Source organism: Falco biarmicus, chromosome 4 (assembly GCF_023638135.1).
Source record: "Falco biarmicus isolate bFalBia1 chromosome 4, bFalBia1.pri, whole genome shotgun sequence".
Lineage (NCBI taxonomy): Eukaryota > Metazoa > Chordata > Aves > Falconiformes > Falconidae > Falco > Falco biarmicus.
The window spans coordinates 30,437,555-30,725,912 of NC_079291.1; the positions used below are offsets into that span (position 1 = coordinate 30,437,555).

General features: G+C 38.5%; 3 protein-coding genes and 1 long non-coding RNA gene across 5 annotated transcripts; 2 read left to right on the forward strand and 2 right to left on the reverse strand.

Annotated features, from left to right (window-relative positions):
- Window positions 1-2,269: 2,269 nt before the first annotated feature.
- Window positions 2,270-22,881, reverse strand: LRRC72 (leucine rich repeat containing 72). The gene is given in 12 exon segments (XM_056334917.1): window positions 2,270-3,367; window positions 5,125-5,152; window positions 6,406-6,478; window positions 6,480-6,568; window positions 6,862-6,864; window positions 8,657-8,700; window positions 8,702-8,744; window positions 13,127-13,240; window positions 14,718-14,799; window positions 17,674-17,735; window positions 21,177-21,233; window positions 22,830-22,881. Coding segments are annotated over 12 exon segments (813 nt in total). The 3' UTR covers window positions 2,270-3,201.
- Window positions 22,882-28,492: 5,611 nt separating this feature from the next.
- On the reverse strand, window positions 28,493-74,670 carry LOC130147564 (uncharacterized). Its single transcript, XR_008821279.1, has 3 exons — window positions 74,368-74,670; window positions 72,523-72,624; window positions 28,493-29,015 (listed from the first exon to the last, which is right to left on the reverse strand). It is a non-coding gene; the product is annotated as an uncharacterized LOC130147564 (long non-coding RNA).
- SOSTDC1 (sclerostin domain containing 1) lies at window positions 57,372-61,310 on the forward strand. Its single transcript, XM_056334916.1, has 2 exons — window positions 57,372-57,761; window positions 60,020-61,310. Exons 1-2 carry the CDS (start codon window positions 57,437-57,439, stop codon window positions 60,433-60,435), a joined length of 741 nt encoding a protein of 246 aa, XP_056190891.1. The 5' UTR covers window positions 57,372-57,436; the 3' UTR covers window positions 60,436-61,310.
- A 149-nt stretch (window positions 74,671-74,819) lies between the features above and the next one.
- Window positions 74,820-200,543, forward strand: CRPPA (CDP-L-ribitol pyrophosphorylase A). 2 transcript variants are annotated; one of them, XM_056334914.1, is made up of 10 exons: window positions 74,820-75,342; window positions 82,709-82,988; window positions 100,234-100,383; window positions 118,701-118,805; window positions 127,737-127,782; window positions 140,270-140,367; window positions 144,912-145,001; window positions 145,702-145,794; window positions 150,227-150,355; window positions 197,929-200,543. In XM_056334914.1, the coding sequence occupies exons 1-10, from the start codon at window positions 75,176-75,178 to the stop codon at window positions 198,031-198,033; spliced, it is 1,263 nt and encodes a 420-aa protein (XP_056190889.1). In that variant the 5' UTR covers window positions 74,820-75,175; the 3' UTR covers window positions 198,034-200,543. The 2 variants fall into 2 exon arrangements, with proteins under 2 accessions (XP_056190889.1, XP_056190890.1); XM_056334915.1 differs by lacking the exon at window positions 144,912-145,001.
- The last annotated feature ends 87,815 nt before the right edge of the window (window positions 200,544-288,358 follow it).

Consider the following 288,358-nt stretch of genomic DNA (forward strand, 5'->3'; position numbering starts at 1 on the left):
ATCTGTCTAGCCTGCTTCATCACAATTCTTGCTCCCTGGTTTACTTTTAGGCTAAGTGTCTTTTACTATCAACTATCTCTTCATCTTGGGAAATCTGATTGAATTAAGAATATATAAAAGCTTCTGAAACTGAGCACATCTTTTAGTGAACTAAACGTTGCATGTTCAAATCACTTTAGATTTTTGATGCAAGTAGGTTTTCAACGTTTTTCTTCATCTAACTAAAAGGGAGTTTTCAGCAAGATTTGCAATTACCTTTGAGTATTTCTTCATATATAATAATCAACGTTATCTTTTTTCAATAATGGCTCTAAAACAGACTCAAACCTTTTGACAAAGTTCAAACGGATGAGTATGTGGAAAGCGTTGCGTTTTAAGAAAGGTGGACACGGCAGTCAGTGATTCTACTGATTGTGGCTTATTGGGCAGCATCCAACGTTTACAAACTACAAATGTGAACAGGTAGCAAACATAATGAAGAGCTTCTGAATGCCATGGTAGGTTTTTTCGTTGTTGTTTAATATATGTATTCCTGGGACACCTGTATGCAACAGTGGGAGGGCCAAAAAATCTAAGAGGTTTTGATGACTTTTCACCATCAAAGATTATATATACATATATATAAAAATCACCTCATTGCCTTCTCTGAGCCCATTTATACCCTCAAAAAGATTATAAGAAGTCATGTTAAAATTCTTCAACAGTTACTCCTGTAAAATACGTATTTTCTTTTCAAAATCTATATTCTTTGGGGAAAATGTTAAATTAGTTGTTAAAAAAGAACCTGTAATAATTTTTTTGAAGTTGAAACATTGCATTGCAGCATTCTCTGTGCAGAAAACTGAAACAATCCTTCACTTTCATTTTTCTTTAATCTAAAGAAGACAGGGCAGGAGTATATCCAGGCCAGAAATACTGGGCCTCTGATTTGATACAAAAATTTCAAATCAATGAAATTTACTCTGAAATGACATTTCTTACTACGTTTGTCTAGTTCCAAGTGGGATACAGTCTACTTTCAGAGAGAATCTCTTAAATTCAGCCTTTTCTATGTCTATTATGACATGTAAAATCTACAGGTTCTGGGATTGTGAAATTGCTGCATAATGATTACATCATCGACTATGTCCATGAGCACAGTCAGCTGTCGGAGTTCAAAAGATTCAAGACAAACTATGGATTACACTCAGTAAATCCTAATGGACAGTTACTTAAAGAGGATCTCTTTAAGGAAACATGCTAGCTGAAGCTTAGTTTGGCCTAGCTTCTCTGTAGACTGATTCAATTTGAGAAATTAAACATTCTCGAAACCTGATCGAAGCCAAGATGTTGATCTACCTTTTAAATCACAAAATTGAGGCTAATTTAAGGGCATTTACAATATGTGTGGAACTTTAAGCAAGAAAAATAAGGAAGGTGAAATCAAAAAGTCAGGAATCTAACATCAAAATATCAAAAAAGTGAAAGGAATTATGAGATGTAACAGAGATGAAGTCCTGTATCTGGGATGGAGTAATCCGAAGCATCTGTCTGGGACTGCTGAAAACGTGGTCTAGTGGAGGGTGTCCCTGTCTGTCTCAGGGAGTTGGAACTAGATGATCTTAAGCTCCCTTCCAACCCAAACCATTCTATAATTCTATCAAAAAGACCTGGAGGTCTGGAGTGCAGGCAGCAAGCTCACCTGCAGCCAGCAGTGAAGATAAATAGTGACAACAAAAGTCTAATATATCCAGCAGATCAAAGGTGTAACTATGGCACTTGGCTTGGCAGTTGCTAGGCCACATCCGGAATACTTTGTCCTGTTTTGATCAACTCAATTCAAGAGAGACTTAAAAAACAGGAGAGGTCCAGTGAGGGTGCCACCATGATGATCACAAGGTTGGAGGAATTTAGTTTGTTAGAGAAAAGATGACTTTGGGAGATCTAATCACAGTCTTACAATACCTAGAAGTAGTTATAGAGAAGATGGGGGATGCACAGGGGCAGCACAACAGCCAACAGGCCCAGGCTGTTGCAGCTGAAATTCCATCTGAATACAAGAAAATGCTCTAGAGTGCAATTAAACACTGAAAGAGATTGCCAGGAAGTGGGGGTATGTCCCTCATCGGAAATAGTTGACTCACCTTGACAGGGCACTGGATAACCTAATCTCAGACCTGCTTTCAGCAGGAAGGTTGGACTAAACAAGCTCCAGAGATCCCTGCCAGCCTAGAGTGTCCTGTGGTTCTGTGCTAACTTAGCAAAGAAGGAACTCGGAAGACAAGCCACAGACTGAAGAAGGGCTTTAATACATCAGAGAGCACTGACTTAGCTTTTGGCAGAATGGAGGGGAAAAGATGTGAGGAAATGTATCATTTTCCCTCTGTGTGCACATTTCCCACTAGTTTCCTTAATGGTAACAGGCTGTAGAAGCCGGATGTGTCAGGTGTGGTGGTACAGTGCTGCATGACCCACTTGGCTATAAAAGAGCATGTTAAAACCAGCCAGCAGTCTCGGGGCAGCGCGTTGTGCGCAGCAAATCCTGCCTCTGCGGAAGGACTGGTAAGCAGAGGCCTGCATCCCCGGAAAATATTAGCAGCCACAGCCAAGAGGGAGATATCGGCATGCTTAAGAACTCATGGTTCCACCGCACTGAGACTAAATGAGCATCCTCACAAAACTTAAAAGAGTTTTCAGTGCATTTGCGGAGCACACTAATTAGCAAATTGAAACTTTGATCTGTCTCAGAGATGAGAAAAGCTTACTGGTTGCTTTCTCATATCTTTATTTTGATGAAGACAAATTACTGCCAGTGAATGCAGTAAGTCTAATTCTTCAGTAGAAATGATAATGAATGAAATTATTTATCCTTAGTTTCTTAAAAATTAACTTGCAGTTTAGCTTTAATAATTTCTGATAACGAAAGTATGGCAAGAGCATTTAGCTTTAATAATTTCTGATAACGAAAGTATGGCAAGGATTACGCTCCAAGCAACTTTTATTCTAACATTGCCACTATTTAGAATTTGTTTTCTTATTTTCTTCACTCTCCATATTACATATCTAATGATAAAAGGAATGTTACACTAACACTTTTTTGGCTGGAAGTTCATTTAATTAGATGCATGGTTTACTGTACTTGTTTTATAGAGAGATTAACTAACTTAAGGGGCTTATCTCCACGCTAGAGAGGAATAATTTTTTTCTTAAGGAAGAAAGCATTCATCTAAATAGGACTGTCAGCTTCTCATGGGGTTCTTCTGCTTTGTTTTCAATCCATCTTTCTTGACAGGTGGCTACTTTGTTGCAGTCAATAGAGGAAAATTCCATTAACGATCTTGTGATTGCCTGTAGTAAAATGGCATCTTCAGGGTTCTCAAATGGTACTCTGCAAAAAGAACAAAGCAAATGAGCATTACCTGAAACTTTCCAAACTACTTTGGAGATAATTTACTACACACACTCTGTGTAGAAAGTGAAGTTAAAAGTCATGAAGACACTGAGAATTTGAAAATTTTCGATTTTTGGAAGGTTTCCTTCCTTTAACAAATTCAAGGTGGCAAAACAAAATAAGAAAAGGTCAAAATCACAGGATTCTAAGGAAAAAAAAGACCATGCTAGAAATTATTTAAAATACATTTATAGTAGACTTAAAAATATTTTGTTATTTTCAACTGCTTTTTTCCCCCCCAGAAATTATAATTGTTGTATACTTTTAATGCTCTTATTAAAGTCATAAAACTAATTTTATGATTTCATAGTGATATGATGCCCATTAAAGCAGGGGCCCTCAAACTTTTTAACCAGGGGGCCGGCGCGCGGATGCAGTGGCAGGCAGTCATCTGCGGCCCCTTGGTTTCCCCCCACCCCCCGGCGGGGGGGTCTGTAAATACCAGGGGCCGGATTGAGGACCCTGGGGGGCCGTATCCAGCCCGCGGGCCGTAGTTTGAGGACCCCTGCATTAAAGCAAATACACATTTATTTCACTGTGATTCTTTTCACCAGCCACCATGCTGATATCCCTAGTCCAACCTCCGAATCCAGAACACTGCAGGCTTATGTTCATGCATCCTGCCACAGCTGCAGGCTGGGAGAGAGAAGTGGCAGACACACATCATCAATGCAGAATTGACAAGGACTTCATGTTAGATCAAATCCTTTTAACTCAGATAAAATATTAAAACCTGATCTTCTAAGAACTTATTTCCTGAAGAGGTACCTTTAGTGACACACACCTAATATAAACCATGGGACTGTGTCCACCCAGTATGACACACTTTGTCATGAAAAGGTACCTTGCAAAGTGTAAGCGTCTACATAAATACGATGGAGGGGAAGCTGTACATCAATTCTATCAATAAGGACAATTAACTCCACTGAAGGTGGGCAAGAATTTTTAAATGTAAATTAGCTTCATTGTAAAGAGCTGTATTCAAGTGAGCAGCGATATAAAATCAAATTGTTAAGAATATCATCACGTGTAGGTTTTTATCATTTCCCTTAATAATTTTTTCAAATATTTCCACAAGTAAAGCTAGACAATAAAAACAAGCCTGATATTTGAAGTTTGTAAATTTGCTGTTATAAAGATGGCATCTAAAATGTATCACCTCAAAATGCAACACTCAGACTGCCTCAATCCAGACACAAAGATAACAGAGATAAGTTTTACATTCATTTCTATGATTTTGAAATTTAAAAGAATAAAAGTAACATCAAGTGCAGGCCAAAAAAGTTGAATTCTACAAGTCATGATATTTTCCAGAGAGTATGTACTTTTGAACAGCCAGTCAGGAGACAGTTTTCTGGGCCATAATATAGAACAGCTCTTCTGATGCTTTAATACTTAAAGCCTGTTTTTTCTAGTGATCAGTATTTGATCTTATAAATAAACAACATTTTTATATACCCATTTCCAAATGTGGAATACCTTTCAATATTACATTTCAGACAGCAGCAAGTAGGTTGTCTCATCAGAATAGTATAGAGTTGCAAGTATGTTAAATACAAAGACCAGAATTTTTTCTGAAAAGCTCATTTTTACTGGATATTTTCTCTGGTTAGGGTATTTTTTTAGGCAAGAGAAGAGGAAATTGAGTAAATGCTTCAGAGATGGAAAAGAAAAAAATCCCCCAAATTAATTACTTATTTGTGGGATTTCCAAATTCAAAACCTTTAACAAAAAGTTCAAATTAAAACATTAATGCTGTACAGCATTTTGATTAGCTGTCCTAACTGATCCTAAATTCCTTGTTCAAATGAACTGAAAACTAGCAGATGATTTGAAATGTTCAAGTTAATCTTTTATTAAATTACTGTGGAAACAAGTATCTGTTGGGTTGGTTGTTTAAAAAATTTATGTAGTTCTTGTATTTTATTTCCTGTAGACATACATTTCCATGCACTTTTTTTTCTTTCACAGAAAAATGATGTCACTGTCTATATATGTGAATGATTGCATGGTAGAGATAAAGACAATTATAATTATCAGAAAAAAAAAAAAAGAAAAAAAAAAAGATTAAACTACCCTTTTTTTCCCAGCCTTTTCAAAATTCCTGTTAAATACACTACTTTCAGGTTTACTTTTTTGATATACACATTAAAGAAATATATATAAATTGCAGGTATGTAATTACTGTTCTAAACATTATCTACATTACTGTTTAAAATGATACCATTTCAGTCATCTATGCACAACATTGTTTGGTTTGAAAGCATCAAAACAGCAGATGAGACTGTGTGGGATTTCAAGGTTTGTTCTGGATGGTCATATGGTACAAGTCAGAGGTGCCAGGTGATAGTCACCTGCTTGCTTGTGCCAGGATCATGCTGTTTTCCACATCTGAATGTTTTAAGAAGTCTAAAAATTACGTGATATGCTATTATAAGACATCATTAAAATATTCTCAGCTTGGGAAGCATAAAAAGGAAACTGCTTACCAAACTAGGCAAGGTACGTAAAATTTTAAACACTATTTAGAAGAAAATACTTTCTTCAAGAGATTATTTTATAAAAGCACTAGAGGGCATCAAAACTCTACGATGCTGATCACTGTCTTGAGACTCAGCCTAGAACTGTATTGAGATGTTTTTAATTAAATAAAAGTAAAACTAAACACTGACAAGACATATTGGAAAAATGATATTTTGTTTGTTCAGCTATCTTTAAAGAAAATTCTGGAACTACAGGGAGAGCCTAGAACTCGCCACAATACTCTCGGTAGAAGGATTCATTTGCTGCCTCTTGCTGCTACTACTACTTTATGAAGCAATTTCGTTGACTTCCTGATGCATTTATACTTCATTACTAAAATATTTTTATTATTATTATTATTACTAAAACCCTTTTATCAGATCAATAAAAATAACTTTATCTAATTCAAATTGCCTAAAAATGTATGCCTTTCCTTAAATTTTTATAAATACCTGAGGGCATCATCAGTCTTCTGGCTGGTTGCGTGCATCTGCTAGATCCCACTGTAGTCCCTAGGGGCGTATTTTATTCTCTTTCCAAAAGCCATTGACTACATAACACAGGACCTTTCGCGGTTACAAAGATGAAGTGCTGACTCCCTTTCTCTTTGTGTAACTGTTGTTAAAAGGGATATAAAAAGTTTATTTGTTATATCGACTGAAAAGGCTGGTATTATCTATCTGATTGCACAAGGTGATTCACTTTTTTTGTGCAGAGCTTTGTAACAATAGCAGTGTAAATCTTCAGAATTTCACAATTCAAAATGGGAACATGGAGTGATACTTCCTAAGGCTTTAGGGTAAAGCTCTGTCCAATAAATTAAAGTCTTTTCTTCTGAGTGCAGTAGGATCAGAAGTTTTAAACCAAGAAACCAGAAAGCAAGACTTTTCATGCTGCTTAAGTGAGACCTACTGCAGAAGTCCATAAAGATTTGGAAGTTTCTGTATGAACAGCAAAACCAAGTCCTGGTTCAAGGCCAGTTCAATTCCCATTGCTTAATTACAGAGAAAACTGTAGGACTGCAATGAAAACAAAAGCTCAAATTTTCCTGGTTTGCACTTTAATTAAAAAATAAGTTTAAATATTAAACAACAAGTTGGAGACCGTTAAGTCAAATAGGGGATAACTTCAATGATCTGAACTGCATATTAATCTAAGTACTTCAGCTATGGAACAGAAGTGAGCTAAAAGGTTTAGAACAAGTAACTCTGGCAGAAGCATTTTGAATTCACGTATGTTTATAAGTCGTGGTGTCTAGGGGACCAATTAGGAAGGAACTGCAGGAGTCATGCCTGGAGGTAACAGAAGTGTGAGCACATGTCTGGTGTAAAGGAGACAGCCAGGACTACGCTGTGGTAATGTTCCACAGATGGTGAAGAAGCTTTGTAGTGTTAGAGAAATAGTTCACTAAATAGAAAGTCCAGGGTACAGCCTGATACAAATTAATGCCTCCAGTCTTAATCCAGGACTGATTACAGCATAACTGTACTTAGGAGATTAAGTCCAGGAAAATTTACAGAAGTGTTTCTAGAGCTGTAAATGCAACACGTATTTTCCAGCACATTAAGCCTCAGTCATCACTCCCTAGTCAAAAATGATCATTAATAAAACAGTCTGACAGACGTGCTGAGCACGGGTGTAACACAAGACCAAAGATTCGAGAGACTGGAGGTACTAGTGCAAAGTGAATGTGTCAGCAAATAGCCATGTGGTCAGATCCAGCAGCTCCTCATCAACCCCTGGCACTCGCTGCAGCCCACCTAACAGCTCCCCTTCCTGACAGAGCGACGCAGTCTTCCAGCACCTGCAAATCCTGTGGCTGCATGGCTCAAGTCCTGCACCCTGATTCTCCTAAAGACTGGGAGCAGATTTTCTAGATTACTTAGTTTTTCCTTGCTTCTTTTCTTATAAGGTAGAGCTGGGGTAGGAATCAACACCTTTCTCTGTGCTCTCCAGTAATTGTCAGTCTTCCTGCCAATCGCACAGCTCTCTGAACACCAGAAACAAAGATCGCCAAAGATCACCAAAGTTGATATTCTGGGTCCACTGTGGCATGTTTATGGATTGATTTATCACCTGGCTATTCTTAAGACAACAAGGTTTTTTTCTGTAGAATTTACAGTAGACAAGCTGTGAAAGACCTCTTGATGATTTGGCAGTCCTGGGTTAACAGTTGGACCTGAGGATCTTAAAGGTCTTTTCCAACCTAAATGATTCTATGATTCATGAAGATTTATATTTGAAAGCTTGGTCAGCGTGTACCTCATCAAGAAATGTGCATATACATATTTGAACTGTACAGAAACACGTAGATAGCTGAGGATATTACCCGTATCTAAGTAAGCATGCTCACCGTTGTGAACATACTAGTTTGAATGCACAACTGTAGGTACACGTTTCTAAGCACAGGCTTTTATCTGTCTTACCCCCCAAAAATACAGACCAAGATACGAGATAAACATACACAGTTTCAAATGAAAAAGACACAAATCAAAAGTATTTGGCAAAGTAAACTATTTGTGCCATACAGCCTCTATTTTCTTGACAAATCTTGCAAATAACATGGGCAGCTGTTTGTTAGATCTTTTGCTATACCAACAAATGCATGTAAAAGAACAGGCAAGATTAATTTACCTGTTTTCTCAAACCGATTAAAATCAAAAGCAACTATCAATGCTTTGAGAAGAGGAAAGCAATTCTTACACTTCCTGTCAAGGAACTGTACTGAAGGAAGCAAGTATATCACAAAGCCAATAGCCTGGGCCTTGTGCCAGAGGGTTATGGAATAGGTCTATAAAATGTATACATAAACCCCAAACAACATCACAAAAAACCCAAACCCAGCAAAAGAAAAACAACTAGCTTTGCAAGGCAGAAAAAGATAACCAGTAGCTGAAGATTATGTACAAAATATTACAAAATTCAAATTGATCTTATGCTAAGTAAACAAAACACAGTCTCTTTACACATGCAAAATTATTCAACTACACTCAGACTGCAAGAATTGGCTTATTGCAGAATATGCAAAATACCACAGGCAAGAACTGAGTAAAAGGTGCCATCACGCACTCCAAACCTTTGAAGTTTTTTTTCTATTTTTTATGACATACAGACAAAACCACTAAGTGTTTGCCTTTGATTTTCTTATGTATTGTTAGGTGATGCTTATTTTAAATAATAGTAGTCTTTTAGGTGTGACAGCTTAAGGGTAAGACACAAAATTTGTAGAGGGAGAGAGTTATTATAACCAGATAAGCTTTAGGATACCTAAGGCTTTATCGTAGCTGATATATAGTTTTTTATCCCATAGACACAATATAAAATGTAAACACCCAGTCCTCTAATGTTTTGGCAGACGATGAGTTTGAAAACTCAAGAGACTTAAAGAGGAAAATGTTTAAAAGGGCCTGAATTTGTGAGAACCTGGGTCCCGCTAACTTTCATTGAGACTTGAGGTACTAAGCTCTATAAGCCCATTAAGAACTTGACTAAAATACTCAGGTTCAGGTTCCTATCACCTGAATAACCGAACCTTTGCAACCCAGAGACAGGTGTCATCCCTGTGCTGCTGCTCTGCCAGATGTGGAACATTTGCCTAGCTGGCGTGTCAGATCAGTATGTTTCATGAGAGTGATATCTGAGGTTGATTAAAATAGAAACTGGCTCATTCCTAACTAGCTACCTAGCTAACAAGTAAACAAATAAAAAAGTGTTTCTGGGTGGAGTTTTTTCCTAAATGAAAAACATAATAGTGCTATTTTTCTCATTTCTATACTAATTTTAATTTAATAGAAATTTTCTCATTTCTATACTAATGCTGTTCTTCTGAGACAGTAAAAATAATCAGGAGGCTGCCACCCTGATATTGGAGCAAAGAAAAAAAAATACCTTAAATTAACAATTTTGATACCTTCTACCAAGGTTTACACTGGTCTGTTTTTCTTTTTCTGAGGACAGGCTATGGCTAATAATCACTCTAGGGTAAAAGAACCTGTTACATGTAATTTTAGCAGTTAGGGAAGAAAAGATGGTATTACAGAAGCAAATAAGAGATACTAGAAGAAGAAAAAAGTCTGGAAATCTTTCACACAGATTTGTAAACTACAAGACACCATTTTATGTTCTTCAGGATAAGTATGACTGCCAAAGACGGCCCACTGCCTGATGTGATTTAGCGGTTATTTTCAGGGCGCGGTAAGGTTGGAATGGGTATTTGGTATCTCCTACACAGGAAACACCTGTTCATGTATTCAGAGAACTAAAATATTAAAATATTTTAGTTCTTCAACAGCTTTTAAAAAGTTACTGTACTTAAAAGTACTACAAGACCCACAAGGTGGCAGCTAAAAAAAAAAAAAAAAAGTTCCATTTTTACCAAAGTAGCATATATCTAGTTTTTCTACAAAGTGTTAATCAGAAAGAAGATTAGGTATACATTTGATAAGTCTGTTCTCGAGTCAAGAAAGTATGTGATAGCATTCCAGAGACAAAAATGTTTCAGAAAGATCTTTAAAAGCAGGTATGTTTGGTAGTGGGATGTGGGTAGTGGGATTTATTCAAAGATTCAAGAGAGATTTTTCTAAGGCACAAACCAGGGCTGATACTAAGTACTTCTGAATCTGGATGATAATCGGAGCATGTCCCTCCTCAACACTTACTTGTAGGTTTATTTTAGAGTATATGAATTTTTCTACTGCTCATTCTTACAATAAATCCATCCATTGTATGGATCAAGATGGTCTTATTTTACAAAACATCTGGGATCCATTCTTGGCTCTGCTATCTACTTTCCTGTCAAGGTCATGCAATTTTACTTTTACAAATTAGGGATAATGCTTTCTTCTGCCACAGTTTTGTCTGTTTTCTCTATTTGGAATGTAGGAAAACAGTGTGCCTATCCCACATGGGGCAGAAAAGAACTACTGTGGTAGAAACATAGTGAAGAACAAAAAGAGTTTTCTGAGGTCTAGCAGCAAGATGTTATCAGCTGTGGATAATAAATCAGTTCAGGCAACTTACAGAGTACATAACAAAAATCTTGGATTCCAACAGGGAGATGTGAACACAAGGTGAGCCCATAAAGAAACCTTCTGTATCTCCCAGAAGGCTGCAGTTGTGAGCAACCCATCCAGTAAATCTTTAGAAGCTGAGTGTCTTCCCTGAATGCCTGAAGAAGAATAGTAGTATGCTATAAATCCAGTGCAGGGCAGTGGCTAAAAATCACAAGACGGCCTTAAGGAAGAGAAACACAACATTTTGGCAGCTGAATACTAATTCTAAAGTGAACAATAGTAGTGTATTAGACTGCCCCATTTTAATAGTTCTAATGTCCCCAAAAGCTACAAAATAATAAATTATTATGCATCCAGAAGCTCTGTTGAAGGCTAGCAAGTGGGGTTTTTAATCAGATTGTCTGGCAATAAAAAAATCAACCTCACAACAGTGAGAACTCTCCCATTCCCAAAACAGTTTTTATTTTATAAAGGTGAGTTATGGGCACAGCCCTCTCCAAAGCTACACAGTGCAAATTCTGCACCCGTTACACATTTCTTAATATTGCAAGAAGGCATACAAATTATATAGTAATATGATCTGATATATAGGATATGACTTTTAAATTTTATTTTGTTCATTTATTATTGTAATTTACTTCAAATATGACAGTGTGTTTTATTAAACCAATAGAGTCCTGTTAATTTGAGAACTCATTATGAAATCTCTTTGAAACAAATACAACGACAGTTTTTTCATGACTACAAAGATCAAAACAAAGTGAACGTAAAGTTAAAATTATTTTCTTCCACTGATCAGTGTTTACTCTCATGTCTTTGAAATAAAGAACAATTGTCTTTTATCAGGGTAGTTTGGTATATTCTATATATTGCTTGATAGTTCTCTTAAACACTTGCTTTTCTGTGGTCCCAGCCACTTCAATACGCACCCAGTTTTCGCTATGCCATTGTGACTGCCATTTGTAATGTCTCGGCAGCACTTTAACTATCTGCTATTTGTCTTTATTTCCCACAGACTGTTGCAACAAGTACAACAAACCCCCTGTGCTTGTTGAAGCTCCTTATTAATTTGTAGGCTATAACATTAAATTCAAGTGACTGCACCATTCATACATAGGATGTCTGTCCAGACTTTGCGTAACCACTTCAAACAACTGCATTCTTAAATCGACTATTTTTTCAATCTTGCATATAATGAAAAAAATTACAGTAATTTGGGTGGCATGTTGTCTTCCTAAACACTTGATTGTTTTTTTAATTTTGGCCCAGTATCAAGTTCAATTAAAAGTGTACTTTCCGAGTCATATTTTCCCTTCCTGCAATCAGACATCCAGTTTTCTAAATGCATAAGGGGGTATGGCTTGATGACATTCACCTCCATTAACTGGGTCACTAAGATGTGAAACTTGTTTCCTGTTTTCTCAAAGTACTGAGCGTTTGGCATGACCTATGATGACATTCTTTTAGGAACCATGGAAAAAGACTGCTTACAATTTCACTTTCAATAGGTTTATAGCATATAATCCTGCTTTCCCTGGAGGCTACTTCTTATATTTAACTTCGTGGCGCCAATGCTGTCATGTATAACTTGAAATTTCAGAGCCTATACTACTTTCATTTCCAGCCAGTATATCAAAAAGTATGCTACTTAACAGGTATTATTATACTTAATATCTAAAGTATATTTATAAATACAGAAATCCACAGCCTGCCAAAAGATGCAGAAAGTAAGTTCTATGAGCAACAGAACTAATGAAGCAGGAGTTTGGGTTCTATAACCTATGACTCACACTCTCAACAGCAACAACACACGTTTCTCAGCTCCCTTCACCTCTATGATAATCCCTCTGTACTCTCATGTTCCCTTACAAAAAAGCAGCAGTAAACTGCTTTGCCTCCAAGCTACTCATCCAGAAGACTGGCTAGCCAGCAGCCAAAACCAGTTAACTTCTGAACTCATTTGGCAGGTTTTTCTTACTTGAGGTACTCTCTGTGGAGTTTTCATGTTTTGGATATCTCTTTCTTCTGTCAAATTTGGTTGAAATTATTAATTAGCTTCAAAAGCTATTGAGAAGTGATGTGGAAACAGACAAGTAACATCCTGATAGGAAACATTAAAAACTACTGCTCACTGTTCTGCAAAATAAAAACAAGGTATTACTTAGGGTCTGCAAGCTTATCATTCCTTTCAGTTCCTTCACTTATTTGCCAAGTTTTTTTAACTGGTTGTTGCGAAGCAACTGAATCGGTAATGCACATAAGTGCTTCAGAGCACCTGAAATAAAATTAAAAATAATTATTATCACTATACCTACCTGCCTTTATTAGATAATGATTTCATTCTGCTGCACACTGAATTTGATATTCTAGTTATCCATCTCTGCCTGCCTTTTGATAACATTTCGCATGAGATTAATAATAAAAAAACCCCAGAGATTTCAGTATCGCTTTTATCTTTCCAGTCACATACTCACATACTTTGACTATACGTCTAACTTTTTTCACTCCAGTTCCTTCCATTTGTCCCCATCACCCTTGTCTCAACAAATCAACATCAGCATCCTCTCTTCTTCCTCCCTTCCCCCTATTATCCCAGTAATCTTTGATACATCTTTACTTCCTTTTACCCTGACCTAGTGTTACCTTTGCCTCACACGTAGCACTATATCCATCCCTAATACTACATTTACCTCACAAGCAATAGTGAATTCCTTAGAAAATAGTTCAGTTTCAAATAAGTATTAATGTGTTAAAATGTTATTACAAAATGTTGTTGTGGCTGACCCAGACTATGTGTTCACATCCTCACATCACATCAGTCTTAGACAACTCATTTTCTAAATTCTATACAGCATTTCTCATCCACGTTTCTCTACCAATGATACTTGCCCTTCTGGTTACCCATATTTTGTTGTCTTTTGTATTGTCTCTTGTGCTCATATTTTTTCTTTCAAACTTTCATTTTTCTCAAAATCTCACAGAAACTAATCAACACCATTTCTCATCCCAACATTCTATAGGGACAGAGAAAAGTAAAATATTAACATTTAAAATGTCTAAAATATACACAAATCTATTATGCTTTGGCCTCTTCATTCACAAATTCACCAGTCTGGTACAGCCACTTAACCTACAAGAGCAAGCAAAACTGAAATCGAACTGTAAGACATGTAATTTTACAATTAAACGGTTTTGCAGCAGCTTTGCAGAATACCTCTGACTATAAATGTAACTGTATCAAGAAGAAACTGCAGAACTTTAGTGGCTACATTAAAATGGGACAACTTACTAATTTATTACCCTTTTATTTATTTTATTTATTTATGTTAATGTCAGCACTGCTATTAGTTTTTCATCATTTAAACACAAATGGCTCTCAAAAGGTACTTCTATCAGCTCACAGAGTACCTGGTCAGCAAGAAGACTAAAAATCATCATGTAAAAAGAGCTCTGCATGTTTATTTTCAATATGAAATAGGGTCACGTGAGATCAAAAACATTTCACAATTGCCTGAATTAAAGTGAATGACATTTCATCCCTTAGACCAGGATAAACATATCACCTTACTGCCACTCAGGTATGCTGGAACAATTAGATTTCTAATAATTAACACGTAATGTTATGCATACATAGGAGCTTTCAACCATTAAGTTACTTGCTGTTGTCAACTTTCACAAATTTGAATGCCAATACACAGAAAATGAAGTACAGGCCCCTGCTTGACAACCTGAAAACGGAAGAGCGGTGGTACCTGATATATCTGCCAGTTCATTATTGTTGAGATAGAGCTTTGTCAAGCCATAGTTTTTGATCAAGAAAGTTAAATCTTATATCTGATATTAGAGTTAGGAAAACTGTTACGTGTCAGTCTAAACTGAACTTTGGAGAAGTATAAACTCAGCATGTTGAAAACGATTTAACTGTAGGTAGTTTCTTGCATTTCTGTTCAGAACTCGTGGTTTAAGTATTCTCTTGACAGCTGAATCTTCATTAAAAGTACTGATTACACATCAAATACACATAGCACAGCCCTACCCAATTTTTTTAACTACAAATTTAGTACTTGTATTTGGAAACAGATTTCATTGAATTACTGGTCTTCATATTTTCTTTTACTTCTATTCACATTTGAAATATTTTTTACTGTAAGAACACCCTTATAGAATGTAATAATTCCATGTTGATTTAAAAATACTCCTGAAATAAACCCTTGCATAAGCCCAGCATCTAATTTTAAAATTACTTCTTCATTAGCAGGTCCAAAGAGCTTATATATGTTCTAGACTTCCAAAAATGACATTTAATGAGAGTTACAGAATCAATTACAATTACAGAACAAAAAATGTATGTATGGGTATATTCCCAATAAAGAGTTATCTTCCGTCCCTATGAAAACTCATCCCCTTGCTTGGAGAAGCTGATTTCTAATTATTGTCTTGACTTGAATGCAAGGTAAAGTATATGCAATGGGATACCAAACTGACCATTATAATAGCTGAGAACTGGGAGTAATAATGGTGCCTAAGTATTTCTCCTACAGTTTAAATGCAAGAACAACAATTTTATTCCTGACATTACTTTGTTTTCTGTGATGCAAAGTGGAGGAATGATTTCCGTCCTTGAATTGTGCCACTGATTTTAAAACAAACATGCTTTGCTCTGTGCATTAACAGTATTTGAAAGTTGGAAGGCGGAGATTAAGACAGAGATTTTTCCATTCCTATGTTCTCTGAAATCCTCTGCGAAAAGATACTTCACAGTTCAAAATAATACCATTCTCTGAGTCTTGCTTCACCTCAGAAAAAGCTGGTTCAGTGAAAACAGCAATATTGTACAAATGAAAAGATCTTACTCTTCACAACGATTCTTGTATGGTGTGAAGCCCACACACCCCTACTGTATATAGCGGTGTTTCCCTATCTTTGACAAGTTTGGGGGGTTTTAGGATCATCTGAAAGTTGCTTTTTTGTGACAAAATTATTGTGATGAATTTTTAAGGAACAAAAAAAGATGTCATCTTCTGAGTTCAGAAAAATATGCTTCCCCTATTAGAGCATTTTTCTCCTAAGAAAAGCCACTGAGTGGCTTCTCCACATATGTTATATAGAAAATGACATTTCCACACAAGTTGTATAGAACAAAAGAAGAATGCTCTTTGTTACTGCCTAGGTAGGAAAGTGAGATTGGTGCAAAAATCAGATTTATTTATCTTTTAGGGTCAGCAAGATCAGTTCTGCTTATTCATCTGGCCGTTTCTTGTTCTTTAGTGTCCTTTAGGAATACAAGGGAAGGCCTTATTATACCTGTGGTTTTAGTTCAACCTTTTAATGTATCCATATTTTTGCTTTTTTTGAAAATAGTTGGATAACCACAGGTCTTTCAATGAAGGTGACAGGCTATATAATTGATGTTAGCCTGGGGCAGCAGATACACATACACTCCTAAGTGACATGGAATGTAAATTTATTTTTCTGCTGCTCACAGAGCTACTTATTTAGCTGAGCAAGCAATTCTGGTGTTTTAGAACTTTGGCCCACTGTGGAAGTCATGTAAACTACTGTACAGTAAGATATTTAAACGCAGTTTAGAAATCTGTGGGGTTTATCACTTTTCTTGCTTTTTAACTACCGGTGGCTGACGGTGAAGGTTTGGATTCAATTCAACTATTTAATAATGGTTGGCTACGTGTTTGGAGATTTCTAAATCAGATAATTCTACTGTCAAGTAGTTGATTTTGTGTAACATACAATGTGCTTAGACTTGGCTGGAAACTGTAGTGTCCAGAAACTTTGACAGAGCATTGTCTTAAACCCCCTATAAGGATATAATAAACACCATAATCTAGATTTGCACAGATGGAAAAAGTAAGGCATGTCATTTGCGTAACTGATTTAGGACCCTGCAGTGCCGCATTGGAAACAAGAGAAATTAATGTGGCCCAATGTCATACTCCAATTATTTGCCTGGAAATCTGGAAACTGAACATGTTTAGGTGACATAACAGCCTGCATAATGGTTGAAGATACCCCACCAACCCCAGCCTTGCAGAGCTACTTACTGTGCACAGGGAGAAGCACATTTTAAAGAGTTTTATGTCACTCTTGTGGGCATCTGGGCAGAATGTAGTCTCACTTCAGCCACCAGCCTGCCAGGAAATAAATGATGCGTGTCTGCAAAAGCATAAAAAAACCCAGCTACACATTTCCTGCAGTCCATTCCTTTCCTGAAAAACTAGGAAGACCAGAAGTTGTCACAAGAACACTTTACAGCCATAGCACCCCTCCACCGGCTCCAAGAGCTGCCCACTCTGGTGGGTAGAGTATACTTGCTATGAGTTACACTGAAACTGCTACCCCAGACCTCAGGTATCGGTATGCTACCAGGCAATTTTGCCAATAGTTTAGCTCAAAATACACTCGATGTTTCTTTTTATTGCTAAGGTATTAGCACAAAACCTCAGTTTCTTAAATACACAAAATTTATAAATGTGATGCAAATCTAAAAGAAAATATATCAGCTTACACTCTCTAATGCAAAAGAATACTGTTTGTTCAAATCTGTCATGTTTAAATCAGTTAAATTTGCCGGGAAATTAAAAATAATTTAGTAGCTTGACAATTACATAACACTTCATGTTAAAAAAATAAGAAATAATAATCAGGGAGTGTAGATGTATAATTCTGCTCTTTAAAGGAATACATTCTTACCTTGTTGCTGTTAATCCACAAATGCCTTAACCTATGAAACCGTGATAAGACTTGGAATACTTCTTAGTCCTATGGTAGAAGGAAAGAAAAACCAAAACAAGAAAAAAGAGTAACAAAGTTTTTAACATTAATGGTGCTTAATCACTTTATAAATGGTTTATTTTTTTATAAATAATATTATACAAGCACTAAAAAGCCATACTTCTGTAGAAATCATAGCAGAGAAAGATGCAAAGAACAAGATGGCAGAGACAGTGTGAGCATTCTACACACCTGAAAGTACAAAGCAGCAGATGGTAAAGAAATGGAAACAAACTAAGTGATATATTCTTTTTTTTTCCATAACAGCATTTATTTTTCCAGGGAGTATGAGCCCCATGTACTTTGCAGTTTGTAGAAATCCTGCTTAGAACACAGGAGAAGTTTGGCATCCTGGCATCACAAACCTAAAGGGAAAGTTGCATTGAAGATGCAGTGTGGATTGTCCAGCCCCAGCGCCAGACAGGCAACAGAAGACAGACACCAAGCACATCAATGTACATGTTTCTTATTATTTTTCATATTACTGCATATTGTGAAACCTCTTGCCCTTTTTTCACCCCTCTTCTCTCCTGTCATATAAACTTACTATTTACACACATTCATTAACCATCTTGTTTTAAATCAAACAGCACATCCACTGAGGCTGGAACTATCTCCTATGTGCTCGTAGGGTTTTTTTGTTTAATTGTGTATCTACCACTTTGAGCTTGCTAGTGTACTATAAATAACAAATTACCTACTAACCAGAGAATATTAGTGAGCTGCCAAGTAATTTTCACTAATTGCTCCTCTTTATTTTTCATTGCTTTAAATAAATATTCTTGATTTCCACTAGAATAATTATAGATGACCTTTACATGACAAATTTTAATTGACACACTAAAACTTTCCTTGTGGATTTTAACATGTTGCAAGACTAGCACCAGTGTTTTAGAAAAAAAATAACAGGACTGATGATAAAAATTAACCTCCCACCATCAGCCTAAAATGATCTACTCGTTTTCCAACTGCAAAGCCTACTTACTCTCTAGCTTCCCAAGATGCTGGTGTTTGGGTTTTATTTTAATAATCCCTCCAGATACAAAGGGGAAGCAGATACCTTTTCTGATCTTGCATTTGGAAAAAAAAACATGTCAAGAGCAAACCCTACAAAGTTGAGGTGCTTTAGTTTTAATCTCCTGTATGTCTGAAAATGAGATGATCCCATATTGCTACTTTCTTAAACTGTTTATTTGGCTTCCTCAAATAATCCATAAAAACAAATACATATTTCTGTGTCTATTGTCACAAGTAACCAGAAAAAAACATTACTGCGAGTTGTAAAGACAAGCAGGTGAGTCTTGACAGGACATACAGAGCTCTTACAAAGCTACTATCTAATTCTCCTGTACATCCCTGAACTACTTTTCAGGTGGAAAAGCCAAAATTTCCTCATATTCTTTGTCACTGTGGTTCTATACCTAGTTTACAGGTTTATATTTTAACTAGCTTTACTCCTTCTTTAGTAACAGCCTCATCTTGACTATCTCCAAGCCTTGATCTGTCTGGGTTTTTTTCTGGTATTAAGGTATCTAATTTGCCCCAGGTAGAGCTTAATTCCTCTAACATTTTAAAAGAACTTGTCCCTTTCTGTATGCCTTCCAGACTTTGCATGTCTCTTACAAACTGATCCTTTTTGGCCTGCAGCACTCTTCTCCTACCTACTGCTAAGTTAATCAGTTTTCCTAGGATCACAGGTTTCTGTGTCCAAAAGTACATCTTTTCATGTCCTTTTAACAGCAGTGGTTTAAAAATATAAACTCATTCCCTCTTATATGATTGACTTTAATTATTATTTTTTCATTTTCTTATTTCAGCCAGCAGAACATTATGCCAAACCAACAGGTAAGGAGGCATTATCTGATACTGAGATTGGCTGAGGTTCAAGGTTTATATAAATTGGTATAGAATAAAAGGAATTAACTTCTCTCCAATCATCAAAGGAGCCACCTTGCATCATCTTTCTCAAAAAGGTTTCATGGGAAGACAGATCACTTATGTGTCTGTGTCTGCCATCTGAACATTTCTTTTTATTCCATACCAAAAAAACATTTCAAAGCCAGTAAGGGCACACACATTTAGGTATTTAAACTCAGAAAATGTGCCTATCAAGACTGTTTACACAGTCTTAATTTGTTTACACATAGGCATTATAATAATTCCTTGTATGACTTAGAAAAAAAAAATATATATATAGTAATTTACTCATTATTTAAACTTCTTCCTTAGATTTTATGGGTTTGCTTCTTTCTAAAATACGTATTTTAATAATTTTGACAGTAGTATATGTTTTACATTTTCTTTTCACAAAGAATCAAATACCCTTGGTGTAAATCAGAAGTTGTACTAGGAATTTAAAGATACTAGTGGGCAGACGTAGATTTTCAAGACCATCTGATTTCCACTAAAAAAAGGCTAGACAACACTGAAACCCCTTAACACGCTTTTTTTTTTTTTTCATTCATAGGACCTAGAGACCTTGAAAACCTTGTCCCTGAATTATTAAATTACATTAGTTCTTTATCTATGATATTAACCATACAAACAGTAGATGCAGTTGTGAGGCTGCAGACAGGTATGCAACACTTGGAATGATGCCCTGGCCAGAAATTCAAAGTACGCTTTCCAAAAACTTTGAAGTATGCCCTGTCATGTATCCATCTTTCTATGGTAGCCTCTCAGCATGTTCATCTGACAACATACACTTCTATCAACCTAGAACACCCACAGGTTCATGAAAGCTTTGCCTTCCTTCACTTCGCATGGTTTCTTCTCCTCATCTGCCCTACATCTTAAGCTGTTTCACAAAGCTCTCGGAGATCAGTTCTCTGATCAGTACTGCCAGCCCCAAACAAGTGCTCCTGTACTCACTTCATGTTGCCCTGCCCTCCATTCTTAGTAGTAGAGATGCAGGTAATTTCAAAGGTGCTACCACTGAGTTTTACTGTTGCAATAACAGATTTCTTCAGGGAGGTCAGAAATTTGGCAGTTCTTAGACTGGGCAGGTCCTGTGTTTTTTCGTTTGCCTTCTTGATACTCTTTCCACCCAGCCGTACGAGCCAGTTAGAACAGGCAGAGATCAGCCCATTAAGCCTCACTCCTCTGCTCCCTGTGGTAGAAGTTCACGCACAACTCTGTGAACTTAAAGACCCTCAAGCAATTCTGGGTTGCCGGAGAAGGATTGTGTATCTAGGGCTGAGGCAGTTAACTGCTTACTGCGAGTACAGCTCTGCTGCGTATGTCAGTAGATCTTCACCATTTCTTCCTTCACAACATGTATGGACTAGGTATAAATATGATTTACTGACATTTCACATACAAACGATGTTCAGGGAACATCTGATACAGAAAGTACTATGAAAGGTTACCATTTACTGTGTGCTCTACTTTTAGTAAAAGCCAAACCGAGAAACATACTTTACTTAACTGTCCAGCTGGATACAATGCTAAGACATCCACATTCCTCTTAAAGCACACATCTTCAGCCATTTTTTTATGGCCTGACAGTCAGCAGAATATACTGCATAATTTTAGGTTACATTATAAAATATGCATATTCAGTGTCTAAATTAATATGCACACCAGAATTAATATATCACAGCACCTGGCAAGCTATAACATAAGTCTAAAAGAGTTAAAGAGATACTGAATTAAAAGACTCTATTTGTAATTGATAAAAATCCTCCAACGATTATGTTACACTTACACTAATCATCTTTTCTGTGGATAATCACAGTTCATAGACACAAAGTGAAAAAGTAATGTTACGTTGACTGGAGGGTGGGCTTCTCACTCAGGTCAGCCAACCCAGCACAGGGGATCAAGAAAACTGCTTACCTTGCAATGCAGTCGCAACTTTATTTTATGCAACTTTATGCACATGATGTTTTAAATCATGCATCCAGAAAACTCTGCTTGTTCATTTCATGTTGAAAAATACAGACACAATTTTGCTTTTTCAGAGGATATTACTGATGTGCTATGATTTGCTAGAGCAATGAATCCTAGTAACGTAAGGATTATGGACCTGGGTTTTCTAGCAGCTGATAAAATTATCGATCAGAAAAAAAAAGTTTTTACTGCATGTGTTGTTATGCCCTACATCATTAAGATCACTATTGCTGAAAACACAAAACCGGGACTTGGATGGGCATATCTGGAGCGGCCTGTATTGGCTGCACGACCACTCCAGCGCATCCTGGGCGCATTGCACATACACGCAGTGACTGCGGCGGGTGTGCCGGGCCTGCGGCACCTCCTGAACAGCAGGAGCAAAGGCGCTCGCAGCCGCTTGTTCCGCAGAGCTGGTGTTGGGCCAGTGGCCATTTGCCGAGGAACTCGCTGGCCCACAGCCTGACCGCAGCTGTCAGGCAGGGGCGGGGGGGAGCTGGGACAAATGGCCGTGTCTTTCTTTCTACACAGATAAAATCTGCAGGTGGAACAAGTGCTATCTAGAGAAGAGCAGCTGTCCGCCAACTCCAAGCGTGTCAACATCTGTCCCAGGGAGTGCCGAAGGCCGGCAGGCGTACGGATGGGGATCGGACAGCTGCTTCAGAGGGCCGGCATCTCGGATACCGCCTTCGCCAGCCGCCAAGGCCGTGCCCCACGGCTTGTAGCCCCCCCCTCCGCTGCCCCAGCCCTCGCCCTCTCCACACGCTGGGGCCGCCCCTCCCAGCCAGCCCCCCCGCCACAGCGGCCGCTCCCGCAGCGCTCAGGCGTGCGGCTGCTCCCGGCCGGGCGCTCCCCGGGGGCAGGCTGTGGCGCAGGTGCCGGGGCCGGCTCTCCCGGAGGAGCCGAGCCGCCCGCTGCCGCCCTGGGGCGAACAGAGGGTGGCGGGACCGCGCCGGGCTGCCCGGCCGAGCGGGGGAGGGCAGCCCCGCCGCCAGGCACGCCTTCGCTCGGTGAGCGCCAGCCAGCCCTCGCCTCGCCTCCGCGCCCCCGGCCCCGCACTGCGAGGGGGCGAGCCCGGCGCCGCCCGCCTGTGGGGCCGGGCCGGGGGCGCTGCGGGGGCGAGCGGGCTGCGAGGGGCCGCGCAGGGGCGGCCGCCGTTCCGGGCGGGGCGCGGCGGGGCGAGCGGAGAGGCCGCCGCTGCGCTCACCGGCCACCGGCGCGGGCGGCCGCCGCCATTTTAGCGCCTCGCGGGGGTGACGGGGAGCGGCCCGGCCCGGCCCGGCCTAGCGGGGAGGGGGCGGCACCGTCCCAGCGCCCCGTTAGAAACGGTGCCGCCGCTTCGACCCCAGATGGGAGCCTGAGCCTCTGCCGGGCAGCCCGGGCCTGGACGTTCATCGAGACGGGGCTCCGTGCGGGCGGAAGGAGGCCGGTGGCGGGCTGCGGGGGTGGGAGGGGGCCGCGGTGTCCCTGCGGCAGGCCCCGGGACAGCGGCGGCCCGGGGAAACGGGGAGAGACCTGCTTTCCCTCTGGGAAGCCACGTGGCTCCTATCGTGCACAGTCCTGGAGAAGTGTGCTGCTGCCTTTTTTGTTTTAAACGACATTCCTGTGTATGTCTGGGGGTCTGGGGTGTTTGGGTTTGATTTTTTGGGGTTATTTTTTTTTTAAAGCACAAATCCTATGTGCATGTATGTCTATATGACACAAAGAAAACACTTGTTTTACAACCAATCTACACCATATACTTACATATCTGCAACTTAGGAATCACCTTGGTGCCTGAGAGTGTGTCTCCCGTGCTGGCTCCTGGGACGGGCCTGCAGCTGTGACAGTGCGTTTAATGGAGTTTGGTTGTAAAGTAACACAAAATGTTTATGACATCCACATGTGCAAGCAACTGTTGCCATGTTGTTATTTTTATAAAAATTTTACTGCGTGGCACAAGCTGAAAAACAGAAAAAGCAATTTTGTGTGCATGCGTGTGTGCACACTTATATGCATGTAGGACAATAGAAAATGTTTGATCAAGCTACAGCAAAAATATGTCTGAAAACTTGGAGCTTTATTTAGAATTTAATTTACACAGAGTACGCAAGTTGGCAGAAATAGTCATTGTAAATTATGTGTAACTGATATACAAAGAACAAGAGTTGTGTGTGCAAATATATGAATAAGCTGTCCCTCATGGAATTAATTATGTGCATGCCTTTGCTTGTTCAGACCACTGAAACTAGATGTAGTGTGTATGATGGAGGAATAGAACTACAGTACAAGTATTATATTGCAAATACCTAATTTTCATGGAAAAATTGTGTGGGTGGCTTCCATTTCAGCTAGTTAGCTTTAAACAAATAGAAACCTGAAATGAGACAGGCTAGACATCTTAAAAGTATAAAACTGACAGTAGAAATGTCTTTAATCACTTATTTTAGCTTCTAAAAATATCTGTAGGGTATTAAAAAACATAAAAAGAGGAAATGTACTGGAGAAGAAGAAACTGGTACACAGATCTGTATTTTTTTATTTTACATTAGGGCACTCTGTTTTCAGTCAACGAGATAAAGCTACCATTTTGGAATCGTGAAAGGAGAGGTGTTTGTTAAAGAAAAAGTCAACTTTAATAATAAAATTGTCTTCTCAACTAGTCCCATTAACATGATATGACAAGCAAATTCAGTAATCTCAAGCTGGGGAGAGAGAACCTCCAGAAGATAATTGGTTGCATTGCAGTGCAGAGGTGTGACGTACGTGGGTTGATGTTTGGTTTGATATGTTTTGGTTTTTTGAGGTACTTGTTTCTGTTAATAACTGGTAGCTACAGACTTAGTCTGGATGCCTCAGTAGAAACTGTGTAAAATTCAGTGACATTCATCTCTTTTTCTTTCTGCATCTGCACATAGACACTTAAATGCCCACTCAGTTTAAAGGAACTTTGGCAGAAAATGAGCATTTTTGTACTCAGACTGAACTATCACCGTGTTTTACACTGACTAGGTATTGTCCTTTTCCAAAATACATAGCCTATCACCTATTTAATCCTCTTCCTGGATTGCTGTGCATAAATGAATAAGTGCTCACCTGTCCTTTGGGATATTCAGAATAATTACTTACTTTCTATATATGTTTTCCAAAAAGTCCTCATTATACTTCTGTGCTAAAAATACCTAATTTGCTTATTATACATGGATACACAGTTGCAACAAGACATGATCTTACAGTATGTGATAACAACATAAAAACAGGGGAAAGCACAGATGTTCTGTTTTTACTGACAAAGGTGGTAGGACAGAACAGGAGATTATTCATTTTGTAAACCCCCAGGACTGAAATGCCTAAGGAGTTCATCTGACCCACAGAGGAACACCTATTCCCTAAGGTACCTCAGAAGCCTCATAGTGCATTTGAGTATTTCCATGCTCCTACTGCACGCCATGGGTAGAGGAGGTCATCACTGTATCACTTTAGAGACCACGTTATAGAAGCATGAGTTTTCTTTGGATGGTAAAGTTCAGATTAAACCTGGTTTAAAATGTAACCTGTCTCTGTCCCCATCCCTGAGTCCCTGTATAATGGCTTGGGTGCTTTCTAGTCCAGTGGCCCACATTCTCCATCCTCTCTTGGGAAAATATGGTGGGAAGACTTTTATCACAGTCTAGCAAGTGACACTTTGGCAGCAATTAGGTGATGGACTGAATAATTTTGCCATTTTGTTTTGGGTTTTTTTGACTTCCCAATGATTTCAGTAGGGCTTCACTGAAAAATTGATAACACAATGGCTTTTTGTTGTTCAATAGCTGTGAAAGATGCAACATGCTAAAAGTAATGTCTAATACGTGGTATTTTTAGTCATCAAAGTTTATAATCTTCAAAATTCAGTTGTTCTTTGCCTACAATATTAGAACTCTGTTCTTTATATTTCAGGGTTTATATTCGATTTCTGCTTTTCGAGTCCTGTATAATTTCTACAAATTGCAGTTTTGAAGGTCTCAATTTCTACATATATTATACTAGTAAGATTTTTGTTTCATGCAATGTCCCAAATATTTTAATTAAAATTATTTTCTTTTTCATACAAATAATTTAAACTACTTCCATATTAGTCTCACCTTTGTAGTCTTATTGACCCCTGATTTAATGTTGAGTGTGTTTCAGTGTATCTACCTGACTGGGCCTGCATTTTTACAGCATATTTATTTAGTGTAAAAAGAAAAAATATTTAACAATGAAAAATAAAATAGTAAGATTGTACTTATCACTTTTTTTAAGAAATGGGTACCGTAACAGAATGGTGCTTGCACAATTCTTTACTATCTTTTATAATTAAATTCTTATCATCAAAGGTACTATGCTGTACGGCTTTTTCACAAAAGGTATTTTTAAAAACTCATCTTCATTTTATAGAATCAACTAATTTGTGTTGGAAGTGATCTCTGGAGGTCATCTAGTCTAACCCCCCAAAGAACGCAGATCCTACTATGGAACTATTTTTCCATCTCGCATGTTTGTACAGTTCTGCATACTTGCAGAACATCCATCAAAAAAATGAGAGAATTATCTGGGACAGTTTTAAAATTGCCTGTGTTTTGCTAATGCTACATAGAAATGAGCACAATTAACTTGCTTTTCAGGTTGTAAATAAATTTCGCTTGGAAAGAAGTGAACTAAATGCAAAATATTGTAGATAAATGCATATTTCCTTTTTTCTTCTTGTTACCGGAAATATTTTATCAGTGTTTATCAGGTGAAACCCAGAAGCCTGGGGAAAGATCAGCAGGATATCCCACCTGCATTCCAGCTATTGCTCCACAAGAGTGCAGGTCTCCCGTAGGTCCAGTAGCTGCAAGCCCTGTGCAGATGTTTCCAATACTCCACGCTGTCTAAAGCATTCAGGCATTTGAATCACTGCTCTCGCTCAGACTATTAATCTTGCTGATGGCACTGACAACGTCCTAGTGACCTTAACAAGTTCAGGAGCAGAATTTTGGGAGATATTTTTCCCCCAGTAACTAATATAAGCTTGATCCTATATTTAAACAGTTCAGACTATTTTCAGGCTGAAGCTAGTGATTTACTCGAATGGTTAGACTACTGCCTAGGAAACAAAATATTTGAATTATTTAGTTTTTCTAGTATTATGTGTAATATAAATTAATATATTTTACACAATGGTAAGTGTAAGGAAAGAAGGCAAAACAGTCCCAGCAGACTGCATCATATGGATGAACTAGCTCCCTTGAATCCAGCTTCAGTCTGACTTGATATCTGAATACTACCCTGGAGAATAAAGACCACCATCACCACAAATGTGACAGGCCTGATGGAGAAAAGTTCCAACAAATATATAAATGCTCAATATTATGTTTCTGTCAGCACAATTTGGATGTATCATGCATTTCAACATAATCAGCTTGTAACTGTTCACTGGCCGTCTGCGTGCTGGAGTGTTCCTGCACTTCAGCTTCCAAGTTTGATCAACAGTCAGAAAAGAAATTCTTGTCTGCTGTAGCTCTTTTATGGGTGTGTAAACAACATTACGTCAAACGATCCTGTTACTCTAGTCTCAGAAAATTTACATCCTAGTATTTCAAGATGATGTATGTGCACTTCCACAATGGTTTGGGTTTGTATCTATCTATCTATCTATCTATCTATCTATCTATCTATATCTGTCTAAAATTTCCATTGCTATGATCACACATACTTTCCAGAACATGATAATTGGAGTTTTTGGTTGTCTATAATGTGCAAGCTTGGAATGCCTGAGGCTTCATGGGAAGATATTTTAGTAGAGAAATTATTATAAAAGTGTTGCTGTTAATCACATAAATAAAACTGCTGTACTCAGTCCCTGAAATCAAGTTACTAGCAATGTTGGTATTTTTATAGAAGTATATTGTGCATGTTTAGAACTTTAAATACTGTTTCCTTACAAAATCAACAGCCTTAGCCTTTAACTAGTAACTGTTTCTAAAAGGACAATGTCTGCAGAGCTCCCCACTTGTAGAAGTCAATACTGTTCTTACTTATGTCTGATGGCAGTGTGCCTGTTAATTCAGAGGATGCTTTGTCACTGGTCTGGTTTCATAACCTGCGGATGTTGAAAAAAATCCTTAATTTTTCATTTTCAAATAATTTCTTCATTGTGATGGCTGCCAAAGTAATTTTCAGATATAAAATTCTAGTATTCTGTCTTCTTAATATGTTGGCAATGAGGCTGTGTTTACATGGTGCAAGACTGTGCCATGCAGAGGTGCACAAAAGCAGCTTTAAATGAATTACTTTGGGTATTGGAATGTCTGTAGCCATTGCTGGCCCCTAAACACTCTGTGGAACTGTGAGGGTTTAGAGACCTTGTTCAGAGTGCATAGGCACTCCAACAACAACAAAAAGTGCAATAACTTAATTGTTCAGTTAATGCCATGAAGATAAAACATGGCAAATACATATCCTGTGGTGAATTCACACCGTAATATGAAATGCATGCAAATGATTATATGCAAATACAAAACTACAGTCTGAAAAAGAGTTTGAGTTTATACATGTAAGAACTTGCATGTACATTGATTCAAGGGAAAAGGAGTGCAATCACAATACCAGAGCTCTTAAAATCTTAATCACACAAAAAGTCTTAATTTAGATAATACCGATCATGCATTTTAATCTAAATATGGGATAAATTACCTGGCACTGAAATTGTTTCTTCATGCCTTCTGTCTTGGGAAAAATCCTGACTCACCTGTCTCACTGATTCAGTATTTTGGCATCCTGTAAGTTCTGTTCAGTCTGTCAAAGCTCTACTGACCTAAGCTGTGTGAATGAATTAATTCTACACTATGTTACTACTACTATTCTTACTCTCTATTTACTACCATGTACTCAGTACCGTACCTAAGCTAAAGGTACTAAAAAGGAGCTGAAGTTAGTAAGAGTTAGGATCAAATGACATCTGGGCACTGCAGCAGTGTATCAAAGGTGATGAAGTGATTAATTCTCAGTTGTCTCTTGAATCTGCGTACGTGGCAAAAGCCACCATTACAGTACTGTCCTGCACAGAAAATAGGATCTAGGCCTGGAATGGACCTAGATCAAGTCCACTATTCTCCTCCTCTTATGTTTCTATAATCACATTCCCAAATTTGTTATATTACCAATTAGCAGCAGAATGAAAATAGCACAATTGTGTTTCACCACTGTTTCTGATTCTGTTCCTTCTTTCTTACCTTCATGTTTGAGAAAAAGGGAGCAGGTAACATTGATGAAGGGCTGGAGAAGGTACTTGAAGAACAGCTTCAAGAACTGCAGGATTCTCACAAACTACGTTGTTGTGATTGACTTTAGAGGTTTCTCTACAGCTGGTAGGCATGATGATTTCACTGTCAGGTAGAAAGAGTTCAATAAATTTAGATTAAAGTTTTCTTATACCCATATTCTCCTTTTTCATAGTATTTTCCCGCAGTGCTATGCAGAAGAATGCTATGTGTACCAATATATATTGGCATTATTTAGGCACATGACTAACAAAGATACGACTTCAAGTTCACAAAACTGTATGAGGGAGAAAAATACTTGAGAATATGTTTGTAAAAGAGGTAGGGAATTCAAACCAAGTAATAGTCATTGTAGCAGAGCACAATGTGAATCCAATACAGACTTTCTGGAACTGTCAAATGCAGAGGAATTACTCAAACTACATGAATTATAAAAAGCTTTTAGACAACTACTTGGACTTCTAGGTACAATAGTACCTTTGAGAATTTGGCTTTTATCCCTGTCAGGCATAGTTTGTGATTTCTTTTTAAAAAGACATGTACAGTTATAAAATCACATATGCGTAAAGCCCACTTCCACTTCTAAAGGAATATCTGTTTTTAAAAAACTAATAGATGTGTTTTTTAAAGTGTACCAGCAGACCTTAAAAGGAATTGTCATCTTAGAGATCTGTCTACCTTCATATAGTTGGGTGTATAAAGACTGCTTCAATCCACAGTACAGTTTTCTTCTCTTCTAAACATTTGATAATTGCTCCAGTACCACAGTGAGCTAACATTTGGTGAGTTCTAGGTGGGTTTTATTAGCAAAGAGTAGTACTTCATGACTGTACAATCTCTCAGTACCAGCTGACGTATTTTCAATCCATTTACTGTATTTCTATTTCCCCAGGTTCCCACTAGTTTGATTACTTCTTAGACAAATGTTTCCAGTAGCTGCAGGTGTCAGAGCTACACCTGATTGTTTGCCTTGAGGGAACAGAAGATTTGCTGTTAGTTAACAGTTATTGATACAAGGAAGCTCTCCGTTTTGCATGCCCGCTTATTGATAAGTAGGAATAACTTTCCATTAAAAGGTGTATGTCCAATGTGATAAAAACCCCCTCTAATCTCACACACACATACATACATAGCATTGACTTTTGTTATTTTAACTCATTCAAGGTGATAAGATTTTCACCTAAGAAATATTATTCAAATACACTGTTTTGCTAAAGCCCAAAATATTTAGGAAGTTTTAGTGATCCAGGAAACTTACGTGACATCAGAATGGAAAGGAGAATTGTAAAAGCAGAATGTAGGGATTTAAAAAATACTACTTTGAAACAAAGCATTTCACATAAATGTTTAAAATATTCTGTTCAACAAGGACATAGTTCAGAATTTTGAAATACTTTTGCAAAATGGAGTGGATGCCTTCTAGTTATTTCTTAGTTTCCTTACTGTCTTTTAGTAGTAATTGTCTTGCTTATTGTAATCCTATTTTCCAGGACCGTTACCATTTTGTCAGACAGTTCATAATACAGCTGGGGTTTATTTGCCTTCAAATTATTCTGTCTCAAAATTCTTTTCCCTGGTTAAAACAAAAAATCATAGATTAAATTTAAGGTGGGATGCTGTAATATTAGTGTTGATTCAGTTTATCTATGTGTGATACATTAAAACCACCCTGGTTAAACTAGTCCACATAGTCAAGAAGAAATTAGTTTATCTAGAAGATTAACTTCAGTCTTTGGTTTCCCCAACTTTTTAAATTTAAACAAAGAACATATATTCCATGAAATGAATGCAAAACTATCCATCACTATTTCCACAGTTTTGCTTCCCAATGTGATGCACTTTAATTTTTTAGATTTTCAGAAAGTAACAAACATCCATCCTCTGAAAATCCTCTAGTTTTTGTTATTTTCTAATTCATTCTTTATGTCCAGGAATATAGTTTTTACACCCTGTTTCAGAACTGTATCTGAACTGTGAATATGCCAAAGTGGGAAAAAGAAGGTGAAACTGTGAACCCGGCTTCAACAGATTGTATTCATTCTTCAGCCTTAGTAACCAATATCCCCAAAGCAAAAAATACAGTAGCTTGGGATAAAATTAGGGTTCTCTAGAAAAAAAATCCAGTACTGCAGTCTCTCATGCTCTAGGACAAAGTGCAGTTCTAGTGAGTTTTTAAAAAAATCCTAAAAATTGATGTTTAGCAATCTGATTGACTAAGAAAACTGATTTATGAATGCTAAGCATTTTGGAAGGCAATATTAGACACTTGCTTGTAACTCTAGAAGTCCAAATAGCTTCTAAATCTATTCCTTGGTTTCAGTTTGAAAGAGAACAAAAAAATTTACACCTTTTCTGAAACTACACTTTATATATGTAATTGCCTTGATTAAAATATTATCATAGAATCATTTAGGTTGGAAAAAGACCTTTAAGATGATCAATTCCAACCATTAAGCTAACACTGCCAAGTCCACTGCTAAGCCATGTCCCTAAGCATCAAATCTACAAGGCTTTTAAATACCTTCAGCGATGGTGACTTCACTGCTTCCCTGGGTAGCCTGTTTCAAGGCTTGACCACCCTTTCAGTGAAGAAATTTTGCGTCATACACAATGTAAACCCTCACTGGTGCAACTTGAGGCTGCTTCCTCTTGTCCTATGTCTTGTTACCAGGGAGAGGAGACTGACCCCCGCCTCACTACAGCCTCCTTTCAAGTAGTTGTAGAGAGTGTTAAGGTCTCTCCTGAGTCTCCTTTTCTCCAGACTAAACACCGCCAGTTCCCTCAGCTGCTCTTCGTAAGACTTGTGCTCCAGACCCTTCACCAGCTTCATTGCCCTTCTCTGGATACGCTCCAGCACCGTAATTCTTCCTTGAAGTGAGGGGCCCAAAACTAAGCACAGTATTTGAGGTGGAACACAGTATTCAAGGTGCATTCTGTAGGGCCAGGAATAAAATACTGCCTAGTGTGCACGGGGATAGTTTTCTACAGGATTTCCTGTGTCTGCCAGTGCATTGTTGGGAATTTGCTGGAGTGGGGTATGTATCTGCAATCTTTTTACACAGTAACTCCTAGAACGGTCTGAAACATGTAGTATTAGAACATTAATAACTGCCAGTAAATCTTATTTGGTTTAATGCTAATGCTAGATTACTAGTAAGCAGTGCTGAATATTTAACTCTGGAGTAGATGGGATTGTAGTTAAATACTGTTTTTTCCCAAATAATCGCTAGAAAAAAAAGCCCCACCACAAATAAGAACAAGCTAAACTACCATTCCGTGCAACTGGCTTTCTGGGTTGTTCCCCACACACCCCGAACACCCCTCCCCACAAACACACACATTTACTGTGCTAACCACATACATAAACAGCTTTGGCATACAATTTGTTTGCTAAAATTAAACAGCACATCCTGAAAGTTTTCTCTGATCTTCTCCCAAACTGCCTTAAAGAACCAAAGATGTCCCAATTAATGTTTCAGAAATAGCTTCAACAAAGGTAGAAAGCAGTTCTGCAGAATTCTCACAGAACTTCAAAAATTATACAAATGATTATTTGGAACCGGTACATGAGACATCCCACAGTAAAATTCCAAAATAGTGTTCTGTAACCACAAAGCATCCTCAGTCACATCAGCAAGTCAGTCAGACCTCATGGTCCTCACAGAGCAGCCAGTGTGGACAAGTGCTTTTGCAGCCCTCCTAACAACACAGCGCAACACCTCTACCCTCAGTGCTCTGAGTGCCTTCAGGGCTTCACTGTTGGTCTTTAAAGTTCTTAAGTGTGCGGCTTCTCATTATACTTTGACTCTCAGTAGATGCATTTACATCAGCAATCCAGTATCACTTATGTTGTATAGCCCGTGCCATTTCGTGCCACAAGGATAGTGGAGGAACAGCGGACAAGAAGAAAGAATAAAATTAAGTTGTGGAATCGTAGACACGTAAAGGCAAGGTCAGAAATAAAGAAGTAAGTGCCTCATCTTAACAGTCCCATTATGAAATGTAACTGTGTGAAAATAGGAGAAAGCAATGCCTCGCTTCAGTGGCATTCTTCACGGAGGAAAGATTATTTCCTTTTTATCTAACACTCACAAGCAGACCTTTATCTAGATTTAAAAGGGAGACATGAATTATAAAAGTTACTATTGGTGACTCCTGGAAACCCTCTCACAGAAATTCAGAATTTTCAGTGAACCTGACATGCTCAATGCCCTAGAAAAATTAGGTGTCTAGGAGAGGATTAATTGAAATCAATTTGCAGGGCAGGCTGTAAACTAAGCTAGGTAACAGAAAATGGGAGTTAGGTGCCCAAAGCAGCCCAGTGCCCCTTTCTTCTGCCAGTAAAGAATGAAGGAAACATTCACAGGTAAATTTTGGGCAGGGGCACTGTACTCAAATGGACTCCTCTTGTCCCACAGACTGTCCAGTATCAGCAGAACATGCCAGTTGCATCTATCTTTCTGTGTGCACTTTCTTCTGAGATTTTCTATGCCCCAAATCCAAAGAGTACAAAAGGCCCCAAATCACTCCTCTGCAAAATTTGCAGCAAGAATTTCAGTCTAAGCCTTCCATGAGTAAAATGTAACTGCTGGTCCACTGGATATACTGCAATGGTGAGGCTATTCCACTTAGCTTTTTTTATATTTTTTTTTCCCCTTAAGTTTTGTTGACAACAAAAACTTCCCTTAAAAAAAGATGAGTGTGGCAGGTGCTGTCTTCACCTGGGACTGGGACTGCCTGTTTGCCTTCCATGCAGGTGAAAGGTTGTTAAACTGTTCCCTTAAAGAAAGATCAATCACTTTAGGTCTCAGAATTGTTCTAGGATATCTAGATACCTTACAGCTTTTTTTGTAAGCCCAGCAACCAAAATTAATCTCATTAGTTTGTGTGAAGAGATGCTTTTATCAATACATCCTGAAGCTTTATACCAAGGAAATTATTTTTATCCATGTTATACTCATGGAGAATTCAAAGCACAGAATTCTAAAAGCCCAGAGTGGCAGTGATGGAAATAAAATCAAGATCTACTGGCACGCACTCAAATCTATGCCCAAATAGTAGGGCTCCCTGTAATTAAAAGGGGGGGGGGGGGGGGGCGGGGGAAGAAAGTGGATTTAAAGACATCTTAATAAACAGTTTTAAAAACTTTTAAAATACTCAAATGCATGCAGTGAAGTTCGAGTCTGAGAAGAATTTTATGAAGTGCCTGAAAATGGGTATGTTAAAAGTGATCCTACATTCTTGCTTGACTGGGACACCCACAGAATATAGTGACTGTTTCATGTTCCATGAGAAATTCTGAAATAACTTTTCATTCCAAATTTTGGCTGAAAAGTGGGATGTTTCCCAGAGAGAGAACATATTCTCCTTCAGCCTGTGCTTTGTCAAAGTGAATTTGGTCACTTGAAAGACATCTCCGTATTTAATACTAACTTTTGAGACAAACAATATTTAAATGGGAATGCAGTTTTATTCTCTCAGCCTCACAAACCAAGAACTTCCTTTCTATCTCATTTTGAGAGCGCAGATAGCTTACTATAAGAACAAGAAAAACTGGAAGTTGAATTGAATCCAAGTCCGTACTGTGAGAATGTATTCTCATATTCATATGACAAAGACACAACTTGCACAAATAAGCAATTTTAATTGAAGAACGCTGACAAAATCCTAACTATTTGAACTGTGCAATCTGTTTTTAATTTCAGACTTAAAAGAGTCTTAATTTTATAGAAAAGACGTGATGGGGCTATGTATTATTCAAAGTTCTAATTGTCAATATAAATATTATGATCTTGTTCAACAGAGAGGAGATTGTATTCATTTTGGCAGTATTAAAAATGCAATCAACCATAGATTATGAATGCCTTTAGACACTGTGCAATGGTGCATAAAACCAATGAATTATCCTTTTTGGCTAGGCTTATCTGGCACGGACTGGAAACCTGTTCTATTGTGAATTGTATGCACCTCAAAAATATACACAAACTATTTTCTTGTTTCTGTTTGCTTAATTAGTATACATGACATTCCTAGTTGTGCTGGGCATGGGAATCCTTACCATCCAATTTTCACACATGCATCCTACTTCTATGAAGTTCATCTAGGCAGTGAATAAACCCAGTTTATCACTTTTTAGGACCTTGTTGTACATATCTTCTTTTCTCCGTCTCATGTGGTACCTCAACATGTTATTAACCAATGTGTCCAGCAGGGAACTCACAATTGTGCTGCATACCATGAGATTTTTGCAGCATTTTGAACTCCACGTGAATGTAAAGCACTAAATGTGTTTGCAGGACGGTTGCCTGAATACTTACTTGAATTATTCCACCAGTATAGGTCAGTTTGGATCTTTGCCACCCCTGCTATTTGTAATCCTGATCAGGAATAGACAATGAGGCTTTGGAACCTGAGGGCCAGGAAAATGATGATCTGGATGAATGGCTGTCCAGGCTGGAGGATTTGCCTAGGCTAAGTCAGTCAACCCCATGCATCGTGACTGCCTCTGCTAAAAAAATGAAGGGTGGTCATCACTGGCAACTCCACACTGAGAGGAACAGAGGGCCTCATACACTGACTGGGCCCAACCCAAAGGGAAGTCTGCTGCCTCCGTGGGGCACGTTACTAAAAAACTCTTGCCTGGTATGGCCCTCTATTGTCCATTACTGGTTTTTCAGTGGTCAGTGATGAAGTCAAAACAAGAAGCAATTAAGAGTGACCTCAAAGACTTGGGGCAACTGGTTGAGGGATCAGGAGCTCAAGTAGTGTTTTCTTCTATCCTGCCAGTTGCAGGGAACAGTGGTGCATGAAACTGAGCATGGGTCAGTTTACACAGCAGCAGGTCTGCTGGCAGCAGATGGGGTTCACCTGTCTCAAAGCAGGAAAAGTGTTCTAGGTCAGGAGTTAGCAGGGCTTCCTGAGAGAGCTTTAAACTAGATTCCAAGGGGGAAGGGGATAAAACCAGGCTTGCTAGAGATGAGCCTGGGGGTGGCATGCCAGTGTTGGAGGTGAGATCAACAGCACAACTGAAGTGCATCCATGCCAAGGCCTGAAGCACAGGCAACAAACAGGAGGATCTGGAAGCCGTCATGCAGTAGGAAGACTGACATAGTCCCAGTCACAGAAACATGATGCCATTACTCATATGACTGGAGTGCTGCAATGGATGGCTATCAACTCTTCCGAAGGGACAGGCAAGGAAGAAGAGGCGGTGGGATAGCCCTGTATGTTAGGGAGTGTTTTGATGGTCTAGAGCTTAATGAGGGTAACAACAAGGTCGAATGTTTATGAGTAAGGATTGGGGGGGTGGGGGGGTGGGGTGCAACAAGGTCGATATCCTGGTGGGAATCTATTACAGACCACCCAACCAGGATGAAGAGGCAGACAAAACGTTCCACTCTACTATAAGGATGTCGTTAGCTTATGCAGGGAGAAAATTAGAAAGGTGAAAGCCCAGCTAGAACTCAAGCAGGCCACTGCCATAAAAGATAACAAAAAATGTTTTACAAATAGATTAGAAATAAAAGGAGGACCAAAGATAATCCCCATCCTTTATTGGATGCAGAGGAGAACATTGCCACAAAGGATGAGGAAAAGGCTGAGGTACTTAATGCCTTCTTTGCCTCAGTCTTTAATAGTCAGAGCAGTTACCTCCAGGATACTCAGCATCCTGAGCTGGAGGTCTGGCAAGAGGAGCAGAATGAAGCCTCCATAGTCCAGGAGGAAATGGTTAGTGACCTGCTGCTCCACTGAGATATGCACAAGTCTATGGGGCCAGATGGGACCCACCCGAAGAAGCAGAAGAGCTCGCCAAGACACTCTCCAACATTTGTCAGAAGCCCTGGCTAAGGGGGGACGTCCCAGAAGACTGGAGGTTAGCCAATGGGATGCCCATCTACAGGAAGGGCAGAAAGGAGGATCCAGAAACTACAGGCCTGTCAGCCTGACCTCGGTGACGAGGAAGGTTATGGAGCAGATCATCCTGAGTGTGATCACATAGCTTGTGCAGGACAGCTGGGGGATCAGGCCCAGTCAGCAGGGGTTTATGAAAGGCAGGTCCTGTTTGATGAACCTGATCTCCTTCTGTCACAGGATGACATGCTTAGTGGATGGAGAAAGGCTGTGGATGTTGTCTGGTAGTAAAGATTTTTACACCGTTTCCCACAGCATTCTCCTGGAGAAACGGGCTGCTCAGGGCTTGGACAGGTGTACTCTTTGCTGGATAAAACACTGTCTGGATGGCTGAGCCCAGAGAGCGGTGGTGAATGGAGCACAACCCAGCTGGCGGCCGGTCACAAGCGGTGTTCCCCAGGGCTCAGCACTGGGGCCAGTCCTGTTTAATGTCTTTGTCAATGATCTGGACAAGGGGATCGAGCGCACCCTCAGTCAGTTTGCAGGTGACACCAAGTTGCAGGGGCACACTGATCTGCTTGAGGGCAAGAAGGATCTACAGAGGGATCTGGACAGGATGGATAAATGGGCCAAGGCGAATGGTATGAGTTTCAACAAGGAGAAGTCCTGGGTCCAGTACTTTAGTCACAACACCACCACGCAGTGCTACAGGCTTGGGCAAGGGTGGCTGGAAAGCTGCCTGGCAGAAAAGGAGCTGGGCATGCCCAGGTGGCCAAGGCGGCCAACAGCACCCTGGCTTGTATCAGAAATGGCCAGCAGGACTAGGGAAGTGATCATCCCCCTGTACTCGGCACTGGTGAGGCTGTACCTCAAATACTGGGTTCAGTGTTGGGCCCCTCACTACAAGAAAGACACTGAGGTGCTGGAGCGTGTCCAGAGAAGGGCAATGAGGCTGGTGAAGGGTCTGGAGAACAAGTCTTATGAGGGGCAGCTGAGGGAACTGGGAATGTTTAGCTTGGAGAAAAGGAGGGTCAAGGGAGACCCTATCGCTCTCTACAGCTGCCTGAAGGGAGGTTGTAGCGAGGTGGGTGTTGGTCTCCTCTCCAGATAACTAGTGACAGGACAAGAGGAAACAGTCTCAAGTTACACCAGGGGAGGTTTAGATTGCGTATTAGGAAAAATTCCTTCTCTGAAAGGGTTGTCAAGCACTGGAACAGGCTGTCCATGGAAGCGGTGGAATCACCATCTCTGGAGGTGTTCAAAAACCGTGTAGATGTGGTGCTTAGAGTCATGGTTTAGTGGTGGACTCGGCAGTCCTGGGTTAATGGTTGGACTTGATGACCTTAAAAGTCTTTTCCAACCTAAATGATTCTATGATTCTATGGTTCTAATTATGCCAAACTGTGTATCCTGTCAATCAGTTCATATGAAACTCCACAGCATCAAGGAATTTCCTTGAATGCTATACAGTGGCCTCCCACAGAGGAACAAAGGAGCCAGAGAAAGATATATTCTCTGAGCTTCCTGCACATCACTCTGCTTTATTCAAAATGTCAAAACTCCTCTCTGCTTGGCTAAGTAAGCCATTTGTTTAAGACTTGATTCCAGTCAGTAATCCATTACATTAAAAATGGCACATCCCATTTTATCACAACTGTGAGGCATAGAAGTTTTCTCCACGTTCCTTAGAATAGGTTGCATTTAGAGGATGCTCTCTTCAATCATACTATTACTGTCTTGACAGCTTAGTCATTGTTATTCATGAGGACTTCTTGATGCTTATCTGCAAGTTGTTCAAAGAAGATCACATAGTGATGACCTTGAAATGAGAATGAATGAGGCCTTTGTGTTCTATCAATCAGTAACAGTCAGCACAATGCTTGTATTTTTCTCCTGGAAGAAAAGAAGATAGCTACCTGTGGCCATAAGCTTCTATACTTGTACATAATACTTGTTACTAATGCAAAATTAAACCTCTGACCTATGAGGTGGAATAAAACACCCCTCAAATGAAAGTGAAAAGGAAAGTTTTCAAAACCACTGTTGAGCCTAAGTTGCTAGAGCAGGAAAAATACTGACTGCCAGAGAAGGCAATGAACATATATGATTCAGAGTCTTTGAGGAAAACTTAAAAGACATTCCAGAAGAGCCTAACGTAATTAAAAGAGCTGTAGATAGATAAATGCATTAAAAGAATAACCAAATAACACATTAGAGGGAAGCGTAAGTATTACTGAAGCACAGCTAAACATGTTGGCCTGCTTTCGCAAAAATAAGGTACTCCTCAAAATTTTGAATTTGAAGTTAACTAACATATATATGTATATAAAAAATAGTAAGTTGGAATTAGTAAGGAGGAAAATCAAACTATATTCTCCAGAATTAATTTTTTGAACCATTAGAAATAAGCAGTAAGGAAAAGTAACCTTCCTACTAGAAAAGCAGCTGTCAGATGGGTAATATGGAAACCTTCAGTTTGCTTTTCATCAGTGTAGCAGTTGGATCCCAGAATTTGCTGAGAAAATCTCAAACATTTTAAAAAATATTTTGGCATTCTGTGTAGCAACATGTAGCTCTAAGGGCAGCTTAAATTAATAAGGGATTGAGCAGCTATCTTATGAGACGAATGGACTAAAAAGGTTCAGCATTTTCAGCAGTGAAAGGAGAAGGCTGGAAGAAAAGCAGTGAAGGGCTGTGAAGTCATGAAAGTAGTGGATAAGGTGAAGGCAGAACTTATAGTTCTGTAATAAGGTGTAATAAGAGAACTTAATAAAAATAACAGAACATCAGCTTAAAACAGGTAAACCAAAGAATTTCTTTAAAGACAAAGTAGTGGACTTCTGGCACTCACTATCACATGAGATTGTAGAGGCAAACTATGTCAACAGGTTCAAAAAGGGATTATACAAAGAGATGGACAACATTGCCATAGGGTAGGGATGTACCTCTGACATCCCTAACACAACAATGGTGTGTCATAGGAAGTGAAAAAGGAATGGACCTCTGAAAAGAGCTGGGCTTGTTATTCTCTGTGAACAGCCTCTCATATTGCTACTACTGGAGACAGAAAACGAGGCTGAATAGACCATTGGTCTGACCCAGTAAAGCCTTTCTTACATTCTTAAAATAAAAGGAAGAGCTCTATTTAAATGCAAACATCAATCTGATAGGCATTACTACTAATCCTAAAAGTGAATGTAAAGCTTGAATAGTTGTTTGTTGCTAAAATAACTTAAGAAATCAGTGTTACTTGTCTTGGCCTCATAAAACTCAAAACTGGGCGTGCCTTGTAAAAACAATTTCAGTAAATTATGTCCTCTCTTTACAGGAATACTGCTGCTTTCTGAATTGCAAGACTTTGTGGTTACTTCGTTTTAAATATACAGCTTGTACATTTTAAGATTCTATATTGTACCATAGAAGGTGAAAGTACTACATGGTTGCTTGTGCTTACAAACTTACAGCCAGACTTAACCTAGAAGCCAGCATGCAACAAGGTATTACAGTTTGTTAGAAATATAGTGGTGCCCATAACATTTCCCAACACACTCCTTTATTTTTACACTTACGATGTAGAAAAGTCCAGGCTATAAAACTCATTTTGTTGGCATAAAAAGAGGATGATTGCGTGAGGTTTTGTTGAGGATGTCAAAAGATCAGAAAAGATCTACAAATTTTCAGCACATCAGCTATAATTATCCACAGATGTGATTGTCTGTCTCCATTTTGTTTTAATTTTTAAAAAGACACCCTGTCTATCTTCATGCTTCATGAGAAATACAAAAGTAGCAGACAATGCATTTTTCAAGCAAATATATAACACACACCAGAAATGCTGTATTCAAAATGCTAAGAAATTCAGTAGAATAGCCTGCTTCTAAGGAAATCTCTCAAAACATTCATCCTATCACACCAAGAAAAAAAATTGTTCTGAAAATTAATTGATCTGGACTCTTTGACTCAGGCAAAAAGTTTTGATGCAGAGCTTTTTACTTAGCTACTACGTTACATACCTTAGATGCATGTAACAAATTTTCCAGCATACAGGAGCCTGCCCCATCTGTGTTTCCATTTTGAAGTTCACTTTGCTGGATGGACTGACCTTTCCAGTCAGATTCACAAAGCCCATCTAAGTAGTCTCTGCTCTGCAGGTAGGTTCAGGTAAGCCACAAGAATAATGTCTACATTAATAAGAAGCACAGGCTAATGGGAAAGGATTTGTGGCATGAAAGAGTGCCGAGAACTTAACAACCACACCACACATCTCAGCAAGTTTTATTTAGGGGTATTTCTAGCCTGGTCCTGTGGCTGGAGAGCATTAGGTCTGCTTTTGGAGCATATCTTCTAGTTTGATCTCATCCAAAAGCAACCTAATTTCTATGCTTTCAGATTGCTTTGTGATGTGAATAAAAGCACGATAAATACTTCAGAAGCACATGCAAAAATGATAATAGCGAAATGCAGCCATAGGTGTCATCAACATTCAAGTAGAACTTTAAGCACAAAGGTCTTTCACAGTCTGGGTTACTTAAAGGCCACACTTGTGAAGGATCTTCATCAGAATAGTATTTCTAAACTTCCTTTAGTATGAGACTAGATAAGGCTAGGGAAACTGTAAGGTATCCTAGCAAATATGAACTTAATAGGACAAAAAAAAACTTGTTTGCAAAATATAAATATTTGCTTTAACTACGTTTATCCACCAGATGGTGTCCCACAACATATCCCTTAGGAACTGCCTGAAAGAATGAGGAATGGTGCTATATCTATTTCGCAGATACTGACTGGATTTTTGAAACTCACAAATATTTTGCAGTACTTGAACGATCAAGGAAAAAAAAAAATCTTATCAAAATACCGTATCTGGAAGAAATCATGGTGCATGGGACTCTTTATTGCTGCATTACATTTTGCCCATTTTCATCTTCCAATGACCCATGGAGGCAGGAAGTGTCCGTATTTTATTAACAGTGTAGAAAAACAGCATGATTTAGAGAATATTGACACTAAACTAATCAATTCAAGCTGGTTTAGGAAAAGGTTGGGCTTATATAAATAGAAAGTATTCAACAGTCTACTCAATGACAAAATTTTGAAAAAGGGAGGCCACTAAAAAGTGGAAAAATAGATTCTTTTGATTAATGACTCGGTAGTGGAAGAATGTTGCCCATACCCATCTGTGTTCCAGAAAATGTGAAGGAGATGGTTTATCTCCCACCAGGACAAAAGCCAGCAGAAAAGGAAAATCTTACAATGGAGAATTCTGGTGAATCTTCACTTATAGTACCCCATGAAGTCTGTAGTAACAATAGGGAAAGGAAACATGACAGACTAAAAAAAAATCTCACAGAAAGCCAGAAGGTAAGAATTAAAGTTTTTTTGCTGAATAGGGGTACAGGTGTGTATTTGAGTGGAATCTGGTTCTGTGTTTACAAAAGTATATAATATCACTAAATTACTAAACAGAATAGTAAGACAGGAAAACCAAAACAGAAAATAAAAATAGAATCTATGTTTCCTGTAGTGTGTTGTTCATTATGTATCTGTTGACTAAACTGAAAGAGCTCAGTGGCAATAGGCTATATTACTATCTGTACAAAATGCTTCATAAATTCTTGATATTTAAGCCAACATTTCCAATATTTTTTCAAAGTCAATCTAAAGCTGGTTCTTAAATTAATGGTCTCAGTTGTACCAAGTGCCCAACCATATCTGCTGAGTCAGTAAAAACTACAGTGCTCAACATTTTAATAAAACTTACATAGGTTTGCAAACTTTTCCCCTTACCTTTGTCACTGCTCTCACCAAGGTGTTGTCTCCTGCTATTTCCTCTTTCCTCTGCAGTATGAGAACTGTTGCCAACAGGCCGTTTCTTTGTTGGACAAGTAGATACATAATAATGGGTAAATGACCCCATACAATGTAGATCCCACACTCACAGTTGTGACTGAGTTAACTTTGAAGAGTGTCAGTGTTTCTTTCCTAGTGTCCTTTCCAGCATCTGCTTTGGATGAAGAGGAAGGTTCTGGAGCTACCATAGCTCAGGAGGTGGCTTCACGGCTCCATGGCCTCCCTCTGCTCCTGCCCTGTGCATATCAGTCCTTCTCTCAGCAGACTTCCCTCAGCACAGTGCTGTGACTTGGCCTCATCCATCTTTCAGCCGCTTTTCAAGCAGCATGATTCATGGCGAGTGACCTCCTATGTGGAGAATTGGCCCTGAATGACAAATAAGTAACAGTTACACAAACAGCGAAAAGCCCAAGAACTCAGGCCTTTTTTGGCTTTGATTCATAGATTTCTATGAAATGGTTGAAGTAGAGCTCATAATTTGATGTAAAACTGATTAGTAATGATGTACAGCTATTTGGCATCCTATTTAATACTGTGCTCCATCTTTTTATTAACAGTATTGTCTCTAATTTTCTAATTAGTTTCCAATCTTTGTATTTAATATTTGTTTATTCGTAAAAGTGGTTTTACTTCTCAGTAAATTCTACAGCACTTATGAAACATGAGGAGCAACTATATGTACCCTTAAGTGGTTTAAAGTGTCAGCATTCACTGCCTTTATTTGTTGGTATGCACCTGGACTGTAGCACTCTGATGGTATGTGGGGTATCAGTATAATTGCTAAGGCCTTCTGCAGATGCAAGAGTTTGCCCTGATGAAATGCAGACAAAATATACCTCTAGGGAATGGAAATTTTGGTCTGAAACCACATTACTTGCCTCAACACGTAACCTTGCCCCCAGTTCACATCAAATGACACCAACTGTCATCCCACAAGTTCTAGGAACACATTAGTTTCATGTCCGTGAAAGCACTAACCTCCTGATTTGTGTCTAGCTTTAGAATCAAAGACAATGTCTGTATTACTTATTCATAAACCAGTACATTTCAATGAAATCAGTCTAATGATTCTGGACTTTCTACTGTAAGATGTTTCTAGAGAGAGTGTCTAATTGGACTGTGCAGAGGTACAAATAGCCATCATCCAATGAAAAATCATCAACCAGCCTGAAACAGGCACACTTCTTGTTACATGATCTTTATACGTCAAAAAAACAAGGGCAAGGGGGGTCCACCTCAATTAATTAATTTTCCAAGAGTATTTATTTGCATGATGAAGCAAAGCTTGTAAAAGGTGGGGACACATATAACTGTTTTTATCAAGGTATTCTTCACTTTGATACTGCTGAGAATTTGACAGCACTGTTCTTAAATTAGATTTTTGTCATGAATGCCTTGATGTTTTGTACTCTGTATGTAGTAGGCCTCACGCTGTATTCTTAGAGACAAAAATAACTCCTTTGTGTTCAGCTGAGTAGCTTGTTAGCTGTCTGAGAGACTGAACAGTGATAAATAAGAGAGAAATAAAAGAAGACCGAGAGATTACTGAAACCTAGTGTGCCTGTACCTTTACAAGAGATAGTACTGGGTAGTATTATAGATGGGAAATCTTTTTGTGGCCAAAAAATGAAAGCCCAGACCTTCAGGCTACAGATAAGACATACATTCTTCATAGCAAGAGTGAATGTCCAAATCAGCAGAAGAGATGGACTCTGCATCGGCTGAAATCTTCCTTCACATTTCACTGGCTTTCTGAAATACATTCTTTAGTCAAATACAGGTTATGAAGTTCAGTAGAAAAAAAAAATAATATTGGATGTATTGTGTATAATCATTTAGCAACCTCCCCTGGCCTTCCAATATTAAAAAAGCTGTGGGAAATGCAGTGAAATTGGATCCATGCTCTATTTACTCTTCCATTTAAAAAAAGAGTAACAAGTAACATTTAAATACTTTTAATGTATATGTCAAATGTTTTGCCATATCTGTAGCCTTTAGAATGAATAATCTGCATATTTTTTTGTGACTTCCATGGTCTCAGATCCTTGGGCTGTGATGAAAAATAGTGCCTTGCTTTAGTGGCTATCTTTTTCAGACAAATGTAAAGCTTATGGAAACTAAACCATTCTCATGAACCAACTGAAGTGGACAGCTGATTTTCTTTGGCTCTTAAAGACTTCAGCCAAAATCATTTTTCCTTTTTTTCATGTTTCTCCTGCAAATTCAGTCTCAGAAACAAGAAGCATTTGCTTTGCGTTCCATACACTTAAAAAGAAATAGAGTATTTTTTTTTTGTTTTTCTAAAGTTATCCTTGAAACAAAGAAATACTGTATAAAAGACTTCACAGCCTGTGGCACAGAACAACACACAACTTGGCCAGTAGACCATGTGTGGAAAAGAAAAAAAGCAATTTTAATGAATAGGTCCCGGGAAACTACATCAATTGCTATCATTACTTTCTTTCAAAATTAAAATGGTCCAATTTTAAGATCATTCTTCCAAAAACTTACACCCAAAAAAGGAAAGTATGTAGATTATAGTTTACAATTAGAAAGGGAAAAAGAAAATTTATGTTTAAAAATGTTTTATATACATGTCTATTATCTGTACCATATGAGTTGTGCTTTGTCCATAACTGTTCTATTGATAATTTACTTAAAATTCTTGGATAAGGACTGGACTTTTGGCAGGAGTGGGGTAGCATGGAGTATGTAAAACAAGAATCAGTGTAATCTGTTTCTTCTGGTGAAATACATTTTTATTTTGTTGAGAATTTTGTCTCAATGTACAAAAATGAAGTTCCAACATGATTTAATATTTCTGATGCCACATACTAAATCCATTACTTTTCCAACCTCAACTAACAGCATATCAGCGAATGGTGCAGCTACCCTTCAGCAAGCTAGATCTTGCCTCACCTACACACAATTTCAGTTGAACTCCATGACACTTCTTTCTTTTAAAAAGTAGACATTTGAGTTCCAACTTGAATTGAGCATTTTTAATCTTTCAACATGCTTGATGCCAAAATATAATGCTATATGACAGTTTCGTAAGCTAACAAAATGAGCACTCACTATATCCTCCATTTTATTTCCACTGTAATGAAAAAGCTCATGATCTTAGCATATACATTTGCTCCATAGTATTACGTGCACTAGTTGCTTGCATGCAGTACTTCTTTCCTTTCTAAATTACTGCTCTGTTTAGTATTTTTTATTTTTAACAGACCATACTAGTCAGGAAAACGATCGCTAGTAACGTTCAGTTCATCACCCTCTTGCAGGGAAGTGCTTTTGCTTGTCTGCAGCCTTGTTAGGGCTTTGCACCCAACAACTGTCCCATCTGCATGCAAAACATAGGGAGCTGAAGCTAATATCCAGATACATCTGGCAAGGAAAGCCTAACACTCTAAGCATTAGTTTTAAGACACTCTGGCTATTACTGTTCCAGTCCCAACCAAATCATTTCACTGTTTCTACCTTCCCAGGTACTTGGTGGGCTGGTAAATTTTACAATCAACTGAGTGTTCTGAAAAATCCAGGGTCCTGGACATTTCATGTAGATAAAAAAAAGGGATTATTCTTTCAATAGTGGTAGAGTTTTACTCTAGTGTTCTTGGCCAAAACTTCCATGGTCCAAGGTATGTGTTTTGCCTTCATGTTTGGTTGTTGGTCCCCATGCAGTTTAGTCACATTTAGGTGATTTTGAATGAATGTAGTTTGCAAGGTCTGTTGGGAATTTTCAGCACTTTATAAATGTAAAATACTGTATTATTACAGCTGCCTCCAAGAGAGAAGTTGCATTTAGCAGAACATTCGGAAAGAAAATTTACAGAAATCTATTAGAAGCTTAATTTTGTTCCCAAACCACAGTCACTAGAGATTCAAACTATTTATCTTGAATTGTACCTGCCAAATTTTGATGAGATGAAATTCCCCCCTCCCCATGTAAAAGTGCGGGACTGACCACAGTCATACTGCAGACTTTAAAGTAACCTGCATTATTAGGTTTTCTCCACATTCTAACCCATCTGCCTTAGGGTATTAAACCCTACTTTCATCTGTGTGAGGTTCAGTATTTCCAAATCCAAGCCATAAGGCCATGTCTAGACTACAAACTGAAAAGTAAGTTTGACTGCACACATGCGCACACTAAGCCACATGTCCCACAAATTTTCCATCTATGATTCTGTACGTAGCCCACTCACAGCTTGGATTTAAATAATCTACACTGCTATAAAGAAAAACAACCTCGCAGTACTAGCTGATGAACCATTACTATGATTGATTTTGCCTGGGTGCAGGCCAGGCAGACTGCCTGAACAAAAGCTTGGCCCACACAAAGCCACTGAGTATAATCAGTGTTTCTGAGTATAGCAAGAGTTTTTCCACCTCCTGGCACTCATGCTAAAGTAACGCCTTGGTATTAGTTTAAGGGTTTGTGGTGTGAATTATGAGAGAGTTAGGTCTTGAGAGTATTCTGAGATCCACACATGCTTGACAGTATAGATGCAAATCCTAGACATAAAAAACATTGTAATGGCCCCAAAATCACGAGATTAGATTAATGAGATATTTTCAAGTACACCGCCAACTTTTGATGCTGGAGCCCAAACCAATTAGGGTTCAGGATACAGCCTGAACTTTTACCATGCAAAGATTATGTGCGCCACAAAGCTGAAGGCTAGATTTGGAGAGCAAACTTAGTGTTCCTGCTCCTCAGGTGTTTTGCTGAAGGTAATAAGGCAAACAATGAGCGACTTCAATCCTCTGCAACATCCCTAGCCAAAAAGGACCTTAATAAACAAGAGTAATCCTGAAATATGATTACATTAAGCAGCCTCTGTATTCTTGGGACTGTCTTCCTTCCTTTAATCTTTGTGTGTGGGATAATTAAAATATTTTCAAGTTCTTTCAGGTATTGTAGTTTCACAAAGTGGTGCTTAGTCTTATGTGGTGATGTGGTATTAAGTCACTGATACATTACCTACTGTATGAAAATAAAGAGCAGTTAGTGATACAAAGAGGACTTGAATGGAAATGGAGGATTCCCAAGCCTCCCTTTCAAGGACAATCCCAGATTTCTTACAGTGGCATTGCTGCATGTGGCATGAGGTTGAAACTGGAGTCTCTGTGCTGAATGTCCATAGGAAGTAATGTGTATAGGAGGGGAAGGGGGCTTCTAGCGAATGATTCATTCGCTAATAAACTCTAAGCAGACTAAATTTATGTCAGGAAGAATGAGAAAAAGTCCTCCCTTGGATGTTTAGAACAAGGACTTGGGAAGAACTGACACCACATAATAAGCTCAAGTGTGCCAACATTAGTAATAAACATTAAGTAATGGAAAAACTGAAAAATGTAAACTATTTTTAACAACCTGGATAAAACAAGTATTTTTATAACCATGCTATTCATAAATATGATGAATTCTTTTTAATATGTAAATGTGAATTTAATAATGCTAATTAAATAAAAGCTAATAAAAAGGCCACTTCGGTTGCCACATATAGACAGTTATAGTTCTTCTTGCCCTTTTAGACCTAACCGGTGAAATACAATTTTCCTGTGTTGGTGGTGAAATGCCATTGCTTTATTTACATTTTGGACTATGAGATCTCATATGCCACCTACTGGACAGATGTTTTAAGTTATTTTGATGTGCACGCCATGAGCACAGATTATCGGAACACTGCCAGCTAGTCTCTTGCTGATTTACTGCACCCAGGCTCTAAACCCAACTCCCTTTAAGACAATTGAAGGGTTTCTATTGACTTCAATAAGGTTGGACTTGGACCCTTAAAGAAAGTTAATGCCGCAGCAAAAAGCATGCATGGCTCTTCCTTCTGACAATTTATAAACCAGTTGATCTATCTCTAAGCAGTTTATTCTTGACAGTAAGTGTTTTCTAGAATGTAAAATAAAATGAAGTATTTTGCGGCCATATATACCTCTGTCCTTAGTAACCATCAATTCCATTCATTTTTTGTTTATACTTGTTGTCTAAATGAATAGTAATAAAATAACCACTTTCCTCACTTCACTTAAGAATAGAGAAAGCCATTAAACTCTTATTGAGTAAATTAGTTCCAGTAGTTCAGTTTTAGTGCTTTTTTAACAGACCTTACAATGATACTGGGTGTTGACAAGAATTATGTATTGGGTTGCCCAGAACAAAATATTTTATTTTGAGTAAGATATCCCTCTTTGATGTTCTCCATACTATTTATTAGAAGGAGCACAATATATCTATTCTATGCACAATTTCGAACATGCTACATATGTAAATGGAGTACAGTTCAAGTAAGAAGCAAATGTAAAACTGGATATAGTCTAGAGTGGGCACAACCAACAAGTTCATGTAGACATTTGGGATATAATAGCATTTACTGACGTTCCCTACAACTATAAAACATAATTTATGTTATAATTTCTTGTGCATATATAAGAAGTTTTAAAGTAATTTTCCTTTAAGTTATTTAAAAAACCCCAACCCCCTCACAGATATGGTTCTTTACTGTTGTAAGGAGCTCTACAGCAACAGGTACTTTCATCTGTTATAGACACAACTAAAATTATTTTCTGCTATTTTTTTACATAAGTGGGTGTGAAATGCATTGCTAATTACTAGTTAACAGAATCTCTTCAGAATACCTGTTTTACAGAATTTGTCCCCAGATTGCCTCCTGGACCTGCCTGATCTACTGGCTTTTTCTGACATTGTGGAAGTATGCAGCCTTAATAAGTACCTCAAATGCTTTTTCTCTCTTGAAGCTTCAACTCTGCAAAAATACCTGGAGAGATACCCTCCCAATCCTCTGTCTCCTTTGTTGGTTGCTAAAGGTGCTTCCTGCACAGAGGAACCAGGTGGACAGACATGGAAATGCCAGGCAGTCATTATCATAGGTATCTCTTAATGCTCCAACAGCTTGCCAGAGTTTGCAATGGAAAAAATAAAGGAGGGAGTCGATGTGGGACATTAGTCCTGTTCGGCTACACAATAGGTGGATGGAAATGAGCATCTGTGATGCAAGACTCTGAAGGGAAGCTGGAAGGTAAGATTTTCATGATGTTACCCTCTCAACAAGTAACAAAGGTAGCAAGTCAAGAGAAAACCAAAAATTATGCAAAACATCATCTCTTACTGGCTATTCATACAAAGGTGGCTTGGTAATCCAACCTTAAAAAGAAATCATGTATCTCCTGGATTTACAGGAGGCCAATCTGTTTATCATGATGGAATAATCATGCCAGGGATTTTCACCTGCAGGATTTTCCATTTACAGTAATAATTGTTATGTTGTTCTAATAAGGCAGGCGCAAATGTGTGAGATGAGAGCTGTATTTTAGATGGAAACTACCAGAAGGAAGGCCAGTATTCTGTTTTTCCTCAGAGTGAAAATTTATTGGAAATACTCACCCTGAAAAACAAATTCAGATGTTGACAGTTATGAAAGCTTTATTTGTATAGTGTTTCCATGTTAGGATACATTTTAGAAAAGCAACCCTGCAAAAAGCTTTGAAGAATTGCAGAAAGGCCAAGTGAACAAACAGAATGTTCTGACATTTCTTTTCTTGAGTACTGTTTATATGTCAACTAAACCAGTTTGTAATTCCAAATAGACTTAGGACTGAAATCCCCAAACAAACGTCTCTCACAACAACTATGTTTTACATTGGAAAAGAATGCCTTTATTGCCTGATGATTACAGACATAAATAGTGACAAGGTTTTGAAAATGGTGTAACACATGTTCATTATGGAGCTTATTCAGTATCTGGACACTGATGTCAGGTGCAATAGTGACCAGAACTACTGTTACAGCCAGTTATGAACAGTATGGACAAAGTTTAATCTTTGGAGAAACAGTAGTTTAAATTTCATCATTGCTGATTATCTCTGCTGACAGTGGCCTCATTAAGTTGTTTTGTAACCATATTACTTTAACTACATTTTAATTCTAAATGCTAATCTGTTGTGATCATATAGATACATAGAGCAGTAGCTGAAGACTGAAATCCCACTGCACTTCAGGCTAGAGGATGGTTTTGCTTAAAACTCTGTGGTTAAGCAAGTACAGCTAATATTTGTTTATTACCATAAAGGTATACTGCAAGACTTCTAAGCTCAGATAAGACAAATAATCCTTTAAAACCTAATGTCATGCTTAAGGCAGGGATTATCCTGATGTTGTTGAACCACCATTATTAAAAGTCAAGATTACTCAAAGAAAAATCAAAATAGTAATATCTGGTTAGAATTTCTTTTTTCTCTGAAATTGTTTCTCAGGCATCTCAGAATGTGAGGATTTTTTCTTACTTGGACTAAAGAAAATATTTCAAAATCTTGACACCTACTACTGCAAAGAATTTCCATTCTTTGTCCTTTCCTGAAATGTTTTAATATTAAATTTTACATACAACCTGGGGAATGGGTGGAATGTACTGAAAATTCATTCCCACCTCTCAACTTCATGGCAATAGCATTTTTCATGCTCTTAGCCAAACTGAGTGTGCATGTGTTCTAATTAATATATTTGTATACATAAGTCAACAGCAACAACATAATGTTCTCACTGTAACAATGCCTAAAAAACTGTTAAGCACTTAGCCCTAAGATTTTAGGAACTTGACTCTTGGTGTGCATTATGCCATTTTATTAGTTAAGGCTGTACTGTAGTCATAGTAAATTTACTAAGCCTTAGTTTAGTAAAAATGTAATTTTATTGTTTTAAAAGAGATCCTAGAGCATTCCAGTGAGGAGATCTATCAGCTCTTCCTGTTACATTTTCTTTTACATGTGAATTCAAGGTAATTAAAATTGCTGGAAAGGAAGTCTGGAATGGGCTGTAGTGCCTGCGTAGGCAGGTGATACTTGGTTCTGTGTCTTAATTTCATTCAGCCTGACTCATTCATTGATTGCATGAAACAGTTTGGGACTTAAAGAGAACCAGGCAACTGAAACTAACTTCCGATAGGAAGGAATATCAGTAGCTGACAGTAAAAACCAATGCATGAAGATATGCATATAAGTTCTTTGAGAGACAGATCTCCATTTTAATTAATGTTCCAAGTGTTTAAAACTGTGTTTGGGGTGATAATGTGGAAACATCTGCTGGATTACAGCAGATCCTACATGTGCAAATAGTAGATTTTCAGTACTGTACAAATGAAGTATAATATTGGATGGATTAATTTTAATAAACTAAGATGTACACATTTTGTTCAATTATATTCTGGTTCATGAGTTCTAAGTGAAACCCTGCTACTGAGTACATGGTAAAGTCTGTGAATTTGTTGTGCAGGATGGGCCATTTCTGTCTCTTGGCAGGGAAAGGATTACGAAGTATTACACTTATTAAAATTCTAATTTGGGGCCAGGTTTTGCCCTCAGGTACTTCCTTAATTTCAGTAGGGAGTTGTGCGTGTTTATCTGATTGAAGAATTTGGACACTAACATTCTTGGTGAAGGAAACTTTTTTCTTTAACAAGAATATGCATTAGCCAAATGTAAAATCCGAGTGTAGCAGGGATAGGTTTCTTACCAGGAGACAAATTTCAGTAACTGTCCTGTTTTGATAAGGTAAAGTGATTTCCTTGTCAGGGAGTGGGAGATAGAGCAGAAGGAAGGAAAGAGGGATCTTCTTCCAGATACCTTCTAGGCTTGTTTTTAAATTATGACTTTGGATCTAACAACAGGTTTGGCAAGTGTTTGCCTAGGAAATCCTGACACTATGCCAGATTTTCTTAGCTGATTTGTTGTAGAGTGTGCATTTTTTAAATACACTGTAATCATTTCAGACCACGTAATTAGAAACACAAAGCAGTTTACTGAAACATAGTGATATATTAAAAGTTCAGTTAATTACATGTAAAGAAACAAGTCAGACTTCAAAACCTTTACTCAGTTTCTATTTTATTTGCAACTGGGGCATGTTGATGGGACTTTGCCTGCTTAACATTGAGTAGGAGTTTCAGAATTTTAACCTGAGGGTAAAATTTTCAAAAGCATTTAAGTGACTGGCTCACTGAAAATCAATAGGACTTTCACTCCTTAGGGCAACATTTTAGAAAGTATGTAGATACTGAAGTCCAGTTGATTTCAGCGTCTGTGTATGTACTGCTCTATTGCCCTAAATCTCTTTAAAATAGAAGTGTTACATTTCAGTGTCACCTAAGAGTTTCCAAAAATGTTACCCCAAATAAACAAGCTCATATTTTTTCATTAGTAAAACCCTATTTTGATCTTCTTTCTTCTTCCACATACACAGAAATCACAAAACATGTTATGGATGATAATAAGCCACATCATCTTCAAACTGGTCTTAAAATCTTACTGCAAACACTTGAGAAGAGGTGGCACTTATAATTAGTATGGATAGTTCTTCACTCTAATGTAAATTTTCCTAGAATTTTAAAATAAACATATATTTCCCCCTTTTCAGTCTATTTAATGTCTTTTTCCATAAAAGTGATAAATTGCCTCCTTTGAAGCCACAGCCTGACCTAAATTATTCTGTCTACATTATGTATAAGAGCAAGTAGAAAAAAGTAAAATTGTAATATGAAGTCTTAGGGAGATTAAGACATAAATCAGAACTAATTAGTCATTCTCATTAATGAGAATATATGTTATGTTTTTCATTTAATCTCTCAATTGTAATTTCCTGAGAAAATTAAAAAGTACCGTTTAGTATAGAAAAACCTCAGTATTCAAAAAAATCTTTGGTTTGAGAATTTGGGAGCGGGGGGTGTATCTCGGTTCTCTAACATGTTTTCTGTATGAGCTTTAAAACTATGCTAGCTTGTTGCACAACAGCTTACAAGTTCTCAACAGTTGCATTTATTACAATTCCACCTCACTTTCAGACAAGTTCTCTTATCACGCTCCAAATCACATTTTATGCTGCTTTGAAGTACATTACTAATATGCTTATTGCTTAACAGAAAATAGCCTGACAGTCATTTATGTTTTAAGGTGCAAAGCAATAAATGTCAGTTTCTTTTTTGCAGTCATTTATCTGACTTATTCTCAAAGTATCTGCCTCTGGAAACAAGTCAGAATTGCAATGCCCTAATGGTCTTCTCTTTGGGACTAACAAAAAAATTTATGAACAAATTTTGAACCTTTCTTTCCATGCAGCCTTCATTCTAATTCTGGCCTTTTCATATCATTATTAAAACTGTGCAGGCCCAAGTTTTATGAAAAATTTGGAATTCCTTCTTTTTTTGTGCATGTTTGGTGATCATGTGGTTTGCAAAGACAAGGCGCTCTGGCAGTCATTTGTACTTGTCAGTGCATACCCTTCTATTCCCTGTGGCTGTTTTGTGCTGCTAGACAGGTGTGTGCACTCGGCACAAAACTTTGCCCTTTGGACATCATTATAGTGTCTAAGAAACATGGAGGATGGGATCCTGACAGACTTATAAATGACCATGAAGAAGGGAATTCTCTTTCGGTATCTTTACAGAACACATGCCTTGTATTAGTCTTCATCCATTGAGAGAAGTGTGGGTTTTTTTCTGTCACAGAAAATGGAGAAAGCAAGATTTAAGGTGTGGATAACTCTGGATACCATTCTCTCTGAAGAGTGATGGATGGCTTTACCACTGTGTTTAGGTTCATTCAGAAGCAAGGCTGTTAAGATACAAGAAGCAGTTAAGTTGAAAAAATTGTGTAGTTCAATGTAGCACTTTATCCCAGGGTACACGTACAAGCATTTAAATTAATCTGGTTAATGGGTTTCTCCTTGTGCCTTCCCCACAGCCACCTTTCAAGGATCTGACTAAACGATGGCCTTTACATCATGCCAGGCAGCAGAACAGGACTCTCGTGGAACCTTAGGAGCAGTGAAATCTAGTCTCCTGGATCCTTCACACTGAGCATTCACCCCCTCCAGACACCCAGGTATAGTCGGTATGCCCTGGCTCATCTTAAGCGTCATAACGGAAGATAAAGGAGAGAGAATTTATTGCCTAGGACTGAAACCATATAGGGTTTTATAGATCAATAAGAACATCCTGAGTTATGCCCAGAGGCAAAAAGGAAGCCAGTACAGACTTCAAAGACCTGTGTAATATATTCCTTATGGCCAATATTACAGATTAAGCACAGAGCAATGTTCTACTCAAGCCATTGAATCTGACTAGAATAAGGACAGACTGTACGTTGTTTCAGTCTATTTTGGAGGGTACAAAGGTAACTTAAAGTCTTCACCTTTGAGAACTTATCATGATCACCTAACTAATGTTTTATGTCTAGGAACCTATTCTGAGCTAAGCGTCAAGAAACACCTTTTGACTGTGAAGTTCGCTCAGGAAGAATAACCAAATTTGACTGACCAGCATCCCTTCCCCTCATGTGACTTCTAATTTCTCTCAGGAAGACTCAGAAAAAGTGAAACACTGCAAGCTCTAGGTTTGACAAAAGAAAGTATAAATCAAATTAACCGACAAACTCCTCAGAAACCTGCTTACCTTTCAAAGTAGGGAGGCTGACAGTACTGACCAAGGAACTGAAATAATGAAATTTTCATACAATATTTGTAAAAAATGGAAAATACAAATTAAATTACAATGAAGTCTACTTTGTGTCCAGTGCACAGAAAAATGAGGTAATCTATATTATCTCTCCTGTGGCAAATTCAAGGCCAAACTTGTCCTTTGTCTTGAAGTTTGTCTTGAGGTCTCCCTTCTCTAAGTGACAAGACCAAGAGAAGTATGTGACAAACTTAATGGTTTCATATAGCCCAGATTTGAAGGGGTGATTTTTAGCTTTCATTGAAAGCTGAAAAAGTTGAGGCTTAGCAAGCTCCTTGCAGCCCCAGTCCTAGACCCCCAAGGTCCCATTCATTTTTCCTGTGAGAAGATTATATGCATTATTTCAAAGAAAGCAGCTCTCAAGGAAGCTTCTGACTTTGCCAAGTCTCATCTAATGTGGGAAAATCTTTCTACTAGGAAAAGGTCCTCTGACTGATATCCACAGGAATTGTGGCTAACCGGAAAATGGGTCCTGTGTTTTTAATTATATTGGCTCCGTTCAGCACAGAGACTATCCTGCAGGGAAGGTGAGATGTGTGAAGGTCTGTATGATCTGTGAATGTGAGAAAAAATGAAGTAGGACTTGAACATCAACAAAACAGACCTTTGGTTAGCTGCTGTTGAAGAAAAATAATGCTCAAATATTAATGGTCTGTAATGTACATGTCTTCTTAAGGAAATTTTTGCTTTCTACTTTTTTTTTGAAAGGGAAGGTAAAATGCACATCTTCGCTTTTGTGGTTAAATAAGATGTTCCATGAGAGTGGAACTTGGAGCTTTGTCAGGGGTTAGTAGTGATCCCACTCCTCCATACATTACTCTGCTGAAAGATCTCACTCTGCCTTGCAACATTCTTGTTATTCCAGAACTGGGTTGGGCTAGTCATAATAGATGCAGGCAATCAACTCAACTTCCCCACACACAGCTCTGCCAGTAAAACTCACTTCACCTTACAACACTCCTGTTTTTCCTGTGTCTTTTAAGCAAAGGCTATCAATTTGGCACCTACTGTGGATCTGTCCTTACTCCTGCTGAAATCCAGGACAACCTTCTAAGTGATGCGAGAGGAAAGTGCTGCTGATACAAATGTCTGCTTGTTTCCAAAATGAAACACAGTTGTCTTCTCTGAATGACTGAGTTTTTGACCCTGACAGTAAAGGTAACTGACCTGTGTTCCACTTCAGCTTCCATTACAGCAAATAAAATCCAGGATGACTATACTTATCAACTCGGTTACAAATAATGTAAGTGCGATTAACCTTTACATAATGTGGCCTCCTGCATGGTTGTGCTTTTTCCCCAAGAAAAGAGTTTCCCTTGAATTAGAACACTATAGCTTTCAACGTTGATCACTGTTGTTTTCTTTATAATGAAAATCTAGACAGCATTTACTATGATGCAGACAAGCATTGCCCTACTGACAACATCACAATTTACACTAGCGCTTGGATTTGGGCCATGCAATTTTAAGTAAAATCAAGTAAGTGTGTGACAGTAAAATAGTATGCCAAAATAAGGATTATTCTTTCCTCTTTGTTTTCTTTATCACATGAAATAATACATTAAAAATACACAAATGCTCTAGGCAATGTACAAAACTAAAAAAGACTAGTTTGGTGAATGAGCATAGTGAGAGGCTATGAATATGGATATGTTTGTACAAAGGAGCCTAGAGGAGATACATTTTATGCGCGGTGATACAGAAACACATACTTGTAACTCTGCACACCAGGGAGAGACTATTCCCCTTAAACAAGTAGTTTCTCTAGCAGCGCTCCTTGTTGATCAAAGCTGCATAATTTAAAGCATCTAGAGGCAGCTTTAAATTATTAACAATTTTTTTTTTTAAAGTGATCTTGGTATATTGCAGACAGTATTTGTGTAACTAGCGGTCTTCTGTAAGTTCTATAAACTTTTGCATCCTTACAGAGCTGGCAAGTTTGCTGAAAGTCACATTCAGAACTTTGCATAACAGGAGCAAGAGAGACTCTTTCTTACACTGTGTTAGACACACCACACCAAAATGCCAGGCAAGCAAGGCCATGCAGAATGGAAAGGCAAAGCTGCCAGCCTCTAGATCTCAGCCCGGATGCTGCTGTGCGGTGTCTTAAGAGTTTTCCGATACCCTCAAAAGCCCCAAATAGGAATCCTGCAATTAGTGCATCTAACTCCTCCTTTACTGCAGTCTTCTCTCCTATTGGTAAAAGGTCTTCGCAGGCTCATGTAGGGATCCCACCCCTTTTGTGGGTTTTCATTCTGAAGCTATCCACAACTTTACACCTGAATGAATGCCAAGCCTCTCCGAATATATAAAGGAAACCTTCAGGAGCAATTTCAGAGTTACTCAGAAGAAGCAGAAGAAAAAGATTTCACCCAGCTCTGTCAGACAGAGCCTGAACCAACCATGCTTCTCCCTGCCATTCACTTCTACGGCTTTCTTCTAGCTTGCATCTTTACGAAAAGCTACTTGGCTTTCAAGAACGATGCCACAGAGATACTTTATTCGCACGTTGTTAAACCTGCTGCAGCGAGCCCAAGCAGCAACAGCACGTTGAACCAAGCCAGGAACGGAGGCAGGCACTACACCAGCGCTGGATCCGACCGTAACAGTGAGTATCCTACCGGCAGCACCTCCCCCGCGTCCCGCAGCCCTCAGCCCTCCGGCGGCGGCCGCCCCTCCCGGGCGCCGGGAGCGAAGTCCCGCGGGGAGCCGAGCCCCCGGCCGCGGCCGCGGCGCCCCGCTGCAGCGCGCTCTGCCCCCCGCCCCCGCGCATCGGGAACCAGCGCCCCGGGGGAGCCGGGGCGAAGGAAGATGCTGCTGGTTCCTGGCTGGATCTGCCTCGCCGGGCGGCCTCCGAGCGAGCGAGCGAGCCTGCCTGCCGGCCAGCCAGCCTGCCTGCCTCCCCCGTGCGAGTCCTGTAGGACCGGCTGTCTGGGGCAGGTTACTTCCTGAGGGAGGTTCATCCAGGAACACCGGGTTTCATGGGTTATCCGGTAGAGAAGCAAGATAAAGGAGTGAGAGGCATTTCCCAAGCCCTCGCTTTCTTAACTCACCCTCCCACTGCGGGCAGGGGAGGTGTCTGGGCTACTTTTCAAATGCAATAAAATACTCTGAATTTTGTGCCCGCTGTTTAGTTTTACTTCCTGCTGTAGCACTTACCTGCTTAACACCTCCAGCAAAAGTAAACAAATCAGCTCATAATTTACCTATGATCTCTGCTCTAACTTGCCTCTTTATATCTAGTCTTTTCCTGCTGAGTTTTATGTATGTATGTCAGATACATAGCGATCTGGAAACCTTCTGCTGACTTTGTCTGTTACCTCCCCTTCCCGCCTCCTTAAAATTAAAGAAATCCAAATAGAGAAACACACACCCACCCACCCACAACAATTTGATAAAAATAGTATCATCCCTGGAAAGTGAAGGCAAAAAGTGACACAGATACCTTTCAGCTAAGCCAGGTGTGTCAGCTTCTATGAATGCTAAGGGTTTAAGTGCACAGGAAACAACTCGTCATTATGAGATGGCTGGAGCAGCCCAGTAGGTATTCATTGTCAGTGAGCTGTCACTGAAGGAAAGCTGAGCCGGGAAAGACATAAAAAGAGACAGAGAGACAAACTCAAATCAGTGACCAGCTTCTTCCAGGTACATTCCTGAGTGCAGCTGCAGGAAGGCAAGCCTGAATCTTTTCTGCACGGCAGGCAGGAGAACAGCCCTGTAAGCAGTCCCTCAGATCAGCCTGCAGATTCACAGTCCCTCTGACTGCCCATCCTGAGACAGAGGGGACAGGGTGAAGTAATCGTAACTCAGTGTCTCTGTTCAGAACTTGCTTCCAAAAATCCAAGTAGAAACAGAAGCAGCCTGTAGCTGTGATATGTAGATGTACCTTCAAAGTCTTTTATGATTCACTCTAAAATGTTTCTAGTAATTACTCCTATTTTAAAGGCGTTAGTTAATTGCATTGTGTGTAGAATCTGCGCTGTAATTGTCCTTCAGAAAGAGGGAGAGCACAGCCAGTAAAGATTGCTTATTAAAATTAAGCGCACTGTGGGCGTTTATTTCAAAGTGTAATTACTGAAATAAACAGTTGTGTTTATTGCAGGGTGCAGAGCTGCACATACAGACGGGTACAAACATGCCTGTATGAGAAGCTCTGCATGTTGATTCTATGTCAGTTGCCTGAGAGAATCTGCAAGATCCTCTATGTTACATATAACATAGAGACTACTACAGATACAATAGACGGTGTTACCCTGAGGGCAAAATGACCACTCTGAAATCGTTATGCTAATCATTCAAACTTTATATGCAGAGCACCATTCCCTGGTAACTTCAGCTCTTACCACTTCTGCAGTATATGTGTTCAGAGCAGCAGTGCTCATGAGAGACTCAGTCTACTATAACTGGAATGAGAAGAAACACAGTATTTGAAATTAATTTAAAAGCATATAAACGGTTTCCAAGGCAGTATTTTCCCCCTTGCTAATGATCCAGCATAATTGTTGTAAACATCACAGAGCAAATTCCCTAGGCTGAGAACAAGCAGGAAACATTTCTTCCCTTGGGGCATTTTTTTCTCCTCTAAAAGGTATGTCCCTGAGAAGAAGGCTAGAGAATAAAATTGTCTCTTCTACCACAGCTACTGAAGTGCATATCATTATGATTTCTTTATGCTGTGGTAATACCCAGAGATACCATCAGCACTTCAGGCCCTTGGGTTGGGGGACACAACAGTAAAGAGATGTCCTGTAAAGATTACAGCCTACTTTAACTTCTGCAAAACATAGCTTGTTAATGGGAAGATGACTGGTTAAGGAAATCTCTCCATTCTGAATCTCAGTGTTTATTATTCTGTGCATTCTGCAGATCGTGTACAAGTTGGCTGTCGGGAACTGAGATCTACCAAGTACATTTCAGATGGCCAGTGCACCAGCATCAACCCACTGAAGGAGCTGGTGTGTGCTGGTGAATGCCTCCCTTTGCCACTGCTCCCCAACTGGATTGGAGGAGGTTACGGAACCAAGTACTGGAGCAGGCGGAGCTCGCAAGAGTGGAGATGTGTCAATGACAAAACTCGCACTCAGAGGATCCAGCTTCAGTGCCAGGATGGAAGTATAAGAACCTACAAAATAACTGTGGTCACAGCCTGCAAGTGCAAGCGATACACCAGGCAGCACAACGAGTCCAGCCACAACTTTGAGGGAACCTCTCAAGCGAAGCCTATCCAGCACCACAAAGAGAGGAAAAGAGCCAGTAAATCAAGCAAACATAGTACAAGTTAGAAGTCAGACATTCTCTCCTCTCTCATCTTCCACTCCTCGTGCCAAAATTGACTCACCTGTAACCATTTGCTTTACCGTTCTGACTGCTTAAAGACAAGTCTGCCATTGCTGTGTTCTCAGTTGACACTACATGCTTATTGCTTTGACCAAAATCAAAAGGGGCATTCTCAGCATATGGACTTTTTGGGTGATTTTCCAAATGCTCAACATGGGGAATAACACAAGCCTTCCAAACCCACACTATAAACTTTTACATTTTCTCCAGCCAAGGAGGCAAAGAAAATTTGCCATGAATATTCACTGACGTCTATTTTGTAAAAAGATGCTTTGTTGTGTGTTTTCATGAGAACAGTTATCACATCTATTGCCTTCTATATCATGTTTTATGAACTTGTGACAACAGCTTAAAAATACAAGACCTAGTATCTGCTTTCAGATTAATTCTAAAAAAAAAATTGCCTTGCATGCTGACCTTTCTCTTATCTCAGTATACCAAAAATTAAAATATGCATGGCAGCAATCAAAAAGTAAAGCTGAAAAAACTATTTATTTGTTGTTGTAATTATTTAATGAGCTATTATGTGTGTTATTTCCCTCCAAAATGTTCTTATGTTTATAGCTTTTCTCATGTATCAAAGTATTTTCCTATGATTTGTGGCTGGATTAGAACATACATTTTGTAGATAATGTAAAATAGACATTTTAGCATTCATGGTATATATATTTTCATTTTGAACATTCATAGACTTAGGTGTTACTTTGAAGTAGCAACATAAAAATTGTTTTTTTCATTCTCCATTCTGTATTATTTTTGTTTAAAAATGTGCAATCAAAAGACAGATATGATGACTTCCTTTCAAATTCATTGGTTTCTTCCCCCCCCAAAAAATAAACAGTGCTAAAAAACTGTATCGTCTGGCTCTATGTACAAAAATGCACACATTATAATCAGTCACATTTACTCTTAAAAAGCAGGAGAAAATTATTTGGTTTTAAAAAAAACAACTATCCATGATATTTAACATTAAAACAACCTTTCTGTGGAGTCTTTTTGGATGTAAAAATCTTATATGGCCATTTAACAGATGGTGCTTATTAGTGGCCCAAGCCAGGTTCCTATTTAACAATTTGCAAGTTGGGCACTGCAGAAAAAGTGTGTATTTGGGGAAGTTTTACAAGGTAGTAAGACATCACCATTTTTCTTCTTTTCATTAGTGATGAAGTCAAATACTAACCGTGAAAATAACATTTAGTTTAATCTTTCCCATAGAGCCAATAGACTCCTGCACATTATTCTTATGGAATGTATCAGGAAATACATATTAAGCAATCTACCCTTCAATACATAGTCCATGAATCACCTGTTCTTAATCTTTCAAACTATATTGAAATACTATGGGCAATATTTCATCATAGGATTCTGCTGTTCTTAAGTTATTAACTTTTACACCCATTTGCACCAAAGAAATGATTACACAAGAAGAGAGAAGTCTTGCCTGATCAGGTCTCACACAAGCTCTCTTTGACCTCCTCTTTATCTCATTCCATTTTGCATTTTAATTTCAAAAGATTCACCGTGAAGTTCTTTGCAATGATCTTCCTTGGTCATTAATGTAGAACTGTTTGAAAATCACTGCTACTGCTTGACTTATCAAATCCTAAATGTTATCGATAAAATGAATTTATTTTCCCTCAAATCTACCTTCAAGAATTCTCTTTAAAATCTGCTATATGTAAGAAAGAGCTACACACACACACACACACACACACACACACAATTTTAAGTAATCTACATGGTGGTAAAGTTAAAATAAACCACATTAATGACAGAGTAGGTTCAAGTTTAATTCTGTGATTGTGGAAATATCAGAATGATAAGATCAGAGACCATTTATACTCAAATTCTCTGATCTTAAAGGTGCTTCTTTTAAGCCTAAGAGGACAGATGATGAATAAAGGAGTTAGCAGGGAGAGAGGTGACATGACGTTGCTCCTAGGCATATCACTTCAGTGGACCTACAGATACCTTAGTCTATTTTAACAGACATTATAGTCTCATTCAAGCCTTTTTATATGGAAAGATTATTCCCAAATGCCAAACATGTATCCATTTTTACATTGTTCTCCAACTACTTCTTCAAGATGATAAAGCACAAAAGATTGAAATAATGGACCAAAATTTAACCAAATTATTTTCAAAGCCAATAGCTCACATCAGTAAAGTCGTCCTGCCTGTTCTGTTTGACTCCCAGAAATAAGAACGGTGAACCCCCCCCCACATCCTGCTCATGACTCTTCTACAGTCAGTAAAGTTTGACTGCAGAAACAATATGCACATTTAATAAGGGTTTGCATTTCGCAATAGCGATTTTTACTCCTAGTTGGTCTTTCCATGCAAAACTACCTGAAGAGGATAATTTGACATACTTCCATTAAGATGACTTCATGAAATTTTGCTGGACATGCTATAGAAAGACCATGGGGCCCATCTCTAAGTCTGGCATATTTGAGGAAACATGAGAGAAGCCAGTAGGAACTTTGTCCATCAGCAGCAACTTAACTTTGGCGTGCCACCTAAGTTAGCTATGGTCTCTTCTTTGGCCATGACTTTGGCCTTTTGTGGAGATCTACAGGAAAGTAGTGTTAGAAATATGTTAATCCTGATTTTTCTGAAGGAATAATATTACTGACTCATCTCCCAGCTCTGAATACTTCAATCTGGACTACACAATCTCCATTCTGTTTTATCCTGTTACATGTGAACTCACAGGGGTCTATCCAAAGATCTAGACAAAAGGCGTTATACGAGTACATCCAACTATGCTTCTTATATGAAAAAGTGTAAAGTTCAGTGGGTAGGATATATTCAGATATTATAAATGTATATGTATAATATAGGATATTCAAAGTGTAAAGTTGCAGTGAGTAGGATATAGGCCTAATAGATACAAAAGCATGTAAATACTTTGAAAAAGTACAATATAGAGTCAGACCAGGTAAGTTTTTACACAAATTAGACCACTAAATAGTCTAGATTTATTACACTAAGAATACATATAAGTTACTTTCTCAATAATATCATGCCATATGGGCAGATCACTAAGTCCAGGGGCTTCTTGAAAATAGTTTCAAATGCCTTTAAAAGAACCTAATAATTTTCTAAGTTCTCATACTTGCCTGTTTAGAAAACTAAAAGTGAATAAATCAGAATCTGTTAATGTGTCATCATTATTTCATTACTTTCAAGTTGATGAAAACTGTCCCCAACTAAGGGGTAAATTGTTTTATAATGAATGGAAATCAATTTTCATTAGATACCACTAGAAACAAATGTAGCCAGATGCTGATTGTTTTGATAGCATGGTAGCACTCAGAGGCACACTTCATAGAGGCAGTGGTAGATAGTGTCTTTAAGACATTTCCAAGTGCGGAAGTCAGAAGGGCCTGACACTTGCAGTCTAGACTAGAAAAGCCCTTGAGAAGTTTATTTATTAGTTTTTTAGTAACAAATCTGTTGCTCTCTCCTTTCCAGCAGCCTTGGAATCAAAACCACCCAATCCCAGTTCAGTCATTTGTTTGGAAATAAAGCAGACATTTGAATAACACCCTTGAAAATACCTAACAGATTTCTGCTAGTAAATCACTGTAGTTCTCCTAACCTTGACCTTTATATCCTTCCTGAAGAAGTACAGCATTAATCAAGAAAGGATTGTTCAATACATTCCACTGTGAGAGTCTTGTTGCTACAGTATTAACCTGGAGGTGTTCAGTGGAAAATTATAAGGAATCCTTAGTGTTGGAAGGTATCCTGTTCTCATGATGCATTTCCTTTCCCGTAGGCCAGGCAAGGGGCTTTGATTTTAATTTAATTGACATACATATAAACATCACTCCAGGCTAAAACTGAAAATTCTCTAGAGATTTATGAGTTAAGCAGACATTCTGTCACTGGATTTGTTAATTTTGCCTGAACGTCACCCCCACAACAGAAAGCCTGCCCATGCATCTTTCTGAAAGACATCCAGCCTTTAACCTCACTCATCATATGAGTTATGTGGACTGACACACTAGAAAACTGTGATTTACAAGTGATGTTGCCTGCCACCGAGTTAATATTCAAACACTGACCTGCCTCAGTTCTTCCATGACAAGAAAATACTCTCAATTCTTAGCTAATGCTCATCAAAGTACATAGCATGAAAATAACTAGTCTCTACTAATTGCTGAGAAAAATCTTTACAAACACTGGACTGTAACTCCATTTTGGGAGTTTGTTTTTTCTTAACTCACTTTGGTTTGACAACATATAGTAGTGAATGAGGTAGTGTTATATTGCCTAGCTGGAGTTCAGGCCTTCTTAATACCTCTATACAACCACAAAGAAATACAGAGGACATCTTAATGACAATCAGGACTCCTGACTTTAATATAGCTGTTTGTAGAATATGGTACTTCATGAATGTAAAGGAAAATAAAGATTCAGGTCCCTGGAAATAAGGCCTAAATCAGAACACACTGGAACAATAATAAAGTTCTGTTTACTAAACCTCAAAGACAACTCCTGTCAAAAAGTGACACTTGTTACCATCTACTTAAACAAAAAGGTATTAAATCACCTAAAAATGTTTTGTTGAACACTTTGTCTATTCTTGTCCCCTGCCCTATTTTAGTAGTTGTACAATAGGGTATTATTGTTTAAACCCTTACCTGTTGTGAACTATACTTCCTCCAGCACACTTGCTTTTTGATACAGAAATATTTTAAATCTTATTTTTAGAATGAATGGATGCATTATTTTTTAGTTTTGACTACTAAGAGAAAAAGTCATGCTCTGACTTGACCTAGGAGTTCCACATTTTATTTGTTTTGTTAGCCCCAGTGAGAAGTGACTTAGTGAGGAAATTGCAAAGAAACTTAGTAAAAGCATAAACCAGTCTGTGAAGTTCGATGCTTTGGTGGGCTAAATAAAAGCTAACCAGGCACATTCATTAAAGTTCTTTTATATGAAACAGTGGAGAGTTGAGGGAGAGGGCCTAAGGAGAAAAGTATTCATCTAGCTCTACCACAAGAACAGCCACTGTGAAATGGAGGGACTATGCAGAGCTTTAAAACAGACTCTGTAGCACAAAGACTTTGTTTTAATTGCAGCTGAAGCAAGTTTAAACATCTGTTGCTTGTTACATTATTGTTTTATTTATTTACTTATTTATTTATTCATTTATTTTTTGCATGGGCTGAAGAAAGTTCTTTTAGATTCCCTATGGCCATTAAGGTGGGATGGAGAACAGAGGTCTGAGTATTTCTAAAATGTAAAGCTGCACAAATTTTGGTTTTAGCAAGGATCATTTACCTTTTTTTTCTACTGAAAAAGCCTGCTGAAACTTTTGCTTTTGTACATTTTTATTGCAATTTTTAGCATGGTAGCCAGAACAGGCAACAGGTTGTATTGCTGCATTGCATCTTTCAGGTTTAGATACTGAAATGTCTGAATCTGGGTGTGTCTAGAAGAGGAGAAAACAGAAAAAATGGATCAAAAAAATGAAACAAGATGACACGTGGAGGACAGCATATGCTGCAAGTCCTTCATTTTCAACTTCCTGAAGAATCATCACAACTTCTCATGAGACTTCAAAAGGTTTGTTGTGTCTGCAGATTGCCAAGCCAAACATCAGCCAATGCACATGCTATCTTTGGGATTTAACAGATTGCCAAGTCTACATTCTCATGGTAGATAACCATTTCTGACTGTCTTTTCCCTTCTTTTCCCATGCAAAGCGAAGAATGTACAGCACAGCGTGTCTGTACCATCCACACATTCCATAATGAACAAGGGCAAGTCAGGGAGACCAGAATCTGACTTCTTCACAGCAACTCATGTGTCACCACATTGGTTGTATCTTCTGGTGAGTGAAACAGCCTCCTCTTTCTGAGGAAAAAGAATACTGCCTAAGCTGAAAAGGTTTGCATACAGGCTTCTTAGAAAGCGATAGGTCTACCACACATCTGGACATCCTTGTTGAAGAATTTTGCTCAAAATCCTGCTTACAATCTACATAAAATCTATCAGTAGATTCCCTCTCAGTGCTACCCCTATAAAATTACAGTAATCTGATTTTGTGAGCAAGACCACTAAGAAAACAGGTGGTGAGTTATCCATAAAATTTCTTTTAGGTGCTCTGCAACTATTGTCCTGGTATTTTCTTTTGAACTTCTTGTAATCAGTTATGAATCTTGACAATTCTGCCAGAAAAAAATGTTTGCAAGATCCTTTGCCAAGAATAAAGTAAATATTAAGATAATTTCCATTTTTATTTGCTTAATTAAATACTTTTTTTGCATACTTCTTCAATAAAAGCCCTCATTAGACAGACCATTCAAGCCACGGTCTGAATCTTAATTTAAGAATACAGTACTTTCTACTCAAATACTGCAGCCCCTTGCAAATCTGCCTGCTTCTGCCCTTCACTTTCAAACTTCTGGCTCTGACAGAATCTAAATCCTTTTTCACATGGTGTCTCAATGACCAAACTTTTCTTTCCAGTAGTTAGGTTACTTGTCCCACAATTCTCTTACCAACACACACACACAAAAGAAAAGGATGCATTACTTAATCCATTTTCTGAAGTGCTCATACCAAAGAAAACAATGTATGTGGAAACACAAGTGTACGGGCACAGGTGCGTGTCAGGAAGAATTTTTAAAGTAAGATGAGTTGGACTGCATTACTCAGAAAAACAGTAACAGGATACAGAGAATTTTTCCTTAGGTAGTTGGTTTACATCCAGCTAGATTAGTATGTTGGAAAATGGTTAACCTTTGATGGTTGCTCAGTGGTATATGTTAAACAGGCTGTCTCTATATAATTGCTGGATGACAGGTAGCCACAATGTTGCAGTTGGAAAAAATCTGTAACCTTGATTTTTCTAAAAACTAAACCGGATCAAAGGACTGATCCTTTCCAATCTAACATTTTCATGCTAGAACCAGACAAGCCAGCAAAGAATGAGGCAAAAGGTTAGCACAGGACTACTATTTTTAGGGAGTAGCATCCTGCAGGTTTTATTCACTATAAAGCAACTGTTTAGAAAAACAAAATATTCACAAACCTTTCCACAAGGTAGGCTGCGTTTTAAGGTACTTCCCTTACAAACCACCAAAAAGGTTAGAATGTAACATTAAAAATTCAAAAGAAGAGGAGAAAAATGAACTAGCTCCACATGATTGTTTAGTTTACCATGCGTGTACCATATACATCCACAATGAAAATGTCCAATTTTTGTGTTGGATAATATCTTTTCTTACCTGCTGCAATTTCAGCCCCTGATGGTATAGCTAGGACGAGTCTTCACTTCAGTAAAAACTTATATGGATGGAATCCCTCCTATATGAACTCTGGCAAACTGAGTTCATCTATGTTCTTCAGACACGGGACTAATGACTAACATTCCTAGACTTCTAAGAGTAAGGACTATTATTAGCATGACAAGAGATGCAGAAGCAATACTTTCAGTGTAGTAATAACAAGTAGAGCTTATACTCCTATTCATACCAAATCTAAAAATATTCATTGGTGTTATTTGATTCTCTCCATCACTTTAAGTTTAGTGAATTGTTTCAAATTCCATCACAAACATTTCATGGAGGTAACACATAACACATTAAAGCAATAAAACATGGCATGGTAATACGCACACACCAAAATTAAAACAAAAATTTAGGGGAGTGAAAATCCCAACTCTATTCCAAACCCAAATTAATCTCTTAAGTATTCTCTAATGTTTCACTGCATCATTCTGTATCACTGGCATCCGTGGCTTAATACCACATATTTAACAAGTTCATAGACTATCTCGTCTTTGAGTCATTTTGGGAAAAGGGAACCACCATTAGTCTTTCCTCAGAGGTAGGTGTTTCTCCAGTCACAATTGGATGCCTGTCAAAAAAGAATAAACTAACATTTCTTGCTTTTACTGAGATGATAGGGCTCTAGCGTAATGGCTGGTGCCTGCTGTTAAGTCACAGTGATAGTGGAAAACAGCCTCAGGGATTTCTGTCCTCAACTTCGATGAATTAATCTTTGTTAGGGTCACCTACAATAAACTCTGACACTCAAACACCCTGAACCACAACTCCTATAAACCAGCACAATAAATGGTGATGTTAAAGCTGAGCAGACAGGCCTACCCAACCTGAGCATTACTTAATGTCTGACCAATGTACCTAGAACCTAAGAAGACCATCCTGGAGCAAAGTGTTTAAGACTAGTCAACCATTTTAATGAAAAATTACATGAGGACTCCACCTCATCACCTACTTGCCAAAGCACTCCCCAAAGCAGTAGCAGACTTCCTTAAAGTCTTTAATCTTTCTGAATTTCACAAAAACTTTTGCATTCAGGGACTGTCATGAATTATTGGATTAGATACTAAGGGGTAATTCTCTTATCTTTAAATTCTTTTACTTTGTGTACACAAAATACTCATTAGCTCTTGAACTAACCTTTCATACCCCAGAGAAATAGCCTACAGGATTATTGAGTAGAGAATGTGTAAACACTCCAGGGTGAATATAACATTTTAGGGTGAAGCTCTAAAATGTGTGTCAAACATCAAATGAAATCTTTGTCATTTTTTTTCTCTAGCACATGCACAGGACATAAGCAAGATGCTTCTTCTGTGTGTCAAGTCTTAATAGACTCTGGAAGAAATTTATCTACCAGAACCATGTAAAACAATGCCAAAGGTATGACATAAAACACACATGATAAAACAGGTGAAACTCAACATACGTTTTTCAACACTTACCTACAATGACATGCAAGTATGAAAACACTCCATTGTGTTCAGATACCACACTTACTTTACATTTGTAGCATTCATGTTCTCTATTTACACTTCAACTATTAAGAAACTGAAAATCATGGAACACTTCTGTCTCATTAACTAAAATTTACAACTCATTACATCATTTTGTCAAAAATCAAGAACATACATCAGAAATATCTTGCAGAACTGTGTATGAAGGCAATAGCACTTAGAATTCCCCTTAGGGATCTGATCTATAGGTGACTCTATGCACACTGAATATGAGGCATGTAAGCAATCTTTGATATTTGATAGTCAACTATTTACATCATTTAAGTTATGCATGTGCATAACTCCCTTGCTGAATACATGCAGTTTTGATCTGAGTTCCACACAGCAATAGAAGTAAATGAATAGCACAACCCTTTATGTAAGTATTCCACACATCTATAGCATCTTTCATCAAAGAATCTCAGAGCAAGAAATAACCCTTTGCAATCATATTTGTAAAAATAAATATAAACATAAAAATATGCCAATATGAAATAAGATAAGATTTCCCCTGAAGGTGCTAATTATGATTTGGAGGGAAAACAGTTTTGCCTTTTTCAGCATTCCACTATCTGTTATACTGCCTCAAGATATACATTCCCTATGGCATGATACTGACTTTGGAACCACTGTCACCACAGAGCAGATACTCTGAGGCAGCTGCTATGCAACTAAGACTGAAAAAGCAAAGACCTTGGTCAGTCCAAAATGCCTGTGTAGAGGGCTGATAAGGTCTCAGTTGCAGGCAACAAGAAAAAGATTGTGAAAAGCATAAAAGAGAACTGTCACATGTTTATTTTTTCTAGTGATCAATCAGAACTGAAAAAAATCTGGAAATAAAATGCCTACCCACACTATGCTTTCCCAGTTTTTTTTTTTTTCCCATATACATGTAGAAATTATGAGGAAGCCTAAGGCTTTGAGATCTTGTGTAAATTTCTACAAATAGCAACAGACATGCAAGAGAAAACCTGAAATACTGTCTTTTTAGGGACTTTCTAATCTCTTTAGATATGCAAAGAACCTGTGTCTGTCTCTGTAAACGGTGACTTCAACAGTTAGAGAAACATTTATTGGTGACTTAACGAACAGCAAGACTGCTATCTTACTTGAACAGAAAAACTCTGTAAAGAGAACTGACATTCCACTTCCTTACTTACAGTTCTGGATGTTCATTTTATGGCTTGCCACCACTGAAGTAATAAATTATGTATCTGGATAAAATGAGTGAAATACAATCCTGCAAACACAAGGTTCTGGCTAAAAGCATGCAATCACAGCTCAGAGTGCTGCAGATACCATGTTAGCTGCAAGAATGGCTCTAAGATTTTAAGTATTTTTAGCTTTATGTTGTCTTTTACAGATCTTGCACTTCCATAGTAGGAAGTTCTGTATTTTTTTGTAATTTTGCTTTCACAATTCACTTCAATTTGCAAAATGTTCCCTGATTGCATGTATTTTGCTTTAAAACACACAATAGTGAACCTGCTGCTGGTCAAGAAAAGATATATTAAACCTCTTTTGCCTGCATTAAAAACAAAATGCTTCAGAAACTTAGAAATTACTTCAAAAAAAGGGACAATTTCTCAGTTAATTTATATTACATCTATAGAAGACTCAATTGCAATTTTAAATTAAGAAATTTTACTTATTTACTCATTTATCACAAAAATCTTTCAGTATGATTTCTACCACTCCAATAACTTAATGTTCTCTGGAAACTCTATTACGAATTTCAGTCATAGAAACAGATGATTTTTTTTCCCCAGCAGTTAAATTTTCAGGTGAATTGCACTTCTGTAATTTGATTCCAATTTGTACGTATCTTCTTTCTTCAATAAAAAAGATGAAACCCCCACTTTTCTTTTCAAACATATGATTGGCATATTTACTGCATAATTGCAAACTACTGCTGTGGTTTCAGATGTTATACCCCTGCACAGAAATGATGGATTAGCCTACTCTTTACTTGCTTTGAGGCAAAAATGTTGCCTCTGTTCCTCTTTATCCAGTTAAAAACTGTGTAAAATTCTTCTCCTAATATGTGTGAATTTAGTTTTTGCCCCACATGAAATGTTTATATATGAACATACACACATATGCACAGTAACCAAATTATGAGATTGATTCAATAAAAAATGTAAAAGGCAATGGAACTGAAGCAAATTATGTATTCACAGAATGCCACTGTGATTCATGTTACTATGAAATGAATATGAAAAAGATGTAAAACCAAAAATCCCGATGTTCTTAACTCATGCTAAGACACAACATAAATTGACAATGATGTTAAATATGCTCTTCTTTCTGTGTCACTGACTAAGAAAACAGAAAATAAAAGGAGAATAGCAGTAACAAGGTCAGTCTAAACAAGAACCCAAGAATCTATATTGAAAGGCTTCCTGAAGAATCAACAGGTGCTATCAACACAAAACAAGAATCTTTTGACTCCATAGGGACTGTGGAAAAGCATGAAAACCTCTGAAGCACCTGACATTCAAGTGCAGCCAAAAGCAGCTTCAAAGTGCCATTTGGCTGGATCAACAAATCTCACCGCAAATATACATCATTTTGGATGACACTGAAGTCTGCAATCATCAAAGTTATTATATTTGATAATTTCTTCTGGACAGATCAAGCTTTATCCATCTAGCATAATAAGGAAAATGGGCTTCAGAACATGAACAGAACCAATTTTGGCATGTGATCCTCTTTCCTCGATCTCTCTTGCCTTTTAATCCTTCACAGAAGAAATTAATATGCATGAAAAAAATGCAGCGAGGAAACACTGGCTGGGCAAGAGAGGAGGTACTAAATGCAACAGACTGTTGGAGCAGGGGAAGAAGTGCACAACGATAATGTCAAGAAGAAAGGGGAAAAGAATTCTAAAGGTTGTGTTTGTTTTTCGAAATGTCCTACTTACCTACCCCTCAGAACCAATGTACAATAGGAAGAGCCATGGGAACCCAAGAGGCCTTATTTTGCTCCTTATAATAATGCAAACAAGAAAAAAGTCCAGAAAATCAGCTACAGTTGACTAGATTAATGCCTGTGCTCTTTATGAATGGAAGTATGAAGACCAGAATATCTGTCACACTGAAAAAAATGAAAAAAGTGGGAATGTCGCAGAACAACCTCCCATGACCATGCTTGTATATAACTGCTGCAAGAAAAAGTCAGAATTATGTAACCTATGTGATGCAAGATGATTGTGGATGCTTGAGGTGCCTACCTCAAGAAGAAAAATTCATTTTGGGCATCTGATAACAAAGAAGCAATGCTGAGTGTATGGCAATCTGCACAGAGCGGAAGAGTCAGGGCAAACTTGGAAGTCCTGAAAAGACACAACAGACAAATGCATGCTGTCAGGAATTAGGTGTAGAGAAATATTTTCCAAGAAATGTAAGACCCACTGAAAGGAAAAGAAACAGGTAAACACACTTTCTGAGCCAACGGATTTTCTAAAAAAAATCCCACATCATAAATGGTCCTGAAGACAATGAGACCAATACTTGTCAGGAGGAAGGCAGTTAAACTTCTAGCTAATGCTTTCACTGATGGCAAAGGCCTCCATTCCAGAAGTTTTTCAGCAATGTGTATAACTCTTCATTCTTTCCTTTTTTTACATGACCAATTCCTTCATTCCTGTGATAATACATTTTTTCCTTACAGAAGCTTTTTGAGACATTGTTATTTAGAAGGCACATCTGTATGTTTTCATTTAAAATGTTTTCCTTTGTTTACCATCACTCTCTCCCATGTTTCTCTGCATGGCAGCAGCTGATGTGATTTCTGTTAATTGCCGTAACTGACAAGACACCTCTGCATGTAAAGTGCCTATTCTCTATTGTACCGTCCAATTTTCCGGGACTTTCCTGCTATTGCATTTATCAAGGATACCTGTGAACTTTGCCTTTGCTAGCAGGGATCACTTCACTCCTATTGTATGACTCCTACTTATGATGTCTTTGCAATCCCATATGATCATTTTACCCTAGTCCACAGCTGGCACTACCTAAACAGCCCAGCTGAGACATAACAAACTTCCTTCCATGCTGCTGCTTCTATCAGATCTACTCCTCAGAAAAGTCTCCATATGTGCTTTACTTAGGTTCCTCTTAACATAACTAAGAGAAACCTAAAAAGCTGTAAGTTAGATTCTCAAAGATATAAAGGACAGCTGAAAAAAAATCTGCAGACTCTAAAGCCTCTGGTCATTTTAGGATAGCCTGCATATAAATCACACATTTTTTTCCTAAAAATACTGTCAGAGGACAGTGTTAGGGCCCTTGGTGCACCCACCCTCCTTAAGTTTAATTGGCTAAGTTAAGAAGTTTAGCCTGCTAAGTCCAAAGTCAGCTCTTTCACTAATACTACCAATTACAAAGAAAGCTAAAAACAAGGGCCTGACCCTCCTTTCCTCCTTTTCCCTTGGGAGCTACTTTTAAGCAAGGTCTTTATTGTTGACCCCCTATGTCTACACTTGGTTGGGTGCCTCCCTGACCTTCACCCACACCCATTGCTCAGCTTCCTGGCTTGCCCTGGGACCTGCTGCCTCTCTGAGACCTTGCTAGGTGATCACTGGATTATGCCTGACCCCAAGGGCCCGTTCCTGACCCCGACTCATGTTTAACATCCTGTCTTCTTGCCGGTGGGGCTACTGCTCTTGCCTGCCTTGATAGTGTGCTCTGCTCCAGCCTCCCTTCCCTTTTGGAGTCGCTGGCCCTCACTGCTTCCCAATAAGCACCAATAAGCTCACAAGAGGTTTTTTTCAGACTTGTAAGGCTATCTTTACAGTGAAATATCCAAAACTTTCAGATGAGGACAGGGTGTAGCAATAGTATTTAACTACAAGGGTGTAGCAATAGTATTTAACTACACTCAAGTTACAGCCTAGAGATGTACAGTGAAGCCAGCCATGGCAACCTGAGACATACTTCTTGGATGACAAATGTGTGACCTGCTGCGCAGCAAACCCCCTCCTCCTGGGAATTTTCTGATCAACCTGTCTCAGCTCCTGCCTACAGTAACACCGTAAGATGAACTGGAACATGCCGGCTTCTCCCAGTGAACTCACCGCTGCTATTTCAATCTCTCCCTCCTAGGATTAAGGGCAACATACACCATAACTTGGCAGGCGTCCCGGCCAGCCTGTGGAGAAGCAGCCGTCTCCCGGCCGGGGCTCGTACGAAGGCGGCGGGCCGCGGTCCGGCCCGCCTTCCCCTCGCCTCCAGACACTTCACTTCCTCACTGGGACAGGGCACCCCGCCCCGGCCAGCGGCGGCCGACACGGCCCGCACAGAGGCGGCGGCCCCGCGCAGCGCGGGGTGACCGGGGACCGGGGTGGGCGGCGGCGCCACAGCCGCGGGCTCCCCACAGCTCCCACCGCCCCCTCACAGCGCCCCGCCCCGCCCCGCGAGCCCCCGAGCCGCGCGCTCCCCGCCGCCGGCACCGCCCACCCCGGCTCGCCGCAGGCTGGCGCAGCCCGGCCCGGCCGCGCATGCGCTGTGCGGTTCACCGGCGCGGCGGGCATTAAAGAGCTGGTGGTTGTGGTGCCTTGTTTGTGCGCTGCTGTGTGCCCGCTGGCTCCCTACGGCCTGCCCCGAGCGGCCGGGCGGGCACCCGACCCCACCGGGGTCCGGGTGCACGCGGCGGGGCTGGCCGGCCGCGCCTGGGCCCGCACGGCTCCGCAGAGCCTCGCGCAGCGCGGGGTGGGTGAGGAGTTAGGGCCCGGTCCCCGCTGGGGGCAGGCGAGCGGGCGGGCGCTGGATTCTTTGGATTGCGGACGTTGCGGGCAAATAAAACACGCGGGCGGGCGGTTGCGCGATCCGGGCCGCGTTCCTGCTGCCGGGGGGGCGGGGAGGGCGAGGAGCGGCCCCGCGCAGATGGAGCCCAGCAGCGGGAGCCGCGGCGCCGGGCCCGCCGTCATGCCGGTGGCGGCTGTGCTACCGGCGGGCGGGAGCGGGGAGCGCCTGGGTGGCGCCACCCCCAAGCAGTTCTGCGCCGTGCAAGGGAGGCCGCTCGTCAGCTACACGGTGCGGGCGATGGAGAGGTAACGAGGCAGGCGCCGCTCGGCTCCGGGTCCGCGCCCTGCGGCCGTTCCCGCCGGTCCCCCGCCGTGCCCCCAGTCCCCAGAGAGCCGCTGGCAGCCGCCCTCGCTCAGGCCCTGGGCAGCCCGGCGCGGCCGCGCTTCCGAGGCCTTGGTTTTGCGTTTCGGTGGGATCTCTTTCCCCCCCCCGGTCAAAACGTGTAGTGAGTGACGGAGTGGCCGGGGGGGACGGCCTGGTGCGGGCCGGGGGCGCTGGGAGCTGTGGCCGGGCAGGCTCCGTCGTCCCGGGTGGCTCTCCTCTCGCCTCAGCCCTGCCAGCGCCCTGAAGCTGTGTCACTTGCCATTTTTGCTGGGTGACTGTTGGGAGGCCCTCACCCTCAAAGCTCCGGGGTTTCTGCAACTGCAGTGGCTGGTTTGGTGAGCTACGGGCCTACCACAGCCATTTGAGATAGTCATAAAACTATCCAGAGGCCTTGAAAAAAAGGTCTCTTCAGCCATAGCCACTGGAGATGGTTTTACTAGCGTCCAGTACTAGCATTGAAAATAGATCTGCTCCTCATAGTGGGATGAACTCAGTGGCCTACAGCTTTGCGTTATGCTTCGCCATTATAGTTCATGGTGGAGCGCCCTGCTTCAGGAGGAAGCTGAACCGCGCCCTTGACTGTGTTTAAGGTACAGTCACAGGGCTGGATGTCGACAGCTCACATAGCGTGAGATCGCATGTGTAACTTTTCTTTGTTTGTGTTGGAGCAAAGCATTAGAGTAATGGGATATCTCAGCAGTCAGGTTTTCCCTTTTCGTAAGACTGTTGAATTCTAGGCATGTGACTGACAGTTAATATATTATTGTCAAATGTTAACATAATGTAAGTCTTGTATCTAGTGTCACTTGAAACACTGCAGGTAAGGAGTGGAGTGTCAGATGTATTCTGGATGTTTTGCAGTAACTTGCAGAAAAAGACCTTTAGATTTTAGAGAGAATGAATGGGAAGGAGTGGAAGGTGGTGAAAAGAAATGGAATTGCCAACATCTCCCAAAGTTCTTAACTCATGGAAACTTGTACAACATCAGAATTGGGACTCTTTTTCCATTCCCACCCAGAGAGGCTTCCCTCAGGTCACTTGTTACTTTATGAAAGAAATATTGCTTGTTTTCTTTATTTAACTTTCAACAGCAGCCAGTCACAAAGCTAAACACATCAGTGAGCAAAACCTCCAATCCAAAGCTTGTCACAGCTGTAATATCTGCCAAAATGTCATGGGAATCTACAGAGAAGAATAATGTCTTCACTTAGTGTATTGGAGACCTGAAAAGAGAACAGAGTGAGGTTTGGGAAGGAAATGATATTCATAGGAAAATAAAACATTATTCATTAAAAAAAAAAAATATCTTTCATATTTGCTGCCAGTGAGCTCTGGGAAAATAACAGTTCTTTGAGCAACAGTATTATATTTATGTCCTAAGGCTGCAAAAAATTAAAGGTTGAATTCTAGTTGTACAGTCCAGCTGGGCGCTTGATGCCAAGCTGATTGTTGAGAACAACAACCTAGTGCTTTTGCTTAACTTCAGTAGTGCAATAACTAGTGCCAGTGCTCTCACAGGCAGAGCTTTCTGCCATCTCTGTACTGAGTTGGATTGTTAGCTGGTATGTGTGTGTATGGGAGTTGGGAACAGATGTACTCTAAAGCTCAGAATGGCTTTCATTTTAATCTCAATACTTCCGACTCTGAAATTGCAGAGGAGGTACCTTGTTCTTTGTGTGAACGCGTGTGCAAAAATGTAATATTGAGGAACTGCAGTTTATCACATAATCTGTCACCCCGAAGTGGCATGTTTTCTGTTTAGCTTGATACTGTCTTCTGATGTCTGTTGTTTACCTGCTGTAATTGAATGAGTCATTGACTCACTAGCCTGTAATAACTTTCACTGAACCGGTTATCTCAGCTACTGAAGCTATTTTTGAGGGTTTTTTAATCTGTAAAAAAATGTAGCAACATATAGACAGAAATACAGGAGCAAATCAAGATTTCGCAGCAGCTTTGCATGTGGTTATTAAAAATCAGGAGAAAAAGATTTTTACACTGTTCAGCTGAAAGTAGTGAGAATCTTAGTGGTGTGGAAAAGCTGGCAGACAAGACAAGAGCAGACATGAACGAATAAGCAGTGCATCCTGTTGGATAGGATGACAGCATGTAGAATGTTGGCCTGCCAATAATAACCAAAGATGATGCCCTTAGGAAGAGGAGGTGAGAAAAAATACGGTGAGGAGAAATGGTTGGTTTTTATTGCCAGTACAGTGACGCTGATAGGAAGGTCAGGTCCTACCTTGCAGGTAAAATTGAAGTGTGTTAGAGAACTTAAATGGCTTTTTTTCCCCTTGGAGTTGTTTCTGCTTTTGTTGAACGACGCAAGGCTTTTGCATCAAGTTCAACAGAACTAGAATGACATTCCTCCATTTTGCTTCTGTACACACTAGTAGGGTTCTTCCTTAATTTTAGTTTGTGTGTGTGTTTGTTTAGAGTAGAACCTTTCCAATTCATTTTCTGAGATGGGGGGAGTCTCAGCTCTGTGGGCATATGCACACACATTTTACTAAAGCTATAGAGAGGAAAACAGACCAAGGTAAAAGTTGATTTAAAAACAATTGTGGGACAAATAAACTGCTGCTATTTTTGCTATGCTCAACTTTCATCAGTTGTTGAAAGTGCAGTGAGAAGTTACTAAGGAGGAAAGCGGAGTTAATACCTGGCAGAGTAAACTTTTTTTATAAAGGTTTCAGGCAGTTTTGTTTACTTTGTTTACTGTAATGCAGCCTTTTAAAACAAGCATCACCTGGGGGAAGCTTCCAAAGAACTGCCTCTTCAAAAGTGTCTTCTGTATTCATTTGCCAAATATTTTTCCCTGTTGGCTGATTCATGCTCAGTGGCTCTACAGGTCACACAGTTGCGGTTTTGTTAAAAATATCTATTGTGATGGTTCTTTTTGTGTAGTTATCATTAGCTTATTATTTAAATTGTTTATGAACTAAAAATAATCAAATTGTTTTAACTTTATGAAGGTATCTTTGTTATCTTGTCTGATTAGTAAGGAACATTTTCTTTTAGGAAAAAAATGAATGGCTTCTGTACGTGAGATGTTCAAAACTTCCTTACAGTGTTCACAGTGTACCTGTGAAACTTTTCAGACTTAAAAGCTGTCTGCTTTTATTTTTGTACTGTAAAAGATACATATGTATTTATATATTTTTTCATATATTAATGAAATATGTCATCAAGCTGTTACAAAGCAAAAGGAAGTTATGCTTGTTTTCTACAAATGCATTTTGTGCTTGACAGTTCTTTTTCTCATTTGATGCTTGAATAATAAGATCAGCGAAAGTAATGCAATGATTTATCTTGTACCTCTGAAGAGTTTCTGTGGCAGTGAAAGATCACATCCTGTGCTACTAAAGCTGTCTCAGCACTGACTGCCTGGTTCTGGCCTTGCTTTGCTGGTACCACTGATGATTTCAGTAGGTTATATGTTAAACAGGCTGTTACTGGTCTAAGTAGGAGTTGCAGACACACAGATTTCGGGCTCTGCGCTGGTTTGTATGTGAATCAACAGCTAGAGGGTTAAACCTCAGTCCCGTTTGTACCTGAGCGTGCCGTTTGGGTGATACAGTCTCAGAGCATAACTCATTGGTTATTTCACTTCCTCTGCAGTCTATTTTGTGAAGTAATAGCTTAATCTGTTGTTCAGTTAGTGAGCTCCTTTTCTTTGAGTTCTAGCTCAGCTAATATAAATGTATGTACTTTTGTTTGAAATTTAATGAAACGACACTATTTTCTACTAGGCAGTTGGTCTATCTGTAGGTGATAAGGACAGTTACAGGAAACAAACATATGGTCCTTTTCTGCCTCATTGTTTTCCATGTACTAATATTGATGTCCTCCCAAGGCAGTTGTAAAGTGATTATAACTGGGTTGTTAATTTTGTTTCGTTTGATCAGACCTGACTTTCCGTTTCAGAACTACGGCCTATGTTGTATGGAAGCCCTAGAGGTCTGTATGAAGTGCTTGTTAAAGCACATTAGGGTAGTCTCATCTTTTTCAGGCCTTGTGCTAATTCCTTCTGAAGCGTGCGTTATCTTGCTCTAATATTACAGTTATAAAATGGAAAGAGTGTTTACTATTTTTGAATTGATTTTGAGCTGGTCCTGAGCTGCTTGTTACTTTAGTATGAAATCTTTCTGAAGAGTGTGACAAATTGAGGGAGGGGAAAAAAAAATCCATTTACTGCCAGATTGAGTGTATACTGATATCCTTCTACTTCATTGAAACAGTTTGAAACATTTCCATAAGCAGATCTTTAAAAGAGTAACCACCTGTGTGGTGCACAGTTCTCACTTGTGAGAATTTTTAGTATACTTAACTGGGTTAGTACTTTTCATGACTTTTGGCGGGACACGTTAGGCTTCAAAACCTGAGCTGTTCTTGTACCTAATCAGTCTAGAGGATACCTTTATACTCCTATATGAATAGGTTGCATCTCTAAATCCCAGCTCTAATTATTTGCACATTAGTCCAGAATGAGTTTAAGGATGACATCCTCCAGTTTATAAATGTGTTTATCCAGACACAGGGTGGAGCTGTGACCGCATCCTGTCACTTTTCGGTGTATTGTATCACTGGAGGCCTTGAGCCATCCCACCCACCCTGTGCGGAGATTTATCTTAGGCTGGCCAGTACTTCTGTTCTGTTCCCTTCTCAGAAGATGCTGTGTACTTACTACCCAATTGCTTCATAATCTGTTTCATTTGACTCCAGAATGGGAGATGTCAGTGCTTTTCTTACACAGTCACTAGTGAATGTGCAGACTGTCTACTGTTTCTGGGAGCCCTGTAAGGCTATAGCCTTTCTGCAAATAGAAGTGCAAAGCCCTTATTTTCATTTAGTCTGAAATAACTCTTCTTGAATTTTCCTTTATTTAAACAAGTGATTCTCAATATTCAAAGGAGGAACTGAGATTAATTTAATTAGTTTGCTCTAGTTCTTAGTTGAAGTAATGCAGAGGTGTTAAGTTTTGTGGCTAAATATAAGACTATGCCAGGACTCATTTGAAAGATTTGAAAACCTTTTGATAAACCTGTGGTGAGTGATGAGTTGAAATGAAACTGGAGACCATATGACTTCAGATTTTACATTTGAACAACTTCAGTTCTTAAATGCTGAGGATATGTTGGTTTGCCTGTATTTTCTGCTTTTGTTAATAATGAAATGAACATAAGGACAATTATTTTTCTTTTCAAGAATGCTAATAGCACTTACATTATCTTATTTTTAATGGTTATGTTTAAATTAATTGAAATAACTTTCCATAGATTTTTATTAATTACAAAAATGCCATACATAAGGTGGAATATGCTCTGTTGTTTCACATAATTCTAGGGGAGTGGTTTTGTATCACAGATAACTTTGCTTTTGGAGTAAGGATAGTTCCTAGGCAATGCCTTCTCATGTGGTGTTGCAGAAACAAATACCTTGAGCCTGTATGTTTCTGTACTGTAAACTTCTTACTCTTGTTTTTCCAACTGGAAGTATTTACTACCTTAGTCTGTCTTGTGTCTGCAAAATTAGTTTCGATGCCTTTACAAGTTTTAGTTGAGAGCGTATACCATACTTGTCTCCCTTTCTAGTTGGATGTGTAGGCTATGCATAAGTAATTTTATTATAATAAATAGTAAATTGTTTTTGTAATTGTTGCTCATCTGATGAGTTTCTTGTCTGTCATGCCAGAAAACCCTCCTGTCATCTGTGTAGACACAGAAAGGAAATGCAATCTGAAATCCTTTTTTATGCTTTCTACATAGATTTGGGAAATAAGGCACTCCAAATAGCTGGATTTGAATTATGGTATTTCTGTTGTTTTGAAGTATGGTATACCATGTGTGACTATAATTTGTATTTCTGAGTCCTTTAATACAAGTATGACTTCAGCCTAACTTCAGTTATGACTGATTTTAACCTTGTGGGTTTTAGGTCATTCTCCCCCTGCACCAGCCTTCAGCTGTAGAGCGATGCTGATACCAACAGTAAAAGCTTGAACTTCTCTGAAAAAATAGGCTTTTCATATTTTCATATTATGGCAATTTTACCTAGCATAGCTATGTTTTTACACTTTGCTAGCTTCCTAGAGCAGAAACCTTCGTGTGCGTATATATATATTTTTTCCCCCAAACTACCAGTATGTTTCCTGTTACTATTCAGGTGTCACAGTTTTGATTCGTTAGCAATCTGTCATTCACTGCTTATACCTATCTTGGCAGTGAACTTTGTTTCAGAGTTTTTCTTGATTCTCTTATTCACTTGTACACAGTTGTGCTGGTTTTGGCTGGGGTAGAGTTAATTTTCTTCATAATAGCTAGTATGGGGCTATGTTTTGGATTTGTGCTGGAAACTGTTGATAATTCAGGGGTGACTGTAGTTATTGCTGAGCAGTGCTTGGACAGAGCCAAGGACTTTTCTGCCCTTAATACCACCCCAGCAGGAAGTAGCTAGGAGTGCACAAGAAGTTGAAAGGGGACACATCTGGGACAGCTGACCCCAACTGACTAAAGGGATATCCCATACCATATGATGTCATGCTTAGCATATAAAGGTGGGAAAAGGAGGAGGAAAAAGGGGACATTTGAAGTTTATGGCGTTTGTCTTCCCAAGTAACCGTTACACGTGATGGAACCCGGCTTTCCTGGAGATGGCTGAGCACCTGCCTGCCCATGGCAAGCAGTGAAAGAACTTGGTTTGCTTTGCTTGTACACATGGCTTTTGCTTGCTTTACCTATTAAACAATCTTTATCTCAACTGACATGTTTTTTCACTTTTCTGATTCTTTCCTCCATCCCACTGGGGATGAAGTGAACAAGCGCTTGGTGCTTAGTTGCCAGCTGGGGCTAAACCACAAGAACAGTGTACCAAACAGTAGAACATGGAGTATTCCAGGTCCCAGGATTTACCAGTTTATTGGAGACTTGAATTTAGAGAAAGCTAGAACAACAGATTGTAGCTGATCGATTTAGAAGTTACTGAAGATTTATCCAACTTTTTTTGCCTCTTCTCTGCAAATTGGTTGTTGGAAGCAAGTTGCTTCCCAGAATTCCAGTTAACTTTGGTTGACATCCATTATTAGTATAGATCCTCTCATGTAGCTCTTCCTTTGGGGGTGGAGTGCTAATACATGCACAAAAACATGGACTTGATTATATTGAGAGATTGATTATTTAGCCATCTTGGGTTCCTTTTGATGTGAATTTCTCTGTTTCATGGAGATAGCTGTGCTTTTATTTAGTCCTTCATGTCTGCTTTCTCTGTTTTCTGTACTGTTTCTTCTAGGATAAGTTGGATATCCAACATTATTGTGGTGGTCTCTCCTGAAAATATTGAAACAATGAAGTCTATCGTTGAAAAATATGGCCACAAAAGAGTTATGATAGTAAAAGGTGGAATAACTCGTCACCGGTCAATTTTCAATGGCCTGAAAGTATTTTCAGAGAATGAATTTTCCAACCAACTGCTCCAGAAACCAGAAGTAGTGATTATCCATGATGCTGTGAGACCGTTTGTTGAAGAAGATATTCTTTCAAAAGTGGTTATAGCTGCTAAAGAACATGGGGTAGGTACTACACAGCAATGTGACTCTGCAATGTCATTTATACTGTAGAGTGTAAAATCATGATTGGTAAATAAGGATTTTTTTCCCCAGCAATTGTATTAATACATTGATTTTAAAGTAGAACAGATTCAGAATCCCTGTTACACAGAGAGGTCAGATGGGGGAGGGAAACATTTTTTAAATGCCACAGTTGTTATTTGCTACAGGGAATAATTATTGCCATAGAAACTATCAGTAATATTGAATTAATCAGCAATTTGTTAGTTAAAAGGTAGATTGCATGAATATAGTTCACCTTTTTTTCCATGCAGAATTCTCACCTAATGCTAGAGTAGTTCAGTTAGTGATTACTAATAATAATCAAAGGGAGTACTGCATTGATTGACTCACAAACTTTGTGTTTTCCTCTCAAACTTGCATGCGAATCCTGAGTAAGTGGCAAGAGACCTATCTGTATTAACGCTAAATTCTTCTAGAATCTGTAAGCATTGCAAACTACTGGGAAAAAGGGGAAGCAGAAAGCTTCCGACTGTAGGTTTGAGATCCTCCTGGCCATTGCTGCATCTGAGGACTGGGAATATGCACAGGAACCAGAAAGATTTCTGAGAAAGTAAGTGATATGTGAAAGGGAAGAGTTGGTAGAAGTTGTTATGCAAGTAGAATAGTAGGGTTATTAAAGGCATGCACTAGCAACAAGAGGAATTGGTTGATAAACTGGCTGACAAGACAGGGAGGTAAGAAATTATGACTTAGCCACAGGCTTGTTTGTTACCTTTACCTTGCACTTCAGTTCTCCATTAATAAGGTAATAGAATGCTTTCCTACTTCAAGGGGTTGATTTGAGGTAGAAGTCATTAGTGACTGCAGATTGTTGAGGTATTAGAAAGCTAGGAAAATCTGCCACTGCTTGTCTTCTTTCAGGAAATGAGGTAAAAGATAAGCTAATCATCAGATGACTTGTGACTTTGACAGTGGAATAGAGTCCAAAGAATTAACTGTGATATTTCCTTAGCACTCCTCCACCTTTTTTTGAAAGCTTGTAGTGTAAAATGGGAATGTACAACTTGTTAAAATATTGATTATGAACGTTAAATCATGTAAGGTCTTTCAGAACACTTAGAAATGTAAATATATTGAGCTTCTTACTAGTAGGCCTGTACTTGGCCTTAATGAGATTAATAATTAAGATTGGCTTAACTAGAAATGGCAATAAAGTAGAAACTCTGCTCTATAGTTCTCAGTGATACAGAACATAAGTTTCCAGTCATTAAAACTTAAGTTCCATTAGAATTTTAACAAGTTTTTTGACCTTTCTCATATAGCACAAAATAGCATTCCAGAATTGATTCTCTGCCAAAGATTTTAAAATGGATCCCCTTTGTAAATCTGTTTTGAATGTGATTCTTTGAGAGTAGTAGGAGAATGGGGTTAATTGTAATCATGAAAAGAGTAACTGTTTTCTGAATGTGTTTGTGTGTAGATGTCTTTGCCCATTATAGTATATCATATCTCATTTGTTCTTCTGTTTTCAGTTTTTTAACTTGTTCACTTTTTCTTGAAACTTGTGTGATTTTAATGTAATATTTTTTCCTGGTTTTCTTTTTAATTGAGTGTAAGACATCTTCAGTAAAATAGTCTCCACTGACTACCTCAAGGCGGTGTTGTCTAGTTAATCTGAACTTCTGGCTGGCAAATATATCCTTACCTAGATCACTGAAATATCGTTTGATCTCAAAAAGGTGATCTTACACATTTGTCATAGGTTTTTTTTTCATTGTAGAATATGTCTGAAATGTGCATGTTATTTATTGGTTCTCTGGTGGTTTCCCGTGTTGGCTTAGATCCACTGAGTTCAGTGAGGCAAGGCCGTCAGAGAACTGGACTCCAGAAGATGTTAGCTATTCATGTTACCTGACAAAGTAATTGAATTAAGGAACATGAGAAGGACTTCATTTTATGTAACAAATTGGAAAAACTTCCTGCCAGAGAGAGGTGGCTGTCTTCAGTTGACAACTATAGAATTCTGAAGGACTAATGACTGGAAAGCTAAGACACTCTCTCAAAACTAACATGGATGGTTTTGAATATCAGAAAAAAATTGATCAAGAGAGGCTATCATCTTTAGTTCTTCCTATAGTCACATTCTTTGCATATCTATAAGGGAGTAAATTCTTCAATCTTTCAGTACAAAAAGTAATTACTTCCTTTTGCATTATGTAGAAAGGCACAAAACCTGGCAGAAACATCATATTAAATCACTAGTGTAACAGGGGTAATGCTGTATTGTTGTTCATCTGCATACCATATAGATAGCATAATTATGAGAAGCTTTAATGTTCTTTAAAATGGCAATTGATCAAGTAAGTTACTGCACATCTAGCTGCCAATTGTCAGACAAATAAACTGCTTTATTACACTTACTAATCATTTTGTTATTTGCCTGTAGGAATCAAAAGGTGCACCTTATCCAGAACTAGTAAATTATGCCTTAAATCCCCCAAACAATCCCTTGATTATGTGAAAATATTACTTTGTAACCAATTAAATTCCATTTATGTTTTTTGGGTAATTTTTTAATTAAAATTACATGTTTCTAGAAACAAATTCTTTATTGCTTGTAAAAGTTGGGAAAAGTGGAAGCTTTGGAAGGCATCAGTCCAAAGCCTCTAGCAACATCTCATTGCCAACATTGCATTTTAAACAACATAACTAAAAAGAAAAATGCTTACAAGGGAAAAAATCAGGAAGGTGGGGGGAGAATTTGTCAGTTCTACTACTGAAAATTGGAAAAAAAAAGGCACATATAGTCAAAGACTTTGTAGTTAAACTAGATTTGTAAGTATAGTTTATTTCTTTGAAAGGACTGAATCAAACAGCATTTTTAAAAGCTGGTTTCTGGAAGCTGTCTAACATAATTACTTTATTCTCAGCTTTAGCAAAGATCTGAATGAAGCATATAGGCCAATACAGATGTGCAGGGCTACTCAATCTCATGGACTCTTATTCATATACACAATCAGTGAAAATAATACCCCTGGACAGAAAACAATACATACTATACTCAGTTTGTTCCTGTCTCTGAGTTTACTCAGACTCAATGCTACCATTATCAGTCTTTCTCTATTGGAAGCTTGGAGCAGAAAACATACACGCTGTTCTTTCACCCAGTTACATGAAGCATTTTATTTTGCTATCTATGATTGAGTTGCATTAGCAAAGTATGGTGGGTGACAAACCAAAAACCTTTTTTTTTTCCTGGTGGAGGAGGACTTCAGTGAATAAATAGGCTGATCTGGTGTGGTATACTTGAATGGGGACAGCAATGCTACAGCAGTTCTGCTCATTCTGTCCTTCCTTTGTTCTTTTTCTCTTAGAAGCAATTATCTTTTTGTGTTTTCTTATCTCCTCTGTTCGTACCATATATGGAATATTTTACATGTGAACTTTTTCCTCTTTGTTATGCTCAACCTGATTTTAGCCAGCTGTAAAGGCTGCATCAGTAACAGACCATCTTTGATTCATATTTATACAGTGAGTCATCTGAAGTCATCCTGTGCCTGTGTTCTCAGAGGTTCTGCTTTCATTCTGTGCTTGATACTTTGGGGGTCTCCTGCTGTCATGTCAGGCACTTGTGCAAAAGCAGAATCAAGAACTGAGGACATGCTACTGTCCTGACATGAACGTTATTCCGCTGATGGAATGAGTTCTGTAATTTAGGAGACTGACTTACGTCAGTGTAAAAATACATATTGATGAATTATAGGGGTGTAATACAGCAAATTTAGAAGAAAACAATTGAAGAGCTACATACTCTTAACCATGCTGAGGCACATGAAGGAGAGAGAGGTAATTTGAGACAACCAGCATGGCTTCACCTGAGGGCAAGTCCTGCCTGACCAACCTAGTGGCCTTCTGTTACGGAGTGACTACATCAGTGGGCAAGGGAAGAACTATGGATGTCATCTGTCTGTGTGTCTGTAAGGCCTTTGACATCCCCCACAACATCCTTCTCTCTCAGTTGGAGAGATGTGGATTTGATGGGGTGGACTGTTCAGTGGGTGAGGAATTGGTTGGATGGTTGCATCCAGAGGGTAGTGGTCAGTGGATCAATGTCCAAAATGGAGATGGGTGCCAAGTGGTGTCCCTCAGGGGTCTGTATTGGGACCAGTGCTGTTTATCGTCTTTATCAATGGCATAGGCAGTGTGGGGTTGAATGTACCCTCAGCAAATTTGCAGATGACACACCTGAGGGATGGGATGCCATCCAGAGGGACCTGGACAAGCTCAAAAAGTGGGTCTGTGTGAACTTAATGAGGATCAGCAAGGCCAAGTGCAGGGTCCTGCACTTGGGTTGGGGCAACCCCTAGTATCAATACAGGCTGGGGGATGAAGGGATTGAGAGCAGCCCTCAGAGGACTTGAGTGTACTGGTGGAAGAAAAGCTGGACACGAGCTAACACTGTGTGCTGTCAGCTCAGAATGCCAACAGTTTCCTGGGCTGCATCAAAAGAAGCGTGGCCAGCGGGTCAAGGGAGGTGAATCAGCCCCTCTGTTCTGCTCTGGTGAGACCCCACCTGGAGTGCTGCGTTCAGCTCTGGGGCCTTCAGCACAGGAAACACATGGACCTGTTGGAGAGGGTCCAGAGGAGGGTCAAAAAATCGATCAGAGGGATGAAACATCTCTCCTGTGAAGAAAGGCTGAGAGAGTTGGGGTTGTTCAGCCTGGAGAAGTGAAGGCTTTGGAAAGACCTTAATTGCAGCCTTGCAGTACTTAACAGGGGCTTATAAGAAAGATGGGGACAAACTTTTATCAGGGCTTGTTGTGATAGGACAAGGGGTAATGGTTTAAAATTAAAGGAGGGTAGATTTAGACTAGATGAAAGGAAGAAACTTTTTGCAGTGAGGGTGGTGAAACACTGGAACAGGTTGCACAGGTGACAGATGTCCCATCCCTGGAAATAGTCAAGGTCAGGTAGGACAGAGCTGTGAGCAACCTCATCTAGTTGAAGATGTGCCTGGTCATTGCAGGGAGATTGGACTAGATGACCTTTAAAGGTCCCTTTCAACCCAAGCTGTTCTATGATTCTACATTGTTGTGAAGATCAGAAATTATTCAGTAGGAAACTTTTCTGAATGTGTGAAGAAATCAAGTGTGGTTTTGCTGCTGTACAGAAAATAGGTACAGAGTGTATTATTCCTTTTTCAACTCTGTGGTAACGGATAACTATCAGAAACATAGTAATGTTTCCATAGTTTATGGGATTATTGGTCCCATAGAAAGTTATAACCTTCTCGGCCAAGTTGTTAATTGTTTTCTGTGTTGAATAGAGAACCAATATATTGTTAGCAAATACTTGAAGTCTTTGTCCTAACAAGTTATAGTGTTTGGTGGTAGGAAAGCACTGGTAAGGGGAGAAACAACTCTGCCATTTCCCAGTTTCAGATTAAGTGATTTAGGTGATTTATTGCATTCATTAGGAGGGATGCAACTCAACCAACTGAAATACATAAATCATCGACAGAAATCTGAATTATCATCTCCCTTCCTTTTTTGTAGCATTTCTATGCTGTACTAATGGAGCCAGCTGTGCCTAATACAACTAGTATTTAATCCTTTTTAAAAAAGTGGCTTAATCCCACATTTTTTAGCTTCTGGAAGTCTACACATACAGTAATTTTTACCTTTTTTTAGGTAGGATTAGGTTATCCTGTAAATAGTTTTTGAGCATAGCTTCCTGTACTTAAGGTTGCTGAGGTAATTTTTATGCAATGACTGTAAAATGTACCTCCTTTAAATTCAGAGAAACTATGTATATGACACGGCTGTGGATTTGAGGCTAATTGCAATCTGTATGCTTTATCTGAGAAAATACGACTTTGGAAAATGAAGCAGCTTTTAGAAAAGATGTGTGTAGTCACTGAGATTTCTCCTTCCTGCAGCAGATCAAAGGAGTAAAGAATACTTCCTTAAAATAAGGGAAATAGTAGTTTTTCCAGCATGTGTGAGGAGCTGAATAAAGGCCTTGGATTATTCTAGCCACTTCTACATGGCAAGATCTGGAAGGGATTCTTAGCCATATCTCTCGGGCTAAGGGTTAGACGTGCACACCTCCCTGAGTTTTTCCCTGTCTCACCAAATATTGCACTGAAAAGAAATTTTGAGTTTTCATCCAGAAATGCCCCCAGCTGCATTTTGGCTGAGTTTGTGATCTGGGTGGTTGTGGCAAGGACAACACCAGCCCTGCAGGTTAGGCAAAGCTTCTGAAAGCCAACTTGGCCCGCTTCATATGCTGTAAGTTTGCTGGACTGGTTCTGCGCTTATACTCCTGTTTGTGAGAAGGTAAGTGGGTTGTGGTACGGATAAAACTAAAACTGCCTTGAGGAGCATTGGAGCATGTAGGAGAGAATTCATTGAGGTATCAAATACATACATGCATGTATTTGAGCCAGACTTTCATGGTAAGGTATAATGATCCATTTTGCAAGATCCTTGATGACAGAGGTCTTAGATGAAGCTTGTATAAAGAGGTGACTTAAATTTTGAATCTAATGGGCTGTGAGAGGAAGAAGCTCGGGTGCAAGGTTTCCAGCAAGGAGAGGACACAAGCAGTTCCAAGAGAAGCAGCTGAGTGAATTCAGAAGGCAAAAACATTTGATCAGCAGGTGCAGAGTTGCTTAGGGAACTGCATGACCACAAACTATAGTGCCTGTGGTTTTGGTTGCTCAGGACTGTGTGTGGGGGAAAGAGTTATTAATAAAACATTGCAGTTTTGCATTTGGTTGATTAAATTGTGCAAGAGTCCTCCTACAACACCTCAGGATTTTTTTTTCTCGTTTCTTCATAATATGATGCAAATTGTGTGTTTAATGATATGCCGTGGATCAGTAGCCTTCACATCCTGGTCTTTTTGATTTTGTAATGATGTAGACTTTCTGGAGGTAAAATGTAACTTCTTAACTGTAATTGTAACTCTTGTGGCAGTAGTTGCAAGATTTCTACTCCAGTGGATATAAATGTGAACTCCTCTTTATACTGACTTACTCTAATATGCAAAATCCTTTGTGGCACACAGCACTCTTACTGATAGCTTTTGCAATGTAAATCAGTAATTAGGGTATGAAAGATGGCTTGCTGACTGCAAGATATGTTTCATGTTTTGTTAATGCAAGATAATACTATGCAGTCAAAAGAAAAAGTCTTGTTAATTTTGGAGGCAAAAATGATTGGTTTTGCGATTAGTTTTTATAGCAAATATTCTGTTTAATTTTTGCCACCTAGATTTGCAGTATAGCACTAATTAGAACAAGAAAGTGTTGGTAGCTCATCTTATGTTGAATGAATGCCAAAATTTAAAGCTGTAAGTATACTTTAAAATACTGCTAAAAACTATTGTTAGTATACTGGCCACATGATTTGCTTTGGAATGTTTAAATTGCTTAGACCGAATTTTACATCTTATAGAATCCATCACGATTGTATATAATATACAACTATTGCTGACAACTGAAAAGATTAAATATATTGTAAGAAAGTCTTGAAGCACTATACCAGCATGTGCTGCTCTTTAGGTGGGGGATGCTATGTGTGGTCTGGATCTTGTACTTAGTATGGGTCTTTGGTAGCATTATGCAGGCTCTATACAAACTTTGAAGTACTTTAAAAAAATATAATCTATCAAGAAGAAAACAAAACCTTAATAAATGAGAACATGTTGTTAAACATTACCAGTTATTGCACTGTGACAAAAATTAGCTGAATATGTTGACTAAAGTAATAAGACCTTATTTGGCTAAAAATACAATAAAACATATTTTATTGATTGCATTTATGGAAAACACAAAGTTCCTTGACCATTCTTGAATTTCTCACAAGGAATACGCTAGGAGAAATACTGGATAATTTGTATGACACCATTGAAGTTGTATATATTGGTTTAATCCTGCTAACTCTTGTAATTTTATTCTTTATTACATTAAAAATAGTTCATCTGATTTATGGCAGTAATTCATGATACAAGTGTAACATAAATGACATTCGTAAGACTGACTTTCAATCTGCTTTTTAAAAAAAATCCAATTTTAATATGAAATCAAAGTTTTACATAAATAGTTGTATTATTGTTGTTTGCAGTACCACTCTGCTTTTTCTTGGTGCATGTGTCTGGTCTTGGTTTTGTTTCTCCACATTCAGTATGTTGAGCTTGTTTTCAGTTCTGGTGTTGAAAAACCGCAGCCTGTGATATGCTGAGTTTAGTTCTGCTTTCTTCCTCTACCTTATATATGTATTTTCAGTTGCATATTCCTATTGTTCTGTCTTTTTGAGGGGAAACTTTCTGATTTTCTATGAGAAATCTTACTTTTTTTCACAGAACAACAAATAGAATTTAGCATGTTGTCTATTAGATCAAAATGGTACTTATACTGATGCTTAGAGGTAAATGCTTTAAATACGAAGAATAGAAATGTAAAGTAAAAATGTGCAGTCTTAATTTTTGAGCAACAGTTTCTGTTTTCAGTAATCTTCTTGAGTTTGCTGTAGCAAATTGGGGCTCTGACATGTCTTGATATACATGTACTATCCCCGGTTACTCAGATAGTATGTTCTGATAAAGGTGACCTCATTAGAAGAAATGTTTTCTTTTTCTTAAACAGTGTCATAAATATACATTACGTTTGTTTAAGGCATTCTGTGTCTTTGAAGTCAGTTCAATGTACAACATAGTGTCAGGTCATTAACATTGGATCAAAGTGTATATTAAATTTCTGATTAAACATCCCCTCTTTTGCAGCTAGGAATAAACACAATTATAACTTCTTCCTTCCTGGTGTTGGTTTAAGATTAACATGTGCCCAATTCTAGCGAGTTCGACTGTTGCTTGTAGCCAGCTGGATAAGCAGACTTTAAGGAAGTTAGGTGAAGTTTAGCATACAAGGCTTTTTTTCATAGTGTTCAAAACTCCTTACATCTGTTCTAATTAACTTTCTTTTTGTCTGGCTGATTATTAGTTTTAATATCTGTGTTAGACAAGGCTTGTTTAACGTTTCAACCAGTGCTGTCCTTGGGCAATTAAAAGCTGCCAGTACAAATATGTCAAGATAGTTGGAATTGGACTGGTTGGTGATACTGCCTACACAGAAGAAATTTTAGTGGGTATCTCACTAATGAGAATCAAAGATCCAGAAGCAAATTTCTAGTTGGATACACAACCCAGGCTGCAGATTTTACTTGTCAGTAGAAGAAATAGAGTAGAAGGCATCCTGTCCCCACCACAGCTACATGGTAGAGTCTGGGTGTGAGTGTGGGTGAAAGTGTGATATAGCGTGGACTCAAATTTGTGTTTCTGCATGACAATGAGAGTAGCTCTACCTTTATTGTGGTCTGCTATTCTTTACTGAGTCATCCTGGTTGTCCTGTAGTCCTGACTGCATGCCATATCTGGTCCTTCAAGAGAAACGTGCAGCTGAGGTACTGTTTGGGGTTGTCTTTTGGACGTGACATTAACAGAAGGAGTTGTGGGGGTGGATGGTGACAGGTTCAAGTTGAACCCATGCAGCCAGACTGCTGCTTTGCCTTGCTGTGGCAAGTAGGTGGGTTCTGGGTGCAGCATGACGTTATAACTGTGTGGTTTATGTGAAGGCTTGAATCAGTTTGGTTTGGAAGTTTGGCTAGTTTGGGCTTGAACATTTGTTCGCACCTAAGTTTAGAAAACTTTGCACATATAGCCAAATTGTAGTTAACTGTACTTCTGTATAGGAGTGGTAGCCTGTTCCTTTGTCTGTACCCCAATCTTTTCGATCCAAAAAAAATTGTTTTGCCAGGATTTATGTAGGTTGGAGGAGGAAATATTTCCATCTCTGCAGCAGAATCATAAAACTTCTCATATATTACTTCTGGTTATAGGGAGGATAAATTGTAGTCCTAGACAGCAGCTAGATACAAAATGCAGAAAAGGAAAAGAAAAAAGTAAGAAATAAAGATGCAATATTTCAATGCAGTACCTTGAATGTGCATTGAAAGAAATTCTCTTAATTGTTTTATTTTACAAAGATGGTTGTATGACTTTGTCTTATTAGAAATTCTCCCCTTCGGATTTATAATATAAAAGATTTGAAAAGATCATTCTCTTAAATATATGAAATATTTTAATCTTATAATTGAGTTTTTTAATTTTGCTTTGAGGATTCTGATTGATAAATTTGAAATAAGAAATCTTTCACTAGAGACAATTCTTCCAACTTAAATGCCAATTACTGAGTATGGTTGAAGCATGTTTATTACTATAGATACAATTGGTTGAGTGCAGATGTCTGAATAGAAGAAATGCATGTTTCTACCCGTTTCATGCATCACGGATACTGTGTTTATTTCTGTATTTTTTTCATACTGTAGATGGCTGTGAATGCCATTCATGGTAAGTAGTTTGTGTAAAAGAATACTTTCCCTGTAGTAACATGTGGAAACAGTTTGATAGAATAAAACGAGTAGAAATTAATCATAGTTATTCTGAGCTTCTTTTGCTGGTTCATAGCCAGACCTCATTTAGAATGAAATCCTTAAGAGATGGTAGTGTTTGGTAACATATAAATAATCTTTCACCTAATAAAAAACATTCCAGGACATATTTTTAAACTGTTCGATACCTAGGTTGTCTAAATTAACATTGTTACTTTTATGGAGATGAGCAGTGTCCTAATGCAATCCGTGTTTTCATGGAAAAGCAAGACAAAATTGTTTGTACATTTACCAAATTCACCTCTACAAAATTGACTTTAATGGAGTTCCAAGATGGATGTATTTGTCCTGCTAAGTGTGGCTAGCCCCACAATCTCCAGACACAGTTTCAAAGAAATCAGCTGCTTTGAAGTAATGAAAATATTTCTAATATACTTTTATTTCCAGTGTATATGTGAAAGTCAAATTAATTTAGTCGCCCTGCCTTAGAAAAAATAATTTGGGAGTCTTTGTTCAGTACTATTTTGCTTGTCAGAGTTGAAAACAACTCTGATTAAAGAATTCACATTAATAAATGTGAATATTGAAAACATGTAAAAACATGAGAATAGGGGCGTTCTTTTAAAGATAGCACTCATAAGCTATGCTTGTATGTGTTTGACATCAGAATTATTCCTAAATAAATTGAAAACATTGAATCTAATGCAGTTAGGATGATTGGAATACAAAATGTACATTTACTTAATGCTACTAGACAGCTGAGAAGATAGAAAAGGGGAGATAAAGGCCATGAATGGAGAAGAAAAGTATTGGTGTAAAAACTAGAAGGGAGTCATGCTAGAAGGATGGGCAAGTCTGCTCATTTAGGACTAGACTCCAAAGTTTTAGGCTGTGATTGCCACTGACTTGAAGTTCAGGGTTGCAAATCGGCTGTGTAAGTGAACTCTGTGGGTCTGCATCAGTACTTGGGGCCTACTGGGGACAAGGGCGTACCAAAGACATAGCATACTTTTTTTTAGTATGCCAGCCTGCAGGATCTGTGGTTGTCTGAGCTTGTTGCCACACTGTTGTAAAACAAAAGGAATTGTAGTTGTGGTATTTTTTTGTAAGGACTTTGTGACACTGCAATTTTTTTTCCCCTTCCTGGTCCGTATCATTCAACTTGTTAAGCTTTGCAGCCATTTAGCATTCGTTGTTCTGTTGCAAATCTGGCTACTAAAAATGGTCAGATCAGTGATGATGCAGATGTGTTGGTTTTTCATGCTTTTTTTTTTGCTTCTGGATATTTGATAACTTGTTTGTGGTAGGTTGTATTCTAGATGTGGAATGTTGGTCTCAGCTGCATAATGCACTGTGTGTTGGGGGTATTTGTAACCTGGATAATTTCTTGCTTGTGATAAAAGCTTCATTTCCCTCCCTAATCTATCTGGAAATTTTAATGGTTTCTTTTTTTTTTCTTTTTTTTTTTCCCCAAATAAAATGAGGATTTTCAGGTTTTATGAATATTCAGTAAAAAGGTCTACTGCATTGTGTTATCCAGGTTGCTATATTGTGTGTAGGCTTCTGTGGCCTAAGCATTTGACCTTCACGTTGTAATGAAAGGTCTCATCAATACTGCTTGGATTTTACTCCCCTTGAACTGTGTTGTCTGATCTTAAAACACACCCTGGTTATGCATTCACTGATTACATGCATCTAAACAATTTCTTGTCAAAGTATGGTAAAACGAGAATGACACAGTGCTACTATTTAGTAGATTAGCATGCCTTGAATCTATTGAAAATACTAATGATACCCTATTATACTGACCTGCATTACGTAAGTAATCTTGTACTCTTTTTTTTTTTTTTTTCCAGTCACTGTTGAGTCTTTACACCTTGAACGTATGCTATACTCTAGGCAGTTATGCAAAAAACTGAATACAAAACTGAGAACCTTTTGTAAATGTTTTTGATTTTTGCTATTTAAAATGGGTTATAAAAGACACCTGTTGTTTCTAAAAGCATCTAGAGGCTGGTTCGGATTTCAGCAGATGGGTTGATAAGCTTACTTCCAAGAGATACCAGTCTGTCACTTCTGCTGAAGTTGATGGAATTCTGCGTTCTCAGGTCATTTTAGGACTGTTTTAAGGAAATGATAGAATAAAAGGATGTTTTTTGTTCCAGTATTTTGTCTGCAAAAGAAGCTTAAGTTAGCAGTATTTATTTCAATGTCTGTTATGCTATGAAATATTTATAGACCTTGCCTACAGAAATTTTGATACTTTAATGAATTTATTTAACAAAATATGCAAAAATGGGGAAAAGTGTATGTATTTCCTGGACATGCCAGTTTCACCAAAAGCAGTTCTTGACTGTGTTTCAAGTGGAGTGGCTTGTAAGGCTGTAAAGTGGACCTTTAAAGAAATTCAGTTTAACTATCCATTAACTATCCACTTCACATTCAGGAAGGGTGTATGATGCACTTTGTGTATGATTTTGAAAGCAAATCTGAGTCAAAATTATTAGAAATTGGAAGATAAATACTCTGAGTATGGAAATGTTAATATAAGACCCAGGCACTTGCTTTAGACACACAGGATTTGTATTTTGTGGTAGGTTAATTCAAAGTGTAAAAAAGATCTGTAAAACTATAATGACATCAACAAGTACTTACAATTTTAAATGTGGACAGTTCTAGGTTATAATTTTTTTTTTTTTTTTTTTTAATTCATGTCTGAACCTCTTGCCTGAGAGCCAGGCCAAATACCTCTACATTCCTGACATAAATAGCAAGTTGAAGCTTCTCAAACTAAAACAAATAAAATTTGAATACCTGATACTCAGTATATACTTTCTTTACTAATATGGAAATAGTTCTTTGTTACTGATTTATAACCAGAAAACCAACATGGAAATTCTTTGCAAAGAATAAAATATTTGGTGTTGTAACTGAGTAGATGTAGACTAGCTGAATGATTATGTTCTTCATTTACACCGCACAGTCATCAGGGGAAAAAGCTCCTTTGGATACAGTAGTACCTCATTGTATTACTTGCCTTACTGTGTGCTAATGTTTAAGCTTCTGAACTAAAAAAAAATGTAGTCTGTAGCCCTGTCGTAAGTACCTAAATTCCCCCTTCAGTTCATTGGAAGACTGCTAGGAGTGGAATTGAGAAAAAGCTTTGTGCCGAGTAGGGAGGATGTTTGTGCTAACCAGAAGGAAATAGTGTAGAACGAGCCATAAATCTTAAACTGTGCCCCTATTTGGCCTGCATGTGAGAACAAAATTCACAGCTCAGTTCTTCTGTTTTTACATGCCAGATATTATTGGGTTGACACCATGAATGAAGTTACCCATGAGCCAATTTTGGACGTGCAGTGAGGTCCGTGTAAGCCAGCTTGGGTTTGGCAGCTGTGTTGATGTATGCCAGCTAGAGGATGCTGCCAGAAGCGCTGCAGATACAGCGTTTCCTGCATTAGGGACCCAGCTCTCTTGTCCCATATGAAAAGCAGGGCATACACAGGCCAGTATTTTCCTTTGCTTGATCCCAGCTTCCCCCAGTCAGAAAGTGGCCTCAGGAACCAATGCAGTTCTTGTGTCACTGAGGTGGTAAACTCACCCCTGTGGTGGGTCACATCATGTGGCTGAGGGAGCTGGTGTGTGTGCTGAGGCAGAGAAAGGTCCTGCAGAAAGGAGAGCCAGGACTGAGCCAAACAACCAGCCGGTTGCTGTATCTTGTTTTAGGATTGTAAGGTTTCAACTCAGTGCTGCACCTCAGAGAGTACGCTCTAATCCACAGCCTGTGGCCTCAGCAGCTGACCATGTGAAGGTTTTCTGTGTAGTGGAAACTTCCTGGCTTTAGTAAGCACTAGAGCGCTGCGTTCCGCTATCAGAGCGTAGAGCAGGCATGGACAGAGTTGTCCTTTTTCGCAATAAAAGCGGAGTTCTTAAAAAATCAAGTTACTGCTAGTTACTGCGTACACAGAATTTCTCTCCCTCACATGATCAGAAGTCAGCCATAACTCTTATTCCTTGTATCAAACTTCATTTTTTCAGTGTCAGGTGTAGTTTGAGTGGACTTGCTGCTTTTTGTGCTTAACTTGTGATCCCTCCTTCGAACGGAGGGAGGGCAGGTAAGACAGTCTGCCACATCGGGCTCAGTTCTGTGGTAAACGTAAAGCAAAACTGTAGTTGCTTGAAAATGCGATTTGTTAAATTTTAGGTGCCATGAAGCTTTCAGTTAATCAAAAAGTTAATTGGGGATTTTAAAAAATTGACATGTTTGGATTTGTTAGAAATTAGATCTTCCTTGAATCTTCTGGAAGAGCTAGGCCTCAACAAGGCAGGAGATGTGGTTCAGTATTGTCACAAAGATACAGACATTCATAAATTTTTATTGTGCAATAAACCAGATGTCAAGAAAACAATGTGTTTCAGAGCTCTTTTAAGAATATAATTTTGAGTATTTCAATTTTATTTAGAATTGCAGTTTGGTTTTTTGTTCCTCAGAGTGCGTGTTTTACTTCTGAGATTTGGTTATGCAAGTCACATTGTATTCTCTGGGCCTGTTTTGTGCTTAAAATGTAACATGACATGATTGCTAAAAACTGTAATAAAATATTGGATCAGCCTAAGAAATCCTCTTTTGCTAACTGATTTTCTAGAATGGTAACTGTTCAGAATCAAAAATTTCAAATAGACTTAACTAATAGCAGAAAAGCTGTGGCTAGCATGCTACTCCATCTCTTTTCCCATGACCTTCTAATTTTATAATTTTTTTTGTGTGTGTGACCAATTAAAATATGACGGCAGAGCAAATAACATAGTCCAAATGCCCAGCAGCTGGGACACACAGAGGTAATAATCTATGTCCTAGAATCATAGGAAATAGAGAGGGGAGAAGTTGCAGATAGTTTAGTCTCTCTACTTCTGCTTATGCACAGCTTTTCCTCAGAGTACATCTGTTAAATTTACTCCTCATTTAATACATTGATATATTACTGAAATTATAGTGATGTTTAGTTCTGTCAGTTTGTCTTTTCTGTTACAGAAGTAATGGATCTTGCCTAGAACAGAAAGATGGACTAGGTGACCTCTCAAGATCCTGTACAGACAGTTTTATGATTTCATGGTTCTCACTGATTTTTCTGTACCATGATTTGCCTTTGGATGATAGTATTTTGCGCCATGTAGGGTTTTATATAGGTATCTCTTTCCACATATTGGAAAGAAAAGGTGCTTTTCAGATTTTGAGAAAGTGGTTCAGGTATTTCTTGTCATATGAATCTTCTGAATCTCTTCTTTCCCAACTCCCTGCCTGGTAGTTCATGCATATCAGTACTCTTTGGGCATGAGAAACTGGTTCACATCTCTGTCCTCATTCTGTAAAAGAATGAATTAAGAAGCTGTATTTTAGAGCTCATAAAGTGCTCAACACACTGACTGCATTCCTCTTTGTTTTATTGTTCAGTAGTATGAAAGGCAGAGGGAAGACAAGAAGTTCTTTCTCTTCTGAGAGGAAAAAAACTTTGGGCTCACTTTTAGTGTCTCATTCTGCTGTTGTATGCATACCTGAGGTCAAGAATCTTGTAAGAGTGGACAGGACTCATATGTATGAGGCCAGAATTTGCCAACAGAAGATAAATGAAATAAACAGTAACAGTGCTCTTAATTTATGTGAGTTGACCTATTTTTTTTTCCTGTGTCAAAGCTCACTAGCCCTCAGAAGATCATACGTGGCTGCAGTGAAAACTGTTAGAATTCACCATTGGGAGTGTTTTTCTAGATATACTGATTTAAGATGTTGGTTAATTCTGAATGTTTTGAAAAGCATAATTTACTCTTTTTTTATTATTATTCATAAAAATAGATACTAAACAGTGTAGTGTAAAGATGCCATTCCCAGTGGTTGGTGGTGTTAGGGAGCATGCTTTTTGCCCTGTGAACTTGATAAGCCGTGTTCTGTCAGTGCATCCTTTTCTTCATTATTACATGGACAGCTCTTGTCCCAGTTATCCTCCTATAAAGTTCATGTGAGCATTTGATAAGTGTTGTTTGAATCATGGGTAACTTTCAGGTATCAAAATGACTAAAACCAGCTAGGACAGTTCTGTTTCAGAGATGCCATAGGTTTTTAATACTACATATAGGTAAAAAGATCAGAGATATATGTTTAATTGGTTTCAGATCTAAGCAAAATCAAAACTGAAATACAAGCGTCTAAATACCTGTTTGGGGGCACAGTGCTGCTGGATACTGAATACTTTCTGATGTATATACTGTGTTCCCAGTGATTTCACTGATAAGTGTGGTTGCTTAGTATTTCAGGTGTTGAATTCAGCATGGAAGAACAAGCTCAATTTTCTGAAACTGTTCTTGTTGCTTATTTCTGAACAGTTTGGCTGAACTGAAATCTGTGAAAGCAATAGGTGTTGTGGAATGTCAACTCAGGTGTGTCTCTTGCTGTTTGATATCTGAATAGGCCTAGAACTGTCCTCACAGAAACTGCTTAATATGCATGTAGAAAAAAGTCTGGAAAACAAACATCTCAGATCTGTACATGTATTTGCAGTAGGTGTTTATGAAGGGCTTAAGTTGGTTTGTTTTGTAAATTGGTTCTCAGTGTGTATACTTATGCAGTCTTCCATTGCTATATTAATGTTAAGTCTCATACAAAGTAGTATGACTTCTACTTACTTATCTTTTATATATCTAATAATGTATAAAATGTATTTTAAAGCTCTTTTTTGACTGCAGCTCTGATATACATTAATATATATAACATTTAGGCTTCTGTGTATTTTGTTCCACAGGCAGCAGGAGCAATTCGTCCTCTAGTTTCCACTGTTATTGCCTCTACTGCAGATGGCTGTTTAGACCACTCACTGGAACGTGCGAGGTACAGAGCGAGTGAAATGCCTCAGGCTTTCTTGTTTGATATAATCTACGAAGCATACCAACAGGCAAGACTTTGAAACTTTCTAAGACCTTTTTCCATTTACTTTATTTAAAAAAAAACTTCTTTCAAAAGTAGAGATTCAGCATCTATTTCAGATCACATACAACTGTATGAGTATTTTCTGTAGTCTTTTGATGAAAATGCTTTATAATTCTGATCTGTTCAAGGTTTCCAATTATCAAACTGCCAAATACAAGAGGGAGCGAGGAGTCTAAGCTATTGGAAAGACAGATTTGCTTTTAATTTTTATTGCACGTTAAATAGGTTACTTAAATGAGTGGGTTAATGTGTTTAAAGTTAGGTATGTATTAAGTATTTATTGTTGACTAAGAGTATCAGTTTTGGATGCACAGTGTAATAATGACATACAATAATATGATGCGATATAGACTTTTAAAATATTGGGATAATATTAATTTGATACATATAGGTAAATAAGCCTTTGATTTGCTTTGTGTTGCATGTGTATTCCACGTGCTTAGATTAATGGCTGAAAATAATATTTATGTAGTCTCTGTTGTCATTCTCCAATTTTTTCCCAATATGTTTCTTTAACATAATCTTTATTTAAGAAAATAAAAATTGTGGGTAGTATATTGAATCCTGACTCTTTTGCCTTTATCCTTCTTGAAGACTGCTTTTGTTTGCCCCACCCTGCATTCAGTTTGCTGGAAACACTCCAGGCTTTCGTCTCAGCGTACTACTTCCTTTTCATTCATCACCTTGTGGAAATTGCCTGTCCTCCAGGTATCTTAGAGACTGACTGGAAGCAGAGCATTTCTTCATTTGTGACTTGGAATTATTTTTCACTCCAGTAATGCTGACAGTCATACTTCCCATCAGTCAGAGTAAACAAGCCCAAATTACTGATCTCCACCTTCAGAGAGTACGTAGCTTAGAAGTCACCACCAGCAGAACAAATGTGTGGACAGGCGATGAGGAAGAAACAGTTGCTTAATTGTTCAGTAATTGTTTTACTTAGAAACTTTGGCACAAATTCCATGTCATACCCTTTATGCATGATACTTGAAGCTATTCTTAGATGCTGAAGATGAAGGGCTATCCAAGATGAAGAGCTACTCAAGTGATTGGACTAGCTCCAATCTTTTTAGTTCTAATGGGAAGCAGGGGGATGTTCTTGGTGTATAGGGATAATACACAGCCGATACTTCTAAGTGAGATTCTAGCTTGAATGTAGTCGGTATACTAATGATACAGGCAGCATATATATGTATAGAACACATCTCAAGAGACAACAGCTGCTGTTGGTTTTGCAAATGTTTCTTCCTTGTTGGTGTACCTCTTGGCAAATTGCACGTTTATGTGGTGTTGCTCGAAAAAACCACCAAAAACAGCCCCCTATTTTTTCCTTCTGCATTTGCTCTTAGTTTGCAGATACAGTAGAGCTGGCAAATATATAAAAAGCTTTTGCCCTAAATGCCTTGCTCAAAAGGCAACTATATTTGCAGTCCCTGTGCTCCTCTGAATAGTGTTCTCTTCTCACATATGCACTCCATCAGTCGTCTTTTTTGTATCCCTCCTCTTTCAAGAACAAACCACCAAAGTTGTTAGCAAGCAACTAAGGCTATGGTTCCTTGTCCCCAGTTCCCTTTGCATTGGCTAGATTCTGGTCATTTAAATGCTCTGTGCCTTGGAGCTCTCAGAAGGATAACACTTCACTAAACCTCTCAACTCATATTGTTTGCTAATTATTTATGTTTCAATGGTCTCTAACTGTCCAAGTCAAGGATTAAGACCCTATTGTTCTGGGAACTGTACAAACAAATAAAAAAAGATAGATAATCGTTGTCCTGAAAAACTTGGTCAAGCTACTGTAAGACAGATTTTTGTTGCAGGAATGGATGCAGCTTATGATGCTTCCTAAATACTAACATACCCATAATTAGTTCCCACAACAACCTGGTGAAGCATGTAAGTATCATCGTACAGATGATCAAAAAAAGATAAAATAATTTTTTACTCATGTTGCAGGTCATTCACAAAGCTGGGAATGGAATTAATTTTGGCTGACTTGGCACGGGATCATGATCCCACTCCTGTGTATTTTATACAGTTGTGACCTTTATGCAACAGCAGTGTGGGAAAAAAAGTCAAACATGCATTCCTTAGAAAGAAACTGTCCATTTTTGAATGTCCAGATTTGAATTACTGCTTCAAATAACATAGGCTTTTCAGTTACATTGTGGGTAATGTGGAATACTGCTTTCAAACTCTCTCTCTATTTAAATGCATCATCTGATGTGAGTAGGTAGATTTAAAGAGTTTACTTCTGGATGTCCAAATGTGTGCCTTTTCATGAATGTAAGAGCAGTGAGTATCTCAACCACTAAGTTGCAACATTCAATTAGAGGTCAGCTGTCTGATCCTTACAGGTTTGTTGTCTATAGTCTTTTTTTGCTGCTCTTGTCTGGAAAGACCAGACTAGTGCTCTTTCTCCTTCTATTGCTGTTTTGAATGTATTTAGAGCTAGAAAGTGAAACAGAACAAGGTCTTACAAAAAAAAAAAGATTAGTCAGGATGAGTTTGGTACAGTGCTCTGGGTCATGCTCTGTTTGTGTTGAGAAAGGTATGTGCTCTGAATAATTAGAAAAGATAAGGTGGGCACCTGAAGGAGATAAGGAGACCATCAATTCAGGAAATCATTGAACAAAGAAAATTGAAAGATTTACTCCACCTAGATCCCACCTATTATGAATGGAATGATTGGGTGTCAAAATCAAATGAGTATTTATGTAAAGATGTTGTGTAACCTCTCAGGGAAAACTGTATAAAATACCTAACTTTTCACTGAAAAATTTGGAGCTAGTTTGTCTGGTGCGAATCGGCTAGCTCCCCAATGTTGCACAAAATAAATACCTTTGCTGCTTAAAGACAAAAATTCGTCTCTGAGCAGTTACTCTGTGCCTTTTTGGCATCAAAAGGAATAAGCTATTAACACTATTAAAATATGTAAAAATAAGGTTGTATGGTCTTTATCAAATTAAAAGTAATTTCCTTAGAATACTTTTTCTTGCTTGATTAAAAAGTTATAGTAATGATTGGGGGGAAAGTATATGTCTTGTACATAAAATGAATTGAAGCAGATACAACAAATGCCAAAGATTGGTTTACAATATTATCACAAAATATATGTATACTGCAGTGAATTCCCTTTAGATTTGGTGCAAAAAATCCAGCACAGATTTTGAGGACATACTGTCAGGTTGTTTGCATGCATTTAATAGTGATGCATCTCATTTTTGTGTGCTGGATCTCAATTTAGTTTTTACTTTTACCTTTTCTCTGTTGCCTAGAACATATATATTCCAAACAGCTCTTCTTTCTTCAGATACATCTTGCTTTCTGATTTAACTGTGATGATCAAGACTTCTGACATCATAACCATTAACTTTCCAGCTTTATAGTAGTGCTGTTGAACACTTCTAGAATTTTGTTGCTCAAAATTGCATGCACTCCGTTGTCTTTGTAATGACTTTGAGAGCTCATTAAACAAACACTCTTCATCACTTGCATATCTGATATTTAGGCCACCTTCAACAGGGCTTTTCAGGGATTAAAACCCAGTACTTTTATTTTTTTAATGTGATTTTCCTGGCTTTGGGGTTCTTTATTGCAACCACTTTGTGGAAGGAAAAAAAAAATAAATGACATCTACTTAGAGTCTGTTTGGTCAGTTACCTAGAAACAGTGTTAAATATTCCATCCATTACGTCTGAACTATGCTATGAAATAGTTTCTGCTGCTAATTTTTGCTCAGGTTTTGTGAAAGAATCAGGTTCTGTGCATGCATTATAGTGTTTTCAAAAGGGTTTCTTGTTAACCACTAGTCACATCTGGTTTTAATAGGTGTATTAACTTGAAATCTTCTGTTCTTTGGGACAGTCCTCTCTCACTTCCGTAATGTTTCTTGATCCTGATGGGGAAATTATTTCATCTTTCTACTTTGCTATTTTAAGGTAGCCAAGCCTGCAAAGTAGGGTTGGTTTGTTTGGTTTTAATCCCCGGAGAAGTAAATAAATCTGAAATGGGAAGAGCAATCAAGAAAAAATTGTGAGGTACTGAATACTGCTAGGTCTTCTGATGGTTAATTTTGAATATTTTTTTCTAACCATACTCAAACAATAGTATAGATTTATAAATATATTTCCTTAAAAATAATCTCGATCTTTTTCAGCTAGCATCAATTTTAGTGTCAGTTAGTAGTGGAAGCAGCCTTATTGATATGTCTGTGTGTATGCTTGAGAAGAAAAAACCCCGACTTTCAACGTTCCATATTTTTTCTTTTCTATTTGGGAAATGCAAGCAGTTTGAGAGCCATTGTTGTTTCTGGGTGAAGAAAGAATTGGGACTTCTTTGTGTTGGCCTTTTTGTGATGCAGCAGGTAGGTGGGGGTGCTTTTCAGTACTTCAGGGAAAGCTTTTCAGTATTCTGCCTCAAATGATAATGGCTCCAGTGCAGAAGGATCAGAAGACCACTGTTCAGGAAATAGCTGCTTCTTGCACTGCAGAATAGTGGCGCTGATTTTAATGTTTATAAAGTTTCTGTTACATCGTTACACGTTTTATTTTTAATTCAGGATACCTCTTGGCCCCTGTACTGAACATCACATAAACCAGACTAAAAACATTTAAAGTCAATATTGAAATTAAGCAACTTTTCAGAGCCCACAACAGCCAGTGGAGCTAAAATGATATCTTGATAGTCAAAGTCAGAATAGCAAAGCCTTTTATGTTGTTAGAGCACTCGGCTATAATAAATGAATAGGCATAATGGGATTTTGGAGGATACAGGCACCTACCCCCTATATGTAATGCTGCTTAATGCTTTCTGTTGCAAGTCTCTGTGTTCAGTTGGTTGTATGAAGCATGGGAAAACTGGTTACTTCTGTTTCAGTGAAGTATTTTGACACATCCACTTTCTAGTAGGACTTTGGAATTTGGTGTTGGGATGGTCCCGAGGAGAGAAAAGGATGAATCGTACAGGCCTCCTTATATACGCTTGTGAGTGTTACTGTATGACTCATCATATATGTGCCTCCTTACCTCATATTCTTAGGAAGTACAGCACTGCTTTCACGCCCTTCAATTTGTCAAATTTGTAAAATTTAAAGAAGTTATACATTTATAAAATTTATGAAAATTGTAGCTTTTATTTCTGTGATGAGTACTTCACACAAGGTGGACAAGTGACAGATGCAAACAACTGCAAGGGGAGAAAGAGATATATTTATAATGTGTGTGGTATCTTGCAAGCAGGATGCTTTACCTTAGCATGGATTTTTCCTTGGGATGTTGGGTAAAAGGCCATATAAACGTGTTAAAGGGATAAACGTAATGTTGCATTGGTGTTGCTATTAGTTTTGGTGTGTCCTAATTTGTGAGTTGTTTTCTGCACAATGTATTGAACCATACCACTAACCTTCAGTAAATATTAGTACTGGACAAGTTAAACCTTTTAAAATGAAAAATACAAATCTCTAATAACTAGCAATACCTGTGGAAAAGTTGTAAAATTGCAGAAGCCATGATTTACTTCAGTTCTAACCTACTTGGGACAAAACCAGCCAGTTGGAATTTTTTTTTAAGTGAATAAGAATTAAATTCCTGATACTTGGAAATGCATATTTCTTTTCTATTCTTGTCAGCCCTAAGGGAAATCAGAAAAGTTTAAGTGTTAATTGAAAATCCACCCTTTCCAAAGATAGCAAATAAAGGATAAATTCCTTAGACCAGACTTGTTCATTTTTGCTTAAGGTAGTTTCATGTTTCTGTTCAGCATTTTAATTTAAATAGGAGCAAACATGAAGTATGATCCTGTAAGCCTGGGTGGGGGTGGGGGGAAGACTTCACTTACTAGAAGTCAAGTGTTCCCCTGGAGCAGTATCTTTTATGGAATTAGAGTATCAGGAAGTCAGGTAGACTACCTTTGTCCTTTAATCAGAGTAGGCTGAGACTGATTTTTCTAATACCTCTCTCTGACATATTGTGAAATGCACAGAGATCTCGGAGATCTTTTATCTTTAACACAAAGCATCTTGTTGTATCATGTCATGTTAGCGTATGAAGTAACACAACCATGATATACAAAGGCTGAAATACCCAAATACAACAAAGCATTGTGTATTTGAAATTTGCCAAAGTAAGGAAGGTAGCAGGAACCATTAAAAAGCTTTGCCTTTCCTGATCTGGCAGAGAAACAGATGAAGATGGAAGCAGAAGAGTGGCATGTGGAAGGTCCTGACTAGTATCTGTGTCACAGGTATAAGCAAAAAGCCCAGAAAAGATGATATGACGTTTAGAGAGTTGTCAGCATGAATGATGAGGATACAATAGAATTGTTCACCAATGTGACCAGTCTGGTGAAGCCAAGTACCTTGTAAGAGGGAAGAGCTACACACAGCTGAAGAAAGGGTGGGACATGTTAGAAGGCTGTTCTGCAGGAATCCTTCACGTGTGGATGGCATGGCAATATGTGATCACTACTTAAAGATAGACTGATAAGTTTATATCAATCTTAATTTTAAAAAACAATTGTGATATACGATTTTTTTTTTTCCTGGTCATCTTTTATATGTTGTTTTACACTTAGCCTCAAGATGTTCTGTACCTGGGAAAATTTACCAAATCTACAGTAATTTTGGGGGGGGTTGTCTTGCATATGTAGTTAGTTTAATCATCTGTTGATAGTAGACTGTTTGTAGATTATGGAATTTTATATTTAGCTAATCAGAACAATGAAGTTGAAATAAAAGGAACAGGAAGCAGGAATATTCATTGAAGGAGGATGGTCTTCAACATGTTTAGAGATGTTTCTCTGATGCATGTCTATAACCTACTTACAGATACATGAAACAGATGGACCTTAGGGATTCAATCTAATCTGTGTAGAAACTATGTAGAGATTAGTACTTTTTGGGACTACACTGAATTAATACATCCGTTCGTAGCCAACATTACCCACTTTGGGATAATAAGCAATAACATATACTTACGGGATGTTACAGCATCTGCCTGCATAGGAGAGAGCTGCTATATATAAGCATAGTAATGACAAGATACAAAATAATAGTGTGTCAGGGAGAATCATGCAAATACTTTGATGCTAAATTCTGGGAGGCAGATGTTCTTCCACTCCCCCAAAAAATCATTACAAGATGTTCACAGATGGGGTTGAGAATGGGGAGAAGAGATATTCTGCAAACTGTCCAACCTGGCCCTCAGTAGAAGTAAAGGAAATCCCAAAATTGTTCTCATCTAACAAACCCCTGAGAATGTTCAGGGACGATTTTGCCAGAGTAAGAAAGGAAGTTGGCTTTGGCTATTGTTAGGCCCATTGTAGAAGTATTTGCTCAAAGTATTGTCTTTTCTGTATGTAAATAATAGGGAGTGTATTCCATGTGGATTTTGTAAACTTCTAAAGTGCTTTTTGAAAGGGCACGACATTACTGGGATTCTTCTTCAAACATGTGTGAAGCATTTTAGTATCCTCTGTAGCAGGGAAGTGGAGTCAGCTGTAGCAGTTTAGTAATATTTTGGCATAGGTCAGGCAAATCCTTCGAGGCAAAATGTCTAGACCGATTTGGGGATTTTCCTGTGGGTTCATTCTTTGTTAAAGAGATCAGTGTCTGTCAAATTAATATTGCCAGGAGCAACAGGCGATTAAATGAACAGCAGCGGACAAATTGTTGACTAAAACCTTGGCAACTTTGGGAGCAAGGGTCAGATTCAGAAAAAGGGCTGAACGGTCAAAATGTAATGGAGGCAGAATGTGGTCATTTAAATCTAATGCTGGAATCCTGAGAAAGAACCCACTGCTCACCTCCCTCCTAAGACTAAAGATATCTGAATATTCAAGACATCTCAACTTCTCTTTTTTTTTTACATTCACCAAACAAGAAACTTTGTTTATGCCAAGGCATCTACGTTATGGCAAGGCTGAACAGCTTAATATTTACCTCCTGTAAACATTCACTTGGAGAGAAAAGTTTTTAGCTTGATACTGTTCAGTCGTGATTTGGTGATGTGGATCAAAGCTGTTTGTTTTTGTAGTGTAGAAACACTGAAAAAGAGATCACCATTGTTTTTAACATGACAAAAAGTAGGTAAGATACATAGATTTTATCATAAGCTGTAATGGGTTGTTTCTTGGCCTTAAATTTACCTCATTTTTCTTCAAATGTATTTTGCGGTTTCTGTATGCTCTGTGTGTGTATGGACATCTATTTTGTTTTCCACCATCCCCAGCTTTCATCACCAACTTTGCTTTTGTATTTTGCAGTTGTATGTTCAGGTCTTCTGAATATATGCCATGTAACATTATTGTTGTGTTTTTCCTAATTCTGCATTCTGGGCTGTGTCTATAGGTTTTCTTCCTTTTCATCAACTGTATTCTGAAATACTGAATCAAGAATTGATTTGTGAATGAGAAGAACTAGCTAAAATAATAGTAATGTACTACTTGTATGATCTGTATGACAGTACTACAAGCCAATGCTCTTCATGTATGGAGTTCTAAAGACAGCATACTTCCACCTGCCTATGAAATTTAATAGGTAATTACAGTTTTAGTGTAACTGCCTACTTGATTGGTCCAAATCAACCTACTTGGCTGAATAGTGAAGTAGCATGGAATATTTCAGTTTGTTGAAATTCCTACTGTAGTTCCTTTGATGGTATAATAATACAGATTTTAATTAGCTGTATACTAGTGTCAAGATGGGGGATATCTGTGAGTTTTTCAATGTGCAATCTAAGCATATGAAATAACCTAACAAAAGAAACCTTTCTGCTGATTTGTCCATGGGTCATTAGGATTTTAGATCTGATTGTTTGACAAGGAAATCTGTGTAGCTCCTAAATGTTGGAAGAAAACAAAGTATCTCATTTCTCCTTATATGAGAAGTTTTTACTTTTTTAACAGCATCTCTTCAGTGTTGTGGTCCATTTCAGCTTGGATTTTATTTCTGGTTTTAATCCCATTAAAAAAAAATATTTCTTTGGAAGTTCAGTAGAACCTGAGTTCTGTTCCATTTCATTCCTGCTGAAAACTGGTAATTTTTTGGTTTTGATGCAAAATTCCAATGGAGCTAATTTTTTTATTATGCAGATTTGTAGAGGATTTTGATCTGCCCTTCTCCATTCATCTTCAGGCTGATGCACACAGACTGTTGCTTAAATACATGGTTGTCAGCCTCGCCTAAATTAATATCCTAATTTGTGAAGTCTTTATGTTGGGAGTCCTGAGATGTTTTCAAAAGAGATTTTACGGTTACTTCATCTGGCATCTATTTACCCTAGCAGCTTTGTTCTGCGATTTAGAGGAATAAGAATTTTTTCCCCTTTCCCTGTCCCTTAAAACCTACCCAATTCTACAGAATTCTTTTCAAGATAAATATACTAAGTGAATTTTGTCAGTAATGCCTTCATTTATTCAAAACCTGAAGCTAGATTGGTGGTCTGTTGAGAAAACTATGCTAGTTTAGATAGCTCTGTACTTGATTAGTTTTTTGGCGCAATGGTAGAGCCGGGATTTTGTATGAATCCCCACCTTGCCCTAATTAATTTCTGCCACAGGAATGTTTGGAGAAATTCTAATGCCTTGCATAAGAAAAAAAAAAAAAAAGTCTTTTTGCTAATGGGATAATTACTTCCATTTTATGGCACTCCTCATCCTGTAGGATCTCAAACCACTTGCAAATCCACATATTGGCTCTTGTAACTGGTGCAGTGGTGCAAAGCTGCCACACCCTGGGTAAAATCTGGGATCTCTGTAGCAGTCAAAAGGCATTTTGAATTCAGGTACTATTTGGAGGGTGTATGTTAGAGGGAGACCCACTGCAATTATTCTAGTTGGAAGTTAGACTGGATTGTGAGGGTATTGTTGTGTTACTGGATTTACCCTTATAAGTGTTCTGTATCCACAAGAATCACCCATTTGGCACAGGCTCAAAAAATGCTGAATAGCGAGTGAGAATCACTATGCAGCATATGGGAGACCACCCATCTAAATTGTCATCTGCTGCTTGTTTTGAGAAAACTAAGAAGAAAACAAGGTAGTGATGCTAGAGCTTTTAATCTCATAGCTACTGACAGTTTAGTGTCTCTTAGAAGGCAAGGAAAAGGACCATTTATGATCTTACATAATTTCAAGAGGTGATTCTCAAGTAAATTGTTCTGAGAATGTGAATAATCTTAACTGTTAAAAATATTTTTAAAATAAAGCATCCATTTTAACTTGGCCTGAATTTGGCTCACCTCTGCTTCTAAGGCTGATTAAATTTCCCCTTGTTTGCTTAATGTTAGAACTTGGTATATTTAGAACTCTCTTTACTGGGGGAATGTAAACAATCACTCTTTTACATTTTCTTAGAATAACCTAAATACTCTATAGTCTTCTACATTGGGACAGTATTTTTTGTCTGTCTTGTCCATATAACCATTTGCCAAATATTTTTCTAATTTACAAGATAATTTTCTAAAGTGTAAACAATGAGTCCTAACAACATATTTTGACTACTACTGTTGCCACATAGAATATTAACATTTTCTTCGTGGCATTGTAACTAAATTAGGACTTTTTTTAAAAGCTGAAATTGTATATGAGCTATGAAATTCCATGTTCAGCTGCATGCTCAAAATGACTCCTGTGTGCTTTTCTGATACCAGAAAAATTAATATTGTCTTACGGTTACTCAGGACCTGTTTTATGAAATCAATCTAATTAATAACTAGCTCTTAGTTGTATTAGGTATTTAATCTTTATAGCAATACTAATGTTTATTCTCACCTAGTTGGTGTTCTCATTTTTATTATACTAGTTTGTATGGACTTTGAAGTAATATTAGGAATATATCTACTGGTATGGCACAAAGAAAGACTGTTTGGTGATCTGTTAGTTTCAGGATTGTATGTGTAAAATGGGACTTCACCAGCAGTGATACTCATCCCAGTTACCAGTCGTATGGACACAATGCATTCCGAGTCCTGGCTGCTAGGGCATCTTGTGCCCACACTGCAAATGATGTGCTTCAGCAAGTGCCCTTGCGTATGACTTTTCACCTTGATTCCACCAGAAGGGAAATGACTTTGAGCTTTCCAGCAGCACAGTCAAGGGCATTTTGTATGGTTCTGAGTCGGGATGCAGGAAAGATTTGCACAAAAAAAGAACCTCTCCTGCACACTACATTGGTAACGTAGACACAACCCTTGGCATTTCTTTTTTTTTTTTTTTTGCCTGCTGGTGCCCTTCTTTCTTCAGCAAAGCACCTCCAGTTATTCTTGATCAAATTTTTATTCCTTAATAGCAAAGCTGCACTTTCCACCCTCTCTCTATAGGTTGATCATGATTTGTCTAGTAGAACCTAGAAGACCTCATTCTCTGGAAGGATTGAATTATAGATGGGTATGTAAGGGTCAGGGCTCTCTATCTAGTTTTCAAAAAATACTAGTTTTTATCAAAATGATAGCATTAGTGATTTTATGATTTTGGTGTGAAGTTGAGCACACGTACTTCTTTTCTGGGATGGTTGGTTTGTTTGGACCTCTGCTTTTGCAGAGACAGAAGCAGTAGCAGCCAGGATAAGATTAAGACTTAAAAAGTAGGCTTTAATCATAAATCATTTAGGTTGGAAAAGACCTTTAAGATGATCAGTTCCAACCATTAGCCTAACGCTGCCAAGTCCACCACTAAACCATGTCCCTAAGCATCACATCTACACATCTTTTAAATACCTCCAGGGATGGTGACTCTACCACTTCTCTGGACAGCCTGTTCCAATGCTTGACCACCCTTTTGGTGAAGAAATTTTTCTTAATATCCAATTTAAACCTTCCCTGGTGCGACTTGAGGCAATGATACAAACTATCATAATAATCTTCTAGAGTATCTGCAAGTATCTTGAGGCATGGATTTAAGAGCAGAAAAGGTAGTTTATGCTTTCTCAAAAGAATTTTCAAACGTGCTCTTTTTGTTTCTTTTATCCAGAGTCACACTTAAGGATGCTGGGGCTGGGACCTAGTTTTGTGATTATACTTCAGCTTCTGTTTCATTTTGAGGTCAGAGCTGGAAAATGACAGTCAATAAAATGGATATATTTTCTAATTGTCGGTTTACCTTATTTCAGTGTTACTGTTGTAGTGATTCATTGATGAATCTAAATCAAAGTAAATGACTTCTTAGCAATTTTGATAGAATAGGGCACTGAAAACAAGGGGTTTTCAATCCAGGTCATTAGTCCTAGATCCTATCTTTTCACCTGTGATTTGTTGCTTAGCAGTTAAAGGAATTTGTCCCAGATGGACAGAAATATCCACATAATTTTTTTTCTTAGATCTCACACAATGATTTTAATTTATGCTCAGAAGTGCAAACTTTTATATTAGTTCTCTGCATCCATATGCATTTCTGAATCCCACTGAGTTTCTGCTTTTGCATGTTGTGACAGTGAATTTTTCAAGCAAATTTGTTTTTAAAGAAACAAACAAAAAAAAGCAAAGTTATCCCTAACCTTAGCTAGCAGCTAAAACAGTGATAGGGAAAGCACATTTCTTGCCACCCACACTGCATGTTTGTGCTCCGCATTCTTGCTTCTATGGGACTCCTACTGCCTAGCAGTGAGTTGTGTACAGTGAAGAGTAATTGTCAGCCTCAACATAAAGAGAGATTATAAACTACTTTCTAAGAAGACTAATAGGAAGAAAATGTGCAGCTGACTTGATTTGGGAGCTCGTATGTCTACAGCAGGAGTATAGAACATGATTGCTGGTGATGGCAGTGTGAAATGCATTCATTGACCCAGAACATTTATTCCAGAAAGGGAAGAACCAAAATTACTCTTTCATTTTTAACTTTTACTATTAAGAAGATACTTGAAAGCATTGCTTGTTCTTAATTCTTGTCTCAATAATATTTTAAACCTTCAATTGTACGTTTTGTTCAATTTTATAGAATCTTAGAATGATTTATGTTGGAAAAGACCCTTAAGATCATGTTTTCAATCAAAATTGACACAGGTGTAGAGTTCAGTGATGTTAGGTCCCTATATAGTTTTCAAAAAATCAGTGAGTGTGAGGAGCAGGGAAACTCAAATGAATGCCTTCATTGAGAGGAGGCTGGAGCCTCAGAGCCTTCAGGCGCTTAGGCTTTCAGCTCCATGGCTGAAATGCAAATTCAGCTGATGTCCTCGGTTTTTCTTGGTCATACACCTTTCAGCACATGGGATCTCGGAACCAATCTATGTATAAATTCTTTAAGAGGTATTCAGTGGACTTAGGATCACCTCAAGTACAAAAATATTTCACTGTGCAGTCTGGAAGTATTCAGGGGATCTGATGATAGAGTGTAGGGAAATCATGGCATGTTTGGAGTTACTGCAGTTACTGCAGTGACAGGCATTGGGATATAGATACAGATCTGTAGAAAACCAGGCTTGCTTAAGTCTGTTACACAGTAAATTGCTGTATCTTTATTCTCTTCACTGTGATACTCAGTTTCCTTATTCACATGTTTCCTCTTCCTGTTATTTCTCACTTAGCTTGGTGTATTGCTATAGGCTGAGTGCTTGTTGCAAATCCACTGTTGGATTCGGCACTTTTTGGTTTCCATGGTAATGAACATGGCAAAAATAATTCTTTATAAAAGACAATAAAAACAGGCCAGTTCAGGTTCAACAAGAGCTTGTGTCTGCTGCTATTTTAGCTTAGTAAAACGCTCCTGATGATGAACGTTCATGATGTACTCTGGCATTTCAGCAGTGGAAAATTTATTTGCAAGGATCTGGAAAAATCATAAAGCTCTGCTATCATTATTAATTAGTTATACATTTAAATTGCAAGTGCTCTGATGCTGTTATAGAATGGATTTACATCAAGGGTAAAATGGAGATGCTGCTGACAATGGAAAAAGTACTAAGGATGACACAGCCAATGATTACAGAAGTGTAAGAGACTGATTCTATACAGGCTTTAATGGTACCTATGTAAAGGAGCAAATCTGAAGATTTTCTTTCAGTTAATAAAGAATATTGATTTTGCTTCCTTATTGTAAAACTAAGGAATGATGAAAAAATAAGAAAATGACAGTGCTGTAGTGAAAATTTTAATTTCGTCTGTGTTTGTTCTGCTGTATGTTTACCAGTTCCCATGTATCTATTCAAAATCTTTTATCAGTATAAAGATACAGTAAAATAGTGCATATTAACAGTAAAAGCAATTATTAATGTTAAATACTGTGTTTTTAATAATTTTATTTGTTCCAAGTATTATATTGGAAACAAGTTAGCTTATGGACTATTATTAAGTACCAGGGAAATACAGGCTGTGTAGCTGCTCTGTTCTCTAACCCCTTGTTCGATGTTTATGGCTAAGCAACAACAGTATAGTTTGCATTTTAAGAAGTAATATTATTTATCAATATATTTTCAAACTTATCTAGGGGGCAGGGGAAGAAGAATTGGTTTAATGCCAAAATCTGGATCTCACTCCACCCACAGCACTGTATTCAAACATCCACTCTTGGAAAACAAACAAAAAAACCCACCCACAAAAAAGTTCCCCAAACTACCTATTAGAATGCCTTTGAATATTCAGCAGTTCAAAAACGTTTTTAAATATCATATTTCCTTCTGTGTCATTTAAAGAGCTAAACTAATCTATTTTCTTTCTTTTGTGGATATTTTTTGTGCCAATATGTACAGATGTTTCCACCATTTCAAATCTGTGGTCTGAAACTTAAATTATGTCTATTGTTTCACAAAGCTATGTGTGCATGTCAAGTTCAGTTAACTGTACTCTGTCAAACTTTATGTTAAAAAGCTTTTCAGTCAAAAAGAGACTTTAGAAATAGTAAGAGTTTTAAACAGATTGTTATAATGTAAATCGGCTCTAGGTGTACAGTGAAATACATACAGACAACTCAGGATGAGAATGTTGTGTGCCTGGGTCAGTAAGAATTTTCCTCATGGGAATTTTACAACTTTTTATTGTAGGCACTCCCTGATAACGCTTTGTTTGTTAACTGAATTTCTTAGAACAATATAGAAGCCTTCAAATTCTGCACCGTAAATATGGATTTAAAATTCCACATGTGGAGCTGCTTAGCATATGGATAATATATAAACTAAACTGGTCTTGAGCTGATACTTCCATTTCATTGTTCTTCTCTGACATCAGTGTATCAGACTTGCAGAAGAGTACACTGTGACAGTATGTTTAGGTTTAAACAATTACAGATAATTAGAGTGGTAAATGTCATGATGTACAAGTGTTAGTGAAGTATGGTTTTTATTATTAATTTGCTTTGTGTCATATTTTATCCCTTGAAGGCAGTAATACCCTCAAGATGCTTTAGCCCATTTATGGAACTTCTCCACTCCCTATTAATTATCTGTAATTAAGACCTTGCTAAAAAGTTGGAATTGCTTAGTCTTGTCCTAGTATCATTTGTTACACATCTATTTAAAAACAATTTTTATTGAAAGTAAATTCTTTCACAGATAAATTTTTCTGAAATTTTCTTTCCCATTCCAAAGGAAGAAAAAAAAAAAAAATCTGTATGTTATTCACATTAGTAGAAAATAGCTTGCGTTTTCCTTAAAATCAAACAAAACAGTAAATGTTATGCTAATATTTGGAACTGAAAGTTACAAGGCCATTCGGGTTTCATTGGCAATGTGTCTCTGGACCTCTTTACTGAAGAGATTGCTCAGTTTTACATATTCTGGAGCTAGAGTTTCCTATTTCTTTATCTTTTCTGTTGACCTTTCTTGTATGTTGATTCTTTAAATAATATAAATGATTGCTGCTTAATTTAAAAATATTCCAAAGTGTCTTTTGGAAAACCCTATTTTCTTTAGTATTTTGGAAGAAGTCTTTCTTTTTAAATTACTCTATCTTCTTATGTCTGTTTTGTTTTGTTACTTGAAGCACTTCTGTAGAGAAGTATAACATTTAAATTACTTTTCTTTCTAAGTGGGATGTTTAAAAGCATCTTATTTTTTGAATGCAGTCAGGAAAAACCAAAATGACAAAAAGTTAGGGATTTAAATAAGATAAAAGTGACAACTACCGTTTTTCTAGGACTGTGTGTGAGTGATACAATTCAGATGTATAATGCTGATGAATTCCTTGAATTTCACTGATGCGTTACAAAACAAGAATAGAAATAAGCATTTTCTTCATATCTCTTATTAAATTCTTGAAGAAATTATAAAAAAGGCAAGTTGTATTGTAGCATTCTGGTTTGGTGGTTATTTAAGACTTAGATTTTTTGATTCTTGACAATTTTAAATTCTTGAATCCTGGAGGAGATTGTGAATTACAAAGCACAGTATCTGGCCTGTCACATTTTATTCGAAAAAAGTTGTAGATGCATGGTTAAATTTGACATGGTGGAGGGATTATTTCAGCTTTTGTAATGGAAAGTTTATGCATTGCAGAGCTAATTGTCATTCTCTAAGGAGTTAACCGGCATCTTGTTTGAGATTGTTGAAGCTGATAACAGCCTACTTGCATAATAAGATGTTTCACTGAAGCTTTTAGCAAAGGCTCTTCAAGGAAACTGAACAGATTTAGGATAAGAGCAAGGGCTTTGTTAAAAGACAAGAAACAAGGTAAAGTGAATGACTAGTTCTCACAGCAGTGGATCACCCGTAGAGTTTTGTGCAGATCTGGGCTGGGAGCTATGCAGTTAATTTTGTTCACAAAGAATTTGGAATAGGAAGTGGAGATACCCTACCCTTCCCCGCCGCCCCCCCCCCCCCCCCCCCCCCTTTTTTTTTTTCTGGGTAGTAGAGATGAGGGCTAATTAAGAAGGTTTGTAAAAGCATGTTACGATAAAATTCATGGGTAAGTGTAGATACATGTAAAGGAGGGCAAAAGGGTTGATCAAAGTTTTGGGGTAGCTTCCACACATGAAATAACTGAATAGATATTGATTTCTTTACCTGTGGATGGATGTGAGAAGAGATGTAGTGGAGCATTCTGAAGGGCTGAGAAGGTGGTTTTGCACTCTCTTTTCTGTCAGAACAGCAGAGTGTGTGATGAGTCAGATGCTCCCTGATGCAGATGCTGAAAAAACACTGCTATTCAAAAAGTAATTGGGTGAATTCAGGGTTCCTGTAACCTACTGAGGACTGTTAAGGCAGTCGCTTCTGGTTCAATGTATTCCTCAGGGACTTCTTCATTTAGGGGTTTCATAAGCTAGGAGGATAGCTTTATATGAGGCCAAGGGAGTATTCTGTGAAAGTAAGAAGATATGATTGCGTTGTTCATATTTACTTATCATTGACTACCCACTGTCAGCCTCTGCTAGAGACTGGGTACTTGGATAGCCAGCCTGTGGTCTTATCAAATACATCAATTTTTATGAAAGACCCTGTCTTAAATTATCCTTCCTTGTTACATGTAATTCATGTTTCTGGATGGACTGATAATTTAGTAATATGAAAATAGACTAGAATTCTCTTGGCTTAATCATTCCAATTCGTCTTGAGGTAGCCCTGTCCTGCTTGTGTACTACCTATGGTTTAGCTCAAGAGATTCTGTCCATACTCAGTTTTCCATTAATAGGATTCTTATGATCACTAACTATAGGAAGCCAAACTGCTTGGAAAGGGTATATTGAGAGAAGAATGCCTCTTCTAGTTAGCTAATAAAAGGACAAATTTGGTTGGGTTTTTTTTTGTTTCATGGTTTTTTTTATTACTTTTTTTATTAAATCTGGAAGGCTTACGGAGCAGCGTGAAACTTTGCTATTTTGTGTGCAGATTACTGGAGAAAAATACAGAGGGAAACGTGTAAGGAGTACAGAGGTTCTTAGTTACTACCATCTTTTTCTGATGCTGCAAAAACCAAACCAGACAAGCCATGTGAAAAGTCATGCTTCTACAATTTATTAACATGTTCCTATACTCTAAAAGTTTGTTACTGGAAGGTTGATGATATCTTTTGGTGAGGCCTCAACCCCATCAATTTTTTTTAATACATGTAACTTCTCATTGATTTAATTAACAGCATAAAGGTTTAGCAAGATCACTTGCAGCAGCCGATTGAATTAATTTGTGGTTTTAAAATATTTATTTACTTCTGTAATATTTTGCTGGATAGCTAGAATTTGGCATAAGCTTTTTGGAAGAGTTGTATTTCTGATTCATCTTGACCCAACCTACCTAATACAGCATGATCATTTTGGACAGGATTTTTGAGATTTAAGGTTTAATTAATGAAAGAAAACACACATTATTACTTAAACATATGATTTCTTTAAGACTAATAAAGAATATTTATTCTTTTTCAATTACTGCAGTGCACAAACTATGACCTGGATTATGGAACTGAATGTTTGCATCTGGCTTTGAAATACTGTAAAACAAATGCCAAACTTGTTGAAGGAACAGCTGACCTCTGGAAGGTAAAGGCAATAATAATATCTATTTTTAATATATCTTTTAAAATTAAATTTGCATATTACTGTAAAAATTCAGATGTGTTGTGAGTTATAATAGTTAGGCTTTTCCCAATTTCAGAATGGGTTTTGGATTATCATGACCTTTTTTTTGAGCTCATAGTTGTGGACAGAGTTGGGCAGATATTACCTGAGATAATCAAAGACGAGAGCATTTATCTGGAAGTAGGGAAACCAACTGGGTAGTTGAATAGCCTGAGAATCTGTTAAAGTATAAATCTATAATTTCTAAAACCAAGAACATTATTTTTATGAGATGAGCTTTCTCCTGCTGTTTCTATATCTTTTGTTTATTTTCCTTTCCTCCACTTTTCCTATGAGGAAAAATTCTCTAAAGCCAAATACCTGGCCAACAATGGTTGATTTTTAGAGCAGTTCATGACATTCAGTAACTTTGTAATGTTTAAGACCTCTTCAAACAATCTTTCAAAACTTTTTAAACATCATTTACCTTGTCTGATAATCTGTAGGTTTCTGATGACTGACAAAGCAGGTGTGTATATAGGTACCAAAGGATACATCCCTGCTGCTTAAAAGTATCCCATTTCATTATTTTGGATGGTGGGACATTATTCTTTCTCAGTAGCTGTTGTCATGCAATTTTTAAGTGTTTCTTTTTTTTTTTTTTTTATTTTATTCATTACCATGTTGAAGGATCTAGAAGCAGCTCAGATCACTCCATCTGTCTTTGACAGTAAATTTCCAACAATGGGACATGACTCCTAATAATATGACAGTAAATCTTATGCAGAAAGGTAATTTCCTGAATCTGCAGTGCAAATTTCCTGTGCAATTTAGCAGCAAAATTTACTTATATGTTGGTTGCATACAGCAGCTTCTTTCAATATCTTTCTGGCGACATAGTCTTTCTGAAACAGCATATTGGCTGTTTTCCTATTCAGTCTAAGAGACAGATTATGTCATGCATATTTACCTTACATCACTTTTTGGATGGTTTCGTTGTTCTTGTTGCAAAGCATGGTGCTTACATGAAGGGTAACAAAATACACCCATCATGTTTGTTCAGTTCTTCATAATGTTTATTTAGTTCTTTACTATTTGTAGATACTAGTGATGGCCAGCAGATGAAACAAAAATGGAGATTTCAGACTGGCTTGGGAAAACAATTCCAATGCATATCCCTCCCCTGTATGGAGGAGACCTTTTTCATAATATTTGGTCAACATTTCTGTTGCTGCCTCTTGCACTGAGAAAGTATGAAAGGGCAGCAGAAAGATCTGCAAGAGAAGTCCAGTTTATTTTTCTCTATGGCCATTAATTGTGACCCTTCCCCACCCTTCATCTTCTGTTCTTTGGGCTGAACAAGCCAAGTTCTCTCACACTGTCTTAGCAACTTTCTGCTGGGCTTCCTTCTGTTTGTCATTGCGTTATACTGTGAACCCCAAACTGTAAACAGTACTCTGGTGTGTTCTCAAAAGTGCTGAATACAGGGGAATAATCCCTGTATTCCCTTTAATGAAGTCTACTTCCTTACTAATACAGCACAGTTAGTTGGACTGCTTTTCCGCACTGCTGACTCATACTCAGCTTGTCCAGAAGGTCCTTTTCTGCAAAGCAGTTTTCTCTATTTGACATCAGTATGGCCTGCTGCACAGGGTTATTCTGTCCCAGATGCAGGATGCTGTGTTTGTTGCATCTCACAACTTTGTCAGCCTCTCTCTCCAGCCTTTCACGGTCTGTCTAAATGAGTGTTGGACCCTTGAGCATACTGAATACTTCCCCATTTGTTGTCATCTACTAATTTGCTGAGAGCATTTCCCCTTTCCCTGGTTATTAATAAAGATATTAGACAGTGTTGTCTGCAGTATCAGCACCTGAGGAACAGCACCAGTAACCAGTCCACACTTACACATCAGACTTGAGCTTGTGCCACATCTGTTTTAAAAGAGGATTGCTGAAGTGTTAGTGCCACTCCAGCATTGCTGGTGAACCAAATCTTGATGCTGTTAACTTTCTAGCACGTGGGACCCATTGTAGCACTGGACTTTAAAGAGGCCTGCAAACACATGGAAAATGATAACACTTGAGTGAATTCTTCGTAGGTGCTCAGATATGGATCAGAAAACCTTTTTAGCTGCTGGCATACTGGAGAATATCATAGACAAGGAGATTCAGGTTCAAAAGCTGAAAATACTGTGGACCAGGTGAAAGAGTCTGTATTACATTTGTGTGGCAAGGTTTTGGTAGCAGGGGGCTACAGGGGTAGCTTCTGTGAGAAGCTGCTTAAAGCTTCTATCCTATGTCCGATAGAGCCAATGCCAGATGGCTTCAAGATGGATCTGCTGCTGGCCAAGGCCATCAGCAACAGTGGTAGTGCCTCTGGGATAACATATTTAAGAAGGAGGAACAAAAGATCTGGACAACTGCAGCTGGAGAGAGGAGTTGAGAGTATGTGAGAGCAAAAACCCTGCAGACACCAAGGTCGGTGCAGAAGGAGGGGGCAGAGGTGCTCCAGGCACCAGAGCAGAGATTCCCCTGCAGCCCCTGATGAAGCTCACGGAGAGGCAGGCTGTGCCCCTCAGCCCATGGAGGTTAACGGTGGAACAGATCTACACCTGCAGCCCATGGAGGTTAACAATGGAGCAGATCTACACCTGCAGCCCATGGAGGACCCTGCACCAGGGCAGGTGGATGCACCTGAAGGAGGCTGTGACCCCCTGGGAAGCCGCACTGGAGCAGCTCCTGGCAGGACCTGTGGCCCCATGGAGAGTTGCCCAGGCTGGAGCAGGTTTGCTGGCAGGGCTTGTGATCCTGCAGGGGATCCACGCTGGAGCAGTTTGTGAAGAACTGCATCCTGTGGGAAGGACTCATGTTGGAGAAGATCATCGAGGACTCTCCTATGGGAGGGACCCCACACAGGAACAGGGAAGAGTTTGAGGAGGAAGAAGCAGCAGAGATGTGTGATGAACTGACAGCAACAGCCATTCCCTATGCCCCTGTGCTTCTCTGGGGGAGGAGGTGGAGAAAATCGGGAGTGACGCTGAGCCTGGGAAGAAGGGAGGGTGATGGGGGAGAGGGATTTTAAGATTTGCTTTTATTTCTTATTACCCTACTCTGCTTTGACTGAAATCAACTTGATTTCCCCAAGCTGAGGCTGTTTTGCCCATGATAGTAGTTGGTGAATGATCTCTCCCTCTCCTTATCTTGACCTGTGAGCCTTTAGTTTTATTTTCTCTCCCCTGTCCAGCTGAGGAGGGGGGTGGCAGAGTGGCTTTGGTGGGCACCTGGGATCCAGCCAAGGTCAACCCACCACACATCCTCAGTGTTGACAGTATTGTGCAGTGCGTGACAGTAGCAACAGCACCCATTTATGTGCAGACATTGTGCTGCAGGTGGTGTAGAGCAGCAAATATGCTATATATAGTACACACAAAGATAGCGGTGCCATGTCATTAGTTACGCATTCTTATATCCTATTCCCTGTCTTATTGTGTAGCTAAATGTCATTGGTGTCTTCTGTGGCTTGTGAAGACATTCAAAGTCAAAGGCATAAAAAATGATGAGGTCTATAAACGAGAATTGTTTCTACAGTGAACAGTTCTATCAGATTAGAGGCTACAGAGGAAGATGGCTCCTTCCTGCTTGTGTAGCACCCCGGTATTGGTCACCCCGTAGCAGGGTGTTTGGCACGTGGCGTGGAGCAGTACCACTGAAGAAGAGAAAGCTTGTGCTCAGCCTGCACAGTCTGAAGAAGTACAGAAGACTGCCAGTTTTCTCAAGTGATGTTTTCCTACAAAATGGTTAGGAGCTGTTGCTGTTTGTTACTAACCGCCTTTCAGAAGCAGAATTGTCTTTCCTTAGCTGTCATAATAATGTAATTTGTAATATATTGTTGATTTTTTTCTGTAAGGGTTTTCAGTGCTGAGAGAAATTATATTTCGTATGCCAAGAACTGATGTGCTTCCAATGGCCCCAGTCTTGTTTTTTCAACACAAGGCAAAAGGATATTCCATCCAGATAAATGAGAACTGAAAGAAATAATCATTGTTCGCTTGAGGTTTCAGAGGATGTGTAGCAGAAAAACTGCAGTCAATTAACAGATGGAGAGCAGTTATAAAAGTCCCAAGTATTACAAACCAGTTTCATCTTAATGTGGACCTTAAATCTTTAGAGAGAAGATCTGATACTTGTAAGAATTCAATTTGTTTATTAGGTGCACAACCCACATAACATTAAATGACTCTGTGGAGTCATTTAAAACTGTGGAAAGAAGTTACTTATGTGTGCATATATATTTTTTTCTTAAATTAACTCTTAATTCTTCCTGAGTACTGTTTATTTATAGTGCATTAGAGAAAGTAACATTTCAAAGTCACTTACTGTTGGACCTAAAGCAAGAGAAAGTTTGTTCTCTTTCTGGTAACAAATTACAAAATTAAAATAATTCTTTGTAGTGACAACAACCAGGCAGGAACAGTTTTATAATGCCTGCATTCATAACAGAACTTATAAATATTTATGTAACTATTTATAAGATATTAGGATCATGGTGGCAAAAAAGAAACAGAAAAAGCACCCCATTTTCAATTTCTCAGTGCTTTACACCTTTGAAACAGAATGATCTTAAATGTTCTGGGACAATATCCTCTTAAATAAAGTATAAAATCATGTAAGAATGTAATTTTTAGTGTCTAATGTATATGTGTGTGTATAACGCAAATGAAAACTGCATTGTAGGAACATTTTTAAAAGATTAATACCCATTTAAAGACTTAATGCTGATAGTGCAAAAAATCTTCACCATTTCTAAAACCAACAGGTTATTTCGTAATCTCCTGAAAATATCCCATACAAAGGAGATCTGTATGATACCTTAGTATAACAGAGGGAAATACTACGTCAAACTAAAATGCAGTGCATTTTGTGTATGTGTGATCGTAACTTTATTGTATTTGTTTGATAAAGGGTTATGTTTTGCATTTAACATACAGTTTTGTAAATCTGAAATGTTCATCAAGCTAAATCAGTTTGCAGAAGACTTTTAAATATTAAATAGGAATAATTTTGGGGAACACAACAAGTGAGATTCTAGTTTTGACCACTGAATGAGCTGAAAAATTTTGCATCAGCAGCTGTATGCAGTTTCTTACTCATTGGCTACACACAGTTCCTTCTGTTCAAAGGGTTCCTGTGTGCCCTCATATTAGTAAATGCACTTGCCCTTTGTGTGATGTGTGAAAGATGGGCTGCTCTTGGAGGATAAATTGGCTTCAGATGAACAGAAAGTGCTGAGGCAGCGTACCACAGGTTAAATTAACTTTGGTAGGGCAGCCTTGGTTCAGGCACACTTGCAACTAGTTTGCTATCTACAACAATACAAACCAGGCTTGCAGGGGAGCTGGTGGGCTAAATATGTGGACAGAGGGAAGAGATGCAGACAGGAAATGGGGAAGATTGGGAAAAAGTGTTTATAAAGCTTTAAGGGGGCTCTGGGAAGAGCATCTTCCTAGGCAGTGAAAAGTTGCAGTCTGACAACTGAGAGAGCAGGGCACACAGGAAAACAAACCAACTGTTGTCTGATGATTTTGAGGCTTTACTAAATAGATGGATTGTTCATTACAGAGAAAAGTAGAGAAATGTTTAATAAGTAAGCGTATTTTGTCTTTGCTGAATAAGCAGATGATGGTTTCATATTTCATGATAGTGAAGTATTTGTATTAAGTTTTAGTGTTTGGCCCACCAATATTCTGGATTGCAGCAACAATATTCAGAAAGTTTTGGAACACTAGATGCTCAAGATGACAAAATGGAAATTAACATTGTCACCTGAAGAGAGAGAATCTGAGCAATTAGGAGTCTCTGAGTTCAATATTGATCAACAAAACAAAGTGCAGTGCTACAGGCAGAACTACAGGGACTATCACAATGAATGTCAACCAACATGGATTTTACTTATTTTGTGAAATTTATTTCAAGCCTTTTTTACAAGGTTATAGTTTTGGCTGATAAAGGTGGTAGTGTTGATACAATATATGGTTAGCAGAAGTTTGACTTGTTACTATATGACATTTTAATTAAAAATAGGATGCCTGTAATTGCACTAGTCCTCATTAAAGAGATTAAAAATTGTATAACTGATACATTGCAAAAGATAATTCTCACCACATGCAGTTCTGCAGAAGCTGTTATTGTCACTAAGCTATTTAGCATTTGTCTGATAAAGTTTGCAGACATCACAAAGATTTAAGGATTTGTAAATAAAAATTGATCAGAAGTAACCTATTGTTAAGGATTGCTCGGCAAACAATTAAAAAGAAAGTTATGCTTTTCATTGTAGCCAAATATGAAGAAGCGTTTTCAGAAAAAAAATTATAGGCCATATTTAGAGAATTGCTCTAGGAAGGCAGTGACATTGAAGGTGGTGTAGGAATCACAGAGGGTAGCAAGTTAGCACTGTGGGGAAAAATACCTTATGTCAGCCATGGATAAAGAAACAAGAACATGAATTTAGAAAGAGATGTTCTGGTATTACAAGTGCATGTAGGATTCTATGGTCACATCTGGACTCAAGGTCTGTGCAACTGTTGAAAAATAGAGAAGGTTCAGAGGCCAGCATGAAAAAGAACATTAAATTGTAATTTTGTAAGTCCGTAGAGATTTAGCTTAGTAATATGATATAACAAACCCAGAAATGCATGAAACAGATCTCTCTTCTGAAAAGTGGGAGAGAACTCCTGTGTGTCATTTTTTTTTGTTTATTCTTTACCACTGTGATTTTTGCACCTCACTTGGGCTGCAAGAATGTGGAGGATGCTGTGTTACTTTCTGGTATAGAGTGGCAGTAAAAGTATTCTTCCTGGCTGATTTGGCTAGATCTGAATTGTTCTGGCTGGGGTGAGCCCAGAGTGCAAATACATTTTAGTGTATAGCTGCTCAGAACGATTAACTATTGTGTTGACTAAATTGTTTAAAGTTGTTTAAAACAAATTCATACTAAAGCAATCAATGGTTAGAATTAAATGAAAGGGTGTCTCTGTTATGGTTGCCTGCTCTTTGAGTAAGTCTTATCTCAATTGCAAGAACACCTCTTAGTCAACACAAGAAAATCCAGGAAGATTATGAATATCAATGCCTTAAGAGAAACTTTAGTTGAATTTAGCATCTTATTCAATACTGAAAGAAGTGCAGAGAATCCCTCCTTCCCTGACTGGTAAGTGGTGGTCACCTGTGGTAGCTGGCAGGGCTTTTCTCTCTGTCAGCTCTACTATTTTCCTAAAGCTTATAGGATCAAAGATTATGGAAGAAATATATATGGATAGTGTGATATGGCCTCAGATGTCTTATTTCTGTAGGAAACCACCCTAGAGAAAGTATTTGCTGATATCTGGCTCAGAATTTTGGAAGAGATTTTAAAGGTTCATTCTTAACTTTTTATTCTTCTGTGCTATTTGCTTGAAGACTGGGCCTACTTTGTGAGGTAACACTTTAAAAATTGGACTATTTAAAATACCTTTGCATGTCAAAGACATTATGAACCTTAGAGTACGTGAGACCACTTTTAACAGAGCTTAGATAGCCTTGTTTCTTGAAAGGTTTTTAGATGGTAATTGTTACAGGTTTGCTGAAAGTTCACTATAAAAGACCTCTAGAAACAGGTAATCGGAAAGAAACTTTGCAACAAAATGGGTCACTCAATAATTCTTTGTCCTTAAAGTCAAGACACTGGTTCTTCCCAATGGTAGGTAAACTCAGGCAAGATTCATTCTCTGGCTGCTTCTCCTGCAGGACAAGCTGTAGGGAAATAAGTTGATTTTTAATTTTAAGAGAATATAATTCCTTGGAGAAATGATGCTTAATGGGAAAGGTAATATTATTAATATGTTTCTGACTGCAGTACACAGCTTAATTTGTGAGATGGAAAGGAAAACTGTTACAAGAATCCTTGTTAAAATCAAACAATCATTTACTTGGAGACTAAAATGCTAATACTTACAATGGTATGTTTCTGCTGGAAGATTTACTTTGCAACACTATTTTGGAATTATATTCAGTTCATTTCAGAAAGAAATAAAAAATTATTCTGACCCTAGAGAAACAAAAGCAGCAAATCCAGTAATATTTTATTTTATGTAAAAGGAAGTCACAGTAAAAACAAAGGCAAATATTTGGAAATGATTCTTATATCACTTCATGTCACTGCATGTCATTGTGAAGACGTTGCTGGCAAAGGCTGATAATGTCTTGGGTAGATGCTATGTTTAGTTTTGCATTATTTTATTTGCAAAGCGTAATACTGGGACTGTCAACCACCATGAGGGTACAAAGGCAGATATGAAAGGTGGTTTTTGCAAGTACCAAGTGAATATTCAGCATCTTACTGTCCATCTAACTTGATCTGGTTAATGTCTTCAAGAAAATCTCAATGGTTTTTAATCCTCTGAAAACTCATACAAAGCCTGCTCTAGTTTCACTGACTACCACTGATTAATTGAACTGTCATTAACAGCAATTGTCTTGTGCTACTGAAAAATGACACCTATATTACTAAAAGAAATAATGAGGCTTCTCCCTGGCTGTCATTTATGTGATCACAAGTCCTATAAAAATTAATCTATTTCACAATAAAATTATAGCATAGGATGGATGTGTGAAAATAGAATGCAGTATCAGGTTTTTGTGATTCTTCAAGGGGTTAAAAATAGTTTTAGGTTTCAAATGAGTTCTGAACAGATCTAAGTATTTTATATATCTTCTGTTCTCATGACTTGCCAGTGATATTTTACCAGAATTAAGAAATTGACAATGTCATTTGTTTATGGTATTTCAAATGTAAAGAATTGCCTTCAGGACATTGTTTTATTGCTTTTACATTCCTTCCTGCTGTCTTAAATCTAATGAGGCTTGTCTGTCCTTTAGGTGACCTACAAGCGGGATCTGCATGCAGCTGAATCAATGATTAAGGGTATGTGTTTGTCCTTGTGGCTGTCAGTTTGCATATTCCTGAGTCTAATTAAGAATCTTGTGTGCTATAGTTTTAAATGTCTTTAAGAAAAGTTCTAGGATGAATAAGATGTGCTTAGGCAAGTTGTTTTAGCTTGTTCATTGGAATACTTACATTATGCATTATTTACCTTCTTTTTCTTCTCTTCAAATAAAGAACCTTATAAAAAGTTTTGTATATTACAGAGTCAAACAGATTCATTTTGAATGGCTTTGTAAGGAATGAACAATTTTTTTTCATTAGTAGTTCAATTCTGAGTATGTTCCATCTTTGTAATCTAAGTAGCAGACTGAAAATGAGATATTAACTCTTCATGTCTCTTTACTCTTTTACATATAACAATTTGTTGCCTAAATTGATATAGTGATTATATGATATTGAGGTATTCCATTAATTTATAAATACTTTGTTTAACTGCTTTTTAACCTTTTTCTGTACTGGAAACAGTGTTTTCTTAGCAGTTTAACTTGAAGACTAGATTTAGTTTTTATGTAGATTGACTCAATCTAAAAACAGTGTAGAAAGGAAGGACTCTTAAGTACTGTATAATGAGCACACTGATGGTTATTGTAAACTGATAGGCACTGATTCAGGGGACTCTTGCGTGATTCCTGGTGGAGAACTGAGGGGTAAGAGCCCAGAAACTGATGAAGAGAAAGGGACTTCCCTTTGCCTTAAAAATATTTTTCCAGAGAAAAAAAGTGTGGTTCCTATTTAAGAAAAACAGAGCAAAACCCATGCCATATTAGGGCACGGTGAGTGAATGGCTAGTTGTTCACTTTGGTGGCTCATGTGTTGTTACATGATCCAGTATTGGCTTAATTTCTGATTTGAGTCAATTAGACCTTGCCAAGATCAGCTCTGTTACTGTAGACAAGCGAGGAAGCTTAAACAGAGCTCAGATATTGCTGTGGTATTCGGCATGCTGCTTCTCTAGACCCCCAAGAATGCAACAAGTTTGAAGCTTCTGGCTATTACAGTGGACAAATATTACACATTATATGCATTGCTAGAACTGCCTGACTGAATTTTTCAGGCATGTATCAAGGAGATAAGGCTGGGAAACATTAGAAGTTCTGGTTTTGACAGGGAATGAGCTCTCATCTCCATAGCTGGAGGCCTAGAATTTTTTTAAAATCTTCTTTTGAGTAGGAGTTTTAGAGGTTCCACACTCCTAGCTTTCAAGCTTAGGATTTCCAAACATACTGAAGACAAGTAGGTGGCTGGGAATGGTTGGCATGCATTTACAAAGGGGAAATTATGCCTGACTGAACTGATAGCATTCTACAGTGAAATGACTAGCTTAGTAAAGGAGAGCAGAGGGTATGGTTTGTCTTGATTTCAGTAAGGCTTTTGCCACTAGGTCCATGACACACACATTGACAAACTGATGAAGTACAGACTAGAAAAGTAGACAGGTGGATTGAAAAATGGTTGAATTACTGTGCTCAAACAGTAAACCCCAGCTGGAGCCCAGTCAGTAGTGGCCCCTATGTTTACCCTAGGGGTTAATGCTGGTTAAAATCTTCACCAATGATCTCAATGATAGGACACAGCACACTCTCAGCAAGTCTGCAGATGATGTAAAACTGAGAGGAGTAGTTGATAGACCAGGTGGTTATGCTGCTGTTCAAAAGGACCTAGATAGGCTGGAAAAATAAGTGAACAGGAGTCTCATGAGATTCAGCAAGGGGAAATGCAACTCCTGCACTTGAGAAGCACCATTACAGGCTGGGGGCCCATCAGCTGGAAAGCAGCTCTGCAGAAAAGGCCCTGGGGGTGTCCTGGTGGACAACAAATTGAACAGGAGCTGGCAGTGCACCCTTATGTAAAAGGTCAACAGCCCCTTGGGCTATGGTAGTCAGAGCATTGCCAGTAAGTCGAGGGAAGTGATCCTTTCCCTCTGCTCAGCACTGGTGAGGTCACATCTGGAGTGTTGGGTCCAATTCTGGACTCCCCTGTGCAGGAACAATGTGGTCATGCTGGAGAGGGTTGAGCAAGGGGCCGTGACAATGATTAGGGTAGTGGAGCATCTGTTCTACAAGGAGATGCTGAGAGAGCTTGGACTGTTAGGCCTGGAGAAGAGAAGGCTCAGCGCGATATAGCAATGTGTATAAATGCCAGATGGGATGGAGTGAAGAAGATGGAGCCAGACTTTCTCAGTGATGTTCAGCAAAGAGAACAGGCAATGAACAAAAACTGAAATACAGAAAATTCCATTTATACATCTGGAAAGCCTGGAAATTCTTAGGATTCTCAGGTTTTTTTATTACAAAGCTGGGAGTTTGGAAGGGAAACTCTGTCCTTGATTTCCTAGCAATCATTTGTTCAGCTGTTTGCCAATATGAGCATCTCTTAGCTTACAAATGCCATTTTTTCACCAGCTTTTATTGAGTTATTGTAAACAATGTTTCATCTCAGAAATTACTTGGGCTAATACTTTCAGAACAGTATTTATAACTTATTCAAGTTTATGGGAAACTTTGAAAATGGGAGTGTGATCTGACATAAACTGGAAAACCACTTTCAAAATAGGGAGTTTCTCCATTTTGTCCACTTTCTGATAGCTATCGGATATTTACAAACTTTGTGCAAACAGAATTCATTCTGCCATTAAGATTTTTTCACAAATGTAAAATCTAGATGAGAAGTTCTTGAGTTAACCCAGTGATTATCAAAGCATTTTCTTTTAATTTACTAGTATTATTGTGCTCTTGGAAAAGTACTAGTAATTTTCATTTAATTTTAAGTGATCTTTCCTTGGATAAAACAATTCAATTTAAATATAAATTTTAAAAGCTCAAATACTATTATTGTAGTTGTCATATGAGCAAAATGACTCACAAGACCCCCCAAAAGTTAATAGAATATATCAGTATGCAAAAGAGGGATTTCATAGTACAGTATGAATAAAATTAAACAATGATTTTACCTCTTGATGAGTAGGAATTGAACTAATACTTTACCTTGAATGATAGATCAATGGAAAAAAGAGAAGCTTCCAATCTTTGAGAAATGCAAAAGTAATTACATAAAAAAATGAAGGTTTTTTTTTCCCTCAATCTAAATATAGATCCCATTACACCATTGTTACTGAATTCCTAATTCTAAAAGACTGTATGAATGCTTTACGGTACAGACTTCTTTTAATGTTAAGTATTATCTGTAATTTTATGTATTATCTATATAGTAGAGACTGTCAAAGAAAAATTCCCGTAATGGTAATGCCAATAAGGAGATGTAGAAAGCTGATTCAGCTGCCAGCTGCTTGGATGTGCTGTATTATTATAATCTTTGTAAATGTTTTCTGTAACAAGGAATGTACTTCTGTCAGTCAAGCTTGCTGAAGCCAGTAAAGCCAGCATAAAATGATGTAAATGCCATGAATCAGCTCAATGACTGTATTATGTTGATTATATCTTGACAAAAGGTTCAATATTCAACTTGGAAAAAGCTCAGCAAACTCATTGTTCTATGTTAACTTTGATCGCATTTTCCTTTTTCCTCTGTATTTTTCATATTTATTTACCATGTATGTTCTCAATATTTAATGGCAGTTTATCAGTCATTACTGGATAAAGTAGATCCATTTTCATTTCCATTTTCCGTGAACTTAACTGTAGACTATACTTTTTTGTAATACAAAGACCAATTTATTGAACTGTATCATTTGGTATTAGTCAAATATTTAAGAGTTATTTAGTTCAGAGGACCTTTGGATGTACTGAGGTTGTGTAAACTTTAAAGGAAAAGAAAAATCAAACCCAGTGCTGATTTATATTTTTAAAAAAAACATATTCATCTTCTTGCCATTTATTTGCTGCTTTACTAAATACATTCTTCTGCAGTGGGCAAGGAGAAAGCCAGATGGACACCTTATGCAGAATATGTTGCTTTATGTAGCTAGAGAAGGAGACAGCAGCACCCTGCTCCCATGGTTCAGCTCTCCAGTTTGCTTGTGTTTCCTTCCCCACATATCTCCATCATTACAGAGCAGCTCTTGTGAAGGTGGGAACTGAGCCATCACGCTTCTTGTGGGGAAACTAAACAAGAATACAATGTGAAAAAATTATTTCTGTGCTCTCCCTCTGCTGCCCTCTCATCCTTATAAAGGTGACTCCTTGTATTCTTTAATCAGTGCTATCCTTTCTTCTTTATAGATTGTTCAAAAGAAAAGCCAGTAGATTGGTAATATTTTGAAGCGTTTTGCTTCAAGTATGTTTTTATAGCGTTTATGTTAATTTTATGTAACATATACTCTCTACTATTTCATACAAAAAAAATTATAAACCTGAAACAATACTGCAGCCTTCATGTAAATGCGTTTCCATGTTTCTGTGTATATAAGGGCTTCAGTAATTTCATAAGTCATTAAAGAAGATTATTTATAATTTATTTAAAAAATAAGATCCATTCCAAGCAGCTTTCTCTAAAACTGCTTGAGTAGAAAATGAAGGTGTAGCTTATTCAAATGAACATTCACGAAGTTTAACTATTTGTGTTTATAACTGGAGCAAAAGTGCTGTAAATGACCAGTCAGTCTCTTCATAGATACATATTTTGTCACATTAACACATTTTTTTGTTTTTACTAAAGCCAATACAATCTTTTCCAGCTGTTGGTTATGACAAAAAGTTTATGTAGCTTAAAGTAAAAATGAAGATGTTTCATGGTGGTAAATCAGGCTAATCCCTCACTTGATCTTTACTTATCTAGTGATCTGTCACTTTGGCAGCATCCAATATATCCGCTTCAGTAACCACACTAGTTTTTATTATGCCTGCTCTGTATGAAAAACTGTATGTTGTTCATTGAAGTTTGGATTTGCTTTTTGCTTCATTGCTTGAGTTCAGGAAGGGGAAGCTGCACATGTTCTTTACTGCTTTTGCAAGCAGTATAATGAGTCCTCCATAGCTAATTAGGACACCCCATGACATTTACCTAACATAATTAATTATCTTTAATGGGGTTTTGAATAGACACTGTTGGCACTCCAAATCTGCAGTTTGAGATCTGTGCCTTATCTATTCTGTGCCCTTTAAAAGACTTCAAATACCATATTTTCAGGTTGATATTACATGACTTATTTTTGTAGTGGACAATTGAGCTATGTAAATTAACATTAGGCAAGCATTTTATTCACAGTTCATGCCACACTTAAAGGAAAGCATATTTAAGGGGAGAATATATTTTTGTCCTATTGAGCATCATCTTGTTGTACCCCCACATTACATCATTCAGTCTTATGGTTTTTAGTTTTACAGAAGAAATCTTAATACCTATGTTCTGCTGGTTTGTGCTGTGGCTATGGGAAACCTTCAAGGGTATGTCACCTTCCAGAATGGCAACCATCCTACACGCCAAGGCGTGCTCGGTTAGGTGTCTCCTACTGGCTGTATAATTGACTGTATCACAGTGTCTGCTTTTCCTGAGGGTTCAGAACCCAGTACGTGGTGCTATATGAAGTGCTCCTACTTGTCATTATGCTTTTGTGCTTTCTGCCGCAACTTAGATAGCTGTCTGCTGTGTGATAGCTACTCACTACTGTTTGTGAGCTTCTGTTACAGAACTGTTAGTTCCATGAAAGTGTGTCATCTGACACAGAAACCACCACTGCAAGAAAGCGACAAGCACTGTTTCTTCCGGTGGCTTCAGTAATGGTCTCTGGTGAGAGGAAGGACCTTCTGCTGATTCTGATCATTTTACAGCTACAAACTTGGCTAGCAGAAGTTGCCAGTGTACTAATGTGTTATTCATGGCTCACATGAGACCCATGTGGTTGTGCATTTTCAGATACCCTTCCCCCTCAGAGGCATCTTCAAGGATCGGTTTTCTGGATATCTACGTCCTCTTTTTCCTTCCTTCCCTTTTTCTTTTCCTTCTTTGGGATGATGATGAGATACCAGGAACTCTGGAAAGGCATATTTATGGCAGGAATACCTGCCTTCCCATGAAGAATTTACCATCTTTTGCCTTGTTAAAACCCCTTTCTTTTACTTTTACTTGGCACTGGCTGCTAGTGTGTCTGTAACTTCGCTGAGCATAGCTGGCAGCAATCCTTCCTACCTATATGGAGAAGAGGGTGCCTCTTCCTGACACTATATACTGCTTTGAGTATAAATGGTATTACCTGTGGGGTGGTGGTCTACATGATGGTTCTTCTTTGTGTCAAGTTGTTGAAGAGGACACAGGACTGAAATGCAGCATCCCACACTGAATGGTAGAGTCCTGTATTGCATACTTGGGTGGATTCAGACTCCAGGTTCAGGCCATGTAGAATGCCTGAAGGGGAGGTCCTGCATGATACTGTATGGCTGGATTGCAAGGTACCAGCTCTTGGCATGCCAGCTTGCATGCTATCAAGGTCCTCTGGAGATGTCCCAGAAGCTAAACGTATGGGCTTGGAGAGTGTAGGGTACTAAGGGCTTCACCCTGGCTCCCCACTACCGTTTCAGTCTTCACAGCTGATTTCTTTATTATTTATTATGTTTTTAATTTGCTGGATGCATATTTTAGCATTGGATGAATTCAGCAGTGAAGAAATTTTGAGTGTATACATACAATTTTGTGACTGCAGTTCCAAATTTCATGTCATCTACAGTCTTATTTATTAGTGACCAAAACTTGGTTTGCTTCAACTTCAGAGAATGACAGTTACCTTTTCTGTTAACCTGTTAGTTTTATTTAGAAAATCCATTGAAGCTCTATTAAAAATATTTGTTTTGATGAGAACTATTCATCCAACTGGTCTTTTTCTGGTTTCAAATAGTAATCTTTTTTTTGCTTTGAGTTATGAACTTCAACAGATCTTACATACTTAGATTTTTATGCTAGAATATTAAGGTTACACTTCTGCCTCTAGACGGTTTTGCTAAGGAACAGGTTTCTTGTGGTTCAGTTTGACATATTATTTTGCTACTTTGTTTGTTTTTCAAGTGGTCTTGCATTTCTCTCTATTGTCCATATATTAAATTATAATTTTTTAATTAATCAATTTAAATACAAGAAAAATTATTATGGTTATATGTGTTTGGCAATTAAATTATGTCTGAAAAAAATACAGTTAATCATGTGATTATGAGACTGTTCCTTTAGACATTATAGTTCCATTAGTTCCATTAGTTCCTTATATTACAAATATAATCCTACCTAAGTAACAAGTCTTAAATGTTTCATAGAAGCACAGGTAGCTGTACCAGCTTAATGAGACATAATGACTGATAAATTTAAGCATGCTAAACTTGACTCAAGTAGAAGTAAGAAAAGCATGCATGCATATGTACATTTTTATACTTTAGATATATTTATGCATATATGTAATTCATATTCAAGCCAATACAAAGACACATTTTTCTAATATAGACTGAGTTATCTTTTGAGACTGTTTTCTTAAAATGTGTCTTATGAATTTGCTTACTTCCTCAAGTCTCTTTTACAACTGTATTATGATAGTCTGAGTTCTAAAATTTGTTTTATAAACAGTAAATGTAATGCTTTTCTTTAGTTAAGCAGGTATGAACTTGCAGAGTATGCAGACAAGGTGGCACACGCCTATTTTTAATAATCTTGAAAATATCATCTTACAATAAGGGTGACTCATCTAGAAATGTAGTTAAGATCAGGCTAATACAAAACATCCTAAAAAATTTCCATTAGGACTACTGCCCTCAGGGTAGGTATCTTTGAACTCTAGTTCCAACATGTAAACTTTAAATGGTGCTTCTCAATAGAAGTTTGTAACTTAGTTTGACTTGCTCTCCTCCTCTTTCTTTTCTTGAGGGCCCTTCTTCTGCAATTACTTTTTCAGAAGAGCGTGCACTTGCAGATTGGATATTTTGCCCTCACATTTAGCTAAATAAGTATGTGCTGATGTTGATACAATTAGCAAGTGCCAAGAAAAATATTGCAATGCCTTCAAATTTTTTATGATTGTTGGGACCTATATACTATGTTTTGTGTTATAAAAAGTCATGTGAGTTCTTCATATAAATAATACAAAAATTGACATAAGACTTGTTTATCAAAGGACAGAGACCTTACTCAAGGTAGCCTGCATTTTCATGGGCACACTCATTAACCAGTGGCTGTTCTCTGCTGTGAGGCAAAGAAATAGACTGGCAGGTGGAGATACTCCTCAGATAACAACCCTCTTTTCTTCTACCACAAAATCTTCCTCTCTTTCTTTTATACTAACATTGGTAGGGCCAGTGTCACATTTGGCTTTTGGTGTTTTTGGCTACAGAGAAATGTGGAATTGGTAAACAAAAAAATTGTTAGATATTTTTAGTTAACCTATATCATACAAATAAGAATTTCAACTCATTCTGTTGAGCATGAATGAACTAAACGCTTGGCAGTACTTATTTCATTTTTCTTGTGTTTACAGTGGTAGAAACATCTCTGTTATACTAAAAATGCCTGAATTTCCAGACCAGAAAAGCTATTGCTGTATAGAAAGTGAAAAAGAAATTCCGATAAACTAATTTCCTATTTTGAATTCACTGCAAACTTCAAAAGTATTTTGATGAATAGGATGTGCTTCCAAAACAGTAGGAATTATAATGACAGACCAGAATGGCATGGTATGAACATGTTTACAAAAACAAGTATATGTGTACACATATATGTGCAATTAAGAGAAAAAATAATGTCCGTAGGCTAAAATCTATTTGCTATTCAGATGCATTTTTATTCTTATGGTATTAATTCCCCAGGATATGATATTTATGATCTTTAGTCGAGCAAAATATTATTTTAATTGCTGCTTGTTTGTGGCATGCATTTCAGGGTGAATTTTTAAGTCATTCATTAAGTACACTTTAATACATATCTAACTAGGGTAGTTCCATAAACATGCACACATTTTAATTTATAATTTTTGGTGAGATCCTAGGATAAAGACTATAACAGATGTTACTGAATAATAATGTGATCTAAAGCTTTCAGGATATCAAAAGAAGCACACAGAAAAATTAAAAATTAAATTTTCTGCTGGAGAGAGAAGGTGGTTTGATGGAATAAATTCTGAAATCCTGTATCAAATTTATCTTCACTGAGGAAAATTCCTACCCCTTTCCTGATAGAGAACTTTAATGTTTAACCTGACAGAATTTGGCAGTGTAAAGTTTTAACTATTTTTGATTTTATATGAAATATATGCTCTGAGTGGATGTTAAATGTGATGCAGTATGGGGAGGAGGGTGTTACTCCATAATCAGGTACAGCTGTGAAGAGGCCAATAGTGAATGGGAGACGTGTATTGGGATGAGGAGATTTCCAGGGAAATATTAAGTTTAAAGTAAGCAGAGGAAGAGGAAGCCAAAGAAGGATACAGATTTTGATAGACAACATAATAGCAAGAGAAGCAAAAAAAAAAAAAAAAAAAAAAAAAAGGTTGGGAAGGTGTGTCATGAAAGTAGAGAAGAAAACAGAACAGTGGTGCATGGGAGAAGGACAAGAGGTAACAGGCAAAAACTGAACCAAAGGACATTCTGCCTCAGGAAGGACTTTCACCGTGAGAACAGTCAGGCAGTGAACAGGTTGCCTGGAGAGGTCTCTGTCCTCAAAGGTTCTCAAGGACCAGGGGCTAGGGCACTGAGTGACCAGGCCTGATCTCATGGGTGATCCTGCTTTGGTTGGTAGTTTGGACTAGAGACCTCCTGAGGTCTCTTCCAGACTGGATTATCCAGTAATCTGATGAAAAGTTGTTAGCTGAGCATTAAAATTCTTTATGACATGGCCCTGATGTGGCTTTCCAGAATAACTGTTCCGTTCACCCAGGCAAACTTCTGAAAGCCAGGAGTGAAGTGCTGCGTGCGGTCAGCAGGACCCACGCGAGGCCTGCGCCGGCGCTGCCTGGGTTCGTGGGGCCAGCGTGTTGGCACTGAGTGAACAGAGCTCCAGCGGCTCGCCGGCGCTGGGACACGGGCAGTCTTGGGGAGCGGGGCTCCATGCAGCCTGCCTTCCCACAGTACGGCAAACCTGCAAACTGCTAAATTAACATACAGATGGTTTTGGTCACTTGACACGGTTGGGATTTAAATGGAAATTGAGTCTTAAATTTCAACTAGAACAGAACCGTTGCTTTGCTGTGATGATTTCGTAAACTATGATTTCCCAGACTTCATTTTTCTTGATCATTTAAAAGCATGCAGCATCTTATCAATGTGTGTATTATCGTTAAATTATTTTTTCATACTTTATTTGTAGACTTTCCCCCTGCTGCATTATATTCCTCCTTCCTCCAGATTACAAATACATTTTTTCACACTTAATTCAATTTTGCTTTCTTCTTTATTAAATTGAACCTGCAAATCTTAGTTGCTTTTTTGGTAGTCATCTCTCCTTTCTCACTTACATTGCAGGAAGTTAGAGGTCTGAGGGGGCCGGGGAGAGGAGTGAGATGGGCTTTATGGCTGCAGTCTTTGAGCAGCAGCCTCTTGTGAGGTTACTTTTGACACTTGCAGTTGATAACTGACGACTTTTTAAAAAGAACTGTCAGAGCCTAAATTATGGTGCCTTCTTGGCTTCCACAGCCTTCTTCCACATGTGGATTTTTGTAACAGCTCCAATCTGACCTTCTTCATTAAGTTACTTGGTTCAATAGAATCGGAGTTCTTGAAATCTGATATGCCAGTCTGGTTTATTATGTACATCTATCTTGTATCTGCATTCCACGTACAGTACTAAATTCAAGGGACTCTTGCTCTTATTTCAGTCTCCCCACCAGTTTCTTTCTGCTGATAAGAAATTAATTCAATATGGTTTCCCATTGACCCATATTTTAGACTGTAAAGTTCTTCTGTATAAGTAGAAGCCAACTTTGGCGCATGTTCAGTATATTTTTTTGCCCAGTGTATCTATGGGAAGATAATTTCTCCCACAGTCATGGTATCCTATGATTTCCAGTCCTATGAGAAGTGGCCATGCATTTTTTTAATTCTCACTTTCATCTGGTTGTGATGGTTTATAAACAGATGTTTATTGTTCCCTCTCTTTCTCCCTGCCCCGACACCCACCCACCCCCCGCCGCATTTTTGCTAACTTAATACAAAGTCAGTTGCTACCACTATTTTTGTTGTCATGTTACAAATAATGGATTTCATAAATGCCCATAATTCATAAAATCATTGTAATTATATTTTGGGATACTCAGTGGTTGATTCACTTGTCCTGCTTACAAATAATAGTTTAAAATTTGTAACTCACTTTCCAATAATGTTAACTCTGCAGCAGCTTTAAAATTAATTTTCAGGTCTGTATGTCTATTTTTGTAAAGAAGTCTTTACGTTTACAATAGAAAGTGAGATGTTTACTTTAACGCATCTGATTGAACTTATTGTGTGGTATGTAATTATAAAAAAAACCTTTCCACATGCAACAAATATGTATCTTTATACTCAGACTTGTTTGAAGAGAAGTTAGGCCATATTTTTATAATTTCTTTTATGTCTTTCACTACTGATTTATCTTGTGGTGGTTTGGTATATTTCTGTCCCTGAAGTTTCATTGAAGTCTGCTTTAAACATAATTAGACTTTACCTTTATGAAATTTCTAGCTGCTTATGGAGTGGCAACCCCAAAGACATTAGAAATTTTATGTTTTTGTCTGCATATTAATTCAGCATCTCAAAGATAAAATCCTGAATTAGAAGTGAGAATTCTAGACTTGAATTATTTTGTTTGCTTAAAGAAAGGAAAATGTTCACTCAATCTTCAAACTAGTCAATAACAAAAGAAAATACTAATTTTCTGAAATATTTGCTTTATGGAGCAGATCAGGCAATAGCCTGAAACTATTTGTTCTCAGTATCAAGAAAATATTATATTTTTTCCCCATCAGTAAAAGATCTAAGAGACTGCCCATGCTAAGATCTTTTTCACTGACTCTGCAACTTTTTTGATACTGAGATGAACAGTTATATCTGCTATCTCCCTGAAATGTATTTTCAATGCATTTGGGTTTTTTTAGCTATGTACTATATATTGTTGGGAAGTGGATTTATGCTATCTCCTGGGGTTTTTCTGCTTTTCTCAATATTGCTGACACTGCATTTAGTGATTTGTTGAAGTGGTAGTGGTATGAGGTTTTCAAAAAGTTGTTTTCTTGGTTTTCATCTAGTGTCAGTAATGTGTACCTAAACAAATACTTTTTCATAGAAGTCCCTTATTTAAATGGGCTCTGGCGACAGTGTGATTATGTGATGTTTTAATGTACAAAATCATATAAAATATAATATGAACTTTATATTTGTGATGTATGTTACATAAATTATGTAGTTATATTAGCTGTGCCTTGAAATAAGTTGTCTCAAAATTAAATTTACAGCTGTTGAAAAGGTTCTGTCAAGATACAGCAGTATATGGATGGAAGGTAATGTTTAGCAGATTAGTAATTTTGATTGATTTACCTTTGCATGAAATACTAAGGGTTTTTTCTTGATCACAGACAACCTATCACAACAAGTTTGTGTTATTACTGATGTGAAGGAAGCTGTTGCACAAGTAGGTTTTCGCCTTCATGAATCTCTGAAAAACCAATTAAAAGTAAGTACAACTGTATGTCTGTAAACTGTACAATTAATTTAATGTTTCTGGTTGTTGCAACTCATAAGAAATGGTCTAAATAATGTGAATACGGAAACAGAGACCTCCTGGGTCACTATAGTATTTATTACAAGGGATTAACACCAGGTGTGGAAGTTACCCAGAAGGAAGCATCTTCAGCCCAGCTATGCTGTGGAGGGGGATCTTACTGATCCTCTTAAAATGTATATATTAGATTAGAGGAGAAATTGGATCCAGACAACTGAGAGGCCATTTTCTTTAGATTTTATAAATTCAGTAAGCTCAAATTGTAACAAATATGTTACAGAGGAAATGCTTTTGTTACTTTGAAGTCTGAATTAAATTCTGAACCCGCTAAAGAGTAGGATGTATTCCTGCAGAACTGTGAATGCAAAGTCAAATTAATCAGCCTTTTTGCAGAGAGACAGGGGACATTTCACTCAGTGGATGTTCATTGAAGCCTTTGCTGTAGGATATTGATGGCATTTTCTACTGGCATTTAACTATCTTTTCGTTTTTCATTGTTTCTACTAATAGAACTATCAAGTTGTCATTTTTCCCAAAGGTGGTTTACATTCGGTAATTGCTTAAATCTTGACTGGTCTTGGGGTGTTTCTTAATTATATCTTATGTGATGGTATCACATCTTTCTGTTTCTAAGGGTAATAGAAAGGGAATAGCTGTTCAAAAATACAGATTTCCTGATTTGCACAATGTTGCTTTTGCAATGGTTTTATTCATGTCTGTTGTTGTTCTGCAGTGTGCGCTTTGTTAAGAGTAGGATGTTCTTCTGTAGCAAACTGTATTGCTATTTTATATCTAGAAATGCCACTTGACATTGTACTTACAGGTTTTATTTGGAAACAATTGCATTTAATATGGAAAATCATGCTTTTTTAAAAGTCTACATTTAAAAGTGCAAAACATTAGCAGAGTTGAATAAGATCTTTTCTTGTCTGAATAGCTGTATAATGGAGCAGAACTATGTTTCCATTTCACTGATACCAGGTCTGTTACTGTTTTTCCTTTTTCTTTCCATTTAAACTATTCTACGGTTACTAGGAAGACGTAGCAACCTCAAATCAGACTGCCAGCAAAACTAGTTAAAATTTTCAACATGTTTCCAAATTTTCATTTCAAAACCAGTTTATTGTTGGGTTGGTCCAGCACATGAACCCATGGTGCATTTGAATAAAACACACATAAAATGGGCACAAACAACGTAATGAGGGCATAAAATGAAGGGATTCCTACTAATATGGGACTGAATTTTTTTCATGGTTCTATTAAATCAGTTTATTTAGTTGATAATTTCTTCTCTTTTTTTTTTGATCCATGTTGTCTTTCCTCATAATGAAGTTGATTGTTTAATTTCTTTTCAACAGTTCCTAAGAATTCCTGCAGTGATACCTACCAAACAACTTCATCAAGATCCCTGTCTTCTTGTGTCCCTTTAAACATCCTTAGTAATTAATTTCATGAACCCTTACACTGAATATCTTCGAAAACTAATATTTATGTATTGTGTGTCTTGTTTTTAAATGGTATAATCTCTTGACTTAATTTTTAAGCTTACCAATATACAGAACTTCTAGTTTGAAACACCTTAGAATATATCCACTGGCCTATGATTTCTCAAGTGAAGCACAATAACCTTGTGAGAGAGAGATTTGGCTCTGTACAATGTGATAATTGCTGTACCACACTGAAAGCCGGGCCTTTTCAAAAGGCTAATTGGATGATAATTGATCTAAGACAGACACTAACTGGGAATCATTCAGTAGCCTACATACTTCAAATTTAAACTAACTGAAATTTAAACTGGCCGTGGTCAATATTTTAACGTTTTAGATAGTTTTGACACTCTAGTTCTTAGTACCAGCCATATTTATTTTTAGGATATTTGTTAACTTCTAGATGCATCCTTAAAGAAAAATTAAATTGTTAGTGGGGTTTCCGTGAGAGACTCCAAAAACAGGGGAAAAAAGATGTAAAAATTGAAATGATGAGATAAAGAAATGAAAATAAAAGCTTTTCTAAAAAAAATAAATAAATAAAAAAATAAATAAGGCAGCCGTTACTGCTTGCAAAGTACTTTAAGAGTAAATATTTTAATCAGTGTTACTGTAAACCATATAACTAATACGTGAATGCTTTACAGAAGATATCTTAGTGTGGAAGACATAAATTGAGTCTTTCCTTATGTTTGTTATTTAGCCCTTTCTTTTGAAACAAGCAAACCTAAATGGGGGACTGAAGGTGTTTTCTTCTGTGACTGGAAATGACGTACTCCTGCTTATTCAGTGACAAAGTGCTCCTGTCACATGAAATGTAATCAATTGGATGGAGCTGGGGTTTTTTTTGTGACTGGATAAATATCCACAAGCAGTATATCAAAATATTTGGTTAGTTTTAATTAGTAAATGAACTAGTGTTTCACTAGTAGAAATGCACTAATTTCTTAAACATCGCTTTGTCCGCTTGCTGAATTGTTATTAATTGTGATTTCAAATTCTGATATAATTCAACTAACTTTTACAGATTCCCAATGTCCTGATATTATTTTTCAATTTTATGGAAAGCTTCAGGACAGGGCATCTGATAAGCAGAAAAACATTAAAGAAAACATTATTATTCCTATCTTCATGTTCATGAAAACTTACAGTCTCTGCTTCTTTATACTACCTGCATAGCAATTGCTATAATGACCAGAAGTGATTAAGAAAATCCATTTTTTTTTTTTTCTATTTAAACACTGAAACGTTATGCGATGAACACATTTTACTGAGGTCGTGGGTTTCGGTAATTTTTGCTCTCTCAAATAGCCAATAACATTGATTAATATTAATTTTAATTAAAAAAAACCCCAAACTTTGGCATAGGATACTAACATGCCAAATAGAATTTAAATTAATTTTAATTAATTGATGCTGTATTGAAGGTTCTAATTAGGCAGCTGTGTATACTTTTCCAAGCAAGAAATCTGATTTAATTTTTGCTGGAAAATATGGCTGTAAAACAAAAGACTCAGTTAACTGCTTTATCAAATTGTTCAATTTAAATCAAAACTCTGATATACTATTAATTTTTAAATGTTCAGGAATACTTAAGCGTCATGTATCGTAATATCTTAAGGAAAAAGAAAACAAATAGGCCTTGTCCCCTGAGTCATGTTCCATTTACCTTCTGAAAAGACTGTGGCATGCATTATGCTCCTGTTCATCTAAGTATATGCGGGGTTGTAAAGGTACTGGGGATTTCTGACTTTACTTCTGCAGTTCAAGTCAGGAGAGTTTTGTGTATTTGCAATACCTGGAGTATTACATTTTTAGAGTATATTAAGTAATTCTTGCCTTTTGTGATTTTATTGGTTTAAATCTCTTTAAAATATTAAATGTTAAGTATTTCGGGTTGTTTGAACAAATTTTCAGTCGAAAATGTTTCTAAAATCTTTAGTGCATAAGTATCAACTTTTGGGTTTCAAACCACCTTCCTTTGCAAAAAGTTAGCTCCCCAGGTATTACAAAAATAAACAAATACAGCTTTAGATAACAGTGCAAAGCCTTTTTAAATGTTGTATTTGGTACTTCTGTTGGATGGTGGATTACGTGACATTTTGAGGGAACACAGCGGTGTGTGTGTTCCTTCTGTTGTTGGCTGCTATATATAATATGTCTTCTGGGCAGCTTATTTGAGCAGTGGAACAGTGAGGTTTGCTAGTTTAATAGAAGCAACATGAAGATTTTTTTTGCCTTATTTTCAAGTTTTTTTAGTTGGCTTCAAAGTGTTATCATCTTTTAGGGGATTAATTCCCCTTTTACTACCTGGTTTGCTGTTTTACTTAAAGCAATCCTGAAGCTGATAGTGCAGTAGAAGCTAGTTTTTATTTTAATTAGGATAATTTCTTAGCTGGTGTTTTAGTTAAAGGTTGCAAAATAAGTATGTCTGTGATTAAGGTAGTATTTTGAAGTATTCACTAAGGAAATTATTTTCAGGAGAAATTCTAAATGAGTCTTGTCATATGTAGAGTCCTAGAATACCTGTGTACCTGGTCTTTCATATGTTCTTCTTCAATTATTTTATTTTTAGTTGTATGAAGACAAAATATATATGTATTTGAATATTACAGAGATTTTCTCAGAATTAGAGGTCTAAAATCATTAGATCATCTTGATCCTATGAACAGTGGTTTCATCTCTGGCAACAGCTGAACATCCTACTGCAGGCAGCAGCAGTAGTAGTGTCTGCTGCTGCCAGGGCTGTGTCTGGCATGGCTCCCCTACCAGTGTGCTTCAGCAAAAACTTGCAGAAAACTCTGCAGAGTGTTGTGACTCCATGCTTCACTGTTGAGCCACCTACAAATCTGAGCAATTTTTAATTCTCATAGTGGAAATAGTAATTGCCTGTTTTAAATTGTTGGAATGAACAAACTCTGCCATAACGGTGGAAACTTTAGCACGTTGTTGAGGCTGAAGTAAAATTTGTGACATAGTGATTTTTATTTTTTTTTTTTTCCTAATCAGGTTGAAGCTATATCAGTATCTCTAAGCAAAAATGATAGCCATCTACAGAACATCTTTTCAGGACAGTGCTACAATTTTGTTTGTGTAAATGTAAGTAGTAAGGATGCATGCTTTTTAGTTTTGCACTTAAACTTATTAGTAACAGTCAATAATAATTAGATATTTGAATAATACGTTGTTCATTATTTCTGTGCTCTTGGTATATCCTTTCTGATGTGCGCCAGACTAGACCTTTGAGATACTGGCCCATCCTTTCTCTCCTGGTTCTGCACTTCCATCAGTGTGGTGTTAAATAAGCCATGAATTCTTGAATAAGAAGGATACAACTGAAAGTAGTTTAAAATTTCCTGTCATAGATAATGTATTGAAGCGAAATGTCTCGAGAAGAGGTATGTCTTACATGTCATCATCTAACTAACTGTGCATTGCTGCTGTGGTCTAAATCAGCATTTTCTATCTTGGGCACATTTATGCCATACAATCTGTATTTGGGTCCCTGTATGGGAACAGGAAGGTTTTAGATGGACCCACATCTAAGACCAATCAAGACCCTTAAGCTTGTTATATGTATACGTCTTAAGGATAATATTATTATTTCATATTCTTTTTCAAACAGCTATAACTTTACCAGTTTACAACTATATTAAAACCAAATAACCAAGGAAACAAAAAAACCCCAAACCAAAAAAGTGTTGTATCTTTTTTTGATAAATATCAGAACTTTGAATTCCATTTTTATGAAATCAGTGTTTGATGTTTTCAATAATTCTAAGCACTTCTTTTCTTTTAGGATAAAAAGTATGCCATTCAAGAAACCCAGCAACTAGCGGATATGTTGGAAAAATCAAATATTCCTCTCTTATATCCAGTTGTCCTTATTTCGGTAGGTAACTCCTGTAAGTTACTGTAGAAAGCATCTAATGAAATATTTTTAAATGTTAGAGTAGGTTTAAGCTGCTGCTAGCTCTGAATAAAATTGTAAATTTGAACTGAAAATTGGACTGTAAAGAGCCTCATTTGCACTTCAGAAAATGTACTGCATGCTCTCAGGAAATAAACCAGCACTAGCAAATGACAATTTATTATGTTTCTGTGAAAGACTCATTGTGGCTAGTCATACTGAACTGTTAACTCCTGCTTTGCTTTTGTGCTCCATCTCTGCTGGGGATGCTGTGAATGTTGTACTCTGCTTGAGTGCTCAGCTGAAACAGAATTAAGTGGCTTATTTTTTTTCTGTGCTCTGTGGTTTATTCAAAGTTTTAAAATTGTTGTTGCTTTTCTGGTCCAAGGATTAAAAAATAACTTTGAAGTACTTTGCAATAGAAGTTTAATACATACTTTACTTATTGAGATGATGTTAAGACTGAAAAAAACCTAATCTGGTATGTGGCAGAAGTTTTAAAGTGTATTTTTTGGCTGAAATTCTTATTACTTTTAATATTGCTGCCAGAATAATTTAACAGTTCATGTGGATGACAGCTGAAGGTGTGCATGACTTTTATTTTACTCAGACTGTTAAAAAGGAGAAAATACAAGAAGATTTGAAAGTCTATGCAGAGTAACCAGATCCAGTTAATTCTGTCATTATGTTTTCTGGCTTAATAGGTAGGGATGAGAAGTGTTCGGTGGAATGAGTGTCATTAATGCCATATGTCATGTGGAATGTGCCTCTGGACTACATTTATTATGCTCTGCAGCAATAACACAAGATAATATGTTGTGACTTTAAAATATAGTTCCATATTTGAGGCTCTTGAAAAAAGAATAAATAGTTATTTTATATGGGGCCAGAATAGTTTCTGAAGTGCAGAGTCTAGTGATCTGGAGGGAAAACTGAGCGTTTACTTGTCAATTTTATACTTAATCTGAAATTTAAGTGATGAAATTGCATTACTGATCCAACAAATAAATGAGTTATCATGAAGCTTGATTAGTTTTACAAAGGAAGAAAGTTATATCCTTGCCTATAGAGTGTTGTTGTCTTGGGAGTGAATCTATGAACATCAATATTTAGCACTTTAGACTTTTTTTCTTGACCCTGTTTCTGAGGAAGTTCAGAGTAGAGCTTTAATTGTACTGAATTTTCAAAGGTCAATTATTTCTGCCTTTGATAATCAAAGCAATGACATGCCTCCAATTTTGTTGCCTTACAAGGCTACTGGATGTGCAGAATGCTCCTTTCTGAACTGAGAATATTTTTATTAGTCCTTTACCAAGAATATAAACAACACCATCCCCACCCCCCTACCTCCCATTTCTGTCTGTATTACATCTGGGGTTTGTGCAGATAAAGTTGGAATTAATCAAGTAGGCAATACCATGGTGTTAAAAGCATGTTTATTTTGTGCCTGATTCATAGCTAATCTCTACTCTGGACTTTGAATTAAGTGGTTTTTTAGTGTCACACGAGGAATGTGAGCGCTGTATTTTAGTAATTGTACCTGTATGTTTTCTGGACTTAGTATTCCTGAGAAATAGGTATGAAGCAAATAATGCTTACACAAGCTCACCATGAAACTCAGGTTTGCCCCTAAGATACTAGATCTTGAAGTCATTGTGGAATCCAGCGCCATTTTTAATGAAACTGTAGTTGCTTGAGTGGCTTGCAGTGTGCACAAATTATTTAGTTGGACACCTTTTAAAATAGCCTCAGGAGAAAACGATACATTTAATCTCTTTACCATGCTCCAGATCCATGAGTTGTTCCTGACAACTACCTGAAATTTCCCAAAACCAGACAGTGAGAGAAAAGTCTCATAACTAGGTGGAAGCAGTTGCTAATATTTAAAACACAGCTACACATATATTTGTTAAAATTATCATTAAAAAAATAAAGTACTTTAACTGTAAAAAGGCATTTTATGCTACACTTTTGAATTTTATGGAGGTATCACACTATGTTTTAGAAATACAAGAAGGAACAAATGGGAAGACTGGAAGGTATGTTTTAAATGACCGAAGAATTAGCTAAACAAATCATTGCCTCATATTAATCGCTGGGAACTATTTAAGTCATTTAAACTTCTGATCCCTAAAACTCATTACAGATGGTATGGCTGGGGGACAGAAACTTCCTTCAGCAGTCTTTAATTACAATGTTGAGTGTCCTCTTCACTAAGGCTTATGAGTGGGAGACTCCTCGGCTTTATTCTTCGCTGTATACTTTGTTTAACATAAAACCTGAATGCATTGTTAGTGAAAAGCCTTTTAAGACGCTTTCTTTTGATGTTAAAGGGCCCGTTAGTATTTCTCAGGCAGATGTGACAGAATTTTAAGCAATATGGTGACATTTAAATGCAGAGGTTTCAGGTACTAGCTTATTATACTTTTCTACTCAAAAGTAAAACTGTTCCTGGTAGTGAAGAATTGAAAGGATAAATGTGGAGAGCAGCTAACTGCTTCCATTCTAACCTCATAATCAGGAACAGTCTAATGTAGACTTTTTGCGTAATTGGAAAGTTCTTGTCTATTCTTTGATTTCAGGACACACAGCTTTTTTGTAACAATCTGATAATTAAAAGAATCAGTTTTATTTTTCCTTCCAATATTCAGCTGCTTTAGTTGTAAAAGTGACAGGTGTTGTTATTGTGCCATATTGTCTGTTTAACCAGCCTGGGGAGAATTGTCCCAGTAAAAGGATGAGCTTGCACTGGACGTGATGGCTTCTGTCCATATTTCCACATATAAATTGCCTCAGATTTCAAAGTCTATCCTTTATCCTGATGCCTGACTGGAGTTTTTTGTGGCATTTGTAAGCTGAAGCAGCAATTGGAGTACTGTATCCAGACATAGAAAAAGGAAGATTAACGTTACAGGAGAAATAGGAAGCAGAGAGGTGAACTTCATGCAATTATTTGTCTGCATCAAACCAGTATCCTTTCCAAATCTGCTATAACCAGGAGAATCATATTCCTAAACTGACATTACTTTTCTGAGTAATACATGTTCGTATTTGTAGATGCTGTGAATGGATATGATTTTTGTTTTGTTGTTATTACTTAAGGTTAGAAAGAAATGAATGCTAGTACTTCACCTCTGTAGTTACCATTATTTGCATTTCGTACAAAAGTTAAGTTTGAGAAAAATCTCTTTTTAAAGCTGTGGAACAGGTTAATGGTAAATAGGTGTTAGGTTGTGTTCTCTCAAAATAATAGGTTTTAAAATTTCATGTAAATAGCTGTAAATGAGCAGTGCTTAGCCTTGTTTTGGGTAAAAATAACAAAATAAGGAGTGTCTGAAAATTAATCTCTGCCTGTGTAATAGCAGACAATAGCTTTGCTCCTGGTGAGTATGCACTTAGACAGTAAAGAGCTTTTTAAAAAGTGTTGCAAGGGAAAATAAGTAACAACCTGTTATTGGTCAGGGTAAATTGAACGTAAAGTACAAAGGGAATTTGAAATAATTTTCCCAGGCACAGATCTCTGGGGCTACCTCTATACTCCCACCTCTCTGTAGTACTTACAGATAAGTTTTATGTCGATGGAATGATTCAACCAGAAAAATATTTTCTTTCTTTTAAGGGAGGGGCATTTCTGCTATTGATAGATGCTGATCCTTCATATGTACAGATCAGCATCCTTAATTTTGATTTCTGCATTTGAGAGAAACTTGGTAAATTGATTAAACTGTGGAACACATAAGCCTTGGGAAAGGGTTGAGCTAGTTGACACCTCCCTGGAGATCAGTTTCGGGTCCTAAGGATGAGACCCACCATCTTTGTGCAGCATCTCTGCTTTTCCAGCCTTTCCCTGCCCAAGAGGTCAGGACAGTCATATCTCTACCTTCTTTTGAAGTAGTTTCTTCTTTTTAAACTTGAAGTGTTATCTTGAAATTAATCCAGTTTAGGCAACTAATTTGCTATACTGAAAAGGTAGTGAATTCAAAGTAAATCTTTAAAGAATGCATTTCCGTTTTGATAACTTGTAAGATGCTTAAGTAAACCACCTGCCTTTCTCTAGTATCCCAATAGTAAATAAATAAATAAATCTGTGAATATTAGATTACAGCTTAGAAAATAATGTTGTTGTTTTTCTGATTTTAATTAATTAGTTTTACTGTACAGTTAGAACAATGTGCTCTGGTGAGTTTTGGTGTATTGGTTTCACTGTGCTTTGAAAAGAATAACTTTCACGTCACTAAATATTTAAGTAGTGCAATTCAATAGTAATAGAAGCTAAGAAAAATCTTTGTTAGCCTGTATTTGTATGTATGCTTAACACATAAAAATGAGATACTAAAACCTCAAAACTGGTGGTCTAAAATAGCATGCTGTGGAAAAAGTGGATTATTTTTTTTCCTTATTTGTTCCTTTGCAGGTGCACTTGGATATTTCAGAAAATATTTCTTTCAGCATTGGGATGGAAGAACTAACTAGGATCAAGAAATTTGCAAGGGAAATGAAAAAGAAAAATATTTTGGTTTATGGTCTCCTTATCCAAGATAAGGTATGTAATTCTTTTTCTATGTGCAAATTATCTTCTTTTGTGATTTATATGATTAATGATAGAATCTTCATTTAAAACAAAATCAAAGGGGAATAAATATGACATGAAAAAGATTTTTTTAAAGAAGATTCTTGCCTGTTCTTGTTCAAAATTCAGAAGGCTCTGTGGTTATAGGCAAAAATGTAAGCATTTTGATTAGAGAGGAATAAATTGTAAACATTTTATAGAAGCATGTGAAAATGTCAGGGCCTTTTTCTTTTTGCTTTCCTGCTTTGCGGCTTGCTTTTTGCAGCATTAAAAAAGTAAAAAATAGTAGAAGTACTTTTGCTCAGGTTTTGCAGAATTTTACATTCCTCATCAAAACAGTGTTTGGTATTCAGGTGACAGGAAGGGCATGGTATATAGGTGTTGAAACAGTGTCCATGTCTGCAGTAGCAGCAAATTGCCTCAGCTGGAGGCAAAAAGGGTTAGTACTCCAGCATCCTTTGTACTCACAAAAGCTTTTTAAAATAAACCATTTTGGCTAGGAATCGTGTTCTGCCAACCAGAAAAGCAGGCTGCCTTGCCTCCAGTACAAATTATAGTCTTTGCAGCTTCTTAACGTAGTCAACAGTTAAAGGAAGAAGTAAGTTAGATATTCAATGGGAATTTTCATAAAGAACAAAAGTAATCTCAACTGATTTTTTTAGGTTGGGTTAGGGGTTTGGGTTTATATATAATTGATTAAACATGGCTATAGTTCTCTGTCGTCTTCTGGTATACTGAAGTCCTGATTTCCCCTCCCAAATTGTATGGCTTTATTAAGAGCTGAGTATCAATACCTATCAGTTTATGCTTTTACAGACTTCTGATGCCAACAGAACATGAATAATACTATTATATGACATTCATTTGTCTCTTGTTTGTCCAACATACAAGTAGGGTGTACAACTATTTCCAGTCTCCTTTCTGGTAATATCAAAGCTCATTTTTTCCAAGGTGAATTCTGGCTTCCTTTGGTAAAAATCATTTGAAAACTGTTGGAACATACAGACACCTTATCATGGCAAAAAGTAACATTGCAAATATTGCTTTAATGTAAACTGCTGTTTCTTTCCTTTTAAACTGCATAGGGTGTAGATAAGATTTTATTTCCAAAATGATCAAATATACGTATGTGGATAACAAGTTAGCAAAGCTGACTGGAACAAAGGAAGAACTTACAAACTTCAAGTGGATTTTTATGACCGTGGCACCAAAATATTTTATTAATAACTGACATCTGTAAGAGAACTGAAAAAGAATGCTGCCTCCATTTTTCGAAAATGAAAAGCTAAAACAATTATATAAGATCACTGCAAACAGAGTTGTCATTTATTAGTGTGGAAAAAATATTATATAGATTAAAACACTTTGCAAAGTAAGTAAACTACCTCTAGCTATCTTGCTCTAAAATGGCTTTAAAACATGTCCTGCTTACAAAGACAGGTTATGCAGATCATGTGTGTATATGGGGTACATGTATCAAATTTTCTTTTGGCTGCAGATCTACAAAGGACATAATTGTTTCTAGGTGAAAGACATATGGAAAAACTTGTCATATGAAAGTAGAAATGACATAACCCAAACTTTATTGCTGGTCTGCAGGAGAGTGAGAGTGGGGCACTGTCAACAAAATCAATTTGTTAAGTGAAAAGAAGTCTCTAAAACAGTTGGGTTTTTTTTGTTTGAAATTCCAAAGCATGATTTGAGAGTTACCAAGTTTTTTTACTTTTTAGTATGACCCATTAGCTAATAGGTGAATCCATAGGTGAATTCCATGCTTGAAGATAGAAAGGTGAATATTATACAGGCATGATGGGGGGTCCAGAGGAAGTGGAAACACAAAATGCACCTGCTGCTGTAATGCAGGATACTCAGCCTGTTGTTGCAGTAACTTCTGTCTGTATTTGCTTTTCAGAAGTCCCTGAAAGCTATGGTTTATTTCAGGAAAAGTGATGACAGATTACTTCACAGAGCTTCCCTCTAGCTGGCAGGTTTATATCACCACTACCAGACATGCACGGTTGATGTACACACTTTTACTAATTCAAAAACAGGAATAAAATATAAGGGACAATGAATTTATTGAGGCATATGACCGTGGTAAAACTGAGGTGAAATTATTTTAGTTTAGAAGGGTTGTGTGACTAAATAGGTGTGATGATATCTTAATATAAAAGAATATGGGTGCACTTTCTAAGATTCTGCATTAGAAAAGTAAATTTGTTGAGATAAATATTTTTTGAGATCAAAATTGATTTTTATGTTTTGGAAATGAAGTGGAATGCTTTTTGAATCTAGGAGTACATTTTTGACAGTATTGGAGAAGACATGAAGCCCCAAGAAAAAGTTTAAGTCTTCATTTTCATTTCTTAAATGCAGTGTTTATTTGGTATTTAGAAAAAGATATCAAGTGCTTCTGTGAATATTTGATACTCAAAGAAGCAAATCAGGAAAATTAAAGGAAAATGTGCTTTATAAATGACCTGCTTTGTACCTTCCGTTTGCTCAAAATGAGTGCATGTTCATAGCTTGTACACAAATAGTTCTTCTCTGATAAATGTCACGCATGGAATACCAAATTACTGATATTGATACGAAGATTGGATCTGCTTCATAACAGCTCTAGTTTGCATCCTGAGTTTATTGTTGATTTAAATTTCACTGATGAAAATATTTTTAAAGACAGTTCTTTTCTAAAACAGTTCCTCAATGTTAGAAATATTTTACATATTCAGAACACAGAGGGGGAAAGCGTATTCAGTAAATTCCAGAGTCTGAACTTGTGGAGTTAGCTTTTGAATGTTTTTCAGAGAACTTGAAGGAAATAGCTGATAAACAAAGAGAACTGAAAATAAGGAGAAGAATCCAGTTTTTATGGAAGATATAACCATCATGTGCTGATGACAATGTTAGTTAAATTCCAACTGTTTTGATTTAATGAGTACTTTACCTTGAAAATAGTAATGACTGGTATGGTATGATTATATATCAGAATAAGATTTTTTTTTTAAAAAGAGTAGTTAGTCTAGTAGGGTGTAATGCAAAAGAATCAATTCTGAATATGAGGAGGAAAAGCTATAAAAAGAACCCAAGTTATTCTTAAATAAACAGTTACTTAAAAGGGGTGTTAAGAATTGCTAAGAAACCAAAGAATACAAAAGGTAATGTCAAGACATTGCATCCATGTAGAGCTGGAAATATGTTAATCTTAAAAGCATTGGTTTATGTCATTCAGTCCACAAGATTTGGGAGGGAACTTCAGCTACATGTGGCAGTTATTGATCTGTGTTCTGAACAATGGAATAATACTGAACTTGGGTCTTGATCTCACAAACACATGCATTATTATCTTTAAACGTACCCTAGATAGTTAATGGTTTTATACCTAAATATGACAGTAATGTTTTTTTTAAAAAATCAACTATTTTCTCTATTTACTGCTGTTCTCCCTTTTAAAATAATAATGTCTTATGACTGAACTACAAAAAATAGTCAACACATATAAAGAAAAATACAAGCAGCATTTTCTAATATGGGAGTGCAAATTCAGAAGCTTGTAAAGGACTCAGTAATAAGATCTTGGTCTAGAGGTTTCAATAATAACTTTTGTTAATTTTCACAGGCAATAAAAATTATCATTTTCCAATTATCCAAAATAAAGCATGCATGGGTGGACATAGGAAGCCACAGAAAGCTTTAAAATATGAAAATAATACTAATACATCTTTGGTAAAGAATTACATTAATTTTAAATATTCCTACTTCAGAGAGACACTGACAGAATGTTGGGTCAGAACAGCAAATATGTGCTGAGGCTTGCCTGGGGTAAGGTGGCCCCGAATACTTTTGCCTCTGAAACCACCATTTAATTAAGATAAAGGAACTGTTCACTGACAGCCAGAAAAGTTGCAGTCCATACACTAAAAAGAGACAAATGACACAATAGAATAATTGTTGTGAAGCTCCCTAAAACTAAATGGAAACGAAACTGTGGGTGATTTCTTATGCAAGCATCCTGGACCTTTATTGTAGTCTTTAAGACTTTTTGAGGGCAAGAGGCCCATCTACAGTGTGCTTGATGACTCAGGAAATATTTGCAGTGCTAAATATGTTTTCTGTCTGACTTGGTAAACCGAAAAGGTAAACATTTATAGTTTCCTTTTTGTCAAAGATGCCTTAAAAATAGTATTACATGCAGACGTTAAGGCAGTGGTTCTAAAAACAGAGATCGCAATCCCAAAGGGGATCATCCAAGTGGCAAAGCTGAAGGTGGTTTGGCAATCAGTAGTGAGATATAATGAGCCTGAAGAGCGAATGAAGTAAAATCACCAACTAGAAGTCGGATAACTTGTTGCAGACAAATGAACCGTGCCCTACATGACCCCTGCATGCTTCTTAATTCATTTAATAATCAGTGTAGAATTGGTCAGATGACTGCAATCTGACTAGAATGATTGGGTTGCTGCTGGGAGACCTCTTTCTTCTCAAGATGACACTTTTTTTATTTCAGCTGCAATGACATAATGGGTTACAATGAACCTGGAAATCTACTCACAGAAGTCCTTAGGGCCAAGTAATTACTGTTTAGTATTTTCAAGAGCCAGAAACTGAACTTTTAAGTAGCATGATCCTGTGGACTGCTCACTCTTTCATCATGGAAAATTAGGCAAATGAGTGATGAGCCAGAGTGATCTTGCTTGCACAGTGTGGGACAGAGTGGGAAACTGAATCTAGTTTAAAACTTTCTATGCAAGTAACTTCATAGAAATCAGCATCTCTAAGTTTGTTAATGCAAAGACCTAGTAGGTCATTCACCAAAAAACCCAGAGATTGGTATTTATGGAGGCTGGACACTACTTTATCTTTAATTATTACTGTCTGTGATCAGTCATGACTGCATATTTTTCAGTAGGTAGAACTAACTTCATGAAAAAGGTTTACAAACACTGACTTTAAAATAAAACTACAAGTAACTCTTAATGGAAAGTTCAGTGAATAAAGGCAGAACCGGAGGCTCGGTTCACTTGATAAGAAATTGAACATAAAACTATCCTTTTCCCTTGAGAAATGGCTGAAACAAAAATAGTAAGATCGCTTATAAAGGACAATATTCTGAAAGGGCCATATCACCTTTTAATGCCCCCAGAAGATGGTAGTGGAATTTACAGTATCAAATGTCTATAGGTGGTGTTTTGCATACATCAGTTTTCAGATCTTCAGTATTTAGCTTACCTTCATCTTTGAATTTTGCAATTGGGTGATTATTTAAAGCAGATTTGTTTGCTTTGGTGAAAAAGACTATATTTTCATGGAGAAAAAAATCATTGTGCTCCATCAGTATTTTTACACACATTAGAGATAAATTTCTTGCCCACCTTGATAATTTTGGCTTTGATTTTGAAGTCTCCAACAGCTCATCATTTATTCATACATTTTACTGTGTGAATATGTGGAAATCTTAACAGGGTTTGTTCAAAATGTGTATGATCAAAAACATTGGTCCATCTGGTTGATTTTATCATCAGACTTTTTTGTCTGTCACACTTGCTCATGTGAAAGCACATTTACAGGAACTTTTAAAAATAGCAGTTTTTAAATATAGATTTAGTGATACTGTTTGTAACAACTGCCTGTTACTGCAACGTATTTCTCTAATTGTTACAAGTTATTCTCACAAATTTTGGAGACTTCTCTTAAGATTTCTGTCACTGAAATACTTATATTACTTAACTACAAAAAATCAATTCTAAATTTAACGTTTGAAAGAAAGCTGAGTAGTTCCAAAGAAATACTACTATGTGTGAATATTTTTTTCTGCTATGTAATATATCCAAAAATAATAAACCAGCTTGGTGCCTTTTCATTTTGAACTGAAAACTGTTTGATCAAACCAGCCTTCTGCATCTGTTTGTATCATTCAGAGCATGTCAAGAAATAAAAAAAGGTCATTACCTGTTGGTTAATAAAATGTTGGTTAAACTTTCGGCTTTAAGTCAGGAAAGGGTGTAAACATTTGATTGTTAAATCTTTTAACACAGAACAAGGAAATCTCATTTTTGCCTTGAAGTGCTCTGGTGCATAGCGTTGTGGGGAGCACAGCTCTTTGCCTGTGCTGCTGCTGATTTTAGTAGGTATCTTGAAGCCTGATACTGGATCGTATTGATCCACAAATTGTGATTGTTACTCTTTTTTCTTTTTAAGGTTTTGGTATTTCTACCTGGAATGCATGCTTATGTGGTCTTGCATTGGCTTGCCCATTTTCTCCCTGTGTCTTTTTCTCTCTGTTTTCACTCTCCCTTGCATTTCCTTGTTTTCCCTCAAGTTTCGTCATCTCCTAGCCAGTACAGGTAATAAAGTAGTGGATTCATTGCAACTGTGCAGCTTTACTAAAGGCACTCAGATGAAGTATTTCCAAAAACTACCTTCACAGCGTAGTACCAAATTCCCAGTCTGAGGAAGATAAGCTTTTTAGAAAAATAATCCGTAACCTTTTGGGTTTTCATTAACTGTATAGGTTTTTATCAGAAAAAGGTCAGAAAATTGCTCAATTTGTCTCTGCTATTAGAGCTTGTAGGAGTTTAACAAGCTGCACAGAAAATGATGACATTAATGTTTTATGCCTTTTACACATGACCTTTTCAGACTTATTTCAGCTATTAAACTTAAAATTGGATAAATCAGAGTTCTCCCATCACCTTGTCAGCTAAAATGATTAAGGCAAGTAGACTTACCTTAGAAGTCATGTCTTTGTAAAACAGTTTTTAATCTTCCTTGCTTTTATAGCCCAGTTCAGCCATTCTGGCAATGTTAGTCAATAAATGTTGCCAGTTAGTTCTTAGTGAACATTTTAATTGTATAAAATATATTCCTTTAAAATAGCTGAATAGTAAGGAGGGGAGTTTTGGGGAACAAGTAGATTAAAGGTGAAATGCCAAGCTCTCTAGAGGAAAGGAAAATATGTAATATACAATATAGCAACTTAGAAAAGTGTGTACATATTAATTATGCTAGATACTTTAATGTGATAAGAAATAAACATTGAATTGGAACCATCTGCAAAAACAAATACTAGGAACAGCAAATCTGAGTTTCATCTTCAAATCTGTTAGGATGAGTTATTCTGACTTTTTGTCTGTCTTATGAAAGCTTTGATGTTGACCTGCTATCTCTTGGTGGAAACATATAAACATTTAAGATGAAAGGATTTTGACACAAAATTTTGTTTGCAAACAAACCACTTTTAACTTCTTTTTTCCATTGATTGCTTGCCTACAAGAAGCTGGTGAAGACCATTGTATCTGTTTATGGACAGTTGCAATTCCAATTTTAGTGCTGCAATTCTCAACTTAAAGCGATGCTTTGTACTCTTTTACTCTCTAAGCTGGGCATCAAAAATTAGTCTTCTCACTTTGCATCCATGCTGTACCCCCTAGGCATCACTTAGCAGGTGACCAAAATACTCATCTATAGTAGAGAGTACATCTGGTTTTCCCAGCTTAGTTCTGAATACATAAAACAATAAAAAGCTTACTAGAATTGTTATGTGTGTTTAAGAAGCATTTTGAAAGTGTTACCAGCTTGCTGTTGCATTAGTTTCCTGATAATCTTTTGTATTTTGGATGCATTTTTTTAGTAAAAAATATGGCTGAAATTTTTCAGATAACTTTTTCCAGTTGCAATGCAAAGTTTAGTTTTATAGCTGAAGTATTAAACAACTCTGAAAATAAGAGTTTATAGAGTCAATGCTAGCTTGGCTGCTAATACAAATATTGGTCAGTATTTTACTGTAGAGTCATCTTCTCTGGAAGATGTGTTCTCTGTTGCCTTGTAGGTTTTGTATTTAATCATATGGCGAAGATATGTAACATTTCTGTAGAATTTAGGGTTTCTACAGGCAAAGATCAGTAATTTCTGCTCCATTAATTTATTTGTATCTAATGATACAGAGATCAGTTATGCGCTTTTTTTTTTTTACCATGCCCCCAACCATATAACTTCCTCAGTTTGTAGCACATTTTCATTACTGTATTTGACCAGGGATATGTAAAGTTCTTCCGACATTTAAACACAAGAAGAGATTCCTCATTAAGGTGTACATTGTTAGTAACTGAAACCATTCCGTGGCTTTTGCTGCAGTCCTCAAGGTATAGTAGCTCCTAAAATTTGTGCAACAGAGGCAGTGGCCGTCAGATCTATATTGGGAATATTAGTTTCCATTTTAAACCTCCTCTGCTATTTACAAGCGGGAATCAAGTAATCTAGCCCCAGGCTGACTTTGGGGAATTTCTTTACAAGGGTTGGAAGCAGTGCTTGAGGTTTTTGTACAGAGCTGAGATACTAAGCCCCAAATCTTATTTGTTGCTTATATCAGATTGTTCACATGAAAGTCATCAGTTATGGAACATACCCAATGCTGAAGTATATAAAAATAATGTGATATTACACTGTACGGCAAAAGCCCTATAATGTCAAGAATGAAAAATGCCTTTTACTCCCCAGCCTGTGTACAGCCTTCAGGTCCCATGAACTTTTAAAAATTATGTGGGGAATATTAGCAATAAAACATAACAGACATTTTGGATTGAAAATATAAGAAAATTAATTATTTTTGTAGTTTATTTAAAATAAAGTTTTCTCGGCAGAACTGATAGAAACAATAGGAAATGATAAACCTGCTACTCTAGATCTTTCCCACCATGTATTTTCTGTTGTCTTCAAATGAGCCTGCTTTGCTTTTTGATTCTGGGTTTTAAGAAATGTGAATTAATCCAGTCCCGTGTTTTTTCTTGAGCTGTTTCTTGATTGCAAAGGGAGTTTTCTTTGAATAAAAGATGATGCATCCTTACATAGATTAAGTAACAGCTTTCCTTTTGACATGTTATTATTTCTGCAACTAGTTTAGAGTGCTTCTTTTAATACAACTAACAACACATATAACCTTTGTTACATCCAAAAACGCAGATAAAAATTGCTATAGCATTAAGAAAACAGAGAACTGGAAGAGTGTGTCTGACACTGACTTGAGTCCCCTGCTTGCTAGTCTTGCATTCTTTTCATTAACCAGTCAAGTGCTCTTCCAGAATTATTAGATTTTTCTGCATCCCTCATTCTTAGTGGAAAACCAGTTGTGTTTTATCTCTTTCTGCATTCACAGTGCATTCATATCCTCAGAATTATTTTTCTGGAGCAAGGAATTCAAGCTCTTCCATCCTCCTTTTGTGTGATATCCTATCCTAGTAGCTCCTTCGTGCACTTAAATGTTTTTGAGATTTGTAGAACTATGTCACTTACCCATCTCATCTGCAAGCACCTGTCCTGATAGATCCCAGGTTTGGGTTTCTTTGTTGGGGTGGGCTTTAATAGGCTACAATGGATTAACATCAAAGATGGCCATAACAGATCAGATCTTAAGTTTATCTAGGCAGTTGTGTCCAACAGCAGCTGTAAGGAAATGCCATGGGGAGAATCAGATCAGGGAAAGCATATATGACACCCCTGATTCTCTCCCTGTATTCACTTATTATCTTCAGTATTTCCTGAGCCAGAGCTGTTTTCTATGGAAGTGTTAGCCCTAACAGGTTTCTGTTCCATGCTCTTGTCTAGTCCTTTGAGGTCCATGTGAACTTTTAGCATCCACTGTCCCCCCTCACAAACAGCTGTGTAGACTTGAAAACAAAGAAAGAGAGATGGTTTTTCATGAAATAGTGTCCTAATCACAAGGTCTTGCTTCAGAGTAATAGTGGTCTGCTGAGATCCCATCATTTAAAATGTGAAATACACCTGCATTATTTTACATTCTTTTATCATTTTATTGCCTAGTTACTCAGTTTATAATGCTCTTTCTGCATTTCATTTCAGTCAGCCCTATCCTAATGAACTTTGTATCATAAGCAAACTCCTGTTATTGCTTACCTATTTGTCCGGTTTGTTTATGAATGTGTTAAACAACGTAGATCATAGCTGTAACAGATCCCACCTGAACTACGCAGGTTCTGTTCTGAGAACTGACCCTTTACTCCTACCCTCTCCGCTCTGTCTTTTGAGCAAGGATTTATCCATGTCAGGACTTCTGTCTTATGACACCTTAGTTTTCTTAAAAACCTTTGGCAAGGAATTTTATTGAAAAAGACTTGTTGAAAGTCTTGGAAATCCTAGTAAATTCCATCAACTGTCACCCACTCCTTTGAAAAAAATACAGTAAAATTGCCAAGTGAAGCTTCAGAAGAAAGTCATGTTGACTACTGTCATCTTTAACTTGCTGTCTGCTATTACTGTGTAATATTTCATTTTTTTGTTAAATTGCCTGCTACCGGCTTCAGCTCTCTGTTCTGTAGTTCTCTGGAACTTTCCAGATTTTTCTTGTTTTAAATTGGCAGTTACTAACTACCCAGGTGTGCCTACTAAAGCAATTTTTAAACTAGGGATTGCACACCACCATTAGGAACTGGGCTTCAGAACTGTTGGGTGAATGCCATATAGTCCTGAGGATTTGTTACATTCCTCTCTAATTTTTTCCATACTTCTTCTACAGTAACTGGGATTTTACAGGTAAGGAGGGGATCCAGCATGTGAATTTCCCCACACCAATTCAAAGAATTAATTTAGTTCCCCTGCAATAGCTGAGTCTTCCCCGATCGATCATCAGTTGGCCCTACAGTCTCTCTGGCAGACTTCCTGCTTCTGCTCCGCATGAGGAAAGATTTATTTGTTTTGATGCTTTTTGCTAGTTGTTCCTCAAAATCTTTTTTTTGTTTGTTTGTTTGTCTTACTGTGTTTTTATATTTATTGTACCAAAATTATGAATACGTTTTTTCTATCTAGGAATGCCGCCGTATTTTTGAAGGATGCCTTCTTGTTCTTGCAATCTCCCTTATCCTGCGATTTAGGTGTACCTTCTGCCCCACCTTGAGCCTTCCCCCCAGACTCCCCAGGCAGCATCCATTGGCTTTGTGCTTTCTGTATGGTCACCCTTAGGAGTTTCTGTACTTCCTGTGAGGACTGAATTCTCTTAGCTGCTTGTTTACCTTCTTTTCAACAAGTTCCCTTATTTTTTTGTTACATAGTTTTCCTTTCTGTCCCTGTGTCATTTTGTATTCAGTATATGTAATCCAGGCTCTTTTCCTTGGCTTTGATCCATTCTGTGATGGATTGGTATCCTAAATTCAAAATATAATACAAAACATTGTTCCTTCTTGTATTGGTTCAATTTCGCTTCTGTCTCTTCCCCACCCCCTCATCTGCAATTTGTTCTGTTTTCTCCCTCAGTCTGCAATTTTGCCCTCCTCTTTCTTGGATTTTGATCCTGGATCTCTCAGAAGCCAGGATCTGGACTTTGCTTGTAGGTCTAGCTGCACTACCTGCTTCTTCTTGCAATATTTCTTACATTTTGGCCTGTTTCTTTTCAGTTTACTGGAAAAGGAAACCAATCCTTCAGTTCTGTTTCTCTTCTGCTATCTTTCATCTTTTTCTGCTTTGTTTTTATTGTCCTGTGCTTCTGTGGATCTTCTTGCTCCTGTTGTGGCCCATCGTCCTGGATTTGTTATTCAGCAGATGTTTGCAAATTCTGTCTTGTCTGGACAGGCTTTTTTCTTCTTTCTTCAGCCGCAACCTCATGTTGTAGCTGAATTTTCCCTTCTGAGATTTCTAGCACAATGTATTTCATGCATACCGACTATCTTTCAGCTTCAGTGTTGTATCTTTTTGCTATGTATTGTTTTCATCTCCGGTATATCTCTGTCTTATAGAGAAATGAGGAGAGAACATTCTCATGCAAGCTCCCCAGATGTCTGTGAACGGCTCCAGGCATGCTCTCGCGCCCTTGTCAGCCATAGTTTTTCCTGTAACCGTTTGCCTCGTGTTATCCAGTTACTGCGTTCAAAGGTGCAAATATGCCCTTGCTCCTTCAGCCTTGCTTACCCATATCTGCACCAAGCAGCTCACAGGTCTTGCTACAAGCAGCATCTAATCCAACCAACTACCAAGCAGGAGACAAACAAACAAATTTGCTTACAGCCAATAAATACATGTTGTTTCTCTTCACCAAGGATAAGGGCAGAACAATCTCTGAATGCATTCTGCTGCTTGCTTCTGGTTGCTGAGAGCTATTTACTTTTTAATGCTTAAAGATAACGGGAGCAAATCTTGTGGCAACTTCATCTCCCTAATGTTAAGTCTCTAAATATTTCTGCTGGCTTTCATCTAAATATGTTTTGGAACATCTAGGTATGAAGACATGCTCATATCTCAAGACCATGAGATGCACAACATTTGAAGTTAGATTAAATTCTGCTGTGAAAACTCTCTTAAGACATGGGAATGCATGAATTTCAGTTTAATAGGTAGAATGAGGTATATTTATATTTTATAAAAATAAATACTGGCATTCAGAGAAAGACACGTAGATCACAGGGAAACTCCACGGGCAGTGATTTTCATCTGAATTATGTTGTGAAGTATTTTCTATTGTATGCTTGGATTAAAAAAAGGTGGAAACTGTCATCATTATTCACAGTCTGAATTAATTATGTTTGATTTTAAAAATTTCTTTGAGCTGTTGTTTTCCTAAACCAATTTTTATTCATATTCCTAAATAATATTTAAACTATATTCCAAGCCTTACAGTGTAATTTCCCACCAGCTCAGAAAAGCCATACTTTCTTTTAAGAGGTAGAACCTATTACTTCACAATGTGCTTAAATAAATCTGCTTGATTTATAACTGTTTTAATCTCTAAAGTTTCCACCAAGCAGAATCCTTTAAAAAATGGGATTGTTTACATTTGAGTTTGTTTCAACCTGTGTGGTACTGGCAGCAGCATGAATGATCATTTTTGGCAGAGCCTCTGCCTTCAACTTTTTCCCTGACTCAGTTTTTCCATGCTTATGCAGATACATGCTCGAGTATCTCTCATGAGTGTATTTTATTCCATTTTTCTGTGCTTAAATTTATCAGACCAGGTGTTGAATTTTGTAGGCAAAGGTTTTAGCAAAACATCTGAGAGACAGAGGTAATGCATGATCTCTATTTAAACGACTGCAGTAAAATGAAGTATGCTTTTTAAGGCTGACTACACACAAACTTTTATGTCTGCTCACTCTCTGAGCGGTGCAATTTTAGAAGCTTCTCGCTGTCCTGTAAGATCTTTCATTATCCAAAATAAGATAAAATGGCTTCAGAGCTTTCCTTTGACTAGAGCAGATACCAGTCCCACAGTTCAGCTTTTGACTTTTGTCCTCAAAGCGTGCTCTGTGCTTGCCATGTTCAAGGCACAGAGGTTAGTCTGGGGAATTGTGGCATAACTGTCATTATGAGCTCATGGAGTTTATGAACCAAAATTGCTGTTGTCAAAGGGACAGCACGTGCCTTTTCCTCTGAAGTCAAGAGTAACCTTCCTCCCTGTTCTGATTCTGCTGTTGGAGGAAGAGGGGGTGTTAGTTCCTTCTGTAAAAGGTAACTTAGCTCTTTCAAGGACCACCTTGTCTGGGTCAGGGTGAAATTCCATTTCTTGTGCTGGCTTCTGGTTATGTGCACCTTTTCCTTGTTTTGTAGATAAAATGTTTTAATGGAAACATTTTTCCCTTCCTTTTCTACTAGATGTGTATGTTACATAGTGACATAACTTTTGGAGGTTTAGGTCCTTGCTATGTAAATTACACAATAACGGGGCAAAACGTGATGCAGTTACCCAGAGCAGAGATGAAAAATCCTGAATTCTGTTTCTAAAAGTAGTGGCAGTAGCTGAGAATCAGCCCTTAGTACTTTGTGTCTGGGCAGAAGCACTGAGGCTAATGAATTGGTTTTGAAGTTTGCATTTATATCTTGGATTTTTAAAACTGTCCATAAAATGCTCGGGATGCTTGCTTTAGACAGGAATGTAACTGCCGTTTTGCTTCCTGATGAATAACGAACCAACTGATTTGATTATGACCTAAAATAATTACATCCCTGCAAAGAGACTGTAATATTTAGGTTCAAATAAATGCATGCTACTGCAAAGAAACCTTGCTGATTTTGATTTTTCAGAACCTCTTCAACAGTGATTGGTATGAAGGGTCTAGTTATCTGAAAATTTGAATGGAAATGGTTTCCAGTGAAAAGTTTGAAATCAGAGTATTTTCAAATTATGTAAGCAAAGCACGGTGTGTTTGTTATAGCCAAAATGTTTTATGCTGAAACCATTCTTTAAGCATTATGCTACCTATCAGGAAAGAAAAAAAAAAAAAGGTAATATTAAAATCCCATTACAGAATGGGGGTCTAAGAGAAGGAGATGTTTTAAGCATGGAAAAGGATTTTGTGACATATTTTCTCCCATGCTGCTTGTTCATTTTGTTATGCTGTCCTGCAAATGCATCATTAGGAGAAGCTTAGGGTACCAGACAATACTTTATCCCATGCACATTTTCAAGAACACAAAGGTGGGTAAGGCAGATTATTAGTGCTATATGTATAATCTAGTAAATTTTATATGAGTGTTTGATCCCACAGGAGAGGGTGAAGTAAATGAAACTAAGCAGAGCGTGGTTTTAGGTCGGTCATCATGGGAAACCCACATAAAGCTGTGGGTCACTTCTCAGATTCCAGACTTCCACACAGATTCCACTGTCTCTGGTCGGGCAGGTTTGGTCTGATATAAACCATGCCATCCTCTGTGTGCATGAGTAGATGATCAGTTATAATTACTCTGATACTGTGATAGGTGTGCAGTTTAGAAGCTCTTTACTTTTAGTGAGAGAAGTTGAAGTTTCAGAGAGTAATCACTTTTTAACTAATAGATATTGCTCAGAGTTACAGTCTGTAACTGATACCTGCTTAATTTTGAGCTGAGAATAAACCTTCAGCAGCTTTAAAACTGCTTCGAGACTAACATTTCTGCAACAAGACTTGACTGCTAAATTGTTAGGAAGAGTTTATTGGTGAAAACCTGCTTCTGAACAGTAGTCTTTGCTTGGTACTAGTTATGTGCCTGATTTAAAGGAGAATTTCATCAGTGCCTTGTATCTGACTCAGGTGTTTTAAAGGTTGTTTGCCCTGAGGTGTCTTGAGATACAATATAGCTGAAGAGTAAATTTTAAGCCCATTCTCATAAAGCCCCACCAAATCCTTGTTTAAAAGTCATATTGAAAGTGGCAGTACTGCTTCTATGCCTTCTAAACTGTTCCTATGAAAATAATTTTAACTAAGGTTTCTCTAGAAGAAACAGCATGGAGAGTTAGTGTTTCATGGAATATGTCTTCTGCATTTCCTGTTTCTAAACCTTTTGGAGAGGAGATAAACCCGCATTGTTGATAAAGCTTCAGAATGTTTTGGGGTGATTTGCTGCACTCTTTGTGAGCTTCTGAAGTTCCATTAAGTTTGTCAAAATTCCATGTACTAAAGTTTGCTCCATAATCAATTTCAAGTAGTTACCTGTGTTACTAAATAACAGCTAACCATGTATTTATTACATCCAGTTGATGTAAGATTTTGCTGATTAACTTACTAGTAACTCTTTACTGGTATGTCACAGGAAGAGAAGGCAAATGTCAAGCAGTTTTGCAAAGTCTGCATAAATTTTGCAAAAGATACAAAATCTCGAAAAGATAACAGGTATGTCTGTAGGTTTAGCCTCTTAGCTTTTTAACATTCTATGGAAAGCTTAGGTGATTTGGTGTTTGGTCCCCCCCCCCCCCCCCCAGTAATTCATAAAAGTGCATTTCACTACCCAGAATCACCCAACAAATGTGTTAATTAAATTTTTTCTAGAACTTACTTAATTGGTCTAGTGAAGTCCAATGATTTCTTCATTTTCCTTGATTCTGTCTCTCTCTGACTGGTCAGAGTTTTGCTACAAGATACCTTAGCACCCCACTTTTACAGGCACGAACTGGAAAACCACAGCTATCTATCACTTGGATGAATTAATTTTCCTAAACAATATAATCTCTTTGCTGAAATAGTTCATCCCAAGAATGAGAATGGGGATAAAATTCAGTGGTGTAAGAAAGTAGCTGCTGAAAGTTTCTCATTATTCTAATAGAGCTTTTCGTAGTCAGGTGGTGTGTCAGACACAGCAGTAGTGAAGGCATGCAAGTTGGTAGTTCTGTCAGCTGTAGTGATGCTTTTGTTGTTAACAGGGGTTGTATGTCCAGTGGAAGAGCAGGTATGATTTCATGTGCCAACAGCTCATTGTAACTTCTGTAAGAGCTTGAAACTGGTCTATTTCTAATAGAGATGGATTTGAATGTTCAATGCTAAACAAAATCAGTGGCTAATAACATTTCTTCTTCTTCTTCATACATAGAAATTAGAGACAGAAAAGAATATCATCCAGCCTTCTCCACTCTACATCCAAGATTACTTTAAGTGAATATTATTGTGTTTGCCTTCCTTCTGTGTTGGTTTTAGTACCTTTACCCATCTTGCATAAGTCACTTTGATATAGCTCATTGAAATGCATATTTGTTTTGTATATCCATCTATCTCACCTTTTCACTGCTTGGCAATTTTTTTTTTGTAGTTAATTCTGGATATTTTCCCACTTCGAATTCTTTCTGGTATGAATTAGGCCGTTCTCACCTTCTATTCAGCAAGGACATATTTTGTACTAATTAATGTTACAGCATTCAGAGAAACTGCTTGGAGGTTCCCTGGCTCAGTGCCTAATTACTGCCTATGTATTCTTGTTTAAGTGGGACATGAGCAGTATCTTTTCAAACATACGGGGAAACAGAAATGTTCAGGGTTATTATTGAAAAGCAACCTTTTTTCCCCTCCAGTTTTCTGCCCAAATCACACTAATGCTACATCTTATTTTATAAGTCAAGCTCTTTCTTCATGTTGCCTTTTGAAAATTACGTTTGCTCTTGCCTCAAATCATAGGCCATCACAGACTAAAGTGCCACAAGAGACAGATGGAAGATAGCTTTTTCTTCACAGAAAACATGGAACTGGAAATTTATTTCAAAATAAAGAGGTTTTCCTAGAAACCTAGTAGCACTAGTGAAACTGTCAAAGTGCTTTTTTTTTCAGAGGTTCTGATAGATACTGGAAACGTGCAAGGAATTATCCGAATGCTTGTATGAATGTTTCTTAAACTGGAGGTGGGGAGTGGTTACCCACATGCTGTAAATATGCAAGAGCTGCAAGTAAGTATTTTCTAGAAGCTGTGTTTGAGACTGTACTTGCCAGGATAATTAGGGATGTGAAAGATCAGATTCAATTCAGATGGAAACATTGGGCAGAATAGCTCAGAGTGCACTAATTTACAGGAAAGTTTTAACATTGGTTACTTTGGTGTTAATTAGTCTTGGCTAGTACATCCTATGGTATTGGTCCAATGGGCTCTTTTTGTTACTATGATTTTATCATTGGTAGCAGAATGATTATTATTTCTACAAGCTTTAGTAAGCACTGTAAGCAAGTTGATATCCTTACACATTGTGTTTAGTCTAGATTTATGTTATCTCTAGGATTTTACTTTATTTGGTAACTAAAGTAAGTACAAGATGAATGTAAAACTGACCAAGAGCTTTCTTTCTTAAACATAGGATGCCTTTGTTGGATAAGATTAAGAACAACTCCCTTGGCTATGCATAAAGATGGTTCTCTGATTAAGAAAGGAATGTTCTTTATATGGTTCTCCTAGCAGACGAAAGCAGATTTACTGTATGCAGTGTGGTTTGTGCTGTGTGGTTTGTTTGCTTATTTAGCAAACACTTGTAGCCTGTCCTAATACTGTGTTTTGTGAAAAGTGTGCAAAATCCTGCTTTTATGTTCATTAGGCATATTTTCTTGTGTATCAGGTTATCATCATCTCCTGCGCAGCCACTATGAAGATTCCTAGTTTCTTTCCTCTCATAGGGATTCTTGTTAGAGTCTGTGCTGATGGAGACTCCTTCCAGTCTGAGCTGTGAGCTAAGCTGGGATTGGAAGGTGCAGAAAATTATTAACTTTTATTTTGAATTCTTCTTTTCCACTTTAATGAGGAAGATAAGCTGCATCCTGGTAGGGAGGGTCAACATAATGTCAGGGATATCTTTTCCTGATCCTGTAAGCATTAATACAGATTTAGCCAAGTGGTGCAGCTATATAAATACTCTCTTGTACATACACTATTGATACTAGTGAAAGCTACAGCCCTGAAATTTGCAGATATTCCGCTGTACACATCATGGTTTATTGTTCCTGGGTTCCAGCTTTCCCTATGGCTGTTACTTCCACAAAGCCTTTGAATAGACCCCACACAGGCTTTGTTTTGGGTATTTTCCCCGTTTTTTTTTCCCCAGGGAACACACTGAAGCTCATTGTGCCCATTTGGTGCTATTGTACAATGTGTAATAATTGAGATGGGGTAGAATGATTTTTATGTGCTCACAGTCCCCCTCAGCTTGGGCACCTGGTAATAGGAAGAGAAGGTAAGGGGTAAACGGACATTGTAATTGGAAGGGAAGAAAAAAAGGCAAGACAGGAGTGAACATTGCAGGAGGCAGAGGGAAAAAGGGCTGGGAGCAGGGCAGCAGAAATGACAGCTTTTTAGGAGCAGATCAGACTTTTTAGTAGGGCATGTGATAGGACAGAGGATAATGGTTTTAAGCTAAAAGAGTGTAGATTTAGGTCAGATACTAGGAAGAAATTCTTTACTGTGCAGGTTGCCCAGACACTGGAACAGGTTGCCCAGAGGAGCTGTGGATGCCCCATCCCTGGAAGTGTCCAAGGCCAGGCTGGATGGGGCTTTGAGCAACCTGGTCTAGTGGAAGGTGTCCCTGCCCATGGCAGGGGGGTGGAACTAGATGATCTTTAAGGTCCTTTCCAACCAAACCATTTTATGATCACGGAGTCCATAATTATTTTACCAGTCTTAGTAGTCTGCATCACTTGTCAGTGCTGTTCCCAATGGGTCTTATGAGATGAAAAAGTAAATAATCATATGGTATTAGAATGCTTTATGCAAAAGTAGCCTGAAATAGGCTGCACAGAGAAACCTTAATTATTGGAGTTCTGACATTTGAGTGAATCTTTGTCTTTTAAAATAGAAAATGGATATAGTGAACAGTGTACTTCTCTGTTTTCTCAAAAAGTGATCTAATGTAAAATTAATTATGAGTGGGCTCAGTTGAATGTAGACTACTGCCCAGAGTCTTTGACTGAGAACAGGAAAGGCATTGCAATATCCACATCACCTCTGAATGAGAGAAGGCTTTTCTGCCCCTACTGACAATTTTGAAACTCTATCAGTAAGTACTTCATAAATATAGATGAAAACACTACTCATGTTTTTAATCTTTCTAGAAGATCTAAAGCATTTAAATTTAAATTTGCAGTTCAGATGATGTATTCCCACTTGGCAACTGTAAAATAGGCCTTCTTTTTAATATTCACTCCAGAGATATAGTGAACAAAATAAGATTAAAGATATGATTTTAAAATAAGATAGGAGGTTTCTGAGGGTTGTGCTTTGTAGACGTGTTTGGAAATATTTGTTCTAATCTACTGAGACAATGTTTTACTAAATATGAAATATCTTTAAAGATGTGATTTAGGACAATGAACGTGCATTTTATATAAACATGCTTTATCCAGTAAAGACAAAGTATTATCTTGAATTGATGAATTTATTATCATGACAGTAATATAAATCATAGGAAAGAGATAATACTGGAGGAGGAATCCAGAAGGATTAATCACTACAGTCCAGAGGTGAATTATTTTATATACAGATGGAGTTTTATAATGTAGACTGGATTTTTTGACTGGCTGAGTATAGAAAAGTGTTGATTTGCAATCCCTGCAGGATAAATAGTACATTTCTTCATCAGTCAACAATACTTTTATTACTGTAATTATACTCAGAGGCAATAGGATTTTAGGCATCTGATTTTATCCAGATGATAATTATATATTTATTGCCCAAATTTCTAATGTTTATTTTGAAACAAGACATTCCTACGCATGCTCACGCATGCAGGAACACTCAAGGCCTACCAGGAGTTACAAGTGCACACTGTATCGAAGAAACATGGTGTGTTTGTGTTATTTTTAAAGTGGATTGAATGTCTCACTTTCTAAACTATAGTTATTTCCTAGATGGATAAAATATTTTATTATTGTTAAAAGTATCTGTTCATCATGGCATGTTGAAGGGTAAAGAGGGAGCAAATGCAAAACTGTTCTATTTTGCTCAGACTGTCAGATATAAATAAAATCAGCATCTTTCAGTAGAGAAGAAACTAGGATGCACTGTTTTGAGTATAAACAAGGAGGAAGAAAGAATTCTAGTAAAAACTCAAGTAGAAGAAAGGAGTTTTAAAAGTCAGAAAGAAAATAGTATTCTCTTCAAAATTCTTGTGAAATTGGCTTACCATGATCCTTAATTTCTGGGCTTTCTCCACCCTGGAATCGACATCAGTATCAAGTTAGCAAATATTTAGTGGCTTTAGCTGAAGCATTTTAGCTTCTTTGACTGCCATCATTGAAAACATGATGCAATAATGAATAGCAGTTTTTGAAAATCAAGTGAAGTTACTTTGTGAATCTCTACACTGACACTCTCTTTCAGAAATAGAGTAGCCTGGGGCAAGTATCCGTGGAGGAGTGGAATGCATATGGATTCACAGCTTTAGTTCACAAGATCTTAGTGTGAATCTGTGTTTTTTTCCAACAGTGTTTTGTAGCTTTTAAGTTTATTGTGCCTCAGAATTTTCAAACTGCTCATGCTGTTAGTTTTTCCTTTCCATATCCTGGGATAGGTAAACAGCCTTCTGAATAGCTCTATATATGAACTATTAAAATTACTAATGCTTTCATTGTAAGTGAATGCTATTTAAGAGATACTCATAGAGTGATTTATCTCTTTTCAAGTATCAACAGGCTATACGGTTTAGAAATAAGCATGCTTATATGCCTTTCTCTGCATCTGTGATTGATGACAGGACCACTGATGCTATGCTCTGTGTGGGGGAACACATTCTAGGGAATGCTGTGTCTGGCCAGAATTGGAGATATAGATCTTGGTGTCTGTCATCTTTTGTAAAAAGATCTAGAAGTGGAACACACAGGATCAGATTTGAAAGAAATAAAAAGTGGTGAGGAATTCTTCATTTTAAGCTTGGGATAGAAGAGAGGTTCTACCTCATGCTGAGCGCTTAGGCTGAATAGTGGGGGGGTGTTGTTTTTTTCTTACCTTGTATTATTTTGGTGTATTCCATACTTTAGAGAAAACACTGTTATTTTAAAATACACTCTCTTTGTGGCATGCAAATTAATTGTGCAGTATTTCAGAACTTATTTTGGTACCTTATTCTAGTATGTATGTGTGTATATAAACAATGTGGGTTTTGGTTAATTACATTCAAGAAAGCTGAATTTAAAGTAGGCTGGGTAGAAGCCTGGAACCTAGGATTCCTTCTGGGAGAATGGAGGGTTTGTCTGCATGTCTGGTTGTGAGAAGCAGGATTCAGTTAGTGTTACAGTCCGTGTTGTCATAGTAATGTTACTTCAATTTTTCAGCAGTCGTGTTTGTGGATAGCTCAGGAGCAAGAGTTTGAACTAGAGGACTGTGGAGATTTCCTCCAGTTATATGCTTCTGTTTAAGAAAATGGAATTCCTAACAGCTACTCAATTATGAAAATGACTGTGACAGACTAATCATCGTATTTCACTGTGTATGCATGTAAAAAAGCATTTCTCAATGACTGATGATGTTCAGTGGGACCCAATTATTATCTGAGATGCTGAGGGAAAAATACTTTCAGTGTCACTTAACAGAGTTCTGCAATGATGCTGGTATATCCTATTGAAAAGAAAAGACTTGATGTGCTGAGACTGATAACACTGTAAAAATTGAGATTAGCGCAGTAAAATTCTTTATTTGGAAGACAATACAGAGTTCACTATTAATGATAACACCATTTTAATGCGAGATTACAAAGGTGAAATGAAGCAATGGCAGGGCTATTTATTCCTTTAAAATTGCAAGGTAAAATTTAAAACCCAAGGCCATTAAAATAAATGTGTAGGTTTGTTAAAACTCACAAGAGCAAGAAGCTTCTCCCTTAAGAATCATAGATTATATTTCCTGGACATTTTTACTGCAAATTTCTAGTTTTATACTGTGGTACACCAGCACAGGCTTTGGGAAAGCTTTTTCATTGCTGCTTTAGGCTGGCAAAACAACACTTGAGCAGAATAGAGGGTGGAGACCCAGGTGGGTCTTCCCAAAATGACCTATTGCTATTAGCATTGTAGTATACTAGCATAGTTGACAAATGTCAAGTACGTTAACAGTATTTTGCCTCTCTTTTTGCTTTTGTAAAATTTTAACATTAATATAACAAAGAGAACCTCTGTGGAATCAGAATATATTGTATTGCTGCATATGGAATATACTGCTGAGTTGTTCTGCTCATACCACCTCATACCTCATAGTCTCTGCCATTGACTTCAATGCCAGCGGTCACTGTCCCTCAAGTACAAATTTCACTAAGTGTTCACATGTAGTGTTAACGCCCCTAGTTTCAAGACCTGATCATATCGTACTGCTTCACGTAAGAAAAGGATCTTCTCCACATAGAATTATGTGTACACTGTTCAATTGCTGAAGTGGCAACACTTGATCTGGGGCTCAGATTTGAACTAGTCTGAAGTAAAATCCCCAAAATGAGTATTGTGTGATTGCAGGGTTCTCAGGAGCAACTGCATCATTGTATGATCTGCTCTCACTCTGTTGCCCTACTTGATAAAGAGGTCTGAATTTAGGAAGCCCCAGGAGCTATTCTTTTCCTGAGTTCCTTGGGATAAAATATTAACCCAAGCCTTCCTATGCCTGGGCTTCAGCTATCTGTCCATTCTTCACTGCAAAGCAGCAGGCAACTCTCTCCCTACAACAGCTACCTGCCTTTCTTCCTTGCCAGGCAATCTTCCCCTCTCCTTTCATCTTTTCAGTACATGTAATTCTCTTTTCCTTGCTTTCACCTGCAGCAGCAGCATCCCTTTTGTAAGCTAATAGTCCCTTTCACTTATTCCATTCAGCAAAGGAATTACCTGTTACCTTTATTATTTATGCTAAATTATCTTCATTTCCCTTACTTTCTTGCCCCTGCCCAAAAGTTTCCACTCAGCTGTTAAGCCTCTGGCTCCTGGTACAGAGCAGAGGCAGCCTGGAATGGGTGGTTTTGTCAAGTCAAACCTAGAAAGCCTGGAGGCTGCTAGTCTAAAGGCTGTGCTTGGGAGAAGACACTTCCAGCCCAGTGAACCCCTCCTCTGGCTGTTATTTTACACTCCATGCTCCTCACAGTAGTCTGTCTCCCTCAACAGCATCTGGTGCTTAAAGTTGTTCTCTAACTTTTCCAAGGAGTCTTGTGCCAGATGGCAGGATCTGCAAAGTGGATCCCTGTCGCTCTCACTACTTGTTATTGGACTTGAACACAAACATAATCTAAATGAAAAAAGCATTAAACAGTTTGCATGGTGTGCCTTTTAGCTAATTTATTCTTTTGCTAATTGGATGAACTCTTTGGATCAAGATTTCTATAATTTAAGTAATAGCTGGCAGCTCTTATTGCTTTTTATTACTTCAGGCAATATATATTATTTTGATATTTAAATAATTGGCAGCAGAATGTTGCCAGTTACTAGAAAAGTTACAACAGTGAATCATTGAGTCAGACAATTACTTAAAGGAAAAAAAAAGGGGGATGGGTGCTGTAAAAGACCTCCAGATATTCTTTTGTTCATGTCCCTGGTCAAAAGAAAATACCCTGAGCAGGCTGGCCCGGACAGGGAGTATTGCTCAAATACTGATAATTAGAAATACTTCCTGACATATCCTAAATGCAGTAAGCTGAGTACCAAGCTGAGTACATGTGGTAATTTGAGCCATTCTGCAGCATCTCGAAGAGCAGCGTGATCCAAAATGGAGCTGGTGGCTCCGTTTCAGCATTGTTCACGTACTTTTACAGTGAGGCAAGCAGCCTACACAGACCCAAGTTGCCTAGCGGGTATCTGGGGTTGTGCTGGCTAGTATAGTTACAAGGAGGACAACTCTGCAGGTAGTAAAGCTACTGTGTGCCTAAAATTGAGTGCAAAGCAAACTGTGATGGGAAATGCTTCACAAAGTTCAATTCATCATTAAAATTTTTTATGTAGATAAGAATCTTCTCTTGGTAGGAGCAGACTTCATCATCTGTTTTTTTCAAGGCAATTTATTTTGATAGACTGAAGATGAAAAGAATGTGGAAACAATAAGCATTGTTATTGCTAAGTAGTATTTTGGCTATTAAATGCATAATGTTTTAAAATTGGAAGTGATGGGAATGCACTTAGCAAAAAAAGCATTTTATCACAGTATGCACTGAAAGTTAAAGCCAAATAGTATTAACGTAGCAATTTTGTATAGCTTTGTCCAGTCTGTCGATTCTAATGCTCAGACTTCATAATGTGCTTTTAATTTTAAATATCTACCTCACAATGTATACAAGGTAAATGATTGGTGAGTTTCTGATTTGATGAACAATTATAAGCCTAGTCTTTGAATAATGTGTTCTGTCAAGCATTTATTAAACAACTTCTCCATAAAAGCCTTTTAAACTTTGTTTCTGTCTATCATGTTGAGTTTTGCTGAAACCTCACGATGGTGGGGACTGCACTCCACTGGCAGGGCTGTAACAGAAGTGTGTCAATATCTGCATTAACTTTACCAGCAAAGGTGAACACTACATATGCTGTTATTTTGAGAGCACTGCTCAGAGTTTTAAAACACAAGTTGTAGCAGTAAACTTGAGGCTTTGGGCTTGATTCCATTCTTGCAGTAGTATATGAACAATTGAAAACTTGTGTTACAGTGGCATAATACTGGTTTTAAATCTAGCCAGGCCAAGATTTAGTTTTGAAATGTTAAGTTATTGCTTCAATCCGCATATACTTACAAAATATTTCTGTGCCCAGGTTAAGCACATTGCCCAACTATTTCAGGAAAGCTAAAACTTTAACATCTTTTTGTGGTAATATAGGATGAAATTACTGAAGACTTGATTGTTCAGCAACATACAGTATCTCCACCAATACTCATATTTGCACTGCAAATACCACATTTTTTGAAGCACGCACATTCTCCAACTAAAACAAGCAGGACTGTGTTTGATATGAAATGTTAGAGTTAATACCTGTATGCAACATAGCATTTTAAAAATTAAAAGAGAGGTAGGTAATTGTAAGAAGTGTGTTAAGAGAACAGTGAGGATATATGTGCGATGATTTCACTAGTGCACTGAGATGCATTATACAGCTGAGAGTGATGCCGCTTAAAAAGTGTAATAATAAGGTATATTACGCTTTTGTACTGGCTTTTTGGTGCCAGTTCTGGTAAATTTGACAGTCATACCCACAGATTGATGCTTGATATGGCACAGTCACAAACGATTCTCCTAGAGTTCCAAGTCACAGAATGGTTCCGGTTGGAAGGGACCTCTTGAGATCTTTTGGTCTAACTGCCCTGCAGAAGTGGAGTCAGCTACAGTGGGCTGGTGCAGGACCCTGGCCAGTCAGGTTTTGAATATTTCCAAGGATGGAGATTTCACAGACTCCCTGGCCAGACTTCTCCAGCATTTGACCACCTTCACAGGAAAAAAGCCCAACCACCCAAACATTTCCTTCTGTTCAGACTTTCTTGTTTTTTCTTAAATTGATGCCCATTGCCTCTTGTCCTTTCAGTGCTCACTGCTGAGAAGAGCCTGACTACTTCTTCTTCATTCTAATCCATCGGTTATTTCTATGCGAAGGCCCCCTGAGCTATCTTTTCTTCAGCCTGAAGAGTCCCAGCTCTCTCAGCCTCTCCCTGTATGACAGATCCTCCATTTCCTTAAAGATCTTCATATGCCTATACACTCATTCCAGTAAGTCCATATCTTTGTTGCACTGGAGAGCCCAGAACTGGCCACAGCACTCCAGATGTGGTCTCACCAGTGCTGAGCAGCAAGAAACGATCACATCCCTTGACCTGCTGGTGATGCTCTGCCTTATTCGTGAAAGGGAGCTATTCATCCTTTGCTGTGAGGGCACATTGCTGGCTCCTGTTCAACTTGTCCACAAGGACCCCAGAGTCCCTCTCTGCAAAGCTGCTTTCCAGCCAGTCCATCCTCAGCCTGTGCTGCTGCATGGGGTTGCTTCTACCCAGGTGCAGGGCTTTGCATTTCCCCATGTTGTGAACTTTGTAAGATTCCTCTTGGGTCAATTCTCCACCCTGTCCAGGTCCCTCTGAATGGCAGTGTAACCAAGTCCCACTGTGTTCTAAACAAATCATAGGAACAGAGTTGAAATTAGGTAGAGAGTTATTTTTAAAAAGTGCTTTTCAAGTAAATTCCACAATCAAAATTAGAGAGTGAAAACCCACAAGGAACTCTTGGGTATGGTAAGAGAGAGATGTGTCTGTTCTCATCCCACCATCTGAATGTGTTAGAATATGAAGGTTTACAATTTGAAACAGCGCATGAATTCACAGAAAAATCAATAGATGGGTTCTTTCCATAATTATTACCGAGGAAGAGATGGCGAGAAAGCCGGTTCTCTGATAAGTGATGGGCTTCCTCACATAGTTACTTGAATCTAAAAATTAATTTGTTGCTGTGGTAAATATACTCCCATATTTGAATTGCTCAAAAGTGAAGATGCTACAAAACAAAGAGGAGAATTCTATGCAGGTTTTAGTTTTACCCTCAACAGGTTTTTCAGTGAAAGAAAAAAATGTTTATTGGTTCAAGAAATTTGCTTAAAGCATCCCTTTTTATAAATATGTCTGCATTTACAAAACTATGATCATTATGTTTATTAACATCGTATGTGGTTTTATATCTGATAAATCAAGAATTTGATACTTGGACTTTATTCCATATTATAGTTAGTATGTAGATGTGTTTTGTCTTAAATATTTGTACAGTATATTTTATATACTGATATTGTTCAGTAGTCTCAATCTGTGGGTGGGTGGAATCATATGTATACAACTTTAAGCAAGATGTTGTTTCTTCAGTAGTACTATACCGTTGCCTGCTCAAAAATTTTTCTAGATCTTTGGGGAAAATACTCTTAGAAGAAGAAAAAAAAAAAAAAGGCAGCTGCCTGGTATGATTGGTCAAAAAAAAGCACTTTTTAAAACAAAGCAATTTGCGTGGAGTTGAGTGAGGTGGTGGTACTCAGTTCACTGAGAAACGATTCAGATGTTGAAGTGTGGGGAACTGAGGTATGGCACAGGCAGAGCGGAGTTTCTGTCCTCCAGCATGTATGCGTGCAGTTTGAAAACGACTTCAGGTGGCTTGGAAGTGCTCTGTTGAATACAAATTTGTTGCAGGGGTTGAGTAGATAGAACTAGAATTTCATTAGACTAGAATCATTAACAGTTGTGTTTGCCTAAGTGAGTGGGTGTGATAGGCATGGCTTGGGAATAGGCTCAATATACTCATGCAGTTACAGATAATGCAGCTGACATTTTATAGAGTTCTTTTGTTCATTTGTTAAAATGAACTTGTAAGTGAACTGGCAGTATCTGTGAACCACATACAGTATGTGTCATTCATCTGTTGCTTTGCTTTATAACTTCCAGTGACTTAAGCAGCAGTATCTGGCAGGCATGTTTCTTTTTCCTGATACGCTCTGTCCTCCGCTTATTAAATCTGGACGTTAACAAATGCAAATGAGATTAATATTGTGTTGACTATCACTGAAGTTTATGGAACTTCTCTTTTCATCTCAGTTATGCTCATTTAGTTGTTAGGACTCTTAAATATTCATGTTTAATTGGTTTACTTTATCTTGGGGGATTGGTGTAGTAAATACTGCAATCTGAGGCTTTTAATTTGCAGTGCCACCCCTATTACTGACTGCAAGGAAGAATGGAAAGGAAAACTTTTCCAGTTCCAAGATTCTTAATTTATCTCCATCCTATCATTGGGTGATTTCAAATTCTGCTTAATTCTTACTAGATATAAATACTCAGTTCTGTGTTTTCAATTTAAAAGAATTTCTCTATAATGATGGTCTATGTAAGTTGTAAAAATAACACAATAGAATATAATTGTAAAAATATAAAACTTCAAAGAATTCTGATTTCTTTTTATAAAAAAACCCACTGTATATTTGAATTTATCAGTTTGTGTTGCAGAACTCACTTTGCTACACTGAAATATCTTTGAAACAAAGTAGCCTGGCATTCAAATTTCCTTATTTTTGCATAGGGTACAAAGTTTCCATACAAAAAAATTGAATTGAAGGTAAGTAATTCCATCATAGGTCTTTAAGAAAATATCTGTTACTTAACCTGTAGCACTTTTATCCAGGCACTAAGTAAATGGGAAATTGTAAACAAACCTGCAAGACAAAGGTGGGCAGAAAGTACAAACTGACTTTAGTGAGGAGCTATTACAACTGCTCAGGACTAAAAATAATAATAATAATAAAGCAACCTCTTCTTAAGTATCATTTATAGCAATTTAAATCTGTCAAGTTCTGTTGTAATTCTCTGTGTCTGGGAGACAACTAATGCAGGCGCAAAATTAGGTACAGTTTTCTAATGGAACAACACTTTTTTTCAATACAATGCTTTTATTTTCAGTGACTATTCAAGTAATAATTTCATAAGTTACCTTTTATTACCACAGACGAAGTGCATTTTTAATGAAAAATAAGAGTCTGTGGGACTTGGTTTAGTGTTTTGCTGCTTATATGTATATATATTAGGTTATATTTGCATTTTGAATAGATCTTTTAAAGTGCCCCTCTCCCGCACAAGATTTTTTCTCAGCTAAATGAGATTTTGTAACAAATGCAAAGTTCTGTATGGTATCTAGGGGAAAATAAAGAAAAATAATTCCTTTCCATATTACAGTCACTTGATTAGGACATCCAGCTGTGGCATGTAAATGAGTTTTAGGCATTAGGCTCCTGATCTGAATCACTTCATAGGGAAGGAGAGGTTCTTTTATGCCTGTAGAGGGTGTCTAGGGGAAACAGGTTTCCTGATTTAGTTGCCCATTTTTTTTGTTTGCAATGTTGGAGTAGAGTAAGTCAGACAATTTAGAGAAAGTATGTAGAGATTTAGCAGATTTTATGTTTAGCAGTTCTGCTTTTTTAGCAGTTTGGTGTTTTTAAACCAGAGTATCCCAGGAATGTAGTGTCAAAACCATGTGAACTACTTGACTTGTGGGTGTCCTTGGATTTTGAAAGTTATGCTCCTGGACTTGAGCACCTTTTTGCTGTCCAAGATCTACTGAAAGCCGTAAAGGCCTTCTGTGAGTCTGTGTCTAAATCTGGTTTGGTTTTGGATCCTGTCGTCTGGTGTAGGAGTGCATATTAGCAGCTATGTTAAGATCTGTTTTTCCATTACCTAGTTTTGTAATTCTGACCTTCTTGTGGATTGTATCAATTTGGTTGTCAGATTTTAGATAAAGTTTTTGTAGCCACATATCTCTCTCATCACAATAGACATTGAGAGCTCCTTATGTTATACAGAAGGATATTTTTAAAATGTTTATTTTAAAGCAATTTTCTGTATATGTCAGATCAAATTATTACATAGGGTTTGATAGGTATTATCTGTAAGGTTATATCAACTCAGTGTTAATCCTTTATCTGTAACTGTCCAGTTGTTTGCCTCCTCTCCTAAATTCTATCACAAGCAATTCTGATCTTGGACATGGAATAAATATTAACAAAGGAATCCCTATGAAATAATGGTGGTCTTGTATTAAAAAGTTGACTTTATTCTTGCTGTAAGTTAATTCATGTATTAACCTGTTTTATGTATAAACATATGCACACAATATATTATCCTTATCAGTAAATTCTGCTGTCATTCAATCTATTTATACATGTACCCCAGGAGGCTGTAGTTCACTGTTACTTTCAACTCCTTTCACATTAAATAAAATACTATAGATTAGCTCTGACTTGTATACAAGCTGGATTTCTCACTTATTTGTGTTGTCTTTGGAATCTGATTCCTACTTTTATTTGTGTAATTGGATTATACAGGTCACCTGTTTAAGCTGCACAGCAGTAATCTTCCTTCTGATTTTCATTCTTTACTTTTCATGGGCTCTCAAGCCACAGTTGCAAAGCAGAATTTGCAAAAGAGGTGGAAGAGAGTAGACAACTAGCAGAAGTGGTGCACAAAATGTACTTTAGATGAACACAGCATTGTTCATGCTGATTTCTCCTTTTGATGACTGGCATTTGAAGATGCAGTAGAAATTGTAGAAGGTATGCATTTTACATGTTTTATCAAGACTAATTTAAAGTATTTTTTGAGGTACAGATACTCATCAATAATTTTTTGTGTCTTAAAACCAATAAGAGATTTAGAATCTTAGTTTGAGTGTGGACATGTTTGTGACAAATGAGCAATTTATATCAGAAATATTTATGCTTTACCAAGAAAGCTGATGTTCATGGGATCCTGTCAGAGCCTCACAATGCACTTGTCGAGAGCTGTCCTGAGTTAGTGCACCTGAAGTACATGACTACAACCTTCATTATGTGTGACTTCAGAGAGTATATATCTACCTACTGTAAGGCTGATTGAGTTTGTTATTACCAACAGTCTTTGCTGGTACTTTGTTCATCCAAAAGTCTTGATATTCTGTTGATACTGAATCTTGGATGTGTCTCTGCATAGGGTGGGGCTGACTACTAAGTAATCTGGTTTGGTGAGTTGTGGGGCTTTCTATGTATTTACAGTCCTTGCAAGAGAGGAAACCGATTAGAAAATAAACTGTAGAAGGTTTCATGAGCAACAAACTTTAACTGCAATTGCAAATTAATAGTTTGAATTATCTTACTCAGATACAAGGATTTGTGGACTGTTAATGAATGCATGTGAATACACTTCTTGAATTTTGACCCTTTGGTCATGAATTAGCACTGTTCTGTAAATCTGAACATTTAAAAATGTTATTTTCAGACTCTAAGTTAAAAAAATCATGTCATATTAATGCATGCTCTATAAACAGTGGGTGCTAGCAGAATCTCACAATCATGCAGTACTTCTGCTTTGTAACGCTGTTTATGAGAATCTTTTCTGGTTAGTTTCATCTGAACTGTGTTTTTCTTTGCTGAACAAGTTAAGGAATTGAAAATGAATTGATAGCAATTGCCATTATAAATAGCTTCAGGGTTCTTGATAAAATCAATGTTCTGGAGCTGGTGTGCAATGAGATCACTCAGAAATCAATATGTAGCCTGTTTTCCTTATTTTGAAGCTTATTTTCTATTTTTTATCAGTAATATAATCCAGACATTTCAGTCTAAAACAGTACTTCTTGGGTGGTAAAACTCAATAGGTATTTAGTCTCATGCTTTATAAAGCTACTAAAGGCAAATTATAATTGTCTTGAAATACAATGCCTGTCATAACTTATTACATTTTATGTATTATCCATTGTGTAAATACAATATTGCTCCTTTAAATGCATACTAAAGTCGCAGCAGAAAGTAACATCATAGTGGCCAACAATAAGACTTGGAAGATTGTAAGGTCCATGGCAGCTTTCTCAGAACGCTATCAGTTAAGCACATTAAAATATTGCTTCTACTGACTGATTGGTCTTAAGGCTCCTTGTGTTTACTGACTGCAGAATATGAACTTGGTTACCACATGTGTTTACACAATATGATGATAGCTGCAGAAACAAGCATTCCAATACAAAGCTCTTTAAATTCACTACTTCCCTAAATGCATCCTAATGTCGTGGAATAAATCTAGAAAATGTTTTGGGAAAGATGATTTGGCTTAATCACATTTTATTTTATAAATAGCTCTGCATTTTAAAACCTGTTCTTTCTGGTATTTGGGTTGAATTTTAGTGAAAAAAACCCTTCCTGATTAATCATTTGATGAAATGTCATTGCAAAATTAATAATAATGCTCCTAATTGATATTTTTTAGAATCTTATACAACCACATTCTTTCTTTTGAGTTTGAACAAATTCTGGTGTACATTCATAGGGCTTTGACATTGGTCATAAACAAATACTCAAAAATTAAAACTGACACTTAAATTTCCATCCTACTAATCGAATCCTATAAATTATATTGAAAACATTTGGAAAAAATGAAAAAAATAGATCAGATATTCTAGTATCAGTCAGGATAATACTCTTGGTATGTTATATATGCATTACAAAAAGATTCACTAGTGGGTTTGGACCTAATGAGTCTGTGTAAAAGCAGGGTCTGTGTCTTGAAAGTGTGTGTTTTGGACTTTTGGGAAAAACTGAACTAGTTGCTTGTTTTGTCCAGGATATTGGTAAAGAAAGCAAAAGTTTGAAAAAAATTCAAAAATTTCAGGGGAGTGGAAGACAGGAAATTTTTTTCTAATACATGTTTCTATTATGCTATACAGTTTGTGTAAAGATATATGCTGCAACATGAATGTTATAAAAAGAGTAAAATAACTGAGGCATGAAGACAAGAATATTTTTGCATATGAAGGTTAGGCTAAACAGTTCAGGAAATCATTTCTGTTAGTGTCAGATCTGATTAAAGGAAAGGATATCTGGAAACCAGTGGGAAATAATCAGAAAGCAGTAACCGAGAGAGTAAGGGTTGTTTTTTTTTAAGTCCCATCTTTGCACTGGAGCAGGTCCACAGGCAATCTCAAGCACAAGACAGCCTGTGTTTTGTTAATGGACCTTGAAGGGAACGTGTAGCTCTGTCTGTCAGTAGATGTGTTTGAGAGAATGGAATCTCACTTTGAGCATATAAAAGGGTATTCAGCAGCAAAAACTAATGCAAAGTTTCTAACAGGTAAACACCAAGTAAATAATAGAAGGTTAAACTCAGTAGTTAATGTGCAGGAGACATTGTGACGGAGGACAGCTAGGAGTGTTAAGAGACAAGGCTGTGGCACGTTGGTACTGCTGCAGACATAGTTCTGCTTGCTGAATAGAGAACAGATTTATGGAAGCAGACTGTGCGGGGTAAAAGCTGAGGCCAAGAGTGGGCACAAGGGAATACAGTTTGTTGAGGACAAAAGAGATATTGAGTCAAGAAAAGAACTAGTGGAAATGGAGTTTGAGATTACTTCTTTTGTCCAGAGGAAACTTGTAAAACACGCCCATGAAAAGCCAAACCACAAATTCATCTAATCAATACAGGCTGAGGAGATGAACAATGTAAAATCATTGCCCATGTAAAAAGATACATGCAGTTCTAAATGCAGCTGTGAACTTGGAAGCAAATACTGAAGCTGAAAGTAAAAAAAAAAATGAGTCGAAGTCAGAGAAAAAGTAAAAGCTGTGCTTTCTAGTTGAAGCACCAGGAGGTTTGTTCTTAACTAACACCTAACATTTGAACAGTTGAAATAGGTTTTGATTCTGGATAAGCCTTAAACAGAGCTGCATTCCTTTTCTTTTTAACCAAACCAGTCTATGACATAACAGCTCTGCAGGCTGTAATAGCTGGGCTCACACAGTGGGTGCTTGGATTCATATCTGTGCTGTACAGTGTTCTCACTCCAGTAAGTGTACCATTTCATGGGAGTTATTTCCTCGGTAGCTGTGGATGTCAAGACCAGAACTCAACAAAATGAAGCTACTACGTTTCTTTTAAACATAAATGTTGTTATTACAATAGAATTTTTACCAAAAAAATAAGGACTTTTAAAAATCAGTTTAAAATTCCTCTGTAGTCTGATGTCCAGGATCTGTAATGATTAACTGCTGTCAAAATTACTATCAGATTGAAGGCTACTTACTGTTCTGCTTGCTTTCATTTTTTACAGTTATATTCAGAAAATAAGCCAACAATTTTGTTAAACCCTCTAAATTATTCCTGAGTTTATTTTAAACATTATTACCAATTAACAAACTTTAAAATACTTTAGAGGTCCTGCAAGTGCATTATACATGTATTTACTTAATATCATGATTCTTGCATCACTTCTAAATATTGGTGATGGTAATATGTAGCTGAATAGTCAGCTATTATAAGGAAAGCTGAAAAACAGAAACACTCCACATGCAGGCAGTTTACAGGACACTAATATCACCTCTTTTACCTTATTCTCTTGGAAGAATGGCAATCCCCTTTCTTATGGAAAAGACTAGTGCCCATCACCGTGCAAATAGCACTGGTCACTTGTTCTCAGCCCATTAATTTCAATTAGCTTTGGATGACTCAAATTGTAAAGTGATGAGTAAGTGTTGTGCTGAACTCTTACACTTCGTGTTTAGTCATGCCCTTGGAAATTGTTGTAGTTTCTAAATCCAACGCCTATTATGAGGAGATACTAGGGAGAACCAAACTTATCTTTGCAGTCACAGATATATTTCTATGTTGCAAGTAGGCACAAGATAGCGTTAGGATGTTTTGAAAGGAAACTGGTAACAATTTAATTGGAAGTGTTAAAGGCTGTAAAACATAGACCCTTCTGTTATGCAACTCAGGATACAACATACCTGAAGAATAAGCGTAACATTGGATGCTAATCTCTTAAAAAAGAGATGTGTTCATAGCTAACAATATCTCATCTGTTTTATTTTTAGTAAAATGTCTTAATTATGAAGTACAATTAATCCATCTGCTAAAGCAAGACTAATTCCTTTATTTCTTTGTTCTTTTTATTCAATTTCTTTCTGTTTCTTTTAAAAGTTTTTAAATAGCCATTTTCTAAAAGCACAAAATAATTTTTTGTTGTTATTTTACAGGAGTTTTATCACTTGTTGTTATTTTACAGGAGTTTTATCACTTGGATATATTTTCATTTTGAGTGCCTTTGTTTGTATATAGACAGGCTATTGCGTTACATGGTTTGGGCTGATATTAGCTGGCAGAAAGAGAAGCCTGTCCTGGCAAACCCTGATTTTTATGTAAGAGAACATCTGTGAGCTCTATCTTTGTGGTGTATCTGGATTCTTGTAGCCTAAAAGAAAACTAGAATCTAAAAGCAAGGGCATCTGTCCCCTTACAGTTTTAAGGATTATATGTTTTGAGTTTAAGGATAAGGATTTACTGGTGAACCCTGAGGGATGGTACTAACTGTTTTATTTGTTTGCTGTATTTTAGCTGCAAGGCAAGTTATGGGTCCTCTTCTGCCTTCCTGTCACTGGCCTTATACTAGAAGGGGTTGGGTTTGTTTTGGAAACTGGCTATTTGCCCTCCAGCTATGTGGTGGTTTAATAAGTAGTAGCTAGTGGCAGGAGAGATTCCTCCATGCAATTCAACTACAGAGGGATGCTCAGGTGGGGCCCCAGACTCAGAACAGCCATCACGGCATAAGCTACTGAGGGGCTGCAAAAACCAGCTGAGAAAATGAGTGAGCGCATGTGTGGTTAGTCCGTGTTGACATTTTGTGCTGTTCCAGTCATACTGCTACCAAGTTAGCTGGCATGAGGATATTTCAATTGTGTCTTTAAAAATTGCACTATACCCCTCAGTCCTGTCCTTCCGTCACTACCATCCACACTTCCACGGAAAGGTACAGTGTGTGTCCAGTGCTCTCCATTCCTCTCGGCTACTTGGTGAAAACAGTGTGGCACTTGGCCACAGTGGTTTGCTAGTGTGTTTTTATGATTCTTCTCTGCCCTGTCTGTTGGATCGGACACAGGCTGTTCGCTGCTGCTTTCTGAACCCAGTGCCTCTGCTCACGCCAGACTTCCATAACCATCATTTCCTCTAGGATTAATTTTTCAAAATTTATATGCTCTCTCCATTGCTCAGCTGAAAACTTTAACAAGAGCAAATGTTCTATTTGCATTGGCTTTAGGCTAGGAACTAAGGAGGACAAAGAAATAAAGAACAGAGAAATCAAGAGTTTGGATCAACACTTTTAAAATTGTTATTTCCTTGTGCATAGTGGATAAGGATTCATTCAGTTCATGTCCTAGGGTGCTGCCCAGATAAACTGTCCAGTCGTAAGTGTGCAAGTAAACATTGTGTAGGCAACATACCTGAAACAAAACAATAGAGGCGAATACGCTTTCTCTGTTCACAGCAGTTTTGAGTGTATTTGAGTATACTTGAGTATACCTGTATTTAGAGCTTCTTAGCTCATAGAATTATTCATGCTCACAAGAAATGCAAGTTCCTTTCCCGCTTATTATGTTCACTGCATGAAGACTGCTTTGGAGCAGGGAACAAGTCAGTTTTCTGTGCAATCAGGATTACTGCAAAATTAATGTAGACAAATGAAGAGCCAAAGGGAATTAATCTTTGTTAATAACTTGTATTGTAACTTGGTTTTCCCCTGCTGACTCCTTTCCTCTTACTCTCCAAGGAGAGATGTCACCTCACGTCCTTGTAAAGTTTTGTCTCATTTCTGGACACTTCTTCATCAGTCAGGTATTTTTATTTTTTGGGGAAACTAAACTAGCTTGGCCTTACGTAAGGCTTGAATTGTTAGGATGGTTTGTTTTTTGGGTTTTTGGGTTGGTTTTTTTTTTTTTTTGCTTTCCAGTAGGCTGTAGACCCTACCCGCTGCAGTCGGGAAGTCAGAGATGCGAAATAAGCTATGCCTAAACATCACACAAATGCAGTCAAAGAAGTTGAATTTGGGTGGTGAGGTGAAAGGTATATGATGGACGTTCAATTTTAAATGTGAAGGTGTGATTCAAGAATGTTTTCAAATTTCAGTGTGTAACATGAAGTTTTTATGATTTGTTCTGCAATCAGAATGATGAGATGATGCAACTTAAAAGCCACTTGCAAGCAACTAGCTAGATTCAATTAGGAGTACTGAATTAAGGAAATCTGTGATATCAAATGCTTAACAACGAGCTTTTGGACAGGCTCTCACCATCCAAAACACTGACTTTTGAGTTACTTTAAAGCTGATTTTGAAATTTTGAGAGAGCAATTTTAAAATAGTTATGTATTAGGTCTTCTTCAGCAAAATGCAGAGTTTAAAGTTTAATTTTGGTCTCTGCAACTGCATAGTAAGCTACAAGGGCTTGTAATACTGTAGTTACTTGGGTTTGTATTTCTGTACCCAAGATTGGAATGTGGCCTTTACCCCACTGAACTGATATTATCATCCTAAAAGTTTGGAAGCCACAAGGCTGGGATGTGAACAATAGCCTAGAACATGTGTATGCATACTTTGCCCCTCAGAATCTCTTCGGGTTTGTTTATTTCTTTCCCCAAAGGAGAACTTTTAATTTTGTTTTTCAGTAGGCTATACAGTTTTTTCTCTGAACCATCTCAAATAAATTATCTGTAATCAAGAGGAATGTTTCCAATCAGTTACTGCAGCCGTGTTGTGCTTGTATTTCAGATTATTCGCAGTCTGTAGGAGTTGTATAATGAAGATTTTAATGACTGAACAATACGATTGTGTTGAAATGGATGGAAACATGCCTCTTCTTATTTTGGAGAGCTAGCTGTCTATTATGTGTAATATTCCATATGAAGTTAGCATCTATAGGTGCTAAGGGGAGAAAAGTGTACTTTAGACTCAAAGAATGGGAAAAATGCACGTTTCCTCTGCACTGATTTTCAGCATCCCCCAGGAGATTCAAGTGCATCAGTCATTCTTTCCAAAGACCTTCCCATTTTGTTACAGTCACTAATTAAAAGTTGCCCAGTCTTTCTATATAACACTGATAATCACAATTTTTATTCCAGAAACCATATGAAACCACTCCTGCACATTTTTATGCAAAATTCTGTAACCTGTGATAGCTAAAGCGTTTCATGTCTTGTACTGCTTGTTAGCAACTGAGATGTTTGCAAACCACTATGTTCAATAATTATTTTTTTTTCAAAATTGCAGCAACCCGTCTATGTTGTTGATATAATATGGGACAGAAAATAAAAACCTATAATATGAAAATACACTGTGTTAAATTTGCCATAAATTGTGTACTTTTTTGCTCATGCTAGAAGTTTATATGAAGTGCTGTATTGTTTTCTCTGTCCCCATTAGGTAGCTTTTGTCATATCCTAACTAAGGATGGCATAGTTCTCTAAAAGTAAAGAGAAACATTCAGATATTTGATAATTACCTACTTACAATTTTATGATTACACAGATTGACCTCAGGTCTCACTGGGTAGAAATGTCCTACTTTGAAGATTTTTTTCTTATACTTGCAGTATATGACACAGTTTGCCTATCAGAGCCTCTGGCATTGATGTAATCTCTTCTGATCCTTAGCAGTGTCTTTATATTTTGAGGATCACATTAGTAGTTTACTTAATCTTTTACCCCTGTGGTTTTTTCTTTTCCCCTTTCTGCTGGCTTGTTCCCCCACCATTTCTCTCCACCTTCCCTACTACACATTTTTGTCTTTCTACTTACTGACTAAAGTTAAAACACTAGGCATAGAGCGAAACTGAGCTTGAAAGTGCTCTTTCTCCGTTTATAATAAGAGAAAACCATCTAAACTGTGCTGAACCACTTTTATTTTGCTGTTAGCCCCATGTGTCAAACGCATTCATTTGTGATCCATAGCTGCTCCTCTGTCTTCGCTTGGTACCTGGTGTACTGCAATGGTCTGTAAATGATTTTCATGATAGGGGTGTTACGTTTTGCAGGAGGCCAGCACTATTTATACCATTTTTTTCCTGTATATGTGCGTGTGTGGTGGTTCTGCTGTGTATTCCTGGCCACCTGCAAATCTTAACAGCACAACCCATCAAACTACAGACTCTCACAGTGAAACAGGCAGCAGAGGATCCACCACACGTAACACACTGCGGGAAGCACTGTTACCTGCTGCTGCTGAGTGGAAGGCTTAAATGCCATTCCCATGTGAATTTGTTAGTGCTGTCAGATTGATCCAAAGCTTTCTGAAACCAGAGGAAAGACCTGACACAGCTTCACTCAACTTCAGCCCAATCAGCAGTTTGCAGCGCTGGTTGTCAGAGGAGAAAGCAAGTGTCCTGTGTCTCCAGAGCATTTCAGTTTTTCTGTATTGATAGTAAGAAACATTTTTGCCTTCCCCCTGAAAACCCTTATCTGTTTTACAAGATTAACAGAGTGATACCTCATAGGGCCTGTAGGTAGTACAGTAATATATATTAACATGAATACGTTTCATATTATAGACTTATTTGGTAACATACTGTATTAAGAGACAACCTCTAAGAAACCTCAAACACGTAATACACTTTTGCAAACTGTTAAATGGCTTATTTCTGCCAGTATCTTTGTACCAGTCCCATACAGGTGACAAACTGGCTGCTACTTGAAGCATTAGGTAGCTTTTTGAACAACTTAGAGGAAAGATGGTTGACAGATGGTTGCCCTGTCAGTACTGGCATATTCACTCTTGCCAAGAGGTTCAACCAGATAGTGGTAAGTGCTGAATGAAAACTCTTGCTTAAGCTGGGGTGATTGAATGTGCTGAAAATGCTCTTTATAACAAGCTCTTCAGATAATTTTTTGGTCCAGGAATTTTCATTGATTATTCAGTATGAACACACGAACAGTTTTTCTTACAGGGCAAAAAAAAAAAAAAAAAAAAAAGAGAAAAAGGAGAGGACAAGAACAGGGAAATCTAAAGCCTAGGTCTGTGGATGGCAGAGGCATTGGCACCGAGCTTATGTCTCTTCCAAACACCGTCTTACATCAAATGAGAAGCAAAAGTTTGAACAGAGTTTTCACTTGCTTCCCAGGCGTCTGCACTAGTGTCTAGGCTGGAGTCGTGTCATGTTTTTGTTGTGACACAGTGTCTGTGTGTGTAGAATGGGTATTCCTCCACAGGAATTTTAACCCCAATCCAAAAAAACGTGTGAGCTTGTGGGGTGGATTAACCACCTCTCACACAGAAGGAAACTAAACCCTGGTCAGCTACATGCTGCAGAACGTGTAGATATGGAGCCGTTTTAAAATTGCTGATTTAGGAGAATACTGTCTGTTCTGTTCATACTAGAGAAAGGAATTAATCCTGTTTGGGTTTTTGTTTGTTTGTTTGTTTGTGCTGTTTTGTTGGCTTTTTTTTAAATGGAAGAGTGAAGTTTACCTTCAGTTTTAAGTCTGTGAGTTTTAGGTGAAAAGATAAATGCAATGACATCAGGGACATAGTCCTTACAAAGCTCCAGAAGATATAAAATACTTGTCTGACCCCAGTGTATCCGCACAGTCATTTTGAATGTTGATGGCTCTCCATTTGCTTATGACAAACTGTAAGAGGCATGATTAATCAATGGTACAGGAGAGAGAGGTGCAGTACAGCATCCTATATTTATGCACAATTTGTCCGGGTTTGGGTTGATTGTAGCATGGATGTACAACCATTTAACTGCAGGGAATTAACTCAGATCTATCAGAGTTCATTAATTAAGAGGTCTGCTAGGCTCCATTAGCACCATGACAGTTAGGTTCTTTCAGTGCCGCTCATCACTTCCCTCGATCCTCACTGCATCCCAAATATCCAGATTTCTGAATTATTTCTATTTTGAGGAGTACCCACTAATGAAGAATTGATTGCGTTTTCTTAGTTCAGGGAGGAAGCAAGGCTGTGTATACAGAGGTTCAATTATGAACCTCCTGGAGTAATTTTGAACCCAGCCACCTATCTGAACTCAAATGCTACCTTCTTATTTATGTATTACTAGAAAGGAAACCTAAAAATATTCAGAGAATTAGTTTTCTTTTAGAATGATTTGCAAAGTTCTCTTCTTATTGAGGGAAATTGTTGCACTGATATTATATATGTTACTTATCAATAGCCTTTGGCACATGGATTAAAAAATGTGATGTGGAAACATTTTAAGAAGAAAGGAGACTTCAGATTAATTTATACTGTAACAGAAACAGAGGTTGCTTTAATATGCAGATGCATGCCACTACATATTTTGAGTATGAAAAAATGCTTCTTCATGAATCTACCAGAGAATTCCTTATGGTGAGATGAAACACCAAATCATGCTATACAATGGATTTCTGGTAGTGGAAGAACCTCAGTCCCTCTTCAGATCATCTTTTTAAATGAAACATACTAATTGGAAGGAGAAAATTTCAGGTATTGAGGTTTTTGAGGCTAGATTCTCTACTCAGTTTCTCTGAGTGCAAATAAAAACCTGTCAGTATGTAATGTCGGGTGAGTTTAGATATATGGATATGGAGTTTGGTATTGCCTTAGTATAAATTGCAGCATCCCATGGAGTTTTAAATTAACAGCAGTTCCTCTTGTCTTGCCAACATAGTCTTTTGCAAGATGCTTGCCAGAACACAAACTATTTCAGCCCTTTTCTCTTCTGTTCATGCCATGTGGTGCACCTCGTGTGCACCCAGGCCCTCCCTGCAAAAGGGAGCAGCGGGCATGTGGTCCTTCTGCTGGCTCCAGCCTTCTTCTGTAAGGTGCAGGCATGTGCGGTACAACACAAACGCTGCCTTGCAGTGTGGTTCGTCTCTCCTTGGTTTGGGTGGGAAAGGTGTCCATAGAGCAGTTAACATATTTTTTTAAATGGCTGTGTTTATGTGGTAGTTATGTGGGATTTGTGCCTCATTCTTGGGGGCGGGGTGGAGGGGGGTAATTACTTGATTTTCATTCTGTGTATTGATGCATGTGGGTAGGGAGAGAAAGGCACAGCTGTCACTTCCCAGCAATACTTAGGCTACATCTATACTGGTACACAGTAGAGATGTATATAGTGTAGAACCAGTGATGATTCTTTTGTCCTAGGGCTAAAAGGCACACCACGGTTCTTGTCTGTATGGCTAAGTTCTGGTTTCCCAGAAGTGAGTGGCCTCATTCAGCCTGACCCTTGGGAGCAGTCACTGGCCTGTGCTGCCCCCTGAACCATGCCCAGCCATTGTCTGGGAACATGTTAGCTGGCAGGAGCCAAAACTGTGCCAGGGAGCAGGCTTACAATGGAACGGCAAGGGCAGGGGCATGCCAGTGCGTGCCCTGGACCTCTTTCCGTTCCTGGTAGAAACGTAACCATATTAATATTGATGTTCCCTAAGTGTAGCAGCATCTTTAAATCATGTTTTCAGTTTCCCATCAGCCCTATAATCAGGGCTAACGTTCCAATTCTATTCATTTTTAAAGACTGTGTTAAATGGAAAGTCAAACAATATTACAGCAAAATAGAATGCAAATAATGGAACACAGCTGTTTTATTCTTTTGGAGGGATGCAGCACAAGGCAGAGGTAATACCTGCAGAGGCTTTGGGTTTGTTTTGTTTTTGTTGTTTTGGTTTGTTTTTTTTTTTAGCTAAAAAGAGGTAGTGTGTGTTTTTCAAGCTATGCTTAAACTGAACTGGTACACATGTAAATTGAAATGCATGTATGTGAAGATCCAGCTGGGGGAAAAAAAGAAGCTTAACAGATTGAAACAAGGAAATGAATTGTTAGGGGAATGTCTGTAAATATTCAGATATCCTCACAGTTTCTTAAATAAATGCACATTTGTAAAGTACCGGATTGCATATTCCAAACACAACTTTAACTGTCCCTGTATCTATTCCCAGTCTTATTCTGCAGACCAGAAAACCCCTGCAGTCAGTAATTCTACATCAAATAAATTCTGAGTATGAGTTACAACCATCACACAATATGGTTACGTTGGAATATTTTTACTATTTAAAAACAGACAAAGTGGATATTTTAATTTGGAATCAAAGTGCTGTTATGTGGATTTATGGTTTATAAGGTTGGCAGTGTTTCTAAGTACTTTCTTTTCCAAAGTACATAAATATAAAGTGGTAAAAGTTGTGTTTTTAGCTTATAAATGTAGTTAATCATCTGTTCAGACAATAAAAAATTCTATTTATTAATGGCCAAGAAATGTTAGGGGGTTTTGGTTTTTCTTTTTACAAGAGACTCATTTGAGTCAACTGGATGAAATGAATAGACAGTGAATATCACAATGGTTGGGGGGGGATCATGGCACACCAGTTGATCATGTGGAACTTCAGTCATTAATCCATTAAAGTTGTTACTGCCTCCGAGTCTTATTTAAAGGTCATGGTCTTTTTTAAGGATTTCGTTGCTGAGGAAAAGAACTATGTGTGTTTGATCCATCCAGCGTGTGCATGAATGTGCACTCGCTGACTGGCATGCTGAAGTATGTTCTCTGCTTGGAATTTGCAATGCTGAGCAGTGGGTGGGCAATAACGTGCGAGAGCTCTTGTGGGCTACATCAGGATTTGTATCGATCGTTCTGTTCTTACATCCTGTTTTTTATCATGGTTACAATATATGCAAACACGTCAGGCAATTAGACATGTGAAGACCTGGTTTGCTTGATTATTTGACTTCCTGCAACTAATAATGAGATTTTTGAAAGATTTAGTGCTATGCCATTGAATATAAAAGAGGATCAGAGGCCTGTATGTGCAATAGTTAGGTGTGGTAGATTAAATTTGTCCTGGCACCCTTATTGAAGCCTCCCTGTAGGCACTTATCAGCTGTAATCAGCACTGTTGCCAGAAATAACACTGCAGTGTCAGAAACATGGGTGTTTTAAGGGTATAGCTGGAGGACTTGAAACATTCACTTACTTGTTGAACTTTAAATTAATAAAGACCAACAAGATTCTTTTTCTTTCCTGGGTTGTTGAATTCTGTCATTTAAATTCTTGTTAATATTCTTCATAAACACTGCTGGCATCCAAATTATGCATAACTACTTAGGAAAAAGCTAAGTGCCATTGTGGCACATTGGAAATAACCACTTACGTGCAAAGTAATGGCCTAAAATGAAATAAAATCCCAGCAGGATTCAGAGGAGAGGAAAGAATACTCTAAGATAGAACTCTGACCATTGTCAGTCAGGATTATGCCTACACTTTGAACAATGCATTCTCTTTCAGTTGCTAGAATTTCTTTTTCTGTTCTCTCTTTTGTGATAATAAGGGTTAGAAAAGATCAACAAAAGTTATAAATTATGCACTGGCTAGGAGCATCAGATACTACAATAATGATTCCTAGCATAAAAGTGAGTTTTGATTCTCAGAAAGATAAAGGATATACAATGATATTGAAATTCCTGGACAAGTCCAGTTCTTTGTGTTATTTACTACATCTTTCCAGTAAGACTGTGGCTGTTAGAATAAAGCAAGTTAAAATTGGCACTTGACCTCTGTGGCACTGATTTCTCCTGCACTCAGAGGCTAGCTCATAGGCTCAGGTGCTGGACACTGTTCAATGAATCGGTGACCCTAAGATCAGACTGAGACAGTGTTACCGGGAAGGAGCAACGGCATAAATCTAAAAATTAGTAACCCCTATGATACTTTAAAGAGTTGCCCTGTTGAAAGCTTTGGTGCACGTTTGACGATGTCTTTTAACTATCAACTAGAACTGTGTAAAATTAGGAATACCTTTTCTGTTACATTTGTTATATTAAATAAGATGATATGTATTGACTTAAAGAATACTTTTCTGGTTATTTCCAAAAAACAGACTTGGAGAGACCAATCCTACACAGGGGCCAATCCTGTCTGGCAGTGCATTGTTCCTGTCATTGTACTGATTGATTCTAAGAAAGACAGGAACCAGTAGATTTCCTGCATAGTTGTGATAATAGCATTAATAATCAGATTAGAAGTGAAGTAACTGTAAAACACACAAATGCATGTTAATTTGTGCTGGTTACTTTTTGTGTTTCTCTTTTTGAACAATTTGCAATTCACCAGTTGATTTCAGCGTGGTTTGTAGACCACTTCTGCATGCAGGTTTCTGTACGCAATAATGTGCCACATTGCCTGTGTTACAAATACTACTCATAATTTTTTGCATGTCTTTCCTTCAGAACATGGAAATTAGCACTAAAGCCTTAGGTTTAGCTTTAGAAAAAGCTTTTTTTTTCAGTCTAAAGGAATCTCATGGTGTCACTTTCAGTCTCTCCTGTGAAAGTTAAATTTCTTTCTCTTGCTTCCTTTTATGTTCAAAAACTTAAATAATTTATTACTGCAAAGGAATGTGTACTGAATCCAGTAACCAACAGAGGATGTGGAAAGATTTATTGGGAGAAACATTAAGAGCATTCCTGGCCAGGTGTATTTTATTTCTTTTTTGCGAAATGGGGGGAAAAAAACCACCATACACCTCCAGCCAACTTCAGATATGGCTGGAAGCCCATTTAGAAAACAATGTCTGCAATTGTGAAGTGCTTCTCGAGACAAACTGAACAAAAAGCAGTGAGGGGTGTGAATAGATTGGCATTGCTGAATAGCAAGGAATGTGTTGCTCGGCCTTGAAAGCGACTGCAGTGTTTGCCATCTGAGTGAGTGGGTGTGTGCACGTGACTTCTGCTCCCCTCGTACATCGTATAGCAGTTTATACCCATGGGAGATGAGGGAGTGATACCCCTACCAAGCTGGAGTGGTGGATTCAGAGTTCCTCTTTGTACCCTTGGTCCATGACAAAAGATACTGGAGGAGCAGGACCTGAGTATGCTTTTTGCATTCCTTGCTTAACTGAATGGGAGGTGTCGCTCAGTAAACAGCAAGACACAGCTGTGGTGAATGTTTTTACTCTATGACAATATTTTAGAACACTAATCAATGATTTTACTTGTAAGTAATTTTTTTTTTTTTTTTTTATTTAACATGAACTTGTAAGAAGTGTAATCTTTTGAGGGGTTACACATTTTAACAGCTTGCTCACCTGATGATTTTTAGGACAAAATTCTAGTCAAATATGAATGTAATTTTTCCAGGAATGATAAAAGTATCAGGTATAAACTAGCTATTTCTAATTGCATACAGTTACCTCTCTGGCATGTTTCTTGTCATTTACATAAACCACAAAGTTAGTAAGAGCATTATCAGAGAATCATTGAACAGTTTGGTTGGAAGGGACCTTTAAAGGTCATCTAGTCCAACCGCCCTGTCATGAGCAGGGATGTGTTCAACTACATCAGGTTGCTCAGAGACCTGTCCAACCTGACCTTGACTGTTTCCAGGGATGGGGCATCTGCCACCTCTCTGCACAGTCACTGTAAAAACCTTATATCTAGTCTAAATCTACCCTCTTTTAGTTTAAAATCATTACCCCTTGTCCTACCACTACTGTCCCTACTTACTAAAAGGTCTGTCCCCATCTTTCCTATAAGCCCCCTTTAAGTACTGAAAGGCTACAATAAGGTCTCTCCAGAGCTTTCTCTTCTCCAGGCTGAACCACCCCAACCCTCTTCAGCCCTTCCTCATAGAAGTGATGTTCCAGCCCTCTGATCATTTTTGTGGCCCTCCTCTGGATCTGCTTCAACATTATAAGTGTTCCAGGGACACCTTTCCCCTTTCATTTTTTTCTTCAATCCCAACTTCTTAGTCTCCACTCCCCTCTGTGCTAGCTGATTAGGTAGGTCCCTTCACCAGTAGCCTTATTCCTTAAAAAGCAGTTTTTAACATTATGCTTTTTGTATAAGCTGTTGAAATTGTATCCTCTTTCTCCATTAATCCATGTTTCTTAAACGTCCTCTACAAATTCTTCCTTGATGCAGCATCTTAAAAAAAAACAACACTGGTGAAAAGATACAGAATCAAACTGCTCCATCCTCCTGCCCCCGGCAGGAAGCTGTATCTGCATCCCATTTTACAGGTATGTGGGTCTCATGTTACAGGACCCCAGTGCTGAGTTCCCTTGATCTGTTCAATAATCTCTTCCATTGTATACCCGCCCTTAAGGCTAAAACAACTGTCCTGACTTCTTATATCCTAGTTTGTCCCCTTAAGCCTATTGCTTCCAGTTGTATCTACCATGGCTATGGAGAACAGCTCATGCTTTCTCTTTGTAGCTCCTGTTCTATATTTGAAACTCTTCTAGATTCTTCCGAGAGTTTTGTAGACCTTTCTTTTTCTCTGTTGCTTCACAGAAATTGTTCCCTTCTATTTCTTTCTCCAGGGATGTTTCTGTGCCTGGCTACATCTATTGATATTTTCCCAGTATACAAATGAAAATGTTACTAGCAGCAAAAGGCCAACCTTTTATAGTCAATACAATTAAGAAAACTTGGCAATTAGACAGAAGACTCTCAAATGGGAGATGGACTGCTCAGGTAGAAGCACAGAATCAAAGCTGCATTTTATTACTTCTTCCTGTGTTGATCTCTATACCTGCCTACCAAAACCAGACTACTTTTTGAAGTTAATTGATACAAAGATCAGCCTAAACTACTGAAGTCCCAGTGCTTAAATGCCTTTGTGAGTTTAAGTAGTTTGTAGGCTACAGATGGAATTCAGTAGTGCTTAAAGGTAATTTTAGAGGTCTTTAACTATGCTACTCAATAAAATCCTCCATTTTGTTCCAGTGTTTTCAAACCCAAAATTGTGACTACCTTTTAGATTTTAAAAATCAGTTAGGAAGCAAGTGACAGAATCAGGCTTTTGTTTTGGTGGTCTCTGTATAGATGGCATTAATTCTAGCAGTTAAAATGTATTCCTTTTTAATAGATAATTTTGCTTTTTAATTCATCATGGAGATTAGAAAATGGATATTACTCTGAGATTGTGTTTTCTTAAAATAAAACTTTTAGGTGTTCTAATAAGTACAAATAAAGGTGTGGGGTTTTTTCAATAATCATATGGTAATTTTGCACACTTGAAAATAGATTTTGAATATTTACTTTTCCCACCTTTGTTACCATGTTAACATTGTTTTCCCCACTCACCCTTTTTTCTTTTCTCCCCCCCCAGGACCATTTGCTGCTTCAGGACACAGTAAATTCTGCTGCTGCTCTTATCATGGCATTAATAAAAGACAGAAATGCGGAGCTGATTGGCCAGCTGTTGGTCGCATAAGACCATAAATCATGTGTGGCTTTTGGAAAAGTTTCTTTTTCATCATCCATTCACCAAAGGTCTTGAAGCATTATACACATTAAAAACTCTGGATTTATGACATTTACTATTAAGATCTTGTAACAACATATTTTTGATACTTAAAATGCAAGTCTGATACTATTATGTATAATGTGTAAAATGAAATACAACTCATTCTGAGATACATGGGTACATACTGTGAGGAATGATACTGAAACATTTTTGTGAGGTACTGATCATTCAAAAAGGTGCACAGAGGACACCAAAGCATTCATGCAGAATTCCTTTAACTCATGTATGTGTGTTGTACTCTAGGACTGCATGAATTGACTCTTATTTAGATAAAATTATTCTAAAGCACAGCTTATCTTCTTTATAAGAAATTGTTTAAAAATGCTGCTATACCTGTTAGTGAATGTAGAGTTCATTGTACACTGTAGCCTTCCTGACATCAACAGAAATGCATATTGCAAGAAGTGTTGGAAGTTTCAGTTCCCTGCCCGCCATGGAATGAAAGTAACCTCGAATCAAAGAAAAGATGTGCATGGGGACAATGAGGTGCTAAACCCCCTTTTCCAGATGCAGTATGCTCTGGCTGTAGTACTCCTTAGTACTACACTTCTTCCAGTACCCATGTGCCATCACTCAGAGCTAGCTCCAGTAGCTCCACTGAGTACTGTATTACACATACTCTGTGTTTGCACATGTGTGTACATATATATGCATGTATGTGCGTATGCATGCTTAAAGCAAAAGGAAAGGGTTAAGACCCCCCAAAAATGTTTTACAACCCAATCTGTAGGTAATGGAGAAATAGAAAGATTCTGTTAGCTTATGTGCAAGAACACAGTTTTCATCTCTTGCTGATTAGCCTATATGTGTATTAAATAGCCGTGAAGAGAATGGAGCTCTCAATGTAGAATTGAGATATGCCACATTGCATATGCTACGTTGATATTCAAGTGTGAAAAGGTGGGACAGGAAGATGAAATGATGAATGGTTATTATTATGTGAAGTATCTCCAGGTATCGCAACCACTAAGAGCAATACAAGAGGATGGTCCTTGAAGACACCTGTCCCTCCTTATGCATCAGACTCAGGAACTGGAGCTCTCCTGCAACTCGTGAAGGGACTAGATTAAAGTCTTATGTACCTGCTGTGACTGGAATAAGGTCTTGGAGAAGTATCCCCACTGGAAGCGTCCAGTGAGTCCTCCATTCAGGCTGAGTGAGAGCACTGCCAGATGAGCAAGTTTCCTTCTGAAACCAGCATTCCTCTCCCTACTCCCAGCACGTTCCACTCCCTTTTGCACTCAGACAAAACTTAGGATAGCATGGTCCATGCTTGGTCCCCTTCATCTTTTCCTTCACCTGCCTATCTGTATGTCTGCTTTAGATCTTTTGGAAGCTGATGTTGATCCCAAACCTACTTCATTGTGTGAGAAAAGAAAGTTGTTAGCTGACTGTTCTATATCCAAGGAACACATTTTCTTCTATGCAGAAGTCATCCTAAGACAATTCATGAAGTTCTTGTGCATCATCTGCTTTCTTTGCTTCTCTCTCTTCTCTACTTTGATTATTTGTCCTTTTCTGACACTGTACAAAATAAGCATTCATATTAGCTCTATGTATGGCTATACAATAGGCGTATTTTATTCATACATATATTCATGCCTGTTCATATGCACAGTACGCAAATAAATGAGGAACTAAAGAATTTATTATTGGTATTCATAATTTAACAGGACAGTTTTCTCAAGTTTTCTGAATTTGCTTTTACATTAATAAATTTGATGAGGGAATTCATCTCACAGGCATAATAAAAGATGTCTCTGACTATTTTGTGATTCTTCTTCACTTGAAGACTAAAATACAGTCTGATGGGTTTTCCCCAAATAATAAACAAGTGTTATAAAATCCTTTATGTTTTCTGTCCACTCTAAATTGTACATTGTGATACCGCATTATCACTGGTTTGTGTGTAATTTATCATTTGCTTAAACAAAACCTTTTAGATTGTAGGGATGTTTTACTTACCTCATTCTCTTAGAAAGATTTCAATCCAATTAAAAATATTACCATAATGAACTGCTGTAATGAAAAATTATATTACAGTTGTTTATGGACTTATTTTGAAAAGAGAATAGACAATGCACAACGATTAGTCAGTTTCAGGTCATCAAACATACTTAGTACTAATCTTAAATAGACAATAATAAGCTTTATTAAGGTACTGTTAATAGTTGCATTATGGATTTTTTTATCTTTACCAGTCTTTTTAACTAATCTATAGACACTGAAAAATCTATTGTACTGGAAGCAAGAACACCAACAACAGAACTACTAAAACAGATCACTAGAACTGCAATTAAAAAAAAAACAAAACCCTGGACAGTGATTAATACTATTGTGTATCCAAACCAAATTAAATGGTCTTTTGGATGATTGTTAATACTTACAATGGGAATAAAGATATAAAATGAAATTAAGGAACTAGTTGATTGTTTTTTGTCTGTGCATTGCTTCTCACAAATAGTAATATTCATGAGAAACTTGGCAGCCTTTTGTATACACATGCTGTTTTAAATTTAACTAGTGAATCAGTCACCACCCATATTGCTTTGAACATTTGGACAGAGATAACAGAGAGCAAATAAAAGCTCAGACTCTGACAGCCTTGCTTACCTTACTTCTCAAGCACTCTAATTAGTATTCCTTGGGTAGTGTTCATCAGAAAAGCAAATACAGAATGTGGCCCTAGAAATGCCTTTCATAACTGCAAAGTTGAGTGAAATAGATTTGTATATTGAAACCAACCCACTTTATGCAACAACTGAAAACTAAGTTACTTCATTTGTCTTAGATCAGTTGGCAGAAGAATTTCTAGTTACAGTCTTTTTTTTCCTTTACCTTTCCAGGCTATATAGCTTGAAAAAGATGGCTTGATGGTCCTCTGAAAAAGGCTGAAGGAATGAAAAGGATAGAAGATGGTGGAATTAAAAAAAAAAACAAACCCAACCTCCCAAAACCAGACCAAGAAGCAAAGAGAAACAGAGTGAGGTGTTACCCTACTGTAATCGGTGTCATAACTCTAGCTGCTTTTAAAATAATCACAATTAAGCTTTTTGCTCATGTTGATGACTAAGGTAGACTGCAGAACAAAAAGTGTGTCTTGATGCCTTGAAGCTTTTGGTGCATTCAGATCTGTATTTCTACGTGACACCAGAGCCTCATAATCTCTATAATGCTGTTTTAGGTGCTATCCAAACAGAAGTTTCCAGAGACATGTAAGGTTCCTGATTACTGCTTAGCACTTTCCAGTGATACAGCAGCTTTTCCTGTCTGTAGGTGACTCCACCAGAGAAGGGTCATAGTTTGTTTGCTCTGTTCTTCCTGTCTTGGACGCTTGCTACTGGTCACTGCTTTTTGTTCAAGTTTTATTTCTGAAGAAAAGCACATTTACTTCCAGATAAGCAGTAAGTTTTTTATCTCATATCTCCTTCCTCTTTGTCCATAGCTTTGATGTGAAAAATGCTTGTTCATCTTATCAAGCATCCACCAAGATGTGCAGACAACGCATGCTTCCCTTTTTTCCTGTTAAGGAAGGTTTGAGGGTTCAGGAATAGGCTCATGTTAACAGTATTTCTGTAGGAGCCAGAATTCTGGGTGAGAGCTACCTTTGACCTGGCCCGATGTGATTGCTCTGATGATTGGGACATACAAATGGCTGGTAGTTGTAAAATCCATGTGCTATGGGATGAATTGAGCCCTTCAGAGTCGTGCCTTGGCCTTATGGTTTTTAAGATTTCTGATTATTCTCTCTGGTCCATATGACAGATGCACTAGTCTTATTCTGGTCTGACTAGAGGGAAAAAAAGTAGTTCGTTAGTAGATTGATTACTTCAGATGCATAGTTTACTAGATGGTCAATTTTTCTCTTCGTGTGGGTAGTGAAAGAATGGTATTTGGAGGAATTGCCTTGTTTGTTTCAAAGATCACTTACTAAAACCACAACTAATTCACACTGAAACAGGGAGAGCTGCTGAGACTCATAGAAATAATGTCTTTAAAGGCGCACATTGGTAAAATCTGTTATGAAATATTAAGATATAAATATATATCTTTATCTTATAGAAATGCATAATTATGGTATAAAAATAAGTTCAACTATAACTACATTATTCAAAGCCCACCTTGAACAGCTGAATTCTGAGAAACTAAGAAACTGCTTTCATTATTCCTACCCAACTCAATCAATCCAATCTTTTGCACCTGGTTTCGAATAATTTTTAATGGCAGATGGTTCGATGACTAATTCCCTGCTCTGGCTGTCTACAGTAAGATCCCAAGGCAAAATATCAAAATGGGTTCAAATCTTTGTGCCCCCACTGCCTGTACTTTCAACTTCAGACTGATAAGTTTTTATGACGTGCATCTCCCTTGGCCCACTCCTCAGCCTGGTTGCCACAGTTGAGTTTCTCTTGTGCTTCTGGCAAGCACCAAGGGAAAGAGGCAATCACCGACACTGTGTTTTTCCCAGTGTAAATTGATTTTGATTGTCAGGGATGTAAAGCATATGTCGAATATATATTTTCCTAGGTTATTTCTTCCAGGAATACCCAATTAGTTCTGAGATCAGAGAAACACAATTTCAGTGCCTGTGCTGAGACAACAGTCCCAACTGTGAAAATATGTTTAGGATAGCTGTATGCAATACAGCTTGTGTACACCAACCTGGGGAGCAAGGTGGCACTTCTTAATATTTATTCCCAGGGTAATTTAAGTATGCTTTTCAATCTTTAGATTGAAACGGATCTTTTCCTTCATCCCGCACATATTCCTGTCTCAGAAACCGAAATTACAAGTCAGTTAAAACGCCACAACACTGAATTGTAACAAACACAGTTACAAAGATAAATGAGAGAGTAAGTAAGAGACTTGGACAAGGAAAAACTGATGCGAATTTAAATAGGGTGGAGAAGGAAGGAGGCAAGAGAATATACCAGAGCTCCTCCAGATGGCAAAATTTGCAAGGGAGACCCCCTGAATGGCACGGTACGCTAAGGGCTGCGGGCAGGAAAGCCTTCCAGGCTCAGCAGTGCCTGAGATGGCAACTCAATAAGGCATTTTCCTATTCAGCAGCCATTTTAGATAATTGCCTCCCTTGGATAGTTATTTGTTGCTGCTTCTGCATCTCTTTCTTTTTCAATCCTCTGCCTCCTTCATTTTGTTTCCTTGCCTCAGACTGGCCCCATCACTTCAGATTTCACGTTTCCTTTCCATTCCAGCCATTTCTGTCTTCTCCTGCAGTCTTCTCCCATCCTTTCCCCTTTTTCAGTTACTCGTTCTTCCTCTCCCTATTTGTCATCCTCTTTGCAGTCCCCCCAGCCCACCATCGTTGAAGGAGACACTCCCCCGCCCCCCTTCCCCCTGCAAGCCAGGCCGTGGTCTGGCATCAGAAACCCTTCCTCGCTCCTGGATCGAGAACTGAGGCGTTTGGGCTTTGGCACCTCCACGCTGCTCACAGCTGGGACTGAGAACAGATGTCACTTCCGTTGCCAGCTGCAGGCAGATGAGCAGCAGCTGCCTGAAGGGACAGACCTCCTGCATGGCAGCTGCTGGGCTGACACCGAATGCCACTTATTAGCTGGAGTCAAGCTGCAAGCAGAGCTGCCCCACCAAAGGGGAAATAATCTGCTCCAAGGTCAGGCCTCCCCTTCCCTCACTTCAGTAGCAGAACTCTGGTTTCTAAAGTCAGCACCTAGTCAAGGAGACAGATTTGCAAATCTACCAGAACAGCAGCAACAACAAGAAGTGAAAGAAAAGAAGCCAAATCCAGGTACAGCTTGCAGTCCTGGCGACTGGAAAAAGTGTGTTTTCACTTACTAACCAGTGGCTCTGCCAGGAGTTGCTCAGAGACAAAGCCTGAGGAACCCCACGGTGCTGTGTTAAGCAGTTCCTTTCCACAGCAGAGACACAGCCTGATTGAAGCCCCATTGAAGTCAATGGGACTGAAAGTTCCTTGCAGTGCACTCAAGAATGCATGGCATCTCCTCCCTCCAGCCATCTTCAGCTCACTCACACATAACCATGCTGGTTATGCTGGGGTTTTATTACTACTATTTTTTTATTATTATTGTGCTGCAGTTTTAAGTGTGTATTTATGCTGTGCTCAACTCCCTTGCCATTTGGTGGGGGAACATTGTGGTCTTGATTAATGCCAACTGTGTTTGGGAGTTCAGTTGTGACTCCAGCTTAAGCACCCACAGGCCTATGGTACATGGAGCTATAGGGGCACTTCTGAAGGGCAATTCAGAGTTTAAAATCTGTCTTTGAAGACTCGCTCTGAATCCAGTGACAGCGCAGTAAGCCTAAAAGGATGATTTGGGGCTTGATTTAAGCTAGTCTGCAGGGCTAGAAAAAGTCTTGGCCCCTTGTGGACACTGCGTTTTCTCCCTCTCTCCTGTATGTTAGCAGTGAGGGTTGTGCTGCTGTGTTTAGCAAGTCAGTTGAGGAAGCTGAAAAACTGTTACCTGGCTGGAAACTAACCCTGCAAGAAGTGATTAGCTTTCACTGGGGTCACCAGCTGGGACAGCTCTGGGGGAGGAGGTACGCCATTATTCCTGTTGCAAAGAGATGTGTCACGGGGAACCTAGGGCTGCAGCAATACAGGCACAGATCAGCCTAAACTGCTGCTCAGCTGTACCGTGGGGCACTAGTTTTTTAACTTTGCAGTCTTGGGTCCTGTCTATGTTGAGGGCAACATGAGCATTTGTTATTCTAACACTGTTATGCCCCTTCTGCAGACAAGGGTGTATATGTAGGTGAAGCACGGGAGGGTCAGATGCAGTATGTGGCTCCTCTGTTTAGCTGTCACGTGCAGGCTTTGTAAGCAGTGAAGTAAGCCCTGGTTGTGTGTTGTGACACGCAAGACTCTCTGAAAATGATACATCTGAAAATGCTCAGAGGTGAACTGCATTCCAGACTGGTAGGTCAGGATAAGAAAAGGAAGGAAGGAAGCGAGGTGTCTTTCACCCCTTCTGGGAGTGGCTGCTTGCAGCAGATCAAAGTAGTACTCATATGATGGATATTTCAAGAAAAGCTGCAAAATGCCTGAATGCACACCACAAAAGGTATATTACTTCTCCTGTCGTTTCTTTTCTTCTTCTTTAGAGCAACTGGTTTCACCGACTTTGGTATTTGATCCTGCTTTCCATTGCGCACCTTTGTGTGGGCAACTGCGCAGAAATGGAAGGTGCAGAATTTGTCCAAAGCTTTGCTACACCACAACATGGTTACTTATTGTAACTTACAGCATAAGAACAGGCATTACAGTGGCAGCAATGCACCCTCTGGTGGTGTCCATCAACAATTTATCAAAAATCTTCACCATGTTAACTAAAGACAAGCACTGCTGATGGTAGAGGGAAAGCCAATATTTTGCTCTCCACCCTTGCTGATTCCCAGCAGTGATAAAGTGAGGTATTGAGATGGGCTGAAAAAGCACTGAGCATGGTGTGCTCTATAGCCATCAGCCCCACATGAGCCCCAGTGACCTACAAAGTGAATAACAAAGATGCAACTAGCTTAAAGAGAAGGCTAGAAAACACGGGTTAATGGAAAAATGGGGATTCATGCTAATCAAGTTATGTGGATGGAGGATGGCAAAGTGTTTGTTATTGTCTGGGACTGCTCCTGCCAACACGTACCTGCCTCAGGCTGGATTCTTGGTAGCAGTTTTTGCAGACCTTTTTCATTCCTCAGAAAACACACCCTGCGTAAGATTTCTTTCAGATTTCCAGAAAACCCTGAAATACAGCCCAAATGGGCAAGTCCTTGATAATTCTGTGATCAAATTATGAATCTTCAACTGCTTTTTTGAATTATAATTTCTACATTAGTGAAAATCTCAGCTCTGTTTATTATTACTTTTTTTTTTTTTAATCTTAAGCCCAATTTGATGAAAGCCTTATAAGCATCAGAAAAGTTTTAGAAAATAGCAGCACTGCACTATGATGGATGTAGTCAGTGACTCTAGTGAGCATTAATGAAAGGCTGGGAGTTTTCAAAGTGACGTTAAGTGGGAAACAGGTAAATGTCAGCTCATCCTATATTAGCAGTCTTGTATGCAAATTAAAAAAAAAGTTCTTTTGACTGTGAAACAAAATGGGAAATGAAATCTCAGTAAGAAGTGACATCTATTAGATTCAGTGAGGGTAACAGAATTATTTCTAGTCCATGACATTGATAAAGAAATATCCTCTAGAAGGAATCTGATCATTTACATTCTTTAGGCTTGTATTTTTCCCCAAGCAAATAATCAGATGGATCCTCAGAAAACCTTTCAGGACTAAAATGCAATATTGTAAATACTCAGTGTGGAAGAAATTAACCTTGTAGAAAAATTACGTTGCAAGTAACAATGTCTTGTAAGTAAAACAGTGAGTTATTCAATAGCTCTTGCATGCCCTCTGCAGTTAAAGTGCTGGTTTGTGTCTGTGAAGTCAAATTGTGTTATTCTTCGTTATTGGAATGTAGTACCTGGGCTTAATGAAAAACTGTAGAGCAGTAAATACTGTTATAAGGTTTTTTTGGGTTGCTTGTAGGCTAGGTTGTGGCTTTTATTACTCACTCACACCTAGCAAGCAGTACAGTAAAGCAGATGATCCTGTGCTTTCACAGTGTTACAACTTACAGCAAGATTTCAGAGCACAGAAGTAAACAGAGGTGCACTCCTGTAGGGGATCTTTGCTGGTGCACAATGCTGTTTCACTACATGCATGCAACCATCTTTACACAGGTTTGGATTTTCATGCATATTTGCTGTCAGGTGGAAGTTAGGTACAGAAGACCCTGTGAACTACTTTAAAACAAATGAGTCTCATGATTACATGTAACTTTTTTTGCATCACTTTCAGAGAGTGCTTATCATATTTATGCATAGAAATATATGAAACAATCCCCCTCAAAACAGTTATGAAAACAGGTGAGAAAAACTGTCTTTTTTCAATTGATTGTACCTCAATTACATTCAACTAATTTCAAATAGATGTCAAACTTTTTGACATTTAAAATTGTATATAATGAATCATACCCTTTCTATTTACATTTGAAGGCAAATGTACAAGAATGCATTAAAAAATTCATTAGATAAAAGAAAATATGGACACTCAGATGAAAATAAGGCCTGTAAACAGCTTTCTAGCAGATCCTACTCTGACAAACCATTTTAGCATATATGTAAATAAGCATGCAATATTCATTATCCATGGAGAGAGAGGCCTCATGTGCATGAAAATAAAATTTTTATCAGAAGGTAGTCTGAGGAATATGTTCTTCCCTGTTTCTGCAGTGCCAAAGAAGGTCAGTCCTGAAGTACCAAAGAAAAGGACTTTTAGAGAGGAAAGAACAAGTATGATCTAATTAAGCAAAAAAATCAATAACAATAGCAGTAGTAATAATAATCACAATAAAAATAATTAGAGGAAGTGAAAAAGTCAGTAGCACTGAGAGGATATCTGCTGTTTAAAATGTCAAAGATATCTTATTTTTCCTTCCAATGACATTTTTGAAGAATGACTTCTGGTTACCAGTTCTGGCATGGACTTCCATCACAGACTAGAACAGGTAATTTCTTGCCTGTACCCTCAGGTTCTCTTCATATGTATGCATAATTGAAACAATAATACCTCCTGTAAGCTCTCTATCACTGTCATGTATGTTCATTGGTAGGTACAACAACTCAGATGCTGGTCTAATGAAAATATTTCTGAAGAAACTAATATATCATTATAAATTGAATACAGTACTTTGGGTTTCTGATCTTGACCGAGACATTGATGTGCCAGCCATTTTTGAAACAGTGTCCCTTCTCCAAGGAACTTCATAATCTAAATAACACAAAGGGTGATGCTGGCACAGATGCTAGACAGGGACTGGAGAAGGCCAAGAACCCAGTGACTGCTTGAGGCAAGACAAGGTCCCAGGATGGTGAGGCCAATACCAGATCGCAGAGACCCCTCAGGCCTCCACTGTGTCTCACTGCTGTTTTTCTCCCCATCAAAGTGCAAAGTGCATACCGTACACATGGTCCCAAGCTTGAAGTACGGACCAGAATCAGGAGGGCTCGGCCCTAGTCCCACTCAGGGGAAGATGAGCACTGACAGATTAGTAAACACCACTATGCTTTAGTATCTGCCTCTGTGCAATATGAATAATGGCTACTTCACAGCAGTATTTGTCACAGTGATTGTATTCATATTTATGAAGTCCTTTGTAAATTGAAAACTGCGAAAGCTTAAAAGTGCTGTCTTGTAAAATTTATTACTGCTGAGATGATTCTTTAGTGCCAAAACTGACTCTGCGTTTCAAGGAACCCTCAATTAACCAGTTGAGCCATGGAAATCTCTTTGCCTGTATTCATTTTTCAGTGGCTCTAGGTGGTATTAGTCATACCTGAAGAATAGGCAAAGACCTTGGACCGCAGAATTTATCAGTGTGTTAAAATTATCCAGTGTTTCTCATTTGGTTTTTTGCAATAGATTTATGAATGCTCCCCCCTGCTTGTATTCTGCATCAGCAACGTGAATTGAGCTGAAATCCCTGTTGAACCTGGGGTAAGAGTGCTCATACACTCTTCGGAACTGTGTTTTTTTGAAAGCATTTAATAAAGTAAACTGACTTCCAACTTGTTTATTCAGCGCTAGGCGTGCAAGGCCAGTCAGGGTACGCGTAACCCTGCCAGGCCTAACTGCTCCCCCCCAGACGGGGGCTTGGGCCTGCTGGGGGCCAGCTCACTGCCTGCCTGAGGAGAGGGCGGGGGGACAGGCTGCCCCCGCTCTCTGCCTGGCAGCTATTCCCAGGCCGAGCCTCCTTCTCGATCCCCACACAGGCTACGCTGCAGGTACGTTATATCCACAGCCTGATCCTGTCCCTGACTCGGCCCATCCCCAGGGAGGTACCACAGCCAGGCCTAGCAGACTGCTAGCTGGAACGGTAGCTGAGCTCAGGACCATGCTCCCCCCAAGGACCCTCAGTGGGGAATGGTCCCCAAATCCCTCTGTACCACTGCCTGCCCTCTACCCAGGGGTGAGGCCAGTGTCTGGTAGGTTGATGAGGAGAAACCCTCGGGAATCTTCCACATCAGTGAATTTTTGGGAAGAAAACAGTATCTAAAAAGTTGAAGCGATCCATGGAACCAAATTGGAATATTTTGGGGTTTTTAGCTGACTTAAAGCATGTGGGCTTAAATCAATTCAACAAAGCCACTGCCTTGCATTTCTTTATCAATATGCTGACTTCAGAGGACAGCAGCTCAGGCCACCATCCCCAGTGCTGTAGCTGTCCTTCGGCCAAGTGCCTGAAGGACACCACCTTCCACAATGCAGCATGGCACTTCCTCCAAGCAAGCTGTGAGCAAAGGGTGGAAGTCTGACAGCTCTGGAGCCTTTGTGAAAGATACTCAGCCAGGAAGACTACTCCATAGGCAAGAGGAGGCATTAAGTGGCCAAATATTCTTCCCATAAGGCAATATGCTGTTATAGGGAAATACCAGTTTAAGACAAAGCATTTGGCACCAGCTGCATTTAGATGCTGAACAGTGTTTTTACTTTCATTGAAAATACTTAAACAGATGTTTCAAAATTTCCTTTTTCTCTCACTATTCACACCAACAAAAAATGCAAATGCCACTTTTTGGCTTACACTTAGGTTGAAGATATTCAAATGTCAGGATTCATGGAGGGATAAAATAGTCATCCGTGTCTCTCAGCTCTTACTGCAGAGCAGTAGAGGGAGGGCACGACGGAGAGGTGTGCTCTGGGGGGGCAGCGGTGCAGGAGCGGGGGGCTCTACCCCAAGGCACACAGAAAGGGAGGGAGGGAGAAAACAGGATCCCTGGAAGCACCTGAGAGCCATAAAGAAACTCTAAAATATTAAGCAAGAGGAGAGAAAGCAAGTGATGATGGGATTAAGGTTGTTCCTGTGTTACTCCTTAACAGCCTTTTCAGCGGGATGCTCCTTTAATAAACGTGTCGGCGATTAGAGGGCGACTGCAAGGGACAAAGCGAGCCTGCCTGGAAGAAGGCGAGCGGCAGAGGGGCGAGGGCGGCCGCGGCCGGGCTGGCCCTGCAGGGGGAGTATAACACCAGGAATGGCGGGCGGAGAGCGGCGGGCGCCCCGCGGCCCGTAACCTCCCGGTCCGTGCCTCCATTTGTAAAGCACATGTCTTCAGGTATTGACCTGTTTCGCAACTTAACCCTATTAGGTATGATGTATACGCTGCATATGATAAAGGTTCGTTCATGGGTTTAGCTAATGTAAAGTAATTTATGATATTATGAAGTGAATATCTAGCGGGAGCAGGGGGACAGGTGGCCTCCTGGCATGTGCCAGGGTTCAGATGCAGACTTCCAGCTGAGGAAACAAGCCTGAGATCTGTGCCCACTGATGCAGTCAGCCTGTCCCAGGCTCACAGGTAGCTGCATGAAGCTTTAAGTGTAGCTAAACAAGTGAGTATGTTGTTCAGCCAATCCTACACAGAATTTTTTTTTTTTTTTTTTTTACAATTCCACTTATGATAATAGATGATCTTAAAAATAAAGTCATACAATCACATATTAATGGCTAGGGATAGAACCAGCAAGGGCTCTTGATACGTATTTGTTTAATACTGAAGTACTTACTCTGTTTGTCACTTGTCTACTTCTTTTTAAGATGGTGCGCGCAGAAGTTGTGGGCTCTTTCCGGGTGGGTGCAGTGTAGTGTTGTGAATGACAGTCTAGTACCAAGGGAGCTGCACCTGGTGTACAGTTTAGGGAAACAATTACCAGCCCCTCAACTGCTGCCAGGGCCAAGCAGGGATTGAGGGAGCTGCAACAGCTCCCCGTGATCTCTGTCCGGCAGACGCTGAACGTGTGTGTGCACATGCACAAAGGCACGTTCAGAATTGCACCTGCACATGTTAAGTTATGTTTAAGCCAGGGCCAGTCAGTGTTACTTTCAGTTGTCACCAACCTCTTTATTCTTTTGCACTGTTTGTTCCATCCACTTGTTATCCATACCTGTAGTACTAGTACTCAAAACAAGTGCCTCGCCCCAGTTCAGAGAAGATTCATAGCTCTTTTAAGTTAATTGACTGGACTCCTTTGCTGAATGTTAATGTTGTCTAATGACCACTTTTACATGTAATATGTTTGAATATCATATATATTGGATCCTTTTTAGATACTTCATCCAGTTTAAGTGCTGACTGCTATTAGTGCAACACAAGCAGAAAATATCTGGCTGTATCTTGATCTCTCGGATTAAATACAAGTGGTGATAAATGAAAATACTTTCTCCACCCATTTGTGAGAATACATCACACTCGTTAGACAGGATTTTTTTAGATTTTACATATTTTACCCAGACAGTCAGCTCTTCCAAATTTTTCTGACCTTTTTGAAATGGAGATTGAAGTTTTCCACTCGTTGCTGTTAGCATTGGCTTAAACAAGTACATAATAAAACATCTAATTATCAGTGGTTCACATGTAATACTTTGCATGAGAAGATCCCCAAGTACTTGATAAACTTTCATTAAAAGGTGACAGCAAGCAATGTGTATAGACAGGGAGAGCTGTTCCCGTTTTGCTGGAAGACATAATTTCTTAGTCTCTGTTTACCCACAGCCTTGACATTGAGATAACACAATTGCACCTCTCCTGAAGGACAGAGGCATACACACACACACGAATTGCTACTGCCTCTATCCCCATCTTTCCTTACAGAAATTTATTCCCGTGGCCCTCCTCGCCATAATAGCTCATTGACCACTTTCTACAGACAGTCCATCTGTTTTAAAGGATTTGGGTAGGTGTTGCATAACCCCCCCAAAAAATCCAACATAACTAAGTTTGGATCCCAGGTACTCCAATTAAAATCCATAGTGGCTGCATTAAAGATCAGCAGGTTACTCCAGATAGAGCTCGTAAAGCAGTGCACAGTATACCTATCTCTTTGTACATACTATTCATAGAAAGAGAAAACAGCTGCTGAAATTGCAGCTTTTTCCAGTACCTTCAGTCACTGACAGTCCAGCGAAGCTCCTCTGAAATGGGCAGTTTTGATCACCTGAAGCCAAGTAGAACTGGTGACAGAGTACCACTGGTCTCCACACTAACACAAAAGATATTGAAAACAAAAGAGTCTCAGCTCTCTGGGTAGAGGGCTGAAAAAGGTATTCCTCAAATTAACAATTGCATAAATGAGAGAAATAAATGGAAGCAAAAGAAAACCTGCCTAGATATCCTGCCCAGTAACCCAGTAGTCCAGCCGTACTATACAAGACATTGCCTTGTGGAGATTTTAGGCAGTAACCCCCAAACAAATCAGCTTCCTGCATAATGTACTGGGCTTACAGTTATAAGCACTACCTTCTGCAAAGCTTAATTAGTTCACATGCAACACAGGTCTGACATGCCTGTGTTAGTTTGATTTTTCTATTAGCCTGGCTTCTGTTACTTGTGATCCCCCTGCAACATGTTGGGTTGTGTGGCATAGAAGGAAAAGGAGCAGAAGGGTTGGTTGCACAACCCTGAAAAGCCTGGAGAGATTCCTCATGGGGAGGTAACTTAGGAGAACATTGACATTGTGAATAACTGTGGGTTTTCTCCTCAGGAAAAGAGGGTCACTCCATTCCTTGTAAGTGTACAAAGTCATTTGAGAAAAGTATTGATTACTGCACCAGTTTTCTCTCTTTGGAACAGTACAAAATGCTTGAATTTTGGCCAGTTTCTCAGGTCCAAAAGAATAACAAGAGCAGAAGTTTTGATAAATAGTCCATGATCAGATTTCTCTTGAGGGATGGAGACCAAGAAACTATATAGTTCAGCAGTGGCTAGTAAAAACTTTGCACTTTTGTTTTCTGAAGTAGAACAGGATTGAAATCTCATATACAAGCTACTGTAATCTCCAAGCAGGTTACTATAAGAGAGCAGAAGTCTTAAGATAAAGTCTTACAGGTTGTTTTAGTTGACTTACCACACTGCAGAGATTTCCATACTTCAGAGATGTGTTCACAGTTCAGGGGTAAAAACTACCAGTAGCATCAGGGATACGTATCAGAGAGGAATAGAACAGGGAACTCACTACCAGCACTTACCACTACACGCACTTTTCAGAATGGTGTAAGCCTTCTGCCAACCGCTGGTCAACTGATCTCATTTCCAGATTGTGCCTCAGCTGTGCAGCCTGCTAGCCAAACTCCCTTCTGCTACACCAGCTGCAAGGCTCTCCTTCCCTTCATAGGCAGCTATCATCAGCCTTAAATCACCCTCTCTAGCCCCATACTTTCATGAGATTCAGGTGTGCTTTTCCCATGTGAGAACTCTTTCCTACCCCTGATTAGCTTTTTTTTGATCTTCTTTGAATTGCAAAATCTCATTGGCCCTAGTTTCCATGGGGGACCAGAAACCTCCTCTGGAAACTCCATTTTCTATTTCCTAGCACAATGCTGTCTGAAGCCTTATTTTTTTTCCTCCCCTGCTCTATAATATCAGAGACAAACCTTTTCTTCTCATTTTTATATAGTCCTTTTCGAGCTGGTACAGCTTGCTTACTAGCTGCACATGGAAAGGGCCCTCAGTTACATGGTGCCCTGAGCTTCTGGGCTGCTTTACTGTTGACACAAGTCCATTCTCATTGTTAAGTATTTGAATTTAGAGCCAAATCCTAGTAAAAAAATACATGCACAGATTGCATACATTATATATAGTATGAACTCATCTACGTTATATATAGTATGAACTTGTATATCTACCTATATATAACGCTTATGTTATGTGGATGCAAATATATGCATAGATCTATTTGTTTTCATTTTAATATCTATATTATATGCCTAGGAGAAGCACGTGTAAACAATATGCAGTTTGGGGAGTGAGAATAGAACCTATCAACATTTAAGATGTTAACGTTTAAAACCAGATTGCAGGTGAGTAATAAAAAGAGGCACCTTCATCAGACATGTTCACAAATATAATGATAACCTAAGTCTGATTAAGCCAGATGTCGAACATGAAAGAGTGGGCAGGAAAGTTCAGGAGACTGAGAACAAACATGAAGAGACCAGGATCTGAAAGGCCATGAAGAGTGAACTATGTTGAAAATGAGATAGTTAAACCTGAGTTACACTGAATAAACTCCGGTTTCTTATTGCAATGCCTTGTGGGTGGACCAAAATAAAATGTCTACTCTCTAGACTTGGCAGGCTGTTATCTTTCACCTAACAACAACTTGCTGATGCAATTAAAAACTGTATTGACAACACTGAACAAAGTCAACAAACATTTTTTCCTCAGTAGTAGTTCTTTCCTCTCACCAGTCCATAACATTGTCATAGTATTTGCGAAATGAGGTGTGTGGCATGGTATAGCACAGTACTGCATTGCTAGCACAATACTGCCTTGCTGATTCCTTTTCTTAAGCTTTGTGAGATCTAGAAAGCCATATGCCAGGTAGAGTAGAAGGCAGCTGCCACGGCTTATTGCATGGCTCTGAAGAGCTCTGCCTTTGTACCACCATGTGGGCTAAAATAGCCTATTTATCATGCAGGACTCTATGCCCCACACTGTGTCTTCCTCTAGATCCCTTTCCATTTTTTTTATGTGACCCTATAAAAAGGCTAAGATTTGAGTTACTATTAAATGCATTATAGCAGAACTGCAAAGTACAGACTAGTTTGATTTGATGAAGCTTTATTTGCTTGGTTGGGGGCTTTCTACCGTACCTATATGGGGGACTCAATTCAAAAACCCACCCGAGCCAGCAGGAAGACTTTTCAGGTCTTCGAAGGGCAGCAGATCAGTTCCCAAGTTGTGAGATGATTAGCCTCAAATTCAGTGTTTTTGTACAGGCAATCACTGGTTTTCAGTTCCCCTGTCTTGCAATTCAGAAAAGTATTGTCATGTAGGACAAAGTGCTTTGCTCTGAGAAGGAAAGTTTCAAAGAAGGAATCCTTCCTGTTCAAACCAACGCCTCATTTCTCATGTACACTTCCAAATGATTCTTTGTCCCCTTCCTACCCAAAAAGTTTGGTTTGCAGAAGATACTGCAGACCCCTGCTGGCTCAGGTGGTGTGAGGGGTTATGCCCAGCCTGGCTGCAGCAGTAGCCATGTTGCTTCTGCATGATGCTGTGGTCACTAACAAGGGAACTGCACTCCTGGGAGACTCAGGCTTGTGGGGAACAGGAGAAGGCTGAGCATCAGTGGGGACCCAGAAAGGCAGGAAGAAAACCAGAAAATGATGAATTTCTCTAAAATAACTTAACCAGACTTCAAAATGGATTAATTTCAAATGGTGGGCTCTCAGTCATCTAGTTCATCATCTAAATGCTTCACCTCATCTTTTGTTATTACCCTGTCACTGTGGTTTAGATAATGAATAATAACTTTTTTTTTTCCCTCAGCATTTATCTTAATGCTTCTGTCCCATTTCAACTAGCTATTTACTAAATCATGTTTTTGTACACAATAATTGATCAAGACAGGATCTGCACTTGAAACAATGGGAGAACTTTTGATATTACTTAAGTAGTGTTATTTTCCAAGTATGATTTCCTTAGATGCATCCTGCCTTATTCTGAACTTAATCTAAGGTCTTCCTGAAATCATTTAACCCCCCTCCCTAACCATCTCCAACTGTCAAACTAAAAAGCTTTCACCTGGGTTTAGGAGTTCATCTTTTTCATGTACCAGTAATCATAGTGATTAGTTAATGAAAAGCTCCATTCACTGCATTCTTTTCTACCATATGTCTATTCCACTAATTTCTATCAGAAATTGTCTAATGGGATGGTCTATCAGAAACTGCTAATTGAAGATAGTTCACTGACTCTAGAGCCCCGAACACCAAAGGCCTTGCATTTCTCAAACCCCAAGCTTGAAAGTTGAAGTGGAAAGCTGCTGGCTTCACAGGTTTGTGCATCAGGGCTTACTCCCAGATAGCTAGAAGCCCTCCTTTAGTCCTGCTCTTTGCACCTGGTGCCTTTGGAGCTGCTACTTGGAGCCTGGAAGTGCTGGGCTTGGACAAAGCCCTCCATGGGACTGGAAGCTGATGGGTTCAGGAATTCCTGCCAGGCTGCAGCTTCATGCAGGGAAGCCTAGAAAGTACCAGTTAAACAAAAGACTCTCCCTGGAATACCTGGTCTGAGACCCAATGAGCCAGCACAGCTGTTTGGGAAAGTGATGTGTTTCTCAGTGTCATAGTTCCTAAAATAACAGCTTGAGCCAAAGGAGTAATTTCTTTAAGATATACCCTATGTCATTGTTTCTAATGTAATTTTTTGTAATGTCTGACTAAGAGAGATTTTAATAACAACAACAATAATAATAATAACAACAACAGTAATAATAATAATTCATTTGTATTTGAGCTGAATCCAAGTTCTTGAAAAGTCCTGCAAAGGCAGAATCCTGGGGTTTTGCCATTTTTTCACTGGATGGTAAGTAATAATCAAATTAATGATTTCAAATTAGTTAAAAATCATCTTGAATGAAATCCAGCACAATTACAAGCAGATGGATAAAGAAGAACAATAGAAACTCACAATATAACCAACAACTAGCTATTTTAAAACACCTCTGGAAAAAGAAAAATAAACTAAAACATCTTTGGGGTGGTTTCAATGGGGCAGCGTGATTGCCTTAGCTAGAAGCTGTGAGATCCACCCCATCAGTGTCACTGCTGCAGGGGCTCCATCACCCAGCAGCTTCCAGGGCAATTGCAGAAACAAAACCCTGTCAAGTGGTAGCTGCAGAGGGAAGCCCTGAAAATAACTGCAGAGTTTTATAATTTGGGCTTGTTTACAAAGAAAATGGACTCCCCAGGCAGAAAAAAACCTCTGACTCAAAAAGTGGTAGATTGCCCCTGCCTAAAATAAAAGTCTCACTGGTGAGTTGTCCAAGGCTATGGATGGGCGGCTGAGATGGATTGTTCCCAGGAACCAAGGCCAACAAGCACAGAGCAGCCAGCTCAGCTCTAGTAAACACTCTTAACCTTCAAAACTGGGTGGCTGCTTGCAAACTGCCTATTGGGAATGGTTCTGGAAATCCCCTGCTTCTGATTTGTGCCTGGGAGTGGTCTGAAGGGTAGTTGGCAGCAGCCTTGAGGGTGCTAGGGACTTGCCTAGCTGTTTAACACCATAGATGATCATAATCCGGTGCTCAGGAATGTTCCCAGGCCCTGTTTAGTTCACCAGGATAGATGTACACTGAGAAGAAAATTAAAATGAAATATTGGTTTGTTGAGAATGGAACTGTCACGTTTCCTACTTTACAGGACATCCATTACAGAGATGGATTAAACCAGCGTGATACTATTTGTTTGTTTGGTTGCAGAACTAAATGCTAAACTCACAGAGGGATCCTTTTAGCAGCACTCATAGTACTTCAGAAAATCAACTTGTGTTCAGGATAGCTCCAGTACTCTGCAGTTGCAATCTTAATTTTGCCAGCATCAGGAGAGATCCAAATTCATCGGCAGCAGACTCTTTAATGTGACCTATGGACCATATGAGTTGGGTTTCATTGGTGATAATGGCCCAAACTGGGAAGCATCTGTTAATTTCTCCTCTTACTTTGTACATCTGTTATCAGTCCCTGGTGTGATTTGATTTTTGGAAGCTGGATTTCCTTGCACACATACCATAAGGCTCACTTCAATCTCCTTTATACAGTTTACTATAAAGACCTTGATTAATGCATTAAGGGCCAAATTTGAAGAGAGATGATCAGTCCAGACTGCTGCTGGTTTACACCATCTGGAAACAAAGCTTTTAGGCTCTACATAGAAAGTTGAAGCCTAAGACACTTACTTTGAAACGTCAGCAACGGAAAGTGCAATCACCTCCACAACTCGTGTGTAATTTTGTCTGGGTGGGTGAAAGGGAATGAGAGTACAATTGTTTCACCTCTTCTAATTCTTAATGATCCTGCCTTCCCCCCATCAACCTACGCAGAGACATTTACAGCCATCAAACATATAGACTGCCAGACCTAGGTGTGTTGGACTGCACCTCCAGGGATCTTAACCATATGGTATTTTAGGAGAGGACACAGTTCATTTCAGAGCAATCCAAATGAGCAGCTTTCTTTTCTTTATTACACCATTGCATTTGGCGGCAATCCACCAGAGGCAGATTCTCTGCTCTCTAAGGAATGATCTGCCCACTCTGTCCATTTAACAGGACGTTCAGCTCAGAAAATCCAGTTGCTGATCACACATGTGGAGCAGATGTGCGAGCATGCGTAGCAAAATAAAAAATAAAAAATCCCAGCAGTGTACTGGGAGAAATGTAGCGTAACTACTGAAAAACAGTGACACAAAAGCTCTGATTCTCAAACAGTGGTTATTGTTGTTGTAAGGAGGATTTTTCTTATTACTCTTTCTTAGGGAGAAAAAAAAAAGTGTAATAAATCCTTTATTATTTTTCTCTTTGGAGGTCAGGGAGGATTATTCATGTTATACTAATGTGGCTTCTTTGTTCGTTTTCACAGACTTCTCCTTACAAAGATATGATTCTAACTATTTTGACCAGACTATCTTGGGGCCCTACCTCTCAGGAACTGAGTGCTGGAAAACTTCCACTGGAAAAAAAAACAGTCTTTTAAAAGAGAGGATATCAGAAGTATACATCTTTTATCCATGCCCCACACACTTGCATGTAAAGGGAGAGCACCAGCTGTTTTTCTCATGGTGAATAAGGGTTACTTGGGGAAATCTGACTTCCTGTTTTTACATGGACAGCTACATTGTTGCATAGCCAGTTAATTTTGGTTAGGTCAATAGAGCAAGTTTAATTATTGGAACTTTCCTTATTCACTCAGGCTTCATACTGTACAGAAGAAAGAAGGATTACTAGGAAGTCCAAACTGTGTACAGAAGCTGAAACGCTCATCTTAATTGCATGGCCCCTACTCAAACATACAAAATATTTGGGGGGATGGGATTTGCTGAATACTGCAATTTGGACTGCAGACTACATTTCCTTCTTAGTCCAAAATATACTGAATAAAAATCTTACAGAGATTTTTCTTTAAGAATATTAAAAAAAACCAATCCAAACCTCAAAATTACGTATTTAAGGCACTGGAAGCAGCATAACTGCTCATACAGATGTGGTGGGAAAATGGTCCGTTTTTCCACGACAGCACAACTCAAAACAACAAAAGCCTGAGCAGCATCAAATACAGAGAGCAATTCCGTTCAGTTACAGGCGGTACTATGAAAAACACACCCCTCAAGCTGTGGCTCTCACAACCAGGACAACTGGTGATGGTGAAACAAAATAGCAACTAATCCCAGGTAAAATCCTCTAAGAAACCAGGAGCATTTCTTGCACACTATGATGTTAATTTCTAATTTACTTTAACTAGAACACTTAGATTTTATTTTGTTATTTAGTTCAGTGACTGGCTAAGCTCCTTCCTCCATTTCATATGGTGTTACAAGTTATGGTGGATTTCTAAATCTTGGTCTTGGTTAATGCATCAAAGGACATATGGGCTGATTTCCTTCAGTTTCTCATAATATACATGTAGCCAGCTGTATGTTATTACATAACGTAAAGCAACCAGATCATTCTAGATACCATGATCTATTTCTGTGTTTTTGATACAGTAATACTACAGTGGGAGAAACTCACCAGTGCTGTTATAAAGGAAAGTTTGGGTTTTTTTAATTCATATCCTTGTTCTTAATAAACATCCCAAAGAAAAATATTCAACAGCAGCAGGCAGTAATAAAGAGGCAGAAAATGGCAAAACCACAGTACTGAGGAAACCTATGTGAAAACACTGGTTGTGTCTTCCTGGTTACAGAAAACAAATAGAACTGTTCAAAGAGCTTGCCAATAAGGGCCTGCCAAATAAAATATTGTTTTATGAAGTCAGGAAAAAACTAATTTTAAAGGTTATTGTAGGTTATTTGTGGTCACGTCTTGTGCTCATAAAATATGATGTCATCTTGAACCCTTCACTATTTTTATTTCAGCCCTATAGGTCTTTGTCTGAGACACTATCTCAGCAATTGTAGAAATTTAAAAGTTATTGGACAATACTTGCAAGAGTCTGTTCTACAAATTGAAGGGGATTAAAATAAATCAGTTACAAGCCAACAGAATGCAAGAACCCATCAAAGCAGCTGTATTTTATGGGATTTTATTTACCTAATCCAGTAATTTGGAATGACAAGATTACACAGCAGCATTACATTTGAAATCAGAAGGTTGCAGAATTGTTCTCCCTACTTACTTTTGTTTTGAATGATAGTAACACCACAAAACTGCCCGTCATGGCATCTGATTCTCTGCCCTGTCCCTGGAACACTGGGGGAATGATTATCATGGTCAATAAGGTAAACATTTTATTTGCCTGCTTTTTTGGTGGAAAGAGTTTATTCACCTCATTGAGCGAGTCATCCCACCAGCTAATCTAATGTATCTAGATAAACTGCAAACTGATGGAGAAGACAGGTGTTAATGAGAAGGTCGTAAGGAGTTAAAGACTTTTGCTGGCCACAATTAAAGCTTTTGCCTCATTTCTTTCTCTCTCTTCTATCTAACATTCACTGACCTTTCATAATGCCAGATGGAGTACCTGGGATATTTTTCAGAACCAGGGCTTCCCATAAATGGATTCCCCTATTTGAAGTTACCTAATTAACAGCTGACTCAGGCTTGAACGCTTCTTTGAATGCTGTGGCCACTTTGGGGTTTTTTCCTTTCTAGCCACTGACAGCCTCTTCTCTGATGCTCTCACTGCTAAAGCAGTTTGTCAGAGCAAAGAAATGCTTTCGGCATCTTCTCATGTGCCCCTTTAGGCTTATGTGCCTACTAATTTTTTCATTAGAATAAGACTATCCCTCTATTTCTCCTTCCTCTTGTTTCATTTAGGCTTTGTTTTATGGGCATGGGAAGTGAAATGAACTAAGTCTTAAAATATGAGATTTGAAGGTAGCGGATAAATTGCTCCTCTTCTTCCTGCCTCCAAAGCCCCTGAAGCCCAGGAGGCTATGCTACCCAGTGACAGCTAAAGCACCCCAACAGGTGGAAGAAGCTGTGCACCGGGGCCTGGTTCAACAGGAGCAGTTCCTTGTGCCTTGGCTCTGTATGGGGACACGAGGAGATGCATGGCTGGTACTATGACGTTCCTGTGGGATACCAGAGCAGGTACCCACATGCATCTCTCCTGGTGCAACTTCTGGCTTTATTATTCTTGCTTATTTTCTTAAAATATGCCTGTCTTTAAATTTAAAGGCAACATTATGTGGCTGTCAGTGAGAAAAGGTAAGGGGTGACAACCTGGGTCACCTGCCAAAGAGTACAGGACTCCTACCACCATGGAAGGGAGAAGTAAAGGCAATTTTAGTCCACCTCTGCCCTCGCCCTGGCCCAGGCTGCCACAAGCACCAAGGCAGTCTTCAGATTTTTGCAGAATTTACATAGCCCAGAGGCCTTGTGTGCTTTGCTGGTGACAGTATTGCTCAACGTCCCTGAAATGCGTGTGGTTTGGCTCTGCAGCCCCCACCTCACTGGGGGCCTATTTGGTGCCTGGGGTCACCAGTGACTTTTAGAGGGACAGCCAAAAGCCTTCCTTGCAGTTGCTGGAAGAAATCCTCCTCCAGTTGCATCTGGAGCTTTCGGAGGCTCTTTTCACTACTCAGGCCTTTTCCCTGCATAAAAGAGCTGCAGTCACAGGACAAATCTCACCTAATATATCTTACCTGTAAATGGCATTTTTTCTCCCAGATCAGTTTCTAATACTCTGTTGATGTTTGTTTTTCTGTTTTTATGCCAGTTGGCATTGCTGATGCTATTTCCTTGCTGTACTATCATACTTGTGGAATGAATCTCAAGAGCGCAGTTTCTATTAATGGCTTATAGTTTGTATTTTCTGGGTAAACTTTTCATTCTAACTATGGTTGGGTCAGACTTCTATTTCCACTATCAATTTCGCTCTACCCAGGTGTCTCCTACCACCCAGCTTGTAAATATTTTTCTTCATATTAAGTGCTGTGGAATTCATGCTTGGGAAACCAAGAAAGGCTTTCAGACAATTTGGGCTGGTATTGAAAGATTCTTCTGTTCCTGTGGTTAATCAATAATATTCGAGTGCAAAAGAAGGAAAAAAAATTAGGCAGTGATTAATGTTTGTTGTGGAACAAATACTGGGTTTTGTTGGTAAAAAAGCTTAATTTCCTCAATAGCTAAATACAAAACAGGACAAAAATGTGGCATGCTGAGCCACCATATTTGTGTGTTTCTTAAAAGAAACTTGATGAGTCTCTAGTTACCATCTGGCTTCATCAGCTGAACTTTTTGATCTTTATCTAGTAACATTCCAACCAGCCAGTCTATAATTTTTAAAGTACAATTCCTAAAGCACTGGACAACAACATAACTCAATTCTGGATTCAGCTAACTTCTATCTTCCTCTTTATGCTGTTCGCTCTATTTACAAAGAACTTGTAGGGGTTTTTGCGGGGTTTTTTTTGTGGGCTTTTTTTCCTTTCTTTTTTTTCTGTCTGCTCATAACCTATAAGAGATGATCTGTCATGTTTTAAAACAGGGGTAACAAATGAACTGTAGGAGGTCTCAGGGCTGGAGGCTTATGCTGCACGGGTAAGACGGGGATAGGATGGGAAGGAAAATGATCCAGCTGTCTAATAATTTCTCTGTAATGTGACTGGAAGCACATATTGCAAAAAGAGGCCATAGCCCTCACATTTTAATACACGCTTATGCCATAGGTAAAAAAAAATAAATCATATGGTGTTTATCATAGGAAATTGCCAATCACTATCCTGGTGCCTCAGAAGGTTTGCTCTTGATGATGTATTCCTGTAACAGATACAACTAAGAAACTAACACTGCAGAGTTCAAACAAAAAAACCCTAACATTGATGAGAAAACTAGTTCAGCCACTTCTGAAAATCTCATCTTCTGTACTTCCAACTCTACTTTTTTGGGGAAGTTCCCTGCAGGCACTTCTCAAGGTGTAGGAAGTGTATAGCAGATATTGACAGGAAAGCTACCAGTACTTATACTGCCTTTCTTTAGATACAGTATAGATTCCTTGGAAAAAGGTCCCAGTCTGATCCTGCTAGAAACTGGCCTCCCTGACCCCAGCTCATGAGACTTTTTCAGGATGGCAAGGTTTTGTTGGTGGAGGGGCTACAGGGGTGGCTTCTGTGAGAAGCTTCCTCTATGTCTGATAGAGTCAGAGCCAGCTGGATTCAAGACAGAGCCCCTGCTGTCCAAGGCCAAACCTATCAGCGATGCCGGTAGCACCTCTGGGATAATGTATTTATCTGAGCAACTGCAGCCAGAGAGAGGAATGAGAATATGTGACAGAAACAGCTCTGCAGATACCAAGGTCGGTGCAGAAGGAGGGGGCAGAGGTGCTCCAGGTGCCAGAGCAGAGATTCCCCTGCAGCTCCTAGCGAAGCCTGCGGAGAGGCAGGCTGTGCCCCTCAGCCAGTGGAGGTTAACGGTGGAACAGATCCCCACCTGCAGTCCATGGAGGACCCCGTGCTGGGATGCGTGGATGCACCTGAAGGAGGCTGTGACCCTGCGGGAAGACAACACTGGAGCAGGCTCCTGGCAGGATCTGTGGACCCATGGAAAGAGTTGCCCAGGCTGGAGCAGCTTTGCTGGCAGGGATTGTGGGTGACCCACGCTGGAGCTGCCTGTTCCTGAGGGACTGCACCCCGTGGGAAGAACTCACATTGGAGAAGTTCAATAGAGGACTGTCTCCCATGGGAGGGACCCCATGCTGGAGCAGCATAAGAGTGTGACGAGTCTTCCCCCTATGTAGGAAGGAGCAGCAGAAACAATGTGTGGTGAACTGACCACAATCCCCATTCCCCATCCTCCTGTGCCACTCGGGAGGGGGCGGGGTGGGGGGGTGGGGGGGGGTGGGGGGAGGTACAGAAAATTGGGAGTGCAGTTGAGCCTGGGAAGAAGGGATGGGTGGGGGGAAGTTGTTTTAAGATCTGGTTTTATTTCTTTTTATCCTACTCCGATTTTATTGGCAATAAATTAAACTAATTTCCCCCAATTTGCCTGTAACAGTAGTTGGTGAGTGATCTTGCCCTGTCCTCATCTCGACCCACAAGCCTTTTGTTATATTTTCTCTTCCCTGTTCAGTTGGGGAGGGGGAGTGATAGAGTGGGTTTGGTGGGCACCTGGCATCCAGTCAGGGTCAGCCCACTACACTCATAAACTATATAATGGACTTCATTCCCCACCTCACAGTATTCTGTGGGGAAAGCAATTATCCTCCTTACTTTTCACATGGGGATATTCAGGAGCAAGGAAAAAGTAACTTGTACCAGAGCACTGTTTTGGCAAACCCAGATTTCCCAGTCCTGTTTTACTGTCCAGTCCAAGCACTCTCTCCTCCTTTTGTGGTCTACTGGATAGACTAATTCCCATCATCTTGCAAGGCTGACCTTGGAGGTCACCTAAGGATGCAGGTTCGAACTGCTAAAGCTGAACTTTTATGGCAGGAGGCACCTGCTGCATGATTTAGCAATAGCTGCATGGTGTAGCTGCCTGAATCTTGGATGGGTGCTCAGAGGGTTAGGAAAGAGAATTCCCTCAGAGCTCTCAGATTTCAGGTCTGTTCCCGCATCTGCCTGTCCAGGTTGACAGGAACGCAAACTGGAGAAACTACACACTATGAGCTTTTTCTTCCACAAGTGCACAAGCAACTGCGTGGTGGTATCAGCCTTCTGAATACTCGGGGGGTAATTTGAATCAAAACCAATCAGCCATAATGCTGAAGGACATGAGTGAATATTTTTTGAGAAAGCTGAATATTTCTAGAAGAAAATTGTAGCAAACAAACCCGCCAAAGTACAGCACTCCATTCTGAAGGGCAGCATTGAAGGGAGATGACAGGAGAGCACTGACAGCAGCTTCCTCTGACTGAGCTGAGCTAATTTTCCATAGACCCTGAAGGGCAGTCTTGAAGAGCTTCTTTCCCAGAAAAGCAGAAAGTCCTGCCAGGTTGGTGGTAGGAGGCTGGGAGATGAAGACACAATGGAAAACTCTGTGGCCAGTTCAAGTCAGTGGGACAGAGCCAGTGAAGGGCATAAAACTGGGGCATTCTGACAAAACACATGGAACTTACTCTTTGTCAGAGCTTAAGAGAGTCTCTTAAGAAAGCTTGCCTTGCAGTTCACAAACTCATAGCCCCTTACAGGCCACAATCACAACAATGGCTGTCTGTGCAGTGCTGTTATGTAGCACCCTCACTGTCATACTAACCTGAGTGAAAAATGTGTAAGAAAAGTGCTCCTTGTGCACATTAGGAAAGAGGAAATAACATATAGAGTGAGAATCATGGAACCAATGCATTTCTTCCATCGAGCACCAGCTAGTCCTGTGAATTTGGACTTTTGGGCTTTTTCAACCCCCTTCCGACTTCTGGTCTGAGGTAGCTTGATTCATGTGAAAATGGAGTAGCACACAGGACATCCTGGTGTAATCTTTTGCTTCACCACTGTTTTTCTGAATGATTTGAAAGTAGGTCACTATCTGTCTTGATCTTCAGTTCCCACCTTAAATATAAGGTTAGCTTTTCTGTAACTCACCAAAGTGTCAGGAAGATTAAACCCTATATTTAACATATTAATACACTGGCAATAGAATTTATTTGTAACGTGAGCATGTCTGATGCCTTTTATAGTCTTCTAGTAGAGGCATAATTTCATCAGGAAGGCTGAGGGTACTTTAGCCACTCTGCATTTGGTGTGTAAGTCTGAAGAACAGAAGGTCTCTGGCTGTGGTCCTGTTGCCATCACAGGAGACAAATGAAAAGGCACCTTTACCTCATGGGACTGGTCACAGTAGTGATAGAAGGACACACCTTCACCGTGTGAAGTGATGTTTCTACACAGCAGCACTATGACTTCAAGGACAGAGTTTTGTCCAAGTCTGCCATAAACAACCATTTCACAATGTTGTTGTGAGGGCTGATGTGTACAGATTGCTCTGAAGACAGAAATCTTATTGACAAGTGCTATTATTACTAAGGAGTAAAAGCTTAAAAATTACACATTATTTATTATGAAATCCTTCTTAAGAATATTTCATAAGTAATCAGAATGGGACAAAGGCACCCAAATATTATTCAATTAATTTAGTTTCAGTAGCACAAAGAGGAATTTAAGTAGATACACATGTGTGTGTATTGTATATATGTATCAGATCAAAGACAACCTTAAAATATTCAGCAAATAATGCTATGGCTATTATTTGACTAAATCACTGATTTTTATATAGATGCATGTATTACTGCATTTCTATGTAGTTATTGTATGTTGAAAATTTTGTTGGTACACACTTTCCTTCCTTTACTGGGATTTACCTGTGTAGCAAAGAATAAGAATACGTTATGGTTCAGGAATTGATAATGGGATATTCAAGAATTTTGCCTCTTCATCACCAGTTCTAACGAACATCTGCTAAAAGACCTTATTTGTAAATACTGTTCAGGGTCTGTGTGATGGAATCATGCTAAATCCTAATATTAGTCTCAAATAAAAATCACACAGTATTAGGGTCACACATTGTGGCAGGAACAGAATATTTGTGCCTCATAAATATCGTCATGCCATAGTGGAATTCATCAAAATATGCTACTGATTTTATAGATAATGTTTCTTGGCTAATGACACTATTTGAGAATTTTTACACTACCCTAATGTCACAAACTCTTAGGACAGTTTAAGGTTGCCATAAGCTTTAGGATAGTCTCAGTAACATGTCTTAGGAAGCAAGCAATCCATTCAATTTACTTTCCATTTATTGCATATTTGTAGCCCAACACAGGCTGCTCAGTTTTAAGAGGATTTATTTGAAGATAAATGTATATATTCATATATATGTGTGTCTCTTTATCACTGTTGCTCTGAAAGTAAATGGTGTTAATCCCTAGCAAGTAACATCCTGTACAAGTGGCTTTGTATAATTTCTGTAGCTTCTCTTCAAGTTGACAGAGAATTGTGACATAAAGTAAGCAAATGAAGGCTGCCATATTTGTAATGCAAAAAATATTTAGGGATTTGTAAGATTTAAGGCAATAACTACCAGTAAGAATCACATTTTTAAGTCATCCAAAGTGTATCTATTTTGTTCCATTTATTATACAGCTGAATGCTTAGCCTGTGGACAGATGTTCAATTTGCAGACAGCTGTATTAGTTTAAGATGTTACTATCCCCAGCTGTTTGCTGCCAGCATGTTACTGAAGACCCTTGCCCATATAGCTCTGCAAGACTTTACTGGAATTTCTGAGTCTAGCTAGAGCAAGGTTATTTGGGCTAGTTCAAACCATCAGCACTGGCCATTGCTGTTTAGATGTGCTGGAGGACTTGCAGTATTGCTCCTACAGTGTCTTCTGATGGGGGCCCAGGAGTGGCATTTTCACACTGGTGAACCCCCAGCTTTCTGGAGAGCATCATTGGTTGGCAGACCAAATTCCCCACAGAAAGGCGTCCATCCACGGTCTCCTACACACTATCAATTACAAAGAGCTTGTGGATAATCATCTTCTTCATGGATCTTCAGTAAGGATGAGATCTTGGGTATATAGGGAGCAATTCTGGTACCTAAACAAAGGTATCTAATGCCATTTCAGCTATCTAGGTTGTTGCAGTGTGGATGTCTCTGATACCTTAGGGTTAAGTTAGCAGTAGACACCTGTTTTTAGTAATCAGACTTTTTCCCTCGGTGTTGAATAGCTCTCACTGACAGAAGGTAATTGTTTTGTTTGGAAAGCTACTAGAAAGTTTTATACAGCACAGCCTGAACCCAGTGAGCTACAAATTCAAGGATTGCTTTAATGACGTTTAAATAACTTGAAATTCTTTGTGAGGAAGATTCTTAAGAGAGAGCATTATAAAAAGAATGTCTCTACAGACATAATAAAATATTTCATTATTCAAACCTTTTCCTAGAGGAAGTAAAATCTCCCTCAGTCTTGGTTAGAGTTCTGGAGATCTATTTCTCATAATGTGATATTTAGGAGCAGCTATGAAATGCCAATATCAATGTCAGTATCATTGTAATTTTAAAGAAAAAAAAAAAAGAAAAAGAAAAAAACACCACAAGCCCTGAATTTTTTTCTCATTGTCCCCTACATGACTGGGAAAGTTATGTATCTGATAACAGTGTGAAACATAAGTGTATAGTCAAAACAGAAGATTCTTGAGAGTGTCATATAAAAAGAAATGGCCCCCCTAAATTACTGCTTTACACTTCTTGCATGAGAAATGGGTCAGATTTTTTTGGCAAAACTCTTTGCTTCTGGACAGTGTGCTTGTTACCTTTACTCTCTGGTTTGGATGCATAATGGTGGAATCCTTTTGTGGCACTGCAGTATGCATCTAAAAGTTGATGAAAGTAGAGGTGTAGATTTCATATATTTATTGGCCATTGTTTTCTCTATATATGTTTCTGTTATTTGAATATAATTCAGAAAGCTGAGGGATAGTCCTTACTATTTCAAGCCAACAACTGAGTCTTAAGTAAGTGATTCCACATGCTGGTTGAGAAAGAGTCCTTATATTAGCCTTTCACTGTGCTAAACCCACAAATCATGCTAGTAAGACCTTTTCTTTTTGTTTTTGACCTATCACTTTAAATTCAATGTATCTATTTTAGCTGCAATTTAAAACAAATTGTCCCACAGTCTGATGAAGACTACTTACTTTCAGTGCCAGAAAAGGGCATATGTCACAAGAAACAGTCTGCACACGTACTTCACTGTTGCTTATTTGACAAATGACCTTGATGTGAATCTCCACTGGGGGTTGAGGCTGCTTATGTCCATGTTTGGTTCAGGTTGGCTTGTTACTATTTTCTTCAACTAGGGCAAAGGTACAAAGTTCTTCTAATTTTTGTTTCAATGCTTCTCAGCACCATCCAAAAAGAACAATTTTGTTTTTTAAGGGAGGAATGTGAGGCCAGAACTTTCACTTACTGTACACTCATTTTCAATGTTTTACAAATACCCAACATCCAGATACCTCAGGCTGTACTAAAATAGAGTGAGACTGACTCACGAGGTACAGAGACTGAGGAAGCTACTGTATGTGCTGGCTCTCTCTCTCAAATACCAGCAAGAAAAATGTTGAATTAATATGCATACAGTCTTTGGGTCCCACATGTTTCTCACTTCAAAGCATAACCCTGAAACAATAGTCTGGTAAGCGATATAGTCCACTACAGAGAAGTGGGCCAAGTCATTAAGACGTGTTCTAGCATCCCTTCTGCTTTAGGCACCACAGGACACTGAGGGATTGAATAATTAAGCTCAACAGAACCATGGAAGAGTAAGACTGTGCTATTATGGGGTCACATTATGGCTGTGGACCAAGAAGGATATAACTGAGTTTTCAACATAAAGCAAGACACTGCAGATACTTCATATAAAGAGTTCTCCTTCCTTCTTCCTGTCCCTCTCTGCTCCCTGCCTACAGACTGTCAACACTTAAGAGTAAGTACAAAATTATTTTTAAGTACTTATGTGCAAATTGATAACTATAGGACTTAAAGTTAAATTTGAAATTACTTACCTAATAACTAAGACATTTTTATTTTGAGGGCTTGAGAAATGGAAATAATAGAGAAATGCAGCTCTTAATTAATTGTTTCATGTCATGAATGTTTTATCATTTGTATACCTATGACACTATAAACTGAAACATGAGGGCAACCAGATTAATGATGGCATTTTATTCCAGTCATAGTGAGTTCAAGTCCTTTGGAGGAAAAATATGCTTTTCCATATGCTAAGATGTTTTTTTCAGTGCCTGAATGTTCAAGAAGCTTGAGTTACATGATATTTTCTCTTATTTTTAAGTAAATCCACATTCTCCTCAATTGTTTAGGATGCTTTTTTATGATAATGTGTGTATGGTGTTTCATACTGTGGTGACAACATTAGAGACACGTTCAGTGGCTGCTTAAAACTTCACCCAGGCAGCAGTGAAAAGGATGCATTTCACACTATTGCAAAAGGAGCTGCAGAATCAGAGTGAGTTTCTTAGAGGGCCACTGACTGGCCTACAATACCTCTTTAAAAATTTACTTCAAAACAAAAATCTGTGGCACTTTTTGAAGGTTTTGCATGTTGTTGCCAAGGTTTTATTATAGAGGTAGAAATTAATGCAGCTTTCTCTGTTTACTGGTGTTTACTCTGTTTCCATTTTGTTGCATACTTCTGTCATGATTCAACCCCTAGAAATAGCCATATTCTTCTGGGCTTCTAATGCTCTAACATCTTGGCTCTTACAGCAAACAAACTTATGTAGCACCAAGTTGCCCTGCCTACAAAACCCATTTCTGAAGGTTTTGTGAGTTAGGGTTGCATTAATCTGAATGATAGACTCTCCTCAGCCTGTTTAGCATTATACCTCATTCAACAGCCAGTTTAATGGATGATCCACATCAGTACATTACATTTTTGAGCTCTGGGAATCACTCTGCACAGTCCAAGATTGGGGACTGGATTTGGTGGCTGAAATCCAAAAGCTTTTTCCTTTTTTTAAGTACCATCATTGCCTCTTGCCAAGTGGGATCATTTTCCCATCTGTTGAAGGGTTTTCTGCCCTTGGTAATGATATTCAGTTTCCCTGGCTCCTTTAGGCTCACACTAGTATAAAATAGAAGTAACAGAAGTTAGCAGTAATGACAGTAAGCAACTTAAGTCAAAGACATCAGGGAATCAGACTTTTAGGTGTCAAGGACCAGCAGAAGGCCTGCCTGCATCTGGAGCGGCTTAATATAATCTCCATTGTCTCCATCTCCTTTTAATAAGTGATGTCTCAATTTAAAAATGTTAGGGAGATCTTTTGCTGTGATGCTTTCTTGACTAACACGTCAGCTTTCTTTGAAAAGTTGGGAGAGGAGTATGCTATGATGGGAGCCTTTGAGAGCAGTGTTTATTTCATATCCTAAGGACCCCTGAGTGTAAAACCCTAGTTTTCAGTGTGGAGTGTGCCAGACACACACCATGATACGTCCATTAATACTGCCCAAAGACACTGCCGCAGGTTGATAAGCCCAGCCTTCACAGAGCAACAATCTGAGTGGAGGGAGAACTAGCTGTACATGGGACAAGCTGGTGACAGCTGAGCTCAGCCAGGCACAGCTGACTTCCCCAGAGGTGGCTTGGGCTGGGACACCAGGCAGACCAAGCTGACATGCTAGGATCTGTTGAGCTGCTGAACCGAGTACTGAACTTGGCACAGCTCAGTCCTCAAAGGCTGTTTTGTCCATAGAGTTTAAATCTCCATGGTGGTACAGTGGTAGAATGTGCATAGAAAAGGCTAATGTGTACAAACAGGGATATACCAAAATGTAATAGGTGTATATCAATTAGTACATGAAATGCACAGGCTCCAAAGAAATTACTCCAGTAGTTATTCCCCAGTAACTGGGAAATGTATTAAAAAAATAATTTTGTGTGGATAGTTTTGTTACAACACATTTCAGAACAGCTGTCATAACACTGGGAATTTACCTCCAAAAATACATTTGAAAAAATCCCCTTCATCTGGCAGAAAATGACTTAAAAGCAGAGACTAGAGTGCATCGAGGCATATTCCAAAAACGTCTGATACAAAAACCTCCTGGTTACTATTGGGTTAATCAGCACTCTCCTGGAAAGTACCAAAAATTGCACGTAACAGTTTCAAGAATCATGGGGATATTTTGAATGTTTCCACTGGGTCAAAGCAAAAATAACTATACATCCTTTTTAGGTGATTATATTCAGGATACTGGTCTTGCTAGAGTGACTTAACACATCCATTATTGCAATTATAATTTAGTGATAATTACTCTGTAGAATTCCAGTGTTCTATTACTGCAAGTAAGAGCCCACGGTGAAAGTCAGCGTCCGGCATCTCTAGGGCCTTGGAACAAGTGCCTGTGATCTTATAATTTCCAGACTTGTTACATGTAGTTTGGGAGAGGCTATACCTGCATTATGTAGGTTTAAGAGTCCTCTTTGCTGTTTAAAATGAAGCACTGTCATTGACTTATCAGATCCAATACATCTAACAAACATAGAAAACACTTTTGACGTACACTGCTTAAGATAGATGACTTCCTTACATGTTATAAACACTTGTAGGCATTATGCCAAAACTTAAAGGCAATTTGTGTTTTATGAAAGTCTATTTAAGATTCCCTTTCAAATAAAAAAAAAACCAAAACAACCCAAACCCAGAAAACAAACAAACCCCTTACACAACACACATCTTCAGAATCAGAATATCAACCCTCTGTAATCAGTATGTGACCAAATCCATTTTTGCAAACAGCATTCCTTCATAAAGCATGTTGACTGAAGTGAAAGATAAAGCCTAAATTTCTGTTTAGAAAATTGCACAACAGTGTAAAAGGCAAATGTGCTCGAATTTCCCAATACTACTTTATTTTCCATTTTCTAGTTCTAAAGTGTGACCCCATATATAAAGAAGGGAGACAAACAATAGTCACCTAGAAAATGAAGGAAATAATGTCTAACGGAGAAAGGAAGTGGAGAGCTGAGGCTGTTATGGGTCAATGTGAGGGCCAAAGCTCCTTGAGGTTAGTGGAAAACTGTCAGTGAAATTCAAAGGCTTGTCAATTCAGGACAGTGTCTTCTACATTGCTTCACAGTATTGTACTTTTTTTCAGTTCAGTTTAGTGGAGGAAAATAAATAAATTACAAGCAAGCTGTATACAACCTGATCCCAGCCAAATGATGGGCCACGTCCTCAACATTGCCCTCTGGTTGCCATGGGGGGATCTTTAAAATAGTTTACCAAATCTGGTGATGTTTTTAACAGCCAAGAGGAATCTCTGAATGGTATCAATGGATCAAGAGACACAGCTAAGCAATACGTCTTCCCCTGCAGCAACTCCGCTGCTGACATACTGCTTTGAGGCTATAGCCATCAGTGCTACAGAGACCATGACGAGTGCAAGAGTTCAGACAGACCTGTAGCCTGTTTTAGGACTAAAAAGACACAGACATGAGGTAACAAAACCTTCCTTCTTTCCATACTTTTGTCTTTGACTGTGGTCATCAAGTCAGGGGAAGCCTTGCATTTGTCCCTTAAGAGGACTCAAGACACGCAGACTGTAGGGATACGGTACTTTAAGAGACCTTTCTGGCTCTGACATTAATTAGCTTTTTAACCTAGGGAAAAGACAAAATAAACCACATAAATGTCTGTAATTGCCTTCACCAGAAAAGCAATCAGCCAAATACTCGATTTTTCACTTTCTTTGTCATTCCACAAACAGCTGGGACCTAGCTTCACTTTCCACCCTGCAGCTCTAGGAAGGAGGTCTGGGGAGGAGGACAGGCTCGTCAGCCGATGACCGTTACCTGTGACCTGGTTTTGCCCACATGTGAAATGGCAGAGGTTGGCTGTCGGAGCTACTTCCCAGCTCTTGCGTGCGTAGATGCTTGCTGTTACCGAGGGAAGGGTGGGATATGAGGACAGCAAGCTCTGTGTTACAGTGTTTTGTCCAGGCTTTTCCTCTCAGCCTACCCTGATCCTAGCCTGTATCCCTTCCCTGAGACCAAGAGGGAACAGACAACTGCAGGAGGAAGAGGAAGGACTCTTCCTATTATTGCAGGTGGATAATAGGGATAGTAGTAGTAGGGATACCGTACCATAAATAAAGGAGGAGAGTTGAAAGAACAGAACTACTGCTTTTAATGACAGTCACCCAAATTCTGACAGACTCTTTTCATCATGCCCTCATCTTCACCTCATGGGAGGGTCTGTTTTGCTGTCTTTATAAACTTTGGCCACTCCAAGCGTGATGTTGATGTTATTGTGGCAAAACTCAGCCTTGTCTGCACTGATGGAGAGATCTAAGACAGCTCTGCAATAGACCTTAATTTCCAAAAAATATTGAGCTACAACACTTACAGGGCCTTCAGGTTATCCAAAAATAACTAATTTTTTTTTTCCAAATGTGGATGTGTCTTTGTTCAATGACAGATTTCTGGAGGCGAATGCTACGGAATAAAGTAATGAGCCATTTCTTGCAACACATTCAGTTTGGGTTCAAACCGGAAAGCACAGATCCAAGTTCTACTGCCTTGGGGAATTTTTTCGATGTGAGGTTTGGATCCAGCCCACTATAAAGAGCCACTATACATACAAAATTTTGAGATTGCTGTAGGTTTGGACTCCATCCACTGTCAAAGTTCAGAAGGTTTTGTCTGGGTATTTTGACATGGGCCTATCTCCATTTTAGTTTTGGAAACAAAAAAACACAAATGCACATATGAAAGAAAATCTCCTTGCAAATATGCAGCTTACCTATTACGTGCAGAAAAAAATTCAGGACTCTCAGCCCTCCAGGTAGTTACTCATGTGCTGACACCCATTGTTTTCAGGGGGCTCCATGTGTGAATAATTATGCACCTGGGAACAACTGTTTGCAGGATCAGGCTTTTGCAAAATAATGTGCTGATGAAAACTTAAAAGGTAGCTGTAACACATGATTGGATAGGTGGAGACTGTTAGTAAAGAGGCTGTCTGGATGCAAGCTATTGTTGCTCTCATTTTAAGAAGCATTTTTCAAACAGTTACATTTCTCTGCCCTTGGTTTCCAGGGCATCTTCTGCTCCCCCTTCTAGGAGGAGTCAGCTTGCAAATACATGTTAACAAACTCAAATGCTACAAATGAATTTTACAGTCCTCAGTGCTGGTTATTCTCACCTCATGAATCCAGAAGTGTCTATAAATTTGAAGGATTGTTTTGGGGGGATGATCTCATCTCCCAGCTTTACATATTCTCTAGTTTCGTTCTCCCTTGCAACTCATTCCATGCACTCTGATAGCAAGCCAGACTTTTCAGGAAAAGACAAACTACTATTGCTTTTCTTCCTCTTCTTTTCTTTATGTTTGCTGCTCATGTTCATCATCTCGCTGTAGGGCAATAGTATTTGTCCAAGGATGGTAGTTATTTCTTATGTTTTTAATATTTTATGTACTTTTTATGTTCTCATAAGCAGAATTTTACTATTCCACGGATCAAATAAATCCCAGGCTTTCAAAAATGATACAATGGAAGCTTCAGCTTCACAAGCACAGCTGCAAATGAGGCTTTAATTGCCAGCTTAGGAGAATGGCTGAAAACGTCTAGCTAGTGAAAATGCAGTAAATTTGAGAGGTCAGAGCAATAGAAAGCATGCCTGTCTTCCACGGGGTATAGCACATAAGACTAGGAAACGTTCCCATGAAGCATATTGTATGTGATGTGTGACAAAACATGTTTCCATTTTATTGTAAAGATAATGAAAAGTGAAACTTTTGTTGTTAAATCCTTTGCTGGTGAGTGTTTTACCATCTTTAGACTCCTTATTTTGTATATTTTTCTGTTTTCCAAAAGTGAAAGGAAATTTTTTTTTAAATGGTTTGTGTTCTTCCAAACATTATTTTTTTGTCTGTGTAAAGTTCAAGAAATCTTTGCAGGTGTCAGGAACTCGTTCTAGAAGTTAAAAAAAGTTGATGGATCAGTTATAAAAAACCTTAATGAGAGTTAAAAAAACCTCCTCAAAACTTCCCCATAGCCCAAATTTCATATTCCCATTTCAAAGCATGAATATCAGAGAGATTCTGAGCACGAGTTCATCAGGCCTTGTTTTACAGGAACAAAACAACATTTTTCCTCCCAAGAGCTTTTCTTGGAAAGAAACACAATATTTTGTTAGTTGGAAAAAAAACCCCAACCCTAAAAAATGGGTCATAGGCAAACAAAAAAAAAAAAAAAGGAAAATTACAGCCCCAAATGGTTAAAGATTTACAAGGCTATAAGCAGCTGGCAAGAGGGTCAGATACTGGGGTATGTTATTGCAATTTCAATAATAGGTGGTATTATTAGCTCAGCCTGTAACTGGTATTCTTATGGGATGTCAAATATGTGATGTTACGGAAATATTTCATTATATAATAAATGGGCTTCTCTGAACTAAATCTCTCAACCTTTTGCAGCTGACTCATCAGTTGTTTCTGAAACATTATGTCTTTGACGTTGCTAGAAAGACTGCCAAAAGCTAGATCAGCCAGTGCCAGCTGTTACGGTATTTTGTGATATGAATGTATCCCCAAAGGCCATTTGCTTTATTTTAATTTTCACTATACCCCAGTTACATATTCATTCAGGTTGTCTGTTTTGTGCACTTTATGCCAATGCAGTTCAGAAGGGTTTTGAAAAGAAGTGTCTCAAAAGTCAAGGTGAATAATTATATTAAGAAAACATTACGTGGAATTTTTGCTGTGGCTTGTTACCTACATTTAATAATGACACACACCCACACCCAAACCAAAAATAAAAAAAGGAAAGAAACCACCAACCAACACCAACAAAACAACACACCACTGTAACAATGGTTTGGTTTAGTTATCACACTGCAAAGATGCAAGAAATATTTTAATGCTGATTTTACAAACAGTAGAGAATATAATAACATTCTGTGTTCTATTATCTTATGTAAAGCCTGTCTGATAGTTTTCTCACTCACTTTAGAATTGCTTGAAAGGGGATAGAAGAAACAGAAATCACAAGGCCTTTAGTACTTCTGAGTGTCCCACTAAAAGCTGTCAACATGTCACTGTAACTATCTTAAAGGCCAATGAGCAGGCACGCACTTTTAATGACAGTCAGCCAAAGAAGGCAGAATAAATGACATAACATTTTGACTGTGTTGGATCAGTGAAAAAAGTAACACTTCATTTTGCCATCAATCTGTGGGATTCATTGTCACAGAGTGCCAAAACTTTACACAGGTTAAAAAAGAGAGTAGTTAATTCAGGGAAGAATAGTCCAGCAAGGGCTATGAAACATGAAGGTAAAAACTCTACCTCAAGAACTGGTTTAAAGATATCATCTAAGAAGAATGTTATGTGAGAAATATGCAGGAACAGGAGAGGGCTGGGTGCTGCTCTTCCCAGCGCTACTGGTGTGAGGTGGTGTGTAACAACTCCTGAGTGCCGGAGAAGCTCAATAGGACATGGTTGTGTTAGTGCAGAGCAGAGACATGGAAATAATTGCGTGTTGGCACTCTGATAGCTCAGTAAAGAGGCCCTTGATGTGTTTGCTGCTTGTTCTTCCATCCCATTTTTCTAGATAAGATATACCAAGGTCTCTTGACCTTCTAGGCGGTTATTCTTTCTGTGGTGCCAGTCCAACAGTCTAGTGATGGAAAATATTTTATTTACATCCTTTCAGTCTGTACCTATACTGTCTTATTACAGCTCCTGGACCTACCTCTGTTCGTACTTTATTGCTAGCTAGGCTTCTGCAGCAGGGGATATACACAGACCACATCAAAGAAGAACAAAATGTTACTTACAAGTGGGAACTACTACTCTAGCAGTAGTAACTACTTCTCTAACATCTGTTGTTCTTCAAAGCATGCTCTGCATTTTTTGCACTACCTATGTAGGCACAGAGGTTGATTTTTCCTGAAAATTCTCACATCTCAGCAAAGCCAGCAAGGTGTAAGCTAAACACTACAACAGGGAAATGAGAGGAGACTCATTACATTCCAGAAAATTAAATACGCTGTGCAGCTCATCACCAAGGCTCTTTGCTTCATTTTTTTCCCATTTTTTCCTCATGCTGTTTGCCTGGCTCCCACATCCATGTGGGCCCAATGCACACACTCAAATAAAAATCAAGGGCACAACACTGAGGAACAAGTGCTATTTTCTTTTACCGTCTGATCACAGTTTAGCCATTGCTGTATACTGTTTTCTGCCAGTCCTTAACAAAGACATCCAATCAACAACATTCATTCTGCATGTTGCCTAATTGGCCACATCTCTGGTGAAAATAACTGATCCTGTATTTCTGAGAGAAGCTTTTTTTGGTAATAATTATTCCATTTGTGTGCTAGCTGGGGAATGTGAATTGACATGATTTATTTCTCAGTAAATAAGTAATGGTTGATAAGCAAAGGTTTGAGGATGTTATTTAAAATATCAAATGCACTTCTGCCTCAGTCTTTTCGAAATCTTGCTGACTATTACGATATTGGTGTTTAAATGTGTTTTATATAGCCTTCTCCCACTCCCAAGAAGTTCTGTTGCATTTTTGTGACTGAGTGTTGCCATTCATTGCTTGAAGTAGGTAACAAGACTTGTGCATTCCTTCAAAAAGTACATCCCCAAAGGCTTACTTCAAGTTCTGTTTCAAATTTAAAGTCAAAGTTTAAAATCTGATTATTGCATCTTCTTTTTAAACGTGCTTTTAAGTCTGTTCGCATGTGGAAAATGTTTTCAGTTAGAAAAACATAGTTAATATATTTATTCCTACAAACTGAATATGTGACACATGGTACAAGAAACCTTTATATGTATGAAAGCTAGCCATATGAATTTTATTGCTTATGCTGTTCCTTATGTGAGGCTGCTGCTGATGCAGCTAAATACAATTTGGCCCATCACTTTGCAACAGACAAGGGTTTATGAATGCATCTCCCTTCCTAGGCTCATAGAAGACCCTTCCTTTAACTACTGATGTACACTTAAGGACCATGCTTTACTTAGTTTTGGGGGTTTTTGGGGATTTTTTGGTTTTTTTCCTCTGGGTCCTCTTAATGTCAGTTTGTTAAAGTCTGTTACTGTACATGGTATGGCCCAAATTCTTACCTCATTTTAGAAACTTTAAACTGCATTTAATTCCTTGGAGGGATATGGAACTGCTTCAAATTTATGGCAGCAGAATGCAGATGAGAATTCTGCTTTTGATGCTCATCTTTTCTGTACAAGCTCCCTTAACTTGCAAAAAAAAGTCTTTAATGAACATGCAGGTAACTGAATGCTATTAAACCTTGTGAAGAAAGACTGATTATTATTATTGTTATTATCATTGTCGATGTTATTGTTATTATTATTCCTTATTATTTCTTGAGTAAATAGAGTTAAGCTGAGGTAGCCATGGTCACATGCCCTTTTGGGCCACTGACTTCAGAAAACCTGTGATGTGGATTAAGACAGAGTAAGCAAGGGGAGTGCTAGGACACGGGAAAGTCAGGGTCAGATCTGTTTTGATGAGTTCATCTTGGTTCCTCCAGTCCTCTTCACTGTGGGTGGTAACTGTCTGAGTTCCCCAAAGTGTTTGCAGTTGAAGTCATTTTTAGACAGGTGGACTTATTTTGAGTCCTGCCAATTTTGTATTTATTTTCCTTGAATTCCACCATAGTCCACATTTTCTTGTTGTTGCTTCGTGTAGATAGATGCTTACCAGAAACATCCCTTTCCCAGTATCTCTGTTTCAGATTTCTTATATTTAAGAGGTGTTGCATATTGACTCATGGATGTTTTATTAAAAAAAACCAACACACAAACAAAGCAAAAAACACCACACCACAAACACCCCCCCACACCCCCACCCCCCAGCCGTGAAGATTTTGGGTTATCTGTATAGAGTAGTCCTCCTGTGGAGAATCAAATCTTTCAAACAAGATGATCAGCCACTATCTAGATGGTGATTGCAGTCCGCATTGCAAGGTGCCCTGCAATAGCAACTTTAGGTGGATTAGGTGAGACTTCCCAGACCATGAGGAATGTGGTCCTACATGTCCATCATGTCCATGATCCATTGGTATTGATTTTCTTAAACTACTTGCAGAACTTCTCCTAATTGCTCTAACTATGTACAGAAGACTGTGCTAGGTGACCATTTTGGCAGCTGTAGTTTCTACTGTTTAAAAGTATCTTGTCTCTGTACAGTTTGGTCACTTCTGCAGGAATCACCTGAGGGAGCCACCTTAGTGTCCAGGTTCTCCACCCAGGATGTTAGTAAACTATTAAAGCATACCAGTAGAGCCTATCTGTCAGTCTAGGCACAGTGGTAGCTGCCTGAAGGGATCTCAGGGCTTCCAAAAATTTGCTCCTGGAATGTTCTGGGAAGTACTTTGTAGTGAAAGTGGCTAGGAAGGGGTTCAGTCAACCACCATCTCTCCAGCCTGTCCATGGTCTCCCATCAGCCTGCTCTTACCTCCGCTGGGGAGGCCCTAGGCCACCCAGGCAATTACTGACTAAATGCACTGGGGGAGCGCACAGGCACAGACTTCATACCCAGCTATACCACATCTGTAGCTACAGGAAAAACTTGAATTCAATCCTTCTGTCACACTTATAATTTAAGTTTCAAAGCCTTGCCACATTAAAAAGAAAGTGCTTATTACAGGATCACTGGTAGCTTCTTAGGGCTACATTATGGTTTCTCTGAGAGGGTTTGTGTAGACAAAGGAATTGCTGAGCAGCTCTGTGAGGGACTGTTTTGATACAGACTGGAATTTTAGCTGTCTTTGTATTAAAATTTGGAGGTGGCTCCTACACATTCTTCTCACTGCCCAGAAGTTAGGCAAAGAAGAGAAAGACAGTCAAGCTTTGGAGCAGAATAAAGACAATACAAAAAGGCAGAGGTTAGAAAATAACAGAAAAACCATTTAAGAGAAAATGAAAACAGTTGCTACATAACTTGAAGGCATTTCAGCTCCTCAACTGGTTGTACGTGTAGACAGCTTTGACACAAATATTTGCATGCTTAGATTTATAACAAAATGTTACCCGCAAGGGTGACATGCGTTATTGTAGTCTCAGGCACTGAGGTAACCAAGCCGAAATAGCAGAAATAGAAGGCATTCTGGGGTCACACGAGGAGCACATGTGCACAGCTGTGCTTACCCACTTTCCCATATATACACAAACACACTGACAAGTGATTCAAGTGTATGTGCCCTAGGATCTTTCCCAAGCTCCTCACACCTTACATGATGTATAAACATACATGTATGTATGACTATATAGGTACTTATGTGTTGACTGTACATGTACATGTTCTACAGCTGACACTGGTATACTTCCAAAAATGTATCCCTTTTGGACCTGTAACCTCCCTTATTGTGTGGCAGGGACAGCAGTAGTTAACAGTATTCAGCCACAGCTACCTGCATGTGGTGTTCCCATTTTTCACCAAACAGTACCCAAGGGAGAGCAATGCTGCTGTGTTTTTCTGTCTTTATACATTAAACAAAACCCCCTACTTTGTGTTGAGGGTGGGGTTAGCCAAGAGGTATTAGCTGGGGAATTTGGAGTAGTGTGTATAATTTCATGAAATTTTAAATAAATTAAACCCCAAAACAGGCAGGATAGAAAATTACTTTAGGTGTTGGATGCACATGTGATACACGGCTTCCAACATATCAGTGACTGTGTGTCTGCAGGATGAGGAGCATTTGGAAAAGCTGGTGCTGGGTTGGAGGTGGGCCAGGCACCCGGTGCCCCTGCCGTGGACTGGGGGAGTGTTTGTGTCTGGGGGCTTGGCACAGCCGCCTGCTGCGGGGCTGTGCCAGACACAAAGCAGAGCTCCAGGTTCAGCTTCCCCAACTGCTGAGCTTTCTAAAACTGGAGGTTTTTTTCAGGGCTGCCTCCAGTAATGATGGGAAGATTATCTGCTGTGCTTTCTACATCTTTTTTTACAACATTAAAAAGCATTGGTAATTCTGTAGATTGTTTCTCTTTCTCTTTTTATTCTCGTGTCTTGGCTGCTTCTCTTGTTTGTTTTTTTTTTGGTTGGTTGGTTGGTTTTTTTTTTTTTTTTTTTTTTTGGTGGTACATCTATCTCTCCCTTTTCCTTCATGCTTTTTTATTTTCTTTTCTTGCTTTGCCTTGCTACTGTAAGGATTGACATGAATCAGACTCCTAATAATTAAACCCTAAATTTGGGGTCAGTAAAGTGTTTACTGAGACTCAGAGTCTGGTCTTTAAAAATTCCTCGACGATGACAAGATCCTAAAGCACAGATATCAGTGTACTGTTTATTAAAATTTGCTCTTGCAAAATTTAAAATCAATATAAATACTAGCCATCTACAATCTATGTTTGATCAGTAATTTATTCCATGAAAAGTCACCTTAAAAGAAAGTTAGGTTGATTTCACCTCACCACTTACAGTACAGATGTTTCCCCCAAGCTTGCCACTGAAGCCTCCTTTTATGGTTAACAGAGCGAAAAAGGCACATTCTTCCTGAGATTTATTTGGCCAATTTTAGACTGAGAAAAACTGTACCCCAGAAGATCCAGTCTACTGCAAGACTTGCTGTGAGATGACTCTTACTCTAAATATTACAGCTGCACAAAACTGAAATTGAAAGACATCAGTAGTTTGAAATCCAGTCCTTAAAAATGAGTTGTAAAACAGAATTCAAAGAGCTGGTTTGACCTGATTGCCATCATGTAGTTTGGTTGTTAAACACTTGCTGACAATAATTGCTGCATTGTCTTTTTGAGTTCCATCAGCTACAGAAAGATATAACTTATCATTCTCTTATCTCTTTCTTGCAGTAAAGAAACATATTTGGGTCCATTATCCTCACTGCAAAAAATAAAAACAACTACCATGCACCAGTTTCCTGTCATCCAGATTCACTTACTTTAAAATCTTGCTTGAATAATTGTTTACTGTGATTTTTCTTATATTTGTAGACGTCAGGTTAGCTAACTTTTGACTTGTCTTAATAGAACAAGCTCACAAAATCTCTCACTGAAAACAAGGTAGGTTACATAAAGAGGTGTGATCATACACAGAGGTTTCTAACCAGTGGTTTGACTGACATCTGTCACGGACCATTCAATTTCTGTGTTTTGCTGGATGTTCCTGCTGGTTTTTTTCCTAAAATTTTCCTTGAATGGAATCTTCATATAAATAAATTATATACCTTCTTGTCAAGTTTATGAATCCACCTCCTAAAAATGATATGGACATCAAACAAATAACTCACCAAAGAAAGAGATGTAAACTCAAATGCCCCAATGTACGTATATGCATAAGAAAAACCCTGGTCATGACTGGAGCTGAGAGCAGTTCCTTGTGGCTCCCATGATAGTTTTAAACTTAAACTTTCTTCCAAATTTCAAAAAATACTGGCTTTTCCCAAGTGTGTCACAAGTGGTCTTTGCTATGGCCACATCAAACTGGTGGTGCCTGCCGTTTGGCCGTTTTGGTCAAGTTATAACCATGGAGTAAAGACATGCTGTCCGATGGTGACACTCATCGGAGAGCACCAGCCCGCTGCCGCAGACAGCTCAGGTGAAGACTGTGGCTGTAGCATAGGACACAGGCAAGGAGAGCATTTGGCTCACTGTCTCTCAGATGGAAATTTAATGTCCTTCAGCTTCACCTCTGTGTGAGATGTTAAAGATGCCTCGATTATTAAAGCTGGTTGAAAAGTTTCCAGTGGAACACTTCTCTGTTGGAAAATGCTGATTTTACAGAACTGAAACATTTCGCAGGAACATGTTGATTCCATTGAAAGTTTCAATGGAAAGCAGGCAAGCAGGCTGTCCAGAAAGCCTGTGCTCCTGGTTGTGTGCCAGCCTGGGCTCCCCTGGCTCCCCACTCCCTGGGCAGCTGCTCCTCCAGCTTCCTGACACCCCAACCAGGCCTCTGCCTCGGGAATGGGGTGGCTGGGGGGAGGGAAATGTGAAATGGTGGGGCACTGGCCCTCAGGTAGGCTCTCTTGCAGTAGCATTTCTTTGGAAGTTTTTTTCCTTTACAAAAAGATGAATTCTTCAGGAAAAAGTACAATCGCTTCTTTCCGCAGGAGAGAAACGCTGTTTTCTAGGCTGATCTACTAGTGAGGTGATACTGCCGGTCTTTGCTTTCTCTTTGCTTGCACATCATGTATTTACAAATATGATCTTGAGTGGAAACTATCCAGTATATTCACACTGAAATAGTGATGTAGCTGTCAGTGCCTGAAGTGTTTATTCTCTATGATAGGCACAAAAAAGGACATGTTCACTGTAGGCTGTCATCATGATGAAATAAATTCACAATTTCATCTCTGGGTGAACTGGGTGGATTGTCCCAGCAGAAACATACCGAACAAAAGAGATATCTGTCAAAATGTGTACATATCTATCTATCTATCTATCTATCTATCTATCTATCTATCTATCTATCTATCTATCTATCTATCTATCTGTCTGTCTGTCTGTCTGTCTGTCTATCTATCTATCTATCTATCTATCTATCTATCTAATCTATCTATCTATCTATCTATCTATCTATCTATCTATCTATCTATCTATCTATCTATCTATCTATCTATCTATCTATCTCCATGCCCCCCCCCTCCAATTGCTTAGGTAAGGATAACTAACCTCATTTTAAAAAAACAATCTTCTGTTAGAAATGGCTTTGAAACATGATAATATACACCATAAGAATTTCTAAGCCCAGCTGAAAGAACTACTTATACATTTTGGCTAATATGTCTGCTGGCTTGAGCTTTGTTATTATGGTCATAGCTTGAGCTTAGACTTCTGTTTTGGGGCATGTATGACAGGCACCTGTAGAAATCAATCATCTTATCATTGCTTGTATATGCCTTAGACTATGTCTTCACGTTGGTGCTATCAGCATGTACAGGCCACTTGTCTCATTAACTTTATGTGGTCAGTAAAACTGCTAACATGTAGCTAATTGTTTGTAAAGTATTTTGGGTGATTTGGATTTAGAAAAAAATAAAGGAGGTCATATAAACCCAAGGTTTGTTCTGCATTTTACCACCTGTGGAGAAAAGCACAAACTACGAGTGTTTATGTGCACGTACTTAGAAGTTTTGACTTGCACTGAGGTGTCACACTGCTGATCATTTCTGTGCTATTTCCTCAAATTTGGTAGGTGGCATGCTTACAGTACATCCAATCAGCGAATCAATAAATAATGAAGCCTGCATATTAAGAAAAGTTTAACAAATAAATGCTCATAATGAAAGTCAGTGTTGTGGAGTTTTTTCAGGGTTTCACTGGCAGTCTTGCTTTTGATCTGGGAGCTGTTAGGAGCCGTTGCTCCACAGATGAAAGGAGTTAGAAAATTCCATATCATAATGCAGTTAGATCAGTAATTCATGGAGCAGGTAATTCACAATGACTTGCCAGTCCTTTGATTGCACACGGTTTATGACTATTAGCAGTTTCCCCTTTCAAATTTGTATGCTTCCATACTTCCTTTCTGACCTCTTTTTCATCATTTATAGTCCAATTTGGTAGTGAAAAAACATAACTGGTACTCAAGTGCATGGCTGTCATTCAAACCTCAATGCGTTACTGAGCAGTTTGACATTTGTGACTATGAAAAAAAAAACCCCAACATTAAGCAGGTGTACAGAACACTAACCAGGTCCCTTGAACAATGCTTTATGGGATTCACAACTTGCCTCTAGGCTATAAACCTGATTCAGCCTGAGTTTTCAAGGTAGATTTAATTTCGATATTTACACTCCCAAACGTATCTTGCATTAGAACATAATTGCAATATAAATGACACAAACACATTTCAGATGGAAGGTCATGGGGAGAGAAGTGTTACTGTAAAAACTTTGCAATGATATATGTTCTTTGAGGTTAAACAATTATCTGTCCTCAGTAAAATCAAGGGCCGCATCCTCAGCTCAAGTAAATTGGTTTGCTCAGAGGGGTCCTGGCTCTAACAATTTCTTTGCAGAAGTATAAGGGAGTAAGGTTCAAATTAAAAGAAACCAAAAGAAATGCTGTTTAATCACTTTTAATGTAGTCATCTGCTATACAGGTGTGCACATATCACATTTTATTTCAGTTATACTTACCAGGTTTCTGGGAACTGATGTTGCAGCTTTACAAAGGTAGAGAGATTTCTACAAGTTGGATTAATAACATCAGGTAAATCTGTTAAAAGAAGTTACTGCTTTGTCTCTAAAGGGCTAATATAATGTTCAAGTTGCTGAAAAAGAGCATTGCAAACATTTAAGTGGTCAAGTAGGAATAAAAACTGTGAGTCTGAGAGCTAAACAATTCTCTAAGGTGCTCAGTTAAAATAATCTTTTTTTATGTACGAACATAAAAACTACGTACAGAGTCCTTCCATGGTATCCCTCCCAGCTTCCAGTAGTCAGTGGGATAGGGACTTCCTTTGCCAGAGGTGCATCCAGATCACTGTGCTTAATAGCCACTGATAGACATATCCTTCATGAATTAGTCTAATCTCCTTTTGAACCCTGTTATACTTTTGGCTTTTGCAGCATCCTGTGGTAATGAGTTCCATGATTTAATTGTGCGTTGTAATGAAAAGTGCTTCCTTTTGTTTGCCTGAAAATTGCTGCTTAAAGATGTTAGTGGGGGCACTTGCCCACAGTATCTGCTCCCTTGTGTTTAGTAGACGGTTAGTCTGCTAGTAGAACTGGTTAGTCTGTTCATAGTCTTAACTAGGTTTTTGTTTCTTATGATGGCAAAATCCATAGCCAATAAGAGGTAGAGAATGATATTTTGAGACTGCTTCAGTACTGATGCATTTAATATATCCACAGCAGAATATACAGGTAATTGAATTGTGAATATTCTATTTTTTTTTATTACGCCTGGGGTTGGTATGGCACTTGTGAATATGAAAGCAGTACTACCATAGGAAGACCCTGATAAATATTTTCAACACATTCCCACACATACATATGTACATACACTATCCAAGTGTTTTTCTAAAGTGATGTGTGCTCATGCCCTTTGTGTAGCACTTTTTGCAGAGATGTTGAGAGAAGATTTTGCGGGTAAAATGTGGCAAGTGCATGGGAAGTGTGGAAAAGACCACACAGAAAAACTGGAAAGTGAGCACTGGCAGCAACATACGAACAAAACCAGAGAAAAGAATGTGGACATTTGCCTTCCCACCTTCTCTTTTGCTTTGGACAAGGTTGCTAGGTGGTGCCTATACCCTTCCTGAAATGGCTGACACATGGATGTTCTCACATCAGCAACAGAAAATGTCAGAAAAATTAATGCATTTTGCTGCTTGTGTGATTATATGAATTTATCTTTGTCTTTTTTGTTTCTTGGAGAAGGTGTAAAAAGTTTTGCTCAATGTTATGGGGAAAAAAATGTGTAGTTTTAGAATTACAGGGTATTTTTTAGTTCCAGATGAAGGCTTCCCTTGGTTTGCCATGTTCTTCCTCTATTAATATGAACAATATTAAGAATATTAAGGAAGAAGAAATATACAACCAAAAAAATTAAATTTAAAATTCAAAGAATTGGAATATGTAGAATATTTATATATTTTTCTAGAATCTATTAAAAATTAAGCACAAGGACTTACTGAAACATGGCATCTTGATAATTTGGGGATAAATTATACACAGAGTAGATGTTTTTTCCTAATATGCCTTTTTCCCATGTAAATGATTTAATCAGAACACTTTTTACTAAAGAATTTTTTCCTTTCCTATCCAGCTTTTTTTTTTTCTGTTATACTCCCTGCTGTATTTTGTGCTTTCCTTTTTCTCTAAGTACCACTCAGTTTTGCTCACAAGCCTACCAAAAATTCAACCTTGACTCTTGGTCTGTTCATATCAAAGCCTGGTTGGATGGAACTTACTAGGTACAGATCAAAACAAGCACAAATTTGTTCCTAACTTGAGAGGAAAATAGCCCCACAATTGTTTTTTTTTTCTTTTTTTCTCTTCTTACCTGACTTCCTATTTAGGAGGGCATAAGCTCACTGACTGATTATTTTAGAAGACCTTAAATGTACCTGCTATTCAGAGCAAGTAATACTTGCTTTCTTAATGTTTATACATCTCCTAACGTATCAAGGCCCTAGTCCTTACTAGTATTTAAGGCAATTCTGCAAAAGAGTAAGAGGACAGATAATTTTAGGGAGACCTTGGTGCTTTACAGCTTTAATGATTTAGACTAAATCACGTTTTGGGGACTGAGAGTGGTGGGTTGGGACTGGAACAACTAAGTAACAAGCTGCATAAAGAGCTTGTTAGCCCACTGCCATGGGCTCCTTTTTCTGTCCAAATTAACTCTTTTATGTAGTTAAATGTCTGATAAATCCCGACTGCCCAAAGAGCCTCAGGTAACTGACCCAGCACAGTCAAAAATTGGCTCTGGATAATAAAGAGGTCATCTTCAGGACATAAAAAAGTGACATTGTATTAAATCCACTTAATATTTATATTATTCTAGCGGATATTTTCTGTATTGTCTTTTAACAGAAAGAAAAGTTTGGGTTTTCAATGATGTATACCAAATTAAAACCAGATTATTATAGCCTCACTGATTGAAAAAAAAGTAAATAACAAAAGGAGAGCTTCTGTGATAGTCTCCTTTTTTCCTTCTAGCTTATTCTCCAAGGTTGAACGGTCTTGCAGATTTGATGATGAAGATATTGATGAATGTCTTTGAATATGCATCTGCAGTTTTAGATCCGAGACAGAGCAGACTCTTACACAAAATAAAACAAAATTTGAGAGCTGATGCCATTAGGAATGTAAACTAAAAAGCTGGTTCTATTAAGGCTTCAACTTAAAACAACCTCCGTGTTTCAGTACAGCAGCTGATTTGAGGTTTTAGTATGAAGACTAGCAAGACTGACTTATAAAATGGGGACTGAAACAAAAAGTAAGCAGTGCCTTTTCTCCTAGGTACAGGAAACTTCTACTTGGTTTAACAGAGCAACTGTGTACTCTTGGAAAAAAAAAAAAAGCCTTTGTTCATGCCCCGTAGTTTAGGAAGCTTAAAGAAAAACATTTCCTAGGTCTAAAATTTAATATTTTTTTTAAAGGTAAAAAAACACAGAAGGACTAGTCTTCTGTTCAGAGTATTTGGCTGCTCCTTGCAGGTGTTTGGGTTTTAAAATGTTTGGGCAGAACACCAATAATTTGGTTTACAGATTACAGTGTTGTCCAGTTTCCTGCATGTTATTGCGATGTGGAACAATGACATTACAACAACCCATGTCTGCTATTAACCTTTTTTTTTTTTTTTTTTGGTCTTTTTAGACTGTGTGTCTCTTTACAAAGTATTGAAATGTGTCTTGGCCAGTTACCTCAGATGTTTACCTAAGTAGCTACAGGACATCTGTTTCAAGATAGGTTACAGGCACGTCACATTTCACCTTCCTGAAGGGGAAGAGGACAGGAAACTCAATTTTGAAGTTCAGCATTGCCAAAGTTTTCTGATTTCCATAAAGATGCCAGACAGTGACATCATATCTACAGAGTGTCCCTTTCCTTTATGGCTGGAACATGGTGGAAATGTTGCAGGAGAACGATTGATCTTGACTTTCACCAGTGCTGTACTAAGAAAAAGTAACAAATGGTGTCATTGCTGAAGCCTGTGAAAAAATATTTGTAGTCATGGTTATAGCTGCAGCCAAAGTCAAAGGCACTGAACCAGAACCTACATAGAACCCAAACTTTTCCAAGGTCACGTTTTATTTTATTTATTTGTTTTAACGTGACTAAGTAGGGTTTTGATCATTTAACCATGGTCCTGTTCATAACAGTCCTGTGGGTTTGTGAGAAAACAACTCCTCAGTGTTTTTAAATATGATTTCAATTAAATATAATTATTCAGAACAAATGTTTTCAACTACTGCATCATGTAACTGCAATCTGTGCTTCTGCTTTCAAGTCTGTTATAGTGAACACAGGTTAAATGACCACATAAAATAATTAACAGTGGCCTTGTGTAAAAACAAATATATTCAGAAATAAGGCTGAAAAATCCTAATCTCTAGTGTACTTAACCGAACCAGCATTCTGCCAGCCAAATCCTAAAATACTGGCTTTTTTGCCATGACTGTGATAAGCTTCCCTAGAATAGAATGCAGTCCACTTGCTGCAGGGATACATTCTCAATGGAATGGTGTGTGTTGGAAGTGATTATTAGTGATTTTAAGTGTATCATGGCAGGTACTGTAGCAACTAGATGTGTTTTGGACTTTTTTGTCTTTTTTTCAGTTCCATTTCTCAGCCACTCAGTCTGCGTAAAGATTTGGCTGTGTTCTGCTCAACACCTGACACATGCTTCTCAGAAATGGCTGCATTTCAAATGTAAGTTAAGTGATCCCTGCATAGAAGGCCTAATTTACAAAATTATCGAACCTTCATGTTTCTGACAGAAGTCAAGGTGACTTGTTGCCTAAAACCCCTTTCTGGATGTTTCCATCTAGTAGTGGCAATACCTCAGGTAGAAAAGGGTTACATGGTACATATACGTTATCACATTTTTATTCTTTATGCTAAGTCACAGTGAAACTCCTAATGAAAAAAAGAACAAGGAATAGAGCAACTTGTAAAGTAAAGCTTTCGCTAAGCACTGTAAGTCTTCCCAGCTTTACAAGAAAAGCTGCCATGAGCCATCTTTTTAATAACTTTAGGAAATATTATGTTACAAATGTTACAAACATATATAAAGGCACACTAAATGTTATGTCAAAGTTAAGGGTCTGAGTTTTTTAACCTCAAAGCTAAAGACGCTTTAACCAACCTGCATTCATAAAAGAAATGTTGATAGACCCTTAACTCTTGTGAAGCCAGTGATTACTGGCATAAAGAAAAGAAATAACACATTCTGAAATATGTTACAATAAAGCTACATACCACATAGTTTATAGATTTATAAGTTTTAGATTACACCAGGATCTTTTTCTGTGTTTATCAACAGCATTAAAAAAAAACAACGCAACCAGTAAGTGAACCTGGAATACCACAAACCAATCAATAAAGTTTAAAAGCTCCAGTGAATCTAACCTATAACAGGTCCTTGTTTGGAGAACATGCTCAAGAAACACATGTGCCTTTAAGAGGTCTTGAAAGAATTTACACCCATGGACCATTACCATTTCCAAACACCCTGCAGCTTTACCAGCCCAACATGTGCTGACTGTATATCACCATGACCCTTTCACTAAAGCTCTTTTGACTGGAGTGCTTTTAATACCCACTTTCTCAGCTGAGCTCAGGAGTGATTTGTTTTACATGCCACATTAATCCTTTCCACATTTTCTGGATGAGGCAACCACAATTCCACTTGTGAGGTGTTTCTAAAACATAGTTATAGGAATAAAGCAGCAGGGTCCCAGACTTGACAACTTCCCTTCGGGCAGCTGACAAAGTGGGCTATCGTGGCTGATGTTAGAGCTAGCGGTTGTGCCCGGCAGCGAGGGTGGGCTGCGCTCCGTGGTTAGTCGGAGGCCCAATTATTGTTGGCAATTCAGCCACAATTAAAACCCTGTAGGGATCTCCGTAGATTTAATGTCCAATGAACGCTGATGCAGATTAATAAAATCCAGCTCGTCTTTTATAAGCTTAAGATGAAATGCAACAGAGAGAAACAGAACTGAAAGTATAAGTCGCAGCTCCGTAAAACCCAAGAAGTTTATGCCTCACACCTACATGATTGGAGGAAAAGAGCTTTTTACAAATGGGCAATTAGTGTTCAGTGTACTGGCTTTTATTATGTGGTAATTTTACAGTTTTCACTTTAAAGACACCCCCAAAAAAATCAAAGGCCAAATGAATTTCTGTTGTATGCATTTATGAGCTTTCTGCATTTATGATGTTAGCTCAATGTTACTAATGTAGGGTTTTGAAAATTTAGTGTTGTCAACAAGGCTAACAGAGTGGACCAACCAATTATAAAACTGTTTTTACATGTCAGCGCTGTGCACGTTTTATTAACAAGTTAGTATTATACTCCATTTTTTATGTGTTAAATCGAACTGTACAAGTAACTGGAGGACAAAAATTATGTTTCTACGCAATTTAATTTATTGCTCTTCCCCCATAAATTTTACTTGCAAGTTCAATGGTCTGAGTTGAACTATAAATTAGAGTGAGGTGAGTCTTATATATAACTTGATTTACTCTGGTAATTTCTGAATGAAGTATCTGAATCCACATGACTGTCTACAATTGTCTTTACCGCAAGCTACAGCAACCGAATGAAAAAAAGCAGTGGCTAATTAAGAGTTTTCTGTTAAAGGCTTTTATGGTCATATGCCAGGCTATTCAACAAAACTTCAAACAACAAAACCAGCTTTGTGAGTACTAATGTGCAACCATCCATACTGTGTGGCAGGTGTCACCAGGTGGTGCCATTTCAATCTTCCAGACTTTTTTTAATTTTTACTATATTCAAGCATGCAAGTAAATATTCATTCATGGGCAGATATACTCATTTTTAAAATTTTCATTATGTACAGCTATGTGAAGGGAGCTGTGTTATTGGAAGGCAAGTTTGCTATTTGCCTTGGTCTCATATTAAGATTGGTTTTCAGGTGAAACTGTTGCTTGTAATCCATTTTAGTGATGAGCTGAGATTTCTGAACAAGGGAATTGCTCGCACACTGTTTGATTATCTCTGTTCCAGGACTTATTAATATGTGTAAATAAAACAAGTTATATTCAGAATATAACCAGAGGCCACATATCTGATTTTCCCGATCTGCCAAGACATCTGCAACTGCTCTGCAGGGGCACAACAATGATGTCTACACAAATTCTCTTTAATTTGCAATGAGATATTTATTGATCTGACTTTTCAGATATGCTAATTACTTGCAGCTGGGAGCTGGGGGCACTCGGAATTTTTACAGGTCTCAGGTCTGTGGCCTGACTGCTCTCCTTGGCATCAGGTAGTGAGTACTTCTCTGCCAGCTTCACCAGCTGTACATTAAGACCTTGTTGATTATACTTTTTCAGTGCTTTTTTTCTTCTCTGACTGTATGCTCATGGAAAGCTCAGTAGCACAGAAACACCAGCATGTCTTCTTCACATTTTCTTCTTGAGAGAGAGGACTGTAATTCTGTTAAGGAACAGGAAAAGTGTTTAGAAGAAATGTCAGAAGTCCTTCCTTTCATATTTAATCTAGATTCAGTATTATGGGTTTAGAAGCTCTCTCCCTGAACTCAGACTTCCCACTTTTTCTGACTGGCTATTTCAAATACTTCTTGAAGCACGTGGGTAAGGAGAGGTGCGGCTCACTGAGCTACTGTTTGTTGCTACCAAGATAATAGAGGGCAGGCAGTGTGAAGTATCCAATTTTGCTGTCATTGGGGACGTATTGTATCTAGTGAAGAAGAGAGAGAATACACCCCTTCTGGCACTTCCCACCACCATTCATTTGCCCAGCACATGGACCACGTTCCAGCATCACATCTGACCTGGGTGTAGACATTCACTTCATCAGAGCAAAGCTGGCATGTTGTACCAGAAGCCCAGGAGCTCTCTGAGTCATTCTAGCTGAGCTCAGGTTGTGTCTGAAGCTCCTCCTAATGCTCTGCATTTGAGGAAGAGTGTACACGTAGCAGCAGTCTGCACCCCAGAAGGAAAGGGACGATCTTTCATGGAATAACCAGCCAGCTGGATACTGCCAGCCATGTAGTAGCTACATTTCCTGAAGGGTACCCTCTAAAGACTTGATTCTTCTCAAATAGAAAACCAGAGAAGTTCTGGCAATGAACAGGATGGACTGTATGGCCTTTGGATCACCATGCTCCTTATGGCTATACATCTTTTACTGGTCTTCATCAGGCAGGCTCCAGGCAGGCTGGCACAACTCTGCAGGACAGCAGCACCACGCAGATACTCATGCCAGGCCAGTGGACCTCTGACCATATGGCATTATGTCCACACTACTCAGCCTTGTTCACTTACTCAGCTTACACAGAGCATCGCACTGATACAGCAGTAGTCTGTCTGGTCTTGGAACCAGCTGGCTCAGCATGAGCCTGGCTCCTTCTTTCAGAGTACAGGCATCTTCTTTAGCCCTGTAGGGTTGATGTGCATGGGTTTGACCACTATGCCTGTTCCCACATGTACCTTTGGCTCAAGAAAGAATTTAATTCCCTGAATTTCCACCGACTTTTCTTTCTTTTTATTAAGGAGTCTCCCAGCATAAAAAAGAAAGATTTCATATATATCTAGAGGGGAAAAGAAAAGTAACCTGATAAGTCCAACCTGTTAAAATTATTTGTAGCCACTTATGTCATAACGACACTTATTGTATGTCACAGAAAATGAGTCAAAGAAAATACTGGGCTGTAAATACTCTCCAGGCAAATAGCTTTTCACTATGGTGGTCTAGATTGTATGATACAAATGAGAACTGTGATTCCTTTAGCAAGACAACTTCCTGAAGCTTTGAGGGTATGTGTTGGTTTTTTTTTTTTTAATATCTGCCCAAAATGGAACATATTAGTAAACAACTTGTTTTGTATAGCAAACAGAAAGATCCTTTCATCTGCTCTTCTTTGGAAATTATTACTTATGGGCTCGGATTGCTTTTATTTTTATTGTTTTCAGTAGCCATTTAATAAGAACTTTCTAATTGTTTGTAGCTCAAGATTCTGATTTTGGTTGTGAAGAAGACAACAGGATAAAACCAGCCCTTGAGCTTCTTAAAAACCTCAGAGATTTTGATTGCTTTTAAGATCCCATACTTGCAAAATTCCTTTACATGCCAGTGCAAAAATCAACTCAACTCTATTTTGTGTTGGTATATAGTCTGAGCCACAGAAATTGCCTACTTCTCTTTTGCCTTTGGGCAATTTTTCAATCTTAACTAAACCAAGTCCATAATGTACGCCTGCTGGCCAACATTCCAGGTAAATGAATAGCTTTTAAGGAAAAATGATGCTGTTTTTCAAAAGCTTGACATTTTTAAAATACAAGTCCAGAATTGAAACCTTCAATAATTTTTCCATGCCTATATGTTGCAAGCAGAAAAATGTTACACAAATGAATACATCTGGGATTATTTTCAAGCTGTTATTTCCCACTAGGGAAAATATTTAGAAATAAGGCTCAATTTTTTTGTGCTGAAACTACAAAGAGGCCAGCCATCTTGATGCTTTTCCAGATTTTTTTAATGGTTTTCCTGATATTGTATAGTGACTTTACTGCCCTGTTTTGTATGCCCTTATATTCACCAATAGTAAGCATTTATGTTGGGCTTATTCCAGTTTTTAAATCTGTTTTGTGGCATTTATGGCCTCAAGCTAATAAGGACATTCAGTATTTTCTTGTAAAATATTGAAAATACCTTTTACCATGAAAATAAAGGGGAAATGTTTTTAAAATTAAAAAAAAAAAAAAAAAAAAGTGGCCTAACCAAACGCAGGAAGCACCCTTACTTCAAACTCAGGCAGGCCTTGCCATAACGGTAAAGTGCTGTTTCCTAGGCATTAGGGAACTGGTAAAAACTCATCGAGCCCAAAAAGAGCCTTCAAGCTGACCTCAGCTCACTGGGCACCAGAGTAGAGCCCAGCAGAGGTTTGGCACTACCCATGTAGAAAATAGTACTACTGGACCAGGCTAGGTGGAAAACTACTAAAGAAACGGATCTTTATAAATATGCCAGTCAGTTGAAAATTAAATTTCCCCACAGAAAGGGGTTTGGATGCATTTCTGGACATGAAAAATATGGAAGAATTTTTTCATTGATCAAGACTTTACATTTTTACTCTCTTTAAAAAATAGCATCCTGCTTCTCTGGCTTGAAATTACTTTGCATTTTGGAAAAGAAACCAACTGAAGCATAAAAAAATGTAAACAGTCTCTTACATGAAGTCTTTTAGGATTAGATAAGTACAATGCTGCTTAGGAGAAGAGTTCTAGTTAACAAAAATATCTCGGGATTTCAAGTTGGTTTCTTTATGTGTTCTTTTTTTCCTCAGTGCTTTCATACCGTGCAAGCATCTTCTGGGGCTTGTGTGAGGGCATGATCATTATGCCCATTTTACAGACTCGAAGCTGAGGTGTAGGTCTGCCTTGCTAACTAGGCCAGTGGCAGAATTATTGTCCTTGAACCCCATTTTTCAATGCAAATATTGATCAGCACTGGCCAGGTGATGTGCAGGACACGTCCTGCTCCCTGCTGTATAAATGCATTGCAATCCGGTACTCGAGCGGCAATGCTTCCTCTCAGCTTATGTTTTCTCTGTATAATAGAGGGTTAATTTGAATAAATGCCTTATTTACATTCACAACTGTAAAAAATTGCCTACCAAGACCCTAGGTGCCCCAGCGTGCCGCTCGGTGAAATCACGGTAACATTGAAATCATTATTCTGACAGGAACCCAGCCAGCCAGACGCCTACAGAAGCGCTTTTCCTCTCCCTCGCTCTGGGAAGCACGGCCCGTAGCCCTCTCCAGAAAGCTCTCCAGCTCCATTCATTTATTTATTTGCTGCATCGCCAGGTCACTAAATTCTGGTTTCTGCGGCCCGGGACGGGGGGAGTGAGCTGGCGGGGCGGCGCGGCGGCGGGGAGGCCCTGCCAGCTGCCCCCTCCAGCAGAGCCAGCGGCGGGGGGAAGCAGCTGCAGCTGGAGCTGAGCCCTCTCCCCGGGGAAGGGGGGCCATCGCCACACATCCGACACCATCAGGGCTTCCTGGCCAGCCACCTCGTCCCAGTGTTTACAAGGAATTGCATGTATCTTAAAGGAAAATGGGACAGTGCTGGCCTGCCTCTGCATGGCCCTGATCCTGCTGCTTCATGCGGGATGTGTAGGATTCGGGTGGAATTGGGGATTTTTTTTTGATTTTTAAATTAGAAGTATCATTGCATTGCAAAATAGGAAAACGAAGAAGCAAAATACATCCACCATGCACATCACTGACAGTCACAAGGCATTGCTCGCCAGTAGCTGGTTATTACCCAGCTCTCCTCCCATCCCTGCTTATTAGGAAAGTTTAGATATTAGTTGCTGTTCAGAATAGCACAGATGGAAGGAAATGAATATGCCATTTGCTTTTTGTGACCTCAGGGGAGTGGAGCAAAAAATGGATGTGAAAACACTGCCAGAACCCTGAAAGTTATATTCTCTCATTCATTAGTTTTCCTGCTTCTTTATTCCATATGCCCTCCTTTCCTTCAGCTCCATGGAAAAGTATTGACGAGCCAAACGAGTAATACAATTAGAGCTTATGTATGACCCACATGGTGTATGTGGCTTGACCGGCCTGTTAGCCAGGGTGGCTGCCGTGCTTCCAGAACCACTGAGAACGTAGTACAGACTATGGGCATGAAAGTCCACAAGTCTCCTACTCTCCAAAGCATCTTTTGACGTATTGCTTGTGGATTAGTGCATGTGAATGGTTCAATATAGCAAGAAGTCACAATGAATAAACAGAAGGGACCAGACTCTTCATAAGGATGTACACATGGTTCTCATTTTAAGACCTGAACCAATCCACTTAAGTTAATGTAAATCCTTCTCTTGACTTCAATGGGAATCTAGCTTTTCTGGCTAGCTCTAGCAAAGGACTTAGGCACCTAAGGCAGGATGTAGGTGGAACAGTATCCAAAAGTGCTCTCCAGAAACCCGTGCTTGGCTGCTGCCTAATCCTGGAGGCGCCTAGTCTTGCAAGGCACCTCCCTTTTAGATTTTAAAGTTCTGTAGGTGACAATAGTTGTCCAGATCGTGTCCAGATCAGCCTGGTCTGAGCAGCTCGTCAGTTAGTTCTTTCTCAGACTGGTCTAAAGCCAGGAACTAAGCAGAAAACACCTAAGACTTTTGAGGGCCACATCTGGTAGGCATTTTCAGAGCATCTCAGCATACACTGATGGATCAAATGCTCTTCATATCACTCTGCATTAATACTAAAATGCCAAAAGGCATTTCTTCCAAACCAAATTTGCGAAGAACAGAAGAAAGACTACTTTTTTTTTTTTCTTTTTTTTTTTTTGGTGAAGGTAAAAAGTGTAATTTGATGTAGATTGGAAATAGTATAATTATTCAAGGTATCTTCACATTCCTTTTTTTCTCACCTGTGTAGTTAAAGGGTATTTTTAACTCAACTTTGACTGGGAGGAAAAATAGTCACCTTATCCCTAAATAGTCTCATGCCTAGGAATGTCCCATTCCCTAAATCAAGTTGAATGGAATCTATGTCAAATGATTAAATAGGACATTTTTTTCCCCACATCTAAGTTTGGAAAGAAAACTTTCAGCCTACACTAAGATCATCACTTATTAACAAAAAGGAATGCTATTTGCAGAATTAGGTTGCTTTTCGCACAGGTAAACCATGATGCTTTTGAGGCGTGGAGGAATGCTGTGTGATATATATATATTTATATATATATATAACACTGCAAGGTGGAAGTGTTAACTCTGTGTCAGACATTTGGCAAAACAGAAATACAGCAACAGAAATAGAACGTTTTCAACACATCCTGCTTTGAAAATAAAATAACTTGGCTTCTTAATGGTATTTTTTCATTAAAATAAGAGCTTTGCTGTGGCATTTATGTGTCAGGAGGAGCCCATTAGTCTATGATGATATTCTTTTTCCATTGACATTATCTTTTCATTATATCATTCTGAGCCACATCACTAGTGGAGGATCGATTTTTACAGCCCAGTTTACATATCGCTTCAGCATCTAATTCTGAGGAGGTGTTACACACTTTGAGGTTTCTGCTTCCCTTTTTTAAAATAATTTGGAACTCATGACTGCTTAAAAAGGCATCAACAAAGGTGCCTGTCTTTCCTTTGAAGTCATTTTTTGCGGAAATCACAGTCACTGACCAAAAGGTTTCAAAAGATTAAATTGTGCTTATTTTACGACATTTTAAAACAGCAGGGTTAAATGCTGGGCCAGCTGCCAGGCAGTCAGCAGCACCCATACTTTCATGTTCAGCAGCCAGACACATCTACAGCAGTTATTTCTAAGTAGTTATTCCTGAAATATGTCACTCAGAACAGCAGAGAGGTTTTAAGATTTGCGTGCTTTGATGATGGGCTAATGAAAATGTATTTTATATATATGCCATGAATGTAATGAATTTCAGAGTCAAGAAGGAAAAAAAAAGAATGTAGTGGGCAAATCAGATATTTGTAATTCTCTTTGTCAGCACTGCTTCTCCCTGTGGTGGGAATCAACGTGGAGAGCCACAAAATCATGGGTATCAGACACTTGTGTCCCATAGTGCATTATCGACATGCGGGAAAACACTCCTCTCTGCTGCTTGCTTTATACAGGGGCTGTAATGGACTGAGGCCCAGTATAAACTCCCAGAACTGTTCAGAAAGGGAGACATAAATCTTGGCATCCTCTTTGATGAGGAACCAGAGGAGAGGGAGGTCACTCGCACACTGTCACTGGGCAGCAGCACCGTGGGCTTAGTGGATCTTTTTTCAAGTTCAGCTCTGTTGCAGGCAGGAAGTGATCTGCTCCATTTTATAACTTTTTGTCCTGGTCTTTTCTTTCTAATCCTCCTGTGCTGCCTGGTTTCCCTTGCCTTGGTGTGTTTTTTGGTTTTGTTTTGGTTTTTTTCATCGGCCTTTTTCCATTTTGAGGACCCATGGGCCAGACTCTCTGTGCTGGTTTCCGTCACTTTGTATTGTGCAGGTGTTGCAGAGTGCTGGCTTAACTGGCCCCTGGGGGATGCTCCCTGCATTAGGGAGCCATGCAGCCAGCACAAGGCAGTATAAACAGCTCTTGTGCCAGCTCTTCTCCCTGTGCTGGCACAGGGAATGACCGAGAGACCCACAGAAGCAGAATAGAGTGCTCTTGGTTCTTAATGGGTACATCTCAGGGACTGAAATGAACTGGGATTAGTTAGGGCGTACTTGAGCTACGTAAGCTTATCTCAGTTCTGCTGTGGCTCAGGCTGACACAGGATCAGCCGCCGAGTTGTGCGACCATAACTGACTCCCCATCGCCTGCTCCGAGTGGATCTTGGCACAAGGCAGAATATGGGCCTTTTATTCTTGTCCTGCTGGCTGGATGAAACCCCACTGTCTACAGATCAAAGGGGTTTGATGGACTGCCAAAAATAGTAACCTATACGTAAAACATGTGCTCCATTTATAGTGATCATTTGGAAAGTTTCCTGCTACTGCAGAAATGCAGATTACATTGATTTACTGTCCAGCACTGCAAAATACTGAGAGGCTTTTCAATGACTTCTATTGTATGCATTTGCAGAGAGGCTGGGGAGATTTCTTCTTCCTTCCTTCCTTTCCCCTTTGGTATATTATACATAATCATGTGAAGTACATCCTTCTGAGTTTTTGCATAGCTTTAGTGAAGTGGTTTAATATCTGCTCTACACTTTGAAAGACATTGTCACCTGTGCTGATGTCTTAGCCTTTGAAAAATGAAGTGCTTCTTCTTTTGATGTAAAGAACATATCTCTGGTATTTATGGAATCATTTTATTTTACCTCTTATTCTGTAGGCTTTCTCTTAGCTACAGAATATGTCCTGCATGTTGTTTTCAGGCACCTCAATGTTTTTTTGTGGGAACAGAGCAATGCTTAACATAGCAATTAAACAGGAAAGTACATGAGTAAAGCTACCCTGTGCTTTAAGCACAGGTCTCAATCTGCACTTGAACCTATCTGTGCTGTGGCCAACACAACCTTTTCAAGCCCCATCTGTGTTCTGTTGGACAACCTCCCCCCCCCCTACTTTCACAGTTTTTCCTAGAATGGTCTTAATACCACTGAACAGGCACAAAGGTGCTGCATGTACAGACAGCCTGAGCTCAGGTTGCTGTTGCAAGAGGGAAGACATGCCACATCGGGCAGTATGAACTGATGCAGACACTTAGAAGTAAAAGAGCGAGTATGAAAGTGCTAAGTCCTCTTCTGGGCCAACCTACACAGATCTAGGCTCTGTGTCAGCCAAACAGGATTTGATATCTAGTTTGCAAACGAGGCTGGAAAGAAAAGACAGAGAGCATCTGTAGCTCTTATGTCTCACAAGAATGCTTGTTATTCCAACTGCTCATACATGTATTGTGAGAAGAGTAGATCTACTGAAAAGTTCACTAATGTAAGAGAATAGAAGCTCAAGAAATGAGCAGTGACAGTTACCAGTGGCCTACAACCTTCAGCCTGTTTGCAAAGTTACCCTCTTTGGGGGATGATAAAGAAGATGAACTTGGCTTTCATTCATGACTCGTATTAAGGAAGGATGTCATAATTTTCTCTCCAATAACTTATATACCTAAGAATATTCAGAAATGCCTTTTCCCTTCCTGGTTTCATTTTTCTAAATCCTTTTCCTTCAGACCCTAGCTGCTAATAGGCACCATAAGAGTTAATTATTCTATTTCTGGATACTATTAAATTTACTCCAATTCACTCCTCTGCTTCCCGTCTGTTAACGTCCTAAGGATCAAAGCTCAATATAACTATTTTAGGCCAAGAGTTCAAAATGCTACCATTCATATTATAACTTAACAGGAAAGCATGAGCTACTTTTCCTCCTTATAAATCATATCTTTTTGAGTTATGGGGGGTTTTTTTGTTGTTGTTGGATTTGTTTTTTTGGTTTTGGTTTGTTTTTTTTTTTAAAACACCTGAAAAATTAATTCATTTTTTCCTATTTTATATCCCTGGCATCCTAATCTAAAAGATTACATCAACCTGCTTTCATGCATCCGTTATATGTCAATTATTTGAAGCAGAAAACTTAATGAACCTAAGGTAAGAATACTGAATAAGAAAGGGGTAGATATGTTTTGGAAGGAAACACGGGTTTTGAATGGCAGAAAAAAGCAAGCAAGCAAGCAAGCCTTTCCTCAGCTATTTTTCCATCACTTGTGAATTACAAAGCCTTTTGCTTTTAGATCTCTGCCGCGCTCCTAACAAGCGTTCCTAATGTCAGCCGTTTGCGGGCAGCGGGTTCTGCGGGGAAGGGGTGGTTTTAGTTCGCTTCTAAACGCGATAGCCTCAGACACGGCTTTCGTGAGTTTCTGCCCTCTCCTCCCAGGCGTGCCGGCTGGATTCCGCCCTGGCATCACCCCGCTGTAACGGGCCGCCGTGCCGCCCGCCCGCCCCGCACACCGAGCGGCACCGACGCTTCCCACACGCCCTTGCGGCAGGGCCGAGCCCCGCGCCCCGCGCGCCCCTGCTCCCGCGCGGCGCAGGCCCCGGGGGGGTGGGGTGGGGGTGTCACAGCGCCCCCTGGCGGCCGCGCTGCGCACCCGCCGCCCTCGCCGGCTGCTCAGCCCTCTGCTCGCCGGGTTCGTCGCAACCTGCTCCTCCCAGATCCCCCGCTGGCGGGCTGTCGCACATCTGCCTTCGGGAATGAGGGCCTGTGCCTTCCCGAGGCCGTGCTGGACGGACGCTGAGGGCCTGCGTGGTGCTACAACCGCTTCAGCCTCTCACAGGCGAGGGCCAAGGAAAGAGGAGCTCCGCGGGGGCGAGCTGCCAGCGGTCCTGGCCAGGGTATCCCTCCAATAGCCACTGTGCAGCGTGAAGGTAAAAGAATTTGAAAGTTTGGTTTGACAGCCCCAAAGTACTTATTTTAATCTTTTCGTTCTAAAAAGCATATTAAAAGCCTGGGCTCTGCAATACTCCAACCTTTGTGTCAGGGCTGTGAATTCTTCCTCAGAAATAAGGCGCTGGAATACAAGTGCGAGCTGAGAGATTGCAAATCCCCAGTTACTAATTCTATGCTGCTTGCAAAGTATTTAGCCATGTCAAATACTTACCTGTTGGGTTGTTTATAGAAAGCCTTCAAACAGCTTTCATCTCAGCTCGCACAAAATGCCCTCCGATGGAAGTCAAGCACTTTGCAGAAATAAACACGCACTGTTCAGGTAGTGCTGGTCAAATCGTGCGGCACGACTGGCACTGGCTCCAGCTCGAGGGCTGACATATGCCGCCCCACAGCCCGCCACGCCAGCCTCCCTCTCCTCCCAGTTCCACCACCGCACCAGCCCTTTCCTTTGCCCTTCTTAAGCTGATGCCCGGGAGTTTTTATTAGCCATTTAGCCCCGCTTAGCTGTACAGCATGAAGAATACATCTTTTTCCTTTTGCATAGTGTTGTCTTTATCAGTAAAATTTAGCTGCTGCTGAATGTTCAGAGGGGTGAAGAGAGAAGATGGGAAAGGGGAATAACCCAGGCCAGCTGTGTGTATTCTAACTGCTCATTAAAGCAAGGGCAAGGAAAGCAGTCTGGCTGCAAAAGGTAAAATATTACAGGCTATATCATAAGGTTTGGATGTGAACATACGTACACAATGCTTCTTTCACAGGATTCCTGCTGTAAACTTTGTCCTTTACTGGGTGATTCAATCCTCTGTAATGAAAAAGTTGCCCCACTCTGAACTTTCCTGACTTTTTTTCTTTCCAAAGAACAGTAATAACAGAGACTAAAAGAAAAGACAGAAGAAAATATGCTGCAGCTTGTGTTAAAAGAATCTTTCTTGGAAAATGAAAAGCCATGGTACCACTGCAATCAGCCATTCAAAACCTCTGCAACTTTGCCACAGCCTCCACAGCTGCTACAGAAATTCATTTGATACAGCGCAGCATTCGCTGTATGGTTAATTCACGCTTATCTGGTAGGTGACCTATCCAGCTTGTGGACAGATGGGGCAGTAAGTATGAGAACACCTGAATATGGAAGCGGTACAGCTATATTTGTATCATCTCTATTCCCTGCTTCAGAGAGGTGCCATGTTAAAGCACCAGCTTTTTTTTCTCTCCATCTGATCTGATTTTGTGGGTTGCTGTAAAATGTATTGCACTGGTTTTGGCTGGCCAAGGTACCTTGCTTGTTTTATACAGCCCTGGATAACAGAAACCTAAGTAAACCACAGACACCATGCACCCATGGGAACACCAGGTGATAATCCTTATCTCATTGCTGTTACATTTCCAAATTTGCTACTTCTTTCAGAGACATTATGTATTTGTTCTGTGCAAATCTCCTTCAATAAGCATGTCTGCTTTTTTCTAGACCTTTGCTTGCAAGGTATGCATGTTGGGCATACAAATTGTTCCCTACATTTTTAACTAGCTTAGGACACTGTACTCTGATGGAGTGCTATGTTAGATAGACACACAAACTCCTAGAAACTTGCTGGTCCATGTTTTAATGTTGAATATCATCATGTGGCTTAACAAACACCTACTTCCTGAATAAAATTATTATATCTTACATACACAGATTCAGGAGACTATAGCAAGTCACTGTTGCTAGTAATATAACCCCAGGAACGCTACCTAGAGAACTGGGAAGTATTCAGTCAACACAGCAGTTTATTCCTAAGGTAAGATCACATTCCAGATGAGAGAATAAGAAAATCAATATACCAATAGACCGTAGTCTTTTGTTAACTACTGAGTGGTTTAAAATACAATAACATGCAAAGTCTTTGTGCAAATTTGGTGCCATGTTTCACTTTTAGGAAGTTAAATGTTAGTGCGTGATGGGTATTAAAAGATTCTGTCCAGTAAATACAAAGCTGATAGATGTGCACCAGTACAGCAAATTCTAGCAACGTAGGTGATGCATAGAGAGCCCAGAATATTTATTCTTCAAGTATATTGCGTTTGGTATGTTGTGTTATAGCTGTTAGGTATGCTTAAAGAATTACTTTGTAACTGCATTCTCACAGGATGTCCTTTTGTTTTTCCAAGGAGTATTCCCCAGTGTTTTTCTTTTCCATCAGATGCCTCCAGCACAACCACAGGAAGACATTATTTCCCCCTTACTATAGAAGAATATGTATCAACGTAAGACCCATGCCACACTGTTAAACTAACAATTGTTCAGTAATTTATTTCTCTCTTGATTCTCTCTTTCCAGTGGAAATACCTGATCCAGACCTGACCAAACTGACTGCAGACATTTCTGTTGACTTTATAGGCTTTGATTCAGACTCTGTCTGTGATACAAGACAATCAGCCGTGCAGGACAGGGTTGTAATTCCATCAAGGACTTCTGGTGACCTCATAAACCATGAGAGCTGGCATTGATTTTAATGGGCATCACGTGGTTAAATTCCCATGCATCATTTTGAAAATGTAGGGCTTCATTTGATATTGCAGAAGGATACCAGACCTACCATGTCAAATTGTTTCTCTTTCTTCTAAAGGACCCACTAGCTTTATGTTACAGTCAGTCCTCTTTGGTAGCAAATGAAATATGCCATTCTGGAAAATGAGTATTTTCTCTGGCAAAATGAACTTGAAAAGTACGTTTCATAGAAAAGCACATATTTGGGTTATATTCTTTTAAATAAACTTTCTAAAAAGATGGCAATAAATTCAAGGAAAGGTGTGGTTTGTGCAGCATTGGCTTTGCTTGCAGATTTTTAAGCATGAGACATTTTAAAAAAATTAATTCATACATCAGAAAATAAAGGAATTTAATTGGTTTGGGTCAGTTGAAAAACTAGACCATGTTAAACCTAGTTTAAGTTAAGCTAGGTAAGTTAGCTCAAATTGCTAATGTTGAACAACCTCAGTTAAAAGTTACGTTGACTGAAGCGGTTTAACTATATTCAGTACACCAGTTTAGACTGTGTTGTTAGGAATTTCCAGGGGTTCAATAAGGTTGACTTGAAGTTTCAGTTTGTGAAGTTTGTTCTATTGCCTTTGTAAGGCACTTGCTTTCTCTCAACCTAGATTTTGCCTGTTTTAACCAGTGTACAGCCACTGTGCATATCTATAAAATGTTGCCGGTTATCAGTTTAAAGATAAGATCTGACAGCATGGTTATGAATCGGGTAAATGTGGTGATAAAGACATAACCTAAGTTTGTCTGCTTAGCTTTTCTGTCATGTATGTCATCAGTATATAGCAAGGAGAGGGTCTAAAAATTGCTCATTATGATGATGGCATACCAGGAAAGGATCTGTCCTTCTTAATTCTGAGAGTAGAGATCAGTGAACTGCCTAATCTCTGTTTTGCCCTCAACATTGTGAGTAATTTTATTGCTAGCTTGGTCTATAAGTAACAAACCTTTGTGGCATGGCTAGATAATGTTCCTGTATTGGATACCTTCTAGAGTATGTTATTTTTTGTTCAGCCTCAGGTAACAAATCACCTTGAGATTGAAGGGGGAAAGAGGATACCTTCTAGACAGATTATGCAAAAACTACTTACTGTGGCCTTTCTACTGCCTTAATGTGGGGTCCCTGGTATTTGTTGTTCTCTGGGATAACTTTTGAACTATATGCATCACTGATCCCTATGTCACACTGTGCTGAAAAGTAGATTTTTCACGATGTGCATGGTTCAGCCATAGAGTATAGCATATACACTCTTTCCTGTAGTTATATCCCATGTCCTATGGCCAGGTGGAATAATTGCTTATTTTAAGTTTAGTTTAAAAGTTGTAAAGAATTGCAAATGTGAGCGTATGGGAGAAGGTTGATTCTCCATTGTTAGTGCCATAACTAACATAAGTGTATGTAGATTTTGTGCAACAAGCTCCTTCTTAACGGCACTCCGAATTATTACAACTCCAGTAATAATCTCATAGCTGAGATAAATAATAAATTACAGGCATGTGGAAGGCTGTAATAGCCTTGGGATGGAAGTTGTATTGTAGTAGGTTAGATAGTTTGTACAGGAGGAGGATCCCTAAGGCTTGTTGAATAAATAGATGGATCTTCTCTGTGCTCCATGGAAAATGATGTATGTTTTTGGTTTGTTTGTACTACTTTCTCCACATGAAACGTGTGTTTGGTCCAACAATTCTGTGGTTTCCTCACTTTGTGATAATAATTAACACCCTCACTAAAGTCTAAGCAGTGATGACATTTGTTTAAGGGCCTGACTCTGATTTTTGTTGCTGTTTTGCCTTGTGTTACTTTCAATATACGATTGAAACCATTTTGGAAAACCTAAAGGTTCAGAGATTGTGGGTTTTTTGGTCTTACTGACCGTTTAGAAACTCTTTCATGCAACATATCTTTCAGTCTTTGAGGATGCACGACTTCTCCAGCCCTGTGGGTCCGGGTTGACATCAGTAAGCTGAAACTAAAGCCAGCTATGCAGGGCTCTAAATGCAGCAGGCTGGGAAAGATTTCCTTTTTTTTCTGAAGACACAGAGAAGTGTATATAATTAATGCAGAAGTAAATCAGTCATAAGGTAACATTTTTTTAGGAGGTAAACGGGTTAGGAGAGAAAAAAGAAGGAATATCTTAAACTTTACTTTAAAGATTCCTGAAGCTTCAGGGAAAATTTATTTTAAGAAAGATGACAATGGTTCTCTACTCCCCTTAATAATCTTGTAAAAAAGATTAATAGCTTTGGAGTAGATGTACATATTTTGAACTTCCTTTCTGGACAGAGCACAAAGAAAACCTGGCTTGTTTGTGGTTGTAGAGGAATCATAGGTGGCTTTGTATAAGAAAGGCAGGTAGCTGCCAAGGACGTACAAGCCTCCTTCCCTTCCCCCGTTCTTTTTTTCCGTAATAACTTTTTTCAATATGTTGTCATTTTCCCCCCCATTTTTCCTAAATAAAGTGAAATGTCAAATCAGCAGAGAATTAAAATGTATTTATAAAAAAACAACCAAAAGGGCATCTGATGTTTTACAGACATTCCAACACCTTCAGGAAATTTGAACTCACACCAAAGGGTCTGATATTCATTTGAATCTCCATCTGTGCTGAAGCACATGTGTGCACACAACACACATTGAACCACTACAGTGGAAAAAAAATCCCTGCTCTTAAATTATGGCAGCTCTCTACAATTCTTCTGTAACCACAAAGGCTTTGGTAGTTTTGAGACATTGCAGTGGCTTCGGGTGATCTGATCACAGAGCTTAATTTTGTTAAAGAAATCCCTGTGCTGAAAGGTATGGAAAGGCTGTAGGAGAAACACGGGGAGCTGCAAGCTCACAGCATGAGGGTAGTTTGGAGTAAAGGGGTAGGGTTCAAGAAGCTGATGTGACAGCAGACACCCTACAGCCAGAGTTAACGCTGGAAACATTGCAGTTTTAGTTCCCTCGCTAGAAATCCCCGTGCTTGCAGGAACGGATATAGTCATTAGTCCTCAATGGGAATATGACCTTTCCCTTTAAGTATCTGTGTGATGCTTTTGATCCTTTTGACTCTCTCTAAAGGATAGATTAAATATGTGGCACAATGTCTACTCCTGAGTGAGGATTAAGCCTGGCTTGTGGAAGCAAAACTATATTGCCTAACCCATCATCATTTATCATGTTCTTTGGGGACCTGTTCTCCATTTTTCTTCCCCTCCCCCCACTACTTTTAGAAAATCCCCTTCTCTGGGGTTTAATATTGATCTCAGCTGCATTGGCCTTGGCTTCACTGTAGTTACTTCTGATTTTACACTTAAACAGGTCTTATGTCTCAGATATCTTGTTAAACAAAGTGCTATTCTGAGGCTCAGCTCTCAAGCAACCCATGCTCCTCTTAGCATATTTTTGTGCATGCATTTTAATAATAAATACCTTAAAATGATTTATAGTTTTGTATCACCCTGTATTTCAATGGAATTCCCTGAGGATAAACCTTGCCCTGTAATACTTGTATTCTGATTTAATGAAGCAGTGAAGCATGTGATTACCTTCAGGACCTGTGTAAATCCCATTAACTTCAATTAAGCCCGAGAACGTACTTTAGTGCTTCACTAGACAGGGATGCTTAAGGCTAACATGCACACAAATGTTTTTGCTGAATCAAGTCTCAGCATTTTATCCATTTTTGATCCTGGTTTTCTTCTACTCTCTCTGATGATGTAATTATTTTTGTCTTCTAGTATCCTTGCACGCTGCTTCCAAGTTAGAAGCTACAGTGGGACTGAAGGTCTCATTCAGGGGAGGATAAAATTAATCCGTTCTGCAGCTGTGAACCAGAGAAGTCCCAGCAAGCTTCCCAGTAAAATGAAAAAGTGATGGTATGCCACGCTGGCTCATAAAAATGTAATTTAAGCACTGCCCTCTCAATAAAAATATCACATTTAGGACACAGTAATCCCCTTCTGAACCTTATCTTACTTTTCAACAGCTCTTTGGACTCTTACAATTGATGCACTTTGAATTTCCTGTTGGTCAGGTAGCATGACTTTCTGTACCTCCCTCCCACAACCACAGCTTTGCGCTTCGTTCTAAGCAGGCAATATCCAGACACAGGCAGAAAACTGAATCCATGGTCTAAAATTCAGTAAATTCAGGAGCTTTTAGGTACTTAGTTGGGAGACTTCGGAACTACTAGTGCTCAGAGCTGTGGCCTTTGCACATACTGCACCAAAACGAATGAAACTTCAAAAATGCTTTTCAATTGTTTTCTCAAGACTCCTGCCAGAATCTTTGCCTTCTTTTCACACTTTTTTTCTTTTTAATGAGCTCCTGATTTATGACAAGAAATCACCAGACACCTAGGTTCTCTGGGCTTATTAAAATAGACAAATTCTTTGGTGTTAGAAAATCATTGTAAGACCATATATTTTTTCCATACTAGATTGAATCATTGTAGGCAAGTGCCCCAGTCCTCCTTCCAGCTATGGTGTGGAGGTTATATTTCAGCACAAGGAAAAAATAACCCTTTCCAGTTCTTGGCTCAGTAAAGCCAACTTTTTCACTGGGTACAGAAGGATGTTTGCTTTTTTGCCCCCGCAGTATTCTGCATTTTATCTATATAAAAAGATTTGCTTGCTTTGCCTTAGTGTGTACTGTGTAGTTAATCTTCCAAATAGCAGTCATCTTCCTAGCTTCCATGCCTGAAGTGCACGGGTGATTTATATGCTCACAGTCTGTTTTCACAATGTCTTTCCTGGCTGTCTTGTATCTCTCCCCTGTGGAGCACTGGGCCTTAAAATCATTGCAGTAAGGACAGGCAATCAGTCTTCTTTAGATACGTATTGGATTTTACTGGTGCCTGAGCCTATAGAATGTGCCAATGTCTTTTGTGGTTCTGGCAGGGAAAGTCTCAGGGAAGTGTGGAGTTTTGGTTTGGATAACAGAGGAGCTGGTTGAGACTTTTTACGCAAAGTGTTCTTTTTTATTGTTCTTTTCATCAGATAATGCTGGGAATATATGAACAAGTTTCAGAAGGAGTTTTGGAACTGCAGGGTGGTGTTTCTGCTCAATCACAGAGCCATATGTTAGCTTCAGATTCTCTCTTCGGAAGCAGCCTCGTCGCAAAGTGCAGCTCTCCCTTATTCAGGTAAGGGACTTAAGAATCTGAGAATGGCCACATCAGACAGACCAATCGCCTCTCCAGCCCAGCAGTCTGTCTGATAGTCTCAGTAATACTTGCTTAAGGAATGTGTCTGCTTAAGGTGAAACACATACTGAAATCTTCTTTCCCAATGTGAATTGGAGTCACTCATGTGCCATTAATTCTGTAATTAATAGGCCTTGATCATTTTTTCCATGAATATTTCTAATCACTTTTCACACAATATAAAATTGTAGCACCTGCAACACCCTGTAAAAAGGATTCACAGAGCTTGCACATACTTTGCATGAAGTGTCTTGCTTGAAGAATCTCTGCTTTGGCCTTGCCAGCCACAGTTTTTATTTGATCTTCTCTAGTTCTTGTATGAGAAGAATCCAGAAAGTTATTTCTGTCCACCTTCTTCTTGCAATTCAATGGTTTTTTAGACCTTCATTACCACTTCCATGGTCTGTTCTCCAAACAGAACAGTATGGTCTGCCCAAACTTCTTCATATAGAAAATATTCCACACCTTTCTCCTTCACTGAAATTTATCTGACGCAACTCCAGTCTCTTGTCTGTACCATATCAAATGTGCACGGTCCAACCTCAGGCTACTTTGGGTTTCTTTGGGTGAATAAAGATTTAAATATTAACTGAAGCAAGATTTGCCCTCTGGTTTCGGAAAAGGTGAATGCTCCAGTGACAGAACACATGGGTAGTCTCTTCCTCCCAGTGTTCCAGTGGATATTATCTGAAACAAAGAATAATATTATTTAATAACCAAAGAGAAAGATGGAAGTGTCTGAGATCACCTTTGTAGCCAAAAGCATGTGGCTTGGAAGTAGAAATCTTAGGTCTGTCTGGCCTGCCTGAATTGCCAAGTTCTTTCTTTCTGTCTGGAACAAGTGCTGAGGCCTCCCTTTGCTTTTTGCTTTGAAAGGCCCTTACTTGGTCCCACCGTAGCATGAGGGGTGAGGAGCGTAAGAAGAGAAATATGACATGGGATTGCAAAACAGCCAGCTCTAGCCTCTGCAATGGCAAGTGGGACAAGATTACAAAAATTTTATGTTTGGTCTGAACAACTTGGGTTCAATTCACTTGCCTAAAAATAGATGGTGGGTGCCATTTGAGAGACAACAGGGTACCTGGCACACCTATATGGGGCTGGCAGATAAGGAAAACTTGTGGCTTTCTGGAGTGACAGCTAGTGAGCTGACCAGGTATCTTTAGGGGTTTCAAATACCACAAAATACACGTGTTTGGCAATTGCATTGTGTATCACATTTCTTTCATTCTGGTTCTCATTGTCTGTGCCCTGCAGATTTATCTCAGTTTACCGAAGTGTGGTACAAGTCAGGTACAGCACCTGTTTTTGTACAGTTCTGCTTGTTTGTAATGGATGTGCACAAAATCCCGTTTCCTAAGAAAGCAGTAGATACAACTAATAACATTTTTAGCTTACTTGTGGCATCTAACTTGCTTTTGGCACTCAGATCTATGTTCCATATTTCTTCTCAAGTCTACACACTTGTGACTATTTCCTCTAAAGACTTCTGGTTTCTTATTTGTTGTGATGACTTTCAGGCAGTCATCCAACCCTGCATTAGATTCAAGGAATCTCTACGTCCATTTGACTTTGCCTGGGCTTCGATCTTCCTGTGTCCTTGGGTATTGCCTTCTGCTGTCTCCAGGTATCTCGCTACATAAATATATCTTTCACTTAACTTGCTGAATCCAGAGATTTTATATAGATCAGTGATAGGCTGTTGCTGACAGTCTTGAGCGCCTTCCATCTTTTAAGTTTTATCTAGAAATTCAGAGTATACTAAAATGGAGATTACAGTGGAGTCCAATGACTGCAACTGAACAGAGGCAGAAGAGTACATAAGCAAGCCAGTGAGTTATACAGACATCCTTTAATACCTGTTAGTGAAATATGAATCCATTTCAAGATTAATTTTTATTCTGTGGGTTAATTGGACCAGATTTAATTTCTTTCACCAGCTCTTACTTTTCTGCTTGTAGACTCCATGTAATTGGCCTAAAATTGTGTGGGCTAGAAGGAGCGTCTGGAGATCGTGTAGTCTAACCCCCTCCTCAGAGTAGGTCCAGTTAAAACAGGCTGCTCAGGGCCTGGTCTGGTCATGTTTTGTGTATCATCAAGGATGGAGACTTCACAGACTCTCTGGGCAACCATTTTAATGATTTCCCCCCCTCCCCCCCCCCCCCCTTTATCTAGTCAAAATTTCCTGTGTTCCAGCTTGTGCCTATTGTTTCTTGTACTCACACTATGCACCTCTGAGAGTCACAGTGTCCTGTAAGAGACAAAACAGGCTACCAGTCTGGACACCTGTGATTTTTACAGGGCGGTTGCTTTTACTACAGCCTTGAATACAGATATGGTGTTTGAATGATCTCTTGTTGTGTAAATTGCAATTCCTACATTAACTTCTAGCATTATCTTTTGAAATGAAGCTTTGAGAGATGATTACATTGTACGTAATGACTTGACTTTAAGGAACATGGTTTGTTTTGAATATTAATAAGTTTGGCTCCTTGAATTTGTGGTCTATGTTCACTCACTTCCTTGAAAGTTTTTGATGAAAACTGACAGGCAGGTTGAACAGACATATGGATAGACAAACAGCACTATTACAGATGTTTTATTTTTGGAAAATCAAACTATAAGTACTAATTTTTCATTCAAAAATATATGTCTTTAAGCCCATTTCCTAATAAAAAGAAACTAAAGAATTTAGATCTTTATTTTATTTTATTTCTTTTCCTCTTTTTAAGTGTAAAATCGGTATTAGATTTAGCAGTTTCTCAGGTCAGATCTATACTGGAAAATTAGACAGTTCCAGGGAATGTTATGAGTGTCTGAGTGAGTTGTCTCTACTGCTAAACTGTTGGGATAGTTCACTGCAAGTTTTTATCCTAAAACAACTACTGATCTCCCAAAGAGCAGCTGGGTATGATTTGGAAGCTAGCAGAGACCATGATTTGTTCTCAGTAGGCAGTTTTATAATGTAAAGAGGGTTTAAATTACATGCACAATTCTGTGGGGCCAGATGGGATCCACCCGAGGGTACTGAGGGAGCTGACAGAGGAGCTCTCCAAGCCACTCTTCATCATTTATCAACAGTCCTGGCACACAGGGGAGGTACTAGAAGGCTGGAGGTTAGCCAATGTGACACCCATCTACAAGATCAGTTGGACTAGATGATCTCAAAAGTCTTTTCCAACCTAAATGATTCTACGATTCTAAATGTACATACAAATCCATTTCGTATTGTTGGCCTTAATGGGAAAGAATGGTCATCTACCTGTTAAATTTTACTTGTACAGACTTTGACATCTTTTATCAGATGGAACTAAAAGAAGTCAATTTATATAATTGTCATGGTTTAACTCCAGCCAGTGACTAAGCACCAAGCAGCCGCTCACTCACTCCCCCCACAGTGGGATGTAGGAAAGGATCAGAAGAGTAAAAGTGAGAAAACTTGTGGGTTGACATAAAGACAGTTTAACAGGTAAAGCAAAAGCCACACATGCAAGCAAAGCAAACCAAGGAATTCATTCCCCACTTCCCGTGGGCAGGCAGGTGCTCAGCCATCCCCAGGAAAGCCGGGCTGCATCATGTAACGGTTACCTGGGAAGACAAATGCCATAATGCCAAATGTACCTCCCTTCCTTCTTGCCCCAGCTTTTATACTCAGCATGATGTCCCATGGTATGGAATATCCCTTTGGCTAGTTTGGGCCAGCTGTTCTGGCTGTGTCCCCTCCCAGTTTCCCGTGCCCCTCCAGCCCTTTTGCTGGCACAACCCAAGAAACTGTAAAGTCCTTGACTTAATATAAACATTACTGAGCAACAACCAAACCATCAGTGTGTTATCAACATTGCTCTCACACCAAATCCAAAACACAGCACTGCACCAGCTACTAAGAAGAAAATTAACTCTATCCCACCTGATACCTGGACAATAATTTACTATATATGATATTATATAATTTATTTCTGGTGGATCTATTTTTGAGAGTCTCACAATTCCCAATACAGAAGGAGTGACTGAATTTCTGATCTTGACACTGCTCTTTATCTTTCTTCCTTGTTGACTGCAGGTCATGATAGTGGTGTTCTTCTTGCCATAATTAAATGTAGAATTTTCTTCTCAAATGTTTTGAATCCTTCTTCTCTGCAGGTAATATTTACTGATCTGTCATCTTTGCTAGAATAGGAATGAGAGAGATATAGAATTACATTCATGGAGAGTGCTGAACAATTGTGAATCCAACACCAGGAGCTAGCTTCCTAACTCTTATTCATTTGGCATCACAATGAATTCTGCATTCATTCATGTATTGAGCAGATGACCTGAGCATCTGAATGTCTAGCCCTTTGAGATTTAAGGACCTGGGATACACACCACCAGTAGTATTTAGGGACATCGCCCTTTTTGGATCTTAATTTCAGAAATTTCAATAGGTTAAAATTATAATTACTTTGAAGTATTTTTCTTCTGATCTATATGAGACTATCTAGTACCCTAAGTTGTCTAGATTCCCAGTACATAGAAGCTTCAAACCACAATCTAGAATAGTTAACTAGTTGACCAAGAAAGCACCTAAAGTCAAAAGGAAAACAGTGAACTGCCCAGAGCAAGTGAGTAGGTATCACCTATTTACTGAAGGTCAAAGGATGCTTCTAAACTATTTTCTATGATATGAGCAGAGCTTACTTGAGTCTTTTGAACTACTCTAGAGTGAAAATAGAGAGTAACAATGTCTGCTTTTCAAATGTTGTTAGAACTGTACCAATATGCAACAAATAATATCAAAATCCCAGGGGGGAGAGTTATTCTCCAGTGTTTCTGTTGTCATTGTTGAAGACAGCATCTGTTGCTGTATTTTCAGGGAGATGTGTCTTGCTGGTCTTGTGCTAAGAGACCCAGCTAGGTTATATCCCTCAGGAGGTTTAAACATATCTGTGTGACACAGATGTGTGAGACAAAGTGCAGCTAACAGAGCAACCAGGAGATGCAGCAGTCTGTGCCAATTTAGGCAGAAGTATGCACAGAAGGGGAGCAGAAACTCTGCTGAGGATGGGGCACACATGCTCAGCAATGGTGGTGACCTGTCATGGGGCAGCAACTAAAGCAACTTCCTCTGGCATCAACTCAACCTGAGCTCCTGAGGGAGCTCTGCAGGTCCATGGGTTCGGGGATGCCTTACTGAGGTGTCCTGGTTTCAGCTGGGATAGAGTTAGTTTTCTTCTTAGTAGCTGGTAAAGTGTGTTTTGGATTTAGGATGAGAATAATGTTGATAACACTCTGATGTTTCGGTTGTTGCTAAGCAGTGTTTACACTAAGTTGGGGACTTTTCAGCTTCTCACCCCACCCCACCAGCGAGGAGGCTGGGGCTCACAACAAGCTGGGAGGACACACAGCCGGGACAGCTAACCTCAACTGGCCAAAGGGATATTCCATGCCATATGACATCATGTTCACTATATAATCTAGGAGGAAAGCTGGCTGGAGACAGCTGCTTGGGGACTGGCTGGGCTTGGTCAGTGGGTGGTGAACAACTACATTGTGCATCACTTGTTTTGTATATTCTAATTCTTTTACCATCATCATTGTTATTATTTATTTTTTCCTTCCTTTTCTGTCCTATTAAACTGCCTACCTCAAACCATGAATTGTACTTTTTTTCCTAATTCTCTCCCCTATCCCACTGTGGGGTGTGGAGTGTGTGGGAGGAGTGAGCGAGCGGCTGCGTGGTGTTTAGCTGCCTGCCAGGTTAGGCTGCGACATGAAGCTGGGGCTGGGGGAGATGGTGTCCTTGGCTGCAGGAGGTGTGTACTAAGGGAGGATCTGTGTCACCAAGTAAAAAGGCTGCAGGAGGAGGTCTTCAGACTACGTAGCATCAGAGACAAGGAGTTTGATGAGGTCTTCTCCAACACCTTGTAGCTGCAAGAGCCTGAACTCCAGCTGTATGAAGGGAGGGGCAGGCAGAGTCACGGGTGTCAGAGACCCCGTGATGGTGAAGGCTGCAAGCTTCTGGCTTCTGGCATTAGGCAAATGACTGCTGCTCTGCCTGCAGATCTGCAGCTACAGAAAAAGTTCAGTATCTTGGTTGCAGACAAGGGGCTGGGAGCAGTGCCTAGAGCAGAACCAGAGCTTGCTGAGCCTGAGCCCCAGAAGCACAAGAGGCAATCAATACACTCAAACAGAAGAAATTCCATTTAAACATCAGAAAAAGCTCTTTCACTGTGGTCAGGGTAGTCAAACACTAGAACAGGATGCTCAGAAAGTTTGTGGAGTCTCTATACCGGGAGATATTTCAAAATGCAGTTGAACGTGATCCTGAGCAACCTGCTCTAGTTGACTTTGCTTTGAGGAGGGGTTCATAGCAGATGATATTCAGAGGCCCCTTCCAACCTCAGCAATTCTGTTTTTCTTTGACGTAGTGGAAGGTCATGAAGACATATCAAAAGAGGATAAATTAGTCAGTGGGGAGTGATGAATTATGAGCTTCTGGTATCCAGACTAGTTCATTAAGAGTTAGTTGAGGTACATATGACCTGTGTATTGCTGTGCAGGCACATTCATATGTGGAAAACATCTAGTTTCTGGATCCAGATGGGGCTTAAAGAAAGTCTAGCCAGGGCAGTTCTAGCCATGAACAGATGTGTGATTCAAGAAACACATTTGAATATTGAAAAAAAAAGCACTTAGGGCATTTAGGCACCACCTGATTTAGGTGTAAATCAGGACTTTTTGGAAGATTTTTTTTTTAACATAGGTTCCTGAATTGTCTGTGAATCTGTACTTTAAGTGCTCAGGTTGATCACTGTTTTCCATCTTCAGGGCTAACCATGCACAACCAAAGGAGGAGTGACAATGTTCACATCCATATCCAAAAAAGAAAGCGAAAGATATTGTTGTCTGTCTTTCTGTACATTCCTACCTTTGAGGCCATATCATTGCTGTTGCTCTGTGCCGGCAGCCCTGCATTCTTAATTTGAATATGTATGTAAAATGGATGACCCTCACCTTCCCACAGCTGTGCAACTATTATAACCTTATAACTTCAAATAATGTTTTACAGCTGGGGCACAGGGCTGAAATAATACATGTGGTTACTTACTTCTTTATATATGGTATCCTTCAGTTCCAGTATGTGTCTGCAGTTCCTCAGTAGGGCAAATATTGACATACAGTATTTTGCTCCCCTTTAGCTCTTACACTTCCCTTTTAACCAGATGTAACAAACTCTTTCCTAACCTATTCTGTCTCTGCTGCTATGTATGTTGACACCAATGGACTTGTGAGTGAGTAGGCCTGTCAGCAGTGGATATTTTTCTCCTTCATTGTCATTGGAATAATGACATCTCTTGCTTTATATGGTTTTGTGTCCTACAACTCAATAATCCAGTGCAGACCTCGGTGTCTGACTGCAAGACACCAGTCTGTAACTCAGCTAATAAGCCTAAACAAAGGAAATCCCTTGACTTCAGGACAAGAATGTGTCCTGTGTTCTTAGTATCCTGAAGACTAGAGAGCAAAATTGCTATCCTCCTTGATTTCTCTTTAAAGTCAGAGTAATTCCCCATAACTACAAGACCAGATTCCTTTAAACTGCAGCAAACAACATAATACATAATTATTTTACAACAGTGAGGTTTTATTTGCTATTTTAAATGTTTTCCTTGTTTTTTGTTGTAAGAGAAGAAGAATGTAAACCTTCTAGAACAAAATGTGCTGAGGATGACTTTCAGCTGCCACATTCTTAGCTAAAGCCAAGTGCTTTGGAAGTGCAGGTATGTTTACATCTGGGTTTTATTTCTGGCCCACCTTTAATAAAGATGCAACAACGATAAAGCAAAACACAACACAACATGATAATATATGGCACATAATAAAGAACTGCCATAAGTACACAGGGGGCTCAATTTTGCTTTCACTCTATCTCTACGAAACTCCATTGTTCCAGACTATACCTTTGCAATTGTCAGAGTTCCTTGTGGTTCAAAAGGAGACATTTTCCAGAGTAATGAGGTCACTGGTTCCCATTTGCCATTCCACAATATTCTGTTTATTCCTAGAATCCCTGTTCTTTCAGCAATAGCTGATGCTCTCTGTAGCTGTTGCTCCTGGGGGAACTGAGACTTTAAACATTCATTAAAAAGTGAATTGCTATTGTTGACAAAATACAGATGGCCAAGCATGAACTACTGACACCTAGGAGTACACTTCCAGTGCAGTGCTTGGCGATGTGGCCATGTGAATGCTCTGGTTGCTTTTACCAAGCCAGTGCATCCTTTGTTACCAGATTGGCCCGGCTGTACGCTCGTATTCCTTTGCCTAAATATGGCACAAGCTGTTAAAGTAATTTCTTTTAAAAAATGAACTGATATTACTTATTTTTGCTTTTGAGAGTGAGAAAAGATATGCTTTTTCACAGCAAAACTATTAGCGGACAATATTCGTACAAGGCTCAGCTCACAAAATAATTACCCCGAGTCAAAGCTCTGCTTCAGGCTGCTGCAAACGTAACGCTCGATGGTTCCCAGAGGCTCTGTCTGAACTGTGGGGTGTGTGCCATAGCCATGTCCCTGATCATCCGGGGGGGACCTGGCTGGGCCGGAAACCGGGCTGTGGGGGCGGAGGGTGGAAGGGAGTTAGCATGGAGCCAGGGTGCAGCTGGGGTGTGTGCACGCACACACACACACACGGCTGTAGGAGCTGGGAAGCATGCCTGAATTCCACAGGTTAGACATAGTTATAGCTTTAAATCAGCCATGTATTTAAACAGTTTATGAAGATGTAGCCAACAAACTAAGTCTCTGTAGACTACAGTTAGATGCTACACCAGGATGTAGCATGCAGGGTTACACTTGCACAACGATATGTACTACAATCCAGGTTACCATGTTGTGGAAAAAGCAAGGGAAAGCTCCAGCATTTAACATTTTCAACTTCAGGAATACTATGTGATAAGCTAAGACTGAGACGATGAGATAAAACTGATTGGGGTTTTTTGGACCTTTCCAAATATTTTTAGATATAGATATTTTGGGCAGATAGGTAGAAATTGCAGTAGTCACATTGAGCTTTGGGATATTTAGGGTTTAATGTTTATTCTGGTTTTACATTTTCTGTTCATCTCCAATATATCTTAGATTTTTTTTTCTTGTCCTTATATATACAAGTATCATTTTTTCACTGTTTTTCTACTGCTATATTTAAACTCTTCTTTTTTTTTTCTTCCGTTTTCTTTATTTAAAGTTTTGTGATCTTCTTTTCTCCCTCATACTCTCTCTCTTTTTTTTCTCCCTCACCCTTTGTTTCATTCCCTTCTTTTCTAGGTGTGGCAAATCACAATTTGCCCTTGTTTCTCTCCAAATGGTTGTGGTATTTCCCATGCTATTGTGTGTGTGTGCGTGTGTGCGTTTGTGTGTGTAAAAGAGAGAGGAGATACTGTGAGGCTGCCAGCAAAAAACAAAATTGGAGGAGACAGGAGAGCAGAGGGAGTAAGAGACTGTCTTATTGAACTTGGAGAGGAATGAGGCCCACCTGGGGCTGAACCAACCATTGGGAAGATTAAGGAAATAAAATAATTATGGAAAGTTAGTGCTGGAATTGTGAATGGGCCTGAGAGACCTGGCTGAGGCTCAGGAACTGGGAGTGGTGGCTGCCTGAGCTGAATCAAGTACTCAGTCACTCAAAAATGGAACAAATAAGGATAGAGCAGACACGCCGAGAAATTGTACTTTTGTACTTTGACTTGACTTTTTGAGCCTTATGAATTGAAAGAAGATGACTTTTTCTTTTCTAAAGAATGGAATTTGAAACATGTAAACCTGGGTCATGAACATTTAAAAAGTACTATGATCAAATAGCCAGAAATAAGAACACAGTCAGTAAGGAATAGCTCCTTAAATCTCTGACCTTTCAAGTCAGAGCAAGGCTCTCAGCATTGATGCAGTGAAGCACAAATGGGGTCAGCACAGTTAAAACAGACATAGCTGTGAGCTTAAGTTTCCTACTTCTCCCTGGTTTTTCATAAAGAAGACTTAAGGTAATCTCTTTCTAACTGAGTGGGTATTGTCTGCTTCTGAAATGCATAATCCTGAAGCTAATGTTAAAATGTGAAGAACAGGACACTAGCTTGAAAAACCATTTTTCGCATAATCATCCAAATGACTCTAGTGTACACCACAATGAGATTTTAATGCTCTACCTTTTACTCTGTGGTTTTTCTGTTGCTATTTCTTTGAACGTTAAAAAGTTCATAGGAAAAAAAATGCACCCTAATAAATAAAAACATCTTCCAGCATGCACCTTATTTAAAAAAAGAAACACCAAGCGCTTCAGAAATTATCTAATCTAGTTTCCTAATACACTTGTCATAATATCAAGTAGATTTATTTGGTAGGATGTTTATTGTTTAATCTTAAATGAGATGTGGCTAGAAGTTTAGGACCAGATCCTCAGCTAGCATACATTGTCACAGCCATTAACCCACTTCAAATTCTAGCTGTATGAATAATGGAAATAGGCAAGCCTGAAAGGTTCAGAAAGCTGGTGGACAAGACGAAAATCAGATGATCAGTGCAGCTTTCATTATCACCTGTGTGGATCGTGATATCAGTTTGAATATATAAACGTGCTACATATACCTTGTTTTTCATATGTCTTCATAGCTATCTCTTATTAGCTACTGTTAACAGAATGACTGGACTTATGCTCTGATGTTGTATAAGCAGCTCTTTTAGTCTTAAGGCTTATAAAAAGTTTGTAAATACAGGGATATTTTAATTTCAGTCTTTCGTAATAAATAACGTGGTAAATAGATAGGATGAAACTTTCCTATGAAAGGGAAGCAAGTTTAATGCAGTGATAATTGGAATGAAAAATCCCATTCTTGTATTCTAAATCTTGATGAATACCATCAACATTTTATGACTGAGGGATCTGAGGATGGATGAAGTAGAAATAGGATAGGAGGGACCTGAACAGGATTTTTTTTTTTCATTTGGAATGAAAGAGGAAAAAGGCATAAAAAGAAAAACATATATTTTAATTACTGTATGCTACATTTTTTCTAATCACAGCTTACATCACTGATATAGTAAACAAAACTGACATGGGAACACATAATTATGAGATGGCAGAACTCATGTTACCAATTTTTGTAGGTCATACAGTCCTTACCAGACCACTGCAGAAAGCATACTATTTTGAAATGCTTGGAGGGGCCCACCAGATATTAACTTAAGAATTATTGGTTGTGGGTAGAAATAGGCTGAAGGCATTTCCTGCTGTGAACGACACTTGGAAGTTCTCCTTTTGCAGTACTGTAGAAAACAACAGCAGAATTTATGCAGCATTCATAGACAGCAGATTTCCCCAGATGCTTCAGAAATGCTGTCAAATTAAAACTGCTCTTCAGTAGGGCTTCATATTTTGTTTTCATTGGCTGAACAACAATAATTCAAGCGCGAATGTAAAATTAATCTTATTTACTTGCTGGTGGAAGTGTAGATATTGTGGGATAACAGGGTGAATATTTTTGTATTTATTTTCTGTTCTGGTAGAGGTGATATATACTTTCTAAACATTAGCTGCTGGAAACACAATCAGGAGCTATGGACACTACCTACCCTGAGATTACAAGCAAGTATCCATGGCTTTCTGACCTGACTCGTGACCAGATGCTATTAAACCTGTATGTTCTCTTTCCCCCATATATTCAGTTTTATAAATCTTGTCAAACACTTCTATACGCAGGAGGTGCAATATGGAAATCCCACATTATATATTTGGGAAGAGCTTTCTCTCTAACCCTGTATGTTTGCTTATGACTCCATTCCACTGAATGTGAATTCAGATTGTATTTTCACTTACTGTGATACCTTTGATGTATATTGGCCCACAGTCAATATACATCTCTCTGAAGAGAGTTTGGTGTTATGATATCCTAGCAGCTTTTACACTGGGATAAACCCAGAGATGGAAAAACACTGAGACTTTCCCCAGCTCGGTGCAAGCTCAGGCAATAGCAGGTGGGCATGGCCTGCGTGCCTACTTTCCTTTTCTCTCTGTCAGTAGAAGCAGGAGTTGGCTTATAGCAATGGGAGGTGGGCAAAGGTTTCTGTGGACAACCATAGTAACCAGCAGTTATGAATGAGCTGATTGCTCAAGGGGGAGCAGATTAATTGCTTTATGCAAGTAGGCAGGAACACATTTTGGAACCTGTTCCCTTTTCTTGGTTGCTCTAGGGAAAAGGCTGGTATGAGGTGCCTCTTACAGGGCCATGCTAGTGGGACGGGCTTAGCCCTCTGAGTTATTATTCACATTTTCCTTTAAGGGCACAGAAGTAGTTGCTTGAAAGCTTTTGAATGGTTGGATATGAATGTATTTGAGACTTAAAATTGTGCTCCATTCTTCTGAAAGGGTGCTGAGAAGTGCTGTTATATGTTTTATTAATGATGCTGTCCCCAAATTTGAAATAAGTGGTGTAGACTTCTAAACAATTTTTCATTTTCATCATAAGACATGGAATCTACTAGGGTCATGAGCAAATGGGTACTGTGTGGCTTGCTGCCTGCAGACAAGGATTGGAAAAAAATCTTAGATTGCTTTAATGATGTAGCAATTGCTTGAAGAACCAGCAATAAGTCAGTCCTCAAGCTCTTTTCCCTTCTGTTTGATGACTGAGGAAAGGAGGGATTGTCCTCCTTCTGTATGTCCAAACATATTAATGTACATGAGATAAGAAACTCTACTTCATAACTTTTGTTTAACTATACCTAACAGTGGAACTTCACTGGCTTATGTTAATGACAGTTGTGTATTGGATTTGGCAGAATCCCCATCTATCCCCATTAGAATATAAAGCTCCACTAAAGACAGATTCACTTTTTCCCTAAGCCTAAGAAATATACAAATGCTTAATTAATAATAAAATGTTCTGTGTATACAAGGAATAAGATGCTTAGCACATGATTCAAGTTGGGTATATTACTGATTTTTGGTGTACCATCTAATTCATTTGCACAGGGAAATCAAACCCACTTTCATTGGTCTGTATCAATTTGCATCACACTAAGCAAAGGAAGAAAGTAACTGGTAACTTTAGTACTACTTCTAAGGAGTTGTTAGAATTTACATGATTTAGGGATTAACATGGATTTAGATTTGGTTGCTCCTAAAGTTGGAAATAAAAGACCATTTCTTTTTCAAAGTACAGGGAGAAAAAAATGCTTCTTAAGCCCTATCAAAACACTGGGAAAAAAATATTTGTGATTAAGAAATGCAAATCATTGCCTTGTATAAAAGCTGTATTGATTTTAACCAAACGGGGAAAAAAAATCTTATACTGTACAGGCAAAAATGGTGTATTACATTTGCAGGAGAGAGGGGGAAGAGAAGTTGTCTGTGGTTGTAAGTAGGATGTAGTAACTCTTGAAGTTATGGAGCAGCTGGAGAATGTTTCACTGGAAGCTGTTCTAACCAGTGGCTGGAGTAGACTGCATGAGGCCCTTATATGTCCCGAATCTTAAGATGTGATCAAGCCCACTCAAGAAAATGTGCAGGTGTATTGGAATTTGCCTAAGTACAAACACTGCTAGGAAAGCAAAAGATTTCCACTGGTTTTGGGAGTCTTTGTATCAGGACCCTACAGGGCCTCAAGTAGGACCTACTGTATTATTTGAAAACGTAGGAGGGAATGAAGTCTGATGTGCTGGTGTTTTTTTTGTTGTTGAGTTAATGAACTGACATATGTTTATACTTACTACTGATAATCTTTCTTTGGAAAACCCATCTAACTTCTTAACTGTCTGAAATTGGCATCCTATGTAACCTAAATTGGATTTGAAAATGGCATTTGGATGACAATAAAAAAAATACATCCTACTGGTTATGTATGATCGCTTTATTATGTTTGATAAGAACGAAAAGCTGAAGGATTTGAGAGTTCCAGAGCCTGGCATGTAAAATGAAATTCCTGAATGTAAATTACACAGATTAAACTATCCTTTAAGAGACCCTTGATGGAGAAAAGGATGTATTTAAAATCCAATAAACTTCAGACCTCCTTCAAATGGCTTAAAATGAGGTCCAGAACACTCACTAAGAAGGAACTCTACTGGTTTTGATTTAATAAAAAAATTGTATAGTCTAATTTGAAAAAATCTTGTCACTGTATTCACCTTGCAGAAATAAATATGAAACCATATGCAGAAGCCTTTTCCACAAATGTATTCCAATTCAAGATGAGTTAAATGTATGCTTTATTTAGTAATCAGAGAACAGCAAATTTCTTGAATTTCTCTGCAATTATTAAAGAAAATAATGTCAACTTCTTTATGACTTCCCCTAAGCAATGCACAGAAAATAATGTGCTTTTGGTAGAAATTCTTAATGGATGCCTTAATAATTTTTTGTAAGGTAGAGGTGTCATAAGTAGGGATGAGGTATTTTTATGTTGCTAAGTTGCATATATGATTGGCTGTGTTGGTAAAAAAGCACAAAAGAGCCTTTGTTATACTCTCAGTAGAGCTATTTGTACATTGTGACTTACTGTGTCCAAGGATTGCTTCCTGCTTCCGTTAAAAAGTAGTCCCTCCAAATAAAATAAAAGCCATAAACCCTGACATAACTCAAGCCCCATCTATTGAAACAACAACAAAAAATCACACATGATTTTGTATTGCCTATATAGAATATGCTCTCTGGAGTTTACTTAAATACAGTTCCAGATGAAACATACTGTGAAAGTGATGTCTTCCATACCCAAAGAAGCAGAAAGACATTTGCTTTAAAAATAATGATGGTCCAGGCAATCAGGTGCATCTACAGGGTATAGCTGGAGCTGGGGAGGACTGCAGCAGTTCTGGTCATTGTATAGACCATAAGCTCTCTAGACAGCAATTGCTCTTTCTGTCTTGTGCTTGAACAGCCTGGGGGGAGACCTGAACAGATGCTTCAGTCTTTGTGAAGTACTAATGCAATAATACAATATTAACTATCTTCCTCTGCACGTCTTCTGTCCTTGTTCCCCGTGCCCATGGTCAACCACAACTACTTAGGCAGGTGGTGAAAATTAAAGCAGCCCTTGTGTTCCTCTAAAATTATGCAATCGATATCAGGTGCCCAATGCTTGTTCTGTCAGAACAGCAATGTCAGACGAGTTGTATTTTCTCCTCAGCCTCTTGAATACCTTTTTGTCTCTGGCATGCGACAATTTTTCAATGTGTCCAGCAAAGTACCTGGCAAAATAGGCTTGTGCCAGTGAAAAGGGGGAACTGTCTACCATGTGGGTGAATTTAGCTTAGCTGAGGAGACTGAGTTGCAGCCAGGGATTGTCTTCTGCTGTGCTTAGGATGTGGCAGAAGGCATTGCTCTCTTTCTCTCTTTCTCTTTCTCTTTCTCTTTCTCTTTCTCTTTCTCTTTCTCTTTCTCTGTTGCAGCTACAATGCTGCGCCCTTGCAGGTGGACATGTAGGACCATGGAGGAAGAAGCATCGCACTGTGCTGTGAAACGTGTTCTCACTTGCAGGGGCATGCAAGGGAGGAGCCAGTGCCTGAGTCCCGCTGACTGCTCAGACTTGACAGATCTATCTGTTTTTATTTGGCCTTGGAAACTTTTTGACCTGTGTGGGTAGCAGCCATACAGCTGGCTGCACGAGCTAAGCTTTACCTTCTAGAAAAGGGCATCTCCTGCTTTTGTCTTCATCTGGGCAGGGGTAGGGTCAGGATCAGGCTACACGTCATTTTGCCTGAACACCCAGGGGCCAACTACAAATCCTGCCAAGGTTAATTCATTGCCATCATCTCTTCAGCTGCTGCAAGGCAGCAGCTTTTTTCCCCGTACCTGTATGTGCTCAGTAATGAGTTTCACTTTGATATTTTTTAAGATAATATGCCAGGTTTCCTACAGCCTCTATGTAAATCTATGAAAATAAAAGTCACACACACACACACACACCCCAAAAATGAAGAAATACTCAGATAAAATTTCCATTCTTCCCATTTTGGGAACACACTTGACTTTCCATAGCCTTAAAGTGTTGGTCAATAAACTTATTCCAGAAAGGTATGAGAAAAATCTCATCCTTTCATGCAGACTAATGCTCAGTATAAGCACAAATAAGAATTCCCAAAAAGAAAAATTTTAGAAAGTTTCTCTGAAAATTTTCAGTGTAGTGCAAAAAACTTTAATAAAACCCCGTTTTTGTTTTTTTTTTTAACATGGCCTTTTTATTAGGAGGGAAGAAATTCCACTGTCCTACAGTTCCTAATCCTCTCCCCCACACTGGGAAGTTTTACCTTTAGTATAAGTCATGCATGTCTCTGTATATTACAAAACAAAAAACTTGCTACCTTCAGCTATCTTTCTAACTCCCCTCCCCCTCCCAACTCAATATGACCTTTGATTTTTCTGTCGGTGATCATTCTATAGTGTGCCAGAGGGAAGTGATCCACTGTTTCCTTGTCAGCAGTAATCTTAGCAGGTGACAGGTATTGGTGTGAATGGGAATGAAGTGAAAATCGGAACTATTAAACTGCATCTAAACCAACCCTTGTATACATACAAGGACATACACGTCTGTCCCCAAAGCACCCTCAGATCTCTCATTTTAAATGTGTTAATAGCATTTCTGGACTAATTTTGGTTTAATTAGTATTATTTTTTTTTAAAAAAAACTAAAACAAATAAGATTTTAGCAAAATCTCTGAAGAGCCTTTACACACATTTGTACACCAAGGAAAACAGACACCATTTAGCCTAAACCTCCCATCTTTTACATTGAAATGCCTCTCTGATATTTAGTGAGGAAAAGGGAAAAATGCTGTTGCTTATATTTACATTGTGTGTTTTTTAGTGACAGCTTTTAACACTGTTTCCATGTTTAAATGGTAAATCATACTTTAACTTTAATTTTCATTGCAATATTTTATTCACAGATATTTTCACCCATTTCAGGAGCAGCATAACACACCCACAGAGACTTATTCCGTGTGAGCCATGGGGTTTTCACTGGTTCTGGTGAGTCTTAACCAATTAAACTTAGATAAACTCTGTGTAACTTTTCTGGGCAGGCTGTTAGGAATAATTAAAGGAGTGTTCTATATAGAGCTATTATTTTTGCACTCAAACTTCATAATTATTATGAAGCAAGTTAAGTTTTTAAATGATACAGAAGTAGTTTTTATTCATGGTTGTACGCATAAATCCTGAAGGTCTTGGTTATTTTTTCCTTGTGTCAGGGTGAGCTCCCAATAATGTGAATGGAAGTTCAACTTTAGTAACGATAGAGTAATAAAAACTGGATCCGGATCTCAGGATTTGGCACATAGACACTAGATCTATTAAGTCATCTTGTCCATACTCCTGCCAATGCAGAACTGTTCCCTTCAGCATAATCTCCAGTGCCTTATTCAGTCCAATTTTAAATGACTTGGGTGAAGTGGTTTCCATTACTTCACTTGGTTGAAGTATTACTTATTCCACAGACAAATATAATGCTTTTCAAGCTGCTTCATTCTCATGGATCACTTCCCAATCCCAACATTTCCCCCAGACAAACGAGTATGAGTAAGGTTAAGGAAAATGTGTGTAGAGTATAAAGGCCAAAAGGAAAAAGTGGCATGAAGTCCTTCTCCTCACTCCATTTTTTTTTAATGCCTTTCTCCTTGCTTCATATTTCTGAAGTCTGCCCCTTCACTCTTGCCAGTGAGACTTGGACCAAACCCCCTGAGGAACAGATCCACTGTGAATTTTTCCCCATTTTTCTGCATGTGAATCATTCCAAAACAGTCTGTGAGGTTCACACACACACACACACACACACACCCTTCTCTGTTATATCCTATTATTTTTACTTTCCTCTGTATTTTATTTATTTCTAGTAAGGCACTGACTTTTACCACTTCTTGCTGACTCTTCATTATATATCACTTAACAAGCTATTATCCTGATTAGAGGGATTTTTTCATAGTACACCCATGGAATACATTTTTTGCAGGTGAATATGGGTGTGTGTAATAAAAATGAAATTTTACAAACTATCAGGAATGCTAAACTCAATTGTAATAGTAGACAAGATTGATGAAAAAATCATTGAGAAAGTGAACAAAGGTCTTTGGGCCCTGTTTTGTAGTATATCACATGTATACAGACAGCCAAGGCTTTAAATCATTGTGCATGCAAAATGAGGTTGAAATATTTGGTGTTGTAACTGAAATTCCATGCTAAGGTCTTTGTTTCAGTTTTCAGCTATATGCACAGTAGATGTTGCAAGAACAAAGACTGAATTTGGCACTTTACTGAGATGTAGAAATCCAACAGCAGGAAATAATCTTCCTTGAAAGAACCCCCTATTTCCGTCCTCTTTTTTTTATATATCCTTTAGTAGCTGATCACTTAAAACAGGTGCTGTAATTCATGATTGGACATTAAACATTTACGACGGATGGTGTCTGTGTTTAGAGAC

Excerpts from the sequence above, each read along its gene's own strand:
- SOSTDC1 (XM_056334916.1), top strand. The coding sequence starts at position 57,437 with ATGAATGCCAAGCCTCTCCGAATATATAAAGGAAACCTTCAGGAGCAA. Across the intron at positions 57,762-60,019 it reads CGCTGGATCCGACCGTAACA|ATCGTGTACAAGTTGGCTGT; the intron begins GTGAGTATCCTA and ends TGCATTCTGCAG.
- CRPPA (XM_056334914.1), top strand. The coding sequence starts at position 75,176 with ATGGAGCCCAGCAGCGGGAGCCGCGGCGCCGGGCCCGCCGTCATGCCG. Across the intron at positions 118,806-127,736 it reads GAACAGCTGACCTCTGGAAG|GTGACCTACAAGCGGGATCT; the intron begins GTAAAGGCAATA and ends TCTGTCCTTTAG. Across the intron at positions 127,783-140,269 it reads AGCTGAATCAATGATTAAGG|ACAACCTATCACAACAAGTT; the intron begins GTATGTGTTTGT and ends TCTTGATCACAG.